Source organism: Barbus barbus, assembly GCF_936440315.1.
Source record: "Barbus barbus genome assembly, chromosome: 35".
NCBI classification, from domain to species: domain Eukaryota; kingdom Metazoa; phylum Chordata; class Actinopteri; order Cypriniformes; family Cyprinidae; genus Barbus; species Barbus barbus.
In genome coordinates this window covers 15,606,814-15,845,819 of record NC_136763.1, presented here as the reverse complement: position 1 = coordinate 15,845,819, position 239,006 = coordinate 15,606,814, and the positions used below count along the sequence as shown (strand labels likewise).

The following is a 239,006-nucleotide window of genomic DNA, read 5'->3' as shown; positions in this document are numbered from 1 at the left end:
CATCACACCGCAGGGAAATGAGAAAAACATTGCACCAGAGAGACGGAATAAATCTTATTACGAACTGCCTTTTTCTCGGAAAACACTTAACCCTTCCGCTACCAGCCTTTTAAATACTGGGATGCGTAAAATAGGCGGAATTATAGAGTTTAGAAAGAGTTTGCAAACACTTGCTAAAAATAATCTTAATAATAAATGAAGCAATCTTTAAGCAATTAAAATACGTTTAAATGATTTTATTTTATTTAATGGCCATGAACTGACCTGTTTTATCCTATAGATATTTAAATGTACTTTTGCTCTTTGTTTATAGACTATTCATTGTTACTGTATTTATCAGATATATCTGAAGACGAAACGTGAATGATTTTTTCCTATTAACATTTTTAAAAAGCTATTAAAAAAAATCGAAAGTTTAAGATTTGTTTGCACTAAAAGTTACAATCTTAAGTGATAAGTTCACTTTCAATTTAATTAGCCTGATAAAGCAAATCAAGTGGAACTGTAACCGAAATGGTCATGTTGTAACATGATAACATGTTAAAGCTAAATGTTTAATTTGTTAACTAGGGTAAATGACCTCTAACCTTGTGAGACCAACTTTTATTACAAAGTAAACAGGATTTTCTCAGTTCAGCCCAACTTCCATTCATTCATCCTCACACACAAAAGTGATAAAACAAGTCCGAAATATGTCTCATTTTCTTGTTTTAATAAAAAAAACAATATACATTGTAAAAAACACAATAAGGTATTCACATCGTATGTCATTGTAATATACAATATTCTTTCGCTCAGTAATCTGAGAAAACTTTACAGCAAAATAGACATTTTTCTAAAAAGTTATGAAAACATTGGAGGAACTTTGACCCAAAGGGAAAAGCATGAACTATAAGAGAATAATCGCCATGGATTCCACAGCTAACACACATCGATATGTTTGGGAAGATCTCAAGAGAGAATGTCACACTTCACTTCTCGTGTCAGTTTTGTGACTCTCCAATGAAAGTTATTTCCCTCTACAACAGGAGAAGGAGACTCTCCAAACAACACAGTTCAATGCGCTTCTGCTCCATCGTCTCCTCCGCGCACCGTGTTCCTTTTGCGCGATGCTTCTCGATCGGTTGACGGTGAAACCGGGAGCATCTGCTTTAACGGCACATGATTCGGTCATCTGAACAGCCATTCTGCAAGACAAGAGAAGAAACATCATGAGTTAAGTCGTTCATACATGCATGCGGATTATGAATAGGTCATCTATTTGAGCGCAACATATCACAAGCTATATTTTAATATCTACCTCAACAGAAATGCTGGCCAGCTCCGCGTTCAGAGTCGTGAGGGGAGTTCTAGGAGCGGAGCTCTGGTTCTTCTTGCTTTCCAGCTCCACCTGCAAGTCCCAGATGTAATCAATAACGTGCTGCAGGATCTCCATCTTGCTGGCTTTCTTGTTGGTCGGTAGCGTGGGCACCAGCTCTTTCAGTTTGCTGTAGCAGCTGTTCATGTCCTGAAGAAACATGGTCATCTGCTCGTCTAGCAGCGGGATCTTGCATTTGGAGATGGCCAGGCTCTGGTCGGAGAGGCAGCGGACAACATCTTCCCCTCCAACTTTACTGCTCTTCAGCGCGCAGGTAGATCCCACAACTTTCATTTTGGCTGTAAAGGTTGACGGTTAAGTCAAAGAGATGAGTTGAGCTGAGGCGATACGCTAGTACTCCTTTAAAGTCTTGAGGCGTCGAGAGTGCGATGACAGTTCACCACATGCTCACGGACCCGAGCTGCTCGGCGTTTAAAGGATGTCTGCGCTTGTGGGCGTCACCAAACACTCGTGTTTTCAAGTTTGGGCCAATGGGGTTTCACCGGAGTCGCTCGCTCAGCCAATGCCGGCGTGGCTCTGTTATGCTTGGGGGGATGGTGTTACAAATGGAAACAAATGTGTCTTCTGCGGACGACCTGTGGGTATCCAGCTGTCTGTGCACAGGTGAAGCAGACAGATCAAGCGGAGGGTGGGGGTGGTCGAGGATCAACAACAGTTATTACTTTCAAATGAAACAAGATTTCTTCGTATGTGGGCTGCTTCAAGAAACAAAGCTCACTGTAAAATGTTTCATCAGCATCTTTGTTTCCATCTATTTACTGCTTGTCACAGGCATTTCTGTTATTGAACACGTGCATGAATATACGGCCAACATATTTTAAATCTAAAATAATAATAATAATAGCCTATATTATGAATTTGTTGGACAATAACAACCTGAAACGAAACATATTTTTTTCTACCAACTTAATGACCCTGACATTATGAGTCTCACATGACAACAAAATGCGCATTTTAGTTATGCCACAGTGGCATTTATTTCACCAACGAATGTTTTTAAAATATTAATAATATTTTACAACTTCGCTGACATTAACATTTTTTTTTTTAAATAAACATTTTGCTTCACTGTTTTCTAAAAAGAAGAGTATAAAGAAGTAGGCTATGCCAAACAAACTATTTATGATAAAATATTGCTTTGCAAGAATTTCCGACAATTTTTTTTTACAATGCATTTTAAACCAAAAAGTTATACATTAATCAATCGTTGCTTAATATCAAATATTTGTTTTGTGGTTTGTATATAATCTGATAAAATCGTGGTGCAACAGTGCATGATATGAGATTCCATGTTTCAATACACAAGACATTTATTGTGAACTGTTGGCTCATTATAAGTTTACATGCTAGGCTAATGCAAACTTTTTCACCAGCTTTAAACTATTTTGTATGCACATAAAGTATTCATAGTCCATTAACCAACATTAAGTGCATCACTTGTATAGTGCTGAGGCTTATTGTGCCACAATCTAATTTTTATTCAAATAAGTCTCTTTCTGTTTATTTTCCATACACCAAAGATCGACTCATTGTCTTTCTTTGAATGCGTTTCCTCGCACAAACTTCCAAATTCCTTCATATGTGCGCGTCGCCTTGAGCGCGCACTCACTCACATAACTTTGCATTGCTGTGCTCTGATTCTTCCCCCAGATTGTCCAAACAAACCCAAGCAGACTGCCGGGCGCCAGCGCCGTGACGTCACCCATTCATTCGAGCCTTGACGCCTGTCAGCCTGGCGCCGAGCGGGCGGTCTCTATAGCAACAACAAGCAACAGGCTAGCATCCCTCCACTCTCCCCCATTCACCTGCGCGCCGCGGAATCCTGAGAACAAACTGGTCAGCGCTCATTTATCACTTCAAACCTCTGATGCGATTACTGCTCCGCGCACCTGCAAACTGCCATTGTTGCCCCGAAAGACTCTTGTAAAGACACAAAAGTGAGAGACAAAGTGAAAAATAGCCTATTGTGCCAGAGGGGTTTTTTTATATTCCAGAGCCCCTTTTATTTTATTGCAATTTTAAGAAACCGAATGAACTGTTTTCGAATGTAACAGAATTATTTTTGACCGCATGTATACATTACATTTTTTTTTTTTTTTTTTAAATAAGAAGGTTTTTATATTATTTTAACATTTGGAAAATAAGAAATAAAAATGTTACATTCAAGAAGCCATTTTGCTGTGACAAGAAAATGATAAAACAGAGAATACCTTCATGATGAAATATCCTAATAAAGTTGCAATGTGTAAAAAAAAATGCATTTTTATTTCAATATAATGCCTAAATGCACGTGCATGAATGTGCGCACGTTATTTTTACCGATGGCTCGTACATCCTGCAGGAGTTATAGAGGGACTGGAGAGTTTCTGGCTCGGTCACAGCTGAGCGGGGTTGAGGGGAGGCGGAGGAGGAGCTGAACAATGGGAGTGCAGTATCGGGTCTGTGAGAGAGAATCTCGGCTGGAGCCGACGAGTCTGGAGCACCCCTCCACTCGCTCATCCCGCTTTTGTTCAGCTGCGCAAGCTATCAGCACTTCCTACCGACTCCAACAATAAGCCCTCACAGCTGGGCTCTCCAAAGCCTGTTTACTGCACATCAAGGCAAAGAGAGGCAAAGAGTGTAACATCCCCCTGACACACACTCACACACCCTTATGAACTCTTGGTAAAATACAAAACATATTCTTAGAAACAGAGAAAGGTTGCAAATTATATATGCTTTATTGTTTGATGACCTCATATGCTGGCCACTGGACAGCAATCTATCTATAGTGTGCCTATAGTTTTAGTACACAAATATATTAATATATGTATATTCTGTTTGAAATGTGTACTATAAAGTTTATTTTTTAAATGGTGAACCCAATATAAATAATTTATATAAGTTGTTCTTGTCCTGATTTTACCCTGATCTGATTTATGGCTGGTTAATTCTCACAATATGTTATACAGCAGAAAAATCTGGTGCGGGATGAGTGTGAATGCTCTTCTTCTTGTTGTAGCATCTGCATGTATCTTTGACTTCTCCCTCTTGTGGGAAGATGGCCTCAGATAATTGTCCTCGAGGGAATCACATCCTGTCAGAAGTCATGTGATCGCTGTCTGACAAGGCTGTAGTGTTCTGTGCTGTGTCATCAGCTGGCTATGGACTCTTTAATTCACAGCACAGCTACACAAAGCAGTAGACAGAGAAAGGAAGTGTTCAATGCAAAGCGCAATAAGACAATAGTTCACTAGGAAAAGACATAAAATGACCTAATTAGCTTTTGTGAGTCATACTATGACATAAAGTCAATGGAATAGCTTTTCACAACACATATTACTTCTGTAGGATGATGCATTTCTGAAACAGGGTAATGAGGAAAGAAATGTTGGGTGGGAACTGATCTTTTCTTTTGGGAATTGATTGGATGGTGGCCGTTAAAAGCCAAAAATAATAAATGTTTGCTTAATAACTATTTGGAGATTATTTCACATTTTCAAACAGAATATGGTGGAATATTCTGAGGCCTAAGAGAAGCCTAAGCAATGTCAGCCGAAAAGCAAAGTCATTACATTTTGCAGTTGGCTGATGCCTTATTTTCTATTTTCACCTTATCTTTTTTCAAATAGCATGTATTGCTCTTATTGTGGTTCATCCATGATTTATTTTTTTTTACTTCGTAATTCTTTATCAAAATGTCATAACTGGATCAATCATTTTGGTTGCATAAATTCCGCCCCTTTCACGCAATCAATCTTCCTCCATCCAGTCAACAACCAATGTACAGAACGAACGCTCTGCTTTAAATTTGATTCTTTTCAGTAATTTGTTCTATTCGGATGTACATCACACTATAGAAAAAAGATGACTTTACTTACAAATTCCAGTTCCACTTTGCATTTATTACATATTGTCAGATACAACATGATATGATAAATATGACATGATAACATATGTTTGACATCATAATATCTCGGACTTGATATGTCAACGATCCTGACATATACCACTCTTTTCTACATACTGGTCCTGCTGTAGCAGCTTGTGAGTGCTGGTGTCCCTGCTTGCCACACACTTTCACACTCCACCCTCTCCGCCTGGCTACCACACACACTATCAAAGTGCCTTAATGGCTCCTAATTAGCTCCCCATCTGCTGGTGACAGAGCACCGGTGGTATGCTGAAGCCCCATTCAGAAAGTGGGCATTGTGTCCTGGGATCGTTTCCACTTCATTGGAGATTGCCTGGAGAGGACTTGGACCTCTGGGAAGGGATGGGACAGGAGAGCCAAGGTTACGGAGAGGGAGGAGACAAGCTCTGGACTTCGGGAGGCGCACGGGATGGGACGGGGGAGGAGGCCAGTACACAAAGGGCGGCAGTGTTGAGGCTTGTTGCAAATCTAATAATGTCGGAGCTCTTTCTGTCCCCTGGATGCCCCCCGCCGCCCCCGCGCACACAAACACATTTTGTTTTCTTCCTCCTTTTTTCTCATGCTCACTGGCGACAGCTCTCCTTCTTCGAGTTAATCTGTGACTGTGTCATCTTCTGGGAATAGACGTTTGTTTTGGGCTGTTAGTGGGGTAATAAATGCAACCAGACAGCACCATATTAACATCCTCGAAAAGCAACAGAAGGCAGAGCTTCTAAATCCAAGTGGTGGTAACGTCCAGTCTGTGCGTTGTAAACAAAGCCTATAGAAAGTGGACACTAAAGCTGCGGTCACATTTGCCACTCTTTGGTGAATTTCTGCTGGCCAAATCCAGCCATTTCAATAGGAATCCACGTGATCCCTACGCAGATTTTGCAACTCTTTCAAGTTCTTTGTGGATTCACTGCGCTGGCCAACAGAATGCTGCTTAGTTTGAAAGTCTCACAGTGCATGAGAAGGTGGGATCTACAGGGAACAGTCAAAGCAATGCAAATGCGCTTACATCTAATGTACAAGGACTGTAAAGAACATGTCAATATGAAAACAAATTCATTATAGGCAATTTTAGGAAATGTCCTGGAAAAAGAGGGCGTATGGTCACCCTAAGCTACGTACACTATTGACACTAATGAATTTCACCAATGTGACTGCTGCACCTTTTTTGGCATTACGTGATTTTTTTAATGTGCATTCAAAAGTCTTAAAATCACTCCAGGTGGATAGAAGTTGATTGTTAAATATGTTTAGATGACTCTGGTCCCACCTCAAAGCAAGAAAAGCTGAATGATGTTCTCGCCCTGCCCTCATTTACATCACATTGCCATTGAATAGGCGGATCCAGAGAATGTGTGTGTGTGTGTGTGCTTATGGGAGACCAGCTGCTCACAGCTGGGGTATAATGGCCAAGTTTTGGAGGGAAGACCCTTACTACCGGGCAGCTGTCACCACCAGCAGGGGAGAGGGACAGAGGCCATTTAGCCAGAGACCCTCTGGAGAGCTTCTGCTCGTTCTATTATAAACCCAAAGCTCCCTGTGTGTCAGGTGCAGTACTATTTCCGTTACCGTATGGAGCTGTCAAAAAAGGTGCCATCAGCAACTATTCATGGTCCCACAGTTTGTCGCAACTTGTTGCTTATGGTATGGTCAGGTTGCACCTAATAGATCTTTGTGTGCTTAAATCACCTGACTTCCTCCACATACCTCTACGTGTGAAAATACCTCTGAACCCATCTGGATACTTGACAAAAGTACGGCCCAAAGATGGGTGTGATGATGGTGGCAGCTGTGCTTCCCTCACAAAGCCCTATTCAGAGAAAAGGGGACAATACCAAAGCCTGGTTGCTCTCTCCTCTTCAGCTCCACACTAAGATTAATTCCTCAAATCCGTTTTCCCAGTGGCAGTCTCAAAGAATGGGAAGCCCTCCTGTCTGTCAGAGCGTATTGTGCCAGTTGCCTGAGAATGAAACCCGTTGATGGTTCTGATAAATGGCCGCCAGCGTTGACACTGAACAGACCTTTTCAGCTCTTTTGTTTTCAGTATTGCATCTATGTAATCTGGATTATTGTGGATTGTAAAATCGTTCCCCTCTGGGTGGTACGGCACTCTCAAGATACTTTGATTTGACTTGTATGGCCATTAAAGGAATATTCTAGGCACTTGTGGGATAATGTTGATTACCACAAAAATCAAAGTGAATTGGGCCACTCTGAAAACCTTCAATCTTCAATCAATGAAATCTTTCAATAGTAAAGCTATAATGTGTTAATATGTGTTAACATGATTTTAGTGTGAACAAATGCTAACACTTTTGATGAGAAGTCACAAGAGTTTACAAGACTTAAAGCCTAAAATGACCTTATAAATGATGAGAACAACATTACAGCTCAAATAATAGCAATTTTTGACATATTTCTTGGAGACTTTAAAATCTCATTGTAAGTGCCTCACCCTAACCTAGGTTCTGCCTTTTTTTCTGTGGTATTTTTGTGGTTGTCAACATTATGCCACAATTAAGCTTGTTGATTAATCTTAACCTTACTGAACCCAGAATATTCCTTTAAGACACAATTAGTGATTGTTTTTTTAATTATGTTGGTAATCATCATGTTTTGTTCTTGCATATAAAAGCTGACTTGCTTGACTGTGGGGACGGCGTCATACTTTAAGAAATGTTTGCGACCGCTTCGTAAGCCTCGGGATCAACAGGTGCGTGGAATGGCAGAAGGCAGTGAGGCAATTGAGTCTGCAGGCAAGAATTGTTTGGTTTTGACTCATTGGTTTCATTCCTTTATTAAAGTGTAAATAGGTTTGAAATCACACCAGAAAGAGGTAACCAGAAACTCTCATGTATCAGGTGCTGCTGTGAGGCTATTTGTCCACAGAGCCGAGGCAGTTAGCCACACCCTAAAATACACACACTCACCCTGCGTTTCTCACACACACACATACAACCTCCGCACAGGTGTTTAGCCTGCAGCTTTAATACAAGTGAAGCTCATCAGCCATTTTGCCTGTAAGTTTAAAAGTGTAGACTCACTGCCTAAAGCTGGATCACTTCAGCTGCCCATCTGCCATATGGCAGGGCTGGGCTGTTAAATATAATACAGCTCAAATTCAACCTCTCACCTGTTTTATTTAGGTATAAAATGTAAATTAAACCAACTCCAATAAGAGTGGAATAATCTGTCAATCTCACTCTAGTAAAAAAAACAAAAAAACCCTATGCTCTAATTTATTTAAAATACATTTATTTCATACTAAGTAAGCAATTAACATATCACTTAAGACTTACTGATATAAAAAAATTGTTAACTTAATTGTAAACTTTATTTGGAGTATTTCTTTATTGCACAATGCACATTTCTTAATAATATGCCTAAACTGTGTTTTAATGTCACTATTAATAAGGGTTGTATGATATCTGTATAATATCAAGATATTTATATTTAAGACATTTTAGCACAATCAAATATACTTAAGTATATTTTTAGTTGGACCTCAGCACTACTTCTGCACATTAAGTACACAATTAGTTGTTCCGATTTAGCAGACTTAAAAAAAAATTCATGTTAGAAATAGTTAAGCATCTGCAGTTTTTTTTTGCATTAATTAAATTGAAACCCCTAATTTTACATTTGGCCATATACTTAAACTTGTTTTCCTGCAGTGTGTTTCCTTTTATTGAGTTGTATACATACAAATAACACAAAAAGTCAGGCAAACACAGTTATACACACACAAATAAGTAAACACAAACAAACAAACAAACAGATTTAAGACTTAATCGTTTTTGTACAGTTTTCAGCACAATCAGAAGAGTTTTTTCTGTGAGCAAGCCTGAGCATCCATAGGAATGACCACGGGAATGGGAATGAATGAGGCTACAATCTGGATGCAAAGGATGCATCCCATCTCCCCTGGGCATTCTCACGGTACAAGAATGTGTCCTCTGCACAAACACACACACACATACAGTGATGCTATCTCTTTTCCCACAGCCAGACCCGAGCAACACCATACACTTGGACACACACACATGTATCTACCAGGCTTGACTTGCAGGAATCCAATTGTGTGCAACAGGCAGCAGAAGGTGCCCCAGTTCTTTGACATTCTTCTTTTCTTCTTTGCATTGTTTCGGGGGGTTACAGTAACAAAAGGAGAGTGGGTGAACATTGTGTGTGTGGTACGTTCACACCATCGTCCTCTACTGCCATACATCTGTGAGCACAGACTCTAAATTACTCTGGTGTGTATGTGTGCGCTGCTGAGGGGGTTTCTGGAGAAAGTTGAATGAAGAGAAGGAGACACTCATGAACAGAATTAACAGAGCACATTCCTCTGCTTTATCCCGCTCTCTTTATTCATTCTTGCAGTGCCCCCCCACCCCTTCATGAGAAAATCAAACAGGTGGTTTGGCCCTGTTGGAGGGGCTGTGTCTTGTGGAGGTGGGCTGTCCCGCAGCATGTTGGAGGCAGTGAAAGGCAGCGTCTCCTCTCAGCTCCAGCTTGAGTCCAGTGTCCAGTTATAGAGAGCCACTCTCATTACCATCTCAATTCTGGGAACGGGCTAGAGACCTCAGCTGCACCCTAACAGGCAGCCCATATGGTGCTCGCTTGGCAACCAGGCTGGACCGCTGTGCCCCCCCCCCTCCCCAAACACATTCTCACACACAAATTTATATTCACAAAACACATGAAGATCTAAACATCTTACCTATATACACACACTCAACCTCGCAACTGTTAACAAAGACATGCAACAATAGGCCATGCATTTATCTTAATGCATATACTCCATCCGTTGCATTAGTCTTTAGATCGGGCATCAAAGCAAAACGGTTAAAGAGAGCCTGGGGCTCCCACACACATTTCCTGGGGGAGCTGGACCACACAGCGCCTGTATGGAAGGACGCTTGGCTTCATACACCCTTATACTGTGTTTTTGGAGGCCATCTCACCATAAATGGCTTCACTGGTTACAGACCCCACAGGTTAAAATTAACATGCACTACTTGGTTCTCATTAGCGGCTTATGACATGAAGATTCACCAATTTAGAAAAATATGAATATACATATAGATTTAGATGAAAGTTTTATTATCATAATAATAATATGTTCAATAACATTGACAATAATAATATATTCTGATAAAAAAATATTTGTAATTGTAATAAAATTTCATAATATATTTGTGTTTTTTAATCAAATAAATGCAGGTGTGATGAATATAAGAGCCTTCTTTATATAAAAATTCCTTTAAAGGGATAGTTCAACCAAAACTGAAAATTCTGTCATCATTTACTCACCGTCAAGTAGTTCTAAACCTGTATGAATGTCTTTGTTCTGCTGAACACAAAGGAAGATATTCTGAAGAATGTGGGAAACAGAGCAGTTCTGGGGCACCATTGACTTCCGTATTATTTATTCCCTACTATGGACGTCAATGGTGCCCCAAAACAGCCTGGTTACAAACTTTCTTCAAAATATCTTCCTTTATGTTCGGCAGAACAAAGAAATTCATACAGGTTTGGAACTACTTGAGGGTGAATACATGATGACAGAATTTTCATTTTTGGGTGAACTATCCCTTTAACTTTAAACTTTTTTTTTTTTTACTTTTGCTACATTTCCTAATTTAAAATACCACAGAGTAATTCTAAATTTAATAAGTTAATTTATTTTTTATTTGAATGTTTATTTTTATTTTTCATTTTATTTTCCTTTCCTTTCCTTTACTTTATGTGAGGGGATCTCCAGAGACAGATTTTGTCAGATTTAACTGTTTCTAGGACAGATCATCTTTATAATTTGTCATTATAAAATATGTTTTATATTTTTCATTATGACCTAAATTATACATTTCTTTATTTAATTATATTTATATTGTATTATGCAAATACAATTGCTTCTGATTATTCATAATTATATTAAATATTATATTAAATGTTGAAAACAATTATATAAATGCTATATCAATGTTATAAACTATAATAAAGTAATTACTTAAACTACTATAATTTTTTTCATATTATTTATAAAATGTATAGGCTATTTTCAAACTTCAAGCATTCAATTTCAGGCTGAATAAGTTGTCCTGAATTAAAAAACAAAAAAACAAAAAAAAACAATTTAATTGATAAAATAAATACATTTTTGGAGACGCAACACAAATGCTACCTCCTACATTTAGCTGATTTCGAGTTATATTTTATTCATTATTTGTATTAACGAATAGTTGACCTCAACACCTGCAAGACCTTTTATAAATATGTCAGCAAGAACAAAAGAAGTCAATGTGCAGGGTGTTTCTCTGGTGTTTCATCAGAAGCTGTGAGGCATTTCCTTCCCAAACGGAGGAATGTGCTGGATCAGAGCCTAATAGTTACAGGAAACGAAAGGTGTATGTGCTTATGTGCGCAGCTCTCTGTGTTCTCAACCACTGCCAGTCCTCCTGCGTTGACAGGTCATATCATGTTCACACATTATTTGTGATACCGTCCCCAATTGAGAAATGTCAGCGTTACTGTATGTGACTCCTCGTGATTGCACATGCTCAGTCCGGCCCTCTCTTCGAAGCTGCAGCTGTGCAGCCACATATGCAACATGATTTCACAACATCCTCCTTCTGCCTTCACTGGAAATATCCTCTTTTACTCCCCCTCCCTTCCTCCCTCGTTCCCCTTCTCTGCCTGTGTAAGTGTCTTTAGTGAAATGCCCTGACAGCCCAGCAGGTGCGGGACTTAGTCATACCCATACTTGAGCAGCTCCTTATTAAGCGAGCGTGATGTAATGTTAAGTTATACCACAGCGCTAGTCACAGGTACATGTTGTAATCAACAATTTAGCAGCTCCCCAACAGCCCAGCTGTCTGAGTGTTTACTGAAAGCATCGCTCACACTCGCAGGGGCCAAGCACCGTGACTCTGGAGTTTCCAGGCTTTCATATGTGTGTGTGTGTTCTGGCTCTTTGTAAAGCTGGCAGGAGTTTCTGTTTCTAGAGATGAGTGTCACGTCACTCACTACTGTTTATCATACACTCATAGTGATAATCAGCCTACTTATTGACACCTTCACAAGTTTACCTAGCGATCATAATGAAACATGCCATTGTTTTTCTTTAGACACAAGCATTTCTCAGTCAGTAGAGCATGGTGTGATTTTGATGTGATACTTCTAAGTTGTTATGTTATATCAGTTAATTTTAGTTGGGACTTTTCACTGTTTCACTGTGTATCAGTGAGCTTATGTATCAACGTACAGACCAGAGTATGTGAGAACTTTTTTTTTTTAATTAATGATTGTTCAAAGAGAGAATTCTCTCACTAATAAGGGAAACCTTTAGAGGAATATATTTCATATATATGGAGAAAAAAGTAAAGCAAGTAATTTAATGAATGTAATATAAGTTATATATATATATTACATAATATAGATAGATAGAGATTACATAATACATATAATTATATATATTAAATTATTTGGTCACACTTTCTATTAGGTGGCCTTAACTACTATGTTCTAACATAAAAAAATAAGTACAATGTACTTATTGTGGCCATATTGCATTGCAAAACACTTTTGCTGCTATTGAGGTGGGATACAGGTAAGGTTAGGGACAGGTTTGGTGGTATGGGTAGGTTTAAGGGTGGGTTAAGGTGTAAGCACCTCCATAACAATGTGCATGATACAATAATCATCAAATAATAAAGCACTCGCCTGTCACTTGTAAATAAAATCCATGGGTCTGTCATTCCATCTCCCTTTACTTGTATTAAAAAGTAAACACGGCAAACAAAATAACTTGTACTCGGTGCTAGCTGTTAGCCACTCATAGCACTCATAGTTGCTGCTTCCCCTGACGGCCCACCACTGGGTGTAAGGGATGGGTCAACAGTTTAATTATAAATGTAATTACAGAAATTAATTACAGATGTAACTACATAATGGTATTTTTAAAAATATAAGTACAATGTAAAAACATGTATGTACACAATAAGTGCATTGTATCAAATGATTAATTTAAATGTAAGTACATAGTACTTAAAGTATTTCTTTACTTTTGGGGCAGTCGTGGCCTAATGGATAGAGTGTCAGACTTGTAACCAGAGGTTACGGGTTTGAGTCTCGGGTCTGGCAGGGATTATTGGTGGGGAGAGTGAATAAACAGCGCTCTCTCCACCCTCAATACCACGACTGAGGTGAGACCCTTGAGCAAGGCACCAAACCTCCAAGTGCTCCCCGGGTGCCGCAGCATTGGCTGCCCACTGCTCTGGGTGTGTGTTCACGGTGCGTGTGTGTTCACTGCTGTGTATGTGCACTTGAATGGGTTAAACGCAGAGCATGAATTCCGAGTATGGGTCACCATACTTGGCCATATGTCACTTCACTTTACTTTTGCTAGTGTAATTGTATTAATAGTAAATACTATAGACTACCTCTAAATAAAGAGTAAATTTAATATATTATTAATATACATATTAATAATAAAAACAAAAATATATGAATCATTAAAAATAAAAAACTATTTTATTTACTTTTTTATTTTATTATTTGACCTTTGAGGTAGGGAAATTAAATTTTTGTCTGATTTAGCTAAGTTTCAAGGACAGTTTTGTCCCCAAAGTATTGCCAAGTAAGTAAAAACACACACACACCCTGACCCTAAATGGTGTATTTTGTCAGTGTATTATCATATTGTAATAATTGCAAATACTATAGACTAACTCTAAATAAAAAGTAAAATATCAATATATTATTAATATACATATTAATAATAAAAAATAAAATAAAAATAAAGCATTTTTGAATTAAAACTATTTATTTTTATTTTATTGTTTTACCTTTGAAGTAAGGTCAATTTTATTTTTTTATCAGTTTTTTGTTTTTATCAGTTTTATCAAGTTTTGTCCCCAAAGTATAGCTAAGTAAGTAAAAATGCTCACACACACCCTGACAGATCCTTTACATGGTGTATTTTGTCATTATGAAGTATGTGTTTCATATTTCCCATTGTGACCTAGATAGCTCTCTGCTTTTCATCAGAACCATATGTCTGTAATCTAACAGCTCTGGGCTCAATATGGCATCTAAACATATATATTTACTCTGGCTGTGTGTTTTAAGACGGATGGAGTTTTAGTACGAGACAGAAATCGGTGTGGTCATACTTATCGTGATTTACACACGTGCATGTTTAAGTGCGCACACACAGACTCGGTCCGTGTTGAGGATCTCCACATCTGTCACCAGTTAAGCCACACGCTGTTGCCATATACGTGATGAATTCATCCCTACTCTGAAGGATACATTTAGGGCTGCTATAACAGCGTGAATCATGGAAAAGATAATTGCCATGTGATTAACAATAAATATTGTTTAGCGTTAAGAGTCTATATTTAAAGAAGTTTCCAAAAAGTTATCATATGCACTTTCTCGTTTTGAGAGGGAAACAGATGGGGGATCTTTGGAAACACACAACAATAAAAGCCTGAAAGACAGGAAAAAGGAGAATGAAGGATCAGAGCTGAATGAGAAAGAGAGAATGAATAAGTGAAAGAGGGAGAGAGAGGAATGGGAGATTGTCTTTCTGGAAGGTCTCCTCTCAGATGTGGGGTCTTCTTCACATGCTAATGGGATGTTTCTTTAGCCCTGGCCCTGTTAGCATAACAATGCTGAGAAAGTGAAGGAGCTAAACTTCAGCTTTCTTTAGGAACTAAACCCCAGCCTTTCTTCTGCAGAAAAACACTCTTCTTCTATTGTGAGAGCAATGAAAGTGGTTCAGGGCAGCTGTGTGAGGTGATCAAAGCCTCATCTCAAAATGAGTTTGAAATGACCAAAGTTAGAGACAGAAAATCAGTGACATTCCTGAAATTCTGTAAGACGTAAAACAACCAGGAGCAGGAGGGATCCATGTTTCTATCAGCCAAGATGTGTGTCTGTGTGTGTCTCCTTGTGCACCCTCTGGAAATGCAACAATGTGATATAATATCGTGCGTAGTGATAAAACTGTGCTGAATTATGTCTGCGATGTTTCTGTGGGAGCTGTGTTATGTCTGCGCAGATGCTAAGCTAATGCCAGTCAGTTGCAGTTATGTAAAAGCTACTTAAAATTGTCTGTCCTTGTGGCATTGTGTTGTTTTTCGTTTGCTAACCTAATAACATGCAAAGGTCATATGAAATGTGACTCCTTTGATCTAATAATAAGACTTTACTGAGAAACCAGTATACTGTACTTACCACTTTATTTTGCTTTTCACCTTCGTAAATGCAATAATCAAAACAAAGGAGGTAATTTAATTTACATAGTTGAAGATAATGACATATCTGACTCACTAAATATGTTTTTTTCATTTTTAATATATACAAATAAATTATAAAAAATATAAATATAAAAATCTATATAAATGATAAACATACAGAATACACACACATACACTAACTGGCCACTTTATTAGGTACACCTTGCTAGTACCGGGCTGGACCCCCTTTTGCCCTTTGCCAGAACTGCCTTAATTCTTTGTGGCATAGATTCAACAAGATGTTGGAAACATTCCTCAGAGATTTTGGTCCATATTGACATGATGGCATCACGCAGTTGCTGCAGATTTGTTGGCTGCACATCCATGATGCGAATCTCCCGTACACCACATCCCAAAGGTGCTCTATTGGATTGAGATCTGGTGACTGTGGAGGCCATTTGAGTAAAGTGAACTAATTGTCATGTTCAAGAAACCAGTCTGAGATGATTTGAGCTTTGTGACATGGTGCATTATCCTGCTGGAAGTAGCCATCAGAAGATGGGTACACTGAAGTCATAAAGGGATGGACATGGTCAGCAACAATACTCAGGTTGGCTGTTGCGTTTAAATGATGCTCAATTGGTACTAAGGGGCTCAAAGTGTGCCAAGAAAATATCCCCCACACCATTACACCACCACCACCAGCCTGAACCGTTGAGACAAGGCAGGATGGATCCTTTCGTTCGAACAGGCTTTCATGTTCTTTACGCCAAATTCTGACCCTACCATCTGAATGTCACAGCAGAAATCGAGACCAACAACCATTCCACGTTCAAAGTCACTTAAATCCCCTTTCTTTCCCCATTCTGATGCTCGGTTTGAACTTCAGCAAGTCGTCTTCACCACATCTAGATGCCTAAATGCATTGAGTTGCTGCCATGTGATTGGCTGATTAGCAATTTTTGTTTCCAAGCAATTGAACAGGTGTACCTAATAAAGTGGCCGGTGAGTGCGTATATATATATATATATATATTCTGTATGTTTATCATTTATATATTATATAATTAACAAATAAATAAATGGGAGCATTCAAAGTATTGATGTTATAATGATTAAATAATGATATTTATTACATTGACAATATATTATAATATTTCATAATTAACTAAATTGTTTCTATAAAGTAGCAATTTCTAAATAAATTATAAATAAATAATTATAACTATAAAAATTAATCTAAACTATAAACATATATACACACATACACACACACACACATAAAACTAAATATATACAAATAAATTACAAAGCATCATATAATTATATACATAATATAAACTAAAAAATATAATATAAATATATAAACAATAAATAGGATAATTCAGAGTTAATTATTAAACTTAAATATTTTTTAAATTGACAATATATTATAACATTTAATAATTAACTATGAAGCATTTTTTTCATATACATATAATTATATATATTTAATTTCATACATAATATAAAAAAAGTATTATTTAGAAAACATTATTAATTAATTTTATTCAAATATTATATTTGTATAGATATTACCTGTAGGTTTTTGGTTGCTCAAAGAACCTAACAGAAGAACTCTACTTCGTCATCAGGTATTGCATTTGACAAATAAACTTTGACTTTTACTTGACTTTCCCTTAGACTCAAAGTCCTGAGGTTCAAGGGCCGGTGTTAAAAGTGCTAATGATCCATTAGCAACCTGATGCATCCTTAATGAAAGGAAGTGCAGCCTCACAAAGCCCTTTACAGTAGGTGAAAAGTTTCAGAGGTTCAACTAGCTGGTGCCACTTAGAAAGTGTGATAATTGTAACAGGCTATTGTCTCCAGATCTGTTTCCTTTCCAGGAGGGTCGTGAGCTATTAGCAGTAAGAAGTACACTTAGCACCTCTGCTTCTGAATAAGGAAGTCGATAACCAAATTAGGATGAGTACGCAGGCTTTGCGGCTACGTTTGTGGTCACACAATGACACACAATGATGCTGCCACTGTATTCATGTCAGCTGCCGCTACACAAATTAGCACCTACTTATCTGAGGTGATAGAGCTTATTTTAATGCAAAGCAGCTATTTCCGTATTCTCTGTATGCTAAGTGTTCGAAACAGACACGGTTAGCCTTGCAATGTTTTAAGCATACGCTACGGTCCGTGACATAAACTTTAAAGACTTTTTTACGAACCTGAGGGGAGTGTAAAAGAGTCATTCACTAGCATGTGTTTTAAGACATTGTAAATATGCACCAGGCCGTGTCTTTGGCTTAATTAGTTCACAAATATATATTTTTATCACTGTTTTTTTCTTACTGACTCAAACTATACGACAGCGATGAAAGCACACAAATAAGACAAAAAAATTCTGTATGTGTTTAAAAACGTGCTTCTCTCGGTGTACTGACAGAATGACAGAACAATGGCTGTGTGCTGTCACACATCTGTTCTTCACTGGAGAGACTAGCACTATGGCGACAGGAGGCTGGCCGACTGGTGCCAGTGTATTTTTACGAGGCGGCAAATAATAACTCACAGCTGGCAGTGTGGGAACAGCTGCCGCTAACATCACTACGCCCAGCATCTTTCTCTCTCGCTCTTTTCCTCCCTTGCTTTAGGGCCCAGACTTACTGGAGCCGAAGCTCCACAGCCCACTTCCTCTCTCCAGACTTCACTTCCTGTCATTTGATGGGGCTTCCTGTCACGCCTCTTTGATCAGGCCTTGAGGAAGCTCTTCTCAGAGAGCAGCTTCCTGTTTCAAAGACAGCTGTAGAGATAGTTCCTGCTTTTGGCCTCACTCAGGAAATTGGCACACAAACACGCTCACACATGTGATCTGCTCTCAGCCCGTTTGTACCGCTGATTTTTCAATTTCCCTTAGCTAAGCAGGTGGATGCCGTTTGCTGATGTGATCAGGAGTCGTTTTAGTGTCAGCAGTTCGTCATGTTGTGTACATGTCGGCCTGTGGGCAAACAGACAGACAGATCTGCTGCTGATCTGCTCTTCTGACGACGATTCCATTGCGGAATTCCAAAAGTAAAGCTCCGTCATTCACACAAGTGGAAAAACACTTGCAAAGTGGAACAACACTTAATGTCTCGTACGTCTCTCACTTTATTTGCCACATTTGTTGCACATGTTCACTTACAGAAACTCACTTACACACCACTTCAACAGCAGCACTGCAAATCTATCTATCTATCTATCTATCTGTCTATCTGTCTGTCTGTCTGTCTGTCTATCTATCAATCATTTTTTCTCTTCCTAAAATATATGCAAACTGTGGGCTATAAAACAAAAAAAGCTTGAAAAGTGCACTTGGATAAATACAAAACAGGCACATCATGACATCAACTATTGGGTCATGACGTCAAACAACACCAGTTCTCAAGTGACCGATAATAATGACAACAAAAAGTATGCATGCTATACATTGTTCACAAAAAAGTCACAATAACAATGTTTAATGACATTTCATTGCAGGACTTATGTCTCCTATGCTCACCAAGGCTGTGTTTATTTGAATAAAAATACAGTAAAAACTGTAATGCTGTAAAATATGATTTTTAAAATAACTCCAGTCTTCAGTGATCATACAGAAATCAAATGCTTATTTGCTGCTCAAGAAACATTTCTTATTTTTATATCACTGTTGAAAATTAATATTTTTGTGGAAAACTTTATTTATTTGAAACAAAAATCTTTTAAAACATTTTAAATGTATTTACTGTAACTTTTTGGGTCAATTTAATGCATCCTTGTCCTGACCCCAGATTTTTAAACAGTAATGTGCGTTCATCTACCTTGGCAGATAAAGCAGCATAAAAAGTGCTGGATAGTTTTGGAATGCTGTAGGTGGGGAGGCCTTCGGTTTTTCTGGTGATAGGCACTGAATGGTACATGACATAAACAGTATAAACCTGTGTGTGAGTGGGTTTTCAGACACCCAAATGGGGAGGGAAAATGCTGCGGTCTGAAAAACTGCACCGTTATTAAGAGAGCGTGTTTAACAGTTAGATTTGAGCTATTTTTAAGTATATTTTTCTACCTGATCTCTTCCTTATTTAATATCCAACTTCCTAAACATGTGTTGTCCTTCTGTCCATCTACTGTGCCCATCTGGAGTGTGTGTTTGCATGTGTGTGTTTGTGTGTGAGGGAAGCAGCAGGGTGCTTGGGCCAGGACAGGTTGGAGACGCAGCATGTGTCCTCTGAGAGGGACACAAACAGGCTGGTTTAAACCCAACAGGCCAGTCATATGGGTCAGTTAGAGCCACTGTGTCATGTTTCTTATTCCAGCAACTTTTTTTGGGATGCATTACATATATAATATAATAATTATTTATTATAGGTAATTGAAATGCATTATAGGACATATGCAACACAAATGCAATGTTTTTCTCCAAATTATTATTGAAATGTAATGTTTTCCTAGACAAGGTAAGAACAACCTTGTCTAGGGATAGACTTAAATTCTGGTCAAACTAGTGCAATTCTGGTAATGGTAGCACTGGCCCACGTTATAGCAACTAAACTGCACAGAGCTGATTTTCAACTTTTGGTTTTGCACCAAAACAACAAAGAAAACGAAAGGCGATTTCACTGTTAATTCATAAAATATGTCCATATGTGAAATTATAGCAATTTAGACTCATAAAAACTAGTTAAACTTACGGAGAGTTTTATGCTTGGATTTTTACAATAACCCCCCAGGGGGCTTGTTTTGATTTACAGAGTAGAATATTATTCCAGTTATATATTTGGATGTGTGTCATTACAAGCAATTGGTAATGATTTGTGATGTGTCCTGGCTCTTTAAATTTTATTCCTACTACTCTAAAATCTAAAAATAAAATACACTAGCAGTGAAAAATTTTAACAAATATTCTTTCTTATTACTTTTTTCTACATTTTCTACAAAAAAGTCATAAAAACTATGAAATACAAAAAAATATCTTCTTTCAATTAAATTTAAATTTTAGTTTTTCAAGTTAAAGTTCACTTTTTTTGGCATAATTAGGGTTTACATAGAACATTGCCAAATCTCAAAACAAGTAATGATAAGAAAAAAGAAATCTACAATATAACAACAATGAAAAATTGTATTAATATAAGGTGTTAAGTAATGAATAAATATATAAAAACAATACATATATTAATATAATAATGCATATAATGTACTAAAAATGCATATAATATATAATACATTTATCTACACATTATAATGAAAAAATCAGTAATATACAATATATTTCAGTATTTTTCTTTATAATGTCATGATAAATATCTATTTTTTGTTATACTCTCTCTCTCTCGCTATACATACATACATACATATATATATATAACATATATTGTTGTTTAATAATAAAAATAATGTGAATACTGTTGGCTCTGTGAAAAATTGCTTATGCTTCTCTTTTGTAAGTTATATGGAGAAAAGCGTCTACTAAACACATAAATGTAAATGTGTAGAATTATGCAGCAAAAAAGTTTTTAGATCAAAATGTACAGTTTATGAACAAAAGTATACATTATGGCATCTGAATCCTGATTTAAAGTGCAGTCGCTTTCCTCATTCCTTTGCTTACTTTTTCTGTCCTCCCTCTGCTTTCCTCCCTTTTTTCTTTCCTCTCTCTCCCTCTCTCTCTCTCTTTGGGAAGCATGCCTTCCCCAGCTGTGTGTTCAGCCCCCACAGTGAGGGCTCAGGGCAGGCCAGGCTCACAGCTGGCCAGACATTGTGGAGCCAGTCGACAGGCGCATGGAGGGCCGCCCGCCCCGGCCTCTTCCTTTGCAAACATGCCCAGGTGTGGGGCCTGATGGCTGGGCCTCTGATGTGTGTGTGTGTTGGAGGGGGGGTCATAGCAGGAGGAGGCATAAAGAGTGGGTATTCCCACTGAAGCTGTGTCAACACTGAATGCATGGGAGTGTTTGTGGCATGGGGGTGGGGAGGGGGCCGTTCGCAACGATTACTGGCTCATTGTAACCACATTGTAGGGAAATTGCTCATATTTTGCCAAGCAGCCAGGTTGGCACACAGGCAGATGCTTAGAGCGTGATGAAGGGCTTTCATTTAAGATGCATGCAGGCGCAGCGGTTGTTTGAGTCAACAATGCATTCTCCACACATGCATGCATGCAAGCTTCTCCGTGACCGCATATGGGAATTGTATACTTCACATGTCTGCTAAATTACAGCAGATGTATGATGTTTTGAACTTGTGGACACACTGTCCAAGCTGTTAATCTATGATCTCATCCTGAGGCACAGTTTTTTAGAGATGAGTCCAAGTGCTGGACAAAAGGTGCTTGAATGAGATAACATCCAATAAGCCTTTGAACATCTTTATCCGTGGCCCAGACACACACACACACGCACACTAATGAGGTGTTTCTGGCTCTGTTTTGTGTTGGATTCCCCTGAAGTCTCACTGTCTCTGCTACATCTCAGTCACAGTGTTTCAGTCCCCCTAGTGGAAAATGGAGTCAAGACTTCACAGATTCCTCCACATCTGTCTCTAGCCCTCGTCCCCAAAGAGTGACAAAAAGAATCAGCGCGGTCATGAACGTGTAATAATTGTGAAAGTGTAATGATTTGTTCAAGCTGTCCATGACCCTCAGGAGACCAATTTGACCTGTTCGTTTCTCTTTATTTTATGAATCATAACACTTCGAAATGCACACTCACCGTGAACAGGGACTCAAAATCATTTTTGTACACCGTAATTCATTTATTGATTTTCTTTAAAAAGTAATATGGCTATAACATGATATCACCCTTACAAAACAACTGGCAATACAATGGCATTTTAAAATATACCATGGTATTTAAGTATATGGTATTCTGAAGTACATATTGTGAAAAATGTTGTAGTACCATGGTACTTTTTTGTGTACAATGATACTACAAAAACTTTCATTGAATATCATGGTTTTACCATAGTAAATGCCCTAAAACATTATATTTCCATGTTACATGCCTTCGAAATTTTGAAATATTCCATGGAACTACAATTCAAGTATCATGGTATTTACATGAAACTCTGAAGTATGTTAAAAAATGCCATGCTACTCTGGAAGTATCATGGTAAATGCCAAAAATACCTATTATATTTTCATACTACATGCCTAGGAAACCAAGGTATTACTTTGATATTGTGTCCAAAAACATTGTAATACCATGCAGGCCTGTGCCTAATGTAGAAGGCAGTCGACCCCCTCCCCCCACCACAATAGTAGCGGATTAACAAATTTTCAAACAAACTGATTATTTAAAGAATTTAAATAATCTTACTTAATCTTACAAATATGTGAATGATTACTGTGTTAAGATACTATGGTATTACCCTTACAAAACAGTATTGTAGTGGTACCATGGTACAGTGATGCGATCACATGGTAATCCTATGGCATTTTGAAATATATCATGGTAATCTGGGATGTGTCCAAGATTATCATGGTGCAGTGCAAAAAAACTATTTCTGAGATGTCCTATTTCCTTTTTGTGTAAAATGCTACTAAAAACCTCCACTGAATATCAAGGTTTATTTCCATGGTGCATGCCTAAGAAACCATGGTATTTCCTTTATATTTTGTCAAAAACATGGTAATAACATGCAGGCCTGTACCCAGTCAATCGTCTCCCCAAATATTCACAATTGTAGTGGATAAATATGTGTTCAATAATCAAACTTGGATACCTTCATGATACAATGGTACTTTTTCATGTTTTATTGTCCACTTCTGGCCCATATTGCAACAGGTGAGGAGAGAAAGAGCTGAAGAATTCCTCATAATTCAAGCATAACCCTAAATAATGGGGTGAGAATTGTTCTGTGTGAGGTTGCTTGGCCTAGGAAACAGCCAAGAGATGTCAAAATCTCCACAGCAGGTGTGTATGTGTGTGTGTGTGTGTGTGTTTGAGAAAAGAGACAGCGAGGCAGTGTGTATGAGCTTGTGCTTGTTTTAGTGTGTGTTTGCTGCATATTTGTTCTCTCTTGTGAGCATGCGCTCCATATTGTATCAGGGGAATGAATTGTTGCTCACCTGTTCACACAGACTAACAAAAGCCAGGCAACGGAAGCAGATGTCTCTCACAAATGTATTGGTACAATACTTGGGACCCATACTCCTGTTTGCTCAGTACATATTCTCACCCTGGTCAGCTCAAACATCACTCACACACACAGTCCTCATGTACTGCTCATGTCTCACAGTTTAAACAGCTGAATATTTCCTCCTCCAGCCCTGTTTACCGAGCGAATATTGGACGCCACATTTCCGTGTGCTTCAGGTGTGTGTACTTACTATATATTCTGCAAATCAAACACAGCTAGAGAATACTATAAAAAGTAAGGGATGTTATTGAATATCATCTCACATGAAAATGGCCCTTTAATGTCTTTCAAACACAAATTTCTATTTGTAATACTGATTTAAAAAACAAAACAAAAACAGGCAGAAAATAAATTGTACAAATCAACCCTATAGTCTTACACTGAAGGAGTGACTTGAGTCATACCACAGCATTACCAAGATTTTGGGAATGGATACTTTTGATATTTGCCAGTAAGAAACCACATAGCAATACAGTTAAAATGCTAAAACCACCCATAACACATTATGCAAAGCTAATTAGGGTTGTGATGTTGACACAAAAAAAAAAAAGAAAAAAAAAGAAAACGATATCTCAATATTTTGGGGGATTTTTCAATAATTAAGCAATATTTTGCCTAATGTGTTTGGCTGGTTTGCTTCAGTCTGTCCCTGTCTGTTGTGCTGCTGAGAGGTTTGCGTTTGTAGCTCCGCTTTTTTATTGAATCTTTACCATACTTTCACTCTCTGTTGTTTAAAGTGATAATATATAACTTATTTCCCACCATATTTCTGGTATCATCTATCAAACTAATCTAACTAATACTCGCGGTACCATTCGCGCCTATTATTGTTTTCTTTTTTCTCTCTCGCGCCGAGTTCATCAAACAACAGTGGTAAGTGGTAGGTTAAGTTGGTATCATTCATCAGTCACGGTGAGTAATGGCTTCTTCTCCTGCTATTGTTATTTGCACTTCATGTCACATGTATAGTTTATCTCTCTGTCGGCGACGAGGGATTCACATGTGATAAATGCAGGGAAATAGTTAGGCTGACAGAGAAGGTTTCAGAATTAGAGACACACATCAAAACTTTAACTGAGGACAGTAAGAATGTGAGGGCTGTAGATACTGCTTTGGATGTGACTAGCTCAGGGAGTCCTGTACATTGTTTGATTCCGGTTGAGCCCGTGCAGCAGGGCAACTGGGTGACTGTGAGGCGGCCTAGTTGCGGGTCAAAACACTGCTCTTCCTTTCCGATCAGAACATCAAACAGGTTCTCCCCACTCAGTGACGCACCCACTGAGAAACCTGATGAAAGTGCTCTAGTTATTGGCGATTCTATTGTACGGAACGTGAAAATAGAGACACCAGCCACCATAGTCCATTGTTTACTGGGAACCAGAGCGCCTGACATCTTGGCAAATTTAAAAGTGCTGGCTAATGCTAAACGTAAATTCAGTAAGATTGTTATCCACGTCGGCGCTAATGATGCTCAACTTTGCCAGTCGGAGATCACTAAAAATAATGTTAAAGAGGTGTGTGAACCTGCAAGTACGATGTCAGACACTGTAATATGCTCTGGTCCATAGACTTAGCATAGACTTTATAGACAATTGGACGAGTTTTTGGGGCAGACCTGACCTGTTGAAAAGAGATGGTGTTCATCCCTCCTGGGGTGGTGCCGCTCTTCTCTCTAGAAATATGGCACATAGTCTTACAGTTCGTACTTGACTAACTGGGGCCCAGGTCAGGAAGCAGACAGACTGGCTAAACCGACCGTCTGCTAGCCGCCTTACGTCACAGAAGTCAGTTAATTCTCAGCACATAGAGACTCCTTCACCGAGATATCACACTATAGAGACTGTGTCTGTTCCCCGAACTAGAAAATACAGAAAACGTCCAAACCAAATTAAGAGTAACAATTTAATTGATGTTCAACAAATAATTTGTTTTTACAATACAGAGAAACAATTGATAAAGCTTGGCTTACTGAATATCAGGTCCCTTTCTACAAAAGCAGTTTTTGTAAATTATTTGATCAATGATAATAATCTAGATTTGCTCTGTTTGACAGAAACATGGCTAAAACTAGATGAATACATTACTTTAAATGAGTCCACCCCCCAAGATTACTGCTATAAAAATGAGCCACGTCCGAAAGGTAAAGGGGAAGGTGTTGCTACAATTTATAACAATATTCTCAGTATTTCTCGGAGGGCAGGCTTTAAGTATAACTCGTTTGAAGTTATGGTGCTCCGTATAACATTATCTAGAGAAACACGTATTAGTGATAAATCCCCTGTGATGTTTGTACTGGCTACTGTATACAGGCCACCAGGGCACCACACAGACTTTATTAAAGAATTTGCTGATTTTCTATCAGAGTTAGTACTGGCTGCAGATAAAGTCTTAATTGTTGGCGATTTTAATATCCATGTCGATAATGAAAAAGATGCATTAGGATCAGCATTCATAGACATTCTGAACTCTATTTGGGTTAGACAACACGTTTCCAGACCTACTGATTGTCGAAATCATACTCTAGATTTAATACTGTCACATGGAATTGATGTTAGTGGTGTTGAAATTCTGCAGCAAAGCGATGATATCGCAGATCATTATCTAGTCTTGTGTAAACTCCATATAGCTAAAACTGTAAACTCTACTCCTTGTTACAAGTATGGTAGAACCATCACCTCTACCACAAAAGACTGCTTTGTAAGTAATCTTCCTGATTTATCTAAATTCCTAAGCATATCCAACAGCGCAAAAAAAATTGATGATGTAACAGAAACTATGGACTCTCTCTTTTCTAGCACTTTAGATACAGTTGCTCCTTTACGCTTAAGGAAGATCAAAGAAAACAGTCAGACTCAGTGGTATAATGAGCACACTCGCACCTTAAAGAGAGCAGCCCGGAAAATGGAGCGCAGATGGAGGAAAACAAAACTAGAGGTATTTCGTATAGCCTGGCGGGAAAATACCCTATCCTACAGAAAAGCATTAAAAACTGCTAGATCTGATTACTTTTCGTCTCTTCTAGAAGAAAACAAACATAACCCCCGGTGTTTATTCAATACAGTCACTAAATTAACGAAAAATAAAGCATCAACAGGTGTTGGTATTTCCCAAAAGCACAGCAGTAATGACTTTATGAACTACTTTACTTCCAATATCGATTCTATCAGAGATAAAATTGTAACCATGCAGCCGTCAGCTACAATATCGCATCAGATAGTGCACTATAGATCCCCTGAGGAACAATTCCACTCATTCTCTACTATAGGAGAGGAAGAATTGTATAAATTTGTTAAATCCTCTAAACCAACAACATGTATGTTAGACCCCATTCCATCTAAACTATTAAAAGAGCTGCTTCCAGAAGTCATAGATCCAGATGGTGGATCAGCACCCAGAGACGACCTCTACAGCCCTGAACGTCAGCGGAGACCAGGACACCAAGATGAGCGCCAGAGACAGATCCCCAGTGAGGACCCCGCTACTTAGACAGCCATCGGGAAAAGACCACTGGAACCAGTTGAGCCCTTACAATCTGACTTTGCTGCAGTTGGAATTGAACTGCTGGTTCGTTTGGCCAGAGGAGAACTGGCCCCCCGACTGAGCCTGGTTTCTCCCAAGGTTTTTTCTCCATTCTGTCACCGATGGAGTTTTGGTTCCTTGCCGCTGTCGCCTCTGGCTTGCTTAGTTGGGGACACTTCATTTCTAGCGATATTATCGACCTGATTGCACAGACACTATTTAAACTGAACTGAGCTGGATGATGACATCACTGAATTCAATAATGAAATGCCTTTAACTGAAAATATATTTTTTTAATCTTTTAATTTTACATTATTGACACACTATTTTCATTTTTTGATATTGTGCAGTTGCTTTGACACAATTTACATTGTTAAAAGCGCTGTATAAATAAAGGTGACTTGACTTGACTTGGTTTAGGCCTGTCATGGTTAAATAAATATGACACAAAAATTGCCAGTAGGTGGTGTTAAGTCCCTTTAGGGCAGTCGTGGCCTAATGGATAGAGAGACGGACTTGTAACCTGAATGCCGTGGGTTCAAGTCTCAGGTCCGGCAGGGATTGTAGTTGGGGGAGTGAATAACCAACACTCTCTCCACCCTCAGTACCACGACTGAGGTGAGACCCTTGAGCAAGGCACCGAACCCCCAGCTGCTCACCGGGCGCCGCAGCATTGGCTGCTCACTGCTCCGGGTGTATGTTCACTAGTGTGTGTACACTTGGATGGGTTAAATGCAGAGCACAAATTCTGAGTATGGGTCACCATACTTGGCCACACACCACTTCCCTTTCCCTTTTCCTAATGAGTGATTCATTGAATCATTCATTCAAACAATTTGTTCAAAACAGCTGATTTCTTTTAAAAAAGGAAGCAAGTGGCTGTTTTTATGAATGGATCACTGCCTCAAATTATTTGTTTAAAAGCAAATTAATTCAGGAATTACTATTTTCATTGACCCCCTCCCCCACCCCCCACACTATTGTGTCTAAAATATAACTCAGTCAATATTAACTTGACACCACATCAACATGTTAAAACCATCTTCACACAAAACATATAAATCACAAAACACACAGAAAAAACACCATAATGCCATAGCAAACAGGGTTGCCAGGTGCATAGTCTCGCGTAACCAGACCTTCAAGCTGATGGCGGAAGGTCTGGGAACCTTGGCTGCTTTGAATGTCCAAGGCCCGCCCAAGAGGCCATATGACTGACAGGTAAAACAACCAATCATGTTTTGTGCCGTGTCATGTTTAGGGGCGTGGAAGTGTCGCCACAATAACAAACTGGTGTGTAAAACTCTTTGATGACTCTATGCCACAAATTTCACATACTTTTGAAAATCCAGCGTTTAGTTGATCCTGATAAGCTCTCATTGTTCCAGTTGTAAACACGACGGCTTTCTTTGTTTCCAGGCAGAACGTTAAAGAACGTGGCACACACGTCACCTGGAAATCCTGTATAATTCTACCTATCCAATGATGACTTCGAAACTCCTGAAGTGTTTCCAATTTTGTTTGAGACTACCAGGTGCATTACAAAACCAATGCAATTGCTAATAAAAACTAGTACAAAACTAGACCAATCATGTTTTTCCCCACGGTTTCCGCTTCCTTTGGTGTTCCCTCAATCGAAAATGCGTTCCAGGAGGGTTTTGGTTGACCGCGGTAACCTGCGGACTAAAAAACAACCCGCTGCAAAAGTGTAAAAATATCACAATTCCGCAGAAAAGAAAACCACAGACTTGGCAACACTCACTGATAGCAACTATCTAAAAACATCAAAGAATATTCTAGTAACCACACAGAAACATGCTAAAATCGCCCAGAATACCATAGCAACTGCATAGCAACGTACTAAAACCCGCATAGAAACACCCAGGCGACTATCCACGACAAACTAGCATCATAGAGGAGACTGTTTTAGTATTACATAACGCTCACATTTTTTTTTTCATGTAAGAAAATCTAATTCCAAATCTGTTACTGCTCAGATTTCCACAGGTCATTTAGTTTCTGTTTGAGGAAGACAGCATGAACTTGTCAAGTTGACAAACGACTGTCCGTATATACCTGTCAATACACACAGTCTTAAGGCAAAACTGTAAAAGATACTTGAGTCTTTACAGTACAAAACAAATGAGACATGAATGTGTTCACCAGTCCATCGCATGTTGTCCTGCTGAGATCTCTAGAAGTGATACGCCTGTTGTTCTTCTGCAGTCATGATTGGTAGTGCTGTAACTGTGATGACATGTGCTGCTTATATTTACTGAAGACCTCAGGGGCCGCTCCGCACATCTGGAGTCTAGACTCAGCGGCTCTACAGGACTGAGACTCCCTCGCTCGCTTCCTCTATCTCGCCGCTGTCCACTGTTTGCATAGCTGCTTGTGTTTAATTTAAATTAAAGTTGCCCCCTTCAAGTGGTTAATTGATTCTTGCGATGAAGGACAAAGCAACTGGAGCCGAGTGTCCTCAAAACACACCGAGAGAAATATTATTATGAAGACTTACGCGAACCAGCCCGTGAGCATCTGTGTTTGTGTGAGAGAAACAATATGATTATCGGTGGAATTGTTGGACTGAGAGGAGCCATATATTTTCCTTAATGCATGCTTGTGTTTACAAAAACACTCACACAAAGGCTCTTGTTAGCTGCGGTGTAATGACGAATGCCCGTGTGGTTGAGAGGTCTGTTTTACCTGTTAATCTCTTTATCCCCTCCTTCCCGCTCTATAGCTCATACACTGAGAGCTCTAAAACTTGACAGTAGTTTATTTTACAGACGCTCTCTGGCTTCTTCTGTCCTCCTTTTGAATTTGTGTTGAACTGTTTAAGTCATCATGCTCATACAGCATCAGTAAGAAATATAATGGAGTGAAGCACTTTATCCACTACATACTTATCCCTGCAAAAAAAAGAGAGCAAATATCATGTAAATAAATTATTTATTTTAATCTTTTTTTGATTATTTTATTTTATATGAGCTTTTATTTACTCCAATGGCAACTAGTTATTTATTAAATATAATTCAATAGTCATTAAATTGGGTTTAATGTTGTCAGTGTGGTAATATTAAAAAAAGATTACAAAAAGATTATGTTATGAATTAGTTATGTATCATTCAATTGTTTGGGGTAGGTTTTTTATTTATGTAAATTTTAACATTTTTGAAGGCTCTTATGCTCATCAAAGCTGTATTTATTTGATAAAAAATATATTAAAAACAGAAATATTAATATTTAAAATGTTTTCTATTTCAATTAATGAAAAAATGTAGGATTCTTTAATGAATAGAAAGTTCCAAAGAACAGCATTTATTTAAAATAAATGTAAAAGCCTAATATATATATATATATATATATATATATACAGGTGCATCTAAAATAATTTTTTTATTGTAACATTTCAAAAAGTGAAACTTTCATATATTCTAGATTCATTACATGTAAAGTAAAACATGTCAAGAGTTTTTTTGTTTTAATTTTGATTAGAGCTTACAGCTCATGAAAGTAAAAAATCAGTATCTCAAAATGTTAGAATATTTACATTTGAGCTTCATTAAATGATCATCACTACAGTATAAATTCTGGATATCTCTTGTTCTTTGAAACCACAATAATGGTGAAGACTGCTGACTTGGCAATGATCCAGAAGACAATCATTGACGCCCTCCACAAAGAGGGTAAGTGACAGAGGGTCATTACTGAAAGGAGTGGCTGTTTACAGAGTGCTGTATCAAAGCATATTAAATGCAAAGTTGACTGGAAGGACGAATTTGGGTAGGAAAAGGTGCACAAGCAACAGGGATGACCACAAGCTTGAGAATACTGTCAAGCAAAGCTGATTCAAACACTTGGAAGAGCTTCACAAGGAGTGGACTGAAGCTGGAGTCAGTGCATCAAGAGTCACCACGCTCAGACGTCTTCTGGAAAAGGGCTACCAAGCCACTTCTGAACCAGAGACAACGTCAGAAGCATCTAACCTGGGCTGTGGAGAAAAAGAACTGGACTGTTGCTCAGTGGTCCAAAGTCCTCTTTTCAGATGAAAGTAAATTTTGCATTTCATTTGGAAATCAAGGTCTGGAGTCTGGAGGAAGAGTGGAGAGGCACAGAATCCAAGCTGCTTGAAGTCCAGTGTGACGTTTCCGAAGTCAGTGATGATTTGGGGTGCCATGACGTCTGCTGGTGTTGGTCCATTGTGTTTTATCAAGTCCAAAGTCAATGCACCCATCTACCAAGAGATTTTGGAGCACTTTATGCTTCCATTTGCTGACATGCTTTATGGAGATGCTGATTTACTTTTCCAGCAGGATTTTAGCACCTGTCCACAGTGCCAAAACCACTTCCAAGTGCTTTGCTGACCATGATATTACTGTGCTTGATTGACCAGCCAACATGCCTGACTTTATCCCCATATGGAATCTTATGGGATATTTTCAACAGAAAGATGAGAAACAGTTGATCCAACAATACAGACGAGCTGAAGGCTCAACAGTGCCTCAGCAGAGCCACAGGCTGATCGCTTCCATGCCACACCTCACTGATGCTGGACATTTTGTGCTAAAGGAGCCCCGACCAAGTATTGAGTGCATTTCTGTTTGGCAAATCCTTTTTTTGATTGATCTTAGGAAATATTCTAATATTTTGAGATACTGGATTTTTGACTTTCATGAGCTGTAAGCTCTAATCATCAAAATTAAAACAAAAAAAAACTTTTGGAATGTTTTACTTTACATGTAATGAATCTAGAATATATGAAAGTTTCACTTTTTGAAATGTTACAATAAAAACAAATGAACTTTTTCACGATATTCTAATTTTGTGAGATGCACCTGTATGTGTATATATATATATATATATATATATATATATATATATATATATACATATCTATTTACGTAATATTATATTATAACATATTACGAGTTTTGTTATTTTTTAATTAAAAGTGTACATTTTTGGAAAATATTACATATGTAAGAGATACTTAAACAAAAAATTAAATATTTAAGTAAATTAATATGCAAAAATATCAAAGAAGTTTCTTGGAATTTGCTTTTTTATTTATTTCGTTTTTTTTTTTTGGTATATAAAAACTTAGTAGTTTTTACATTGGTTTATTTTTCCAAATGGCCCTCACAGAGAGGTAGTTCTGCATTCGAACCCTCGAATGATGGAAAATCTGGCTGAAATGATCTTTGTGTGTTTGCGAGCGAAAGAAAGAGTGAGAGAGAAGGTATAAATGAACCCTTGATTTAAAGCCCGTCTTTAGGTAGAGCCCCTCCTTTTTCCATGTTCACCCCTTCTCTCCTTTCTCTGCCCATAATAATGGACACGGTGTTTTTACAAGAGTACCAAACCAAACCCTATTCACACTGCAGCACTGAGTCGGCATTAAATGGCCTCGTTCAGCTCACTGCTATTAAAAAGCTCATAAAATCTGGCCACACAACTGCTTGAGTCACACAGATGCAACTACACAGCTCCTGATCCCAGCCTGATGCGGTCTTAGACAGCTGGGTTTGCCTATTTAATTAGGCATCTAAAATTACCAGAATTAACCATAACAGAGTCATAATTGAAATTGTACTCACCCTCAGGCCATCCAAAATGTAGATGAGTTTGTGGATTATTGTGATGTTTTATCAGCTGTTTCACTGCAGAGGATTCATTAGTGAGCAAGTGATGTAATGCTAAATTTCTCCAAATCTGTACAGATGAAGAAACAAACTCATGTACATCTTGGATGGCCTAAGGATGAGTAAATTTTCAACATGTTTTCATTTTTAGGCCAACTATTCCTTTAAACTTGTGCAGTGGGAGGCAAACATCAATTAAATGAGTCACAAACAGTCATACAAGTTTATTAAACCAATCAGAATAGAGAATTCTAGAGAGCCACGCAATAATAATTATTATTAGCGACTTCTCTGAGGGTTGCGGCAATTCAGGTTCTTTCCCACCCTGCTTGCTTTCTCTTTCTTTTCTTTTTCTTTCTGCCTGACACACTGTGAGTGAAGGATATCAAATTCCCCTGAAAGCTCTCGGACAGGTGAGCGCTGCTTTGGGTGACCTCGATCTCTCACATTACGGTGCTAAACTGCAACTCCCTGCTGTTCTCGATTACACACGTATGGCTGCACACATACAGGTGTGATCCTTACACATCATTCTGTTTCACTTGTCACTGAGTATTATACAACACTAAAGCCAAGAGTTTTAAATTACACTGCATTAGATTTATCATGGTTTGCACAAATTTCAAAATCCCTGGTAGCCCTTCAGGCAGCCACTGTCAGATTTTGAATTTACATTTAGTCATTTGGCAGACGCTTTTATCCAAAGTGACTTACAACTGGGGAATACAAAAAGCGATTCATCTTGAAGAGGCAATCAGACAGAGGAAGTGCTCGTAACACCAAGTCTCAGTCATTGTTCAAATAAGTACAAGCTAGTAAGGGAGGGAGAGAAAGATAGAGGGAAAGAGTGAGTTTTTTTTTTTTTTTGAGTTTAGGATGAAGTTAAGTACTGCCGAAAGAGATGAGTTTTTAGTTGTTGCTTGAAGATTGACAGGGATCCAGCATTCCGGATAGGGGTGGGAAGATTATTCCACCAGCCAGGAATGGTGAACGAGAATGTTCTGGAGAGTGATTTTGAGCCTCTCTGTGATGGTACCACAAGGCGTCGCTCACTAGCAGATCTCAGACTTCTGGAGGGGATGTAGGTTCGTAATAGTGAGTGGAAGTAGGAGGGTGCTGAGCCTGTGGTAGTTCTGTATGCAAGCATCAATGTCTTGAACTTGATGCGAGCTGCCACTGGTAGCCAGTGCAAGAGATGAAGAGAGGTGTAACATGAGCTCTTTTGGGCTCGTTGAAGATCAGTCGTGCCGCTGCATTCTGAATCATTTATAGAGGTTTGATTGTGTTTGATGGCAGACCAGCCAGAAGAGCATTGCAGTAGTCCAGTCTAGAAACGACAAGGGCCTGGACAAGAAGTTGTGCAGCATGCTTTGTCAGAAAGGGCCTGATCTTTCTGATGTTGTGTAGTGCAAACCTGCAGGATCGAGCAGTCTTTGCAATGTGCTCTTTGAAGGTCAGCTGGTCATCAAAGATTACACCAAGATTAGCCTGAATTTAATTAGCCTGAATAAAAAAGCCAATTTTTTGACAAAAGCATTGGCTGAACTTTAGCGAAAACATGATCAAAAACGTCTGTGATTGTATATTTTTCCTTCAAATAAAAAGTCAAGAGTAGGTATGCAACAGGGTTGGATGGGTTTTGAGTCACAAATCGAATACATTTTTGGGTCAGTCGGTTCAAGCACAAGGAGACACTAAACTAAACGTTTCGGGGTGTGGAAATGTCGCCACAATAACAGACTCGTGTGTAAAACTCTCAGACGTATTTTAAAGATTCTCTGCCGCGAACTTTAAATATTTCAGATACTTTTGAAAATCCAGCGTTTAGTTGATCCTGATAAGCGCTCGTTGTCACAGTTGTAAACACCACAGCTTTCTTCTTTCGTGAGGGAGTTTGGCGTCACGGCATCTTTGTTTCCAGGCGGAACGTTAAAGAAGGCAACACACGTCTCCCGGAAATCCTATATAATCTAACCAATCTGATGACGACTTCGAAACTCCTGAAGTGTTTCCACTTTTGTGTGTCATATGCATCAGACGTTCAGCCAGCGGTCCGTGGACGTGATGTCTGAGGCCCCGTTTACACTAATGCATTTTCATTTTAAAACACATAACTTTTGCTACGGTTACGTTTACACTACTTTTGAAAACGCTGCAGACCCCGTTTTAGTTTGAAAACTCTGGGATTGCGTTTCAGTGTGAAGGGACCAAAACAGAGACTTTCGAAAACGATGTCGTGGCTGCCCACATTCGCTCGTGACATGCGTTTTCGGTTGTGTAGTGTAGACGGAGATCGCTAATGAAACGCAGCAGAAACACCAGTGTAGACGAGGATTGTTATCATTCTAAAACGCCGTTTTAAAACGAAAATGCACTAGTGTAAACGGGGCCTGAGGCTGAGACTAAACGAATCCCAAGCTGTTTCATGTTGACGTCAACATGAAACATTAGTGTAAGGTCAAAATAAATGCATATTATTAGACAATGAAAGTGTTTTTTGACCTTGCATGCATGTTAACCTGTTGTTGGGGACTCCCAGAACCAAAATATGAACCTCTCATTACCCATAATAGGGGCACTTTAACATGTAAACAACATGATGAGGATGCGTTGTTTACGTGTAGAGTATGTGTTATTTGCGCATTGTTTACACAAGAAAAAACTCACAGCGTAAACAACGTATAAATGACACATTCTATGCGTAAACTATGCAAACAACGCGTCCTTGTTTACGTTTTTGAGCTTCCTGGCTTTCCATAGTTTGCACTGTGTGCTCACATAGATAACAACGTACGAGTCACCAACTGAATCTCTTTCATCTCTTCTTGCGTTTGATTGCTTAATATAGCTTGAATGTTTAAATTGGCAAAGAAACATGTGCAATTGATAAACTATAACACTATGATGGTTAAACTTTTGCAACTAATCCGTGTATCATGTGTGCTGATCTGTGTACATTTGATACTATTGATATAAAACTTAAACGCCTCATGTTGGAAATATTTTGATCAATAATATCAAATATTTTCACTAACAATATCACTCCATAGATGCATTAGTAGGAATTTGATATTAGCTTCATCGTGAGCCAATGTAATCTGCACAAGTGGTATTGATATAATAATATTAGTTTTATATCGCATTCATATAATAGACACATTGAGCAAAACCAGTCCTGCTAGGATCTCAGTGGGTAGTTGATACAGTAAGAGACCTACTATGCACAAAAGACCAACAAAACATTCCAGTGTGCTCCTCAAGAAAGAGAGGCCTAATTACCACAAACTCAAAAGACTACAGCAGCATTACTAAGTGATGGGAAAACAAATCAGAAGGAAATCAGAGAGGGGAAAAATTAATAACAGAAAGTTGATCTATGTAATCATCCCTAGATAGGTCAACCGTGGTATTGTGGTCAGGCTGGAACACTTGTGCTGAGGAGAAACCTCAAAAAGTTTTCAAGAGCTCTTTAACATGCTCTTACAACAATCACCTGCACTTTTCATCTCTTGCTGATCTGTGAAATGTCGACACTTTCATTTTGAAGACAGAGTAGAATGATTTGTTGCACCACATTCAAAAAGATAATACATTTAGCATCCAAGCAGACAAACAAGAGGAGGAGTAGATTGAAATCCTGTTCTGCACCCATGTATATTGTTAACATGGCAGTTTTAGATAACAGAGCATATATCGTCCCCCACCTGCAGTGACTTAGAGGTTAATAGTTCTCTTGTGGTTTTCCTCTATCTCCATCAGGGTTATGTAACACCAAAAGGGCAGTGTGGGTGTGTTCCAGGTGCAGCCATTCATTTCTGTCAGTCACACTATTATAATACGATAAAGAGGAAGTGCAGGCTGGATATGACTGGCAAATGTTATTTAGGACACTGATAAGACTTTAGTTGTGATACATTTGTTTTTGTATAAATCTTTCAGAATATTTCAAGCTATTATCATGATAAACAAGTTTATTTACTACTAGGCTACTTATATATAATGGAACAGGATTTCGTTAAAAGTAAGTATATATATATAAGAATATTTTACCCAAGATTCTTAGTAGCCCACTGACTATTGATTGGTCAATAGTTTTTTCATATTGTCATTTATTTATTTTTGCGTAGCAACGTTCGTTTGAGGTTTTATCTACTAGTGGACGATGTCAATTGTTTATTTTATATGAATTTGTATGATCATATTATAGCATTTTAATTTAAATTTGTGTTCTAAATATTTTATTATGTGATGTTAGTAATGACGTTTTGGGGGGTTTGCTACCACAAATGCTACCAAAATCTACCACAGTCTGTAATATCTCATTGCTTGCACAACAAACCCGTGACAAAAACTACTTGTTATTGATTGCAACAAGAGACTTTATTGCTCGTCTGTTGCTCCAAATAAGTCTTTTGGCGCCATCTGGTGGCCGTAATGCTGTTACACCTATTAACCACATTTATGAAAGCATTTTGACAGAAACAAAATGACACGCTAATATGAGTCTGACATAACAGATGTTTAATTATATTTGGAGAAAGCAATATTGCAAAACATTGCAGTCAGTTTTCCAAGGTCTGATAATGAATCGTATTTTCTATTCTGTGTCATTGCCGTCAGTTCAAAGTCAGATTGTGTGCAGTGTGTACTGTGCCATCACACTAGTCACTACTTTAAAGGCAATGCATGCTTGGATATCTCAAATGTAGCTTTGATTGTTTTGAAAACTTCGTTTTATGCAGGACTGAATGATGTGCTGATGATGTTCATGTCCTGGACACTGATCACAGAAGCACAAGGCTGCAGCATTTTGCTAATTTATTTATAATTTAGTATTATACATTTAGAATATTTGCACTTTTAAAAATTAATGTCACACCTTCATGAAGCAGTGAGGCAAAATATGATAAAAAATGGAAATTAGTGGACAGATACAGAACTTGAGACATTTTTTCTTTAAATATTAAACCATAAGATAGTCATAGGGCACATTATTTAACTGTTTTATGCAGTGCCATTGGTTGATGACATGCTGTTTATTGAGATGTGAATTGTGTTTGAGTAGTGCAGCTCCTCACACAAAAATATTTGTAAAGCTAGTAATTCCAGTTTTTTTAACAAACACATAACCAGAGAAAACATTTCTTGCTTAAAGAGCACAGACTACATTCAAAACCTTAATAAAAAAAATTATATTTGTAGCATCTCCAGCAGTGACCTGACCTATAAAATATACCTCATTTAAATACGGCAACCTACAAATCCTTATCATTTTGTCCTGATGTGGCACACAAATACATTTCTATAAAAATATTACATCACAAGCTTGAACTTTGTACAATATCCCATAGAACTATCATTCTTACTAAGAAAATGTGCAAGACAAAAAAAAATGTCATTGTCATTAAAAATCTCATTAAGTGCATTCCTTTTAAGCCACAATGTGCACAAACTTACTTGTTATAATATATAAACTGTTCCTCTAATCTCTGTCCCACTGATTCCCTGAAAGAAGCTTTTCTTTATTCTGATGACTGACTACAGTCTGTGTTGTAAAAGTTATGATTGTGAAAATGCATTGTTGCAAACAACACTGTATTGCAACACAAACTCTGTACTGAGGTTATCATCATTTGCACAATCCACATCGTGTCCAAATTATAAAAGATCACATTCAGTTCATGGAGAGGATCTCCTCTGCTCAGTCTTCAATAAGGCATCATCACTTAAAATAACTGAGAATATTTAAGTCATAAATATGTCTCTTGATGATAAATTCTAGGATTCATTGTAGTCACAGCAGTGGTGATTTGTCATGCAAGGGGCTGATGAGAAATGTAGTTCTGTCACTGAAAAAGCAAGCAGAAGGTGGGGAGTGGGAGAATTTAAAAGCAAAGATTCATTTTCATGCAGGATTTTGTAAATTCACCCATTTCATTCAGAAGCGGAAACAGTCATTAGCTTCGTCTGGGCAGTCAAAGCTGATTCCTTCACACAAGGAGTCCTCGAAAAAAAAAAAAAAGATCAAGGTAAAGTTAAACTTCAACATAAGGAGAATATTAGGATCTTTAAGTACCAGAATTCTTCCTTCAGAAACTATCTAGACCACTGCAAAGATATAATGTCACAACCCTATGACAACTGGAAAACTTTTAAAGCAGAGTTCTGCTTTAGAGCATCTGCATAATTTGGCCACTCATCACAACCAAGACACAATATACACATAAAAACATGTGATTTAAACCTCTAACGTAAACGCAAGATAATCAAAAATCATCAAACAATCACAACAGCACATGGCTTGTGACATAACACATACACAGAAAACTTAAAAATGCAATGGGGTGAAAAAGCTTTCAAACTCATGGGGTACTCACAGATGACTGCCAACCACATGAGACTGTGAAAATAGAGCGAGGAGGATGAAGTGGAAGGGAGGAAGAAAGAGGAGAAGAGAACTGAGGCCCAAAGACAAATTGGCATGTTCAGAGTAAAACATGGACATTACTGAAGCACATCACCTTGAAGAGATTTACCCCAAAATATGAAGATTCTGTCATCATTTACTCTCATGTCATTCCAAACCATATGACTTTTGTTCTTCTGCAGAACACAAAAGTAGATGTTATGTCGCTAGTTTCTATACAATGAAAGCTTGATCTGTGCATACGTCTCTCCTGATTCAGACAACACAGCTTTTTAAGTGGAAAACGCAATATTATAATTTTTTATAATTATAATTATGGGCTTTTTTGGCCTTTATTTGACAGTTCAGTACGACAGTAGAGAGCAGACAGGAAAGCATTGGGTGGAGAGAGGGGGCCAGGATTGGCAAAGGATCTTGAGACTATACATCGGCACATTAACCACGAGGCCAACAAGAGAATGCAATATTATTGATACAGGACTTGTATTTTAGCTGGAAGTAAAAAAAAAAACTTGATGGATTTGTTCATTAAAACATTCAGCTTTTTGTTTCACACAACATTAATTGATAGGCTGGAGTCGTGTAGATTATTGTGATGTTTTTATCAGCTGTTTAAACTCTCATGTTGATGGCACCCATTCACTGCAAAGGATCCATTGGTGAGCAAGTGATGTAATGCTAAAATTCACCAAATCTGTTCTGATGAAGAAACAAACTCATCTACATCTTGGATGAGCAAATTTTCAAGTTCATAGGGTGAACTATTCCAAATTTTACTAACCATTTTTGGTCAACATTCACTTTTATTGTATGTAAAAGAGCAGATATGTTCCATGTAAGTACATCATGCAACTTTGAAACAATCATGAGGTTGAGTAAATGATGACAATTTTAATTTTGGGTTGCACATGAAAAAAAAAAAAAAGACGAGAAAATAATTTTCTGATTTTGAATTGGTATTTTAGAGAAAAAATACTTCATAGAAAGTCTAACAGAGAAGGAAAACAATTAGATGTTGTTGTTATAAAGTTAAGTAAGATAATGCCCATTAGTTAGCCGGTAACTGTTAGCTGGTAAGTTATGATTATTGTATGATCTATGGTGAGCACCCGTACAGAACAACAAAAAAGAATCCCAACCTGAACAAAGAGTTAGCAAATAACATGCGCCAAATAAAAAAAAAGGATGAGACTGCCAAACCGAAATCATTCATGCAGTTAGCACAATCAGTGCAGGGTGTGACAATCAGAGGTGATTCAGAACACCAGGGTGAGGGTGGGTTAGTGTCAGGACATCACTGGGTCAATCGAGTCTGACACTAACTTGTCTTTGCTGAAGCAGCAGCACCCCGTCTGGCGAGTTGGGGATATGCAGGGTGGTGGGGGAGGGGGGGCAGCCAGGGCCGGTTGTCAGCGCTGTAGAGGAGGGGCCGCTTAACCTGGTCATGACTGGAGAGGGGGGTGTAACTATTCCGCCTTAGCAGAGGGGCAGAGTCTCGTCTGACTTTCCCCTGGTTTGAGATGGGAGAGACTGGGTGGGTTAAAAGAGAGACTGCCTACACACATAGCTCATCTTTAAAGACCTTTAGCACACATCTCAATAGCAAACAAGACACTTCAGTCTTCAGTCTCCAACAAACATGTTAGCTGCAGGTATTCCCAAAGATAATCCACATTTATCCATATAAAGACTAGAAAGTATAATAAATCACTCCAGGTTAACATTACAAAACATCAAACGTATCAATGCAGTGAATGCAGTGATGAAACACACACCACTAAAACACAATGTCGTTCAATGGAGCGTTCAACTCACGAATAAGCATAACTCACAACACAAACCCACAGATACAATACAACACAGGCTGCTGGCACATCATAGCTATAATTAACACACAAAGCTGTATTTCTCAAATGTACAAATATTATTCGCAGTCAACAACATATAAAGGGGAGCGCTGAATCTCACTCTGATGAGGTGAATAAGCACAAGAGGAAGAAGATTTATGTTTAATTAAACCTTTTGACTGACTGTTTGATTAAACTACAGAGAACTTAGCTTTAAGCATTGTTATTGGTTAACAAGTTAAGCTGTTACCACAGACAAAATGTTTGACCCATCGAGTTAAAAATAACCACAATTACATTTACAGCAATGCACTTAGAATCAGTGTTATTTTAGTAATATTTATATGCTATTATAGTACCACTAATATTTGAAATAGCTTTTTTATTTGAATATTTTCAGTTTACAATTTGAATTTAGTATGAGTAATTTTGCTATGCTTTATAATAGTTTATTTATATATGTTTTTCGGTACCAATAACGGCGCTGCTTAGAATGGAAGTCTCTTGGACAAGTCATACTGGAAGGTTTAAAGGCACAGATGTGCAGCTTGTATTGTTGTTAAAGCACTTACATCAGTTTGTCTGTACAAACATGTTATTTGAGCTGTAAAGTTGCCTAAATTGTCAGTAGAGGTGAAACTATTGTTCCAAGTGGAAGAATTTCTGGTTACACAGTCTGATTCTGAGTTTTTCTTGATGTTATCCCTTTCTGTTATCCCTGATAACCAAATGTGAAAGTTTCTGTCTTTCCAGATTTGCAGTATTGAAGTAAGTGATTCTATGATGCTAGTGTCATATTGTCAAGTATAGTGTGCATGTAACATTATGCAGTGTCCCCACTGTAAGCAAATTTACTTTTTTATTCTATTTTATTAGTAATTATTTTCTGTGGTAACTGACAGCATGTTACAAATGCTGGTGATAGAGCTTAAGTTGTACTGAACCCAAAAAGCTGCTTTAACCAGGGGGTTCTCTGAGAAAAAACGACAAGCATCACAGACATCAACATGCAGTGATGAAATTGCAATTCCAGATCAAAATAAAGCCTATAAGATACCAACAGGAAAAAATAACATGCTTTCAAAAACCCTACTGAAAAAAGACAAATCTAAGAGATAAATGTGGCACCAGTTATTTTAAAATGAATAATGTTCTCAATTAATATTTCATACTGCAAGAGAGAACATCACAGAGACAGCTGTGGACTCACCAGTGGTCGGTCCCGATGTGTATTCACTGCCTCCACATTCAGATAAAACATCTCCACTTTGCAGCCTAAAATATGAACCAGAATGATCTGAGCAGAAGTTTGGCGATAAACAAAAGTGAGGAAACAACTGTCCAACACACCATAAGCAACAGGAGTGAGCTTCATGACAGTATGAAGGGGACATTTCAAATAGGGCAGATCATCTATGAGAGAAAAGATAACAAATAAAAACAAGTTTCAGTTGACAGTCTTACTTAAATATTTCTGTGATGTATTGATCATTATTGCTGCATAATCTGCTCAGTTATCAGTGTAGCTGACTGATATAGATGAGGTCTTTTTGTGAGAGCGATTAGTTAGAATGGGTGAAAAATAAATTACAAAGGAATCAGTTTTATTTTTTCTTAATAAATCGAAGAATATTAAAGAAACAATACTACATGAAAATACATAGCTAAATATATAATGTATTTTATATTATAATATATATAATTTATAATTACTACTTTTATTTAGTAATGATGCATTAAATTGATCAAAAGTGACAATTGATGACTTTTTTTTTTACTTTTTCTTTCACATTATTTATTCATTTTATGTGGTGAGGCCAGTGAAAATATCAGAAGGGTAAACAAAAAAATGGTCATCAGGATTTTTTTTGTTTTGTTTTTAGTACTTTTCATAAGTGAAAATGCATCTTGCCTGCACACTTGTCCAAGAAATAGGCTAGTAGGCAGCGCATAACTGCCTGGTGGCAGATGACTAGTACATTGCCTTGTCTCTCGAGCTCCATAATCACAGGCTCTAGTCGCTGAACCAGGTCCTGATACGACTGCGAGAAAAGAGAGCCTTTTAAAATAGTTAGATCAGAAACCAACAAAAACCAAACAACCTACACAACTATAGAGAGTGAGAAGGGACATACTCGGAGAACTGCAACAAAGTGATACGTTCATGACCTGCTGTACCTCTCCTCCTGGGTATCTATAGTGGTATTTATCCTGATCCCTTAAAGCAAACTCTTCTGGGAATGTGTTCTGGATCATTTCGTAGGTCATCTCTTCACATACACCCTGCGTCAGAGCAATATACGCTGATGAATGTACATATAATACATATAAACAGCATGTAATCTCCGATGGGATCTCGGCACACTAACAGCATCTATCTCATTGAGGATTTTCCACTGTTCATATGGAACTTCCAGCTCTTCAGCCGTCTGGATGGTTCTCCTTAACTGGCTGGTCCAAACTTTCAAGTCAGACAGCTTATGCTTCTCAATGAACTCATGCAGGGCGCTTGCAAACTACTCGCAAGGGAAAGAGAAAGTCAAGCATCTTATGATGAATAAATGCTATAAAGGCAGCGCTAAATGAGTCCAGACCTGTCTCCCTCGGGAGGAGAGTTCAGAATCTCCTCCAATGCGGCCCTGGACGTTGTGTTCGCTCTCTCCGTGCCTGCACAGGTAGATGGGAGTGCGAGTGCATGTGGATGTTCATGAGGTAGTAAACGATCTTGCTCTGGATGTAGTCCTGAACACTGTTCACCAGAAACCGACGACCCACGTTCATCACCTTAATGAAGGACAAATCTCTGGGAAAAATAAGTGAATGCTATGATTAGGAAAGCCTTCTGTTTTAGTGGTGCCTGCTAAGCCATGAAACACTATAGACAATTAAATGTTGGTGTGAAACTTGTCCCACATCTTTTGTGCAACAGATAACAGTGAATCAAAACAGGTCATTTACATATAAATGTCTAAAAAGTAGCATCTTCTGCTTGTTTATAAGGGTCAGAGAGAGGGAGAGAAATGGTCATGTGGTCATTTGCTCACAAAACATATGTACATTCAGATCATGTGTCTATTTTTATATCTTTCTTACTTGTCATATTCATCAGGATCTAGTGGCTGGTAAGTGACTTTATAACATTCTATGCGTTTCAGGAAATCATCCGTGACTCGCTCTCTGTGTGTCTCTGGATAATCTGGACTTGAAACCTTGACCTCCTGAAGATATAAGAGTACATAGGAGACAACTGTTGAGAAGACCATAAAAACCTATACTGGTATGTTGCTGTACTTCATTATACCATTAGTTAAGGAAATGCGAACCAAACATCACAACATACCAGGATGTTAGCTGCAATAACCTCTGGATCATCACATACCGACTCCACAAAAAACACCTGTAAAAGTAAACACAGAAATAGGAAAATGACCACACATCACTTCTACAAGAAGATAACTCATCTTATGGAAGTTATACCTTGTATGCATTCTCCTGTACAAAATGTAATATAAGATCCCGTCTCTCACGGGTTGTGTTTGTGGCATCAAATACCTTAAAAGGACAAAACCAGATTACAGGTACATCTAAAAAAATTAGAATATCGTGAAAAAGTTCATTGTATCTTGTAACATTTAAAAAAGTGAAACTTTCATATTTTTTAGATTCATTACATGTAAAGTAAAACATTTCAAAAGCTTTTTGTGTTAATTTTGATGATTAGAGCTTACAGCTCATGAAAGTCAAAAATCAGTATCTCAGAATATTAGAATATTTACATTTGAGTTTCAATAAATGACCATCCCTACTGTATAAATTCCGGGTATCTCTTGTTCTTTGAAACCACAATAATGGGGAAGACTGCTGACTTGGCAATGATCCAGAAGACGAACATCGACGCCCTCCACAAAGAGGGTAAGTCACTGAGGGTCATTACTGAAAAGAGTGGCTGTTCACAGAGTGCTGTATCAAAGCATATTAAATGCAAAGTTGACTGGAAGGAAGAATTTGGGTAGGAAAAGGTGCACAAGCAACAGGGATGACCGCAAGCTTGAGAATAGTGTCTGAATAGAATAGTGAATAGTGGATTGAAGCTGAAGTCAGTGCATCAATAGTCACCACGCTCAGACGTCTTCAGGAAAAGGGCTACCAAGCTGCTTCTGAACCAGAGACAACGTCAGAGGCGTCTTACCTGGGCTGTGGAGAAAAAGATCTGGACTGTTGCTCAGTGGTCCAAAGTCCTCTTTTCAGATGAAAGTAAATTTTACATTTAATTTGGAAATCAAGGTCCCAGAGTCTGGAGGAAGAGTGGAGAGGCACAGAATCCATGTTGCTCGAAGTCCAGTGTGAAGTTTCCACAGTCAGTGATGATTTGGGCTGCCATGTCATCTGCTGGTGTTGATCCACTGTGTTTTCTGAAGTCCAGTCAACGCAGCCATCTACCAGGAAATTTTAGAGCACTTCATGCTTCCTTCTGCTGACAAGCTTTATGGAGATGCTCATTTCATTTTCCAGCAGGACTTGGCACCTGCCCACACGGTCAAAGGTACCAAAAGCTGGTTCAATGACCATGGTGTTACTGTGCTTGATTGGCCAGCAAACTCGCCCGACCTGAACTCCATAGAGAATCTATGGGGTATTGTCAAGAGGAAGATGAGAGACACCAGACCCAACAATGCAGATGATCTGAAGGCCGCTATCAAAGCAACCTGGGCTTCCATTACACCTGAGCAGTGCCACAGGCTGATCACCTCCATGCCACGCCGCATTGATGCAGTAATTCATGCAAAAGGAGGCCCAACCAAGTATTGAGTGCATAGGAATAAACATACTTTCCAGAAGCCTGATATTTGTGTTTAAAATATCCTTTTTTTTATTGATCTTATGTAATATTCTAATTTTCTGAGACACTGAATTTTGGGTTTTCATTATCTGTAAGCCATAATCATCAAAATTTCAAGAAATAAAGGCTTGAAATATTTAAACTCTATGTGTAATGAATCTACATAATATATGGGTTTCACTTTCTGAAATGAGTGACAAAAATATTGACCTTTTTCATGATATTATTTTTTTTTTTTTTAGATGAACCTGTATATCACATATAAAGAAGGACGTCTTGAACCTTATCAACATTCTTAAACACTACACACCCCATTAAATTTAAGTAAATACTTGAAGTGAACAGTGAAAAGGTAAATCCTTACAGCTATTTGTCCATCTTCCTCATTAAAGTAGTTCTTTTACATCTTCCAGGGCCACCAAGGCACACTGTCTATTTGTGAAAATGAAAAATGCAACAATAGACATGTACCTAATTCAAATAAATTCAGTTCACAGGAAAAACATGAACTGTTCTGTTAGAAATGCATTAATGTAACCTTCAGGAAATGTGTTGAAATATATTTTGGTCTAATTGACTTTCTTTAATTACATTTGTTTCTTGGTTCACTGAAAATACGTACTATTTTATCATTATTAACATTGTAAAAATACAGTATCTAAACTGATCTTTTCTACACAGGACACTGTGTGAAAGTGAGCAGCTTGGACATTCTGCAAAACATGTCCTTTCATGTTCCATGGAAGAAAGAATGCCATAAGATTTGGAAAGACATAAGGGTAAGTCATGATGACAAAACTCTCTCATTAAATCCAACAAAGATATAATCCTACTTTCGTATCTTCATGGCTTCCTCATTGTCACGTCTGAAGAAGTCATAAGACTTGTAGGCTTTAACTGCTTCCCTCCGGTACACCCCCACGTTAAACACTGCATGATAAACCGAAAAACAAGAAATTATGGTTATTCTTCAAACTTTATCAGTTTTAGCACCAGTGTAATGCATCAAGGTGACATCACTCGGCAAGTAAAGATGGGACAGTTCAATTCCCAGTGTGTAAGGAACCTCTGACTTCAGTTACAGTGATTAAACACTTGCATTGTGGGTAATTATGTACTGAAGAGAGTTGGTTGCCTACACATTTAAATAATGCAAGTTCAAATTTAGCCTCTTGATAGACCATAATGTCAAAATGGTCATCTGAGAGCTAAATAATGCATTTAAAATTGAAGACAGATGCTATTTATAGTGAGTGTCATTTGATATGATGCAACTGTCTAAATTCAACTGCCCACTGACCCTTTGTTGGAACTCCTATCCAGTTGAGGTAGCGTGTGAGTTTCTTTGACATGTACGTCTTGCCTCTGGCAGGGAGGCCGATCATGACAATCATGGTGGGGGAGTTTGTCATGTAAGACACCCATGCTGTGGTCAGACAGACACAAACAGACGGTTTCAACAGCACAGCATGAGCTGGAGGAAGTTACAATCTATTGTACTAACAGTTATAATCTGCCAAATGTAAATTTCACATATGGGACACCAACAGATACTTGTGGTTTATGGTACTTTCAACAAATGGACTACAAAATAGGACCTGAAACTCTGAGACTGTTGACACCTTGCTTACACTGAGGCAAGCTCTTTGCTATTACTCCAGTCTTCAGTGTCACATGATCCTTCAGAAATCATTCTAATATCTAGTTTGGTGCTCAAGAACCATTTATCCTCATTAGCTATGTTTCCATCCAAAGATGTGAATTTAACTTCTGTGCAAAACTGGAATATCGCATAAAACATTTGTTGAAAACCGAAAGTTGTGGTGTTTAATATTTTTGTGAAAATGGTCGCAGTTTTTTTTTTCTGGATTCTTTGATGAATATAAAGATCAAAAGAAAAGCAATTATTTTAAATATAATATATTGTAACATATTGATAATTTTTTGTCCTTTATGAATAAAAATTTATATATTTTTTCCCTTCTTTTAAAAAAAATCTTTTGAACAGTGGTGTATAACAGAGTAACCAGTTTAATTTAATTTAAGCATTGCACTTTCTAGACTAATCTATATAACAGTATGGTATCTATTTAGTTATTCTTCTAATATCTATGAATGTGTTTTAATAAGTACATAAAATTACTTTTCTCACACAAAAATTGTCACATGCAACATGCAAATGAAATCCCTGGACATTTTTTTAAATAATAAAAATATTAGGTATTAAGAAAAACATTGCCTCAGGCAAGCAATTTGATAATGACTGAAAAAACTAAAAAAAAACTAGAATAAACAAATGTGCTTTTACCTTGATCTGTAATTTGAAACCAGCATACATATGTGCATATCTAAATAAAGGGAAGTGCTGCAGGTTTATTTCTAATCTAGACTGACAGTGAACTTCTGTGTAGCAGTCTCGGTGACAGCTGACACTATAAGAAGGGCAACTGTGATATGACTCGTTGTTAAAATTCACTGGGTCAGGGACAAAACTGTTATGTGGGAAACATTCTCATCAGCAGAAAAATACCTCAAATCTCTCTAATATCCATGAAAACAGACCGACATAACCACCTAAGGCTGGTTTAAATAGGGATACCTAACAGCTTCTTGATCTGTGGGATGTGACAATGTGTGTACTTACAGCATTCCTTCTCCTGGCCTCTGGGCTCTGATTTCTTGGCTTCAGCAGAACTGGTTGGACCAGCCTCCTGCTGCACCCATGCAAACATGCTGAATTTGACAGACTTAATCACTCTCTCACGTACGGAAGCGTATTGCATTCACTTGAGGAAAAAAAATCTACTCTGTTTTTCTGAATTAACGAGTTAATTATCTCAGAATTACGAGATAATTTTTCATTAAAAAAAAGTTTTTGCTCTGTTTTTCTGAATTAACGAGTTAATTATCTCAGATTTACGAGATAATTTTTAATGAAAAAAGTTTTTGCTCTGTTTTTCTGAATTAATGACTTAATTATCTCGTAATTCTGATATAATTAAGTCATTAATTCAGAAAAACAGATCAAAAACTTTTTTTCATGAAAAATTATCTCGTAATTCTGAGATAATTAACTCGTTAATTCAGAAAAACAGAGTAGATTTTTTTTCCTCAAGTAAATGCAATACGCTTCCGTACTCACTCTTCCTGCTGTAAAAACATAGTGCACCTGCAGAAATGAAGACAAAATACGCAGCCCATGTCACTGGAAACAACGTTATTGGTTTATTGCAAATAACTAACGACAATTAAAAAAAATTCTCCAAACAATATACTCTGTTCAGTGACAATGCAGCGTTTATTCTTGCCAAATCGTCGTTTATCTTAATCACCCGCAGCGCAGTAATAAGTATATCGCGCTACCTCTCATATCAGATGCTGAGGATAGTCTGTGCTGAAGGTTTGTCAGCAATCAGTCACTGATGGTCTATTGCATCATAGAACAGTAGATTAAAAGAGCACATTAAAGCACCGTGACTATTAACGAGATACGTAAAGCGTGAGACCTCACGGTTTCCTAATCGTTGTCTCTTGAACCTTAGGGGTCCGTATTTCATTCCGTACCTACCGACAGGTTTAATGTCTTTGCGCAGGGTGTTGTTGCCTGCCTCAGCCGGTTAAGCACTTGGTGACCTTCCATGGCAACTAGCGCCAAGCGCGTGAGTGCAGGTGTGTCTCTACGTCAGTGTTTACTTACCGTAATACCTGCGAAAGAGTGACACTCGTCGTCATTACAGTCAGTGGTGGGGATTATGAATCATCTCAGTGACTCGACTCTTTTGAATCAACTATTCATTCGATTCACGAACGGATTCATTCAGTGGCACTTTCATCGTAACATCATAAAGTCATAAACGACTTTTATAAAGCTATAGAAAAGACTGTAACATTCTAAAGGAATAATAAAAGGTTTTAATAACTTCCATACGTAATTTTAACACACTTTTATGATTCGTTGATGAAATAAATTACACTTAGATATAGTGTTTACAGCCAGGATAACAGTAAAATCACCAAACCCTTGTTTGTGACAAATTAAAACTAAAAATGAGGTTTAATAATGTTTGTTTTGAGTCATCAGAAACATTCTGCATTCACAATACTTAACGTTAAATGCTATAAAAAATTAGTTTGTGAAAACTCCTCCCACCCCAAACTCAAATATTTGGTTAAGGATTGACGATTACTGAAGTTTGTTAGAGAAAGCTTTATTAAATACAATGCCAGTAAAAAGTGCTCTCTCCGAGAGCTTCAGTGTGCAAGTTTTTCAGTAACCTTTTCTAAAAACTCAAAACTTTAATTTCACCCATTCAGCAGTTGACATATCCATGTCTAATACATAGCTTATCTAAAAGTACGGTTATATGCAATTACTCACAAGGCACATAGTGGTTCTGTTTTAAGTGGTTGCTTCCAGACCAGATAATAAACGTGCAGAGTATGCATTTATGGTCACTGGTTGGAATATAACAGCAAGTGCATCAAGAAAACCTACTGGATGTGCTTAACAGTTCTACAATTCAAATTTCAATACGACAAAGTTGAGCTGAACACAGGTTTGCTCGGACTGGCCGAAGGCACAGGGTAGGGAGGAAAAGTCATGAATAAGTTTGGTCAGTAGATTTGCACAGTTTTTAAAATATAACTTGGTCATCTGGTAGGTTGTACACAAGCACACTTAAGAGTCTCTCTGGCCCAAGTGTTAAGACGCTGGCAGTGTAAAGTCATCACATCAAGGTTTGATCTTCCAGAGCTGTTGAAAAAAAACGTATGATGGATATTGTTAGTTAAAGATTGCTTGTATATGTTGTACTGCTGGATGATAACAGGCATATACAATAAAGAGTGAGCAACCCCCCCATCCTGATAAGAGGAAGTACAAAAGCGGTTATGACTTTAGAGTAATAAAAACACAGATCATCGAGATCAATAAATCCAGACATCTGCATTTCAGTGGGACAATAAAACAGACCCAGGAAACAGTTGGAGATAACCACTGTACTTAGAGCGCAAACGTTTCCCTCACCCGGATGTTGAACCCTAGTAAATCGCTGACAGCAGCTGAGATGGCTGACAGGATGAGCACTCTTGTGATATTGTAGATAAGCGGGTTCACTGTCAGACCTAGTAGACGAAATGGAGTGTCCAGTTCCTGAAAGCAGCAAATGATGATCAATGCAAGCAAGGCATGTTTTATTTTTTCCAATGAATGATGCTTTTCTGATGGTCTTACTTTTAGTAATTTTGTGGCAAGCCTCAGCACATTGTTCACTATGTTCAGCTGATCCTTTTTGTTGGGTTTCTTCTCCATCTTAAGATACAAATTTATCTGAAGCAGAAAGTGGATAACTCTTTGCAGTAAGGTACCATCTGCTAACATTAGTTATTTACACAAGTTAACATGAACCAACAATGAAAAATACTTCTAAACCACTTGTTAATATAACTGTTAATTTCAGTATTTAATAGTACATTATTAAAATGAAAAACATAAAATAAAAATTGTGTCTGTTAATATAATAGTCCTTGGGCTAACATGTATGGAAGCTTGTTTCTGCCACAGAATAAAATAAAAAGTATTTGCGACTTTTTATCTCACAATTCACTTTCTTACTAATAATTCTGAGAAAAAAGTGTGAAGAAAGAAGTTATAACTACCTTTTTTATTTTGTGGCAAAAAAATAATAATTATATCTCACAATTCTGAGCTTAAGTTCACAATTCAGACTTTTTTTTGTGCAATTCTGAGTTTATGTCTTGCAGTTTTGAGAAAAAAAGTCAGAAATGTGGGAACTCTGAATTTTAAGAAAAAACATCAGAACTCTGAGATAAGAACTCACAAATTTACCTTACACAGCTAATTTTTTTTTCCTGTGGTGGGAAAAAACTTCTATTAACATGAATTAACTAATAAACAGTTGTATTTTTATTAACTAACATTAACAAAGATATATCATATATAAGCACTATAACAAATATATTGCTCCTTGTGAGTTAATGATAGTCAATACATTCACAAACGTTAAGTAAAGGGACCTTATTGTAAAGTGTTTCCAAAAAAATGTAATGGCACACAGCACACAACTCAGCTGTAGGCAATGCTGAAGCTATTTATTAGCGCCTGCGCAGTGTGCACATGTGAATGGCTCACTTGTTTCTGAATAATACTGCCTCTGTTCTGTGTGGCTGAGATTTTTATCTCACCTGTTCAGTCAGAAGCACAGAAGTGTTGCTATACTTTCGGTTGGTCTCAGCTCCGAGGGTAGCGAGGCGTAGGAGGAAAACCATTAGAGCAGCACACCAGACCATCAGCTCCCAGTTGGTCTCTGAATCCAGAAATGTGTGATGACTGTGCAAAAGCTGAAACACAATACCAGTTTCTTTCACTCTATTAGACAGTCATATCTTCTAACTGTTAATGTGCAGTAATATGATACTTTACTTAACCTAATCTAAACAACTGATGTCACTTTAATTGTCTCTAAAGATGACTTGATGTCAGGAGCACATTTATACTTATTACTATTCTTACAAAATCCAAATGGCGAAAAAAAAAGAAAAAAAAAAAGTTTAAAACAACAAAAGGGATGTGTTATTTTAGTATTATTTATATGGTTTAATAGTTTTTGTGAACAATATCAACACTGCGGACAGCAAAGTATGAGTTTCACGATTAGACAAAGTTGCAACAAAGAATATTAATGCTAGATAAAACTGAAGCAATAAATAATGTGCTGTTTACGTTATAAATCAAATGCCACAATTACTATAGCTTTAACGGTGCAGCAGTCTCTTTATAAGGCAGGATTTAGGCATGTGACGGTATCATATTTTGATGATGTGATAATTGCTGAAGCTTTTATCACGGTATACGGTATTATCACAATACTGAAATAATTTGCCCAAAAAAAAAATAATCATAATACAGTATAACAGGTTTAGCTGTTTCCTTCTAACAAAAAAGCAATACACAAAAATGTATAAAGTAAACAAACGTTTCAAACAGATTAGATTGCAAAAGAATTATAAAGAATAATACTTTACAATAAGGTCTCATTAGTAAACATTAGTTAATATAATAACATTAACAATGAGCAAAAGCTATTTGTTACAGAGGTTATTATTCTTTGTTAAAAAAAATGCAACTGTTAGTTCATGTTAGCTAAGGTCCATTAAAGGGGTCCTATTATGCTCTTTTACAAAGTCTTGATTTTGTTTTGGGGGTGTACTAGAACATGCTCTCATGCTTGGGGGTTCGAAAAACGCATTATTTTTCACATAATTTACATTATTACAATACCTCTCTCCCCAGCCTGCCACAAACGGCTCGATTAGTTCCGGGTTTGATGAAGGCCTGCCTTCTGAAAAACGAAATGCGTTGTGATTGGTTAGCTGTCCTAGTGCGTTGTGATTGGCGAACAGCTTAGATGGCGTTTCAGAACTGCCCCGCCACTTGTCAAAGCAGCAAGTTCCATCTGGCGTCAATATTGCCATATCAATTTGAGCCGGATTCAGACCCCAAGAATATTGAAGAGGATCGTGCAGAACCTTTGCATGCACGGATATTGCAAGACATATTAGAGTGGTAACGTTATTGTTGTTGTTTTTTTGGCTAAATCACGTTTAATATAGGATGTCAACAACCGCTTAGAAATAACTGCATTTACTATGTATAGATAAGTGCAATGGCAATATGTATTATGTTTATTGTTCTTTAATTCTAACATTCATTGCAGTGTATTACAGTTGAATTTATTTATACCATAGTCCAGTGTTTCCCACAGACACTCTATTTGTGGAGGCATATATATACAAATTAATTCTCTGCCAGCAGGAGGCGCTGTTGGAGCGGGAGAGAGCAAGTTTTTCCCGGTAACGCTGTACACAAAGCAGCGCACCACTCACAAACGCTGCTTTATCAGACATTACAAGCAAGATGAAATGAAAATGACATCCAAAATTTTCTGAAGAGAGTCGGTTTCCTTCAGAAATACAGTGATATAAAAACACCCGCACCGGATTTATATGTCTATGGTTCTAACCACGACCTCGCACCTCCCCACACCCCAACCATTCGAATTTCTGTAAGCGGGATTTATTTTAATGATATTCTAATGGACCGCTTTGTGATATCACAAACACCGGAAAACAACGCTGTAGTCCCAACAAGCCATTCGTTGTAGTTCTTGAAAAGGGATTTTTTAAAGGGGTCATATGATGCGATTTCAAGTTGTCCTTTCTCTTTACAATAGTGTTACAAGCTGATTGTGCATAGATAAGATCCCTGAAGTTGCAAAGACTAAAGTCTCAAAACCAAAGAGATATTCTTTATAAAAGTTAAGAAACGACCACGCCCCCCTAAAACGGCTCATTTAAACACACACCCACATGTCTACGTCACGATGTGGGAAGATTTGCAAAACACCGCCCAAATGTTTATGCAATGAAAGAAGGCGGAAATATTATTCTCGCTGTAGTATTGCTGCTGCCGCCGGCGCCATGTCTTTTGGCTTCCAAAAGAGGACACAACAGTTCAACCCAAATATTAGAGTGTGTGCACTGTGCAACGCATTTTACGGAGGACTATTTCCTGAACCTGGTAGAGTAGCTTACAATGCTGGACTGCACAAAGGCTGTTTCTATAAAGTGGGGCAATTCCAACTTTGCAAGGACAGTCAGGCGCTTCTGACTCACAGCCTGTAAGTACGTTTCTGCTACTGATGATTCAAATGCGAGTTTTGAGCAGTGTAGAGTAGTAGTGCTTGTTGTTTGTCACTTCTCCGATCACAAATGCAGACATGGTAATGTTTACGCAGCTCGATGCAACGCGACACGTAAAAAGACAGTATAAAGGCCTTTCCACACGGAGCGCGAAAAAGCAAAACGAATTTCAGACGCGATGACGCGCGGGAATAAAACAACAGCCTCCTATGGATGCTTCCACATAGACTGCGAACATTAGCACACCAAAAATGCAAATATTTTTTTTTCGTCCAGTCCAAATAATCTTTTCAGTTTCGCAAAGCGAAAACACGGGCCGTCCAATAAGATTTGAGCATTACATCACATGGCCAGACCAACTGCTGTTACCCAAAAGGTCGATGCGGGGGCGCTAAAAGCTCAGACTGTATTGAGCACGAGCGTAAAAACACCGAAGTAGAGGACTTTTTTTTCGCAAGAGAGAAGAGTGAATGCTGAGTTCTTGTTATTGTTGGTATTTAAGAACAGAATATTCTCACATGTTCTTTATACAGAATAACATTTCTATTAATTCTCCATTGAATTATGTGATCTGAAGAGCACCGTCCATTATCTTCCACGAGAGTAAGTGTGTATGAGTCAGAGCTCGTTCTCACTAGACCTGTCAATCAAGTAATCTCTTGCCCTTCTGTATATAAAAAGATAAATATTTTTCTACACATGAAATATGAAAGCAAACAGACCTATAATTATGAAGATAGGTATTCTGTATATGTTTTTATGCAGCTCATTGTATTTTTTTTAACAATAAAGGATGTTTATGACACGACAAGTAGGTATCGATCAGTCCATTATAAAACATATAAAGAGTGCATGTCTGCCTATTATAGAATCAAAATCCATTTTAGATCACAATCGGAAGTTATAAGCACTCGATGATTTAAAGTGGGTTTTGAGCAAAAACGTAACTACAAACATTTTCAATGTAGCTTGATGCTAATTGTACCTCTAATTATTTCAGATGTATTCTTGTAAGGATTATGAATATTTTTTGTTTCTGATGAAGAAACACAAGTTATTTATCTTAATTTAATGCTATATATTGAGCAGCGGACGATGTAAACCACACGAGATACATAAGCTACATGAATAAAAAATGCATTGTTGGTCGGCGCCACCTAGCGTGCAGGCGAGAATTAGCAGAAGGAGAACATTCGTTTCGCGCTCGGTGTGAAAGCAACATTCGCGGGTGATTCGCCTCACTTTTTCGCATCACGCTCAGTATGGAAAGGCCTTAAGTCATTATAATCAGTAATTATGCCCCCACTGGATGCAACAAATGCCTCGTTTATAATGGGTTTTATTGGGTTTGTGTCGTCGCGCCGGGACACGGCATCACCATACGGTAATCACAATAAGGGGCGTAACGTTTCCGTCTCACGCTTGAGGTATTCGGCCAATCACAACGCACTGGATAGCTGGCCAATCGATAAGCTTTGTAAAAATCAACGCATTTCAGAAAGGTGGGGCATAGAGGATCAACAATAATGTACAGTATGTGGAAAATAATGTGTTTTTTGAACCTTAAACCGCATAAAAACATTGCATTACACCAACTACACAAAATAATGTTCTTTTTAGCAAAGTCATCTGACCCCTTTAAAAACAAAATATCTCCCTTTGGAGTGGACTTTGAGATTTGTAACTTTGTAGATCTTTTTATGCACAAACATACACACTACACACTGACTAAAATTCAAAGAGTGAAAAAGCATAATAGGACCCCTTTAAATAAGCCAGCTACAACTTTTGATTTTAATAACGTTATTAAGTAAGACTGAAATTAAGTAAGATTAGCAAATGCTTTAGAGATTAATTTTTCATTGGCAGTTTATGTTAACTAACTAATGGACTCTTAATGTAAAGTGTGACTTAAGCCTAAAGACAGAAAATATCCAGTATTACCAAGATAACGGCTGCATTTCTGCTGTTTCATCAGCGCCATCTATTGTCAGAGCGTGAATGTGTATTTTCATTCAGCGGGTCTCATTCACTCGTTCTGCCATGCGCTTCATCCGTCTTGGGCTTATTACATCAGCGTATGCGTCTTTGATGCAGCATACTGTGCTGTTGTGCATTTTAACCAGTTGACGAGAAAGGTATTCTTACAATACATTAAAAAATCGTGATAATTTCTAATAAATAATTATTCACAGTATTTTTTAAGTTCTCCCGACAACAATATTGTGCATGTTCATTACTGTGATATATCGTATTACCAAATACTGGCACATGTCTAAAGGGATTATAGAAACAGCAGGGTTTCTGTTTTTGAGAACAAATTACATTGAAGGTAGAGCATATATGTAAATAGGATTAGATTTTTTGGAAGGCAAACCTTGAAAAGATATGTCTAAAGGGTGTGTCAAAAACACTGTATGATAGAACAATAGCTGACCTGGGCACAGATGATGAAGGAAATGGACAAAGCTAGGAGGAAAATCGATGATACAATGACATCGACAGACCTCTGAGGGCCTCGTCTCTGTTAAACATAAGAAAGAAATTATTAAATTGATTAAACTGATATCTTCATATAGTGTCAACTAGGTACATGTATCTTTAAACAGGACTATTCAAATGTCACTGCCAGCAGAAACACCCATTTACTGTCATTTGTGCTTATATAAACAGACTAGTTAAACAAGTTGGATTAACAACATATAAAAGTAACCAAAAGGCTTTGGAAAATGCCTTAAAGGTGAAATTAAACATACAGAATATGTTATGGCTGAAATTAAAATTCTATACTATTTTTCTAAATAAATACAATATATAGTTTTATAATTCATATATAGTTTTAGTTATAAACAAACCAACATTTAAGTATTTAAAATGCTACAAGTGAATTTAGGCATCACAAAATTGTAATGTACAGTATAAAACTGTTCAATTTAGAGATGTGTAAAAGGTTACATTCAATAGTGTTATTAAATTATTATTAGTTATAAGAGTAAATTAATGGATTAACCTCATGTGAGCATTAGATGACAGCAAAGCTAAGCTAAATGTAAAAATTAAAAGAAATTAGCATGCAAAACAAAATCTATAAATATCAATTAAATTCAATTCAAGTTTATTTGTATAGCGCTTTTTATGATACAAATCGTTGCAAAGCAGCTCTACAGGAATTTAAGTTTCCACAATATATTTATATATTGCAGAACCTTAATATATTTGACTTATGGCATAATATATCAGTCAATATATATTTGATAAATCAAAAATAAACACTAATATCAGCCCCAAAAAATGATATAGTGAATCCCTACATATCAGCTGTAGTGGGAAGATGATACCTTCAGGAATGATCGAAGTGAAAGCCACATCTTGATATTTTGCACTTTCTTCAGTCGAAAGTGAGGAATCTCAGATTTTTTGGCTTTGCGTGCAGATGTGAGATGGCTGAAGAGTTTCGCAAACAAAAGGCGCTGTAGTTGAGAACAAATTTTTTTGGCATATTACTTAACAATAACACAATAACTGTTCATTTATACATTGTGAAATGTACAAATATTATTAGGCTACAGAATTAAACGTAACATAAAATAACACAGAAATGAACATTTTAGCCTAAAGGTGGCAGCAAACATAATAATAATGCATTTATTACAAACACACATAAAAAAAAATTGACACCAAGGCATTTTCATATTATTCACCTGTCTATATGTCCTCTCAGCCACACACATCATGAAGAAGAAGAGTCCAGAGAGGAAAACTCTTTCTAATGTGGTGATGATGAAGAACGCATAGGACAAGGCACAAGGAGGCCCAATGGCCACTGTGGGCAGTTCCTTGAAGGACACAGAACTGAGATTGGCGACATCAAGTTTCTGTGCCAGTCTGAAGCAGTAGGGCAGCAGGGCCAGTGAGGTGGTGACCAGACTGCCGAAGATCAGATAACCCATCCCTTGCTCGACCACCTTCACCTGGAAACAGAAATCCTTCAGCATAATTGTACAGCAACAACACTGATCTGTTATTTTCCGGTCAGTTAGAAATGTGTCAAAGGCAAATTCTAATGCAAAACCTCAAAACAGTCGCCGTTCAAATACTTACAGAGGAGTTTACATTGAATTTGAATATAATTTGTGTTTAAAGAGGAAGTCGACAGTTCTCTTCTCTTTTTAAGCAATTTAAACCGCTAATGTAGAAATAAACAGGGTAGAGAAAATAGGACTTTACTCTTGTGAGAATGATACCACTGATCTCCAGCACGGACATGTCAGCTTTCTTACACTCTCCTTGCTCCCAGATAATGGCACTGACGCGATCTTTGGAGGGGTGACAAGCCTGCAGCCATGAAAACTGGTGCTAAAAGGATAAAGAAATCATGTGTCATTCAAAGTGCATAGATAAAGTCTTGCGACATAACCTTTTTTTAACTGTGTACTGATTTTCAAAAAATGTCAGGCAACCAAAGTAATGTGGTCAGACCAACATGCAGGAAAAAAACATAAAAAGGAAATGATACCAGCCCTGCAGACCCTCATGACTTGTGTGTCAAGTTCAATAAGTTTCCTAAAACATCAGATGATTTGAGCACAACATGCAAAGATCCCACAACTTGTTAGTGCTTATCCATCTATAGAAATGGCACCATGGAAATTAAATGATGTGTTTGCTGTTGCGGTTCGAGAATTTTCAATTTTAAACACAGACCTTTAAAGTATCTGTACAAACTGTGGAAAGCACATTAATATTTAAATGGGTAATTATTGCTTAGTTTGTGATTGGTTGCCTGTGCCAGTGCGGTTTAATTCAACAATGTAATCTTAATTTGTACTGGAGAGGTAAAAATGGGCTTTTACTAGGGGTTAAAAAAGACTTTACCCCAGAGTTAAAGGAATATTTTACCCAAAAATGAAAATGTAATAACCATCAGGTCATCCAAGATGTAGATGAGTTTGTTGCTTCAAGGTTTGGAGAAATTTAGCATTACATCACTTGCTCACCAATGGATCCTCTGCAATGAATGGGTGCCATCAGAATGAGAGTTCAAATCACTATCATACTTTTTATTTTATTTCACACACATACTTATTACATTTCAAATTTGCACCTAACATACCTGCACATACTAACTTGTCTATTTTATATATTGTGTTTGTGCTATTTGGCACATTGTCCATTTTTGTATATTTGTACATTATTTATTTTACTTTTTTTTTTTCACTATCTGTGTCCTCCTGTCCTGTTGCTGTCATTCTGTCGCACTGTGGAGCTACTGTCACTAAAACAAATTCCTCGTTTGTGCAAATATACCTGGCAATAAAGCGAATTCTGATTCTGAAATCCATCTGATAAAAACATCACAACAATCCACAAGTAATCCAAACGACTCCAGTCCATCAACTGAAGTCTTGTGAAGCCAAAAGCTCCACGTTTGTAAGAAACAAAGCCAGCTTTAATATGTTAAACTGTCCTTTCTGGCCAAAATATCAAAATAGTAAACTGTGCAAGTTTCTCTCTTGATTCAGACGAGACATCAATATTATGGATAGGGAACTTGCTTTTTTAGCTTATCTAATTAAAAAACACAGCTTTTTGCCCCATAAGATGTTACATGATGGATTGGAGTTGTGTGGATTACTGTGATGTTTTTATGAGCTGTTTGGACTCTCATTCTGACGGCACCCATTCAGTGCAGAGGATACTCTGGTGAGCAAGTGATGCAAGGCTAAATTTCTCCAAATCTGTTCTGATGAAGAAACAAAATCTTCTACGTGTTGGATGGCCTGAGGGTGATTAAACAGCATATTTTCATTTTTTGGGTGAACTATTCCTTTAAGCGAGGTATGAAAAGTCACATTAAACTTATTACAGCAAAACTGCAACCCACCTGAGGTAAGGCTTCATCCTCATCACTAGTCAGAGCGATGCTGGGAAGAGGGAGGGAGTGGTTATGACTATGAGGTTCCTCCTCCCCACTTTCGCTGCTTCCTGTGGAGGCGGAGTCAGGATCGTGTAAAAGCTCCTCCCATAACATATCATCGGTGTCAGAGGCTGGACGTGAGCCCTCTGAGAGCCGCAGAAGCTGGACTTCACGTGGCAGTGCCAGGCCGTCTGTTGGCCTGCCATTATTCTCTCCCTGTATGTGTTCACGCAATGGTAATTAACATTCTGAACTAACTTACAGATCAGGGGTAGGCAACGTCGGTCCTGGAGTGCCGATGTCCTGCAGAGTTTAGCTCCAACTCTGAAAAAACCTCACCTGCCTGTAGCCCTAGTAATTCTGAAGACCTTGATTAGGTGTGTTTGATTAGGGTTGGAGCTAAACTCTACAGGACATCGGCACTCCAGGACCGACGTTGCCTACCCCTGTTACAGATGGTTTTAAAAAGACACTCACCTGAGTCTGGGGTGGCAGATTGCTCTTGGGGAGGTTGTGAAGTCTATTCCTGAGTGCTCGAGCGTATTTGGGAGGTGCTGATGAGAAGAGTCTCTCTCTTTGCAGCTCTGCTTCCTCTGCTTCTTCTTCACTGGAGAGATCATCAGAAGCCCCACATGGAGGCCTCCTTAGGGAATTCTGCAAAGCCCACAGCATCGCGATCAATACAACCATGAATGTTTGTGACGATTCAAATGGCTCGTTTCCATTGAGCGGTACGGTTCGGCACAGTACGGTACGGTAAGCAATTATGTCCGTTTCCGTTGTCAGAAGTTGTGAATGGTACCAAAATAGCGAACCGTACCGTACCACTTTTTTGGTACTCTTTCATTGGGGTACCTAGCACAGCAAAGGGTACCAAAAGGGTGGAGCTAAACTCACTGAAGAAGTTGATTGGTTTACTGAATTGTAACTTTTGCCTGATACAAGGGGATAAAGCTTCTCCTTCACTCGTTCAGCTCTGCTATGTTCAGCTTATTACATCAGAGTGCGCAAACACAAAAAAAATAACAATGTATTTTATCATTTTATATTTTCACAAAGACAATAGCCATTTCTCAATATGCCTTCTTGTCTGTTCTTGTGGACTTGTGAAACGTCATTGCCCAAAAACCCACGTAATTGTCTAAATATTACTGTTATTGTGTCATGAAATGTAGTTTTAAGAGTTTTTCAGGCGAGAATGTAGTTGTTTAAAACTAAAATCTGCGTTTTTTTAATAAATATATAGCGCCTATTTGAAAATTCGCTATGCCGATTTCGGAGCTTGAGGCGATCATCAGACGCTCAGTGCTCATGTATCCGCCTCACGCTCGGCTAGTCCTTCCGACATTTGTCACTGGCTCTGATGTCTCTGTAGTGATTAAACATGAGATACAATTTGTTTTGTGTATATTTAACAGGCATTCGTGGTCTCATGAATCTATTATTTATTCCTGGTCATATCATTTTGACTAAGCACAAAGATTAACTTTATATTTATTTTGAACTTTACCGTAGTAACTTACAGCGCTGACTTTGTAGCATACGTTTGACTGAATTGTTTGCTTTTGTCTTTATTTGCTCTTATATAAGCCTCTTATACTTTGTATACTTTTATAATGGCTATTATCGTTCATTAAAACTGACATAAAAGAGGCAGAGTTGTGCTTATTGTCACGCTTTATTGTCGATCGCTACTTTCATGCATACACCACGCCAATCAAGTAAAGGGTACTGTTGGCAGTGAAAACGCAAGCTGGATCAGGGTGTTCGGTCCCGTACCGTAACGCACTGACCCAAACCACTCTGTGGAAACAAGGCAAAAAAGTGCAGTTCTAAGGAAAGCATTTTACCAGTCTCTTCTCTGATCTGTAGAGCCGGTGGCTGTCTTCAAGTTTGAGTTCTACTATCCCTCCCCCTCTGCTGCTCTCATCCTCAGACCTCTTTGATTTTCTACTCTTCCTCTGTCTATGATTAACACAAAAATAATTTAAAACATGACACAAATGGAATTACATCAAAAGAATGAAGTACTGACCAATTAAAAACCAGGACCTATATGTTTATACCTGCTATAATATAAAAACAGTAATATATAAAATTAAAGTTGGTGCCTGTTTTGACACTAGGTTCAACAATATAATGATTTTTTTTTTGTCCTGATCAAATAATTTATTCAAAACTACATTAAAATGCAATCCATACATAACATAATTTGAATGAAACTCTTCTATTATGAGCATGTTTTTAATTTTTGGATCTAACATATCATGTGACTCTTAAAAAAGCTAAAACCTAATAATATTTATGAATTAACAACTTTAAAAAGTTTTACCTTGAATAATATATTTAAAATTTATTTTATATATAAACTTTTTAAAATATAGACTTTAAAATGTTCACACACAAACGTATATTCAATAAGTAACTAAAATTAAACTTTTCATAAAAATGGTATAAAGTACATGAATACAATGAGCACATTTCTAAGAACTTGGCATGTTTGTTTTAAACTAGATTGATTCCTACTCTTTATGGTGGAGACTCTTTTTTTGTCACTGATTCAGTAGTGTCAGCTGAACACTGGCACTACTGATTAAACTGCAAGCCTTGCAGAACATTAGATGTATTGGCCATTGGATGGGAGAAAGAAAAAAAAAAAAAACACTTGGTCCTTTTTGGCTCTGTCTCTCACAAATCTGACACAGCAGTAGCTTAACCTTTTCCTGCGAACAGGGCTGGCCGTCCGGCTGGGGACAGGGCTGTTGTCTGGGCTTCTGGAGGATTCTGTGGATACTATTTGGCAGTGTACTGTACCCAACAACAGCATGAGACACAATGGACCCACAATCTCACTGGCACAGGCTGCAGGCACCTCAAAATACAACACAGCTCCTGCCACTGCAATGAACACAAATCCATCAGATCATGATAACATCCTGAGAATTTTCATTTGTTTTAATTCATTTCAAACTAATATGGAAGTTTTTCAAAAATATTTTCACTAAACCACGTGTATTATCTATCGACAAAATCTGAAATATTCAAAGAATGATTAACGAAACTATGCTAAAACGCCTGAATGCATCATTTATATTCACGTGACTGTGCTTTGCTGAAAAAAAGAAAAACTGCATACCTTGAAGAAAGTACAGAACTAAGACGAGGGTGGAAATGCTTTTAGATGTAACTTGGATCCACCACTGAAAGAAGACAGGAAAAAAGAGGACCCTGACCAAGCCTTTACGAGTCAGAGCGGTCCAAGGGCTCTCTGGTTTGGCCTTGCTAAATGTAGAACCTGCAGTTGTAAAGATACTATTTTAATTGTTTATAAGAGCATCATACTGAAAATATGTTGGTAACTTTATTATTATGATTTAGTCATTTAGCAGATGCTTTTATCCAAAGCGACTTATAAATGAGAACAACAGAAGCAATCAATTGTAGTATTAAAACAACTAAAAACAGATCCAAAACTAAAAGCTAAAACTTTATAAATACTACCTATATAATAAATAATAATAATAAAAATAAAGAAATGAAATAAAAATGACATACAACAAAATTTCAAAATTTAACATTTAAATGAAAAACAAAAAATAAAGCTAAAAACAATTCAAAATATTAAAGAACAAAAAGGTATAAGAGTATAATAATGATTCTAACATAACACTAAGCCAAACAGCAAAAAAACAACACATATATATACAACCCCACACACATACATACATACACATTTATAAATAAATATATATATATATATATATATATATATATATATATATATATATATATATATAATTTCATTTCCATTTAGTTTGTTGAAGTATTAAAATAACTCAATTTAAATAAAACTAAAACTTTATAAAAGATCTATACAGACATAATAAATTCTGACATTATTGAACTAAAATTAAAATAGATAACAAGTACAAATCACGACAGTATAGTTTATCAGTAATCCTAAGAAATAACACTACAAACACACATGCTAAAAACAACAACTTACTTACACATAGTAAGAAATGGTTATAAAAACTGAAACAGAAGTGAAAGAAGTAGTAGAAAAGAGGAGAAATCAAAAGCGATACTTGTAAGTCGCTTTGGATAAAAGCGTCTGCTAAATGACTAAATAAATAAATATCCTTTGCCGGTGTCCCAGCCCGGTGGAGTCTCACGGTAGAGTCGATGGTCTTTACACTCTTCGGGCATCACTCGAAGAGGACTTTACATGACAACTGCCACGGTAAACTAAGCTTTTTTATACCCATCTAACAAAATACTAACTGAATTTAGCTGGACACACTTTCCTTATTTTTTCACAGCAAATGGCCAAGAAAGCGCAGACACTGACAAGATACGCGAGACAGAACGAGACCAAACGCGATATCAGCACGTCTCCACGCAGTAAACTTTTAATAGATAAAAACAACAATGTAAAATACAAAAATTAATATAGTAAAACAGTAATATTGTGAAATATTATTAAAATTTTAAATAACTCTTCCTTACATTGCTTATAATAACTGAAGGAATAACATATAATTAATGGAATCTATCAGAAATCATCATAATATGCTCATTTGCTGCTCAAGAACCAATTCTGATCACTGTTGAAAATTATAAAAAAAACTTTTTGCCTTTTTTTGTGGAACCTGAAGTATGTGATTCATGATTTTATGATTCTTTGATGAACAGAAAGATGAAAATAACTTATTTGTAGAATACTTTTATTAGAAATAGAATGCTTTAGTGACATCATAAAGGTATTTACTGTCTTATAAATGTCTTTTTGATCAACTTACTGCATCTTTGCTGAATCAATGTATTCATTTCTTTAAAAAAATCCTAGTGACTCCAGGATTTTGAGCAATTACAAATTTACTGTAAATTAAAGAAATATAGATTCATGGAGAAAAAATATATATACTTGACACTAAAGTGACATGACATACGGCCAAGTATGGTGACCCATACTCGGAATTCGTGCTCTGCATTTAACCCATCCAAAGTGCACACACACAGCAGTGAACACACACACACACCGTGAACACCCACCTGGAGCAGTGGGCAGCCATTTATGCTGCGGGGCCCGGGGAGCAGTTGGGGGTTCGGTGCCTTGCTCAAGGGCACCTCAGTCGTGGTATTGAGGGTGGAGAGAGCGGTGTACATTCACTCCCCCCACCTACAATCCCTGCTGGACCTGAGACTCGAACCCGCAACCTTTGGATTACGAGTCAGAATCTCTAACCATTAGGCCACGACTTCCCCACATACACTTAATTAGTTAACTAAAAAGTTTCTGTAAGTAATTTAGAGTGAAAATAGCAGTTCAGAAGCCCCTATATGACAGATCACATTTGATTATCTTGACTTTACTTGTTTATGTTTCTTCTTATAGTAATATGCCTTATTCAGATTTAGGTGACACAATTTAATTATATTTTCTGGTTATAACAATTAAAACATACATGCACAAAAACACCTTTCTGTAATGCCCGAAACAATGTCACTTTTGCAGTTCTTTTTGCTGCCTGTTTTATAGCACATTTTTACTTTAACTATGGGATCTGATCTGATCTGACAGCCTATAACTATTATATATACACAAGAGATTCAGATGCTAAACTTCAATGTTAACTCACCTCTCACTAGATCAACATCAATGAGGTCTGGCTTGATATGGCCAGTCTTCTTAGGTTTGCTTCCAAAGCCCTGTTCATACAGAACAGAGTTTCACAAGTCTGAATACATTTTACACAATGTAGCCAACACAAACTGCCACTGTCACATTACCTTCAGATCAGCCTGTTCCAGTGACTTTTCCCAAATCTGCTGATCATAGGCTCCGATCTTTGACACAAGATCATTAGAGAACTGTCTAACCCTTTCTAACCACAGTCTGTATTTACTGTATGACAGAGCTAATTAAGGCTTACCTTTTTCTGATACCATGCTATTCCTGCCATTTTTTTAATGCACTAGCCAGGTCATCTCAGTAGACAGTGTGGATCACAGAATATTTGATTCCTCGAAAGAGTCAGAGAAAAGGTTATGTCATCGCTTACATAAAGGAGTCGCTTGCTCTCAGTCGCAGGTAAAGACATAGGAAGCGACTCAAATGAAGACAGCGGCTGTGTTTCAAAAACCTAGTGAGCTGCCTACCTAGTCAGCATTTGATAAAGACCGCTACAGATAAAGTTGCTTGCTTTTAGTTCTCGGAAAATAATACAATATTAAACATACCTGGAGCCCAATAAACGATGTGTCTGTGATTCCTCAGCAGTTCGCGTTCAGTCTTGTCAACATTTTCATATGTTTACACAAACCTCGCCCCCCTTTCACCAAAACTGTGACGCTACATCATAAACATCTCATTAGGACGTTACAACAACCGTCTAAAGTTGCGAGCTAACTATATTTACTGTCAAACCACCTTGGCATTAACTCGGTTAAATCTGATCGACGATTAAATGCTCTTCTTGTAAAGGAGAAGTGATTATTAAAGTTCCCACTCTCATCAGCGCCTTCTGGCAGAAACCACAAGTGTGTGAAGCAAGCAACAACACGGCTCACTGTATCTGAATGGCGGAACTAGCTACTTATAATAATAATAACAAGCAAAAACAATTATAAGTAAAAATTGCCGAATCATTAGTCTGATGTGACTCCACAAAAACAGTCATAAGTGTCATTTTTTTTTAAATTGAGACTTATATATAATCTGAAACCTGAATAAATAAGCTTTCCATTGATGTATGGTTTGTTAGGACAATATTTGATTGAGATACAACTATTTGAAAATCTGAGGGTGCAAAAAATCTAAATATTGAGAAAAATCTCAACATTGAATCTATACTAAAATACTACATTTTAAGCTCATGTGAGTATTTTATCCATATTTTCACAAGTGCTATTCATTTCTTTATGTGTATAACTTTTTTTAATCACTGCACCTTTAAAGGGGTCATCGGATGCAAAATTCACTTTTAAAGTTTTTACATTTGTCTGCTAAATGACAAAAGTAAAAAGTAAAGAGTGTAAAGACCATCAACTCTACCGTGCGACTCCACCGGCAAGGGATAGAAGTATCGCTTTTTATTTTAGTTTTTTCATTTATATGTTTATTATTGAAATGTTGTTATATGCATGTGTCAATTTTATTTAATTTCTCTATTTTCTTAAATATGTGGGTATATAGTAATTTTCTTAAATATGTGGGTATATAGTATTTATAGAGTTCTTTTAGTTTTAGTTACTTTTTCTTATTTGTAAGTCGCTTTGGACAAAAGCGTCTGCTAAATGACAAAAGTAAAGTAAAGTAAAAAGTAAAGTTGTTTGAACATAAATGTGTGTTGGAAGTGTGTGTACTCCCCCCCCCCCCCACCCCACCACCCCCCCCCCCCTCGCTGACCCCCCTCGCTGAACAGAGCAGACGCAGAGAGAGAGAGAGAGAGAGAGAGAGAATCCTCTCCAAATACAGATTAAATAACCATGATTTAGAAATAGAGAGAGGAAGACATAGGCAAACATGGACAGAGTGAGAGCAGAGGATCTGTAGACACTGTGCTCTACAGCAAATAGAGGACGAGAAACACTTTCTGCTGATTTGTCCTAAATATCACAATGTGAGGGAAACGTCTCTCCCCAGATTTGAAGCCCTGATCCCATCATTTACTGAATTTAGTGATACTGAGAAAATGCCCTTCTTACTTGGAGAAGATGATAATACAGCGGCACTAGCTGCTAAATATGTATTAACCATTCACAATGTTAGATGTTAAACATGATTACCTTGAAACTGACTTTATCTTTTCATTTATTTAGATGGATTTAATTTTTTATTATTTATGTTGTTTTTTATGTTGTTGTTTTACACTACCATTGAGAAATTTTAACTAAAGTATGTTATATACTTTTCATTAAGACCCTAAAGAATCATATCAATTTGTGGAAAATGGGCATCCGATGACCCCTTTAATTTTTAGTTAGAAGAAAGTTGACAGATTGTTGGCATGGCCTTTTCAAAGTGTTGAACAAATAGCTAATGTGTTTTGAACTGGTTTAAGACCATTTTAAACTTATGTTAAATTACGTTTTATAATAATTTTATTACTGTATATGTTTATTGACAAATGTATTCTATATCTATTATATATTCGCATGAGATGACTCTGTAAAATTACTAAATAACGTCATGTCCTTGCCATTATTAACCAACGACTGTGATTGGTCCATCGTGATCAGCGCTGAGAAAACAAACAGTACTACTGCCACCAAGAATGTGGTGCCACAAGAATGTACTGTCATATTTTCACCACTAGATGTCAGCATTTTAATTATATTAGATTACATCAAATCACAACAAATTACGTATATTCATTTGACTCTGTCTCTTTACGTCTGAGATTAAGCAGATCATTTACAGAGCTGTTGAAACTGTAATTTGGCATTTTGGCATTCCCTTATATATAATATCTGTTCTCACTATTCAAGCAAAAAAATAAACTTCTCATTTCTATAATTGAATCCAAATGCTTACTCCTCTCTAACAAAATAAAATGATTGCAGTAATCAAATGCAATCTTTTGACCCTGATTAACTCCATAAATCGTTAGATGGATTTAGATTTTGTGAGTCTTATTTGTTTACTGCAAAAAAGTTTGAGCCATATGACTGTGATGCCATATGACTGTTAAGAGGCTTTGCAACTCAAAAAAGTTTGAATGTTTTGGACAAAAATATTTGCAGCGAACAATAATTTTATCATAATATTTGTTACTCACTGCTTGCAGCAAGTTCTGTGCTGCTCTGATGACTGAATCCAGAGCTTTTCATATAAATATACATGCAATAACACACCCACACTCTTTTGGATAGGTTATGTCACTTTGAACAGTGCTTTGAATAGTTTCACAGCCACATATAATGAAGGACATGCAGAATAATCACCGTAATCAGCACACAAACTAGTCTGACATCACAATGTCAGCATATGAACAAAAAGAAATAGCATGAATCAATTGTGATTGAGACAGTACTGACAGTAGTTATAATCTGGACCATGCAAGCCTATAAGCCAATGTTTAAGGATTAAACAAATGGACAAAATACTGTACATCAAGAGAAATGATTTTCACTTACCAAATCATGGATGTGCTGGTTACTGCAGGGAGTCAATATAAGTAAAAAATAAAAAACTTATTGCAATTTGCAGTACTTTTCTGTGCAAATTTTGTTTCATTCTTTAGACAGCACTTTGCGCACTCATGTTTTCACTAAGACAAAATCAAAGGTATTTATAAAGTTAATATATTCGTTTTTATTTATATTTTACAACATTTTACAATCATTTTTTTCGGTGACCCTTTTATTTAAAATTTTAACATAATATAATCACACCTTCTTTTAAGATAATATTATAAATAATTTATTTATTAAGAGTTTGTCTATTTTTACAGTATAGTATAATGACATTATATATTTGATATAATATATCGTCTGCTAAATGACAATGTAAAATGCAAATGTAAATATTATTTTATAAATTTCATTGTTATTTTTATTTATTAGCGACATTATTAATACTTGTAGTAATAGTGATATATTTATGCCATTTATCGATACACCCACCCAAATATTAAACACCTAATAAGAGAAAAGTATGAAGACAAAATCAAAGGCATTTCTAAAATTAATATATTAGTTTATCCATAATTAGTTTCATTGTACAACATTTGTAAAATTGGTTAATAATTATGTGACTAATTTAATTACTGATTTACAGCTACACAACATAATCATCACGCATTCTTTAAAATTGTTTATTATTATTATTATTATTTACTTATTAAGAATTATTGTAATATTGCATATATTGTATTTATAAATATCATATTTATTGTTTGTATTATTTGTAATGTTATTTTTATTTATTAGCAGTAGTATCAATACTTTAAGTAATAGTATATTTATGCCATTTATTGGTATGTGTGTCTGTGTGTGTATTCTATTTTGTAAGAAGAATTATTAAACATGAAATAATTTTTAAGTTTGAATATTACTAAAATATAAGTCTGCCTCTATCTATTACTTGGCATTCTTTCGTCTCTGTAATTTGAATCGAGCGATGGAAATTTTATCATGAATTTACAAGTGGGAAAACTCAGATTGTTTACATGCGCTTTCTCATTTGAATGCACTAATGGTTTCTTGCCTTCAATATACCCATAGATCACCTGCTATTTTGTCCAGGAGTAATTACCCAGAGCGTACGTGAGCGCTGTGTATACTGCTTATAGATTTCATTTTGTGAGGTTTCCCTCTGATTTCCCTTGCCTCAGGAGGAGGTTATTATTGACTGGCATTATATGAAATGTCTCAGTCGATTTTTCATCCCACTAATGCCTGGACCTGTGGAACTTCATCTGTCCTGCGAGACCCCGCTTAATGAGACTCGTATGCAAGCCAAATCTCACCTCCAGCGGTTGGAGAAGATAGATGATTTCACTGCATGTCCTAGTTGTCACGTATATCTGCCCAATGCTTTTAGACTTCACCATCAAAAGGGTTTTTTATTATTCATGGCATGGTGAAGTAAGAGGTGGGAATAGTGATTTTAAAACTCTGTGTACTTTTCCTACATGAATTAAACATGGCTGTCAGCTGTGGGTCGACCACAGGTCTGGTCATCTCATCAGAATGTTACATATACACCTTAACTCTCTTTCATCCCAGTCCAAGCCAAAGAAAAGGTGTAGCCAAAGATATTGAGACTGGAGACTAGAGTTTTTATTCACACAGAAATAATGATATGATATGTTTACTTGCTTTAACAAATTTTACAAGCTGGCTAATAAGTATTTATTTAGTGTAGTGTATTTCAGTATTTCTCTTTGTCTCTCACACATGATCTAACTCAGATGAAGCAGTGTGTTTTGTGCTGACAACACCCTGACCCACAAAGCTCACGCTTTACGAGCTGCTCACTGACATGGATCACTTTGTTTCCGGAGTTATATAAACACTAGGAATGTGTGCACACGTATATTCACAATATGAAAATAAATGCTTGATAAAATACTCTGACTCAACCATGCTGAATGGAATAAAAAGATACACGGTTAGATGATTATAAGATTAAAGGTGAAATGTGTGATTTCTGTGCCACTAGAGGCACCAAACGGAACTGTGACGGTTCAAGTTTAGCATATTTTTTAGACAATACAATACAAAAAATCAACAAATAAATAAATAAATTGGTCCCATTTTTATTGATTGCACCAATAAATTGTTCACTGTAGGACTACAAAAGTAAGTAAATAATGTACTCACACTTTGGCCATCCAAGATGTAGATGAGTTTGTTTCTTCATCGGAACAGATTTGGAGAAATTTAGCATTATATCACTTGCTCATCAACAAATCCTCTGCAGTGAATGGGTGCCGTCAGAATGAGAGTCCAAACAGCTGATAAAAACATCCACACGTACATCCACGAGACTCCAGTCCATCAGTTAATGTCTTGTGAAGAGAAAAGCTGCATGTTTGTTCAAAACAAATCCATAAAGCATTTTAAATTTAATTTGTCGCTTCTGACCAAAATGTCCATAATTTTGTCCATAATCCATAATAACACTCAAGTGAAAAAGTCCCCTGTTATTTGCTTTGTCCATGTTTCTCTCCTGATTCAGACAGGATGGCTGGATAAAGCAATATGATGTAATTGAGCTGGAAGCAATGGTTTGAATTTGGAAATGTATTTATGATAAATTTTCCTTTTTTTTTTTTTTTTACAAACATGCAAGTTTTTATCAGCTCTTCAAACTCTAGTTTTATCAGCTGTTCGGACTCTCAGAGGATCCACTGGTGAGCAAGTGATGGAAGACTACATTTCTCCAAATCTGTGCCGATGAAGAAACAAACTCATCTACATCGTAGGCTGAGTAAAGTGTCAGCAAATTTTCATTTTTGGGTGAACTATTCCTTTAACTGTTCCTGTTGCTAGATTTCTTCAGCAAGTAAAAGAACATCTATTCAAGTCCATATGGAATTTCCCCATAAATAGTATGAAAATTAATGGCTTACATGTAAGGGGGAAGGGGGAAGTCGTGGCCTAATGGTTAGAGAGTCGGACTCGTAATCGAAAGGTTGCGGGTTCGAGTCCCCGGCCGGCAGGGATTGTAGGTGGGGGGAGTGAATGTACAGCGCTCTCTCCACCCTCAATACCACGACTGAGGTGCCCTTGAGCAAGGCACCGAACCCCCAATTGCTCCCCGGGCGCTGCAGCATAAATGGCTGCCCACTGCTCCGGGTGTATGTTCACGGTGTGTGTGTGTGTGTGTGTGTGTGTGTGTGTGCATTTGTTCACTACTCACTGCTGTGGGTTAAACGCAGAGCACCAATTTCGAGTATGGGTCACCATACTTGACAATACGTCACGACTTTTTTTACTTTACTTTACATATAATCTGTATCTATGTACATTTACAGGTTATATTTTACTCTGTGCTCCCCAAATCATCTCAGAGTATGAGCAGACACTGACGTGCATGTGGACTGAGAGATGTAATTGAATGTGCCATGTCAAGCCTGAGGTAGAGAGCAAATGTTATGTAGCAAAGCAGAGCAAGAGAAAGAATGAGAGCAAGGCTCTAAAGGGACTTCAACAATATTTTCCTTGTGCGTTTATAGCCGCATTCCGGTAACACATGCATCTTCTGATAGTTATTTTGGAAAGGCACTGTATTGAATTATTCTGGACTTGCTCTGCCTGAAACTTTATACATTTTGAATTGACCTATATGCGCGTATGCACTGTAACGATTAGCTATATGGCCCATTTATTCTTACATATACGTGATAAATGCTCACTTTCCTTATTTCCATCTGGATTTCAGCCAAGACTGCACTGAGCATAGCACATGTAAAGAAACATAAAGACTTTCTGCCACACAGAGCCTGTGTGCACTTTAAAGTGCACTTTAACACTTGCAAGAGACATTAACATAAATTAGTGTGCTAGTGTTAGCTGGCTAATCCTTTATCCTGAATTAGCACTTATAATGGCTCTGTCTCTGTTGTACAGGAAGACCTAATAAATGTGGGCCAGCAATTAGAGGTTATCTTCAAAAGTTACATCAAAAGTTTAAAGCTTCTTCTCTTGAGGCAATCCAGACCTTTAATGGGTTATGAACAGAAAACCTAACTCTTTTTTATCTCAGTTTCTAGAAAGTACGTGGTAGGTTCTATAAAATATAATATTATATTATATTATATTATGCTTCAAAGGTTTGGGGTCAAATAAATGCTCATCAAGGCAGCATTTATTTGATCAAAAATACAGTAAAAACAAGTAATATTGTGAAACATTATTACAATTTAAAATTATTTTCTATTTTGATATATTTTAGAATCATTTTAATATGCTGATTTGGTGCATTGGCAATGTTGAAAACAGTTGTGCTGCTTAATATTTTTATTGAAACCATGATACATATTTTTTTCAGCATTGTTTGATATAAAGTTCAAAAGAACAGCATTTATTTGAAATATAAATATTTATCATTCTTGTTTTTAGTATCACTTTTGATCAGTTTAATGTGTCCTTGCTGAATAAAAGTATTAATTGCTTAAAAGTAATTAAGTAATCAAACAATAAATATTGTGTTTTTATTTCGCTGCGCCATAGCCAGTAGAACCTATTTGTTGACTTTTAGTTGCTATATACAGTATGTCATTTTCAAATGATAAAATCCAGATACAGAATCAATGAGCACAAGCAGAAACCCTTGGAGTGCATCTCAATTGCCTTACAAAATGAAGACAGGGTCACTCTTTGAAGATGATTCATCATCTAATGTTATTCTACCTAAACAGTTTCCTATTTTTTAACCGAATCACCATTGTTTTTAATGTAGATTAAAAACAAAGTCGTGGGGAAGTTAAAAACACTGTGGGGAAGTCGTGGCCTAATGGTTAGAGAGTCGGACTTGTAATCGAAAGGTTGCGGGTTCGAGTCCCCGGCCGGCAGGGATTGTAGGTGGGGGGAGTGTCCAGCGCTCTCTCCACCCTCAATACCACGACTGAGGTGCCCTTGAGCAAGGAACTGAACCCCCAATTGCTCCCCGGGCGCCGCAGCATGGCTGCCCACTGCTCCGTGTGTGTGTGTGTGTGTGCGCGTGCGTGCGTGCGCGCACTCATTTGTGCGCATTTGTTCACTACTCACTGCTGTGTGTGTACCAATGTGAGCACCAATTTCGAGTATGGGTCACCATACTTGACAATACGTCACAACTTTTAGATTAAGGAGTCTGCCACTAGGGCTCTTGATCAGAGTGATGATGTTTTCGATCCCAGGTTTCTTTTCCACAAATGCTTCATTATAGACACATTTGCTTCAGTGTGGCCTATATGTGTGTGTGTCACACCTAGAATCTCCCCTACCACTGCAAAATTTGCATTTAAAGGGTACAAAGTCCTCGTCTTGCATAATCACACTCAGCATATTGTGCCTAACTCACAGGCCAGTCAAGGTTGTGCGCTCACTGTAATTCATTCACCCACTCATGCCCCAAAAGAAGAGGAAAATGCAGTATAATTTGTAGGTAATGTTGTTATTGAAACTGATCACACCAGAATGGAGCTCATCCTTCCACATCACTTTCAAAGCATTCCTGCAGTCTCAGTGGAAGCTGACACTGGAACCATACAAAGAGATACTGGGGCCACAAAGTGGGTGGTGAGCAGCCCTAAAGCCAAAGCTGAATTGATATAAGCAGATTTAAAGGGACTGTTTACTCTGAAAAATGAACATTCTGTCAACATTTACATGCAGTGCAGGAACAAATGTCACGTTACATTTCATTTTTCATTGATATTGATGACAAAAAGTACAAAGCAAAACATCAGAATGAGAGCATGAATAAATGAATACATGAATAACATGAAAAACCCGAGAGTTGATTATCAAAGAAATATGCTAAATTGAGAATGTCACATGATTGCATTATACATAAACTCTCAGAAAAAAAGAACCTTTTGAAATGGTACTATTATAAACACTTACTAATATGTATTTGTTAGTTACAAAGATGTGCTCTTTAGTTTTTGTACTTCAGGGTATCGCTCCAGTGACAACTTTGAACTTTTTTCACATAGTGTAAGAAGAAAAATATTTTTCTAATTTTTTGTGTACATACACTCACTGCCAAGGTCACAAATGTCCCATCTACCATTCGTCTTCAAACAGAAAGATCAAGCATAGTCAAGGACAGCAGTTAAATTAAAACAGAACAAAAGGCTTTTATTCATCTTGTTTGTTGAGTGTAGCCTATAAAGGCTGATTTCAACATCCATCCATGCTTTGAGTGAACGTTTATTTATAATACCGCGCACATCACTGTGAAGTGACCATTTGGGTTTAATAGAAAAGTTTTGCAGGCACCTCTTCTCATCTAGTCGCCAATGAATTCCAATAGGGATTCTTTTAAACTGTGCTTTGATAATGACTTTCAAAGAAGGATATATTTTCAGATTTTACAGTGAAACATTTAAAATTAATCCAGAAATCAAACTGGACTTTAAAAAAAATACAACAAAAAAAATATTTTAATCCACCCACTGAAGAGCTTTAGGGGGATCATATTCTAACCAAAGGATGTTTGAAGGGTTTTATGGTACTTTCCAGCAATTGGATAGCACATTCATGTTAAGCTAATGAACAGGATTGCAGCCACAGAGAAAGAGAGACAGAAAGAATAAGACAGATGATGAGCAAAGACGGAGAGATTTGGGCTTCAATTGTGCATCTGGTCAGCTGGTTACATTTAGTAAATAAAGATTATGCAGGAAACGTGTTTACTTAGACACTCTAAATAAGTATTACATCAATGTTATCTATAAATTTGCCAAATGAAAAAGCTGTTTACTCAGTTTTCACTCTTGTGTTGATATTGTATATAACCACTCTTGAAATAATAATAATAATTTTTGCCTGTTTCTGGTAAAACTGATTTGCAACACATTTACACAAATGATTCAAATATGCACTCAGTATGTATTACTATTATTATTTTAGCTTGTATTATTGTATTTGTTTAGCATGCTAATATGATTCATACTTACACCTGATATGAATGCTGCCAAATAAAAAATCTCTTGTCAAGCCAACAAAGTTGAGCTTCAGTTGACCATGTTTGATGTGCTCTATGTATGTGTGTTTATTAGTGTTTAAATTTGAATAAAAATCTAAATTAAATCTATTTAGCATATAAAGCAACTGTGTCTTTTCAGGCTTTGTTTAAATCACTCAATTTATATGAACTTTTTGCTTCATAAAGCTTGAAATATTTGGTTCTTTATGTCAATACATAAAGAAAAAATTGTGTTCTGAGGATGAATGAAAGTCTTACGAGTTTGTAACGAAATGATTTGAGAGTAAATGATGGCATAATTTTCATTTTTGAAAATAAATAAATAATCCCTTTAAAGATCTTAAGATCTTAATCTCCTAACAAATGGTAAACGATAAACTACTGTATACTTTAAGTTTCCATTGTCAATTTTTTAAAAATAAAATAAATAAAAAATAAATAAAATAATGTGTATAATGTCCACTCTAACAAAATTGTGCTAAATAGCACTAAAAGTGGTTCTTTGGCTTGTAATCGCAACTTTAAGTGCATGCTACAAAGCATCTTAAAGATGGTGCTATACAGCACCTTAACCACCCCCAAAGAACCGTTGAAGAACCATTACATGTTCTTTATAGGTGCTATCTAGCACTTAAATTGGTTCCCCTATGACTACGAGCCAAAGAACCACTTAGCGACCACTTATCCGCTTGCTATATAGCACCTCAACTACCACAAAGAACCACTGAAGAAATGATTTTTATGTGTGTGTGAAAATATAAGGGTATATAAGAAAAATCTATTTGAGAAATATTTATATCATCTGTTCCAGTCAGACAAGATTTAATTTCAGAAACTCACGAACTATTAATAAGCAATATCAGCAAATTCATTAAGTCTGATGTTGATAGTGATGCTTGCCACTAACCAAGTATAGTTGCAATCAGTGCAAACATAGGCTATTGAATATTGCATTTAGATGTCAAATCCAGCTAGAAACTAGAACAATGCAGAAACCTAATTTTAAAGTTCAAAATGGGATTGTGTGGTGAACTGATAATGCTGTAGGTGAACTTATGAATTACATAATAAATACATTCTAATTCAAATAGAGTAAAAAAAAATCATTGGACTGACAAACTGCATGATATGCCAATGTGTTCATGTGTTATCAGCTGAGAGCGAGGAAGGGGGTTGGGAAAGTAAAATGTAGATAGTTTGCCTTCTGCAACAGGGGTTTCTTGCGGGAAGGAATCAGAAGGCAGATGGAATCAAATGAAAAGGAGAAACAGGGGTCACAGTCATTGTGCATCAGCCACCCAGACTTAAATGACGTGTTCTGGCAAGGCGGTTTGTGGTAGAAGGCCAGCAGTGAGAAAGTCCTGCCCACTCTCAGGTCAGAGAGGATTTGACTGGCAAAATGAGAGAGATGTTGTTGTAAGTTGCACACCCAAATATACAACTCTACTTCCACATCAGGTCAGGTGTATACCTTCCTTACTTCCTTACTGAAACAAGAAGGTGCAAAGCATTTTTTTGGTCATGCAAGTGCATTGAGCTTTAGGTCTCAGCTGGCACAGGTCAACGAGAGGGACATCAGATTTTCGCTGGAGCCAAACAGCATTTAGTTACCACTTCAAATTTGCTCATGATTATTTCAGGAGTTAAATCGGGTTAGACACGTTACATCATCATTCAAAGATCCCAGATGCAGCAGACTGGCATGGCGTGAACGCAGCAAGCGTCTGATAGCTCCGCTGACGATTGGAGGAGAAGTTGCACGGTTTAAGCTTAAAAGCACTCTGTTTCCTGTCCCATCCAGGCCAATGGTTGGCGTCTCCAGGGAGAAGGAGTACTTTGAATGTTATTTTTAGGATCAGAGAGCTCATTTGCTTTTCCCAAGGTGAACATTGAAGCCCATCTGATCCTGACGATGGCCCTTCACGTGTCAGGCTCTAACATGCTGTCAGACAAACACATGCAGAAAAAAAAATACTGTATGACTATAGACATAAGTGAGAGAGGTGAAGAAAAATAGTGTAATTGAAATGGGACTTTCCTTATTTAAAAACACATACATTTGCAAAGAAATGCTGGAATGGTTGATCGTGACAGTACTGACATTGATCAAAATAATTATATGGCTCGATACCACTGTTTCATGTCTGATACAGAAAAACAAACACAAAAAATATGACAAAACATCTAAATTATAATATAACAACAATATGTATTACACATAATTGTATTGAATATTGATAATATGAAAATCATAAAACCAACAATAATTTTGTAAAAATGACTGCTGTTACTACGTTACATCTGCAAATGTATTATGAACAGTACATTTGTGATATCTATTACTTCATAAATATATAGACACTATAAACAGCGTTTTGGAAAACATGGCACTTTTTTTTTTTTTTAGAACAACAGACATGGAAGGAATTAATATGGGATTCATATGGGATGAACCCTTATATTCCTGGCAAACAGATAAAACTGGAATGTAGGAAACAATTTCCTATCTTTTCAAACAGCAAGTCTTAAACATAACACAACTCTGGAAATCTTTTAGGCTAATGATTTATGGCTCAGGCCTAGTACAGTGATTCGGAAGATGTTTTCAATTAATCTCATTAAAATTAACTAGTTTTACATGCTGATTTTATACAGTCATATAGCCACTTTTAAAGTCTTGGTGCGATTATTGATACATGTCTATGATTGCAGTTATTTATTGCAGCATTTGGAAGATATATAGCGCGAGAGGCGTTTCATGAAAATCAGCTTAGGTTTGTAAATATTATCATTCTCTAACTGACGGACATTAGGACCTGGTGACGGACGCACTAAGGATTCCCTTCAAGAGTCCGAAGGGAAATAGTGCGCATGCGCGCACGTTACATTCGCTCCATCCCTAGTTGAGAGCAGGCAGAACAGGATGAAATGTATCAAAACAGACGTCAACGCTGTACCTGTTTAAAGGAGCCGTGAACCAGGAGGAAACGTTCACCGACAATTCAGGAATTCCACTTAGAAGTGTTTTAGAAAAAAAAAAAACTATTTGGAAACAGCTTAAGACTTAAAGAAGTGTAGTGAAAGAGGTTTATGAAATTAAAACACAAGCAGATGAGCGCAACCAAGAGGATTAAAGGCAAACATGTAAAGGAAATCAATACAGGTTAATTAGAGAAGAGAATTTCATTCGGCGAACAGCCGGACAATGGCTTGAGTTTGTTTTTTCTCTCTTTTTTGGGCTGCGAAGAAGCTGCATTCATGACCGAGGAGACGGAAAATAAACTTTACCGCGTGTGCATGGGATATTTCATTCTATGAAACTATTGCGTTTTCTGGTCTGTCAGCGGAACCACCTGTTTCTGGGCGGATTTGATTGATTCATCATGTCCAAAGTGGTACAGAAAAAGAATCACTGGACCACCAAAGTTAACGAGAGCACGGTCTGTAAGGACGCCCGCGGCGAGCTGAACGTGCAGCTGCTCGGCGGAGCGGAGAATGGTGAGTTCGCTTATATCGGACCCGTTAACGGGAATGCCATACAGTACAGACACGGGAAAGTGTCCGAGGGGGAATTACTGCTGGAAGTGGAGACGCTCTCTGTCTCTGGATTGCCGCTGTATGATGTGCTGACAGTGATCAAGAACTGCAAGGGACCGATTAGGTTGAAAACTGTGAGGCAAGGTAAGAAGAGTGCTCTTATCTCACTTTTCTTTCCCCCATGTGATGTATTTACTGTAAACAAATCATTAAGGAATTGTTTCCCAATAGCTTTGCCTGGATAATTTGGGTGACTTGGACAAGTAGTAGAGATAGGCCTATGTTTATTATTATTTTTTATTATTATTAATTAAACAATTAATTAATTGAACCCATACAATTACTGATATGCTGATTTTTAGTTATTGTTTTAATTATAAATGCTTTTCTTAAAATCATTAGACTGCAAAAATAATAGCCACATTTAAAACATTTATTTATTTGTTGTGTGTGTATGTATATATACATACATGCATACTATTTCTTTATTTAGCTATATTTTTGTAGTTGCATGATTGTTACTAAAATTCACAGACAAGACAAAATTTTCATGTGTGAATTCACAGGACCTGGGTTGTGCGTCCCTGAAAAAAGAGCTCAAGCAGCAGTACTTTTTTATATTTATGTCATTACATTAATTCATTTTTGCACATTTATTTTCATTTTTCTTTTGGACGTCATGTAATGCATTTCTCAGTTATGAGAGAATGGATCCCGGTTTTTAAGCATTGTGAAACTTATTTGCCCCAGGTTAAGTCAAGTTGAACTTTTAAGTTTTAAGTGCAACTTGACAAAAAACATTTCATGGAAGGTCAGATATGCCGAAGACCCTTTGTAGACGCTCTTTGATAAGTTTAAAGCATGACTCACTAAATAAAGTCACATGTGATACCGTTTGTCACGTTTCTAAGCGCATTCGTCGTTTATTTCACTTTATTCCTTTATGAGGAGTTGATGAGTGAGCTGTAATTTCCAGGTAAAGGCACTACAGACTGTCCATTGTGCTGAAGCTGTGGTGACTCCCCACAGGGCTCTGCCTCATCACATGGTTTGAGTTATGCTGCTCTCCCCACTCTGTATGCTTCTGCCTATTTCACCAAATGACTTCAGACAATATCAGGAAACCAGCCAATCAACTCGGACTGCATTCCCAGAGCACTACTGGGCTCTGCTCCAGCTCTCTCTCACTCTCATACACTCTTCATATACATTCTGGTGTTGAGTTTCACCGTTTATAATCTATCACGCTGTCTGGGAATTTTTTGTTGTAACCAGCCTTAATTATGAAAATGTTTTTGGCAACAAATGCCATCTGTGTTTCTGAGTTTGTGAACAAAGTCTTCTTTTCTTTTTTTTTTGTCTTGAACAAGCTGATGATCTCTCAAACTCTCCATGCTTTAGACTTTTAGGATGAATTATTGAGATGAAATGCATTAAGCTGAACTTGAAGTGCATTTCTCGTGATTCAAGACTCTGTACGCTCTTGTTCATACAAGCACCTGTGGGACTTCACACTAGTCATATGGCCTTTTTCATTTGTGTGGGCCATTATTATATACATTGTCTAATAATGAGCACACAGCCCGTCCATAACCTTCGGCACAGTTAATACAGCGCACAACAAATTCACTCATTAATCTTCATTGATTTTTACATTAAGACTCTCAGTCCTGTGGTGACCTTACTAACAGTCTGTGCCCTGGCAGCTCTCTCTGGAGGTAATATGTAATAGGAATACCTTTCAATGCTGTTGTATTGATTGATGGAATAAGCCTCTTACTCTTCAGCTGAGAAAACAGTGGTATCGGTGATGTCAGCAGAGTTGTGGCACTTAGAGCTGAAAGTTTCATGGGATGGCAGTTTTGGAAGACTTAAAGTGAGGAAAATTTATGGGTCAATGACATGATCCTCATTATTTTGTTTAATTTATTAATTTACTCAAAATGCAATTCGTGCATAAAATGACAAAGCATTTTTAAAACTTATGAATTAAAATATTTGACACTTTCACTTTTTTCACCAAATTCAAGTCATATGTAGTGTTACAGTACATCACTTACTCACCAATGGATCCTCTGCATTGAATGGGTGCCGTCAGAATGAAAGTTCAAACAGCTGATTAAAAACATTACGGTAATCCACATGACTCCAGATCATCAAATTAATGTAAAGTGGAAAGCTGTTTGTTTGTAATAAACAAATGAATCAAGATTTTTTGGACGAGCCCTCTATCCATAATATTGTTTTCTCCAGTGAAAATTGGTCTTGTCTGAATTAGAAGAGAAATTTGCACACATCAAACACAGTTTACAAGTGAAACAGTCATTTGAACACAAGTGATGTAATGCTCTTCTGATAAACAATCAAACTACTCTAAATCTTGTCCAGACTGGGTGTTGACATGCTATCATGATGCATTTCACAGTAGGACAATTTATCCTGTATTAGATTACTCTAAACAAATGCTGATCCTAGATCAGTTTCCCACTCTGAGCTGCTTTCTGAAAGGGGTAGAATGACACACTGCTCTACATCTCTCTCTGTCTGGGAGCTTCTGTGTGGGATTTGACATTGGCTGGATTAGACTATGCCTGGGGAGAAAATGCATGTGTGTATTTTGCATGTCCACAGCCTCGGTTTGCACAGGGATAATGCTAATCTACACTAAACCAATAAAAATGGAACTGTGAAATGCCATTAAGCCAGTGGTCAGGGGTCTGAATCACATCAGGCTGTCGAGGCTGTGCCCTTACTTTCTCTTGTTTGCATAGTCAAATTTCAGTCCTGCTGCATTTCACATTGTAAATCAAACACCATTCCATTTCATATATACATATTGTAGGTGTTTATGTGGCCGGCTGATTGATTTACTGTGGTGTAAATTAGTTGATGGGAGGGGGGGAGGCCTTAAGGGGTAGATTTCATGTGGAAGTGTTTATTTCCTTTTCCTGAGTTCAGTTTAAACATCTGTGTTCGTCAGGAGAAAGAGAGGAACACACTCTGCTTCCTATCGCGGTCGGTGAGTCAGGACAACTTAAAACAACGAGGAAAGCTACCCATTCTTTCAGTGCTTCAAGAAAGGGAAGACTAGTAAAGTGAATGAATGAACAAATGATCTCAACCGCATGTTTGTGCATCCACCTATGGTTACACAAGAGAAATTTGTGTACACTAAGGTATAACCTTTTAGGATGTAGCACATAATACTTTCAAGGTGTATGAGACTTTTTAATTGTAAAAATAACTAACATTTTAGTATAGTTCAGTTCTGTTGGTCATGAGGTTTTTTAATGACATTTAGGTTTTATGTAGTATTGTGGTTATCAGAATGACTCAAGTATTTGTTAATAAATTAATAGGTCTGTATAAAATAAAATAATTGAAATAAAAATTGAAATTACTGTTTTTATTAAACGCACTCTTCTAAAAAGTTCTGGAGTCACAAAATAAATAGTGCTGTATTAATTTAATACCAATGCTACCAGTTTCTGATAATAAAAGTTTGAAAACAAGCATGTATTTGTGTTGAAGAATGGGTGGCCTTTGAGTCAAAAAGATTGAGAACCGCAGATTCAGCTAAAGCAAGTTGTGAATCAAACGCTGGCTGTAGAGTTGTATTTTTAGATGGTTTCTGAAGTTAGAGAGGGATCCAACTGTTCTGATAGTTCTATTGAGGAAGGATAATTTGATCTCAGGAAAGTGTTCACTCACAGACCACAATCTAGAGATACCAGAACCCTGGACAAGGAGTTTTACTCCACGAAAACCAGACCCTTTCTGCCCAAGCATGATGTTGTGGAGCACAAATATGTATGACTGAGTGTTTTTTTTTTTTTTTTTTTTTTTTTTTGTGATGTGATGTGATCAGTTAAGTTCATTGACCTGGATGCCATTTTCACAGACAAACCTCACTGAATGTTAAAAATACTTAAACCCCCGAACTCCGTACTTTTCATTGGTAAGCTTAAACTTGACACAGAACGCATTTGAAAAGTCAAATCGTTTGTGATAATGTTGTTGGTATCACCAAAGGTTAATAGTGGTCTTTATATAAATCAACAGGGCCTTGGCCTTCGAGATGGTCCTCACTGCAGAACACAAGGTCCAGGGGGTGTGGTTGGATCTAGATCCAACTCCTCCCACCTTACATATACCTAAACCTACCCGTCTCCACCTCTGATCCCTAAACCCAACCATCCCCACCCCTAAACCTACCATCTCCAACCCCTAGATGTGGATCCAACCCCGCCCCCTGGATCTTTGATCAATGTCCTACTGTAAATACATCAAAGCTTAATTTTTATTTAGTAATATGCATCGCTAAGAACTTCACTTGGACAACTTTAAAGGCGATTTTCTCAATATTTAGATTTTTTTTGCACCCTCAGATTCCAGATTTTCAAATATTGGCCTATCATAACAAACCATACATCAATGGAACGCTTATTTATTCAGCTTTCAGATGATGTATAAATCGGTTTCGGAAAATTGACCCTTATGACTGGGTTTGTGGTCCAGGTTCACATATATGACCTTGTACCTCACCTTTACAACTTTATTTCTTATTTTAAACTTTAAGTGAGTGAGTGAGTGAAGTAACATACGGCCAAGTATGGTGACCTATACTCGGAATTTAACCCATCCAACGTGCACACATACACCAGTGAACACACACACACTGTGAACACACACCCGGAGCAGTGGGCAGCCATTTATGCAGCAGCGCCTGGGGAGCAGTTGGGGGTTCGGTGCCTTGCTCAAGGGTGGAGAGAGCACTGTACCCGCTGTGCCGGCCCGAGACTCGAACCCGCAACCTTTGGATTACGAGTCCGACTCTCTAACCATTAGGCCACGACTTCCCCAGACAATTAATTTAATCGGACAATTAACTGTTTAATTGTTTTACTCTGAGGCAGAAATGTGCTTTTTTTTAGTTTCTTTCCTGTTATAAGAGTGTGTAAGTTTTGGAGATTTATAGTTATTGCTTCCATTCAAGCCCAGGTTGCCAAAGAGATGAGTAAACATTCAGCTGAATGTCAGATACTCACAGGGCTAGTGTGTGTTCAGTGATGTGTCAACAGCTCACCTGTCTCAGTAGAGCTTTCTGGTGAAGGCTCGGGGGTCTCTTAGATAAAACTCCTTTGTCTTTGTTTTGCTGGCCATATTTCTCAAGATCTCCCATTTAAATACTCAAACATAAATACTGAAATTAAAGCCTGTGGAATCTGATATCTCTTTTCTCTCATTCTTTTACTATCCAGTCTCTGTGATTTTATGTTCTGCTGTTGTTTTTTCTGTCTTTCTTTTCTTTCTTCTCAGCACTTTTGTTAATTGGTAAAATGCTTAATCGTAATGCTTTTGTCACTTTTCGGTTAGTGATGCTGCCCCACATTTCACAACATCACAGTCAAGGCATCCAGCAAGCCATACAAGCTTGGTTAGTGCTTATGAGAGATTTAAGAGATTTGGATTTTTTTGTTTTATGTTTCTGGTCCAGTTTTCCATTAGTAAGTCATTTATAGACACAGTCTGTCTGTTGATTGTCATCCAGTCACACAAGAACTGAAAGGACGTGAAAGATTTGTGTTTTCTGAATCAGCAGATGCATTGAAAGGCAAATGTGCCTGTGGTGAGTGATGGCTGAACATGTTATGTTAACATGATGAGTGAGTGATGTTAGAACATTTCACTTCTGCTGGATGGCTGAATAAATCAGCATCTGTCAGTTGTGAATCTGTGAATCAGTTTCAAAAGTTGTGCATGGGTTTCGTCAGTTCATATTAGGCAGATAGATAGCTGAAATCTGGCCTATATTGCTGTCATTATGACACATGGAACTCTTGGATGTTAAGAATGAGAATTGTACAAATTTAATGATTATGATACAGATTCAGCTGAATAATTTTTATAACATTCCCAATGTCTTGATTCCCAGCTTTGCTCTGGGTCACAAACTTTGACATTGATGAAACTTGGAAAAAACCTGGAGAATATCTCCTTTAGATAATATTATTCTAAGTGACATCTGTGGAGAGAGACTAAGGTTAGCACAGGAAAACACAATTTGATAATTCCTCCAGCAGGGAGAAAGGTTGCAGAAACATACTTGTGTGCATCAGATGTTCTGATCAGCCATGCATATCCTCAGCTTTGCTGTCGTTGCCTTCTTTTCCCGATGGTTTTCAGAGCAGTCTCTCACACAAGCACTAAATTGAACTTAACCTCGGGATAATCCTGGCCTTTTTCTGAATAGTTAGCGGTTCCCTATATTATAGAGGACACCAATTAGCAGTTCGTGGTTCATAGACGAACACTCCGTTTTCTTTGTCTGGCTGAGAGTTTTAGTAAATTATTTCTTAATTCTGTAGAAAGTACTATCGTTGGGACTATTGTGGAAAAATACTGTTGCTTGACATTTACAGTAAATGTTCCTGTTGTGCTCATTGTTAATTTCATTTTGTAGCATTCAAGCCATATTGGCTACTGAAACGGTGTTAGATTTGATTTCTTTCCCAGCATAATCCAGACAATGTTCGGACTGGACCTCTTCGAACTCTAATTGAATACCCCTGTTATATTCGGTTGGATTATGCTTCATCATCCCAGGGTCTCTTGAGATGTTGCTGTGTGTCCAGCACGATGTGTTTTTCCAGCACAGTTCGGTTCAGCCGAAGCCCAAGGGTCTGAATACACAGATCTCATTAAAGAAGAGGCCTTTTCTTTTTCTGCCTCTGCTCGTATGGCCTTATTACGGATAGAGAAATGGCAAGAAAAGGAGTATGGGGTGTTTCTCAGAGAGTTTGGAGGGGGTCAGACTAGTTCAAGAGGATTTACACAGGCTTTTATTGTGAACAATAGCAGACACCCCTGTGTCCGATATGGTCGGCAACTGGCCATGCATCCTCCTTTGGTGCCTTCTTTTTTGTGCTTTTCAAGCCATGCATGAGCTAATCGCATGCTCCTGCTCTTTTCAAGTACTTTTCATTCCAAAATGCATTATTCCAGAGTAAATTCATGCAACTTGCATATCTGCGTTAAGTTTTGCTCTCTGATTTTTGTAGACAGTACCAAAATTATTAACACATCTTGTCTTCTGGATTTCAAAATCTTACTTTAGCTTTGTACAATCAGTGCTACATTGCCAAAATTAAAAACTGCTCTGTCTGTGTTGTTCCTGTTAAATGCAGCTAAAACTATTCAAATGGCATAGGTAGTAAAACATAAAGCTAAAGTAAAATGTTCTAAATATATTATATATTCTGAATATATATTATTAACTTTGAATTTTAAAAAGTGAAAATTAGTAAATAACACTTAAAAAAAATTTTACTATCAATTTCGGAGTGAATTTTTTTCAGCAGTATTTTTCGGTGTAACTGAAATAATTTCAAGTTGAAGTACTAAAATGACGAAAACTGAAATTAGTGAAAAAAGTGAAAAAGATACATTAAAATAAAATGTTCACTAAAATTAAAATTAAAACAAAAAAAAAATATGAAAGCTAATTCCAAATTTTACTAAATAGGATGTAATTGATACAAAGAAGCATTGGTGTCTAAATATTTTGGCACAGGCCTTGCTTGAAAAGGAATTTGGTTCAGAGACAGACTAATGTTTCAGCAGGAGGTACTTAAACACATGTACACCCACCCGTGGAAGGATGCACCCCACTTTCGGAAGGGTAAACGAATCAAGCAGTTCAATTTAATAACCATGTGTTAGTATTTACAGAAGGAAGTCAGAATCTCTCCCACAACAAACCCTCCCGGAACATTCTGCCTCCGATATAAATAACTTTTTCTGCACATTTCAGTTATTAAATCAAAGAAATCCAGCACTGTGATCTCTTCGTTCTCTGCTTGTCAGTTATTCTGGTTTGAATTCATTTCTCACACACTAACGCACTGTTCTTGCTTTCTAAACAAATCAAATGTTCAGTTTGAACTGCAAAAAGCTCCGTTGTGGTGCTGAATGTAATGACTGAAGTGTGTTGATGTGTAAACCATCCCGATGCCGTTTGTTTGACAGTATGCAGCTGTGGAGGTGAGGCTGCCATATGTTTACAGTAGGATTAATCCTGACAGCGAGGGCCAGTGTACGCGACATCTGCTGTCATTGCTTCCCATCTATGAAATGAGGGACGTGTGAGATCTTGTACTAATGTTGGATTCTGTGCAGGTTTTTTTTGTGTCTTATATTGCAGTGTGTGTTTGAGAGAGTCATACTTCTCATCAACACCTTTTTAATTGCTTTCTTTCACTGTTCATCTTCATTAATTAGTCTTCCCATGCTTTTCTGTTGTGTCTCTGGCTGTTTTTCTTACCATGGTTACCCAAGTCATGGTGCTGTGGTGTTTATGTGACTGTGTGAGCACAGTGCTGTCCCAGTTGGCAGGGTCACACACACACACACACGCACGCACACACACATGCACACATTGTCTGCTGAGATCCATCATATTCCGCCTGCAGTAAGTCAGCAGGGTTATTTTTTTCTCTTCATTGTCATCTATTTACATGCTTATTGTAAAAAAATAAAAATAAAAAAAAGTCGTGACGTATTGTCAAGTATGGTGACCCATACTCGAAATTGGTGCTTTGCGTTTAACCCATCCAAGTGCACACACACAGCAGTGAGTAGTGAACAAATGCCGATTATTTACCGATTATTGGACCGATTTGTCATATATTGTATGTGTTAATTTAATTTGAATTTAGTTTCAAGTCTTGGAGTAAATAATTATATATCACAGTGATTGGATAAATCACAATGCAGTCGTTTTTACTGTAAATTAATAAATTAATTTTAATTTATTTCAACAACCATAAGTTTATTTTATTTTGTTGGACTTTGATAGATGCAAACTTCAGATTATTTTAATAAATTAGATTCTATAGAAATATATAAAAAAAAAAAAAAAAAAAAAAAAAAAAAAATATATATATATATATATATATATATATATATATATATATATATATATATATATATATATATATATATATATATATATATATATATATATATATATATATTTTTTTTTTTTTATATCACTACCAGTCTTGACATACAATACCACCTAGTTTTACCGTGTTCTCACTCTGGTGCTGAAATAAGTCACAATGCAGTCCTTTTTAATTTTAATAAATGTATTTATTTTTTATTTTAAGCAACCGTAAGGTTACATGATCTGGTTATTTTATTTTTTATTTTATTTTAGGTAAGATTATTCTTAGATTGTTTTATAAAATATTGCTACCAATTTTGACACCACACCCCGCTGAATTATATATTTTATAATGAATTATATTTCATCATATTCATTCATTTTATTTTAACCTGTTTATCAATTTAGCGTAACAATTTTGTTTATAAACAAAAACTCAAAACAGTAAAACTGATCAATATGATGTTAAAATTCTGATTGGATATATAAATGTGGAAAGTTGCTAAGTAAACAAAGTAACAACGCCTTTGCAAAATCAACTGTATAGCAAAATTGCTCTCAATGTTGTCATGCAACACAGTCCTACTGCATTCTCACTTCTACTCTGTCCATCTCTATTTCTCAAACTTCATGGCAGAAAAGCGTGAAGACGAGGGTGGCACATTTAGTGTTTGATGCTATTCTTAACCCTTTAATATAGCAGAGTCAGTTTAAATTAAGCTATACGGCACTGATTTACTGGCATGACCTGTAATTGCACTAACAGCTTTAAAGGAGGCCATTCCTGGAGTCTGGTAGCCATTTTTTTTTTTTTTTCAATCTGCACCTCTCTTGCTCTCTGTGGATAGTTGGGCGGGAATAATTTATGCTAGGCTAAAGGTCTAAAGTTGCCTTGCGGTGTTTCTTTCTGTCTGTTTTTCATTTAGCAAGGTTTTTTCCTCTGTAGTGGCATGCTTTAGACCTCTTCTCCTTCATAAGAGAGAGAAAGAAAAGAAAGTTGTCTTCAGCACCTCTGAGAGGAAGAGGCATGAGGAACCAATTCTCTCCATCTGTCGCTTTTTTGTGGTGAAAAAATAGTTCAGACTTTGAAGTTTTATTCTTCTTAGGTCATTGACAGAGACAAATTGTGATTCTTGGGAGTCACTGGGATTAGGGAAGAGAATTTGATTTTTTTTTTTTTTTTCACATTTTGCACATTTTTTTAGAAGTCATTCCCAAAATAGGTTGACTTTCAAAAGTATTTTTTTTTATTTGACATTTTCACTAATCACTGGGGCAGCGAGTTTTCTCGAAAGTAGAGAAATAGGTTATAAATGAATCATTCATAGCTACATTCTATGAACTGGTTGATTGTTCACAAATCCGATTGATTCGGTTCTTAAATTTTGTACTTTTCCTCACAGAAAGCTAATGTATGAAGGCAGAGGACTTGAAGTGTATAGTTGTATGGATTTTTATAAAGCCCTTTCTGTCCATTTTGGAGCTCAAGGTAGTTATTATGAACCATATTGTATGTCACTATAAGGGAAAAAGTAATGTTTTTGAATGACATGAATATTCATTTTTGAGTAAACGATCCCTTTCATTTTATGAAGGCTTTCCGCTGCTTATATTTAACCTCTCTCGGCATGTTTAGTTTGGTGACGTTTACCTTGAATTCATTTCTTGTTACATCAGTGAGCTGCACTACATATACACACACACAAACTCTTTCCTACATTACCTAATTGAATAAATCCTGTTGCCAGGTATTGCAATTAGATCTCTCTGTGGAGCGCATTGTCCTCATTTGAAAAGTGCACACTGGTAGCCTCTCTCCTTCACTCTTTCATTTCATTTCATCTTTAGCCTTCCTTTCCCTCTTGTTCGCTGACATCCCCCTTTTCATTAAGTAAATATGTGGGTTGATGCATCACCGGGTTTGTTCAATACATTCAGAAAGGCCTCTGCTCGAGAAGTGGCTGTGTGGTTAACACTGGGCTTTGGTACTCATATGGGAAATGCTGGTTTGAGTCCAACCTGCATTATGACTAGCATTAGCTGTGACCTAGCAGTTATCACATGCATTCTGGTAAGCATCATTGATATACTATTACAAATTGTATTTTTATTTTGAATTTGTTTTTATTTTTATATTGCTTTCATTTTTAGTTAAAGTTTTAGTAATGTTGCTGTTTTTTGTCATGTTCATTCTTTTGTTAATATGTATATAATTTTAGTTAGTTATAGTTATTTTAATTGAAACTAAATGAAAATGAGTTAATAATATGCATTTCTTTAAGTTTATTGTAATTCAAGTAATACATTTTTAATGGCTTTATTTGTAGTTATAGGCCTAGTTATAATTATAATAAGTCTGATCATGTTGAGCTTTGGTGCTCATATGGGATATTCTGGTTTGAGTCCAGCCTGCATTCTATCCAAATCCCATTCTGTGTCTCCCTCTAATTTTTTGTCCCTTAAATACTGTCTCAATTGATAAATTATGGCAATGTTTTTTTTATTTCTATTATTTGTACAATAATTCAATAATTCTTTTTTTTAAATGTTTGTAATTCATTTAGTCATTAAAATATACTTTCAATCAGATGACTGAATTTATTGCTCTGTAATACTGTTCTGAAACTCACAAATAAGTGCAATAAATGCTGATATATAGCTTAAAGTAGGTCTGTATTGATGTGCAAAAATGTAGAGGCTTTTAGATATTTAAAGAGCTTTAAAGGGGACACTGGATGCCTATTTTCCACAAGTTTTCCACAAGCCTATTTTCTTTATGGTCTTCATGAAATGTCTGCAACATACTTTGGCTAAAATTCCTTAACGGTCATGTAAAACAACACCCCTTTTACCTTGTCAAAAACAGCTCTGTTCACAGCGATCTGTTTCAGTGCATGTCTCTTTAAATGATAATAAGTTCTGCTCACCCCACCCCTCACTTCTGTTTTTTGTGTATTCGGTGGCACACTACCATCAAAAACAAAACTAATCTCCACTGTGCATTGTTTACAAGACTTTGTACGAGACACAGCTGCTCGAGTGCGGAGAAAATGGAGGACAGCGTACAACTGGCTGAGTGCAGAAATATGCTAATACGGGGCAGTCCGTCAGCGGTTGTGGGCGGGGCCTGAGCAGTATGACATCATACTGCTCAGAAAATCAAAACGGCTTGATAGAGACTGTTTTTATCGCCTTTAATAAATGGAGTGAATGGATTTTTATCATTGTAGGTTGGTTGTGGCCACATACTTCTTAGACATTTTATATGCAAACACCATGTAAAAGTAAATTTCGCATCTGATGTCCCCTTTAAATTGAGTCTCTAGTATCTTAAAGTAAATTTGTTGGCACTTTGCTGAAAAAAACCTTGAGTAAAGTTCAAGAGCTGAGGTGGGGAAGAATGTTTGGCATAAGCTGCATTCAATTTAATACTGTTTGCTGACTCAGATACTGCAGCGCTTGTGAAACACAGATACTGGGAAAGTTTTAAGTCCAGGCAGAGACACCATGATGAGCCCTTTGTGCTGTTTAGCCTTGACCAGTGTCACTTCCTCAGTAACATTTCCTGATTCCTTTACTTCCTACCTTTGTGTGTCTCATCTTTTCCTCTTAACTGTTTGCTGTGCGTGTCCTACTTTAAAAAAACCATTGTGTAGTTTGTTTGTTCCTTTGAGTCAACATCTGATTCTAAGGAGGATCAGGAGGGAGTTTGGCTTCTTGAAGCAAATAAATGAGAAATGGCTGACTAAAATATCCAGAGTGCCAGAAACTTCACATGACACCTGTTTACTTAACACTCAGTAGAAGAGCTCTAGAATTTTCCGGTGAATGTTTACGCGTCTCCATGCCCTCTGTTTGCGCTACACGCTCTGGAACGTCAGGAATCTTGCCTAACTGGTCTCTTCTGACATTATCTCTGTTTTTCTGTCCTTGCTTTTGTCTCTTGTGTGTAATAGTTAACATATCTATCGTACATGAAGCTGCTCTCTACAAAATGCCTTTGAAACAGAAACCCTTTGCTAAGACATGGTGCTTCCATGTTTGAAAATACCTCTGAGTTCCACTGGCTCATCCTTTAATCTGAAGCCTTAAATGGAGGTAACAGGGAGTAGATTGTTACGTTGCACTGACACTGAGCTGCACTGCTCTGGCTTGCACGTTCGGTCCTGAATACCAGAGATTACTGGACTGCTCTATTTGTTAACTGCGGACTGACTGTATATGTAACACACCTGTTCTCTGGGCAGGACCCGTCAGACTGGTTTGGGTGAAACTGACAAATATCTTCATTCCACCTGTTAACAGGTGTAGAAAGAGTCAGGAAGAAAACCCTTTTTGTGTAAGTGCCATTATGACAGCTTTAATTCATCACATCCTTTGCTGCGCAATCTTTTACATAATTTGAATGTGCTTTGTTGGTTAGATGACTGTGTTAGATTTGATGAACTTTGACCTGAAAATTAAGTTAAATTCTTAATTTAGGAATTGAATTGAATTGATTTTGTTTTGATAAAATGTACATAGCACTGTTTGTGACTGATTTTTGATATTTCCCTAAAACGTGCAGGTTTGGAGTATGTTTTGTAAATGAAATCTTTTCCCCGGTTTGCATATTTGAAAACCTCTCTCTTAAAAAACTATTAATCCTGCATTTTAATTGCCTAAATTATCATTTGACCTTCTTCAACATCTTCTTCAAATTGTAATGTACACCAGACGAATGTAGTGATTGTATCACATTTATGTAAGTCACTTCAGTCCTCCTAATAGGGTCAAGCATACTTCAAATCACTGAAATATTAATGAGAGCTTTTGTTAATCTTCTGGGGAAGAGGCAGGTTCAGGACATTTGCATATTAACAATCCATAATATCCTGCAGAAAATAAATGATGAGATTTTTTTCTTAATGATTCCTCCTTAGTGGTTATATAACAAAATTACATTTAATTAAAAAATTACATTTCCAGAAGGTTCTGGGTTGTAAAGGACAATGGCTTCAGTTTCCCTGTAGTTTCCCTGTACAATCCCACCTGAGTGGAGGCTCAGATATTGATGTGAGGAGTGGATAGTCATCGGTCACATGATTTGAAGCTTTATGGCCCACCAGAGAATCTTAAAGGGGTCCTATTATGCTTTTTCACTTTTTGAATTTTAGTCAGTGTGTAGAGTGTATGTTTGTGCATAAAAAGATCGACAAAGTTACAAATCTCAAAGTCCACTCCAAAGGGAGATATTTCGTTTTTGAAAAATCCCTTTTCAAGAACTACAACAAACGACTCGTTTGGACAACAAAGTTGTTTTCCTGTATTTGTGATATCACAAAAATAAATCCCGCCTACAGAAATTCGAATGGTTGGGGGGTGGGGAGAACGCTTGGTTGAGCACTGCAGTTTCAAAATCGAAACCTGATGCTGGTGTTTTTATATCACTATATTTCTGATGGAAACCAACTGTTTTCAGAAGATTTTGGATTTTCATTTCATCTTGCATGTAATGTCTGATAAAGCAGTGTTTGTGAGAGGAGCCCTGCTTTGTGTGCAGCTTTACCGGGGAAACCTCTATCTCTCCCGCTCACACAGCGCCTCCTGCTGGCAAATAATTCATTTGCATGTATATGCCGCCACAAATAGTGTAAATCTGTGGGACTATGGTATAAATAAATTCAACTGTAGAACAGTTTCACTGCAATTCATGTTATGATGTTGCACTTATCTGTACATAGTAAATGCAGTTATTTTTAAGCTGTTGCTGACATCCTATCTAAAACGTGATTTAGCCAAAAACAACAACAACAATAACGTTTCCACTTTAATATGTCTTGCAATATCCGTGCGTGCAAAGGTTCTGCGCGATCCTCTTGTTCAATATTCTCGGGGTTTGAATTGATATAGCAATATTGACGAACTTGCTGTTTTGGCAAGAGGTGGGGCAGTACTGAAACACCGTCTAAGCTGTTCGCCAATCACAACGCAATCACAGCACATTTTGGCGGGCCTTCATTAAACCCGGAACTAATCGAGTCATTTGTGCCAGGCAGGGGATTTTTGAACCACCACGCATGAGAGCATGTTCTAGTACACCCACAAAACAAAATCAAGACTTTGTAAAAGAGCATAATAGGACCCCTTTAATGGATTCATAGACTGATGTCGAAAACAGCCTTTCCTTTAGTTATCCTTGGTCAGCAATTCATAATATTATATACATGTCTCATGCAATAACACAGAATACAAAGCTTGCTTCACTGAAGATCAAATGACCTGCATTGAATCCAGTGTGTGTGCACTGGGTCTATATTGATCACAAATGTCTACTAGGGACGCATGATATGACCATAACTGTATTGACTAGTACGGTTTTAAAGTTTTGCACATTATTGATATCAACTTGATTAGACTGAAAGACAGACAGACAGATGTAAAGCTTTGATTTTTCTCTGTAGATGGGTCAGGTCACTTGTTTTGAGATCAAAATTGTGGACATGCAGGTTTGGAATGAATCTGTGGTGATGTAAAGAACAGCGATGGCCTGATGTGCAGCTTGAGGCGGTGGCGCTGGAGGCGGTTCCCATTTTATGCAGCAACCGCTGCTGTGAATCCAGTTGTGATATCATGCCTTTGAAACACAAACAGCCCTATTGTAAAACAGATCTGGGAAAATTATATTATGTTAGACTTCCTTTCTCATGTCTCAACCATGAATTTGTGGTGCTTTTAATTGTGAGCTTTGCTTTGTAAGCCATGCAAGAATGTTTTAATGTTTATTTGAGGGAGGTATTTTTGTGGGCAAGCACATTTCAATTAAATAAACTTTATGCAAACACCACTAGCATCCAAAAATACAAAATGATGTCCTACTATAAGATATGAGGTCACCGACTTGACTGTTTCAATCTCTTAGTAGAATTTACTCAACGCAGATGATGCTTTGGATGGGTTCCAGTGGGCGAACTCAGGCAGTAGCTACACCCATTTGAACCGGAGGAGGCCAGTCAGCCGCCCGCTGTGTGTTGTCCCGTCTCTGATACAGCAGCAGGATGTGTGCAGTAAGCCTTTTCATCCCTTCGTTGCCACCCTCTCTGTCGGCTCTGTGAAGCATGGAGCAAATATAGGGCTGCTTTCCCTTGGAATAGCAGAGGCAGAAATGTTTCGTTTACCTGTCCAACTCTGGTTTCCTTGGGAGTTTGTTCCCCAAATGTCTGTGTGTTTGTTGACCTGAGTTCATGGCGAGCTGTTTTGTGCCTCACTAGAGCTGTGTTTATTTTCATATGGTGACTCTGTAACAGGAACACAAGGCTCTTTTCCAGCCTCTGTCTGTAATGAGTCACATGCCACTGTCTGCCTGAAGACACTCATGTGTCCATCTCCTTTTTACAGAGGCTCTTCTTTCTTTTGAACTTTCTCTTTCCTTCACACTTTCTTTCGTTTACACTTTTGCTGCTTCTTTCCCACTTACTTTTTTGTGTATTATTCCTGTCTTTTATACTTTTAAACTTTTCATGCATTCTTTTTGTCTTTCATGCTTTATTTTTCTTTCACTTTCATTTGCACTCACATTTTTTTCACGTTTTCCTTTTTTGCACTTTCTCTCTTTTGCACATTTACCATGCTTTCTTTCTTTTGCACTTTCTTTTTTATTATTTATTTCTTGCTTGCTTTTTACGCTTTCTTTCATGCTTTCTTTTGCTCCTTTCCCTCTTTCTTTTTTGTGCATTAATGCTCTTTTGCACTTTGGAACTTTCTTTTGGCCTTTCTTTCATGCATGCTTTCATTGTCTTTCATGCTTTCTTTTGCACTCACACAATATTTTTTTGCACTTGCACTTTTTTTGCACTCGCACTTTTTCGTGTTTTCCTTTTTTTTGCACGTTCTTTCTTTTTTACTTTTTCTTCCTTTCTTGCTTTTTACGCTTTCTTTCATGCTTGCTTTTGCTCCTTTCTCTTTTGACTCACTTTTTCTTTTACTTTATTTCTTGCTCTCATTCAGTTTAACTTTCTTTGTTTTTTTGTTCCTTTTTTATCGTATCCTGCTTGTTCTTTTTCATTTGCTATTCTTTCTTTTTTGCTCTCCCAATTTTTTTCTTTTTCTGTTATTCTTTTTTTGAATTTCTTTTGCTATTAGGTTTTTTTCTATTAAATTTTTACTTTTCTTACTTGATCCTTTGCTTTTTATCTTATATATTTACTTATTTTGCTGATTACTTCTTTGCCTTTTACACATTTATTGCTGTCTCTTTGTATTTTTCTTTTCGGCATGTTTGTTTTATTTAGCTTTTTTCACCCTTTCTTTCACAGTTTCTTTACTCTTGTCACTCATGTATTTTAAATGTGTACTGTGGTGTACAGTAACTGTAGAGTGACTCTTTGTTTTTACTATCAGGCATATGTCATAGAGCTTATTGGAAATGGATACTTTATGAGCAAGTAGGGGATGGCATCACGATTGCTTTTTGTGGTGTGTAATGTAATTGACGTGTGTGCATGTAATGCAGAGTGTGTGTGTGCGTTTGAGTAAAATGGGAGTGGGAGAGATCATTAAGCTGTCAGGCCCTTGAGCAGAAGGCAGTAGATATTGCCGCTATATTTCACTGGGGTTGTGGATTGGTCTGCTTTGTAGGTTCCCAGTGGGAAAGCTCCTCAGCGCAGCATGCTGCCTCTAGTTTGAGTCATTGTAAGTATGCATATGGCAAGAGGTTGTGAGATTTCTGCTTTGTGTTCAACAGAAAAGTCCTTAATTGTTGTGTTTGGCACACTGCTGACATATCACATGCTATTCTCTTTCTAGTGTTTTGGGGTGTTTCATCAGGGTGTTTGTGTCTGTTAAGTGAGTGTATTCACCTTCTGTTGTGTTGGGGTGTTTCGTCTTGTTGTGCGTGTGTATGAGAGCGTCAGCTGGTGCCAGTCTGCGTGCTGTGTGATTGATGCACTGCATCCTCAGTAGTGTCTTCTGCAGCTATTTGTCTGTATAATTTCCTTTGCCTGCTGTTTGTCTCGCTCTTATAGAGATTACCACAACAGTACAGTAAAGTTTGGTGTAGTGTTGTGAGTGGGTGTTGGTTAATCAGGCCTGTTTTTTGGGGTGTGTTCTGATCACCACAGGATGTTAATGTCCTCAAAATGTAGTCTCAGATTTTTACTAGTGCTATTTTTTTTTTTTTTTTTTTTTACTATTTAGGCCTACTGTTCTTTACCTGTTTTGACATCTTAGGGCCAGATATACTAAATGGGATAAACTAGCGTTAGAGCGCAATTCTATTAAAGGCGCCATTTGGAGGGGAAAATTCTGGTGATTTACTGACAAGGTGCACATTAAAGAACACAATGCAGCCACATTATTTCCATAACGACCAGCAAAATGTACCACTTGCTTTAAGACATGCTTTTTTTGAGCATTAAATGATGCCACAAATACTAGGGAGTACAAATCTTATTAAATCTCGTTGCGTGATTCATTTAAAAACTCTCCTCCCATAAATTTGCAGATCGAAAGGGATGCATATACAATAAGGTGAGTCACAAAAATAACTGTCTATGCCATTTCAGCGCTAATTTACCACTGCGTTTCTTTAGTAAATCCTGACAGTAGTTTTTTAACAAGAAATGAGGGTTCGCGCTGACACAAGCTGTTAGTAAATCTGGCTTTTAGTCTTTAATGTTAGTTTTATTCATTATAATAATTTAAATTTTGATAACATCTAGCTATATTATGTGTGGGACAAAATCGGCTTTGTTTTTCTGGTTTTGCATTGTACACATTTGTGTGGCCTATTTTTGTGTTTCTTCAACTTTTCATATATTGATTTCTCAGAGAAGTGTAAAAGTTGTGACCCAAACCATCACCCTTTTTTTTTTTTTTTTTTTGGAGTGCACCCTGAAGAGTCCAACACAGCAACATTGGCTTAACCAATGGTGTGAGTTTGGGCAGGACTATGTTTTTTGACCAATGGCAGAATGTTTTGCAAAATATTTTGCTTACTATTCTTTGTGGTGCCATAGTACACTAGACACCTTTTCCAATATGTTTCCAGACATTCTCTAACTCTAAAACACAACATAGCCACATTGCACATGCGTTTTCTTAAAGTGGAGTGAAAATTGCACATTTAATCTTGAACTTTGTCTTTTCCTTTGTGCTTTGGTTTTCTTGTCTCAGTTTCTTGTCTCAGTTTTTCTCTCAAATGGCCAGTACAAGAACACATGGGGAACTGAAAAACAGGACAAAGTGATTATTTTTTTTTTTTTCAAGGATGTAATTTCCGAATGTGGGTTATAAACAACTCATTAGTGGGCAAAAATTGGCATCAGAACCTGCCTGTGCCAGATGGGCACATACACCCCTGCAGTCGGGACGGTGTGCTTGAGCTGGGCACCCCACCCACTGGGGGATTCTTAGTCACACACATGTGCTTCCAACAGCAGTGTTAGGTTCATACCTGAAATCAAATCAAAATTTTCCAACAACAATCTCAATGAAAATGAGGCCTCTGGTTATTTCAGTTTCTTCTACTTTTGAAAAATGCTGTATTGAACTTAATCAGAGCCAGATCCTCCATGTGCATCACCACAAATGTGCATTCATGTGAAGTGCATCCAATTAACAGCAATAACAAAAATGCTTTGTATCATAGTACTTCTAGACAAAGAAATGTAACTGTATGTAATGTAATGTGTAAATGTAAATATTTTTCCATTCTTTGTCATCTGTGTATTGTCTCATTCCTGCCTGATGGAGAAAGAATTAGAAAGTGAGCGGAAAAACAATCGCTCAGAAGGAATAATAAGTTAGACCGAGGAATGGAGGAGAGCGAAAGACATTGCTGAAGATATACCAGTGTGTTTTCAGAGCTAATGATCTTCTACCTGATCTCCTGTAGTCCATGCAATTAGTGTTGCTAGAAAAAGTATCCAAAAATCTTACTGACCCCAAATTTTGAGCAGTAGAAGTTATAGATCATACTTTTCTCCTCTGTTTGAATCCGTGCATTCTGATTGGCTGTGATTTTTAGTTGCTTCCTGCATTATTTCACTTTCAGTGTGTTGTGTCATAAAAGTTAAGAGAAAGTGTTATACCTAGTCAGTGTAATCTTGCTCCTCTCTCAGTTCTTTTTGTTTTATGCAGATTCAGTCCAGAGTCTCTCTTTAAAAATAAGTAGAAAAGTGGGACTATGGCAACTGAAGAGAAAGAATTAATGTGAACTGATAGATTATATGTGACAGTATCTTTTTCTTCTTACACTGCACTTCTCTTTGCACTATCAATTCTGCTGACCAGGCGAGTCAGATATTTCCCTTTACGATTTGCAAGGTATTTTTCCCTTTTTACCGCCATTCCTTGTTATTAATAGTGTAATGTCTGGCTTTTAGTGGCCTAAAAGCTTTTCTTTTGCAAAGGAATGGGTTTAACTTCCATTTATGGGAAGTTATGGCTTTGTTGGTATTTCAGGCCAATGGTAGTGTAGTTCATCTAGCTTGGAAAGCTCTTAGTAAGATTTTAGGGGGAAGCCCTTTTTAAGTCCTAAGCCAAATAAACTATAAAGAGCTTGATTCAAGTAACCTTTTAGTGTTAGAGTAGCTCCGTGTTAATAAATCCTAAAGACAGAAATCATCACGAAATGTAATTCGCAACCCATTTTACAACTTAGTCATCTTATGTATTTCCAATTAAATGATATATTCAATGAGGGAAAAAAGTTAAATGAAATGTAAGAGAGATTGGTGACAAGCTGAAAAGGAACGTTGTTTTAGAAGTAGAGGTTGATAAATAATGTGGCTTAAAGAATCATTTACAATAAGACCTGGAACATTCATAAAGAAAGTAAATTGGGTCAGTTTAGCTTTCATGTTGATTTTGAAATCATAAACAGGAGAGAATTATGGAGAATGAAACTCAGTAATGAAGAATGAGTTGGCAAATCCGATTTGGAGAGGGACTAAAACATAGAAGTTGTTTGCGAGCTACAGTGTGAGAGAACGAGAGGCAAAGTGAGTGGAGGGAAAGAGAAAGGTGAAAGAATGCCACACATGTTGATGAACCTGCTACAGGGGAATGTGTGTGTGGTCTGATGTCATGATTCACAAATGTATTCTGTCGGTTTCAGGTCTGACTGACTTCTCATTTACAGCTGGTTTCTGTCTGCGCTCGTTTCCAGAGTTACGATGCATCAGCCTTCAATTTCGACTGACACTTATCATTGCATCACAGTTCTATCCTAATAATAACTCTCTGTCCTGTTTTATTTTCAAGTTCTTTGAAATATTCCATCGTGGTTCAGCAGATTGACTTGTTCTTTTGTTCATATTTTCTTTGTGGTTCATGGTCGTGCAGAAACGCTTGTGTACTAACAATCCTTACGAAATGACTAAAACCTCTCAGACCGCTGAAGATTGGTGAACATTGTTTGTTGATATTGCTCTGACATTTTGGAGGAGTGATGACATAACCCTGTACTTACTTATCATCTGCAGTGCAGTAAATGTAAAATTAATCAGACCTTGTTCCTCGCAGGTTTTGTCTCATTTTTTGTTTTTTTCTCTAAAAATGACACCATGTCAGCCATTCAAAGCATATGGTGAGCTTACGATCAGTATGTTGAGTTGTGCGGACAGATGTCGATAAAGCTTATGCAAAACAGGATTCATAGTTCAAAGTTAGCTTGAGGATAGTGGACAGAGCTGACAAGCTTCATTATTGTGCTTTGTTTTGCCTCTGCGTGGATTTAGGGGTTTAAGTCAGAATTCATAATCATGCCGTTGTCCATGGACTGTAGCTGGTGGTAAACACAAAACATATTCCTAATGGCTTTTGGAGGGTCACATAAAGGGCATCCTGGAGGAATGACAGCATAAACATCCCTCTCTTTAACTCTGGGGTCTTTTTGAGTAAAATATGAACCATAGCTGATCCTATGTATTATTAGGATGATAAAAAGAGAAAAATATGCTGATTGATGATCTATACCCTTGTATGTGATACTGTTTAGTCATTGTGTTATCATTTGATGTGATGTTAGAGTAGCTCTGGTTTGTAGAGGTATAAAATCAATAGTGGACATCGACATTTTTTGTCATGAGTGAAATATCAATTCATATACTGATAAACAGATAACACATTTTAAATTAATTAATTATGTTATATTGATCAAATGAATTGCACATACATAGCAGTAGTGCTGAGGAAAGCACCATAATAAAAATGATTCAAGACATTTCATTATTGTGGCAGACAAGCATAGCATTGAATAGAAAAAGTGGTTTTAGAAGTTAATATATTTATGTTTGACAATAAGCACATCATTGACCTACAGTTAATTTTACATTTCAGTTTGTCATTCTGTCAGTCATGTTGACAAAATTCCTCATTACCAAATTTACACATGGGTTAAGGAGCACGATTAATTACGCAAATTTTTATTGCATATTTTTATAAAATAATGAATCGCATACATTAAATTGTTAGATTGGCATCCCTAATTAAAATAGTTATTAATATTAATGTTGTATTTGCATATTTCAAGGCTCTGACGTTTCATGATATTTGTAACAAAATATGCTTCCAATGAATATAGTCAGTGAACTTTTTATTCTCTCATTTGAGTGAAAATCCTAATGGGAAAAGTTACTGTGGCATTGCAGAGAAGAGTTTTTTCCAGTTATGCAATGCACAAGTTTTACCTGAGAAAATAACATTTTTCAAATGTAATCTACCCTTGTTATGCAAAGCTGAATTTTCAGCAGTCCTTACTTCAGTCTTCAGTTTCACATGGTGCTTCAGAAAACACTTTAATATGCTGATTTGGTGCTTATATATAGTATAATTAGCTAGAATAATTGCTAGCTATTATTCTGTTAACATCTATGTTGACCACAGTTGTGCTGCTTCATATTTCTGTGGAAGCCGTGATACTTTTATAATACATGCATGCATATGGTTTGAATAAAGTTATTAAACATCTGATTTCCATCCCTGTTGTATTCTATTTTGACTGCATCATGCAGTCAAAAACCTTATAAATTTTTTGTCCTTTAAAATAATTGTATAACAATAGATATTTTAAATTAATGGTAAACCTTAATAGTGAGAGTGATTTAAAGCAGCTGAACTGCCTCCTGTCCCTAAGAGGTGTAGACGGGGGTAAGTGTCCTGTCCCAGCTGGGCTTCTAGAGAAAGACTGATGAAGCATCTCCGAATGGTTTATTTGTGTGTTGTAAAAAATTATTAACATCCACTTCCTTCAGTGGTATAAATGATTGTAGATGGAGAGGTTCAGATTGTGGTGTTCTCTGATTGGCTGTTTGTTTGTGTTTGAGAGATGAGGGGGCTGACCAGTGTGCTCATTTCTCTAAATCCTCCTGGGGGTCTCAGTCAGAGCTGTGTACCGTCTTGCAGCCCCGCCCCCAGCGGTCTGCCGTCATTATGATGCACTTCACAGGGACCAAAATTAATGTTAATGATCTTAAAGGTGTCAAGGCACCTAATTGATCAGCATGGCAGCCTTTGTATGGCTGACAGTTGGTATCAGCACATGCAAGGTACAGACAAAAGACATCTCTGAATTTTGATGTCACCGTGCATTGTGAGCACAACAAATCAATTTGCACTCAGACCCCCTCTGTCATCTCTGAGGGACGGAGTCTTGATTTGTGGGCAGAGTTATTTGCATTTTGTAATGGGTCCTGATACCCCAAAAAGTAATTAGTCTGCAAATGTCAAGCCAACTAATAGACCAGCCCCGAACAACCTGCATCAGTTTTTTTTAATGAGACAGTTTTTAGCATTGAGTGCGTGTCTTTAGGACGGACTGTGGACATCTGTCCTATAATAAGTAATTACGGTTGAAATCAGTAATTCCATTTGTGTGTTTTGAGTGTGGCAGGTTAAATGTGCTCATCTGTCTTCTCCCTGAAGTTAATGGCTTTTCACTAAATGGTATGAAATTAGTCATTTGTTATTTAGGAAAAATAGAACTTGAAGGGTTTATACTCTGTTTAATGGGCACTTGAAAGAGGTGCCTAAACCTCAGAAATTACCATCAGAAGGTCATACTAAATTTTATTTTCTGTCCAGTCTGTTCATGAAGTTGTACCCTGTATTAAAATAAAATCTTGTAAAAAACAAACAAACAAAAACATATAGAAAATATACATACATACATACACACACATATATATATATATATATATATATATATATATATATATATATATATATATATATATATATACAGTTTTTGTGTAGGGGGGTTATAACTTTATAGTTCTTAAAAAAACAAAAACAATCAAAAAAACACACCAGATTTTCTAATTTTCCATAAATGCTTGTTTGTGGAAAACACCAGGAATCACTTCAATCTCTTTTACTTTCTTTTTTCATAAACCGTAGTCATTCTCAAACTTATTTTAAGTATTTGCATCCTGTCAAATTTCTGGTGATTAAAACCCCACTTTTTACCTCCTATCCCATGATTCTCTTTGTTTGTGTGTGTGATTTCAGATTTAGATCAGGTTGTTTATCCAGACATTTCAGACACTTCCAGGAAAAGGCGCTGCTGCTGAAGACATTTTGAACAGTTATTTTAATGTTTTGTTTGTCAAGCTATTTGTTTTTCTAATAGTGAATAACATCACAGAGATATTTCCATTTATTACATTACAGATTTGTCATGTTATGGTTACATAATTGGCAAACATATATAATGTAATGCCTTGTTCGGCAGGAGCAAATGTATCTGTTGAAGCTGTTTATCAAGAAATGGTCCATCTGTATTTGTATTTGGCTGTGGAGTCGGCTGGTAAACACACAGCAGATGACTTTGTTGGATATGTGGAATGTGTCCGGCTGAGGTATTCCAAAGAATGTCCATCACAAGGTCTTCTCTCACTCTTGCTTGAACACACACAAAGAAACTCCATCTTTTGTGCCAGGATTAGGCTTGTAACAGAGAACAGTGTTAGCAGGGGTCCGATGAACTGAGAGCAGCTGAGATGGAGGGAGATTCACGCTTGACTTCTTTCTCCATTTGTTTTCCCCTTTATTTCACATCAAGTGACATGAACCTCCACAGTCAGACATGTGATGTGCTCGCTGGAACAGACACGGACAGCAGAGCAGTGTGGGTTTGTGCTGAAGGCAGTGAAACACATTAGCACTTTATTTTGCTCATGTAAATGCTCCTACTGAGCACAGAAACTAAAGTATGTAATGTGTTACGAATGATTTATATTTTCGTTAGTAACAATGGCTTATGAATGAAGGACTTGCGAATGCATTGGCGGACTGGCCATCTGGAGCACCGGGAGTTTCCCGGTGGGCCGCTGTACAATGTGGGCCGGCTCATTGGGGGTATATATATATATATATATATATATATATATATATATATATATATATATATATATATATATATATATAAGAATGAATTATAGTAAGTGTAAGTAGACTATATTCCTCCATCGGCCCAAACGAATGGCCCGCACGGCCCAAAATGTAGAAGGCGGGATTTACTGTTCACGGAGCTGAGCTGCGCGCCACTTGAATGAATGCTAGCTGACTCTGAGGTAAGATGACAGCAGCGTACATGACGAAACAATTCAGCAATATTTGCCAACTGTCATAAAAAAAACATAAACGACAGACATTCATTTTCAGGGGTGCAAAAACTACTACTGGCATTTTCGAATTTCTTAATGCCATTTAGGCTACGTTATTCTTCACAATATAAGATAAGAGTGAATGTTTGTAAATCTCTATCGAGGCTTTCTTCTGTAATTTCACGTGTCTAAGAATTAAAAAAAAAAGTAAAATACCATTCTCAAACTTACTCTAGACTAGAACATTGTATCTGAAGACTTTCGCTTTCAAGTGCCACGATTAGTGATATATATTAATAAAAATATAATTTGCTAGTTCACATGCATTATTTTATGTACACACTGGCGAGCAAATGTTTGAAATAATTAAGATTTTTTATTTATTTCGTTTTTGAAAGAAGGATGAATTTATTTGATCAAACATACAGTATATAATAATATGAAAAATTACACTTAAAATATTGGTCTTCTATTAAAGAGATTTTAAAATGTAATTTATTTCTGTGATCAAAGCAGAATTTTCAGCATCATTGCTACAGTTTTCAGTGTCACATGTTCCTTCAGAAATCATTCTAATATGCTGTTTTGCTGCCTAATTATCATCAGTAATTATTTGTGATCAATTAACCTATTACTAATGGTTTTCATTATTATCAAATTCAATACCAAAAACTGTTTTCACTTAATATTTTTGTGGAAACTGTGATACTTCAACTTTTTCATGATTATTTGATGAATACGAAGTTAAAGAACAGAATTAATTTGAAATATAATTAATTTGTAATAAGTATAAATAACTTTACTGTTACTTAAATCAATTTAATGCAACCTTGTTGAATAAAAGTATTAATTTATACATTTTGTTTTACATTACCCTGACTAAATAGTAATGCATAACATTTTCCATAAAAATATGAAGCAGCACAACTGTTTTCAACATTGATAATAATCAGACATTTTTCTTGGGCAGAAAATCAGCATATCAGAATGATTTCTAAAGGACCAATAGAAAGGCACCATAAAAAAACAGTTCACATTCTGCACCACATTCCAAGTCTTTTAAGCAGAGCATTGTCATATGGACTGATATTATAAACCTGCAGTAATGTTAATTATAATAATTTCAATAATTAAAAAATATATAGCATTTTTATATCTGAATTGTGTTATGTGTTAGCTCCTGGGTTTATGGTGTGGTGTGTTGCGGACCGGGTGAGGTGGGCCGCTCTGTGCTAGAAACTCCAGGGCCACTTTTTAGCCCCTGTGTGAATGTGTGCTTCTGTTTAAAAAGTGAATGTGAAGTGATGTGTGGCCAAGTATGGTGACCCGTACTTGGAATTTGTGCTCTACATTTAACCCATCCAAGTGTGCACACACACCGTGAACACACACCTGGAGCAGTGGACAGACAATGTTGCGGTGCCCGGGGAGCAATTGGGGGTTCGGTGCCTTGCTCAAGGGTCTCACCTCAGTCGTGGTACTGAAGGTGGAGAGAGCACTGGTTATTCACTCCCCCCACTGACAATTCCCGCCGGACCTGAGACTCGAACCCGCAACCTCCGGGTTACAAATCCAACTCTCTATCCATTTGGCCACGACTGCCCCCACGACTGTCAATTTTTTTTCCTTTTAGAAAAAAAGTGTTTTAATCTTTAATCACAGATTGCATCAAATAGTCCGAGACACATGTTTAGGAGGATTTGTAATGAACCACCTGTGAGATTACTTGAATAAGAGTTTTTAGTCAGCATGCACCAATAATTAAATAAGCTCTAATTAATAATTAAAACCTTAAATCTAAATTGTGCTCTTTTAGATTGAATTAGGAAAATAAAACCATGTTTCTTTGATAGTTGCATTTTGTGTTCCACTGGATAAGAAAGGATTCACAAAATAATGTATTATTCTAATAATATGCGACTATTTAGAAGAAAAATCTGTTGAAATCTCAAAGCACAGAATAACTTAACCAATTAATTAGTGGTTTAATGAAACTGATCTGTTCAAAAGGATATCTAAAGCTGAATTTGTAATTTGTCTTGTATTTTTATATTGTTAAAATACCTTCTTTACAAGCAAGTATTTGTTATCTATTTGTTCAACCAATGACAGATAAGGATTTTCGAGAAGATGTTATGTATTAAGAAGCTCCTTTTTGTTATGCTAGTGGTGCAGAAACGAACTACTTCAATTTATATCTCCAACTAAACTTTAATTGGATCTTTAGACCATCCGTATTGATTCGGTTTATTTCTAAACTTTCATTTGTTCTTTAAATCCATCGCCCATGTTCAGGATTGTGTTTTTGTTTTGTCATTTGTTTCCCGACACAACTAAAACTCTTCTGTCTTTGTTAAAGATTCTGTCTGTCCACTCCCCAGTTGATGCTTTTGTCTAACATTCGGCGTTGTGAGAGTTTAAAGCCACGCGGCTTAGTCAGCGCCACTAATGGAGAGAGTACATGGAGGACTGCCCAGCCTTATCAGCTCTTGACCAGCGTCATGGTGTTAAGCTCATGCCGTTCCTGCTCTCTGACTGTGGGGACGTCTCTCTATGCATCTATCATTAATTACTCAGACTCAGGAACAAGGAAAGCTCCACATGCCTGCTGTGTGACCAACTGTTGGCCTTCTGTATCCTGCGTGAGCTGCACCAGGCGCTAATTGTAGCTTGTGGGATGCTTTATCTCCTGCACACATGGCTGGGGTTAACGTTGACTGTCACAGGTTGGAATAAGATCATTCTGAGTAGACGGCACACTATCTGTGGTATTTTGTTATTCATACACCCACAAAATCCCTCCTTATGAATTCCCTTGACCTCTGGAATGCATTGCAACTTTAAGCTGCACAATTCGTACGACTCAATATCCAGTTAAACCACGAAGTTGAAGCACCATTGATTCCCTACTGGCAACATGCTCTTGATTTAAAGGTTTGACAGCTGATAGAAAGGACTTGGTGATTGAAATCTGTCCAGCATTCTAGATTATGACCTGAATTATGAGTTGCGTAGGAGGAAGAAGCATTTTTCAAGCCATTAATGTTTGGTTTGGATACAGGAGAAGGTCAGACTCTGGGCACCAGTGCCAAGTCTGGAGATCTTTCTGTTGACTCAAGATAGCTTATCTTGACTGTACTGTTTCTCATTCAGCTTGTCGAGGTTAATGATTTATAAATGAAGACTACACTCAGGGGCCTAGTATATGAAACTTGATGTAGATTTCATCTGAAACACTTTTGGTTTTCAATCCACACATATGCCTGAACTTATGTGCTGAGTTCTCCTAGATAGTGGGAAATGTATTCTCTACACATCTCTATACTAAATATTATAGATCTTAAATACTCTGATTATGCATAAACTTATCTGCATAAAATGTCCATATGTATATTGCTACCAAGGCCTGGGATATTACACGTTTAGATGATATTAATAATATCATTTATTTATAATCAGTTGTTTTAGATATAAGAAATATTTAATATTTAAACATCTTTTACATGAAATAAATCTGTTTATGAGGAATTGTAAATCAGGCCCTACATGTTGGTGGTCAATGTTTTTTTTTTTTTGTCCAAAGATTACAATATGGAACAGAAAAAGACAGGATTATAAGATTTGCTATTGAATATGCATTAGAAGTACAGTAAGCAGTATATTTTGACTTAGTATTAAATTAATCCACTTGTGGGTATAGGGCATGGTTCAGTGCTAAGAATCTGACACAGGAGGAGTGCTTTTAGCTCTGTTTATTCAACTGGAGCTTTGTCGCTTTCTTCCACAAAAGCTTGAGTGGAAAATTCCCGTTCCAGAGTTTTACACAAAGCCAGAGCCTCTTGTTTCTCTTAATACCACTGTTTGACACTTCATCAAGAAAGTTTATTCTTCAGAATATGGAGTTTGAGTGGTGCAGTCCAGAATGTGTAGTCGATGAGCAGGAAAAGGAAAAAGATGCACGAATGTAAATTCCTATGATTTCAGAAAGATGACAGCATAAGTACAGGAGTAAATTGTTAAATTGTACACATTTTCCAAGTTGGTACTTTTTTCATTTTAAGAGGAATGCCTGAATGCATAATGTTAAAACTAGGAATGTATCTTGTTTCCCTCTATCAAAACAATTGCATGAACACAGCTGAGTTTCATAAATATTCTTTCCCCAAAGTTTGTGAGCATGTAACTCAAGAAGTATATAATTTATCTTAATATTCTTTTAGATTGTGGTTCCTAATTAGCTTTTCTTTTTGAATCTTCATTTTCAAGGCCCTACATCATTCAATTCCAGAGATATGGGTGTCTCAATGTGGCACCCTGTTGAATATTACCCATTTTCAGTGGTTAAAAACCAAACGTTGGTCACTTGGCATACAGCTGATGCTTATTGTATTTAAAGAGCAATGTCTGAGAAACAAATAACATACACTGGGCTGTATTTTATGGACATTTCTTAGAGTGTAGTGTAGATATGCATTAATTAAATTAATCCTAGTCTCTTAATGTAGCTTTTAGCATCTGAGCATTTTAAAGGGATTTGGCAAGGTGGTGTGTTTGCAGTGCAGGAAGTGGATTAGTCAGTGTGTTGTAGTACTTGAGTCTATTCCTGAGACATCTGACTCGAGTCCAGCTCCCTGTGGAGTGATCAGTGCTGTTACCTGCCCGCTTTAGCACTCTCACTGATAATCTGCTCTGCATGCAGTAACATACTGACAAAGAGTCTCACGGCTGTTCTCTAGTATCTCCTCAACCATCATGTCTAGAGCCCCATTTGCTCTTGATCTCTCACTGCCATTCACTCTTTGCTTGAGAGATTGGTTATTAACATGAGTGACAACTGCATTCATATTCAATAATAATAAAAAATTCTAAAACTTTAGAAGTTAGAAAATAAGAAGAATTGCAATCTTAAGAATACAAACCCTGGTTCTAAATATTTATAACCAGTTTTTTTGTACTGTTACATTGTCTAGATATTACTCAAAATCCTCCAAATTTGTTGCGATTTATTAAGTGCATATGGGTTTTTTTAATTAAAAAAGTAACATATTACATTCTAAACTTTGTGGCTGATAATGTTAGTGGTAAATATGTTTTTAATGACTTGATTTCATCCAGAGAGAGTGCAGAAACACCAGTGATTGAGAAACAGTGAGCTGTAGAAATGGTGCATGGGGACTCCATCTGGCTCACAGTATTGTTCATTTCATTTATTAGGATTCCTAAGGTTGGAGAGGAGACTGTGAAGGGAAAATATGCTTTTTCCCCTCGCAGCACCTTTAAGAGACACAATTACACAAAACGTTGTATAAAAACGCTTGCCTCTGCAGTTTATTTTACCATCCTTCTGAGACTCTGATAGAACAGGCCAGACTGGAGCTTTTGTTTCCATTGACACCTTTGCTGTTATGAGTTCAAACAGAGCCAGAGAGAACTAATAAATGCACACCCTGACGTTCCTCAAGCTGACTGTTCGCAGACATTTCGGTGAAGGACAGCTCATGGAAATTTTCTCTTTTAATGGAGGCAGTGGAACTTTTGGCTGTACAGTGTTTTATTAACCATTTGAACCTTCTCTTGCTCTCTTTCTCTTTCTGCTCTTTCTCTCTGGGGCAAGTATATTTAAACACTGGTCTCTGTGCCTGAAAATAATTAGCTGCAGCAGGTCACAAAAAATAGTCTCTACCGCTTTCAGCAGTTGTCACAGTCAAACAGAGGGGGCCAATGCACAGGCTCGGGGCCATGCAAAGGTTAAAGCAGAGGTCTTGTCATCTGTGGGGGGTTTTCAGTGGTCTTGTGCTCAGACTCTCTGGGAGCTAGAAGTTTGATCTAATTCACTAATTGCTATAATGTGGAGCTTTCGAAATGTATTATCCTCTCTCTCATTCTCACTCTGATTTTATTATTTTATTATTTATTAGTTCTTATTAATATCGTCCAGTGTCATCTCATCATATGGTGACACATGATATGACTACATGTAAACAGAGATCAAATGCAAGCAGACCAGAGCATTCAGAGATAAGAATAAAGCAAAGGCGTTTTTTTATGAACGAGCAACATTATAATGATCGCATCAATGTGCAGTAAAAGCTGAAAATAATCATTAATAATTGAACATTGATCATACTGATTTGCAACCATTTGAATGAAGCTGTATTAATGGGTGGAAATATGTATTAGTGTTATTATTAATATTAGTATTGTTATTAACAATAACAATATTTTTTCTTATTTTAGTATTTAATTATTTACTGAATGTTTAAAGATTTGATTTTTCAATGATTTTAATAAATATTAGAGTATTAGTGGAATAATTTATTAATTAAAAATAATAATAATGATTTTACTATTTAATTATTTGCTGAACATTGAAGATCATCAAATATTTTAACAATTGTATTACTTGGTGGTATAAATTATTATTATATTACTCCTCCTCCTCTACATAATAATAATAATAGTTGTTGTTGTTATTATTATTATTATTATTATTATACATTTCCATTAAGTAATATGCAACTTGGCGCATTAATATAAAATATGTGGCTATGATGTTAAGCCATTTATTTATGACAGCTTTGAGCATGTCAGTCAGTCGTAGACCTCTCTTTAATTATGTGACCATTAGAAAGTAAAGATTTCATGTTCAGAAGGCCTTGGATCACTTTCTGCTGGGATGGGTTAAGGTGGGTCAAGCTGGAAACAATGCTTGCACTGAAGGATGTCCCTCAGGCTGTGGCACACTGCCATATATAGTACAAAAACATCTGCAGTGTCTCTCTTTACCGGATGAGTTGATTGTTTCTCATAGGGTAAAAAGAACAGCATGCAGGCCATGCTTGCATTTATTTTTGTTTCTGGGCACTTGACTTTTGGTTTCTTTAGAGCATATTATTCACCCTGTTTTCTAAATGCTTGTTTATTTTGTTTTAGTTGCAGTCTCTGAGGATGTTGTTGGACATATACTGGCTCGTCCCTGCAGCTCTCCTCTCCAAACTGATTTTGTCAGTCAGAGTGGATTCAATGCTGCCTTCCCTCAAAAGTTTATTTTGCCGGACTTCATGAGAACCTATCAGCTGAAGACATTGCCATCCATTATTATTTAGGTCACATTTTTAAATCTTCGAGCTTATGAAGGAATCAGATTTGATATATTTAAGGAATAATAATTGCTTTTAAGTGGATAGATATATTATTCAGAAGTCTGGGGTCAGCAAGGGTTTTAATGTTTTTTTAAAGAAGTATCTTTTGCTCATCAAGGCTGCATTTATTTGATCACAAATAGAGAAAAAAACAGTAGTATTGTGAAATATTATTACAATTTAAAACAACAGTTTTCTATTTTATTATACTTTAAAATATAATTTATTCCTGTGATGCAAAGCATTTTCAGCAGCCATTACTCCAGTCTTCAGTGTCACATGATCGTTCAGAACTCATTCTGATTTATTATCAATGTTGTATATCAAAGTGTATAATATAATTGTATATAAGTGTATAAATATACACTTAAATAGATCTTAAATAGAAACTTTGTCTCCAGCAGGTCTCTATAGACCTAATGCAGGTTGGCCAACAATAACCCGCAAAGTGGCATACAGTCAATTTTACTGCACCAGAGCATTTCCAATTTGAAGAACTTAGTCAGCACTGAGCTGAATTTTCTCCTGGCTCTGACTTGACTCTGACTTCCCTGAATGCATATGGTGCTGTAACATAGTTTATGCAAGTCCGATGGGGGCAATATTCCCACCCACTACTAATTCATGTGAATTTCAGATTCATTGAGTAGTGTGTCATTTGTAAGACCGTTTTTGCATTCTCAGCACTTATCAGGAGTCGTGCCGTCATCAAAAAAAAGGAGTCAGTGAAAATGTTGTTGGAAAAGGTCCTGTGATTAATGGCTAATGGCTGCCATAAATGGTGGTCCTTTTCCCTGTTGATGGTCATTTTAAGAAAAGCTTTTATATATGATTGTTTTCCTTTCAGCAGTCTAATGTTACTGCAGTGAATCAAAAAGTGAAACTCCGTTTGCATTGTATTGAATAATGACATTTTAAAAAGTGAAAGAAAGGAAACAAAACTGCAGAATCACTGCAGTAGCACAAGAGTCCCTTTAAGTAAAAGTCAGGTCACTCAGCAGCTGTCTTGGTAACACTTTTGATAATTAACACGCTGTTATTTTAGTATTATTTATTAACATTTTGAATTAGCTTTTTTTTATTTTATAAATTTTTTGTTTTGTTTGCTTTTTAGTCATTATGTGCTTTTGTCTCTTTTTTATTTATTTTTGACTTTTAGTATTTCTGTTTTCTAATTTCTACTAATTTCTAATTTTTTTTATTTTATTCAACAAATTATTTTAAATAGTTTTTTTATTTATTTAAAGTTTAGAAGTTATATTAACAAACACAAATGCAAAAAACAGTAACCAACATAGGATAACAAAATACACATACAAACATACAAAAATAAAAATGGACTGCATCAGTTACCAAATATATACGACATAGTTATTGAAAAAAATAAATATATAAACATAAATTACAATATTCACAATTGTTTTATAAATCCAATACTTCAGGAATGTATATTTAAAAAATAATAAAAAATAGAAGGGGAGGTTTACAGAATACAGAAATTACATTTGCAAGAGTCTCAAGATAGGTCCCCATGTGGCTTCAAATCTTTTCTGTGAGGAGAGCTCACCAAAACGTAACTGTTCCATTTGGATAATGTAGGGCATCTCATTCAACCATCTCTGAAAACAAGGGGCTTGTGGAGATTTCCAATTGAGTAGTATCACTTTTTTGGCTGCAATCATGCTTACCATTAGAGCCTGTTGATGAGTATGAGGAAGAGCATCCATTACATCAGAATAGCCAAAAATAGCCAGACTGTGGTCAGGTTGAATATTAATTTGGTAAGAAAACACTAGAAAACTATTCGAAAATTTTAGTCCAGAAAACATACAGAACAGGACAGAACCAAAATAAATGTGCCAGTGTCCCCTCCGCCCTATTGCATCAATCACATTGAGAAGATATAGAGGGAAATATTAAATAGGTTTAATTTAAGTTATCCATCACTCATCAACAGTTATATAAATATTGTAATACAGCTTTTTATATGTTGTAAACATGCTAATGGACAAACTTCAAATATTTTTCTTAAGGGGTGGTGATGGCGCAGTGGATAAGACGCATGCCTTTGGTGTGAGAGACCCGGGTTTGAATCCACTGTGAGACACCAATGTGTCCCTGAGCAAGACACTTAACCCCTAGTTGCTCCAGAGGCGTGCGACCTCTGACATGTATAGCAATTGTAAGTCGCTTTGGATAAAAGCGTCAGCTAAATGAATAAATGTAAATGTTAAGAGTTGAGACACTTTTTAGCCAATTTTTTAAAACAGCTAACTAATAAGAGTAATGTTTTGTGATGCAGACTACATTTGTCACTTTTTTTAACCAATTTGTAGACATTTTATCTTTTATGTTTTGCAGTGCCTGGTTATTTTAACTCTCTGCGGTGTAACAGTTTCTTTTAAAAATTTAGAAACTTCAGACTGGTGTGTATGTGCTATACTGTAACAGTTGGTTTGCTATCTGATGTGACTGGTCTGTTCTTGGGGCCGAACGATCATCCCTGCTGGTCATTACAGCTTGCTGCATTCTTAATCAGACTGAAAGGAAGAGCTCTCATCTGATAGGGAGATGGACGGCCTTCACAAAGGCCTCACAAGGGCCATTGTTTCTGTCTCACTCAGTCTGTCTCTGTTTTTTTTGCCTGTCTCTTAGCATAATTAGAAGTGAAGGTTAAGGACATAAGACAGCGCAGGAGATCGGCCCGAGAGATAGCCCTCTATTTCCTCCCTCTGCTTGTCTGATAGGCGGGTCGGATCCTGGCATGTGAGGCATGTGTTGTTGGAGAGGGGAGGGCGGTTATATAAACTCAGGATCGCTGCCCTGGGTCTCAGCTGCCCTGCTTCAGCAAATGGGTATGGCATTACCACAGACCCCATGTCTCTCTTGCTTAGAAATGTTTTCATGTGTGTGTTTGTGTGTGTACGGCCCTCCCGCGCCCCCTTAACAGGCCATGCGGATCATCGCCGAGTGCAGTCAGATGGTTTGCATGACATCACAGGGAAAATAACATCTTCTCTGACTGTGTCAAAAAGCTTTAGCCCAGAAAAATACTCCTCAGTGCTTCAAACTGAGCATATGGACCGGCCCTCAAAGGATGCTCAAAGGTTCTGATTCTTCCTTTGACTGTTCTTGTATTGAAAACATCTTGTAGAGAAGACACCGCACACACGCACACACACACACACACACACACACACACACACACACAAATAATGTGACCTGCACTTTTCTTTCCCATGTTGACATATATCCTGTTGAAACAGGAAGCTGGAGTAGGACATAATAAAAGGCTTGTTCCTTTTCCCTTAAACATGCAATATTTACTATATTCTATTTAAAACACTATATATATATATATATATATATATATATATATATATATATATATATATATATATATACATACATTACATACATACATACATACATACATACATACATACATACATACATACATACATACATACATACATACATACATACATACATACATACATACATACATATGTATATGTAGCTTTTTTTAGTTTAATTCTCAATCATGCTAAAATTCTACAAAAAAATCTCCAGTTAATATTTGATTTTGAGATTTCATTCAAATGATATGGAAGTGTTGTGACGTGCAGACAAGCAGTCCATCTATCAGGCTGCTGAATATGGATTGGTGTTATTTTTCCCATCTTGACTCATGTTGACTAGAAAATATTAATATCATAATGTTCTGACACATGTCCATTCTCGAAATATAGCCCATTCTCATCTTTCTTTAGGGGTTTTATTGAATTTTGATGTCAGTCCCTCTGATTGTCCTTTCAGGCTGTTTGTTCGGAGCACAGGAATGCTGTCAGCCGCTGGGGCTCGTTTGCTTTTTGCACGACAGATTCATTTCCTCAGCCTCCGCTCTGTTGCGCTGTCGCCACAGTGATCTTTGCGTGCTTTTTCACATCCGTGCGATCAATCACCATGTCCCTCACGCTTAACGTGTTCAGCACGCTGGTTAAAAATGAGCCCAACAGCTTTTTGAATGAAATAATAGTGTTAAAGTTCTTTTTAACAATGTGCATGAAAGCATTTGTAAGAAAACAGACGGATGCCATTGGAGAGCCTGTCTAGTATTACACCTCTCATTTCAAGTTACATGAAATATTAGACACCCGAATTTGTGTTCTTTGTTTTTTATTGGCTCTGTCGGTCTCCCGCTCTATCACACACAGGCACACATGGTTTCGATTGAAGTTGACATTTGAGGTCATCATTGAGCAAGAATTGTAAATGGAGTTGATAAGCCATGAAATTATCCTCGGTAGAGACCTCACTTCCACGGGATCAAAGAAAAGACACTGTCAAAACTTCTCTCTGTGTCTTTCCCTCTCTCTCTCACACACACACACACACACACACACACACACACACACATCATTCATTCAGGTGCTGTAATATATCCAGGGTGCACTCAGAGTTCACAGGTACTAGTGTTCAGACGTCACGTCACATCCCAGCCATGCTGGATTTGATATGTCAATTTTTTTCTGTGTTTTTTTTTTTTTTTTTTGTCCTTATGGAATGTGTAAACTCTTTATTTTAATTTTAAAGAGGTCATGTCATCCTCCTTTTATCATTTTTGATGAAAGTGGTTAATTTAGAAGTCAAGTATATTTGCACTATAAACAGTCATTTCTAGTTTTTTTGTTTCTCTCTCTCACTAATTAATTGGGCTGTTTTTTTCTGTTCCTTGAAGTACATGAGCTCTTTGCATATGAGGATTCAAATTCTTAAAGTTAACTAAAGTCATTTTGACTGCTAAGACCTCTGTTAGCTCAAAAGATCAATGAAAATAGCTTTTTGTTTTGACATGTCCCTGTACTCTAACAGAGAGTGTTAGAGTACAGCAAGATGTTTTTTTAAGACATTAATACTTTTATTTGATCAAAAGTAAAGAATTTTACATTGTTTTGAAAGATTTTTAAACACATGCTTTTCTTTTGAATTTAATATTCTTCAAAGGATCCCCCAAAAAAAACAGTTTCCACAAAAATATTAAGCAACTGTTTTCAACATCAATAATAATGAAAAATGTTTCTTGAAATGAGAATATTACAATGATTTACAAAGGATCTGATGAAAATTCCACTTTGCCATCACCGGAATAAATTAAATTTTAAAATATATTAGAAAACAGTTATTTTAAATTATTATAATATTTTACCGTGTTACTGTTTTTACCTCATTTTTAATCAAATGCATGCAGCCTCTCCTTAAAAAAATGTAACCACAGTTGGAATATTGCCATTATTAATCCTTAATATTGCCATTGCACACTGAGTCCGAAATTTCCATCTGAAATTTTTGCACATTGAAAAATAAATATGACCTCACGTGGTGTCAATCACTTTTAAACACTGCCTCCAAAACTTTCGTCCGTCATAAAATGTTTTGTATTAGGTTCGATTTTCTGTATCCATCGCAAGCATTTCGAGAGGTTTTGACAATTCAGAGCCACCGTACAAGCAAACGCCAAAATACAGAATGGCGATTGTCAAGTTCATCCACTTCGTCTCGCAGCACAAAGCATTGAAAAGATCCTTGCAAACGGAGTTCACAGAAATTGGTGGTGGTCGTTTTAATATGTGGCTCCAGTATTGCTAACAAAGCATCAAACTGAGCCACTGACATCCTGAAGTAAACTTCGAATCACCCGTGATAATCCCGCTGCACCTTAATAAGGAGAGGGAACTCTCCTTCCTCTCTATATCAGTATTGGATGGACCCAATATTTCCTTTTTCTCTTTTTAAGAAGTGAGAGAACAACAAAATATCCTCACTGCTTGAAGACTTTTGTGAATTTTTTCGCAACGGATTAATTCATACGCATCTGACTCATTGTGCAAGGTTTCTGTGCGTAATGAATTTTTAGGATGACAATTACGAAAAAAAAGCATACGAAAATTTCAGACTCAAGGTCCTTGCACACTGAAGGTGGTTGCACACTGAGTCCGAAATTGTCGTCTGAAATTTTCACGTTAAAAAATAAACACGAGCTGTGTGTGGCAGTGCGTAAACATGTGTTAATCATGTTTACACACTGCCTCCGAAATTTTCGTCCGTCATAAAAAAAATTTGTATCGGGTTCGATTTTCTGTTTTCGCATCCATAGCAAGCATTTTGATAGGAAAGGATGACGAATACGAAAAAAACGCATACGAAAATTTTGGACTCCGTGTGCAATGACCTTTATTGTGCAATGGCCTTCAGTGTGCAAGGACCTTTAATATTGTATGTTGTTGATTTTAATCCTCTGTAAAGTTTCCCAATTGCTCCACTGACAACTTAGAGATAGTCCACCCAAACTTTTGACATTTTGAAGCATGTTTCAGCTTTTTTGTTTATACAATGAAAGTCATTGGGGTTTTAAAAAATGATTGGATCCCACTGACTTTCATTATATGAAAAAAAATGTTTCACAGAGAAAACTAAAAAGTCCTACAAGTTTTAAACAACATTAGACATTTAATTTTAGGGTGAGCTATCCCTTTAAACAAAGAAGTGACATAATCCAAACAAAACTGCTGTGGTGTACTCAAATGTAAATATGTATTGAAGGGTGTTGGTGGTGAGGAGAGGTTGCGGTTCTCCAGCCCAAAAAGAGCAATGAAGATCTTAAGTGTGCCAGTGTGCTGACAGTGTGGAATGAGGGAGACCTGGAAAGTTTGTCTTTCCTTCCCTCAGTCCCACTCCATCTTCCTGTAATCTCTATCACAGCTGTGTCAATGCTGTAAAAAATCACATTCTTCCCAATTAGATCTTTGTCTAGTTTACCAACCCATTTCTTCTGTGTTCACCTCCGATGGCTCTCAATGGAATTCAACTTTCTGTAAGTTTGCCACACAACTAGGGAGGTCTAACTCAATTTTTTACCCACAAGTACACAGAGAACCGAGGCGCTGAGTGAGATGGAGTGCTGAAAAATATCTGTTCTGAGAAGAGAGGTTTTATTTGAACCATCTCTCTGAATTCAAAGCAAGATTAAAGCTGCACCTGTGTTTAAGACGCCTTTTAATCCCAAAACAACTCCTGACGTTGATTCCCAAGCGTTTGTGTTGGGAGTCTTGTATGAAGTTCTGCCATTTGGCACAGTTTGGTTATTGTGTGGTGGTTGTAGGTGGTCCGGGGTAGGCGTGAATGGGTGGAACAGTTAGGGTTTTTTTTTTATTTATTTTTTAAACCAATTCAGCACAATTGTACTGCTGTGCACATCTGCCTACTTGGTTTCATTTTTTTGACATCTGGAAAACTCAATCACTTTGGAAGTACTTGGATGTGTTTAGTGTGTGAGCCTCTGAGAAATGCTAATCTGCTGTGACATGTTAACATATGATGTGATGGCACATGCCGGCGTATGAGCTTGCGTGTCAGCAAGTCCAGCAGGAGGTAAAGTAGTAAGCGAAGGTTGAAGATTCAGCGTCTTAATGTGGCATACAGCACTTCAGCTAAAGAGCTTACAGCTTAGTTAGGATCTCGTCTTTCTCTATCTGCAGAGAGAGAGAGAGAGAAAAGACTGGCATTAAAGCGAGGGATGGTTGTAGCTTTTCACTAGAGGAAAAGTGGGATCAGGTGCTCTGTTGTTGCAGTGATGTTACTGAGGTACTATGTTCACAGTTATGAAACGGTTTCTTAGAGTTAAAGGGATAGCTCACCCAAAAATTAAAATTCTGTCATTTACTCACCCTCAAGTTATTCCAAAGCTGTATGAGTTTCTTTTTTTCTGTTGAACTCAAATGAAGATATCTTGAAGAATATGGGTAACCAAACAGTTGATGGTCCCCATTGACTTCCATAGTATGAAAGAAAACATCTTCTTTTGTGTTTACCAGAAGAAATTAACTTGCACAGGGTTGAAACTAATTCAGGATGAATAAATGAATGTATTTTCATTTTTGGGTAAACTATTCCTTTAAGGCCTTTTACATATGTCTAATAAAAAAGATATATTCTGTTCAAACATTTGGAGTCATAAGATTTTTTAATGTGCTTAGTCTTATGTGCTCACCAATTTAAAATGGCTATTTCCAATAAAACGTTTTTTTTTTATGTGATTTACTTCTGTGATGCAAAGCTGAATTTTCAGCATCATTACTCCAGTCTTCAGTGTCACATGATCCTTCAGAACTCATTCTAATATGCTGATTTGATGCTCACGAAACATTTCTTCTTATTATCAGTTTAATATTTTACTGACCCCACATTTCTGAATGGTTATCTATGTGTTTATAATATATGTTTATGGTTATGAGATTCATTGTTTTGATAACATTCAAAATTTATGATTGACTGACAACTTGAGCTGTCAAATAAATTGTTTTATTGTAAAAATGTGAGTGCTGAATTGTAAAAAAAAATATTTTTGAAGTAAATAATACAAAGATTAATGGAGATTAAAGGGGTCATATGATGCTTTTTTAAAGATCATTATTTTGTGTATTTGGTGTAACAGAATATGTTGACATGTTTTATTGTTCAAAAAACACATTATTTTTCAAATACTGTACATTATAGTCCTCTATGCCCCGCCTCTCTCAAACGCTTAATTTTCTACAAAGTCCCTCCTTCCGACAAGCACAGTCTGCTCTGATTGGCCAACTGGCATAGTGCATTGTGATTGGCCGAACACCACAAGCACGAGTCGGAAATGTAACGCCCCTCTCCATAATCGCGAGCTTTATCTTTCAAAATTATAGTAAAGACAGTTAATAATGTCGTTAGTTTTACCATCAGTTCAACAGAGTCGCGTGACAGACACTGTGATGATGCTCGTATGCGTTTGCAGTACTCAAGCCGCGGTTGTGTGACCGTGTCTCCCTCTCTCACACACACACAAGCAAACACACACACTCTGGGCTGTGACTCTCTCTCTCTCTCTCCCTCACACACACACACACACACGACGCGCAAAATTCTGCATTTAAACAGTCAATAGCAAATACTTAAACTAATAACAAAACATTCAGTCGCTGATTCAGAAGCGCCAGATTGTTATAGCAAAGTCAGAATTACCTCCTCTCCTAGGTTCATGAAACGGTCGTCCATAAAATGCATTGCTGTTCTGTTGTAAGTAATCTTGATGATTCCTAAATGCATCTACTTTCGGAAGGTCAAATAAAGGGCTTTTGCTTTCACCTAGAAACACACAGCATCTCCCTGACATGGCTGCATCAACACTACTGCGGTTACTGAAACCACTCCTCCTCTCTTTGCGTGAACATTTGGGCAGCATTATGCAAATATTTCCACATCGTGATGTAGACATGTGGGGTCGTGTTTAAATGAGCCGTTTTAGGGGGCGTGGACGAGTCTTAACTTTTATAAAGAATATCTCTTTGGATTTGAGACTTTAGTCTTTGCAACTTCAGGGATCTTATCTATGCACAATCAGCTTGTAACTCTCCAAAGAGAAAGGACAACTTGAAATCGCATCATATGACCCCTTTAAGTTTCATTTAGTATTTTTTTGTGAAATTTATTAGCAATTTCTGAGTGAAAATCATTTCAAATTGCTTTAAACATTAACAACACTTCTCCTGAACAAGCATTATTTATGGAATCATTTCTTTACATAGCTCAAATGGCATGGGTTAATATTCCCAAAATGTCATATTTAGGGTTACAGGTTTATTTTCTAACCCTAAATATAATAGTGATGAAGTCAGCACATTTGGTCCTCATGTGTGTGCATGTGTATATTAATGCTATTCCTTCTCTTCTTTTTCGGCACTTATGACCATCTTTTTCCACTTTATCCTGTAGAAATCCAATCTGTGTTCATTTGAATGTTTAGTCTTGTTTCCATTATCCGGTGTGTGGAGGCTCAGACTGTTTTGTGGCTGCAGGGTTAAAGGCATGGAGGGCAGGATGGAGGAGTGAGTGAAAATGTTTTGTTAGTATGTGGGAGGGACGGTCGAGCGTGGGGTGGAGTCTGGATATTCTGGAGCGCTGCCAGGTGGAGTTGTTGGATAATTGCATCATTATCTCTGGTTCTCTGTGCGTGAGCTCCTTCATCTCATTAGATAGCAGTAAAGTGGCTATACAATGGCTCCACTGCACACTTATTTGGTAGCTTGAGCTCTTTAGCACTATTAGCTGCAGAATGAATTAATCACAGCTTTATTTGTGTTCCGTACATGTTACCTTTCAGCGGCACTGTAATCTAACACTACGTCAGTGCTGCAATTAGAGATTGGGAAAAAATATTACTATACTGCACTGTATTTATATTCTCATAGCATTTTCGGTCCTTTTTTACATTAAAGGAATGTTTAAGGTTCAATACTTGTACTTAATAATGTTGATTACTACAGATGATAATTTTGACAAACGAAAACAATGAAAGAATTTTAAACATTATTTATTTATTTTGCTTTGCTTAGCTTGTTAGGGTTTTTTGATTAGTTTAGCTTTTTTAGTTGCTTTTTTTGTTTTGCATTTTTATTTTATTTTATTTTTTATTATTTTTTTATCCCTAGTGATTCCCACATCCTACTTGCATTGGGATTATCTCATGTGAATATCTCAGTGTGAGATTGACAGAATAAAGTGAATCCTTTCGATTTGAATTCCATCTCTATTTGCTCATAATATTCAGTTCCCTCTCTATGCAAAGCAGTGGCCTGTTCAGAGAAGGTTGCTGATTGGTTTTACCCAGTAAAATATGGGCTCCCACTCTGTGCTTTATTTCCATAGCACTTTCTGAACATGTGCGTGTTTAGGACAGGTGGAGAAGAGGAAGTGATATTTTCCAGAGAAGAAAAGATGAAACGCCGAGGCTCTTGTTGTTATTGAAATGGAGGTGATATTATGAAGAACCTATTGTAAAGCGGTTGATGACATGTAGCATGAAAGCGTTTAGTCACAGTGCAGAGGAATGAATGATGAAGGAGGCTGCACTGCAGAAAGCTCTCACTACCAGCTTCATGATTAATTCCCTCTCAGTACCAGAGAGTCTGCAGCCACTACAGCACAGACAAACCTCTAAACGTCTGCATTTTCATTTAGTGTGTTTGTATAAACTTCCCCAAATATGCATTGAAATGATGTTGGATGTGAAAAAGAACCATAAGCTTGAAATGCAGAGCGCCTCTGTGACGTGACGCAGGTGATCAGTGCAGTCATGCATCGTGCCTTTGTTTGTATCAGTGCAGGTTGGTTGGCTTGACAGATTGCGAAGCCCCTCGGGGTGTGCGCCGTTAAAAGACTCTGCACATATGGGCGCTTGATATTTTAAGCATGAAAATATAGGAAAAAATGAAATTGGGAAGGCTAGGCATTAAAATTGCATGTGCTTCACATTCCCTTTGCTACTCAAATGGTATCTTTTGAATGTTTTTGAATGTATTCCAACCAAAAAAATTTTTTTTCTTAGAATAACCTTGAAACTGTTTTTATGGGACAATGATGTGATTCTATTTTTATGCCTTATCTATTAATTTATTAAAAAATCCATTAAAATGCAATACATACTAAATAAATACACATATTCAGTGATATGTCTCTTCAAATATCAGGTATCCTGATGCTTTTATGACAAGGCGAGGTTAGTTCACATTGTAATGCTTTGTGACTAACTAAAAACATGATTTCATGAGTTATTCATGATGTTTGTTAAAAATAAATAAATAAATGCATTACAGTTCAGAAGTTTGGGGTCAGTAAGATTTGTAATGCTTTTCAAAGAAGTATCTTTTACTCAGCAAAGCTACATTTATTTGATCAAAAATAGAATAACAGCAATATTACAGTTGACAATAACGGTTCTATGTTTGAATATATTTTTAACATTTCATTTTTATTTCCTGAATTGTTTTAATTTGAATTTTCAGCTGCCATTACTCCATGATTAATTTAAATATCAATATTAATTTCTTTCAGCAAAGTAGACTTTTGAATGGTGGTGTATTTAACATGACTTTTAGATGTTTTTAAGCCTATAATTTTTGTTATACCACATGACATTTTTATTCTAAAATGTGTTTTTTTTTTTTTTATTAATGTCTTTACATTTGAACTTTTCTTGAAAATGATTTTTCAAACCGTATGAAACCATATCAACATAAAATCTTGACCGAATTCTAAACTAGATTTTTACCATCTTTATTGTTGACCTTTTTATAATTTGTTCACAACTTTTTATTTATGACATCCTACAGTATGCAAATACAAATAAGAGCTACCACATCAGACACACTTTCATTACACATTCATGTACCACAGTTTGAGAGAGGCTTAGGGCTAGATTTTTGACTGATCTAGGATTTGAAGCTCTCTTTTATAACTCATGCGATTTGGGTTGTATTTGGTCTTTTTCATCTGTTTTGGTATCATGTTATTTGTTTATAAAGTCATACATTTAATTTAAAACACAACAACACAACACATAAACCCTGCTGTGATGGGGTATGAATGTTACGTATGCTCTAGTATGCTGTGTAAAGTGCCATAGTATGCATTGCTCTAGAGGAGTGGATTTGGGCCACTGTTAGATTAGTGTGTCAAAGACTTGTTTGGGAAGGTGCCTAAGCCTGTGTTTATGATGTATGTGTATGTATGCAATCTCTCTCTCTCTCGCTCTCTCTCTCTCACTGAGTGTAGTTAAATGTAGCAGACTGGGGCAGTTGTGTGCATGCACTAGTGTTACTAAATATAGGCCGAGGCAGATGTGGCATGTGGAGGGAGGCCCTGATGTGGGTAACATCACCTTGCCTTTCTCTGTCGCATGTAACATCCTGCTGGCCCGTGACTCCGCATCACCGCTGCAGAAACTAGGTCATGGCCATCGGCTCAAGGGTCAACGCCAGCCCGAGGATAAGAGAATGACCGGAAAAGCAAAGGGTGGAGGGAGGAAAAGTCTGGAGGTGGATAGCAAAGGGTTGTGGGAGTAAAATAGTGGCAGTGATAGGTAGAGCCGTAGGGAATGACAACAGTGAAGGAATGTATTTCACTCACAGGTGACGGTTCATTCTTATTCCTCTGTATGAAACCTGAAACGTCCCATCTGGACTTTCTAAATAAATGACCCTTTATGAAGACCTTTCTCTGTCATTTACTGATGAACTATGCTATTAGAAAAAAGCTATAGATTGTGAAGTAAAATTGTTGTCATTGCCTTACAATGACTCAACACACTAGCCTAGCATATTCCATATGCAAATGTTTAATTATGTTTTTATAAATGTTATACTTAATTATATATTTTTTTCAATAGAGCATTACAAACAGCTCCTTCTGGGGTCCTTGGTGGAATCAACTCAATAGATGAATGAAATCATTGGTGATACATTATTCTGTAGGCAAAAACATACTTAGCTGTTTGCAGCCATTCTGAATTAGCTGTGTTGTTTTGTTTAAATGTAGTAGATAAGTTGTTTTTTTAAAATGTAGTTTAGTAGTTTTTAAACAACTAAATGTAGTTTTAAAAATTACATTTAAAAATCTCCTTTTTTGTCTTACATTTTTATTTTACATAAAATTTTATTTTTATTTTATTTAACTTATGGTGTAATTTTTAATTGAACCTTTTTTAAATGGTTTTATATTATTCTTTTATTTTCCAGGTGTTGTAGGCCTCTTTGTGTTGAACATGGACACCTTTGTAGCTACTCTTATTTAACTAATTATAGCAGAATGGAATGAATTTAATTTCAAATTAGTTACATGCTTTAACTGAATTAAAATTGAGCATTGTACGTTTATTATTCCCATAAGATAATACATTAACTAGCCCTGTTAACAAATAAATCTGGCATTTCAACTTCGGACCGTATTCACACATGCCCCCTAGTGGGGGTCTTGGAAAGATTTAAGATGGTGTTGGTGGTCTTGGCTCAGCCGGTTGCTATCTGCTTAGTCATAGAGCCGTTCTCCTTGAGGCTCCGTGAGGACGGCACGTGCGTTTAGTTATTGTGTTGCATCAGCAAAATGAAAAATCATTGCTGCTGAGTGAGAGAGCGCGAGCGACAGGTTGGTAGGGTTCCTGTTAGCATGGTTGGCGTGGTGCCACACTCCTGAGGTGTGTGTTGGTTGGGTGGAGGGGTGCCATATTGACTTTTGAGCGCACCCTGCTGCCGTATACATGGCGGGGGGACTGTTGTCCCTGCGTGGGGTGAGAGTGGGTTATATCACAGAGGCTTTAATCAAACCCAGTGGTGGGGCGAGACGGAAACTGCAGCGAAGCGAGAGAGACGTAGTGTGACGGAGGGTAAAAGAAAGAGACACATGCATCAAGATGATTTAAAAAAGGAAGAGAAGGACACAGGAATGGATTGAGGGAACAATCAAAGTGAGGAGAAAGAAAGATGCCATGGAACAAAAGCAAGGCCGAAGTTCAGAGGAAGTAAGGAGAGTGAGGATATGGCCTTCAGCAGGGCAAGCTCAACTCAGTGTTTTATTAGGAATGGGGCCTTTTGTTTCTGTTGACGGTGGTTGGGCTGGAGAAAGCCTTTGGGTAGAGAAGGTGTAATATGTGACCCTGGACCACAAAACCAGTCTTTAGTCGCTGGGGTATATTTGTAGCAATAGCCAAAAATACATTGTATGGGTCAAAATCATTAGGATATTAAGTAAAGATCATGTTCCATGAAGATATTTAGTAAATTTCTTACTGTAAATTTATCAAAACTTAGTTTTTGATTAGTAATATGCATTGCTAAGAACTTAATTTGGGCAACTTTAAAGGTGATTTTCTCAATATTTAGATTTTTTTGCACCCTCAGATTCCAATTTTTCAAATATTTGTATCTCAACCAAATATTGTCCTGTCCTAACAAACCATACATCAATGGAAGGCTTATGTATTCAGCTTTCATGTGATGTATAAATCTCAATTTATAAAAATTGACCCTTATGACTGGTTTTGTGGTCCAGGGTCACGTGTGTAGTTGCTTTTCAGTCCCCTAAAGGGTTTAAAAATGCTATGTAGGTGTGTGCGAGACATTTAGTACCGTGTGGCAGGTGCTCGTTTAAATGGTCAATAAGGAAATGGATGGATAGCTTTTATTATTTATTTTTTTAGTAGATTTATACAAAAAATATATGCAAGAAAAAAACAAATAAATGTAATTTCTTTAAAAATTTTACATTTGACCAAAAAGCAAGAATGCTTTGAAAATATACCAAGATTCTGCAAATAATAATACAAAAATATACAAAAAACAATTTACAAACAAGTATATACAAAATATAAAACTTTTTTTAGTATATGTGTAGATTAATAGTTGTACATTTTGCAGATGTATAATTTCTGGTTATTATTTAAAATTAAGCGCACATTATGTTGGTATATTAACTAAAAATTTTATTAAAATTAAATCAAATAATAAAAAAGAGAAAAAAATAAAATAACAATAAATATAGACAAAAATATAAAAAAGCAAAAACAATTTAAATGAAAACTGCAACTTAAATTAAAATGAAAACAGAAAATAAATCTTCATTTTGAAACTTTGAACTTGTTACACATGTTTGCAAACCCCTTTCTGTATTTGACCCATATATATATATAAAAATATAAATACATTTTTTTTTTTTTTCACTTTGTGGCAGTTTGCTAGAAACTTTGCGTGGTGGTCAGTATTAGGGTTAATGAAGATCCCAGATGGGCAGATTTGAAGACCCCAGGTCAATCCATTTCCACTTGCTTATACTGGCTGTCTTCTAAATCTCCTTTTGTAATGTCCTGAAAGAGCCAGACTCCTGAAGCAGCTCTTAACGCACATGTAAGGTTTGGCCTAATGAGGAAACATTTGTAGGCAGACAAACAATGATGCTAAGCTGCTTTAACAGACGTTCCTATCAAGCATAGAATGCAAGCTAGTAGTGTTAATAGGCTGGGCTAATTAATTGTGTTACATCGCACCGGGTGTTCAGAGTCTTAATGCTTCTCAGTTAATCCTATCAGAAGGGTCTGATTTGTTTGGCGGCGTGAAAGTTTAATTTGGTTGTCTGATGCTTGACTAGATTGAGTGAGAGAAGGGATATATATATATGTGTGTGTATATATATATGCGTGCGTGTGTGTGTGTATAATAAATATATATATATATATATATATATATATATATATATATATATATATATATATATATATATAGACACATATGCATTGGGAATTATTTTTTTTGATCCCCTGCTGATTTTGTACGTTTACCCACTGACAATGACATGATCAGTCTATAATTTTTATGGTAGGTTTATTTGAGCAGTGAGAGACAGAATAACAACAAAAAAATCCAGAAAAACCTTTCAAAAAAGTTATAAATTGATTTGCATTTTAATGAGTCAAATAAGTATTTGATCCCCTATCAATCGGCAAGATTTCTGGCTCCCAGTTGTCTTTTATACAGGTAAGGAGCTGACATTAGGAGCACTCTCTTAAAAGGAGTGCTCCTAATGTCAGTTTGTTTCCTGTATAAAAGACACCTGTCCACAGAAGCAATCAGTCCATCAGATTCCAAACTCTCCACCATGGCCAAGACCAAAGAGCTGTCCAAGGATGTCAGACACAAGATTGTAGACCTACACAAGGCTGGAATGGGCTACAAGGCCATCGCCAAGCAGCTTGGTGAGAAGGTGACAACAGTTGGTCATTTGACAGAAATCATTTGAATGCTGATTTGCTGCTCAAGAAACATTTCTTATTATTATCAGTGTTAAAAACAGTTGTGCTACTTAATAATTTCATAATCATAATACATTTTTCAGAAGCGTTCTTGAAAGAAACCTTTTATAACATTATTAAGGCCTTTACTGTTACTTTGATCAAATTAATGTGGCCTTGCTGAATAAAAGTGTTATTTTTCTTAAAAAAAAAAAATCTTGCTGTCCCCAAACTTTTGAACGGTAGTGTATACTTGCACTTCTTCCAAAAGGGCAATTGTGAGATTTCTGAGTTTGTGCTTCTTTGAGATCCACCAAAGATGTTAAGGCATTCACATTGACACCCTCACCATAAATGACTCTGATAACCCCAACAGTCATACACAAACACAAAGGCCAGCGAAGCTAAAACGCCTGTGTGATGCCTGCAGTCAGACGACAGCTCTATCTGATCAACACTGCATGTCTGAGATGAATCATTGGAGGCATATTTTCTGCCCAGAGTGCTGGGAATCGATAAAAGCAATCTGGAATGTGGTAAACAATTTCACTTGCTACTGGAGAGAGATGCAGCTGTAAAGTGTCTCTGTCTTTTTTATCGCATATGGTCATTTAAAATCCTCAGGATGAACGCCGATCGGCTCCGATTGTCATAAATTTCAGCGCAAAACAGTATGTTTCTCCTCATAAATGAAGGGTTAACATGACACTTTGACACATATATTAAATATTACTGCTACATTAACACATTAAATGGTTCTCATTTAAAAAAAAAAAAAACTATTTAAAAAAGAATGGTATCTTTGGACAATAAGTACTTTGATTAATATAAAAAATAGTACCTCATTTGCCATCATGTTTTAATTATATAATAGTAATATATAATCACACTCAATATTAATTAAGAATCTGCTAAAAACATACATCTTCCATCTTTATTTGACCCTCTAACTCTAGCAATCTCTATTCTATTTCTATTCTTTAAAAAAAACTAGTCCCTTTTAGACTTGCACTCTGTTCATGTACTAACTGCTTGTTAAAAAAAACAACTAACACTAGCTTCTCTATTCTTTTTCTATTCTATCTATTCCTTTTCTTTTTATTTATTATACAGTTAACAAAAGCAAAAAGGCCTCTAACACTAGCTTGCTTTATTATTTTTCTATTCTATCTGTTTTCTTTTTATTTATTATATAATTTAGTAAATGAAATAGTGCCTAAAATCATTAGCCCCAAAAGAAAAAAAAATGTTTATGTATGTCACTTATGTTGACTAAAGTATTCCCACACTCTTGGGTGCTGTAGTGGCTTCATTTGATCAATTTTTAACTTCAAAATTCTGAAATAATTTATAGAGTGCAAAATTTACTGTTTAAAACAGGCAGACAGTAACTGCAGGTTTATGTATTGTGTGTGCTTGTTACCATTAACCACCAGTAGGGGGCGGCACACTTAAACGTCAAAGCTGGATGAGTGCTGCTCTGACCTGCGTTGCCATGGCGACAAGGCTCAGTGTGATGCAGGACAGGCGTAATGGAGGCAAACAGAGAGGGCAGTGTAGAGCTGAGCGAGAAACGAGAGCAGAATACCAAACAGACACCTGTTTACAGACCTCATACCTGTCTTTCACACAGACTCTTGGACACATGGATCTACAGACCAGCTGTGTCTGTCTGTCTGTCTGTCTGTCTGTCTGAAATAAATAAATAAATATATATTAAATAAAGTATTATTATATTATAGTTATTTCATTTTTTGTGTATAATACATAAAAAAATAAATAAAATTAAACAATTGTTATTATTGGACACACACATTATATTATATTCTAATTATTATAAATTATATTATAAATTGCATTATATTAGTAGCATGTAATATATACATTTGATAAAAATATTTTGGAATATTTTTTATATAAATTATTATTTTTTTTATAGTTTAACATATTAAAATATACAGTCAGGGTTTTTTTTGTTTTTTTTTTACCTGTGGTTTTAACCTGAAAACTGTTCAGACAGAATTGGAATTTTCATGTAGATTTATAGATTTTATTAAATTTTTGTATATAAATGATTAAATATTGCACACATTTATGTCCATAAATAATCGTAATGTAATGCATACCTACAAAAATACAACAACGGATATTACAAAATGTTAATGGAAACATGCAAAGTTGGTTTCTTTTCTGATAATGTCTATTTGGATAATGGGCATTTTTCCCCTTTGCATTACTTTGTGTACTGTGTTAGACTAACTGGAACTTGTCCCAGCACTTAAAAGTGTCTGCTAAATTATTAAATATAAATAAAAAGTTAAATTGCTCTCCATACACCTTTTAATGTGAAATATGTTCAGATGGAATTGGAACGTGAATTTACGCTGGACCAAAAGACACTCAAACGCCTTTCCTCATTTCAGAAGTTTTCTGCCCACCACTGGTTAGACCGTGTGTGTCAGACACTTTCTTTACTTATCTGTCAGGCTCCAGTTTTTTCTAAAAGCCTTTCTGAACAAAGTTATATTTCCTGCTTTCATGCACAGGCAGAGGAAAATGTTCAGAAAGTAGCTTGACTCCAAAGAAATTTGCAAATCTGACAGTTCTTTCATTTTCCATCTCCAAAGCCAAGCGAGTAAAACAAGCCTCCGTTCAGTTACTGGATTTCATTTTTCCTAGAACGCAGGGCTGGCGTCTGCTGGCAGTGATGTTTCTGAGTGGTACCAGGTCCTGTATTCACTCTCACACACACACACACACACACACACACACACACACACACACAACCACGCTCGTTCGTTCTCTCTCATCTCGCTGCTCTGAATGCCGGATGCTTCGTCTGATCCAGTAATCTCTTCTAAACACAGTGTGCTTTAGTTTATTCTGATGGGCACTGAGATGCAGGTAATTGGCTACTGAGAAAGTTGTCTTACACACTTGTGTAAATGCAGATACACACATGCTGGAATTAATCCAGCATGCTTTGGCTGTCGTGTTATGTGGGTGCTCGCAGTTGGGAGATTATCAGTATCTTTGCCAGGTGCAGTTGATTCGGTTGCAATTTGTTTTCTAATTATCTATTTTAAGAGGGATTTGGGGCTCGGACACCAAATGGTGTCTCCCCCTAGTATACGCAGACTCAAAGAGTGACTTCTACTTCTCTCTGCACTGCCAGTTCATTGGCCTGTTTTTGGACTCAGTGCTGCTACTTGTTCGTCTTCACACAGGATTATGGACACGCTAAGCAAAAAGAAAGCAGTCAGCTATGTAAGATAAGATGTGCACCATTGGACCGTTGTAATATGTGTCTAGAGGGTCTGCATAAATCAGCAGAGAGTCAGCAAAATGAAGCCGAACTGCCGGCCTCACAACAGATATCATACAGCTGTTTGAAAACTGCAGGATGAGTTGAGTGCTCAAAAATATTCATTTTTACTGTGTTTGGTATTTTACTTTGATTTTGTGGTTCTCTATATGCTGGTATTTGAATAATATACTTATTATTGGTTTAAGTTATGCTTCTCCTCCTGTTTGAAAAATGTCTTGTAATCATATTTTCTTTACAAAACACTTGTTTCTCGAAAAAGGTGCTTTTAGAGTCATTCTTTACTCTGCACTAAATCCATTTCCATATCACTCGCAATACACATAATAAGATTATATCTTGTCTAATCTACTCGCTGCGTGTAAAAAGTGCATGGTCTGTGTAATATGACACCCTAAACATTTTAGTACACTACATTTTTTTATTTTTTTTTATTCACCAGAACAAATAATGCACAGTAATTCAAGGCATTATTCAAGGCTCTTTACTCTTTGGAACACTTTGCTGATCGCTAACATTCTCATCAGGCTAAACCGACAAATTGACAACTTATTTTATCTCTTATAATATCAGTAAAAGAAAATGCATATGCATGTATGATTCTGAACATACAGTTCCAGAAAAAAATACGTTTTTGTTGTTTCTTTTTAAGTTATAATAAAAATATAAAAGCTATAATAAAACTACAATAAAATAATTTTATTTAATTATTTAAAATAAGGTTAACTTTATATATATATATATATATATATATATATATATATATATATATATATATATATATATATATATATATATATATATATATATATATATATATATATATATATATATATATATATATAATTTTTTTTATCTTTTGTTTGTTTATTAGTTTATTTCTTCTCAGTTTTACTCTTAGACATGTTTTAATTGCTATCATAACTGAATTTTAGTTTTCCTCCAAACTTAAGGCCTAATTAGCTGAGAAATATGTGCCTATTATTTTGGTTTGGTTGTCTATTGTTATTTTCAGTTGTCTTTTGGATAAAACATTAGTACATTCTTTTATTTATTTCATTTTATTTTTTACTAAAACATTTATTGTGGCCGTTTGAAAGTCATTGTTATAGATTATAGACATGGGGATTGTGGTAGACCTGTTATGTATTCCACATAATAGTAACTCATTTTGTACTCCACATTAGTAGCAAACATCCACACAAACTACTGGCCACGACAGTACTTTGGTAGTAGTGCCATAAGCCACTGTAACCCCTCCTGGTTGGCCAGGAGTCCATTGTTGCCATTGAGTCCGACTAGTAAGCAGCTAATTGGAATAAAGTGAGTTTGGGATGATGGATGGGGGTGGGTGTGTAGTCTGGCTGCTGTAGGTTTGAGTAATGACTCGCAACCTGTTGCAGGGATTAATTCACAGTGGTATGCCGCGGCGCTAACATCAACGCCAGACTGCACACACCAACTCAACAGGAATTTCACACTCGCACATTATTCCCGTTTTAGTTCTGAAAAAGCAGTCTAATGGGTTTCGCATCGAAGTGTATTTTTAGACTTGGATGTGGCTAGATTAAGAAACAATTCTCCAGAGGTTCAATTAGAAGAGAAGAGCTCTTTTCTGACCTTCTAGCTTGAACATTGCCTGGCAGAGCTGTAACTTGTTCTGCAGCTAATTGTACAGCCTGCTCAACATGGTGGCGGTAACACGAACGGTGTTAAATGTACATCTTTACCTCAATGCAATGTGTGCAGCCATATCTGCTGTGTTTTGAATCTGTTTTTATTACATGAAAAACCTTGCATTTTACTGAACGATTGAAGATCTGTAAACGCTCTGGATTCATAGACCACAATGTTTTAATTAAATTTTTACTTTTGTGAAATTAAAAGCATTTTTTGCTTTCCTGAACATTTTTTGTTGTTGCATTTTTCTCATTGCAGTGCAAGAGCTTTATTCCATATATATTTGTAGATTATTGCATATTGTGACTTGCATCTGAGTGAAACAGATTATCGCTAAAGAAAAAAAAAAGAAGTTTGGGACTCGGTCCTATTTGTCGTTATTGATGGAGGCAGATCTCAAGCTTGCTGTCGATTCCAAGAGAGGGACTAAATGATGGAAAAAGTCTGGCACCAGAGAAGAAGCCTGCAGTTTAGATGAAATATTAAGTCAAAATTGAAAAATTAAAAGTATGCATGTATAGATCATTCACAATGCAATCAATAACATGCATTTATGAAATTGATCTGGTGAATTTCCATTTCATGCTGACTTTAAAGATTCATAAAGGCTCTGGATTTGTAGACCACGATATTAAAGCTATAACCATTTTTTTGTGGTTATTATTATTTGTTTGAACACACTATGATGAGAGTAAATGAAGGAGTATTGAATTATTTTTATAGAACAGGACAAAGTGATTCATATTCTCTGTAGAACCTAAAATTCATCCTCCAAGCATAAAAGAAAAAATTAAAACGGTTTATATCATTTCTGCAAAATGTTTATCTGTTTCAGGGAAAAATGCTGTAAGTGCTCATTTTTGTTGAGTTTGCTTTGTCCATTTGAATAGGCTGTTTACATCCTGTGATGTTGACTTTTGAGTTTTTAAACTGTTTTGATCTCATTGGATGGTTAATTTGGACTTTTTGTTCCATTTGATTTCCTAGCCCTTCTTTTATTTCTTCAGTCAGTGCTCTGTACAAAGCTAAACCTGGTTCTACACAAAACACTGGAGAAACCGCATTAGATGTCCCAGTGCAATAATGACTAGGTGATGTTTCTAAACTGGGATCAAGCTTTAGATTTAGAAATTATTGTGAAATTTTTTTATTCTTTTAGTACACAAAATGGTGATCGTGAGGTCTTGCGTCTACTGTGCACCCTCAAAGAGCCCAGACCGGCATAATCTTTACAGTAGATTATTAACTGATAGTCTGTGCTGGTTTATGTCATTCGTAGGAAAATTTCAAGGGCAGAGGGCGGCATTTGAGACTTGCAGCACTGAGTATTGCCAAGGCAACCAATTATGTATGTTCATAAAGTTTTAAAATGCAGTTTAATTTGATCAACGACAGACTACAGAGCGAGCGAGAGAGAAACTGATTACATCATTAGGCCTTAATGAGACTATCCATTCAAAGAATTCTCTAGAAATGCAATATTCCCATTAATCCGGTAAAGGGAAGTCCCTTGAGTCACTCGTACATGTGAGAAATGGAGAGTTTGTGTGAAGGCAGTGCTGATGACTGATCTGGCATTGGTGCGGGCACCCAGCGGAACCACATTAACACATAAACAGCTTTTGGCTATTGGCATCTCTTTGAAATGGTGCAGGGTAAGCGATCTGTGTCTTCTAAACAGATGGTGGAGCTGAGGGTGGGAAATGTTTCACATGGCCCACTCTATTGCTTGCACTTGGTTGAGGTGGCAGCCAGGTATCCCCATGAGTGTGAATGGAGGTGTGCTACTATGTGTTAATGTCTCATAGATTACAGTTTCACACCCATGTCCCACAACTAATGTTTACAAATGTGTTTCATTTGTCATTGATTATGGTTTGTGAAACATAGTTACTAGACTTACTTGTTGCAAACATCCAACAACATAATTGTAAACCATTCTAAGAATGGGTGTTTTTTATGTTTTTGAAAGAAGTCTCTTATGCTCACCAACTCCAAGGCTGCATTAATTTGATCAAAAATGTAGTACAAACTGTAATATTGTGAAAAAATATTATAAATTACAGTTTAAAAGAACAGTTTTCTATTTTAATATGTATTTAAAATGTAATTCATTCTTGTGATGTCAAAGCTGAATTTTCAGCATCATTACTCCAGTCTTCAGTATCACATGATCCTTCAGAAATCATTATAATATGCTGATTTATTAATGTTAAAAACAGTTGTGCTGCTGAATATTTTCGTAGAACTGTACTATTTTTTAGGATTCTTTAATGAATACAAAACAACAGCATTTATTTGAATTAGAAATGTTTTTAATGCATACTTGCTGAATAAAAGTATTAATTTCTTTCAAAAAATATTACTAACCCCAAACTTTCGAACAGTACTATACACTCATTAGCATCTCCAAATCCAGAAGATATCAACTTCTTCCATTTGCTCTCAAAAGTTGTATTAAACTACTACCAATTGAGACCATTGACAAGTATGCAAGTTAGGTTTTCTTGAATACATTGCATTAAATACAGTATACAAACCTGTGTTTTAGGCGTTCTTAGCGCCATGCTATACACTCTCACAAAAGCTGTCACTGGGGTGGAACCCTTTCAAAAGATGCATCTTTGTACATAAAGTGTCCATATTGGTACCTTAAAAGTACATATTATTACCTCAAGTGAAGTGAAGTGACATTCAGCCAAGTATGGTGACCCATACTCGGAATTCGTGCTCTGCATTTAACCCATCCATCGTGCACACACACAGCAGTGAACACACACACAGCAGTGAACACACACCCGGAGCAGTGGGCAGCCATTTATGCTGCAGCGCCCGGGGAGCAGTTGGGGGTTCGGTGCCTTGCTCAAGGGCACCTCAGTCGTGGTATTGAGGGTGGAGAGAGCGCTGGACATTCACTCCCCCCACCTACAATCCCTGCCGGCCTGAGACTCGAACCTGGAACCATTGGATTACGAGTCCGACTCTCTAACCATTAGGCCACGACTTCCCCGTGTACATATTAGTACCTAAAATGTATAAAGTGTACCTTTTTAAAAGGTACCGCCCCAGTGACCTTTTGTAGCTTTATTTTTGAGAGTGTAGGAATATCTCAAATCCTCTTCAGATCACAAATATGTACCTGCTACAATTATTTTAGCCAATTTAGGCAATGTTAGCCCGAACAGGAAGTTTTATCCACTGGTGGTGAAACAATGAGTCAGAAGCAAACTACACTACTACAGATATCTGCTGAGTCTGTGCATGATTCAGAATCAATAACATGTTCCTTTTGTATTGCAGGAAATAAACTCAATAAAGACCTGAAGCACTACCTGAGCCAAAGGTTTCAGAAATCCTCTGCTGACTACGAGCTTCAGCAAACTATACGTGACAACCTCTACCGCCACGCTGTGCCTTGTGAGTACACTTATTGTTTCTACTTTTCTCTATACTGTACTCTGCTATATTTTGCTCTATTTCATTCTTTTGCTAAAGTTCATGTGCAGAAGGTGACGTGTGCACCTCAAAGTGATGGCTGGACTGTTTTTTCTGAGACAGTGGAAGGGAGGACACGGTCAATATTCACAGAAATCCTCCTTTCGATTGAGTAGGTGGCAGCCGTGTTCTTGGAGAGGTGTGATGAAATAGTCTGTGTTTTTGTATCTGTGTAGAGGAAGAGAGTATGCAGTTGCAGTGGATGTGCTTCGATTCTATAAGGCCGATGTTTCTAGATTTCCAAAGACTTTCCCTTGTGTATGTCTGTCTACAGAAACTGGCAAAGATTTTCATGCATTTTAAACCGGTAGCGCTGTGTCTTTGTGGATTTACACAACTGTGTGTGTATAGAAAATTGACTTTTTCATAATTACACATGCTACCTGTTACATTTAAATGATTTGACACTAAAGCTCTGCTGCAAAACCTAGTAAGCTGCCTACCTAGAATAAATTGAATCACAGTTTCCATAAAAATATTAAAGCAGCACAACGGTTTTCAGTATGAAATCAATAAGAAATGCTTCTTGAACAACAAATCAGAAAATTTGAATGATTTATGAAGATTAGGCTATGTGAAGACTATAGTAATGTCTGCTGAAAATTCAGCTTTGCCATCACAGGATTAAATTACATTGGAAAATAAATTAAAGTAGAAGAAGTAATTGTATGTTCATTGTTAGTTCATCATACCTAATTAATGTTAATAATCTTAACAAAATTAACTTTTATTGTAAAGTTTTACTAAAAACATTATTAAACATCACAGACAAGGTGGAAGAAATATTGATTGTAATTATACACTATTTTTCTTTTACTTGATACTTTTTGTTTTTAGATTTTATTTTAGTATAAAGAGTTTGACATTAGCATGTAACAAAGCAGAGCTCTAGCTTTCCATGAGGCAAGAAACAGCAAGGCAGTCCTCTGGATTTTTTTTGCTACAGCTTTGCTGACATTCTGCTTTGTGCATAAAATAGTTTTGATAAGTCATAATATTTGTAGCAGCACTCCCATTGCTGTCTAGTTGAAAGGAAACCTCCACTCAGCTTTAAACTGTTTGGATGGTGAGTTTGGCATCTTCCTCTGGTAAATAGAGCTGTAGACCATTTCAGATTAAACACTCTGATGTGACAGAAAGTGAGTGGCTGTGTGTGTGTGTGTGTGTGTGTTTGAGAATGATTGATAGACATGAGACAGCTGGAGGGACAGATGGGAGGGAAGGACCAATAGTATTGATCTCTTTTCTCAACTTCATCACTGTTTCATGGATACAAAAACATAGCCGTGGCCTCCCAGAAATCAAAGCTGTCCATATGTGTGCAACTTGAAAGACAAAAATCATTGGTTTAAATATGAAGTGAGCCATTTTGCCATTATCCGTGCCAAACTGAATTTTTTTTGGTTGAGCAATGGGAGACAGAGAGAGCGTTTGAGTTTCGTTTATGAACAGTTATTGTCACTGAAATTGCATGCTTCACCTTTAAAGACGTGATATTTAGATCATGGACATTGAGCACAGATGAGACATGTGAAGGAGGCCATCTATGTGAAACTAGAGCGGGGGGATGTGTCCAGATGCTCCAGAATCAACTTCTAAAGCAGTTCAGCGTTTGGGACTATTCATATAACAGCAGTTCATGCTGATCTTGGGTCAGAATTTATCTGTCGCAACTTGATAAACAAGATGATAGGAGTGGCTAGAGATGATTTTAGGTCACTACACTTAATCTAGATCACATGATATGTACAAAATGTGAACTTGGTTTTGGATCCGGTCAACCACTTCAATAAGAAAACTGATCATAATCAGTTTAAAGCCAGTTGCACACTGTATGGCTTTTCCACAGAATTTGCCCAAGTCAGTGTACACTACCGTTCAAAAGTTTGAGGTCTAATGGTTTTGATTTTTTTTAAATATCTTTCATTTTCACTAAGACTGCATTTATTTGATATAATTACTATTTAAAACAATTTGATTTTAAAATGTATAAATATAAAATTCCTGTGATGGCAAAGCTGAATTACTCCAGTCTTCAGTGTCACATGATCCTTCAGAAATCATTCTAATATGCTGAAACATTTCTTATTTTTGTTGAAACCATGATATATTTTGATGAATTTTATGAAATGTAATTTTTTTTATATATTATTTTTATAATATAATTTATTTTCTTCATAGATAGATTTAGATGGTTCCAGCAAATCCAAACATGTCTTGATGAAGGCATGTGTGTTTAATATCAGGTTTAATGGAACATTTGGTATCTTGCTGTCAATTACCTGGTAATTTTACACGAAGTGATGCTGGTGAACATGACAGCAACGAGTCAAGATTGATCAGAGTTTGTGAATTTGAGGCTGGCTGTTTGGATGTGTGAGGGTCAGTTGGTGCTAATGCATGAGGAATTTGGAGGGGTGCAGCTGTCTCTTTTGTGCAATGATGGCCCGAGCAGCTAGTTGCCTCACCAGGTGGCCGGTGGCTGGGAGTGTGTGTATAAAGATGTGTGTGTGTGTTGTGTATGTTTGTGTTGGGGGTATAATGGCCGGCTGGAGAAGAGTGACAATAACGGCATGTGACCCTGAGACAGGACTGCATGTCACTAATACAATTATAGATACAGAGGCAGATTCAGCTGTCATTAATGTATGTCTACTCCGACTAGCTCTTCTCAAACTGAGTCAAAGTGGTATTACTGGATCAGTAACACGGATTTATTTATTTATTTCCCCACAGTTCTCTGGAATACTTGATTTTGATTAATCAGTCGTGACATTCTGGGGTCCAATATTTTTCCCAGACAACACATCTGTGCTAGTTTCATTTATCATTTTTAATATTTTATATATTTTTATAATTATTATTTGTGAAAATGTTAAATATATGATGAACATATGTAATAGTAGTAGCAACAATAATAATAATAATAATAATAATAAGTTGTTATTATTATTATTTATGTTATGTATATAGTTGAAGTTTCTGACCAGCAAAATCATTTGTAAATTATTATTATTAATATTATTAACATGAATATATAAATGTATTATATGCATGTATGTATATATGTACTTTCAATAAAATGTTTAATTATTATTTTATCACTTACTTTAAATGTATAAAACACTTCTGTTAATTTCTTTATTTATAAATTATGACTATTATTATTATTATTATTAAATATTGTTTTATTATTATTATTATTAATAATAATAATAATAATTATTATTATTACATTATTATTAAGTATTATATAATTATATATCATTATGTAATTATTATATAATTATCACATTATTGCTGCACCTGAGACTCAAACCAATGACCCTCGGGTTACAAGTCCGACTCTCTATCCATTAGGCCATGACTGCCCCAATTATTATATATAATTGAACATTTCTGTCCAGCCAAATTACTTTATTCCTGGCAACTGTGATAAAACATGAACAAATGTCTTGAACAAACCTTTCTTTATGAGAAAGCAGACAAAAATGTTTTTCGTTGAGACAGATGGAAGCAAAATGACCTGCTAACTAATGTAAAATGTCCTGATGTAATCTATGAAGCCAGATGCCCATTACACATGTCATTCTGCTTCTGTATCTCAGTGTTTGTCTGAATAATAAATTGTTTATCCCCATCCGTTTCTCTTCCAAACCTCAACTCTCGCAGCTAGAAACAGATGCATATGAAATGTTTTCGTGGCCCTGAGTACATTTGTTTTCTCTGATTTGTTGTCCTGTGATGTAATAGCGAGGAACAAAAGGCTGTGCCCTTTGTTCATTCTTGTCTTTTCCTCATTTCGTGCTCCAGCTTTTCACATCGCAGACACCGTCAACATAACAGATGCCACTGTAACAGCGCTCCCTCCCTCAGTGTTTTCACATTTCCTTCTCAGTCCCTCTGTTCTCGTCTTCATCTATCAGTCTATTTAAGTCTCCCTGTGGTTAGCCAGCCCCTGCTTGCCCTCTCTTGCTCCCCTCCTCTTTCCTGCATCCCCACACCCCCCCCACACACCCTCTCTTCGGCTCTCTCGCTCCCTCCATCCCTCCATTTGTTTTTCTGCTCGGTAGCAGACAGCAGGATTGCAGCTGAAGACAGGTTGCTGCTGCGTTTTCTCGCCAGAACGAAAGAAAGGATTACTGTCCAGAGGCTGCACCACGGCGAGGCAAGTCCGTCTTGTTTTTCTGCACACTTTCGGTCTCGAGCACCTGAGATGCGGGCAATGGATTAGAGGGTTTGTGGGTGATGTATGGGGCTTAGTGCGTGCGGTGGATGCCTCATATATAGGCTAAAGGGTTGGATTGGGGGTGGGGTTGTTGTGGGGGTGGGGTCGGGGTTGTAGTGGGGTTGAGCCAGGGGAAAGAATCCGAAAAAAGAGCAAAAAATCTAACCCTTCAGTCACATCTCGTTCACAGGGACAGATGGCTCCTGACTGAGGAACTTTCTCATCAGTATGATTTATTTTCAAGCCATTGTTTAGAGTCCCTTTGGGGCACGGACCTCACTTTTCCTCGGCGAGTGTGTGTATGCATGTATGTGTGCGTGTGTGATGGAATGATGATGTGGCAGAGGGAGTACGGTGCATTGAAGAGCCATCACCCTTGATGTGCTGGGCAACGATCAGCTCGCCGCCTGAACAAAAGCGTCCAGCGTTGAAGCGGTGCAGTGAAATCCAATTTGTCATTGCCCTTCGAACCACAGTGCACGCTACGGATCCCTCATATGCCATCTCTGACAGGTTACTGCCCAGTCATATGTTGTCTTATGATGTTAGACATCACAAACATTGTTGCTAGGTAGATCTCTGCATCTGAGAGAATGTGTCTGTTCATTCTGTGAGTCGTAGCTTTCATTAATTCAACAAAAAGCAGGTGTTTTTGAGTCGAATTGGCAAGAAAACTAATTTTCATCTTCTTTTTAGCTAATTGTGTTAACGTAGTATTCACAGCCACCCATGTCTGTGGGAGCTAGCTAATTAGCATTTAGCTTGTGTGCTACTCTGTCTGCCGACAAGCATTGCGCTTCATCTGCAGGCTTGAAGACGGTAGATCTGAAGAGCGCCTCGGTTGCAAGTCAGCTACGATTAGCAGACAGAAGAGAGGTAATACCTGCAGGGAGCCAAGGGCTCTCAGTAGGGAGCACAAACATTCGGGTGAGTTTTAGCATTGACAGTCTACGTCTGGATGGTTTGCTTTTTGCGCTATGTCACATGGTTTAATTCAGGATGTGGTTTTTGCCATCCAAGGACTGGTCCTCTCTGTTTGGGTTCGTCCTGTGTTTCCAGGCTCCATTTTGATATGTCAAGCTCAAGCTTGATATCACTGAGCAAGCATATGTGGGCGGCATACTGAGAAATTCAACTAAATGCTCAGAATCCGAATCCCATTCCACGTTTTCTTTGGCTAACACCTTGTTTGGCATAGACGAGTCTTCGGCTGTTCTCGGCCTGAAATGCCCATTCACTCACAGCACTTGACATTCTGAATTCAAAGGCATTTTGTGAATTAATTTGCAAGTCAAACGTGCCCTCAGAAAGTGTTGATCACCGTGAGAGTGGACTAACTAGAGACCAGCATCAGGCCTGTCCAGGGGGCACTACTTTGAATGGGTGGATTTAAAAAGAGGTTTGAGGAACAAAAGGAGAAGAATGCCTCTTCAGATACCACTCCATTCATGTGCTCTGTCAGAACAAGAAAGACCAGGACTGGGAATCTGCAGCAAGTTGCCCCCTTTTTTTTTTTAAGATGTCCTTCAGAATTAAAGATTGAGATTACTCTAGGAAAACTAAATTATCTTCAGCCTAGTGTTCAATTGTTCTTCACCCACGTAGAATGGCATCTACACATACTTTCCTTCCTTAACGCACTCATTATAAACCGACCGTTCGTTTCTAAATTAAAGGGAGAGTTCACCAAAAAATGTATGTTCTGTTATCATTTACTCACCCTCAAGTAAATCCAAATCTGTATGACTTAATTTCTTCTGTGGAAAACAAAAGAAGTTATTTGTAAGAACGTTTAAGAGAAACGACTTTAAATTGCACTGACTTTCAATGAGAACATTTGAGAGACATTTTTCAAAATATCATCTTTTATGTTTTACTGAAGAAAGAAAGGGTTTGGAAAAACATGAGGCTGACAGAACATTCGTATTTAGGGGAATTGTCCCTTTAATCATGTACCCATCACAGAAAAGCTCTAAAGATGCAGCTCTACATGCATACTAAGGCCTTCACCTCCATTTTTCACACAACAAAGCGATTCTGCTTTTCTTCAGCGGTTGAAAATTTGATGTTATGTAAAAGGTGAGCTTTAAATCCAAATCACAGCTCCACGGGGCTGAGAAGATGATTCACGCTGAGCTCCTCCCAGAAATAGAAGCTCATAGACAGGCTTCACGACACAGTGTGTTTCTGTCATTACCTCTGGCCTATTTCCTCAGGGTTTCATCTGGAGATGCGTGTTTGTCGTTTTGCCACTGCAATCATTCAACTCTGAGGGCAACACAGGAAGATTGAAAGATTTGTTTGAGAATTATGGGACTTGTTTGATGGATGAGGGAAGTAATTTCACTGAGTGGCTATTAGTGGTCAAACGGCTATTCAAAACCAGATTCTTCTGATTTAATTTAATTTCAAGTTCACACGCACATTTTAAGTTTTATTTTGAAAGATGCAGAACAATATAGGGATTTTATCCCAAAGTGATAAGATTAATATGACAACAAAAACATTTAAAGAGACAGTTCTCCCAACATTAAAATGTTATGAAATAAAGTATCAGATTACTTGATTTCTTCTATGGAACATAATATTTAAAGTTCACATGCACATTTTAAACTCAATATGTGGATTTTAGTCCAAGGTGATTCCAAAAAAACCCAACACAACATTTAAAGTTCATTCAAAAATGAAAATTCTGTCATCATGTCGTTCCAAACCTGTATTAAGTGACTTTCTTCTGTGGTATGTAAAAAATAGCAAGAAAAATGTATTTTTGTCCATACAAACATCGAGGTCCAGTGCTGTTTTGGACCCTGACAAAAATAGTTAAAACATTCTTAACATCTTATTTTGTGTTCCAGAGAATAAAGTAAATCCCTTTAACTTCCGTAATGAGATACATTTCTGAATTAGATCATATTTAGGGGGAAATCATGTAGGGTGGGACTTGATTTTGTCTTTTGGGTTTTCTTAGGATCATGGTTTATTATGTTTCTCTGTGCACATGGGGATAAAATACATTTATCTGATAAATTGTTCACATTAACATCACTAACACTTATTTAGAATATATAAATAATGTCGGTTTTGATCTCAAATTCTTTAAGGGCTTTAAGACTAAAGAATTAAGTTGGTCAGTACTTGTCAGAAACTGTCTGTTTCTTTTTCTTTTTTTTGTGGTGGCTAAATGAAAGAAGGGAAATAACTCTGGCCAAAATGTGGTCACACACAGAAGCCCTCTCCCCCCACCCATGCCGTATGCCCCAGTGGCCTGTTGGAGTTAAACAATAGTATTGTATGCATGCACATGGTTGGCCTGACCAGCCTGAATTTTATCTGCTAAATCTCATTCAACCTCTAATCCCCATCCTAGCCCACCATTTGATTGCCTTAGTCACGTCGTATTTGTGTGTGTACGTTTTAATAAAAAGAACATTTTTGGAATGTATGTACGTGTGCGAGTGAGAGAGAGTGTGCAAATGTCTTATTTGCAGGGGGAGCCATATGTGTATCTGTCTGCAAGTGTGTGTTGGAGAAGAAGGAGGGGGGATTTGGTAGAGAGAGAGAGAGAGAGAGGTGGGCGGGCGAAGGTGGATGAGTGTGAGCCTGAAGACGTTTAGCTCAGATGGTGTTTGCTGTGCGAGCCCCTCACATTGGCTGAGCTTCAATGCTGGGCTGGACGACTGCTTTACAGAGAAAGAGATCGAGAGGAAGAGGAGGAGGAGGGACGACAGACTGGGCAGCGCTAGCTGAGATACAAGCATCTGATGCTCACCGGAACAGGATTCTGGGATTTTCTGCTCTTTTTCCATTGGATTTCATCTTGTTGTGCAAGATCTTGAGTGGATTGCATGCATTGGAGGTAGCAGCTTCGAGGTTTTCCGCTGAGGTAATTTGGCCATTTTTTTCTCCCCAAATATCACCTGGACTCTTCGGCTTCCGGGGTCTGGCGGTGGGGGTGGGGAATGAATGATGCAAAAAGAGTGAGAGAAATCTGGGAGCAGGAACGCGGGGAATGTAGCGGAGTACGTGACCGTCTTGAGGGATATGAGAGGATGTGATTTGTTGAGGATGGCAAAATGGTACACCAGAGATGCCACGGTCCGCGTTAGCTGCTGGAACGTGCGTGTACGTGCCCGTCTGCTTGAGCAAGTGGAGGTTGAATTAAGCTGTGGTCACTTGACGTGTTGGAGGCCATTATGTTTGGAGTTGAGCAGTGTGGCAGGCATCTCTCTCTCCCAGCCCCCCTCCCATCCACACCAGCCCTATGTCTGTCTCTGCTGCAGCCGCTGTCTCCAGCCGTATCTGTGTCTGAAAGGCTTTCTCATGCTCTTTTTCTCTCAGCCTTTTATGTAAGCTCAGAAAAGATGCCCATTTTGAAGGGTTCTCTGTGTCTTAGTGGTCTTTATAGGTTAAATAGCTGCATTCTTTGGCTCATATATGACAGGCTGGTGTTTTATGTAGATTATTTGATGAAGATTTGAGCCAAGTAAATCTGAAACAGGAATAGGCCTGCTGTGTGTGCTCGTATTGCATGGCGTTTCCCTTGTGAGCTCAGTTTTGGTGTATCAAATCAGCTCATCAATGCATTGATCGATATTTTCGGCAAAGCATTATTTGGCATGTCTTGATGCATTGATCAGTCGTTTTGGCACAGACGTCATTGGAATGAGAAGATTGGGTTTGATGGAGTCTATGAATGCTGAAACCATGCTTTGTTTTGAAGTGGAGGTCTTTTTGGGAGGATATGCTTTTAGAAACCAACTCCATTTTGTTAATGGGAATATGTGGGGTGGAAAATGCTAGAATCGGGGATCTGTGTTGTGGATTAACCCTTTGCTGGGACAGATGGTTCTCTCTCCCACTGAGCTGGAAGGGTTGGCTGTCAACATCAACATGGGCGCACATCCCCGAGCCTTTCCCGATCATGAGTTTTCCCTTTCCCAGTGTCTCCCGGTTCCAGACATGAGATGCCAAGTTTCTTCTCTCATGTCTCTCTCTTCAACCTTCTGTTTTGCCTAGTGTAATTCATGCTGGCTCAAAATTGTTTACTAACATGCTGGCCAAACATACCAGAATTTATTATTATTATTTTTTTAATACTCCTGTTTTTGTAGAAATTACGTGCACTGAACAGTGGTGCCTCATCATAATATTGCTGTTGCTGCCATTTACTTAAAGCCTTATGTTACAGCTATGGTTGTTTTTTGAACTCTGGTTCATGTTGTGCCTGAGAACACTGCTTTTCCGTGGTAAAATTGCAGTAATGCAATGTTACTTGCACTTACTTATTGCTTTGATAAGTCATTTAACAAAGCTTAGTTATATTTGGTTGTGCAGATGTGCTAGTTAACCAATGATCGGTTGGTGTATGTATAATGTGAAATGTTATTAGCATTACCAGTGCAAACTATTGTGCCATTCAGTGTGTTTTGATAAATCTGTAGTGATCTGTCAACAGTTTTTGGGCATCAGTTACAAAGAAGAGAAAGTAGAGGCTCTCAATCGCCTCTGCTGTGACAAGACTGTCAATATCTTATATCCCTTTGAACTCTACTGACATCACCTCCAGCCTGGACATGCCATTTATTGGTACTTTGCCTTTTGATTAATGCTTCTGACAAAGTATAGGTGCTTTCTTTTTTATACTTCAAATATTCTTTCTTCTAGTCCATGTCAGGATAGGCAACAGATGGTTTAATAACTTCAGTGAGATTGTCAAAGGTTAAAAGTAAAAAAAAATGTATTTGGGGGATCAACTTATTTGCTTGTTCAGTGTAATTTGATGGTGTTTGTTTCATTATTTTACAGAGAAACTCTAGCCACGAGGTATTTGTAGCCCTGCTCGTGGTTTCAATCTTAATGGAAACTGTGGCCTTGCAAAAATTCATCATGTAAACATGCTTTATGCGATGTGAATCCAGAGCCACATTTCATTCTAGTGTGGGGAAAAACTGGTCTAGTAGTTCTGTCTGAACCACAGTTAAGTTAGAAAATGCTTACACGTTAAGTACACATTATTTCTAATTCTACTTGTGCTTTTTGTTTTATTCGTCACATCTGTGAACGATGAATTGCTTATTGTTAATGCTTATCGGAAGTAGGTGGTGAAGAGGGACATTCTCATTTAATTGGACAAACATTTTATATACAATTGTGAGTTCAAGAAGCATCATCAACATTTTTAATCTGTTGTTTCACATTTTGTAGTACATTTTCAATTTGTGCATCTGCTTAAAACACCAACTTTTATTAGTACACTAATATATGATATGTACAGTGATTGAGATGCTCTCAAAGCAAACATGCACTGGTGAGTTTAAAGCTTTGCCACTCATTTGATTTGTTTCATCATTTTTCCAGTTATGTCAGCGCCTTTCATTTTTAGATTATAGAGAGAAGCACATTCAGGAAAAAAGGAAAGATGACAAGAACGCAAAAAAAAGGAAGTAAGAGAAGAACAAGAGAGAGAGAGCAGCCTGTATTACTCACTGGGTCAGGCTCATGAAAAATTTAATCAAGCCATGCAGATAACAGCTTCAGCTCAGAACAAACACATCCCAGCGTACGAGAGCATTTTCAATTAGTTTTTATGTATTTAACTGGGAGGGCATCAGAAAATGCCTTCTGTGAGAAGAGCACTGAAGATTTAGCATCTCAAACTAACCCAGTTTTTGTTGTAAAAAATATTGTAATCATGCTTTTATTTCAGCCAAAATCCACAGGCCGTTTTATAACTTTGCAAATGCGCAAACATCCGAATGCTGGTATAGTAATAGTCTTGACTATTATTAGAATGATGATGATAATGAGTCGTTTCCAAATGCGTTAACAACAGCCTACACTACACCACTAACTGAATCATGGCGGTGAGGCTCAGAGTCACTTAAAGCGTTGCGTCTGATTGATTGCCTCTCCAGTTACTGCAGTATTGCTCTCCAGGAATGCAATACCTCCCGTTAAACGCCTCGATCCGCTTTATAACTGGACAATATGTTGTATGTCTGATTTCACAATGCCAGGCAACTTGTGTTGTGGCTGTGAGAGGTGAAGCTGACCTACTATGAAAGAAAACAAAGAAGCTACAAAACTTCTTTGTGTCTGGATTGGGAAGGGAAAGGGTGCTAGTTTCACTGTGCTGCACACCTTTGCTTGACCTTTAAGGATTTGAATATGGATGCATGCTAATTTTGAAACTTATGTATAAGAGTCATCAGACACTGCTGAATCGTACAGGCTTACTATTTTTGTCCACTTTGCAACTGTGATTTTTTTTTTTTTTTCCCCTCATTGAGTGATTAGTATGCACATACACACATACCAAGTGTTAAGTTGGCTCAGAGACCAGAGTTTTGAAGTCAAAGCCTTGTTACACTCATGTGAACCTAAAGCGGACATTCAGCTTTATGATTCAAAGCTGCCTGCTTTTTAATTTTTGTGTGTTTATTTCTTGGTGTTCATCATCAGTCAGTTAGCACTATGCCACTGTGTCTCTGCCAATGCCATTTGCCAATGTTTTGCTAAAGCTATTTCTTTTGCTCATACTTAGAGATTTGTAACCAGGAGGGGTTTGATTTGATATGTAACCTCTAACCCATCTGTGCTATGGATAGGAAAGATGCATATATATTGTATCTTTCCTTTGGTGACATTTCCTTTCGAAACAGGAAGTTGGGGTGGGATATATCGAAGCGCCGTTCACCTTTTTAAAATGCCAGTATCCCTTAGTTTACTTCACAGTTGTGAACAATAATTTGTGTATTGTTAATGCTAATCAGAAGTATTGTAGGAAGCATTTACTATCATGGTATTGTGAGAGCAAGATATTATACACACACACACACACACACATATTAGATTTACTGTATATGTTCAGACTTATAACTAGATATTCAGATTTGCATATACATTGACAATTTACGTTTATTTATTCAGACTTATAACTATATATTCAGTTGTACTTCTAAATATTCAGACTAACTTTTGTGTTATTGTGAGAGCAAGATGTTGAAATATATTAGGGATGCACGATATTATCAGACTGATATAGGAATCGGCCGATAATGGCTTTAAATATAAATATCGGCATTGGCCCGATGTGGAAAATTATGCCGATATTTCTTGTGCACACCCTGTGTGCTCAGGGTGTGCGAGGGATTAGATTACATAAGCAGTGCGGCTCATTCTTTAAGCAAAGTTTTGCCTGGAAGATGATTGGATTCACTGTTTTGAATCGCTGCACTTAATCTGTGAATGCATGTACAGAATGACGCGTTCGGTGTGTGATAGAGTAAACAAATGATTAAATGAGTTGCAAAATATCGGATATCGACAAAAATCCAATATTGACGTGAACTGACATGTAAATTTTTTGCCCCTCAATAACTGTTGTTTTTGTTGAACAGCATACAGTTTTTGAAACTTTTGGAATTGCAAAATAAATCAGGGTTAATGCCAGAACATACAGAAAAGAGAATATTCAAAAAGAGAAACTGAAATTAGCACTGTGGATATAAAAGCCAAACTTAAACAAAGCAGGGCTTGCTTACTATTTTGAATGTGATTCATGTGGATCACTTTCTTTATTCCAGACAGATATTTAAATGCTCAGGTAAGTAGGGTTGCCACCTTCAGCGAGGCAAAATAAGGGACACCCATTCACAACCCCCAAAAAACACCATTGACACAAATAATCAGTGAGGAACTCATAGCTCAACAATAAACAGTTCTGCAGCTGTTAACTGGATGGGATGAATTATTATTATTATTTTTTTATTAATTTGCTCAAATCAGGACTACATTATTATGTAATTATTTGTCCCATTTTTATCTAAATAATTTAGCATTTTTTAAACATTTTAAACTGCCAAACTGATAAATTAATAAATAGGTCTAACATTAATTATAATCTATTAATTAATCTCTCTAATAATGTCTAAAAATATAATAATTATATCTTCCAAGCTCTGATAATGTATGTGTTATATTAACAGACTATCCAAATTTTAATAAAATGATCAAATGAGGCATATACCTTTAGAAGCACAGATGTCACTTTAAAGGTATGGTTCACCCCAAAATGAAAATTCTGTCATAATTTACCCAGGTTTTCTAAACCTGCATAAAGTTCTTTCATCTGTTGAACACAAAAGAAGATACTTTGAAGAATGTGGGTAACTAAACAGCTTCTGGTCCTCAGTAACTCCACAGCAGAGAAAAAAATAAAATTTTATGTTCAACAGAAGAAAGAAATTATTACAATTTTGGAACAACTTGTGGGTGTGTAAACAATGAACTATCCCTTTAAGTCAGACAGCCCACCGTGAGCAACTGAATTCCTTCTCTGCAAACTGCACGTTCATCACTGGACAGACCCATTGATAACTTTCCCGTTCAGCCCTAAATCTGGAGAGCCTTGTGTTCAAAGGGCAGATGTGAGCTCTAGATGTTTTAAACCGTGTTTACTGTATGCTGCGGTTGCATGGAAGGCCTTTTAACGGTGTGCATTTTGGAGACTCCGTCGCTATGGAAACAGAGATGCCAAAATGCAATCACGCGTAAATGAGCTTATCTAATACTTCTTATGAAATTGATTTCATTATAATTGATACTACTATTATAGTGCAAAATATTTATTTGTTTTATGTGTTTTAAAATATGCGTCCCGTATTGATTTGATACGGGACGCATCATTTTACCTTTTTTAAGGTACGGTTGGCAACCCTACAGGTAAGATAACATACAATTAGTGTGTGTGTGTGTGTGTGTGTGTGTCCTGTTGACTTGGTCATTTGCTTGCTGTCATCACTTTCACTTTTTCACTCGTGTGCTCTGATTAGTGCCATCAATGAGAACATTCCACAAAAATTGACCTCTCTTTCCACCCAATGCTTTCCTGGATTCTCCTGTCCTGTCTGAATAAAGGCATAAAATAAGCCCATAAAATAAAAAAAATAAAAAACACTCGGAACACCTTGGCAACCATATTAGAGGCAATGAATTTAGCAGAAAACTGTAAAAAAAAAAAAGGGGGGTTTCTCACAGTTTTTTTTGGTGACAACAAATCTGAAGGAATCTTTTCTAGGCATGTGAGTCAATGAAGCTTGATGCTTAGGAGATGTTCAAAGGAATTTGAAGCTTGATGGAGCAGAACTCTTCAGGGTCTTCTCCTGACTTCAAAATAGCAACTCTGAGATTATGCTTGTGAATTGGTCTAGCCAAATAATGCTTTAGAGAACCAAAATCACCTTCATGTCGTTCCAAACCTTTATGAAGTCCTGTGATGTGTCGAATGTAGGTCATATCAGAAACCTGAACTAGGGACTTCTGGAACACAAAGCTGGGTACTGCAATGCTCATGGAACCTCAGCTGCTAAAATAAACTGATTTATCAGCCATGGCTATTTTTAGAGCTTGTTTGTGTGCTGGATGTGCACATGGCATTGCTGTTTTTCTGATGTATTTTAGAACGTGTGATGTTAAATATGTCTGCCTTTGGGTGCTTTCAGGTTCCTTGCTGGCTTAGCACTTCACAATGCAGCTATTTTTTACCCACTGCATGTATTTATGTCATACGCAAAGATGTGTAGAGGCTCCATTTTGTGGAAAAAAAGATAGACCTGGCATGGAAATGTTGATTTGTAATATTACCTTTTTCAGCAATCTACCACATCCTGGAATGAATTCTATACTTATTTATTCCTTTTGGGGTATAGAAATCTTGAAACTTTGTCATTTGAGACACTTGATGAGAAATGCCTTAAAATAGGAACCAGTCTTTCATTAAGAATGAATGAGCCTCTGTTTTTGCTGCCAAATCACTGCACTCATTTCAATTCCCTTCACAGCTCTGAGATTCTGTCCTTGTCCTTAACTACATGTTCACTTAAAGGATTGAATCACCCCCAGAATTCTGTCATGATTTACTCATCCTTATGTCATTCCAAATCCATATGACTTTGGTTCTTCCATGGAATACTTAATATGTAATTTTAAGGAATGTGCTTGTCTTCTAAGTCTTCAAATGTCATATGACAGTCCAAACAAGATTTTCAATGACTCATTTTTGTGTGTTCAGGGAAACATTTGATCCATTTTGCACAAACCGTCTGAATGATTTGTTCACAAAACAGACTGAACCTGTTCAACTCACTCACTGTTCAGTTTGTCACACATATCATATGATCATTGTTATTGTCCTATTTGTAGCTTAAATTATCCATTCCCAGTCCGCTGTAAATAGGAATGCATGATATATCAGAACCATATGGATTATATGCATATATAATTTAGAGATTATTTTTAGTTTATATGTGATAAATTGAAGTTATATATATTTAAATTGGCATTGGATATTTAAATGTGCATGCTCATTTCCTCTGTGTTTGCATTTATATGCATTTATCATCTAACGCTCAATTAAAAAATTTAAAACGCAAATAATTTAATAATACTGATTATCTTGAACTGTACATTCATACTGTACATTTAAGTGAAAATTAAGTGACATACAGCTCTGCATTTAACCCATCCAAAGTGCACACACACAGCAGTGAACACACACCGTGAACACACACCCGGAGCAGTGGGCAGCCATTTATGCTGCGTCGCCCGGGGAGCAGTTGGGGGTTCGGTGCCTTGCTCAAGGGCACCTCAGTCGTAGTATTGACGGTGAAGAGAGCGCTGGACATTCACTTCCCCCACCTACAATCCCTGTCGGCCCGAGACTCGAACCCGCAACCTTTGGGATTACGAGTCCGACTCTCTAACCATTAGGCCACGACTTCCTCTTTTATTATGCTGTGATGCCTAAAATTCACTGTATAGCATTAAAAACCATTGAATGAATTTTTTAGACACAATAGTATAGAATTGTATTATTGACTATTTAATATTGAGTGAATTTGAATGTAGGTACATTCCTAATTGTATTTACAAAGCATTTTTGTGTTCCATAGTAGGGACAAAAGTAGTTTGGGTTTGAAATGACGCGTAAATGATGAAATTTACTCCTCTAAAAAGAAATGTCAATTATTCTGATATACTTATTAAAATTAGGGAAGCTACCTCTCCTTTAAATGCCCATGCAGGAATCAGTATTTATCCAGATTTCCTTCTGTAGAGAGGACAGACTGATGCTAGCTCACAGGTGAGAGGAAGAAATGCCATTCAGCATGACGCACAGATCCAGAATCAGTCATAAGCCGAGTCAACAGCTCAGACAATTTTAAGATACATGGAGTCTAAAGGGGATTACTGGCTGACAGACTGATCCAGAATCAGACTGCTTATCAACATCTCAGCTAGACCTGCCAGACTACACCAATAGGCGAAGAAGAGACTGCCTTTCTTTTATGAAAGATGCCATGCATTTTATCTGCACCTTTGATGCATTGTATATTTTTGCTGAAGTACACTTAAAATGTTAGCCCAGGTTTTTGTCGGAATTTTATTTTACAAAACCATTTTACTCCCTCTCTGTGACCTTTAGAATGAAACTGTTAATTAAGGCTATTTTACGTAACTTAAGTACCTTTATAAGAGTAAGGCATCTAAATGTAAAAGACCTTTGTTATGATTGGCTAACTTCTTTGCATATGAAAACTACTGGTGTAGTTCACACTGTCATTCATCAATACAGGGCGTTGTTGAATACTGAATAGCTGTTGATGTGTTAATGTGGGCGGTAATATGTTAATGCTCATAGTTGTTACATCAAAACTGTGACGATAACAGAATGACCTGTTTTTGCAACTTAGTTTCCATAAATGGTCTTTGTGTTTTGCAACTTTCTAGTCTGTCTTTATATCAAAAGAGCACGGAAAATCCTGTTTTCTGTGAAATTACCCTTTTGAAGATGGTTTACAATCCACCTCTGTGAGGAAAGCATGTGAAAATTTTGAAATATGATGGATCTTTAAGATCTTTAAAAAACAGGTAAATGTAAGAAATTGTAAAATTTATTTGCAAAATACAGTAAATATAAATATTCTCAAATATGCAAACTTTCAGTAATGAGAAACAGGTGGTAACTGTCACATTGTGAGAAATATGCTGGCAACTGTGGAAATGCACACCACACATTTTCGCCACAGAATAAAAACATAAAAAAGTTAATTGTGACTCTCTCACAATTCCAGTAGTGAGAATAAAGTCTGCAGAAAAAATCTAAATTGAGAGATTTACCCCCGGTTTCACAGACAAGGCTTAAACCTAATCCTAGACTAAAATGTAAGTCTGAGCTGTTTCAACTGAAAGAAACTCGCACTGACTGATCTTAAAATATATCAGTGCCTTTGTTATGTCTCAAGATGCACACCAATAATGTTTTTTTTTTCTAAGTACATTAATAAAAAATACTTAAATGTCCTAATTGATCTATGGCCTAATCCTGGTTTAGTCTAAGACCTGTCTGTGAAACCGGGCCTTAAATTGCGAGGTTTAAACTCGCAATTCTTCCTTTGTTGTTGCAATTTTTGAATTTACATCTGTTAACATGTCACTATTGTTTTTGTGTTTCCGCCACGAAAATAAATAAGTTAATTATTTTTCCTCAACTTTGTTTTCTTCACAATTTAACAATTCTGACATTTTATCACAAATCGCAAGTTTATGTCTCAAAATTTGGACATTTCTTCTTAGAATTGAGAAAAATGTCAAGTACTGCAAGATGCAATTCACAGTTCTGAGTTTATAATTCTCAATCCTAAATTTAAGTGAGTTCATATCTAATTATTTTGAATTATGAGTCAGAATTGTGAGAGAGATAATCAGAATTGTCTGAGTTGTCACAATCACAGTTACTTATTTACTTTTTTTGTCCTTTGGTGAAAACAAGCTTCCATATAAATTCACAATTACTACTTTTATTTTTTTTACTCCGAGATGGAAGATGACTTCCATTAAAAGCACTGTCCACATTACGCATAATATACCAATATAGTTTGAAGTTATATTTGAGTGTGTGTGTGAGTTTGCGTATGTGTGGACGTGTTGCATGTACCCAGGCTGCACTGTGGGAACTCCTGATGCTGATTCATTGTGAAGCACCACCGTTCTTTTCCGGGGAGAGAATGTCTCCAGCCGCGTATACTTACTGTACACTTCACTGCTTGGAAATACAGCGAGCAGCCAATGTGGTAGCAGCTACAGCCTGTGACACGTGTGTCAGTGAGGGGGTTATCATTTAGCAGAGGGTTGTAAACCCCCATTAGGTAATTGTTTCTCTTTTGGGCATCGGATAATGCCATTTGGTGACAGTAACCCCTTTTGTTTGCAGTCGCTGACCCACGACTGATGAGTGTGTGTAGGCCGGGATCGAACAGCTGCAGATTTTGATGCTTGTTTTCACTGCTCCTTACCTTTGGTCCATTCAGCACTTGGGCACCCAGTTAGCTTTCAGTGTTCTAGCATAAGTATATTAACAGCAGAATCAAAACTGATTATGTTGACTTCTTTGTTTAAAAATGTCTGAAAAGAGAAGTGTACTGTATTCTGTAGCTTAATCTACTCTTGCTAAACACAGTGTGCTTATGTCACATGTATACTCAGGGATGATTAAGGTCATTCAGAATTGAACAGTCATGGGAAAGCTGTAAATACCAAGCAATTTTACATTGTGGTTTTTAAGTCATGGAAATGAATAGGCTATAAAGTGTAGGGAAAATCATGGACATTTCTGAAAATCAATAGACAGTTCAAAAGTTTCTGTTACAAATAATCACTTTCTATTCATTCAAGAATGCTGAAAAAAAATGTATTATGATTTTCACAACAGTAGATTTTTATTTTTCCTATAGATTTGTCAGTTTTATTAGAATGATTCATTAGCAAATCGATCCGAATCAAACGTCCTTGTCTAGTTTTCACAAATGACTAGAAAAGTTGTGGAAATTAATGGAACTTAGGTACCAAACAGAATGTCAAAAAAACAAAAACAAAAAAACAAGGGAGAAATTACTGAAAATATTTTGAGGTGTTTTCTTCACACAGTAGAAGTCAATGATATGTTTGGTTACCTTCAAGATATCTTCTTAAAAAAAGTAATAATAATAATTTGCTAAAATACACCAGTAACTCAAAGTGCATATAATACATAACAATAAAAGCTATTTATAATGCAAATGCAAGCCTATTGCATAACTGATATAAAAGTTCATACAGGTGCTGGCCTTCACAATGTTTATTTTTGAGGCTGTTGTTTTACACACAATTTTCACTGTGTGGCATAGTGTGTGATATGACATGGTTTGATCCCCTCAAAAATGATAGATGATGCTCTCAGGGATTGTATCCTTCAAGGGTTGTCCCTAGCAACAAGAAAATATATCATCATGTGACAGTCATGCTATTTATACACAGTATTTGTGGATATATTTTTCTACTTGCAGTAGTGAAATTGGTTCACATTTGTGCATGTTGTGTAAAGTGTATACTATAAATGTACCTAAGTGCTTTGTTTTCTATTTATTGTTCATAGGAGCAGATCTATGGTGCATTATTGCATGATTCAGTTAGTGAGGTGAAGGTGAAAAATATACCACTGATACTGTCATTATGTTATGACTCAAAGGCGATGTGTAAAGGGCATCCAAAGCTATAAGTAAACCATTTGTTGGTTGTCTTCATCAAAAATTAGGTTCACATGCTTTTAAAACATTTCTCTTTTGTTTGAGGAGGCCGAGTTGTCAACTTCTGGCTTGACCAATAGCATCTTCTGTTTGTCTGTGGAAGACAAGGGACTATATTGTATTGTTTTTTCCAAGAAATATAGAGCAATTTTCCACAAGTTGAGGGTATATATTATGATATTTTTATATTTTCAACATTAGACTTATTAGATTAATGCCAGCGTTAACATATACAGTACACTACCATTCAAAAGTTTGCATCAGTCTGTATTTTTTTTTAATGTTTTTGAAGTCTCTTATATTCAAGGCTGCATTTATTTGATCAAAAGTAAAAACTGTAATATTGTGAAATATTTGTACAATTTAAGCTATCTGTTTTCTATTTTAATATATTTTAAAATGTAATTTATTCCTGTAATGCAAAGCTGAATTATCATCAGCCATTACTCCAGTCTTCAATGTAACACGATCCTCCAGAAATCATTCTAATATGCTGATTTGCTGCTGAAGAAGCATTTCTTCATATTATCAATGTTGAAAACAGTTGTGCTGCTTAATATTGTTGCAGAAATCATAAAATATTCATTCTTTGATGAATAGAAAGTTCAAAAGAAAATGTTATTTATTTACTGTCACTTTTGGTCAATTTTAATGCATCCTTGCTGAGTAAAAGTATATATTTTTAAAACCATCTTACTGACCCCAAATTTTTAGTACAGTAGTGGGTGTTTTCTGTTTTTGAGAAACCAAGAATTTTAATAAAACTCCTATAAAACACAAGCTTAACAGAAACGCATGTCTCAGATGTTTACATCCAAATGTAACAGCTAAAAAGACCCGAGTCTTATTAAAAGTGACACACAAGCTTTGCACAGCATCCATTTTGGGACTTGTGTTGTACACTAGTCACTATCGAGAGGGCCTGTAAACCAAAGAGAATATTACATTGTGAGGTTGTTGAGAAAACGGAGTTATCATCACATCTTTGATTTATCACCAGTGTCACTAAGATGGCTGCCAAAGAGCATCTCCCATCGTAGGGTGCTATTTATATCAGCTATTCATCAGCTCCATCAAGTGAGGGGGAGATACAGCACGCAGCGGGATGAGCGCGTGAAACATGCGGTGACTGCCAGGCCACCGTCTTAACCTTCAGCATCACAAATAGCTGCAGAAGACCCCAGTTTCCAAGTGCAAATAAATACGGTTGTGTTGATAAGACAGGATTTATGACAGCTGAGATATTGATTACGGGTACAACGCATGGGGCAAATGCACTTCACATCTGTACGAGTGTTGTGTGCGTGGATGATGTTATGATCAATCATGGTGTCTAATAAACATGATCTTAGGTTATCAGAGTCCATTTAAATAGAATGTGTGGAGAAAGAAAGGAAAAGAAGGAAATACATGAGGCCTTGTTTACTGGTATTAGTTTTTTTTTTTGTACTGCCTGTTGATTTATTAAAAATATGTTGAATAAATCTATTGCTATATGTGATACACACACACACACACATATACACACACACATATATATGTGTGTGTGTGTGTGTATCACATATATCACATATATATATATATATATATATATATATATATATATATATATATATATATATATATATATATATATTAATTATTATTATTATTATTTTTTATTATTATTATTTTTTTTTTGGTCTGCTACTTTGTATTGTTTTTTTCACAAAACAAAAAAAAAAATCCCTGTATTTTTGATCAAATAGATACAGCCTTGATTAGCAGAAGAAACTCCTTTAAAAGACATAAAAAAAATCGAATTTACACATCTTTAACAAATTAATAAATAAAAGAAAAAATATATATGAAATATATATATATATATATTATTCATATGGAAAATGTTGTTACTTTTTATTTGCTGATTACACCATGACATTTTCGGAGTCATTAAATTTTTATTTTTTTGAAGAATAGTAGAAATCATATGCTTTTAAACCAAATGAAACCTACATGAATACAAAAACAGTATATATTTGAAGATCTTGGCACATGTTTCAAAGTTCCATTTATCATTAAAAACCGTTAAGTGCGTGGTTGATTGACAGGTCAGTAGCTGGTCTTTTACCGTTGTATTTGAACCCTATTTACACCCATATTTAGTACTGACCATTTGTGATGGGATCGCCTGAGATGGATTTTAATACGAGGTCTAAAAGGGGTGTAAGGGAATGTGATAGAGGAGGCAGAGCAGCCGTATGGACTCTTTGATCCCTAAAGCTGCTTTAATCTAATATGTAGTTAGAGCAATACAGTTGGGGTTGGAGCCACACTTTGCTCTCCTACAGCCAATTATCATCAAGGTGTTGCAACATCTTCACTTTTAGCTGTGCAAAGCTCTCTCACACTGATTTCACACCCAGCGTTTGGCTTCCAGGAGCCTGTAGACTGTAGCATGTGGTTGTTGTTGGCCCTGATGTAGGTGGTAATCATAGACATTGTGTATATGTGGTTTTAAGCATAAATTAGCAGTTTCATGTTGTCAGTTTCTTATGGGATCTTTCTATTTTTTTTGCTGGTCACAGGTACGACCCGCTCCCCTCGTGACGGAGAGGTGCCAGGAGTAGATTATAATTTCTTGTCAGTGGACGAGTTTCTGAAGCTTGAACAGAGCGGGACACTGTTGGAGATTGGATCTTACGAAGGTAAACTGCAATCTATAGAGTTTAAACACATGCTTTTTGATTGGCCATTATATTTTACAATGTTACTTTTTTAATAATTGTCAGGATTCATTTTTTTTTATTTTTTATTATTATACAGTGGTTTACTGAAGAATAAATAATAATAATAAATCTACCTCAGCATATGCTCTAAACAAGGGCTGTCCAAACTCAGTCCTGGAGGGCCGGTGTCCTGCATAGTTTAGCTCCAACTTCCCTCAACACACCTGCATGGAAGTTTCTAGAATGCCTACAAGAGCTTGATGAGCTGCTACAGGTGTGTTTAATTAGGGTTGGAGCTAAACTCTGCAGGACACCGGCCCTCCAAGACCGAGTTTGGAAAGCCCTGCTCTAAACTATAGGGAGCCCTTTAGTGATGTTATAAAAGGCAAAGTAAAATATATTGAGTATATAGCTTAATATTTCGCAAAAAGCTCTTCTCTAGTTTCTTTTCTCTGGCAAATAATGAGCTGTGGACACTAATGACTTGCCTAAGGTAAATTAAATGCTACATGACATTTTGTTTAAAAGCTGTTTTATCAACGTCTTTCCACAGCTGAAACACTGATTGAACAATTGCATGAGGCATGAGATGTTCATTCATGTTTATTTTGTGTTAAAACTATTAAAGAGGAAGGGATGATCATGCTCACGCTCCGCGCTGCAGTTTGAAATGACGTGCCTATATAGTGATGTCGCGTCACATCAAAGAGCATCAAAACGCCATTTAATGTTTGAATTTCCTGATAAAATGGACATAATTTAAAAGATGGGACTTTTTCTTATCAAAAGTAACAATATATATAAAACTGGAAGTTTCCGATGAAGTTGCACTAGTGCAGTGCTTAAAATGCTGTATTTGTTCGGAACAAATGCAGTCAAACATTTTTAATCCTATATTTTCATATATTTACTTATTTAATAAGTGACCTGACCTAGAAATAGTGCATAACCTTAATTCTTATATATATTCAATTGCAACATTTCATTTCAGTTTTTTTTTTATTCTAAAATTTTATTAGAACTAAAGTTTAAACTTTATTTATTTACTGGTTTATTTATCATCTAATATTTTATTATAATTGATTTAAAAAAATTACATAAAAAACATTAAAAATTTGTGTTTAATCATTAGATACCTAACAAATGACACTTTTGTCAATAGTTAAAATCTCGACATCTTTATTTTTACTCCATCCTGCAGTTGTGTTTCATCAAAATGAATCTCTTTATTAGTATTAAGGTTTATCACTCGGCCTGGCATGGCTGAACTCTAAATGTATTACTCTGATTTAATGATGTGAAGTGCTTTTCTTTCAGACAGACAGCTCTCTCCGTTGTATGTGCTCATTACCGCCCGATTGTCCAGCCAACACTGATACCATTATCTCCCTTGCACAAACTTCACGAAGACAAGCAGTCATTTTCATAATAGAGCATTTTCAAAACCCCACATCATCATGTCTTGCATTTCCTTTAACCCTCCTGTTCTGAATGCTGGTAATATCCTCTTGTTGCCTAGGTAACTATTATGGAACACCCAAGCCACCCAGCCAGCCCCCTAGTGGGAAAGTGATTACTGGCGATGCTCTGCAAGACAGCCTTCCTGGTTCCCAGCAGTCGACCCCACGCCGAACCAAGTCCTACAATGAGATGCAAAATGCTGGAATAGTGCCTACAGAGACTGAGGATGATGATGAGGTTCCTGAAATGAACAGTAGCTTCACAGGTCAGCAGCAAGCCGATTTGTTTGCGTTTCTGTCTGGCACATGGGAGAAGGGATGAGTGATGCCTCTTTTTTTGCTTTCCTCTTCCTTCGCCATTACGATTCAGGGAGGAAGGGGGAAAGAGCGCCATCTGGCTGTGGTAGAAGGGTTTTATTTGTGTTCGAAAAACACCAAGATGGACTCTCCTTGTCTTTATTTATTGATCTGTCAGTTATGAACTACCAACTTTCACACTCTGTATCAGAGTATTGGATGGATTGCATTTTGTGGTGTTCTTAGAAGACATCTGTCTATGAAATAGACTGCCGTGTGATATAGCTGCTGGTCGATGAGAGGTATTGACTTCTGAGATCTGATCAAAAGAGGACAGCATTAATTACAGGAGTCAACAGTTTTGTGATGCAATTCTATTACTCAAATCATATTCAGAGATAGCAAAGGATCAATGTAAATGTGCTCATTGTGTACTGGAAAACAATGAAGCACACTGCTTGTTCACGTCATTCAATCGTAATGCTAAAACCAGGGACATTTTCCCCATCTGAGTAGGTACACATCTAAGGTTTAATTAATAAAGCTGCTCAACTACAGTAACATTGAGCATTCTAAATGTCATGTCTGCTGTGTGATTAGAAAGTAGGATTATATTTAGAAGCAGTGCTTTTTGTGCAGATGGTTTTTTTTGTTTTTTGTTTTTTTACTTTTTTGTGCTTTATGAAGTAACACACTGTCAGTGAATTGTGTACACTCTTGTTCAACTTTTTTAAAAGAGATGTGTTAATTCTCACTATTTATTTGATAAAAAAATACATTCAAATCAGTAATATTGTTATAATATGCTTACAGTTAAATTAACAATTATTTTTATATGAATATATTTTAAAATACAGTTTATTCCTGTGATGGCAAAGCTGAATTTTCAGCTTCTTTAGAATTATTTCTGAAGGATCATGTGACAGCGAATGTCACATGAACCTTCAGAAATCATTCTAATATGCAGATGTTCTGCTCAAGAAACATATCTATATTATTATCAATGTTGAAAACAGTTGCAACTTAATTTTTGTGGATGTGAAGCATTTTTATCCAGGATTTTTGAAAGTACATAAACAAAGCATGTATTTTAAATAGATTTTATGTAGTTATAAACTGTCACTTTTGATCAGTTTAATGCACCCTTGCTGAATAAAAGTATAAAAAAATAAATAAAAAAAATCTTACTGACCTCAAACGTTTAAACAGCAGAGACGCTTTTGAGACATGTCACTATTACTAGGTGTCAACAGCAGACAGTTTTGTCTGGCAACTTGTGTAAAACAACTCCTGATTACACAAATTACGCTCGTTTCTGTAGGTATTGATATTTTTTCAATCTTTACTCAGGACTCTAAAAGTGTATTTTACTTCAAGAGTATATTTGACTGTATTATAATTTCAATTCTAATTTATAATTTTTTTCTGTATTTATTATTTTGTTATTTTCAATATCCAAGTTAATTCTAGGGCCCTTGATTTAGAAAAGGCAATAAACTGTCCTATTCATACAGATTCACGCCTTTCGTTTGGCAGAGTGGTTTGATTTAAAGCCGCTAATTCAGTCAGGCGTGCCATGCAATGTAGCTGAGAGTCGATTTGTTTAGATTCCGCACCTCTTCAAGAAGGTTAAGTGTTAACTGTTTACACTCTTATTGAATTGAGGGGATGTTGGCGATTTCATTTTTTGGTGTGGGTGGGAAAGTGTCAGACAGCCAGGTGTCGGTATGCGTATTTGTGTACACTAGAGTGTGAATGGTGTTTGATCACTCCAGAGTTTACAGGAAGTGGGCCTGGTGCCACTTTCCAAACCATTAGCTGTAGCAAAAGTACATTGCCACAGTCATTTAGAATGCAGTTCTTAACCAGAGCCTTATGCTGAACTGAGAGGGTCTGTGTTTGTGTGCATGCAGGAGACTCTAGTGAACCGGACGACCACCCCTCCGTGCGGCCCTTTGCCCGTGACCACGTTCAACCCTACGGGCTCAACAACACCTCGGCGTCAACCACGGAGAGCTCTCAGAATACACACACACACCCCGGCTATCCCACGGAAGAGGACCCTCTGGGGCCTCTGCCCGAAAATTGGGAGATGGCCTACACTGAGAACGGAGAGGTCTACTTTATAGAGTAAGAACCAACTGCTGTCTTTATACTTTTATTAGATGGACATTTACTGTGACCACAAAACGTTTTTGGACTCTGCAGACTTGAAAAACACATGAATGTGCATAAATATTGCAAAATATAAAACCAAGCAGCAATTTTATTTTTATATTTCATACTTATGAAAAAATATTTTTATTTCATATTTAAATAAACGTGTCAAGTCAATTTTAAATAAATTAAGAACAAAAATGAATAAGGAAAAGGCTAAATTAAACTAATATGTATTTTTGAATTAATTCAATTTATTGTATTAAAGTATTAGCAAATATGGTCAGATGTATGGGAATTGAAAATAGAAAAAAATGATGATTAAAAAAAAAAAAAAAATTGTGAAGTTGATAATCAATTATAGGGCAATAGAGCAATAAAAAAATCCAAAATGTTGAATATGCATAAATCAGTCACTTCATTCTCACAAACTAGAATAGCTTTAATATTTAATATCAGTAATATTTATTAATATTTAAACTTTAATATATTTAAGTTGTTTATGATTGCTTGTTGGTGTCAAACATGTTTATTTATTTCTCATTTGGGTGTCACATTTGGGACTTCATACAGAAGTGACATTAGATTTAAGAAAAGTTCTAAGATCATTTGTTTGAAGATGCAACTTGGTTTGATCTTTCAAATTTAAGGCAATGAAATGCATACATTTTACTCGATTGTCCAAAATTCCTCTCATTCTCGGAAGCACTCTCGCTGTTTCTAAGATCATTTGTGACCCTGGACCACAAAACCAGTCTTAAGGGTCAATCTTTTTAAAATTAAGATTTATGCATCATCTGAAAGCTGAATAAATAAGTTGATGTATGGTTTGTTAGGATTTGGCCGAGATACAACTAGTTGAACTATTTAAAGTTTTATATATTTATGGTATGAAACTTACAAAATATCTTCATGATGAGGCATGAGACATGATGTTTACTTAATATCCTAATGATTTTTGGCATGAAAGAAAAAATCATAATTTTGACCCATACAATGTATTGTTGGCTATTGCTACAAATATACCCGTGCGACTTATGACTGGTTTTGTGGTCCGGGGTCACATTTGTTTGAAGATGCAACTTGGTTTGCACTATCGCTCTGTTGAGAGATTTTTATGTAGATACAAATTGCACTAAAAATACCTGAGGTAACAGCAGTTTTGTGTTTTTTATTTTAAGTTTATATATTGCTACTGGCAGTTTTTCAGATATCAAGACAGGAAGTATCAAACATTGTGGTATCTTTAGTATACATTTTCCTGCCTGCTGGGATGCAGAAAAAAGCCACAGGATGTTGTTCTGCAGGCATCTTTTAGAACAATGTCTCACTGTCTGTGTTCTGCATCTATTCTTAGCCACAACACAAAGACAACATCCTGGATAGATCCCCGATGCCTGGACAAACCTCAGAAACCCCTGGAGGAATGTGAAGATGATGGTATGGACATGTGATTGCGTTTTTGTCCGATCTGCTTGTGCAAATATCAGTTTCATGGTGACATGCATTCATAACGCTTATTTGCGAGTGTTTTTGTAGTGTTGTGTGTACATAAGCTAAAATTTGAAATAATATCTGTCACCATAGCAAATACAGCTTCAGACCTGTAGATAACCATTCATGCTCAAGCCCTTACATCATCCATTGTAATCTCATGATAGCCTGTAGATGGCGCTCTGTCATAGCTATAACAGCCAATCTCATACCCTGTGACAAAATGACTAAGGAAGCCGCTATAATGCTATAAGGAGGTTCTGGATTATATTGAATCTCCCCACACAAAAACAAATAGCTCATTTGAACCTCCAATTTTCCTGTGCAGTGGAACCTGGAGTGATTTCCAGAGCAGTTTTATGATTATGCAGAATATGATTTTAGTTGCTCAAATCTCATGCAGTAATCCTGTATTAACTCAGCCACAATACAGATTGTCTTGCTATTAATAAATGCCACTAATTTTACATTTTATGATTTGCATTAAAAAAGAACTTTTCCATTGTGTATATAACATGGTGGCATAATTATAAAGCTTTAAGATGTAATTTTGCATTTTTTTTATCAACTAACCCTCTCTGCCTCTCTGACACCCTTCCTCTCTTTTTCTCGCCCCACTTTGTGCACACCTGCTCCCCTTTCACTCCCTCTCGAGAAGAAGGGGTACATACAGAGGAACTGGACAATGAGCTAGGTAGGCCACTATTCCACAGGGAAACAAACCCGTAGAGACACAACCTGCATGTTTTTTTGTTTTTTTTGGGTAAATCGATCCATCTATGCTGCTTTGGGACCAGATTTTTTCTCTCAAATCCTGAACATTATTATGAAAACCCACCTCACATTGATCCCAGATCAGTGCAAATGGTAACATTTGCCCACAGTGCAGCTGCACTGCCTTGTTTAAGTCTAGTTTTGGTTTTGGTTTTGGAATGACCGTATAACACGTTTCATTACTTTCAAGCAAGGTTCATTTGTGTTGTCATTGGCACTGCATGATATAAAATATTCATTGTTTCTATTTCTACCACTGAAGCGTTTGCAGTTTAACTCAGGAGTCTTGCAGCTGGGAGTGGTTCCGTTTTCATAATGCATGCAAATAGCTCATGAAATCCGAAACTATTATGTTGAGCTAACGGTGACAGTCAAATAATTTAATAATTTGTTGCTTTAATCAGTTTTACCATCGTCAAAGCACACTATATCAACACGCAGAGCTCTCTCTGCTGTTCAGTGTGCCTTTGTAATTGAAGGGCTGATTCATCTTTAGTAACGGTTTAGGTGATGCAGGCAGTGGCCTTGAGGAGCCCTGTGTTTGTGTCCGGGGCTGATTGGAAGAGCACAGTCAATAGCTATTGATTTGAGAAATCGGAGTCATTAAATAGATGCCGTGACTGCGGGATGTGGGCAGTAGGTACGAGAGTATCCGGTCGCATGGTAGAGACTTGATCCTGTAGAGAGGGAAGATGGGATGCAAACAGATTAATGGCCAATTTGTCGGTAGAGTCGCAATAATGATGTGGGGGAAGGACATGACATACTGCTTTTGGTAGGTGGTTACTCTCTCTTCTTAGAAAAAAAAAAAAAAGCTCTGTTCTTCACCAATCAATATAAATATATCAATATATATCAATGAATAATGTATAAGTTATAATATATTGTTGGGTGAAATTTCATGATGCGAATTCTTTACATTATTTTTAAAATGAAACTACAAAAAGGATAACATTAAGGTTCTATTTGTTGACATTAGTTAATGTGAACAGGTAACAATGAAAAATGGTTAATTTGAAACACTAATACATTATTCAACTCAAATCAAATTAAAAGTTATCTTTTAATAATATATAATGGAGCTGAGCTAACATCAACTAACAATGAGCTGTTTTATTTTTATTAACTAATGTTAATGAAGATTAATTTAATGAAGATTAATAAACAAATGTATTGCTCATTTTTAGCTACACTGTAAGTAAAAACTGTAATTAAAACCCAAGTTCCCAAACTGTAATTTTATGGGTTTTGTTTGGCAGCCGAAGCTGCCAGTCATTTGACAGAATTTCTGGGATTTTTTTTACTTACAGTGTAGCTCTGTTGGCTGTGGAGTCAAGACATTTGCAAATATGATTAAAAGATGAATATGAGACAACTACAGAATGTCACTTTTTATTATTGGGTGATTCAACACAGATGTTTTACCAGCTAAGAAGTTCAGCACTTTTAGAGTTTCATCCCCTATCTGATGTGAGCATAAGTATTGGAGCAGTTGCCTCACAGGTCTTTCTAAGTGATCAGCTGTGTCCTGTTGCATTAATTCTCCAGATATTAAAAGCAGGGAATGTGTCGTATCAGTTATATCCATTACTTCTGTATTCTGAATCTTGCATTCGATGATGACACACACAAACCAGGATGAAGACGAGGGATCTGACTTTGAGAGAAATGCAAGCAATTTGGATGCTAAAAGAAAAGAGGAAGTCAGTTAGAGCTCTATCAAAAACAAAGGGCATGGAGAAATCAAGAGTTTGGAAACCACCAGCGACACCAGCAACCAACAACGACCTGATCGGCTGAGAAAACAACAGTAATTGATGACAGACAAATCAAAAAAGCTATGAAAATGAACCCTAAAATACGTGTCTGTAAAATCACCAACAACTTCCAGAAAGCTGGGGTGATGCTCTGACAATCTACTGTCCTCAGGAGACTTTGACACAGAATTACAGATGCTACACAGCAAGATGCAAACCTCAGACCAAAAATAGAAAGGCAAGATTAGAGCTGGCAAAAAAAGCACAAAGGTGAGCCAGAAGAGTTTTGGAACTGTGTTTATGGACCGATGAGACAAAGATGAACCTTTATCTAAGTGCTGGGAAAGCAAAAATGTGGAGAAAAAAAGGGAACTGCAAATGATCCCAAGCTTACAGCCTCATCTGTAAAGCATGGTGGAGGTGGTGTCGTGGCATGGGCATGCATTGCTGCCTCTGGAACAGGCCCTCGCAACTTTACTGATGACTTAATGCATGATGACTGTAGCAGAATGAATTTGGAAGGGTACAAAACCATCTTGCCTACCAATATTCAAGAAAATGCCACCAGATTCATTGGCAAGTGCTTCATATTGCATCAGGACAATGACCCAAAACACCCTGCCAGTCCAGTCAAGGAATTTATAAGGACAAAGAAATGGAAAGTCTTATATTGCCCAAGTCAATCTCCAGATTTAAATCCGATTGAACATGAATTTCACCAGCTGAAGAGGAGAGTAAAGGCAGAAACTCCCCAAAACAAGCAACAATTAGAATTGGCTGCATTAAAGGCTGGGAAAAGTATTTCAAAGGATGAGACCAAGAGTCTGGTGATGTCTATGGGTCACAGACTCACTGCTGTGATTGTGCGCAAGGGATCTGCAACTAAATAATAGCTTTTAATCTTTTATATCTGCTTTATTTTCAACTTTCCTAGTACTTATGTTCACATCAATGAGTGGGATGAACTCTAAAAGTGCTGATGTTTTTATTTGGTAAAACATGTATGCGTTGAAACGGCTAATAATAAAATGTGACATTCTGTAGTTTTGTCTCATATTCATCTTTTATATACATACATATATACATACATACAGTACATGCATGCATGTATGTGTGTGTGTATGTATGTATGTATATATGTATATATGTATATGTATGTGTATATATATATTTAAAGTTTAAAACTATTATTTTATGGATTTTTCCCAGTTTGAATTAATATATTTTACTATAATTTTTTGTTGTTGTTGTTTGGCAGCCGCTGCTGCCAGTGATTTGACAATTGTTTTACGATAATTTTTTGTATAGTTTTATAGTGTTTTGAATGTTTTACAGAATTACAGTGTTTACACTTTTTGGTAAAATAACCTTCAAATTAACCTTTATTTTCCCCCCAGCCAATTATTTTAACCTCTAAAAAAATTACACACTTAAACTTGATCAAGTACAGCAATGATTTAGCGGCAGCTTGTCTATTACACATTTGCGCAAATCCTACCGTGTGAATTTCACTCAATAAAAGCACCCGTTGATTAATTATGTTAAACTCGGGAAAGATCAGGAAGGGTGAAGATGCATGAGACAGAGGCTGCTGAGAGAATCGTTCACGAGTAGATCGTTATTTGTTAGTAATTATTGTTGGTTGACATTTATAGATTCATTAGAACAGTACAGGAGTCGGCCGTATTTGCTATTGCTGCTTGGGAGAGGTAATGAGTTCTTGCTTTCACAAAAAAATTTGAAGTGTGTGCTGCTTTCATTGGCCAATTAGAAACTGGCACTGGCAAGTTTTCATTATGGGAGGTGCTGTGATGAATTTACTGTGTGCTGCAGGCACTATGCTAATAGAACAGCTTTGTGTCCCAGACGCTACAACATTTCAGGCATTGCCATGGTAAAGAAAGCAATATTTTCATATGCATGAAAGCACATTTCAATGTCAAACGTGGCTGAGCCTTTTCATGATTATTCTATTATTCTAGAGAAGACATGTTGTGTATCTTTTTGCCTTAACAGTGTCACGATCAAATCTCTGAGTATCTTCTGTTGTTTTTGCACACTTGCCAACCTTTGCCTGAAATATTCGGTGCAGTTCGTATTTTTGTTGTTTGCCAGGTCAAGAGATTTGGAAATGCCGGGGAACATATCTGCTGTTTATGTAAATATCACAAGGAGGATTTGTCAGAGAGCTATGTCTTTGGAGACAAATGACAGACCTGTACACACACTATATACTCTTATAGCATTTTCTGTATCCCTAGTCAGATGTCTCAATTAATATGGATTTTTTTGGATATTCCTTGAAGAGTTTACATTACATTTCATGAAAGTCTGAGTTTTATTTATCAGTTATTCTACTTTATATCATGGTTACCTAGTGTACATGTGTTTATCTTGTTTTAAATCTTTAATGCTTCTGTGTGTAGAACTCTGATTCAGCATCAAGCCGTCATTGCTAGTTCGAATGAGTCACTCAATGCTCTTTTACCGACTCAAAACCATCACTTTAACAGTAGGGGATGTTTTTATTCTGTTCTTCGTGCAAGGAAAACAAAATAGTGTTTTCTGTTTTTGTTTTCTTTTTTCGCTGTGGTACACTCTAAAAAAAAATTGTGCTATATAGCACTAAAAGTGGTTCGTTGGCTCGTGGAAAGGGGAACCACTTTTGGTGCTATATAGCACCATATCTTTAAAGGTGCTATACAGCATCTTTGTCAAATGTTGCTATGTAGAACCATAAGATCTTGGTGCTTCAGTGGATCTTCAGAGGTTCTTCACTGGTTCTTTGGCATGACTGAGTTGCTATATAGCACCGCTACCATATACAGAAACTGTTAAGCTCCTGTATGGTTCTTCAGCGGTTCTTCAATGGTCGTTTGGGGTGATTAAGGTGCTATATAGCACCTACTGTCGTACAAAGAACCTGTTAAGCCCCTTTAAAGGTTCTTTACGAGCCAATGAACCACTTTTAGTGCTATATAGCACCATTTTGTTTTAGAGTGTAGACTATACATCTCTTTGACATCATAGAAATAAGTCAGTGATTTAGTAAAGTGATAATGACAATAACCAACACCTTAGAACATCTGGCAACCAATTAGAATCAAGCATTCTGCAGCGCAGTTATATAAATGTAAAAAAAAAAAAAACCATAAATGATGCAGTTGGCATGATAATTATATAATCTGCTCGAAATGGTCTTTATAATTTTAAAATGTCTAGCTTGTTATTTTGAAACCTCGTGAATTTTAATTGGTTGAAAAATCAAGACATCATTTTACAAAGGACTTGATAAAAGCCTCATTAAATTAATTCTAATGAGCTGAAAATGTCTTCTGTTTTGCTTCTTTTCCAGAGCTGCCCACAGGCTGGGAGAAGATTGATGATCCAGTGTACGGGGTGTATTATGTTGAGTAAGTGACTCATCAATATTACCTTCAAATCATCTTTAATATATGACATCATCCTGAAACATGAAAGAAGCAAGCGCCATTTTTTTGATCGGGTCTGTTCTGGTTCGGCTGTTCATACCCTTTCTTACGGTTACCATTTTGAAATCTTGTTCTCTCTCTCTCCCTCCCCTTCTGAGGGACCCGTGGGTTTGTAGCGCATAAATATGAATGCATTCATATGTTTTGATGTTGTTTCAAAGCAATACCTCAGAGGCAGGAAACCTTCCGGTTCTTGTCTTTTGGAGATGTTTATGTACGTTTTGAGCAGTATTTGCCTAGTAAATTGCGCAGGCCATTTGGAAAGTGGCCTGGATCGCAGCTGGGTGCGATCTGTATTTTTTGGTAAATGTGGTGATGGAGTTTTATTTTTGGCTTTTGATCTGTGTTTATTGAGCTTGTCTAGTCTGGTGGAGAGATTTTGCTTTTAAGCACATAAGATGAGAGAGAATAGCACACTTTTTCCCCCTCAGTTTTAAATGAATTTTAAATGAATGCAGAGGCTTTCAGCCATAGTTTAAGCCTCTGTTACTGCCTTTTCTCTGAATTAATTCACTTTATTTCTCGTCCGCTTACCTGCTCTCCTTATGCTCAACCTTTACCTGCCCTCTCATTCTATTCCCTGTTTCTCCCTCTGGTTCTGTTATTGACTGTGTCCTCTGCTCACTCATCTTTATTACCTCTCTCTCTCTTTCTCACTCTCTCCCTTTTCACCACCTCCCAGCCATATTAACAGGAAGACGCAGTATGAAAACCCAATTCTGGAGGCTAAAAGGAAGAAGCAACTGGAGCAGTCTCAGCCCGTTGAAGGTGAGCGGTATATCCAAGGGTCGTTTCAGGCCCAACATGCCACCATTTCTTTCTTTTCTTATCCGTTTCTGATCTTGTCCATGTTTGTCATTTAGAATTTTCTTGCAGCTTTGGTTTTGAAATGGTGGGATTACAGTTAATCTTTTCATGGCTTAAGTTTTTAATTTAGCTATTTCACTGATTCATTACTGCTGAAAACAGTGTTTAATTCTTGAAAGAAAGCAAAAAGAGAAGTCTAACATCAAGTGGATACAGGTGTTTTTTAATTATTGTATTTCAGTACATAAGACGTGATGCATTTTAATGGATAACTGATAATGTTTTAAGCTAGTTTGTTTTTTGTTAAACCTGTTTTTTTTATTTTTTTTATTCCTAGTTAATAACAAGGAGAATCCAATATTAATGTCAACATGAAATGCTTTTTGCAATGCATTTTACTTACTTAATGTTAATATTAAATATTTAAAAAGTAGCCTTTAAAGTCAAAATTAGCTCATCAACTTCATGAAAAGAACAGTTCACCCAATAATTCTGTCACCGATTCTGAAAAAATAAAAAATAAAAATGTCTCTCGTGTTGTTCCAGAAGAGAGAAATAATCTACTATTCCACAACTATGCTAATAAACTGATTATAATTCTGAAAGTCATACAAGTTTGGAACTTCAAGAAATTGAATTATGAGCTCAGGTTAAAGGCTACTCATTCTATAAATGGTCTAGAAAGTTCTACTGAAATGCAGGTGGCCATGCTGGGACATGTCCTTGATCTTGTTCCCAGCCAACTCAGTTGAATATTGCTTTCTTGATTATCTAATATCTTTTCCCTTAAGTTCAAAAGTATCTCATATTCTGCCACTGATTGTGATACAGTACTGACAATATGCAAAGTTTTACACCTAGAGGAAGTTAGGACACTATGGGGGCTCTAAAGGTGTAAAGCTGGCAGCTGCACAGCCTCAGTTTTAGTTTGAATGGAAAGGAAATGCAACTGGCTTGAGAGACACACAAAAAAGGAAGTGCACCCTTCACTCTTTCAGAATGGATAGAGGAGCATTCGACAGGAGCACCGCTAGCGAGCTATGCTGCTAACCACCAAGAGACTTACAGAGAACCTGGCACCGCCCCTCCACTAGCATCCCAACTGGGGGCTAAACGTATGTGCTGCCTCCTTTATTTGTTTGTAACACAAACACATACACACCCGTGCGTGGCGTATTCCTCTGTGGACATTCACTATTCACTCACTCCTGTTCACTTTTTCCAAGTCTTCCTTCCCTCAGCTCTCTGTCTCTTCCGTCCCTGTATTGTTTGAACACTCAACGATAAGCTGCTTTTTTAGAGATTTAGCAAGCTCTTTTTTTTTTTTTTGTAGAAGATAATGCATTGAACCTCACACCATGGTGGCTTTCAATAATGTTAGATACAAAAGATGCATTATGGTCAAAGTCAAGGATGTGTTGAATTAGTGAAGAGAAATGCTGTCGTTTCAAAAGATTGTATCAGTAATGACTTGACGCATGAAAATTCAGCCAAAGCTTATGCTTTAAAGAATATGAGAATGTTAGATTTTTTACCTTGGACCAATATATATATATATATATATATATATATATATATATATATATATATATATATATATATATATATATATATATATATATATATATATATATATATATATATATATATATATATAAAATGGCATATAATAGGTCCATATAGAAAGTCTCGGATTCAAAATCAAATTTAAACCTTTAAAAATATTATGCATTATTTATTTATTTATTTAAGGCATTCTGAAATTAACTTTTTTTCACTCAAATTTGATATGGTCACAATGTAATCTGTAATGAAAAATTGGTATTAAATTAGAAAATAGAAATATACACATTTCCACTAGTGGTCTCAGACCTTTGGACTCCATTGTGGTTATGTGTGCATTTAGATTTTATTTTGTTACGGACAGCTCTGTTTCTCTGTCATGTCCAGTCATTTGTATTCAGTGTACAGTGCGTCTCTCTCCTTAGGGTATCTCTGCAGTTTTCTCTGATCTGTCATAACAGACCATGATGAACAGATCTTACATCATCTATCTAGTAATCACATTCTTCATCTGTGTTCGCTCCTCCATTCTCTCCACTCATTCTAACTTGTATCTTGTACTAACAGCACTTTTGCTCTGATCTAGGACTGATTGCCAGCTGATGCATCTACTAACATTCATTTTGCCATTTTGCTGTACAACTATGATAATGCACAATACAGTTAATTCACAAAATTCTCAGAAGTACACACTGGTAATTTCATTCCTGACAGTAATGCTAAGGAAGGTTCAACTTGGATGTTGACATGACATTAAAGTTATAGATTAAAGTTAGAGAGACAGATCGATAGATAGATAGATAGATAGATAGATAGATAGATAGATAGATAGATAGATAGATAGATAGATAGATAGATAGATAGATAGATAGATTAGTTTGTAGTTAGACAGTTTACAGACAGTTAGTCAAATAGTTATTAGTTATCAGACAGACATTTACAGACAGATAGACATTCAGTTAGTTGGTATATCGGTAGACAGATATACATAAAATATGCTGCTTTTGTCAAGGCAATTTAATTACACTGTGGTTGGTAAAGTTAACTTTGTTGTACAGCTTTTGAAACTCAAAATGTTCTCAAGATTTGCTGTGTTGTAATACACAAAGGTATCCATAACCATCTCGTATGGAGGGGCCAACAGATTTACTTTCACATATTCCCATAGCTCACAAATAGTGCAATGCTTTTCTTACTGCAGGAGGGAAGCCATTTTTCACAAGGAACCCTGCAGAACTGAAGGGGACATTCATTAACACCAAGCTGAAGAAGAGTAGGCGTGGGTTTGGCTTCACCGTGGTAGGAGGAGACGAACCAGACGAGTTCCTGCAGATTAAGAGTCTGGTGCTTGATGGACCAGCTGCTCTGGATGGAAAGATGGAAACAGGTACAACTGAAAACGGTGGTCTCAACACATCTGCAGTCTTTGTTCTTGGGCCAACATCTGTTTTGTTTTGTTCCCACAGGTGACGTAATTGTGAGTGTGAACGACACTTGCGTGTTGGGTTACACACATGCCCAGGTTGTGAAGATATTCCAGTCCATCCCTATCGGCTCTATGGTGGACCTTGAACTTTGTCGTGGCTACCCCTTACCCTTTGACCCTGATGACCCCAACACCAGCCTGGTGACTTCTGTGGCCATTCTAGACAAGGAACCCATCATTGTCAATGGAAAAGAAAGCTACGACTCACCATCAAGCCACGGGAGTGAAACTACAGGTGGCGGTGGCAGTTTGAACGGCTCCAGCGACCCACCTCGCCCCCACAGCCCTTCAGCAGAGGTGGCTTCCAATGGCTCTCACGGTTATCCCAGCGATGTGGTGACGTTGGCGTCTTCAATCGCAACCCAGCCCGAGCTCATTACTGTCCACATGGAGAAGGGTGACAAAGGATTTGGCTTCACAATAGCAGACAGCCCGTCTGGGGGAGGCCAGCGAGTGAAGCAGATAGTGGATTACCCACGATGCAGAGGCCTGAGGGAGGGAGACATCATCATGGAGGTTAACAAGAGGAACGTGCAGAACCTGACGCACAATCAGGTGGTCGATCTGCTCAGCAAGTGCCCCAAAGGCAGTGAGGTGACCATGCTGGTGCAAAGAGGTGAGCTCACAAGGAAATTATGAAGAAAATATTTCTTCCACAACAGGCTCTTGCAAGTGGAAAAACTCTCTAAGGTCTATTAGTCAAAGTGTACAGGGTTTATGGCGTCATTAGACTGCACAGATATAAAAATTCTGACAGATGCCATTAAGCAATAATTATTTTAATATTATAGCTGATAGCCGATAAGTAGTCGATTATAAAAAATCTTATGTTCCCTATTTGATCAAAAATACAGTAAAAAGAGTAACATTGTGAATAATATTACTGTTTAAAATAACTGTTTTCTGTTTTAATTTATTAAATTTAGTTTACTTCAGTCTTCAGTGTCACATGATCCATCAGAAATCTTTAGGTGTGTTCGACTTGAAGCGGCGCTGCGCAGAATGACATCAAAGTACCGTGAGAGTAATAAGAGAGCAGATGGATCCTTATGCTTTCGAATCGCTCTCGCGGTACTTTGATGTCATTCAAGTCGAACACACCTATTCTAACATGTTGATTTGATGCTCAAGAAACATTTCTCATTATTATCAATGTTGAAAAAAGATTCAGAAGAACAGCATTTTTTTTTAAAGAAATCTTTTGTAACATCGTAAATGTCTTTACGGTCACGTTTGATCAATGTAATGCATCTTTGCTTATTAAAATTTAAAAAAATCTTACTAACCCCAAACTTTTTAGTGTATATTATGCATCCCTATCAAACAAATCTCCCTATTTTAGATTGTCCAACATTTAAACGTCACATAAAATAACAATCGCTGGTTGACCGCTCCTGATTAAGTGGGAGATTTTTGATTACATATTTCTGCTTTTTCAAATATAGTAAGCTTGCTTTCTCACTTTTTTGACTCTGCTATTGTTTTCTTGTGCATGGGAATGAGAACAGGGTCCTGCAATATGGACCTGATTTATGCATATTTTGAAAAGTCTTGCTACTCGAGTGTAGAGAAGGAAGTATACATAAAATACACCACAAACAAGGAAGAATGAGTTCCTGAATGAGAGCTCATGCACTGCAAATGAAGAGAGAATGACAGGAAAGTGTCCAGACAGAGACAGTCTTAGGGGAGAGGTCTGTGCTGATCATGAATATGAAGTCTGACGACTTCTTTTCCCTCGAGGCCTGCCAAAATCAGCTGTCTGTTAACTCTCATGGTACCTCTACACAGATTTCTCTCTATGTCTTGAATTTTGGGGGAGGAAGCTGAGATGGAAATGTCATGGTTACCTGCTATTGGTGGAAATCCTCTGCCTTACAGACGGCAAAAGAGAGTTGAAAGAAACCGAGAGACAGACTAAGCAGAAAGGAGAGACGTGTGTGTGTGTGTGTGTGTAAAATGAGAGAAAACACTGAATACCAGCATCTGACTGTTAAAGAAATAAATTACTTCTCATATAAAGTTGCAGTTTGAGAGAATTAGTCCAAGAGTTTTGCGCACACAAATCCCCAGGTCTTTCAGAACTTTAAAATCCTGTTTTCCCTGTTCTCGGAGCATTCAGTCAGAGCCTGGTACTCGGATTATTAATTTGATGAATTGAAAGCGCTTTTATCTGTCTTGTGTAAGTGCTTTTAACAGGGCCAGGAAATTGCCGCATGCCAATTGCAAGGCCAGAGCCTGTTGTATTAAAACATCCCCATTTGTCATTTGGGACAGTTACCAGCATGTAAACAAAAGTGTGTGCAGTGCTTATATCTTTTATGGCTCATCAATAGAGCTGCCGCCTTGCTATTTCGGTAAAGCCAAATTGTCCTCCAGGATTTGATGGCATACTGAACTGACGTCACATAACTTGTAGTGTAACTTATGAATTACACAGAATAAGATAGCAAGATAGCTTTTTTATATCCATGCATATTCCAATTCATTTTTAAAGTATAACTGGAGATACTTTTCTGTAGTTCAGATGTATAATTAAACATACTAATTAAATTTATATATATAATTTATTAATTTTTTTTTTAATTTTTTTTTATTCAAATTATATTTTGCTAACATTTGCAGAATGTTTATTTATAAATCTTAAAGCAAAAATTATAATTTGAATACTAAAAATTATAATTTAATACTAAACCATGACTGTTTTGGTGCAAAATACCTTTACTAACATTATATGTGAGGGTAAAAAGATAAACATTTATGTTAAAACCTCTTTAATTGTCATTGAAGTAATCCAAGTTCACACCAGAGATGTTCTCTAATGTCTCTAAAATGTGTATGGGATGTTTTAAGTATTCTCTGTGCTCACATCTTACCTTTAATTGCTGGCCTTGATGTCATGCAGCAAATCCAGCACACACACGCAGATACACACACCATTCCTTTTCATCAACAGTCACTCATCGCTGGCCTAGTAATTAGAGTAGAGTCAGAAGAAAACGCTAATGGGTAGAAACATGATTTATGTCTCTTCATTCCTTTAAACTCATATTTACACATACACACAAATACTCACATGTTGAAGCTGCAGCATGTTTGGCCTATTAAAACACATTTCTCATTGTAGGAAATGCACTGTGACTCTGCTGGTTCTCTGGATATTTGAATCTTATCTAGATCCTATAGATGCTTTGGCTTCACTTGATCTTCATTTGAGCTTGTGTCCGTTTTTGTGCCTCTGGTCCAGCAGGTTTGGTTGGTGGTCTTAAAGCTTTATTACTGGTACATCATCATTGTTTGAACATTTTACTTGCACATTAAAACCAGGCTATTGCTCTGTAATACAGTGGTTTTCCTTAAAGAACTATTTTGGGTTAAATGCAGGTTAAACTCAATCAACAGCCTTCACAGCATAATGTTGATTACCACAAAAGTAAGTGAATGTTTTTAAAATAAATTTTATTCATTTTTAAATAATTTGATAATTTACCACAGAAATATGTATGAAGTTCTAAATATAAAAAATGACAATTAGGAGGTTATTTTGAGACTCTTGCAATGAAAGTGAATGGGGCTACTTTTAAAGTATTTTAAAGCCTAAATGTGAAACATTTGTGCAATTTTATAAAAGCACTTACATTAATTCTTCTGTTAAAGATATTGTATTATTTCAACTGTAAAATTTTCTAAATCATAATTTTTAGTCATTTTAGTACCCAGAAAACTTAACTGAACCAAGAAAATATTACTTCAAAACCAAGCATTAATTATGATCTTATGTGATGCTTTACAGAGCATAAAACCAAACCTGTGGTTTCCAATGTTGGGCTGCCATCGTTGACTTTTTTTTCTCCCACGAGGCTTGACCGCTGTTAGTTTTTTCCTCTAGACGTTTCTCAACTGTTCAGGTCTAAATGTCACGCTTGCAAATGCTCAGTATAAAGGAGATTTATGCATCTGTTATGCCCAGGGTAATCAGTTCAACACTATGTGTGTGTTTGCGAGCTGAATGCATCATGGCTTTGAGTCAGTGGCCCTAAAGTCCATTCTGTCTCCCTGAAGTGTGTATGTTTATGTATTTTTGTCAGGGTGGAATCGCTAGTGCTGCGACATGTAGAAGGCCATTTCTAGCCTCATTGCAATTCCTCCTCCTGGTGTTTATCAGAATCTGCTGCTTTGAGAAAGAGAGTAAGGGATGCTCTGGCTATGGCTCGTGTGATGAAATGAAAAGGTGCATACTACTATCTGATCTGCTCCCTTTATGAGTCATCAATCAGCACTGACAGCACACATCTCGATTTCCCCAGCAAATATGAAACCGGCTTCTACTCAGGCATCGGCTAGTCTGGTCTCATTAGCTGCTACTCCAAGCATCCAAATAAGTGTGTTAAGGCTTATTCCCACCAAGAGGGAAATGAAAGCACACAACAAATCGTAAAACGTTAAACTATTCGCTCCAAGAGCGAAAAACACATTTGTCGGGCTGTTGTTCTCACTGACTGTCATTAAAAAGAGGAGAATGCTATGAATAACTTTTTGCAGACATTTTAGACTTCTTTGGGATAAATAGCTTTTGTCTTGTCCTTAAGTTGTTAGTTGTCTCTATTTTTTCCATATAAAGTCTCTAAATTCAAAGATTTAGAGTCACTGCAAATAATCCCAGTGAATATTAATACATTTCAAGTTGTTTTCCTCTTAATCACTCAATTCATAAATTGAATTGTCAGAAAGCATTTCTTGTTTCTGTCGTTATCATAAAGTGAAGCTCATTAGCATAATGATAACTTTATTGATGCCAACACAAACGGATGATAATGTTCTGGTTATTAAATCTGCAGTCTGAGGTTATGTCGTCTACCACTTTAAATGCTTCATCTCATTAAAGACAGGAGAGTTCTGATTGGCTGTCAATGTTTTATTATTCATCCAAAAAAAAAAAAAAAGGTTTGAAAGGGATTCCGACTATATTGTTTCTTCATGTTATTATTGTTGTGTGTTTTGGACTTTCCTATTGTCAAAGAATTAGAAAGATGATCAAACATTAGTAGTATCATTACACTTATTGTTCTTGGTGTGAACGGCCTTTAAACCAGCAGGGAGGTTAATCTAAGATGGTCTTTTAAGGATGAAACCGCATTGCTGTCTAGTTTTTCATTTTCATTTGTCGGAAGACAAACGACCATGATTAGTGATGTGTACGAAAGTAACTTGATTTAATGTTTGGAAAAAAGCATTCCAGCGAGGTTTTTTGCACTTTCTGCATTAATTTTTGCTGAATATTTGGAGTTGCAGACAATTACTCAGTGGTCCAAAAGAAGTGGTGGCCTGGCTCTGTATGAAATCAAGAGGTTTTTGGTGAAAAATCAGTTTTTAGATAATGGTTGCGAGGAGCGTCTTCTCCCTGACTGCTCACCCTTTGGCTTGCTGAAGGGGTGAAGCATAGAACCCACCAATCACACGATTTCACACCTTGTTTCCATGACGATGCTCTGCTGCACTTTGCGGTGGGGTTTCCTGTTAAAATGATAAAGCGGAGGGGTCTGTCTCTCACACAACATGCAGGCGCATCACATTCTGGAACAAATGCCAGCAGGCAGTGAGGACAGACAGAGACAGACAGGTGTTTTCAAGTCCACTCTGCATCTTATTCTTTCATTACGTGTTACCCTTGAATGATTTTGATTGACATGTTTGTGTGGACCTACTGAATCCACACAAGCAATGGAGGGGAAGTAGTACAATAGCCATCAGAGCTGAATCTATGTGTGTGTGTGTGTGTGTGAGTGTGTGAGTATGCACAGTGCCATTTTAACATCACCTCATGCCCTGCCACCTCCAATTGCAGGCCATGTCAGTTTAAGACTATTTTAATGTACACACAATAAGCTGTGTTATACCTAGTGAGCAGGGAGTTGTATTCTAAGGCCATTTTGTAACTGTCAGGAGAACTATCTACATTGCCAGATTTTGCCAGCAATTACACAAATAATTGAATTCAATTGAATTCAAATTATTGTTTAGTACTGAGTGAGTTATATTTATAATCAGAATTTCTGATTATAACATCTTACATTAAAATATTTTTACTGAAACTCTACAGTATTGAATGAAGTGTAATTAGAATTTGCATTTGGCTACATTCATATGCCATTTTGGATTTATCACAAAACTTGTCAAAGTTGGGTAAAATAATTCATTTTAATTAAGGGCCATTCACACCGAGGAATGATAACTACCTATAAAACGTAATAATCGTTCCAATTCTATAAGAATTGTTATAACATGGAGGAACAATTTAGTTGGAATAGCTCTCAGAACTATTTTTTTTTGATGAATGATGAATGATAAAAACATTGACAGCCAATCAGAATCCAAACAACTTCAAAGAGCTGGAGAATTTAAAGAAGTAGGTGACATTACTGCAATGCACATTTATAAGTATTATCACTAGTGGTGTGGATGTAATAAAGTTATCATTTAAGGTTATAGATATCATGCTTGATGTGAACAGGCCTTTACACTGAACAGTTGTTTGATATTTTTCAGTTCTGAACAAAGTGTATTTCAGCATCTCTTGCGCTTCATCCACCATCTGGAATTTATTATCAAAACTTATCAAAATATATTATTGTGCTAAATAATACATTTTAATTAAACTGCACTATATATATATATATATATATATTTAACTCTTAAGTATTAAATAAAGTATATTTATAATCAATATATCTCCTGCTTTGTCCACCAAGTTGGTTCATAGAGGTCGTAGAAATGCATTTCCGTTTGTGAAATAAAAGTGAAGTTGCCCTTTGACTAAAATTAGTTATCTCAGAAGACAGTTGCCTACCTGTTGTAACAGGCTTCTCTTAGGGAGTGCTTGCGATGCCTTAGAATGCTGCCTGACAAGTTTTTGGAACTTCACAATAGTCTTGCATGAAAATGGTTTTTTGTCTGCTATCACACCAGAGGCTCACATGCTGTTGCGGCGGCTCCTGGGAGACTGTCTTTCATTCCTCTGCGTGTCAGACTGCATCACTGACAGATGGTCTTGACCGTCAGAATCTGTTCCCATCAGCCTGGGCGAGGAAGGAGGGTCCAGTACAAACCCTTCACTCTCTTCATGCCCTTATGCACATGCATGTGCACATGCAGTGCATCATAATCTTCTCCTGCTAAACCTTTTTATTAGTTTCCTCTGTGCCTGACGTGGTTCACACTGACCTGTAACCAGTGTTCCTGCTGACCTCCGATGGCATGTTCAACACTGTTATGGAGGGAGCTCTTGGTTTCTCATACCAACAATATTGATAATTTGAGTTCAGGCATGAGCTGAATCATTTAAGTTAATTTTCAAAATATCTGAATATTGTGCTGAACTGAAATTTAACCAGTGTCAATCGCTATTTCTCGGCTCTTCTGCCCAAGCCTCTGAGTAAATAACGAACTGGTTGAGCTCCGATGGTATCAATTCTGCACTAAGGAAGGAGCAGAGGAAATGGCAGAGGTCTTGAAACTACCTCAAATTGCATGACTATAGAATTTGAAACGGGTCCAAGAGTTAAGAAGCAATCACAATAAGAGTCATCCACTTTTAATGCATTGGTCACTTTGTTTGCTTTTCATTCAGCAAGCAGCACTGCTTTATGGGATTCAGATAAAGCCATTATGTGCCCAGTTAAGTGAAATGGATTGATTGATTACCAGGTATTAGGCAGCATCTCTCCTCTATAAGCAACAACCTCCAGACACTCACTGGGTTATAAAATCAGAACTGCACAGATAAACACTCTTAAACTCACATACTTTTTGTAATGCTTTCTTGTTGTTGCGCAACTGTGAAATTGTATTTCTGAGCAGGGAAAATATAACTGAAATTACACTTGAGGTCATAGAAATCTTCAACGTTTAGTTTCATCAGTATTACAAATAAATTGAAATCGATTGAATTGAGAGGCTGTACTAAACGTCTTTAATGATAGTTCTAAAAAGTATTAATTATTCCTGGCCTACATATAATCAGTGTTAATTTTAAAATGACAGTTTCATAAATTTCTCAAAGGCAATTAAAGCAATAGTTCACCCAAACATGAAAATCTGCTGAAAATGTACTCCCTCTCAGGCCCTAGATCCAAGATGTAGATGAGTTTGTTTCTTCAACAGAACAGATTTGGAGAACTGTGTCATTATATCACTTGCTCACAAATGGATCCTCTGCAGTGAATGGGTACCGTCAGAATGAGAGTCCAAACAGCGGATAAAAACATCACAGTAATCCACATCTATTACTTTAATATTATAAAATAAATTATTTAAATTAGTTCTATTAGATATAACTTTGTAAAAAATAAATTTCAAAAGACCAGAGGTCAAATGATTGCGACGTTTTCAGAAAAACTGCACTACCAAACAAAACGTTGTGGTGCGAGATTTGAAGTGAATACATAAAAAAGAGAAAAATGAGGAGAGTGTGTTTGTAAAAAGGGTGTGTAGAGATGCTGCAGAAACTTTTAACAATTAATGGACTGTAGTGGAGACAGCATAGAGAGGAAAGGGAGGGTCGGAGAGGAGGGAGGCGGCAGACCGCAGAGGATGAGCGTGTTTGTTTTGGGGATAATGAGTCAGGGTGGAGGCAGGGCTTGATGGGGCAGGTCAATTTGCGACAGAAAGGACGATGGAAGATTGAATACCTGGAGATGTATCAGAATAAAAAGCAGAAGTACTTTGCAAGAGAGAGCAATGTGTGCAGGACAGGCTGGACGCAAGTGCGCATGTGTGTTACCGTGGGCGTGCTCACACGCAGACGACTTGCTCTCAAGGGACTGGAATCAGAGGGCCGATCACACACACACACACACGTGCACGCTTAGGACCTTACAGCACCATGCAGTGAAACACACACACCCAGCTGTGAAATCACAGGCAGACTCGTGTTTGGCGTGATCACAATAATGAATCTTGCCCTAGTGGAAACCATGCAAGACATCCGTTTTCAATTTCAATTTCCTGTTTTTTTATGCTATAAATGATGTGCATCAATATAATGCATAATTTATGCATGGCCTCTCAGAGGCAACCTTTCTGATGGAGGCGTGGGAGGGGGCGATGGCACACCGACGCATGTAGAAGTGGGAGGGAAACGGTGTTTGGAGGAGGGAGTACGATGGTAAAGCGAGCGCGAGAAAGCTCGTGTCAGGGAGAGAGAAACAGAGAGAAGGAGCAAACACATGAGGACGGAGCGAGGGTGATGCACATCGAAACAAGGAGGGGGAGGGCAAAAAAAGAAGAAGGAGAAAGAGAGGGAGAGGGAGAGAAAAAAGAGAAGCTCAAAAGACAGGAGAATCAAGGACTGGCTCTAGATGCAGGATCCTTCGGCAACAACATCGCGAGGGGCAGGGACGCTGGAAGATGGTTTCAGTAAGAGGGGAACTGACCGTTGCCTATAATTTAATGTTCAGTATCTTGGACTCCTTCTCCATGGGTAATAGCTTAGCACCTGTCTGGGCATAAGCTCCTCTCTGTTTCTCTTCCTGTGTCTCGTTCGTTCCTTCTCTCTATCTGTCGCTCTCCTCTTTTTCTGTCTTCATCTCTCACGCAGTGTCTGGTAGGTTTAAAGGGATCGTTCTCCCTGAAATTAGATCTCTGGCTTCATATACTCAGCAAACCTTGTGTAGAATGTAAAAATAAATATTTCGTAAAATGTCCCAGCTGCTTTTTTCCTTATGGTAGAAGCGAATGGTGACCTACCACAGTTGCTCTTTCGATTTTTATTATATGGAAATGGGTAGCTAGGACATTCTGTTGAATATCTCCTTTTGTTTTTTACGTAAACGAGACAGCGTTTCGGTTTGGTCGAACGGTCCCTTTAAGTCTATAGGGTCTGCTTAGCATTTAATCAGGGTAATGGGAGTCGGTCTTCTGATGCGGATGGTCCGCGCTGCCCTCGGAGTAAAGCAACTAGAGAAGAAACGGAAAGAGAGAGGGGGCTGCCGACGAACCACGCACCCTGATTGGAGTCATCCATCTGTCTTGGGATTGCTTTCAGATTTGTGCCTGTGGGGAAGGTGAAATCTTTGTGTGCACACAATTAATATATCTGTCTCTTTTGCTCTCTGTAGGGGTGGCACCTGCGAAGAAGAGCCCCAAACTGGTGAGTACAGGTGTTTTATTCTCATTCTCCCCTCACTTTGTCTGGCTTTTTTGTTGTTACGCTTCTTCGTGTTGTTTCCGAATCCTTTTGCTCATTATCTGTGTCATTGGTCTAGTGTTCCAAAGAGGTTTTACAATGCCGCTGTTCTGGCAGAGAGTGTCTGATGTGCACTTCAATACAAATGCACTGGAGGTGGACTCTGAAACCATGTGGTCAGGGTTGGGAGGGAGGTATTCCCCCCTGGGAGGTGGGCTGGTTTCATTGGTCACATGGGCGTCCTGTAATAGCCCTCTAATGATTTACCAAAGACAACAAAACCAGCAGGATTCCATCCATTGAGCTTCATGGACAGAATAGCGTTAAAGTGTTTTTATTTTTAATCTTTTGTGTTCCACAAGTCTGTTGATGATAGTTGTGAGTCTGTGGATAGTAGAAACAATAATCACCATTCTTCTGGTAAAATGGCAGCCTTGGGTTTTTCTACTTTGTTGAAATGGAGTCTATGCTTGTATGACTCCTCAATGCCTGACGATCGTCTCTCAAATCTCAAATGGCCTCTGTTTTATTTGGATGGATTTATTAGCTACTTATTGAATTGTGGTTTCATTTTTATTGCTGGATTTCTTCTTTATTTCCTTTCTTGATGTCTGCTGTAATGCACAGATTCTTAGGTTGTGCTGGGATGCAAAAGGATGCAGAGGTGTGTGCGTGGGTTTAAAAAGAACTTCAGATGACTTTGTAGAAGAGGGAACCTTATAAATGTCATTACCCGACCCAGCTAGTAGCATTTTATAATTATATTATGATGTATTACTCGTAATAAATATTAAAACATGAATTTATATAAAAACAGGAGTGAAAATCTGTCTTTTTTTGCATTTTTATATATATTTTTATTATTAAAGTGTAAATTGTACCAATTAAGCTGTCAGAACAATTTTGGTTATTTTTTTTTATTATTATTATTTTAATGACAGCAGCATTCAAGCTGCAAGTTTGAGCAAAACCTTATTTTTTCTAGCTTTATTTGAGAATGAGCATCTGGAACATCTGACCATCCATACAAAGGAGTCACATGATCTATGATCACATGACTCTAATTTGCCGATTTGATTAGTGACCTAGAAATAGTCAGAAATATTTCTTAATCATTTTAAAGTTTTTTTTTTTTTTAAATATAGGTTTTGAATTTCAGATTTTCAGACTTTTTGGTAGACCTTTTTTGGTCTGATTGAATTTTTGCGGTGTGCTGACAAATTCAGCTACCTATTGGACAATGAAATAAGCTTACAAAATGTGATAACTGAAGCTGAAATAATAAGTTGAATTGCTTAGAGTTTATTGGTTGAGAGGGTGAGGCTGAATGTTGAGTCAGAATATTAAAATAGCAGTTGAATGTGCCAATATAATTCCAGACTTGAATGAATCATAACAGAGAGGTAAGGAGAGTTGTGCGTCATTCTGTCCTTCAACTCATTCATTTATGTTTAGTTTTTTTTCCCTTGCCTCTTTCACATTTATTCAATTCCTGCAGTCCATCTTAAAGGCGCTTTGGAGGTTGTGGTGTTTTTGTTTTCTATTCATGTTTCCTCTCTTTTTTTCCCCACCACAGCAACAGTTGGAGCGCAAGGACAGTCAGGGCAGCTCCCAGCACAGCGTGTCCAGTCAGCGCAGCATCCACACTGACTCCCCCCTCCACGCCTCCCAGGCCCTGCTCAATGAGTCAGCCGCCCCACCGCCCCCCTCCCAGCCCCTGCCAAGCCTGCCCCAGGACCCTCCAGTAGACGGAACTCTCCAGAAGAAACCAGATCCCTTTAAAATCTGGGCCCAGTCCAGGAGCATGTATGAAAGTAGGCGTAAGTAATATGGGATTCTGGTGGCGGGTGCATTGGCAGTGGATCACTGGGTCTCTCTTTTATATTTGGTTGGTAATGGGACATCAGATTTGGTTGGTTGGGAATAGGCTGGATTCCTTATATGATTATTCTGCTTTGCCATTTAGCTGAATATTAACATTTTGGGGTCTTAAAAATGTTTTTGTTGGAGAATAAAATGATCTAACACTGGTATAAAAAGATTATTTGCCAATCACTAATTTTAAGGCAAGACTCTACAGGCAACTTTGAGATTTTGGACCGTCTGGCTTTTCATAACATGTTTTTTTCAGGCTAATGGAAAGAAAAAATGCTTAATACACTTTTAAGTGTTTATTTTATTGCACTTATCTGTTCTTTATCTATTTGCATCTGTAGAGTTCAATTTCAATGCATGCTTTCAGAATTCTGCACTTTAGTAGCATTTACATTCACCAAACTTTACAGTATCTCATTTTCTGAAGGTTTTTAAGTAGAGTTTGTTCCCTGCCTGTTGGCAGTAACATTTGACTCTTAAAATGTCAACCAAAGGAAACGAGAATTTTGAACCTGGCTTTATCTAGATAATGCATCTTTGGCATTTTTAAGCAGAAAACTTGTAATACAAAGGGAAAAAATGTCATTCTTAATGTAATCAATCAACTTGGGAAGTATGGTGAGTTACATTTTTTTAGCCTATTCAACTGGGGGTCTTGCCTTAATAGTGAATCTATAGACCCGACGTCACAGTTACGTCACAGCGCTAGCTGGAGGCAAAACAAAGGGAAAACTGGAGGTGGCCAATTCAAACCAGCGCAGATTCGGCTACATAAGGAGCTTAAAATGTTATCTTGTTGTGATGTTGGGTGCCAGAATCAATGTAGTAGAGGTTCCAATTTGAAATTTTAAGGCATACCTGATGCCACTGCCAGACAAAAAAACAACGACAGCTGTGGTGAAACGAGATTATTGATTATTATTAATTATGGCTGGAATATAATGTAGCTGTAAAAATAGTTGCCTGCTGACATTTAAATATATATATATATATATATGACTAGATAGACACTGTGAGTTTGTCTTAACTATACATACACGTTAGATGTGAGTCACTCAACCGGAGGGAATCCTGTCAGATCGTCCATCCTTTGAGGAAAAGCGCGTGCGGGTCGGTCAATCTGGTTTCGTCCATTAAAGTTAACCTTTTGAAATAACAATCGCAGTCCCGGCCAGTGAGTGACTTTACATATGCAGGTAAAATCAGAATTTCTTCAGTTATTGTTTAAAAAAAACAAGCTAACAAACTTCATAGCTAGCATTAGTGAAGCGGTCAGTGGAATCTTTCTGCCTCCTGCTAAGCTCCACCCACAGAAAAACGTCACAATGTTTACTAACAGAAAAAGGGTCTATACATAAACAAAATCAACATTTTCAACCACTTACGGTTACTCAATCCTCTATATTAAGTAGCAGACGTTAAGTAATTTGTGTATTTCAAATTTGGTGACACCGCCAAGCAGTACATTAACATCAAACATCCTTTTGAGTATGGCTGTAGTCTTTCAGTATTCAAATAGCTGTCCAAAGCTAATGTAAACCATTAGCCGTCAGTTAGGATCTGCTATGTCTTTTGTGATCAGAGAGCTGTGTTCAGATGAGCCCGTCATCTGTACTTCTAAAGCTACTCATTAGCCTTTCCCATTCCTTCTGTCCTTCACTTTGCTTTCGCCTACTCGCTCACCGCCAGTGAGAATCCAACGTGAACGGCGAGGCACTTCTGACCAATTACACTCCTCTCTGCCATCAGTGCATTCACACGCTCCAGTGGGCTCTAGAACACATCTTTTGACAAATGTACATATAATTGGTAGTGGTGGAATCCAGTACTACTTTCATGTGTGCCAGAGCAGTGGGGCTAATTAACAGGAATATCCTTCAGCGGATGTTAAGAGGCTATGGAATGGAGCGTTCCAATGTTTGGGTTCGAAAATTTTGCTAACTTGGAGTGTCTTCATTGTTTCTGCTTTTGTTAGTGTCTCTCATTAGCAAGTCCTTTAAGAAAGATGATGTTGGACTTATAGGATCGCAAAGAATTTAACAGTTCCACCTCTTAAATATTCCGCTCCTTTAAATGGTTCCATTAACAGTTCTTTTAAGTACTTTTCCTTTTTGGGAAAAAAATTACGTTCCAAAGATAATTTAATCAAAAAAAAAAAAAAAAAGTCAAAAGATAATATAATTACAATAATGAACAACAATAATGAAAACACGCGTTTACAATTTTTTTTATAATTTTTAATAATTCACTGATAAGAACAGTCTCTTTAAAGTCATTTGTTCCCCAATTAGACTACACTGATTGTATTATATTTTTGATTCGTTAAAATAGGACAAACTTATTGAAGTAATTCATAGTTCATTGTTAGACTGTATGTTTTTAATTAACTAAAAATAACCAAATTCATTTGTTCGAAAACCAGACCTCACTGGTTATACTAAAGTATAAACTCTTTGGAGTCATTCATTTGGGAATTGGACTACTCTGATTGTGCCATATGTTTTTGATTCACTAAACGAACCAAATCAGTAGTCATTTGTTTGAGATTTCCACTAGTTCTGGTGTATGTTTCTGAATCACTTAAAAGAACCAGCTCATGGTAGTCAGTTCCATAATCAGACTACACTGTTGCAGTCCTTGAACGGATTGAAAGCTAAATCGTTGCCATTTGATTGTCATTTGTGGACCAACTTGAGAGCATTCGGTCCAATAAGTGTGAGCAGTGAGCAGCTGCATTTGGCTTTAACACAAATTAATCTAAGTTGAAGTTCTGTCTTTGCCATAATGCACAATTTGCAGAGTCTGCCACAATCGTCCTTGCTGCTTAATGGAGATCGAACAGTATGGGAAAATTGCCCATGCAGCAACCATTTTGTATGGCTCTGGAGCCATTCTACTTCCTGTCTCTGTTACAGTAAATTGCTGTGCATCTGGTTAGACTGGAGACGGAGGTCCTTGTATCTGCCATCTGCTCCAAACGTCCAGCTGCATTACAATAGCTTTGTAGATTCACGAATGCAGAGCATTTGTTAGCCTATGCAAACTGAAGCCCATTCTTAAAAGTAAGCTTGTATAAAAAAGATCTCCGGGAAATATGCGTCAGAAATTTCCGCCCAGAGCCATGGTTTCCAGCTCTCTCTTACTTAACTGGCATAAATGTCCCCTGACAGAACATCATGTGATGCATTGGAGAGCTACAGGGTCAATAATGTAAAACCTGACAGATTGCTGATGTCTGCAGGGCTTCAAGTCTAAAAGAGGGGGAAGCTCTGCTGTTGCTCGTCCTGACTGATTTGACGTGGAAGTGCTGTGGTGGAGACGGTGCTCAGATGTAAAGCTCAAGGGCACAGCTGCTTCAAAAGATCTCTGGATTCTGTCTTCCGCTTCACTTGATCTGTAATCTAGATTTAAGCACGTGTGTCAGTGCTTATCATTTTCCCAGATGGGAATACCTGTTAATCAGGTTGTGCTATGCGAATTCATTTGAGCAGAATAGTCATTATATTACATCTTCATTGGTGTGAACCAGTTAGAAAAAAATCCAGATGTGAGATACAATCATTAAAGTGGCATTGTTCGCTTTTCTACCACCTTGAACCAGCAGCCATTCTTGAAAGTGGGAGATTTAGGTTATAAATCAAAGCTTGTGCGTCATTCTGCAGATCGATTGATCATGGTCTCAAGCTAGTTTTCCTCCTTTTCAGTACCTGATTACCAAGAGCAGGATATTTTCCTGTGGAGAAAAGATACCGGCTTTGGATTCAGGATCCTTGGAGGCAATGAACCTGGCGAGCCGGTGAGTGCAGGCCTCATTTGTGCAGTTCTGCGAGTATTGTAATAGTCAGGTTTGATATTTGTTATAGTTATTTGTTTAATCAGTCTTGTGGTTAGGGGTAGTTGTTATTTAGACATAACTATTTGAACTATTTTAATTACATTTAGCTAACTATTTTATAATTATTATGCGTGCAGTTCTCATACGGTCTACATGGAATATATATATTTGAAATAATACATTTGTCTCACCGCAGGACCATTTAAAATGAAATGAAGGCAGATAGTTTTGAAGTTGTAAAATAGGTTAAGAAATTGTGACCAGTTACAGGACCTAAAATATACACTTTATTTTATACAGTCGTATAAAATCTATCCCAACATCTTAAACAAAAAATGATTTGTCTTTTTAACGTGAACAGTTTAAATAAATATAGAATTTATTAATTTGAATAAGCTTTTATTTTTTTATAAAAAAATATTTTATAATTTTATAATAATGATAAATAATATAATTAATTATAAAATAATTATTTCATATTTAAAAAATAATATAAAATAATTATAATTATAACCATTTTATAATTTTCTAATATTTCTATCATTTCAATTATAGCTTTGATTTTTTTTTTTTTCAGTTTTAGTCATTTTAGTTCTTAATATTTATATCTAATATTTCATCTAATATTTATATTTTTTTAATTGTCAGCTTTTTTCAGATTAAACAAAGCGATCTTTAGTAGTTTTTGTTTTAGTTTAGGATACCAACACTGGTTAACGCATTGCTATGCTTGTCAAGTAAATATCTGATAAAAATTTTTACATTAATTATTAATTCATTTCTATTAATTAGTTATAATGCCAGACAGAAGTACATTTGTGCTGTTTGACTGTTCCAAAGGCGCCAAACAAATATAGACCCTTTGAAGATTTTCCAAATGTAATAGTCCAAGCTTGGCTGAGTTCTGATTCAGTCTTCACAGCTTGTGCATGATACCCATTTCTGTGTGAAATGTGCCCTGTGCATTACAAACACTCAGCTTTTGGCAAAACTTGTGCCCAGTGAAAGCATCTGCCCTGTGTGTGTAGGTTGACAAAAGCTTTGATCTGTGCAGTACAGCCTCGATCAGTCAGAAAATATATCTCAGACCACCAGTTCTTCCATTTAATGAGGCCATGTTACATCTTTGAACTGATGAGACGGTTTTCTAGCCCTTGAAGAATGAAATGCAGAGATGTCTGCAATACTGCTCTTTTCGACTGGTAAAGGGGTGTAAAAATTCCATAGTGGTTTTACTGTTTGGAGAACATTTCACAACAATTAGTCATAAAATAAGCAGAAATGTCAGTGTTTCAGTAAAGCGAATCCCCTTGACACGACACGAACACCCTGAGTTTGAAAAGTGATGATCCTCGAGGAGTGATGTTCACTTTGGCCAGATTTGTGAGTTGTGTGGATTTTTTCTTTGTTAACTGTCTTTCTGTGTCTGTCTCTCCTGGCTGTACAGATTTATATTGGCCACATTGTGAAATATGGAGCTGCCGATGAAGATGGGCGTCTGCGATCAGGAGATGAGCTTATTTGTGTGGATGGAACGGCTGTTGTGGGAAAATCTCATCAGCTAGTCGTTCAACTCATGCAACAAGCTGCAAAGCAGGGTCATGTCAACCTGACCGTGAGGCGCAAGACTGGATATGGATGTAAGCAGGCTCCAAAATATGATTTTTGTTGAGAAAAATTACAGGCTATAAATGTTTATTACAAGTCATGAAACTATATTTTACATTTTTATTGAAAATGTATTTTGTCCCTATGAAAAAAGAATTATTTTAGCTATTTGTCTTGCATTGTTGCAGACAGGTCAATGTGTCACCTGCAGAGATGATGATGAGATAAGCCAGAGTCAATCACAAAAACGTCAAGCCACATTTTTTATTTTGTTTTTGTATTTCGATTTCAATGGCTTAATGTATGTGTCATCACATGAAGTTCTGGAGGAAAAAAACAGGATTGATTTGGATCATGCATTTGAACTGTACATCACTTATATGAGCAAAGTTCAAAATAGCATTCTCTGGCATTTAACCTGACCATCCATTCCTTATAAAGTTATTCACTTACTGACTATTTGTTCATTTATTTATTTTCTTTTATACACTACTGTTTAAAAGTTTGGGTCAGTGTTTTTAAAAGAAGTCACCAATGCTTCATTTATTTGATTAAAATACAGTAAAAACAGCAATTTCTGAAATATTATTACAATTTGAAATAACTATTTTCTATTTTAAAATATTTTTAAATGTAAAGTATTACTTTGATAGCAAAGCTGAATTTTCAGTTGCCATTACTCTTCAGTGTCACATGATCCTTCAGAAATCATTCTAATGTGCTGATTGGGTGCTCAAGAATAAAAATAATAATTTCGTATGATCTTTTTTGTAGAAACCATGATGTATTGTTTTCAGGATTCTGATGAATAGAAAGTTCAAAAGAACAGCTTTTATTTGAAATTCAATGTATTTTTGCCAAATATAAATTTATTTAAAAATAAATATTTTTTTTAAATCCCAAACGTTTACCTTTTTTGTCTATTATTATTATTATTATTATTATTATTATTATTATTTATTTATTTATTTATTTTTTTGACAAAATGAGCACCCTCTGAGCACCAAGTACAACTAAATGCTGTCTTTTCTATCAGTGTCAGATGTCACACATATCATTAGGTAGAGTTAATTCCAGAGGAAGTGTCAATTGCAGCTTAAATGTGCACTTATTGCACTCCACAACCTGAATGTAATGACCAGCATGACTAGTGGAATTGTAAATTATGCAGGATTTTGCAGTCTGATTATCCATTCCTATCAGACAGACTTTATTTAAATGAGAGTTCGTGGCACATGATAATGAGGGTACACCTGCTGACTCTGGCTAAGTAGTCTGTGCGGGCCTCTGATGCCCATATGTCAGGTCTCCAAGTATAACTTACCCTTTTTCACTCCTCCAAGATCACCTACCTGAATACAAGTCCCAGTTTAACCATTGTAAGAGAGCAGGGCAAGATATTTCATACTTCCAGGGAAATGGCGATTACTTAAATTTTTTAATGAGCATTTAATGTAATTAAATGTTCTGTTCAAGCAATTCAGAAGCATGTTTGGTGTATAGATCATAAACGTGATTGAGTCCAAGCCTTTGCCTGTTGAGCTTGTTGACGAGGAGCTGGTTTCTCCTTGACTTTCAGAACATAAATCTCTCAGAGTGACCTTCCTAACCCTCCCCTAACCCTCTTCCTCTTCAGTGGCAAAGGTGGATGGTGAGATGCCTCCTTCCCCGGCCTCCTCTCACCACAGCAGCACACAGGCCCCGTCTCTGACTGAGGAGAAGCGCACGCCACAGGGCAGCCAGAACTCCCTCAACACGGTCAGCTCTGGCTCGGGCTCCACTAGCGGCATCGGCAGCGGAGGCGGGGGCGGCAGCAACAACACAGTGGTCCCCAATGCCATCCAGCCCTATGATGTGGAGATCCAGCGCGGGGAGAACGAGGGATTCGGATTTGTTATTGTGTCGTCAGTGTCTAGGCCTGAAGCGGGCACCACTTTTGGTAAGATTACTTGGATAGTTTATTTTAAATTAAATAATTAATTAATACAATTTATTTAATGCATTACTTTTAATTGTTACAAATTTATTTTATTCTTTAGTCTATATTTATATTAAATAAACAGAATGGACCCTTTTCACATTTCCGAGGTTCTCAGAAGCAGAAGTCGTCATATTTGGACAAATTTATTTAGTGGTAAATGGAAACTACCACAGATATATTTTTTTGTGTTCCCATTTGCCGCAACAGCGAAAGAAAAATCCATGACAGAGTTTCTATGACATTTTAAAAGGATGAAAAAATATTGAGAGTGGTAACACTGATCAAAAGAAAGAAAGTGTCAAATATGCTGTCACTCTCTGAGCCTTTGTATGAGAAGCACTCATGCGGCTAAATTGACCAGTTTTCTGTCATTTAATACCAAGCCAATAAAACACAAAGTATAGTGTTGTAAATGAATATTAAATTTAAAAAAAATTAAAATCTAAAAAACTTTGCTAGATTTACGATGTTAATAACTGTGGAAACATCACCATCTGTAAAAAGGGTCCATTCTGCAGGTTTTTTTTTCTTTCTTTTCAAAATCAGCACATAAAATTGTGAGTCTGCAGATTTTGTCTGACACTGCCTATCAATTTAGTAAAAAAAATAAAATAAAATTTTGTAGCTCAGTTGGTGGAGCATGACACTAGCAATGCCTGCGTTTTGAGTTTGATCCCAGAAAACATTTAAAATGATGAAATGTATGATTTGAAAGCACTATAAATCATTTAGGATAAAATTGTCTGTCAAATGCATAAATGGGAAAAAAGAAAGTAATCCCATATATGCATATTCACATCTTTCATATTATAAAAAGAGAAAATGACTGAGAGATTCACATTTTTCTGGGAGCTTTTTTGCCTCTGAATGGCACTTTGGTTGTGGTTTTCCATTTTTGGTGGGTGTGGGTTCTTCGTATTCTCCTTATGCCAATTTGCATGTCTTGCGATTTTCTTATTGCGAAAGGAATTGTTTGCAATGTCTGCCTGAAGTAGGGGTCGATATCCACCCTCTCTGCGTGAGGTTCTATTTCTGTTCTACTTCCCAAAACCAGACCTGTCAAGATGGCTGTCGAGTTATTGAAACAGCATTTAGGTTGTCCATATCTCACCGCTTTGTCTTAGCACTTGCCATCAGTATTTTTAAACAATTGTAATTGATATAGAGATCAAGTTAGTAAAAAAGCAAATCAAGTATGACATCCCATGTTTACAGACTCAGATCTTTCTTCGCCGTGTTCATCAGAACGCTTCCACTCTTTAAACTCACAATAGTGCCGTTGGCAGCCTTCACGGAAGTGAGAACTGGATCCAGCAGGCTCGGTGATTACTCCATGTGGGAGTTTTGTTCAGAGCATTGTGATGGAAGAGTAGAATGACAGATCCGTGTGTGAGAGGAATAACAGGGAGGAAGCAGTGCTTGGCACTAGTTTACTACAGTGATGAAATGCAGTGCTAGAGTCACAGTGAACGAGGACCTCAGAGCATAAACAGAGTTCAGTCATTAGTATTACAATCAAACAACAAATCTTCATTGCGCTATGACAAGTGGGACAGGTTGAATTAATATTTTAGAGTTGTCCTAACATGCCATAACAGCATTTAGATTGATCAAACATATATATTTTGCAGGGTGTGACACCTAAAAATGGGTTAACTGAAAGGTCAAATATAAAAAAAAAGGATGCTGAACCCTGATTCATCAGAATAAAAAAGTGTTTTAGGGGCCAGTCTGTTGTATTTACATTTTTTTTTCTGGCTATGAAACCACAGCACTCGTGTTGCTCAACTTTTAAAAAACACATCTCTAGACCTTGAATAGTTTTTTATGCAAAATGGTGTTCTGTTCGAATGGTCCGTAGTCTGTTTTTGTTGCCATATTTTTGTGAATGAATTCAGCAAAAATGAGCAAAACGGCTAGCATCACCTGTCATGCTAAAGGGAACCACAGAGTGCAAACTTGAATAGTCCTAATGCTACCTAGTCGTTTTTCATAATTCATCACAATGTGGTGCTCTGAGGGAATTTCAAGAGTTTACACCTTTTTTTCACGTAATGAATAAATCAAAAGTGGTGGTGGTGATTATTCACAGGATCTGAAGAGTGCTACAGAAATTATGTTCAGGGTGATCTACTGTAGCATGCAAATGCCTTTTAATAGTGCCAAATTCAGCAGATTCCCTATTCTTGCTATTGCCCTTCCCCCAAAACTTTGCTGTCTATAACATTCTTTTGTCTGTCACAAGGTGTGTTTTGCTTGCAGGGCACATTCTATGAAAAATGTTGGCACTTTGGCTTGGTGGCTTGGTATAATAACCCCTACACACTCTCTCTTTCCTTTTTCTCTCTTTCTGTTTCCCTTTCTCCATCCCCACCAAAAAAAACAAAACAAAAATAATCATCTTAATTAAAACTCATACATGCTCAATCACTGTTGGCCAAAAGCTGGAAACGCATGTGTGGCAATGCCTCATAAAATAGGTCGCATCATTGAGGGAAGCCCAGCTGACCGCTGTGGGAAACTAAAAGTTGGAGACCGGATCCTGGCTGTAAACGGCTGCTCCATCACCAATAAGTCCCACTCGGATATCGTCAACCTGATCAAAGAGGCTGGAAACACGGTGACACTGCGGATCATTCCAGGAGACGGTCAGTTCCTCTCTCTCTCTCTCATTCTCTTTCCCTTCGCTTGCTGAAGTGAGAGCATATTTGTGCATGTGGGTGTGTGCAATATGTGTAATAGCACGGCTTCTCAGCATACTGCTCTCACGAGCCTCGCAGTAATAATGTAGATGATACATTCAGCATTATTAGAAGAAGCATAATGAACTGGAACCTGCGAGGGGATCAACACAATAAATATTCAACATGCTCTTAACCTTAGAGGCAGAACGCCTTCATATTGTTCTGTTGTAATAATGACAGATGGCACACCAACAAGGTTGATCGGGGAACAGACACAGTCGTGCAGAAGCGTCATAGACATTTGAATGTTTCCCTGGAGATTTTAGTGGCAAGTGTTTTTTAAATGAAAGTTTTAGGAAAAATTGCAGCTTTGAAAATGAAGTCAGAACTGAATAGTAATTGTTATTTATTTGTCCAAAAATCCGTTTATACATTTATAGAGAAATATATTTTTCTATTTTTATAGATATTACCGTAATGCTTTACATTGTTTCATTAGTTAACTACATTAGTTAACATGAACTAAGAATGGACAATACTTCTAAAGCATTTATTAATCTTAGTTGATGCTAATTTCAGCATTTATTAATGCCTTATTAAAATCACAAGTTGTGTTCATTAACATTGGATAATGCACCGTGAATTAACATTGAACAATGAATGGCTGTATTTTTATTAACTTACATTAACTAAGATTAATAAATAGTGTAATGTGTTGTTTATTGTTCGTTAATGCATTAACTAATGTTAACAAATGGCACATTGTAAAGTGTTACCGATATTACTATTTGGTACTCTGTAAGTTGCACAGCTGTTGATTTAAAAAATGTATTTATAAGTGACAGAAACCATATATACACATGCTTAAATTTAATCACACTTTGCACAGGTGTATCAAGTTACACTTCAAATCTGCAAATCATTTGCAGCTGTCATCATCTACCCATTCAAGCATTCATTTTGCTTCATACTCTCATTTCTTTTTCCGTTTGGACCAAAATGTCAGAGCTGCCTTTTTCCGTACAGCAAAAATGCATGATGATAACTGGCTGTCAAGTTCAATGTATTAAATTCAGTTTGGATTTTGAACCCAGGTCCCTTTTCACACTAAAAATAAACCTATATCAATTAGTTGTACTAAGCATTTTACTTTCTTTGATCAAGTCTCATCTTACCTACACAGTGAGCCAGAACTGACACTGAAACACAACTGAAACATTAGTGTTGGCCTGTGGTATAACAGCACATGGTATATTGCATGTGCATGTGCCAGTGTGTCTGTGCACTACATTGAGTGTTTTCCTCCGAGGGAAGGCAGCATGCAATAATGAGAAAGCTGTTTCCAGTGAAGTCTCGGCTTTACTCTAATACGTGATGCCAAATACACTGGGGTCTGTCTGAGGGTTCTTCATACACTTTAATTAGAGAGGAGGAGAGTGCTGGCATACTATGGGAACTTCCAAAATTGACAGACTGTGGGTGTGTACGTCTGGTTGTGTTTACAGGAAGGCAAAGATGGTTCGTTGTAGGATTTTTTTTTTTTTTTTTTTTTTTGGCTTCCCTGGATGCTACTTTACTGCAGTTACTAAAATGTAGCTTTTTTTTCTGGTTTCTTTGCTTAATTTATGCATAATTTATAATTTATGAATTTCTTGTAGTTTCTGAGGGGAGAAAAGAGGGAAAAAATAAGATAAAACCATGAGATGAGGAAAGAGAGAACGGCAAGTCTGTTCCCAACAGAGTGATGGGGAAGGGCTATTTTAAGACGGTGGGATTCACGGGCTGTGCACTCATCAAAGTTCCCCCTCTCTCCCACAGTGACTGCCCAGTGAGGCGGAATTAAAGTAGCTTTGAGCGCAAGCAACAGCAGCCCGCATTTCATTGGTGACAGCTGACTTAAGAGTTAGGCTGATGCGGTCAAAGCAAATGATCCCAGATCAATTAAACTAAAAGTTCACACAAAAATGGACAAAAGGAGATGTTTTAATAGATGTTCAGGCTGCTCAGAAATCTTTCCAATATGCTGGTTTGGTACTCAAGAAGCATTTCCTATTATCAGTGTTGAAAACTAATATTATTGTGGAAAATGCACTACAATTAATACTTTTCTTCAGCAAGAATGCACTAAATTGATCAAAAGTGACATTAAAGATGTTTAATGTTATAAAAGATTTTTTTTTTAACGTTCCATTCAACAAAGAATTCTGAAATAGTTTGCACAAAAATATTAAGCTGCAAAAACTGTTTTTTAACATTGATAATAATAATTATAAATAATAACCATTGTTAATGATTGAGCACCAAAATAATTGATAATAACTGAGCAGCAATTCAGCTTTCAGACATTGAAGCCTGGAGTAAAGGCTCCTGAAAATTCAGCTTTGCCATCACAGGAAAAAAGTCAAATTATAAGATATATTCAAACAGAAAACTGTTTTTTAAAATTGCTATAAGATTTCAAGAATATTACCGTTTTACTATACCTTTGATCAAATGAATGCAGGCTTGGTGAGCATAAGAGACTTCTTTCAAAAAAAAAAAAAAAATATATATATTCCAAACTTGTTCAAAAGTTAAATCATTATTCACAATAAATCTGATCTTCTTTAGGTCTCAAATTGAATTCAAACTCACAAACTCTTAACTATTTACAGTGCAGCATGAACTTTCTTTAGAATATCTTTATCCATGTTCCATCTGAAAAAAAAAAAATACAAATGTGATAATGAATAAATGCTGGAGAATATTCATTTCTGGATGAATTATCCCTTCAGCACAAGCTGTTGTAATTGCTAATGTGAGGGTAGATTGTGATATGTGATTACAGACAGATGAGGGGAATTGGATGTTGGGCTCTGCATGGTTTTCAGGCATTAGGCGATAATGTAATCTGTGAGACGAAAGCTACAGCCAGAATGATAAATGTGCCGTTGTTCCTGCTGCCCAGCTGGAGTGCGCTTACACAGTGCACTAGTGCTAATGTTTTGATGTATGGAAAATGGGCCTGATACCTGGTCCACAGGGTACACTTACACACTGCAGATGCATTATGGATAATAATATGGAGGCTTTTCTATCTTCCTTAACATGTGTGATGTTCCTCCCGCAGAGTCCTCCAATGCATCACTGCTGACCAACGCTGAGAAGATTGCAACCATAACTACCACACACACACCTCAACAGCAAACTGCACCTGAGCCAAGGTACACACCACACACCTGAACTCAACAACACCCATACCGTACAGCCACACTGAGCTGGAAGTTATTTAATTCATGTCATATTTTTAATGGTTGCTCATTATATATTAATGAAAGACAAATCACCATTAAAAATGTAAACTGGCTCCAAAATGTATTTTGTACATTGAAGTCAGATAAAAATGAATAAACTTAATTTCATAACAAAATATCAAACCAAGTGATACTAGAGCATTTCTGAAAACTAACTTCACTTTTATGAGGCATTGTTCCAAAATAATTTTTTGATAATTTTTGAAAAAAATCAATAGTTCAGCAAGGATGCAGTAAATTGATAAAAAGAAAAAGTAAAGACATTTATAATCTTGCAAAATACTTAAACACTAAAAAATCCTGAAAAAAATAATCAATGTAAATATAAAAAAAAATATTAAGAAGCACAAATGTGTTCAACCTCAATAATAAGAAGAAATGTTATTTAAATCAAATCAAATCAAATCAAATCACTTTTATTGTCACATCACCACAGCACGTGTGCCTTCGTGAGTGAAATTCTTGAGAGCGTGCTCCAGACACTGCAAAAACAATTTACATATAGACATTACCATACATACGTACAGACTTATACAGATGACAATGTGTAATATACACATACATATACTCAGTACACACAGTGTACTATTAGACAGACATACAGTTACCGATACACATTATACACAGTATGTAGTACACATTCTACGTTATATACACACAGTAATATGCGAAGATGCAGCAGATTATATATAAACCGGATGTGAAAATGTCATGGATGTGCATTGGATGGTATCCGGTGCTGGCAAAAAGATTGTTGTATTATATTTAAGCTGCAAATCAGCATATTAGGAGGATTTCTGAAGGATCATGTGACACTGAAGACTGGAGTAATGATTCTGAAAATTCAGCACTGCCATCATAGGAATAAATTACATTTAAAATGTAAATATTGAATATTTAAATATTTTTAAATATTACAATAGATATTTAAGATTTATTTGAAATTGTAATTATATTTCACAATATTACTGTTGAAACCGTGTTTATGCAGTGATATTGAGATTTTTTTATTTTAATTTAAATCTTTTTTTGACTACTTTATGTCAGTGTTCATAATTTTACAAATGTTTTGTCACTGTCTTTTACCCCAGAAATAACACCAAACCAAAACAGGAGTCTTTTGAGTTCAAAGCCCCACAAGCTCCAGCTCCAACACAACCTCCAAATCAGGTACATCTCTCACTCTGTTGCTCACGCTGCCATCTCCTTTAGATGTTTGGTCCTCTGAGAGAGGGCATGCCTCAAGTTGACAAACTTTCAAAAACAAAACAAGGCTAAATTTTTGAAACACCAAAGCAAATCTGTGAAACGTATGACTCTTGAGGTTCCCTGATTCTAAGGTGGTACTTTGAACTTTTATTGTGTTTGTTGGTACCTCGCAATGGCCCTGTCCAGCCCTTCCCTCCCTACCTAAAATATAATCAGAGTCGGATCAATTATTTAAGCTATTCCTCTGATGCATCTTCTATCCAATACATGGGACTTTCCTGCAGGTGGCTTTCATTTCCTTTGCTGAAATGGGAACCTAGTTGAAAAAAAATCCACAATTATAAATTCATCACTGACCGTGGCTTGTATTTGTTTGTGTTTTAGGATGCTGAGTTCTACTCTGTTGATCTGGAGAGGGACAATAAAGGCTTTGGTTTCAGCCTTAGAGGGGGTCGAGAGTACAATATGGACCTGTATGTGCTGAGACTAGCAGAGGACGGAGCAGCCGTGCGAAATGGAAAGATGAGGGTATGTGCAGCTGTGATCATGCTGAATGAGGACACACGTATTCAGATTTAATCATACTTGAATCTGAAACTGAGTGATCTGGATTTATTCATTATATCACCTAAAAGGAATAGCCCAAGGATGAGTTATGATAGGTAGCTGTTATTAATATGAGTGGTCTTAAACTCTTGTTAATTTAATTTTTAATTAAGTATAACTTATATACTTAGCACTTTGTATATTTAAATGTATTATTATACAGTATATTATATTGTATTGTATTATATTATATTATGTTATATTATTTAGGTGATAGATTAATATTACATTTTAAATTGCTAAATAATTTTTATAGATAGAACATTATTTTTAAATAACACTACATTATTATATTATAATACATTACATTATATTATGAATGTTTGGATGAATTTTGATAGATGAAAATGAATTATTTTATATAATATTCGTTAAATTTAAATATATTTTAATATTATATTATATTTTAAAGGATGAATTGATTAATTATATATATGAAAATTATATTATATTATATTATCCCCAGTGATCTGGATATTATATTCATCTTATATTCATAATATCACATAAAATGATGCCTCATAAATAGTTGTAATAATAAATAAGTGGGCATTATTTATCATGTTTTTAACAGCTTTCAGTTTAATTATTAGTTAAGTATGAAATCAATTAAAATTATTTTTAAATGTTGATAATTTAGTTGATATTTTGCTCACCTGATTATGCATGGTTAGTTGCATCTCATTATTTGCATTTACCATTGTTTCTGCTGTCCTCAGTCAGAGCAACCCACAAAACAAATTCTATAATCAGAGCATCACATTTAATTTTCTATAGCCATAGTCATCTTGGAAGATGACTTTGTTCTTAAACTATGGATTTTTAAAATAAATAAGATTAGAGAAATTAGCTGTCTGTTAGCTCCAATGCTAAAAAATGAAATGCAGAGCCGAAGTTAGATGAGAGGATAGTAGCGCAGGGACTCTGAAGTGCAGCGAGTTGTCAACCGAAGACCCATTTTTGTGGAAACGATATTCCCATGACGATAAGCTCTGACAGCTAACCAGAGGCAGAGAGGAAAATAGCACAAAGGAAATTCTACCTTCCTCTTCATCTTTAGCTTTCTTTATGCATGCCGGTGTTTACTGGATGTCACCGCTAAATATAGGTTCCATTGCCTTATTTTTATGCTCTCCACATCCTCTCTTTCTCTCTTTATCTCTCTAGGTTGGAGATGAGATCCTGGAGATCAATGGGGAGAGCACTAAGGGCATGAAGCACGCCCGCGCCATTGAACTGATCAAAAATGGTGGCCGAAAAGTCCACCTGGTCCTAAGGAGGGGGGACGGCTCTGTGCCAGAATATGGTGGGTCAATCTACGAGAACATCCCCTTCTCCCCTGTCTTCACCCCTTGAGGAGTTCCCCCACGGGGGTCGGCAACACCACCACCTCTTCTTTTCTGTGCACTGGCCCTGTTCTCTGACCTCCTCCTGGGTGATGGGCCTTCCACTCGCTGCTGTTGCCCCCCTCTGCCTCTGTGCTCTGGGCTAGCCTAGGGGACTATGGGATATGTGGCTTTTGGGTGGTGGTTGTGGCACATGCTTTTCGTCATACTTCACAAGAATAAAACAAACAAAAAAAAAATAATTCAAAGCGAGGAAGCAGAAATATTAACATTTCTAAAACTGGATATACGTTTATTGTTTTTCAGAGGAAAAAAATATGATAAACTCCGTCATGCCCCTTGTTGGGGCGGCATGATGATGTCAGTGAGTTGTAACATATTTATGATATTTATTGAAGGTGAATGTAAGCTACTGAGAAGGGTCTTTAAGGAGATTCTATGACAACAACGCATTCTGGTATCATTAGCCGTTTCGGTAAAAACTCACAATACTGTATTCCATATATTCACAGATCTTTTTGCACATTGTACATGTCAACTGCTTCTTTGCGAACTTTGCAGATGGTTCTTGAACACCACATTCCATTATCGATTTTTTTGTTTTGTTGTTGTTTCTAACGGATTGTTATCGGACGCTACATCCTTTAATTTACAGACAGAAAACAACTCACTTATTGAGCATAATGTCAGTGCCGCATGATGTCAGTGAATATCTAAATGTGTTTTTTTCCTTGTCAATTTCCATAATATTTATGGAAAAATCACGTACTAGTTTGCCACAGTTATTTTTTATGCGTTTGGTTTTTTTTTTTGGTTTTGACCATTTAAAGATGCTCATTCATGTATTTTGTCAAGTTCAGAATGTGATATAATGTGTCCTTTCCTGCACCAACATGATATCTCTGTGAGGTTGTATATTTTTATACCATTTTGTACTTGTTTTTCTCATTTTTCTCTTCCATGTCTCACCACTTTTGTTTTCTTTCTGTTTGCAATGTAAACTGCTTCATATGGTGTGTGTGTGTGTTAGTGCACATAAGCTTGTTACGGCATCCACATCTCACTGTCTTTGGGTTGGTTTGCTGCTGGGTGAGGGTGTGTGTGTGTGTGCGCGCGCGCGCGTGTGTGGTTCCGGCTCTCTCTGTTACTGTTGATTTTTTTCACTCAAGGGTGGGGGCGTTTTAATCTCTATCTTTGAGTAATTGATCAAATAAACACTGTTTCCATTGCAAAAGAGCATAACTCTCTCACGACTGTTGTTTAAGGGATCTAAATACTCTGCTTCTCTCTCTTCTTTTTTTTTTATCTATTCTTTTCTGTTGTTCTGGGCTCTTCCTTCCACCCCTAGCGATGGTTGCTCCCCAAGTCGCTGCTTGTGTGAGATCTGAAAAGACAGGAGAGCCTGCTTTCTACCAAAATCAGACCACGGTTTGTACATCCCGTGTTCCGTCTCATCACACATCTGGCAGTTTTCTGTGCTGTGGCTTCCACTCAACTGTACTGTCCCTTGCAAGTTCATTTACACAGAATGCATTGCCAGTGCTGTGGCCATTCCTGACATTGTGAACTGAATGAGTGGGTTCATTCTTGCATTTAAAGTTTGCCGACATCCCCACAGACGAGATGAAAACCTCATCAGTGAATGCAATTTTGTTTTTCTTATTAGTTGGTGTTGTTTTATTTTTTTGTCATGCGTTTTTTCGTCGACGTTTGCCACCCACCAAAGTCATTAACCGGTACAGGTAAATCTTCTTTGACTCTTTGTATCCCTGTCTATCTTCAGCATGCTAGGTTTCTCTCACCAAAAAATTTATATATAAAAAAATAGCTCAAAAGTGCTTCTACATGTAGAATGTTAGTTTCGAACTGCAGAAAAGAGTCGTGGGAACAGAAAGGTTTGTCTGCAAGTTTTGCCTCAGGTTTGTTACATCCATTTTTCTAATCATATAGACATGTCTATCACAAACCAGTCCATTATCTTTGAATATTAAACTTTTGAACAGCATTTTAAAAGCATCAAATGCATGAGTTCCTCATTTGCATCAGCACTAAAACTATTCTAAATTGTTGATTGAACACATTCAGAGTAGGAGTAGAATCAGTAAGTACGTTAACATGCACAGTTAAGGCAGATTTTTGCTTAGTTATCATTTCTCTGTCCAAGTATTCAGTACATGGCAAATATTTGGGGAAAAAAAGGTTGCATATCACCTCAGCCTTTCGAAGCACAGTGCTAAGGCCAGTTGTAATTTGATTAACGTATTAGTATTGGGCAATAGTCAAACTTCACAAAAGTGGACTAGTGCTATTTCAGTTCGACATAAAAGAACTAAAAGCTGGAATACACTACACTATAAAAAAAATCAGAGTAGATTTTTGAAATGCTTAGACTCATGCACTTACAGACTTGCTGAAAATGGCTCCAAAAAAACCTGGCCACCATAAACTCAGTGACTGATCATGCTACCAGACTTACATGGCATTTGGAACAGATCAAACCCACATAGAAACATGCAGCTTGTTGCTAGGAGATGCATGACAAATGAAAACAATATCTTTTAAAATTTACTCAAAACATTGAATGATGTTGGATTTCCTCTGACTGGATGGAATTATAATCTGAAGCTAAAAATTCTGGAGTCTGTGCCAATCATACATCATTCTGTGAAATCTCTCAAGTCCGACTGAAGTCGAATTCGCAGACTGGCTTTGGCGTCCCTCAACAAGCGTTGAATCCTCCAGACTACAAAAATCTGGGCGAAAGTCATGTAGTGGATTCCAGCCTTGACTGTTGTTCTAGTGTGACTGAAATCAGACTTTTAAAGTGCATGTAGACGTACTTAATGGGGGCAAGGTAGTCTAGTCATGGTAACAACTTAACCAGTAAGAGCTTCGAAAATATAGTAATAATAAAGACAAGACACATTTACAGTTCATCACAAACATGATACTTGTTCAGTCAGTATGTGACAACTGAGTTCACCCATAATTATTCATATCTTACAGACGGCATCAACGACGGCAACGGCCTCGGCGCCGGTGCACAAACTGTTTCGGAAGTGAACACAGCTCCTTTCGAAAGTCGGCCCCACCCACCATCGGAGTCCAGCTATCCACCAGACCTTCACAAATCATCACGAAATGACGATAGGAGGGCGCGGGAGTCGGGTCAACAGGAGCACGGCCACCGGTCAAACCACCGCCACAACAATCACAGACACCGCTCCCCTGAAAAGAAGAGCAGGAGCAAAGGGCACAGCAAGGACAGTGGAACCTCAAAGCCTCACAAGAGGAAGGGCGACAAGAAGAGGTCCAGCAAAGATGACTCACACCATCATCACCACCACAGTCACAACCAGAACCACCATCACCACCGGAGGCACCACTCCCCAGAGAGGCGCAGAGCTCGGAGCGCTGAGAACACCTTGGACCGTCGATACGACCGGAGACACGGCCGCTCACCGGATAGAAGCCACCATCGCCACTCTTCTCCTCGCAGACACAGTTCACCTCAGCGCTCACCCCAACGATCCGGTTATCGCCGCAGCTCTCCTTACCGCCGTAGATCCCCCTACCGTTCCCCTCAAAGATCCAGATACCAGTCTCCCTCGAGACGTCCTGCGGCTTCCTCAGATAAACCCTACAACGGTGACTTCGACAGGGGGCTGGATTTGACCTTAAAAGAGCCTCCTGCTCCGAAGCCTCCATCCCGATCCGAGAGCATTCCACATTTGACAGCGTCCCTGGACCGGCTCGATCTGGAAGACACCCTACCAAGAGAGCCACCCAGCTACCTTGACGACCTTTCCCCTATGGAGCGAGCCTATCGCGACTCGACTCTTCTCCGCGGGGCTTCTCGAGACGGCACCTTTCCCCGTGTTCGGACACCCGACTCTGAATCAGCCTTCCAGAACTACAACTCGTTGTTGAGGGGCCGCTCCCCTGTGAGAAGTGGGGGCAGACAGAATGGATACCGTAGAGTCGAGTCTCCGATTTCAAATTCGTACCGGACGAGGAGTCTAGGTCGAAACCTGTCTCCCATCAGAGGGTACCGCGATGAGGAGGAAGAGGAAGTCAAATCCCAGCTGAGTGATTATTATAGCACGCTCAGATCCAATTACAGTAGAGCTAACAACAGTGTACCTGAGCCAAGGAGGAATGCCTACAAAGAGAGCCCTAAAGACCTCAGCATCTGATGGGTCGGCTATGAAGGGCGCCATTCCCAGAACCCACTGTCCACACGAGCCTTCATCCAAGGACTGCGCAGACCCTGGATACTAAATTATTGATGTGAAATCCGGTGTTTTCTCATGCTTGAACATCTTTACAACTCTCAACAGCAGAAGAATGATTTTGTTTCTTTCCATCAAAGCATCATTTTGGTTTCTTTTATGACCCTTTTTATAAATCTACTTGCAGTTCTACAGAGATTGACAACTATGTATAAAGAAAACGATTATGTGCCTAACAGTACCATTCTTGGTGTTTTATTTTTTGATTTTCTTTCATTTTGTTTTACAAAGGACAACCTTTTGGACTACTGTCCGATTATGAAATATTCTGTTACAGAGAGCCCTCTCATGCACCGAGCAGCTCAGTCAATGTGGTGCTCAGACATATACTGTGCATGTCTTTACACTTTCAATGTCTTTTCTCTTTTATTTTCTCTCTCTTCCCCAGTGCCACTGTTTTTTAGACATTTGACCAGAGTATAGCACAAGCCTGCATTCGTTTGTATATTTTTGACAGTTTGCAGTATATGTACATTCAGAGGTGATCATTTTAAAAGAATGAAGGGATAATGAAATAAAAACTATGATGATAATGTTCAAAAAAATAAACAGTATATATACACATTTTGATGGTCTTTCTTATAATTCTCAAGCTTTGCACAAAAAGGAAATAGGCTAGTTAGCGGGTCAAGCGGAGGATAACTTGGCCTGCGAAATTTATTCAAGATGGATGCGCGTGGGAGGTAGAGACTGTTTAACTGTACTAGGTTCTTCTCTAGCACTTTGCCAACATGTCTGGAAAATAAAGAGGAGGAGAGAACAAAGACTTCTTTATCTTCTTGGCAGTTCAAAAGGTGAAGGAAAAGAGATTCAATACACTGCCCACGGAGTTGACAGCTTTTTAAAAATCCAGTGAGAACTCCTTCTCTTGGGTCATCAGATGAATAAGAGACAGCCTTCCTCTCTGGCTTAAAAAGAATGATGTGAATGCATAAAAAGATCCATGTACCAAGTGTACTTTGTTCTCTGCAGCCATAGTAGGGATAGAGTGGTTAGGGATCAGAGGGAATTAGTATGTCCTCACTTCAACAACAACAACTTTACAGAATGAGAATAAACATTACTGGTGCAGAAAATTTTAAAGACCTCTTTATGTATGTTTATTCAACTTTCAGGCCATTTAGGTTTGCACAACAAAAAAAAAAAGTTAATGCTTGTACGATTTGGTCTACAGCAAAATATTGACAAGGTAGAACTCATGATTTTCACTCAACACATGAAAAGGTGACTGTGCAGAAGAACAACATGCGACAGAAAGCTCTTTAATATCTGGCACAAGACAAAAGTAGTTGATTCATTCCTGGAATCACAGTGTTAGTTGAGCTACCTGGTGTGAATGGCTGTTATTTTGACCTCATTTTAGTCCCACTGCTGCATCCAAGAATAGAAGACCTACATTTTGGAGAATGAAAAAACAGGATTGGAGTGACGTAAGCTACAGACACTGTTGCTTTCCTTCCGTACAAAAGTATGCTGACTTCCCAACATCCAGATCTGAACAAAGATCTACCGATCTATCTGTCTGTCTGTCTGTCTGTCTGTCTGTCTAGCATTTGTACCCTTCTCTTCTGTTTATGCAGGTTTGAATTTGTATTCTATTGTACATCAGGGGGAGAGTAAGAGGTTTCTGGGTTGCCATAGTTACCCCAAGGTCATTTTTTTTTTTTTAACACAGAGTTTCATAGGCATTTGTTTCCAAAGAGCATGGCGCAAAAACCTTAAAATGGCAATAAAAATCAAGGAAACAACGATTGCACTTTAAATGTTTAATTTTCCTTGCTCACATAACAGACAATGCATTTGTTTGTAGTCGCATTTGGCAGTCAATGTCACTGAGTTTGTCTTGACTCTTGATCATTGTCAGAAAAAGACATTTTGATATTCTAGTCTAGATATCAGTACATAAAGTACAGTAAATCATTTTAGATCTGCATTCTAAAATCTGCATTCCCCTTTACATTTAATAAAAAAAATATTCAGCTATAATCTTACTTATACTTATTACTTCTATATACTGGCACTATGTAGCAGTGTTATTTGTTCTGCTCAAATTCATGAAACTAAATTATACTCAATTCTACAGTTTTATATTTTAATATGTAATTTATTTGTGTGATGGTAAGCTGAATTTTCACCAGCCGCAACTCCACTGTTCATTGTTACATGATCTTTAGAAATCATTGTCATGCTGATTTGCTGCTTAAGAAACATTATCATTATCGTCAATGTGAAAACAATTGTGCTGCTTAAAATTTTGTAGAAGCCATGATATACAGTATAGTCAACATTTGAAGTGGATCAAAAAAGTTAATCAAAGTTGTCCTAAGACAAGAACGCATTTTGGTTGTAGGTTTTAGGACATCTTTGGTGAAAGGTTTTGTATATATATATATATATATATGTGTGTGACCGTGGACCACAAAACCAGTCTTAAGTGTCAATTTTACGAAATTGAGATTTCTACATCACCTGAAAGCTGAATAAATAAGCTTTCCATTGATGTATGGTTTGTTAGTATAGGACAATATTTGACGGGGATACAACTATTTGAAAATCCGAAATCTGAGGGTGCAAAAAAAATCTAAATATTGAGAAAATCACCTTTAAAGTTGTGTAAATGAAGTTCTTAGCAATGCATATTTCTAATCAAAAAGTAAGTTTTGATATATTTACAGTTGGAAATTTACAAAATATCTTCATGGAACATGATATTTGCTTAATATCCTAATGATTTTTGGCATAAAAGAAAAATGGATCATTTTGACCCCTACAATGTATTTTTGGCTATTGCTAAAAATATACCCCAGCGACTTGTTTTACCCCAAGACTGGTTTTGTGGTCCAGGGTCACACACACATATATATATATATATATATACACATATACACACATATTTCAGGATTCTTTGATGAATAAAAAGATCATATGAAAAACATTATTTTGAAACAATATAAAAACTGTCACTTTTGAGTAATTCAGTGCATCCTTGAAGATTTTTTTTGTTGACACCGAGTTAAAAGTACTAGTAAAGTGCTGTTCTTGTCTAATACAGATAATTTTATATTCCCATCCACAGTCTGAGCTGTACTGAAATGTCTGTCCACTGAAATATCCGTAAACAACCTGACACCAGAATTTTCCCATGTGTCGTTACAGGAAAGTAACTGTCATAGGTTGCAGACAGCTGAATTGTATATTCTGTAAATAGCCCAGAGCATGACCCTCAGGCAGAAGATTAAGAGCTGGAGACAGATGAGGTCTCTGTCTTGGACTTCGAGGTAGAACTTCCTTCCTCCTCATCCTGGAAGGGATCTTTTCCACAGCACAGTATTAACATCATGGAGTGACGGAACTGCTTATTCATGAAGACGTAAATGAGTGGGTTATAGAGTGCCGAGCTCTTGGCGAAAAATGCTGGGATGGTCATAAAAATGGGGCCGAACTGACTTCCCTGGTTGGTGAAGATATACCAGGCGACGCTGGCGTAGGGGAGCCAACATATCAGGAAAGCGATGACCATGAGGATTACCATTCGAGTAACTTCTCGCTCGGCCCTCTGAGTAGTTTCCGATTCTTGTTGCTGGGCCGCTGCGACCTTGACGGTGCAAAGCAGACGGCCGTAGCAGAAAGAAATGATGATGAGAGGAATTGAGAAGTGCACAACGAACATGTAGATGACAAAAGACTCGTTCTCAGTCTCAGGATTCAACGTGTAATAGTCCACTCCACACGAACACTGCAGGCCCTCGGGGATGTAGCGGGACCATCCGAGGAGAGGTGGTACAGCACACGAACAGGCCATTGACCAAGTAATAGCGACACCAAAGGTGGCGTGGAGTTCCGTGAAGCGAAATTTGGAGAAGGGCTTGCAGACAACCACCCATCTCTCCACAGCCAAGACAACCAGAGACCAGAGTGCAATCTCACCGCCGAGAGTAGCAAAGAGACCTTCCAAGTTGCAGCCGGCACGTCCTAGGACGAAATATCCGTGTAAGGAGGTGTAGAATGTGGTCGTGAATCCACCAAATACCATAAAGAGGTCAGCCACGGCTAAGTTCAGAAGGATGTAGTTCAGGGGGGTTCGCAGTTTTTTGTTTTCAACGGTCACGTACAATGTGAGGCCGTTGACGGGAATGCAGGTCACGATGAGGAAGAACATGTATGTGGCGACACAGTAGAATGCCAACGGTGAAGCCAGGTAGTATTGTGGGTACTCATAAGGGCTGCGCACCACGCCAGTCACATTGGACATGGGAACGTAAAAGTCTGGTCCCTCCGTGCCATTCATGACGAACGGTTTGTTTGGTCTGGGAAACTGAGCACACTCCGCTCAGGTGCCTTTAAAGGGCAGATTATAGATTAGCATATTTGAGTGGTCAGCAGAATTGTGGTTCAGGCAATGCTTATCTTAATCTCTGCCCTACACTTACATGCTCACGGTGTGATCAGGTTATGTGGATTGCATCGGTCTACATCAATTGGGTTAAACAGATTAGTTGGTACGTAGAGCAATTTCTAAAACAACAACACCTTGCGTTGTCTCCCTTTTTAGTATTTTTCATCTTTAAATAGCTATTTATAATTATCTCAAAGACACAACTAAAGAGCATAAGAGTAGACAAATGAACATGAAAATGAACTGTACATGAATTTTTTTTAATAAAAGGTAAAGATGATTTTTTAATGTTATGTATGTGGTCTTGCTTCACCAGTGTTAATCCGTTTATTTGATTTCTGTTTTATAGCTTTAATACTAACAATTAGAGTTTGACCATATAGCCTTGAACACGTTTGAAACTTATGTGCCTTAATGTATTATCCACTTTAATTCACAACACAAATATAAAAACTGTCATAAAAACTTGTTGAACCTTGATATATAGTAAGAGAGGGAAAATTTTTAATCATCATCATCATTCATTTATTTATTTATTACAGATTTCTACTTTTCAAGATTGTCTAGTTGTTGACTAAAAATTAGGCTTTGTAGAGATACTATTTGTTGGGACATTTCAAAATTATATTATTATAATTTAAATATAAGTATGGTTATAATTTTTTTTAGCATATTGCTATAGCATATTTATTTATGGACCACATTTGGAGGAGTATGACTTTTTCAGACAGTAGACAACTAAGATGTAATGTCTGACAATTTCTTTGCATTATTAGTTGACTTCAGTAAATAATAACTGTATTAGTCAGGTTTTACTTGGTATTCAGTCCTGGAGAACTAGGAAGGCTATAATTCAATATCTCTCACAAAAAAGAAATTCAAAATATGCATATATTCTGAAATGGTTTAATACCTTTTCCCTGAAGAGACAGTGAAAACATGATGCCACGTCAACATAAATGAAGAGATGAAACTGAAAAAAAGGTTAAACATCAGCAGACAGCGTGACCCTGGTCAATAACTTCCCAAGCGCCATCTTGTGGTGAATATCTGAAATGGCAGTTTCTCTACAACAGCAATCCCTTTAATTAATTTTATTTATTTAGTTAGTTATGAACATGATACATCTTTGAAATCCAGCAACTTATGTTGAAATCATCGTGTTAAACATTGATTATAATGACATTTAATTGCCTGTGGATATCTGTCTTGTCACTTTATGCTACTTCAATTTGATGTTCAAAACATAGGCAGTTTTACAGACTACAGCAATGTTATATTTAGTGCAATGAATAGAGTAAATGGAAAACAATGGGGGCCTATAGGGGTCCTCCTTCGGCACAATGCAGACGCGCTCTCTACTGCTGACACACAACCCTGCAAGAGTGTGAAGAAACCCTTCAACCCACCAGTCAGTAAATTTGTCATGAACTCTATATGCAATTTATTTAGAATTGTTACATTTCTGTAACAACTGTTATGATATAGCACTTGAATTTACTATGAATTCAAAGAAGGATGCACCAAGTCCACTTCACAGCTTTGTCTCATTGTAATAATATATTTTTGTTTTGTTTACTTAATTTAATTTCACATGCATAAATCGCTAAAATATTAGGCTACTCCTATTTTATCGATTTCTGTCAGTTTCTATTTAGCTGAATTTAGACATACAATTTTATATAAAATTCTTGATGAGCATGCACTTACATTCCAAATGCACTTTAATACTGATGTGTGAACCATAACGCTTTCTTTTAAAGTTGTACATTTCTTTGAAATGAATGCAGTATTTTCTCAAACATTCCTTCACTCTCCAGGAGCTTATGTAGGGCTGGCTGCTTAATAGCGTCGGCTTCTTGACTTTGTCGAGAGATCTGGCCTGGGAAATTGAATTATTTGATTCCAGTAGTGTATTAAATTATCTGTGCCTGGGACACATAAAGACCAAACAAAGGTCTTCTCACATCAGCATAGCTTCCTGTGTGTCTTAAATAGCACTCTTATCTCTCTCTCTCTGGGTCCTTTAGCGCTTGTTCTCTGGATAAAATTTACAGGACTCCATATTATTCTGTTACTGATGCATCAGAATCAAAATCTTTTAGTGTTGACTGGTGGTAACGGTCTGTTTCTGTGACACATACTGGGTTGCCTCTAACCAAAGGCAGTATAGTGTGTTTAGGCACCATGCAATTTCTTTTTTTTCTTCTTTTTTTTTTTTTTTTACAAATTTTACAAATGCCTGGGACATAAACAAAGTTATGTCCCAGGCATTTCATCATTTGTGCATTTATGTATGTACCATCCACCATCCATCATTTGTTCCAGGTAGTTAACATCTATTTCAACTAACATCTATTTGACTAATGACAGCATAATAATTGCTTTTTCATTTTTTATTAATTTTTATTTTTAATTTTAGTTTTCGTTTATTTTTATTTCTGTTTTAGTTATAGTAATTTTACATATTTTATTTCAGGTACCATTTCTAATTTCAACTTTTTTATTTTATTAATAAATTACTAAATTTGAGCATTATTTCAATTAGCTAAAATTATTTTTTAAAAGTTGTTATTTTAAGTTAACAATAACAACACTATATTATAATAATAGAGGGTAAATACATTCTAAAGTCATGTTATCAGATTGATGTCGAGATTATCATCATCATTTTTATAAGTACAATTGTTTAAATAAACGTTTGGTTTCACTTTTATTTTATAAGTTTATGAAGTTTGACATGAAGAATATGAAAATTAGATCACTTTTTGTGCATCAAGAGTGCTTGTGAAAGGCTAATCTGTTATTACTCATGCATAAAAATTACATGGTATATGCATAATACTGAGCAAACAACATTTTAACATCAACTGTTACCAATAGTAAGTCATCCAAAACTTCAGATATGTATTTTGGATTATTTTTTGTCTTTTATGACTACAGTCCCACAATAATCTAGAATGTTTCAGAAAGAATCATCACTAAACCAAATTTGTAGTTACTGAAAGTTGGAAATTAAAGGCTAACTGAAATCTATTCTATTTATTATTATTTTTCTACATCTGTATCCACTCACTTGCACACTGAAATGAGTGAAATGCTGAAATGAAATAGTGTGCATGTTGTGATTGCAACATGACATATGTATAGTTACTTAGTTTGGGTCCAGAAAGCTGAAATAAAGCACCATGGGGTAATGCACATGAGCAACACCACTGAGACTCAAGCTGTCTTCTGCAAAGGAAAATACACAAATGAGACAGACACCTACTGCTGGAGGGCCCTCAGTTGTATACAGTTGAGAAATATCAACATATTAGAAACAGATTTGCCCATTTTGAAACAGCAATCAAGTCAAACCAAGACTTGAACCATCTGACATCCATTTCTGTCAGTATTGGTTAAGGTGATGAGAAGGCCAAGTTTGAATCTGTAGACTTATTGAGTTGTTTCTGTTCTGGTGGAGAAAATCAGCATAATATATGCAAACATGGTGAAATCTGAGCTGATTACACTTGCAATGCCCATTCAAAAGTTTGGGGTCTATTTTAATATAAAGTTTGGGGTCTATTTTAATATATTTTAAAATGTAATTTATTCCTTTGATGGCAAAGCTGAATTTTCAGCAGCCACTACTCCAGTCTTCAGTGTCACATGATCCTTCAGAAAACATTCTGATATTTAGGAGTAGTTAAAATAACTTTAATCCAAGCTACAACCTTGACTTAGCTGGAATCTATTGACTAAAAGTGTTTGGTAGCCGTTGTGTTAGACGTCAAGTTGACAAAAGAGGTACAAGTCAGGACTCTGCTGTGAATCCTTACATGTGAACAGTCTCACTCCTCCACTAGATTCATCAGACAGACTGCTCTCACTGGCCTGACTCTAGGGGTCATAGGTCTCCCTAATGCTGATTAATCAGTCGCAGTGAAGCAGTGACAGATTGTTTGGACTCAGAACAAGTGATAAGCGAGCAAAATACAAGCAGAACAGACCAAAATGTCTTGGCAGTGAAGAACGAAAATGATATCTGGAGACTGTCATTAGATAAGTTTGATAAAATGTCCATAGAAGATATTGGTCTTAGCTGTTAATTGAATTCTCACTTCCAGAGACATCCTTGTCATTTACTAACAACTTCTTAATAATAAATTAATTTCACTGTGCAGTGAGGCAGTGTGTATAGTCTCATAGAGTTGGATCTCACTGTAAATGTTCTTTAACACGTGTCTATCTTTGTCAAAATAGTTCTTTATCTAATATCAAAGGGATGTTATCAACTAGCTTGGCAAGTTTTTTCAAAGAGGTAGATGTCTTCCTACAAGCTCTAAGCATAACATTTTTGGAAAGGAAATATCTTCCAGAAGACGCAGCATTTGTGTGCTCCATCCCTTGATCTAATCATCCACTTTCTTCTTCAACACTATCAGACTTGGTCATCTTCTCTCCTTTCCTGCTTCGTGACATTTGGCAAGGCTGCTCGTCTCTCCTTTTTGGATCTTTCTCTTCTCCTTGTCTGCCTGGACTTCCTTCCACAAATTCATCTCAAAGCTCGTCTACATGTTTTGGTTAATGAATCTGGTTTATGTTTCAGCTATTACAGTAAGGAGTACTAGTAGGGAGGAGGTTGCATCCTCTCAGGATGATTACATCTCCGATGTGACAATGCTAGACTGCTGGGAGAGGCATGTGGAAAGGCCTGCACAATGAAACTGAGGTGGGGTCACTTACGCTAAGATGGCACTGTCACATCCCATGGCCTTTAGACAGGCTGTTAAACCATCTAAGAGGTAGGAAGTGATGCTAGATATGGAGGTGTTCACAGGATGTCCTGAACAATAATAGGTTGGGCTGACAGGAGGAAGTGACTGGGCTACATGCTTCTGACGTTGCATACGAGGGGAGGGAGCCGGTGTGAATGATATGAGTGCCGAAGCAGCCCAGTTCTGTGGGAAAACCCAAGTGAGCATGCTCAACTGCCATGTAGAACAAAGGCCACTGGTTGTGCCTCTCGGGACAAGCAGCAGATCTCATTCAGCACGCCTGCTGTGAGAGCAAAAAATAGAATGATTACACACTTGCTAATACACACAAACCTTAGCCAAAATACACAGAGCATTTCTGAGTAGACCAGCTATGATTTCAGGAGTAAAGCCAAAAATTGAGAACTGCAGTAATATAGAGAAGGCCAGGGATTGTTTAAATATGTGTTAAATATCTATTTCAAACTTTGATATAATGTTCCCATATTTATCTGGTAAAAATTAAAGTTGCTTTTGAAATCTATAAACTGGGTAAATATTCAAGTATAGGCTACAAAGAGTTGTTACAAGGTGAGTTGTAATACTAGAAAAAAACTGATGGTTTACATTTTGTACAGTATTTATTTTATTTATATTATTTTTTTATGCCTCTATACTTGTTCATGATTCCAAATGCATAAATAAGTGTAATTTTATTGTAAACATTTTCATTTAAAAACTAAAAAGTAGGAAAGGTTTTATTCTACATCTGCAGACAAGTACATAATAATACATAAACATTCCTCCCTGTATGCTCAAATATGATATTTAAAATATTTATATTTAAAAATGTTTAATTGTCTATCCTGTAAATTCATATAAAATATAATATGGGACCATGGACCACAAAATCAGTCATAAGGGTCAATTTTTCGAGATTACTGAGATTTATACATCATCTAAAAGCTGAATAAATAAGCTTTCCATTGATGTATGATGTCTTTGTTATGATAGGGCAATGTTTGGCCGAGATGCAACTATTTGAAAATCTGGAATTTGAAGGTGCAAAAAAATCTAAATACTGAGAAAATCGCCTTTAAAGTTGTCCAAATGAAGTTCTTAGCAATACATATTACTAACCAAAAATTAAGTTTTAATATATTTATGGTAGGAAATTTACAAAATATCTTCATGGAACATGATCTTTACTTAATATCCTAATGATTTTTGGCATAAAAGAAAAATCTATAATTTTGACCTATACAATGTATTTTTGGCTATTGCTACAAATATACACCAGCGACCTGTGGACCAGGGTCACATATAGTAAAAATGTACGTGTATATAATTAACCCTCTGGGGTCGCGTTTTTTTGAAAGCCCCTAAAAGGAACTTAAATTACTCTGTGAGTAAATGCATAATATCATACAATTATATTCACATTTAAAGTAAAAATAAAGTAAAAGTCTTTACTACCACTTTCTCATCTTATTAATTTTTGCAAGAAAAAAACATAAATTTTGTTAAAAAAATAAATAAGTTTAAATCTTACTGACAGCAAACAGTGAAAATTAGTGTAATTTCTAAGCAGTTAAACTGGCAGTGTTACAACTCAGAAAATTAGGTGATACACAATTTTAGTTGATACACTCAATTTACATAGAAAATAGATTCTGTGGTGTTTCTTTTAAACATCTTGTATTATAATTATTTTTCATTTAATTTTGCTACTATGTTCTGTTTTGCTATTACTTTGTGCAATGGGTTCAGTGTTATTGTTACCTCACTAACGTAACACTGCACAGAAGTACATAGCTACTATAAATCACATCTCTACTGAACAAATGTTGCTTTAAACTGACATTACGCAGATTACTGTAAAATCCAAGTCGTTCCCTCAGAGTTATAGCTATTCCTCATAGGAACACTTAAGCAACGTTGTGTCCCAGATGCTGAAGAGCCTGATGACGTTGTCCTCTCATATCTCTGTGCATGCGTATGAACACAGTGACGTCTGTAACTACCGAGTGTGTTTGGAACTGACCAGCGAGTAAAGAAGAGGAAGATGGCAAAGGAAAGGGATGTGAAGAGAAGAGTTCTGGGAAGACATCATGAAGGGCTTTAGAGGTTGCATAAATCACTACTCACTTTTCCAAATTTTGTGAGCACAGAGTCTAGGAGAATTACCATAATATCAGCTTTGTATGTTGTGCTAAATGTTTCAGTCTAACTTTGATATGTAGAGACAACAAGTGAACCGTTTGTAGGTTGGATTCCCTGAAAAGTATGACTTTGACTCTGTGGTGTTATCATCAAAACATTGCTCTATTTGTTTGTTTGAGCATCATGACCAATGTGACAACAGCAACATTAGCTCACCAATGATTTAACTCTGAGATTTGACTATCTATTTGACCAATAACAGACAAGGGAGTGTTAAGCTGTTACTCTGCAAAATACTTCCATGAGTTCTCAGTCTGATTAAGAACAGGCACAACTGAATACCATATTTTTGTCCCAAACTGAGTCAGACGAGGCATTTTTTTAAATACGCATCGCACCCAAAGGAATTATTATGATTTCATAGAAAGATTACTGTAGAGTGGTAATTGGGACAAAATGCACCAGAACATATGCTGTACAAAAACAGCAACAGACATGATAATTTCAATGTGTTTGAGGAAAAAATAAAAATGAATAAACTTAGCGTGGGAGGTCTGTGCTGTTCATATGCACAAGTGCCTAATCTCTTGAACACACTTGGCCTTTATAGTGTAGACAAAGTCTATTTAAATACAGCCAAGGGTGCTTCTACGTTTATCTTCTTTAAACACACTGACTTAATTTCTTACTGCTCACAATAAGCACTAGTGAACCATTTTCAGTAGTTTTGCTGTTGCATTTAAGATGTGACACAGTGGCTTTTGCTGATAATTTGCTGGAATGTCTGTTTTGAGTTGTGGTCTGTGTGTGAGCTTGTGTTTGAGGGTTTGTAAGAGGGTAGGTGTCAGGATGAGTCTCAAAGTGATCTAAAGCTGTGTGCATACCCTGAAGGATTGTCTTCCAGACTGTTGTAGTACACCACAAACCACTTTAAACATTACCAAAGATTATAAGATAACCACCCATAAAGCTTTGAATAGGCTTGTTTCTCTTCTCCTTTTCACATTCTCCTCATCGTCAGCCAAATTCTGAAGATGTTGGTGGGTAATATAAGACTTTTACAACCTGAGACAAACAAACGGTCCAGTTCATGAACAGATTACAGCATTCAAAATTGCCTATTTACTTTTTCAATGATACTCTTTCTGTGTATTCCTCCCTGCATGCGCTGCCTCATCTTCCACAGCTATCCCCTTTAGTTTCAGAGCTGTCAAGGGAGGGAGACTGAGAAGAATAGGATGCGAGAAACTAGAGGACATATGGAGAAAGAGAAACAGAGACATTGCTCAACTCACTGTTCTTGCTTTGCCATTAGGTAAGTGGGAGACTGTTGTTGTAAAAGCACATTATGTTAATACTATCAGCCTGTACAATGGAGTGAATAGCACAGATGTATGACTGTTTGTGTGTGTGAGCATAGAGCTGAGAAGAGACAGATATGCCAACCCAGCTGGAAAGGGCCATCTCAAAGAGGCAGAAGATAGTTTATGTTACAGAGAATACTCTGACATTACAGGTGGTGAACAGTAAAAATATAGTACTGCTATTCTTCATATGTATGTCAAGTGGAAACTATCACTCTGTTCCAAAGCATGCTGTACTGTTGGTTTCTATTAGCAATTTTTCTATATCAGGTGCACTGTATCAGATCACTGTATGCACTTGCATTGATGGTCACCATGTCGTATTACTAAGCATATACATAAGTTGAGCTTCGTTCAACTTTGTTTGTCACTTATATAACCGTAAACTGCTTGAAAGCGCCTCATTAAGCAGCACTGCATGTATCTTTCACAGAGAAGGCAATCCCAGAATGCATTGTGACAAAGACGGTTATGCCAAAATGGTTCTCTCATTACTGTGAATAGGAGAAAGTGCCATGCCAATATAACACAATAAATCCTGCCATATTGCAACCTAGGTGCAATGGAAAAACATGCCTCTATACCTATACATACAATTCACTGCAGTATCCAGCTGAAACAACTTTTATTCATTTTCACATAAATGATGATTACAGGTTACAGATGATCAAATTAGACTAACTTTGTACGGTTCCTTACTATTTTATGACCTTAAAATATAATTTACTGTAATGTATGACTTGTAAACTAATACATTTGACGTCTGCATCACATAACTAGCTCCACATGTAAGGCTTTTTGACGTAGTAAACTTGCTCACCTGGTACAGCATTGCACTTGTGATGCAGAACGCTCAGGTATGAAACCCGTAAAACGTGTCACGATAAAACAGATCAAAGAGTTGGAGAAGCAAGCTAAAATGTTATAGTTGCTTCAGCGAATGAATAAAGTATATAGAATATAGAATTTTTTATGTTTGTGGTGCATTAGCTTACTCGAGTATCAAAACATCAAACTTTGCTGGAAACAACTGTCAGTTGAGTCTCCTGTGTGGGGTTCTATTTGTGAAACATGCTATGTAGAGCACGTCACATCACTTTTGAGTGATGACTATGAGCTTCTGTTTCAGTTAGAATTCTACTTTAGAAGGCTGCATGTGTAGCTAGTAGGTAGTGGTGCAGCTTACTAGGTTCTGGAACAGAATTACTATGTTGAAATTCCCTGTAGCGCATCTGGCTACTCTTATCAGTTTCATTTGCTTCTTTTCATCCCCCTCACTCTCCTTCTTTCTCTCTCCATCTATTTTTTTCCTTCAAAGATTTTTGGAAATAATCGTCTACTTACCACACAGATGCACCCACAGAGAAGCATTAACACACTGTTATCGGGACACATACACACGCAGCTATTATACTGATATTACATGGCACTGGTGCAGTTTCATTTCTTTCATTATTTATGTTAAATGACTATGGAATTAACAATCTTTACAGACACACTCTAGTGTATGAGTAGAGCTGACAAGATTTTTAGAAAATGCCATTCATATCATTTGTGACTCTGTGGGTTGTTTATTGTATTGAGTCAGCAGAGAGTTTGTATGTCAGGACGTTATAGAATAATGAGATTTAGTGAGATAATGAGAAAATTTTTCAGTATGTGACTAAAACTTGAGGTAAACATCTGTTTGTAGGATTTACCAGAGACGTTGTCATACTTACAGATGCCAGTGACTTATTCCAAAAGCTTGCCACCTCAGCAGTACCAGCTGTTGGAGGCCCACAGAGCATCTCTCTCTCTCTCTCTCTCTCTCTCTCTCTCTCTCTCTCTCTCTCTCTCTCACACACACATACACACTTACATACATACAAACTCTACTTGAAGCTCTTAGACACCTCATTCTCATCATTCTTAACAAAGAACATCATTTAGAGGTGTTGAATGACATACAATAGCCCCAAAAAGCCTTGAGAAAATTGAAGCAGGCATTTTGCAAGCCAGTTTTTCCACTTCTCTGTGACTTTAGATGCAAGAGAGAATTAGAGTGGCCATGAATGTGAGCTATACTCTACTCATTTCAGTTCTCCATCGGAAATTTTTACACAAGTGTACATTTTCCTCATTTGAAAAGCATGCACATCTGAGATCGTGCTTTCTATTGGTTTGTATCTGTGTGATCCATGCAAAACGTGTGATTTATTTTCTCAGTCAGTTAAATGCAAACCAATATAATCAGGCAAGAACCTTTTAAGAAAAGTTCAGGATTTAGAAAAATCTTGGATGGATCTTATCACAAACAGGATATGTTCACATTGCTCAATTCTGATTTATTTCTCTGATCCATGTTTTTTGGCTGTTCACATTATTTTGTGGTCAATATCAGATTTGAGAGGGAACTGATCACAGTCCTGACCAATGAAATCTTTAGAACTGGCTCATGTTGTTCCAAAACAATATGACCTTATTTTTTTGTGGAAATAATTGGTGTGGGGAATAATCATGCATGCTAAACAGTTCATGACACTGAACGTTGACTCTTTCTTTATTTAATGCTTCATTCTTCCATTCTGTCTTTTCTTCACCCATAAATCTGAACCATTATCTCTAACTTTTGCCCCAGGGACTTTGCAAATAATCTGGCCTCAAGTTGGATATTTAGTCAGTGTGTGCAAGTGTGACTGTCTTTTCAGCGGTTTTGTTTGTGGTTTGTCTCCCACTCTGCTGAATGTAGTACACTTGTATACTTCTTGACATGAAATGTGGCTGCGTTCTGACATCTGAGCAGGAACACACCCATTCTGTTAGCCATCTTTTGCCAATTTTGCATGCAGAATAATTGCTCTTACCTCAAACATCTTGTTATTCCTTGCCTCTTATCCTACAATGTAGTCAATGAATTCTGCAGTTTCTCACTATAAACACACTCAAGTGTGATGAGGTGTTATTGTCTCCTAAATGGAGCTGAACAACTGCTATTTTTGAAGAACAAAAACTACCACCTCTAAACCATGTTACGGTGGCATAAAATCATTTATCAAAGCCTAGCTAAGGGAAAAAGCATGCAAAGTGTGCCTTAGAAGTGACTGTTAAAGCATTTGCTTGATTTTGATTGTGTATTCAAAGCGGATTGACATTTTCCCACTTAGTCAACCCTTTTAAGAAAAGACCTGACCTCTTGAGACAGCTCTGGTATTCCTGCGGCCTTCCAAAAAGAACCAAAAGTATTCAGCAAATTCTCAAGTATTCTGGTATGTGGCTTCTTATCGCTTAGGAACTAGTGCTGTGCAAGCTTTTAAGATGCCATGGGAACTCAACATGTCCCATACAGTGACAGGAAATACACCTGTTTAAAAAAATAAATAAATAAATTACTTTTTAGAAAGTCAGCAAGTCCAAGAACGTACAGCAAAGGCTTTTTGAACCTTCTGCATGTCAGCTCTTTTAAAGTGGTTAACCAACACTCAAAATGACCCAGGCAGCCTGCTTTTAACCTGAGCCAGTGCTGTTGAATGCTCATTGCAACACCACCTTAATGCACTCCCATGGGCTGAGCCCTGTTGATCAGGAGAACCTTCACACAATGCAAGCAGAGAACGGAAAATAGCAGGAAGGAAGAATTTATAATGCATCCGCATCAAGAACACATAGCGAGGAACCAATCAGTATGCAAACACATCCGTTTATTCAAATTTCTTTGCTTTATTCATCAGGCTGTGTCAGTTCATACTGCTTTCTCATTCTCTAAAGCAGTTCCTGAATGTTTATTCACCACGACCCACTAAAATAGACTGTAATGGTTTTAACACGACTGGTAATATGATATTACCCAAAGGTTCTTGTCTTGAGACCGCTTTGGGTGTTGCAGGTGGATTATCTGTTGTACTGAGTGAGGAGTTGATGATTCTTTCATACTGCAGAATTCCAGGCCTGTTTGAGGGCTGTGTTCACACACTGTGAGATTAAGGGTTAAGGGTAGCTTCTAATTAAAGCTCTTAATTACAAAACAAGATATAAAGAATATGTAAAATGGCTCTGTTGTGGTTTTCAAGCCATGAAATTCACTCCTCCATACTCATTGTGGAACATTTTGCTCATCTAAAGACTTTCTCAAGAGTGATTTCAATTGAATGAGTGTGTAAAACTGCATGCTACATGACATGCTTGAGAAAAAAAGGCATTCCAACACATAATTCTGTAAATTTTAACTTATTTATTTTACAGCTCCTTTCCTTTCTTGACAACTGAATATATACAAATATTATATTGTTTACAGACATTTAAAAAGCGGCATATTTGAATGGAGCTACAGGAGGGAGGCATTAGGAAGACAAAATATCTGTGCTTCAATAATTTATTTTGTTTGAAGTGCCTGTATCTGATCTGAAGTTCTAAATGAGGTGCTGTTGCACTGAGCTTTGTGTGCGGTATGCTGGGTATCTGGTGAGGGCTAGGCTATCAAGGTGAAGATAGCATCTGAAAATGTTTTGGTTTTGATTTTCTTTGTTCCTCCTTATCCCCTCTCTCTGATATTGAGACTGAAATACATAACATCTGCATTTCATTAATGCTAGAAAGCATTAATCATTCAGTAACACATTATAGACTACATTTTTGCTTACCTACAACTATCACTGTGCTGCATAATTGACATTTTTTTAAATGGCATTTGATGACTCCTTAAATCACGATTCCACCAGAATTACCCTAAATAATAACTGATAAGTATTTAAAAGGATACTTTTCTTAATCTGAGAGTTACATAAAAAAAAAAAAACTGAAGCGATTCACCCAAATGTTAAGATAACTCCATCCCAGGTGGCCATACAACTTCCGCACATCCTTTGGCGTGAGAGAGCAGATGAGCAGAATGGGTGTACTTTATACAGGGTAGAGGACTAAGTAACTAACCATAATTGCTACTTGTCATTGAAATAATAGTTCCTGGGAAATTTAACAAGGCTGCTGACTGAAGCTCATGTCCTGTAGAGTCATAGCAGCACACAGGGAAAATAAAGCATTGAATGGTTAAAAAAATTTAATTAAAAATAGTTTTATAGCAAAAAACATATGGTTTTAAACACATTTCAACATTCAGCAGACTTTTTAAATGTACAGCGTATCCCGTTGCTTGTTGTGCCATGTGTTTTTACTGTGACGTGTCTAGACTGCATGTTGACAGGGTATATGTCATAATCAAGTGTTGTAATGGATAAGCCTGTAAAAGGGCTCACAAAGACTGTGGCATCATTCAAAGAGCTGTTATGAAAATAGCTCTCAAAGAAATTCATATGGTCTAATCTGGTACCTCTGTTCATGCTGTATTAAATAATATTGTGGAACGATGCCTTATTGATTTCAGAACAGTTTTGCTGATTCTCTTCAACATGATGATAATTCAAGCAGTTGGTCCAAGGCCAACATAACGCACCATTTTGGGAGATTGTGAACTAAGCACTTATCTTGTTTTTTCTCTTCTGTAAAGGTCACAGTCAGGTTGGCTTTCCATAGGGTTTCAGAAATGTGCTCAGCCAGATGCTTTAAATAAGAAACAGTGTGTTTAAAAGAGGTTAAATGGGTCAAATTCCACTAAATGCAGTAATTCCTATTTTTTATTTTTTTTATGATGCACTTTGCTTTCCTTTATAACTATTACCCAGCTCACATTTTATGAGGCACAAAGCTATGTTTTGACCAAACTGCTAAAAAGCTTCTAGCAGCATCGTTTTACTGAAATTGCATGAGTGGTAGTGATCATAGTACATTATATTTAAAAACTCTTGGAAAACAGCTCTCATAAAAACTGTATTGCTGGCAATTAAATTTTGCCTGTGGCTTATTTTCTACATTTAGACAGCAAAAGACTTAAGGTATGTCTCAAACACTGTATGCTTTAGTATATCTATTTATGCAAACCACAAAGATCGACATTTCAAACCATTGGGATGATATTTATATACACTTAAAAATGTTGGGGGATGAGATGAGAAAGAAGTGAAATAATCGTAAACATCTAAAGCTACTTCCTCGAGAGCTGAGTTGCACATCTGGAAGCCCCTCAAGATTAAACATGCACTTTATGACCTACTGAGAACCACTCACTGTAGCACCAAAGCAGCACTTCCAAAAAGAAATGAATGAAAATAGCTTCATAGGTAAAGTTCTTGGTCTTGGTTGAGGAGTTGAACTTGAAAGTTTGCAGAGTTAGATGTAATCTCCCATTGGACTCTCATTCATTCGGCAGGATGGGAGGGTGGTAGTCACAGATCCGTTAGGAATTCACATCCCACTCATTTGCTACACCAATCTGTTCTATAAACATCAATGATAATGATGATTCTGATTGTGAATGATAAATATTGAGCTTTTTCCCATATATTCTGCAATTGTATATACGTATATATGATATATTAAATATTAAATCAGATGTATTAATATTTTTTATATATACACTTTCATTTAAAAGCTTGTGGTTATTGGCTCAAAATACAGTAAAAAGAGTGCTGTTAAATATTAATGTTATCATTTAAAATAACTGTTTTTTTATTTTAATATATTTTCAAATGTAATTTATTACTGGTTTGGCAACACATCACTCCAGTCTTCAGTGTCACATGATTCTTCAGAAATCATTTTAATATGCTGGTGTTCAAGAAACATTTCTTATTATGAGTGTTGAAACAGTTGTGCTGCTTAATGTTTTTGTGGAAAACATTATACATTTATTTCTGGATTTGATGAATAGAAAGTTAAAAAGAACAATATTATTATATTTGGATTTATTGTTTTAATTCTATAAAACGCTTTCAATTTCCCTTTCTTTTTATTTCCAGAAATATATGGGAAGGAAAATGACATTAAAGGCTATTTTCTTCACAACTGGGATTGTTTTGCTGTGGCTTTCAAATAAATTCTCAATTTAGACTAGGCATTACAAAATTATGGGGTATGTAATTTAGGAACAAAACCGAAGCATTTTGCGTGCAGTGCTCTTGATGCGGAAATGGTGATTCAGAGTTCAAAGGCTGACATTTTCCTTTATTATTGTCTCTTTGACAGCATGCATAAACAGCAAGGCCGGTAAAATCTATTTAATTGCTCTGACCATGTGCAGCTAGTTAATATACTGATTTAACATCAAAATGACCAGGATCCTGCATAATTGCTTTGATATAACTTAAGACTACATTGCTCTGATCTTCCATTGAATGCAATTCATTTCCTTCGGAATAAGACAATGGCCCTCTATGTGCGTCAAAATAAAAGTATGTAAAAACTGGATTTGGCTTTTTCAGCTACACTCATTACTAACAGGTGCATACAATCAAACATACAACCAAACAATCCCATTAGCCAAACATTTTATTAAAATGGGGCCTTATGTGTAGTTTACTGGGACTGATCTGGAAGACCTTGACTGGCTTGTTCAAAGCCCACACTTGAACCCAACTCTACACCTTCAGAGTGAATTGAAATGCTGAATGCAAGACAGATCAAACCCAACATCAGTGCCTGACCTCTCTGAATTGGACAGAACTCCTTGTATCCAACATCTAGATAGACTTATAGAAGCAAGGGAGGTCCAAATATGCTTCGGTTTCGATGTTATGTTTCATAGCTGGCATCTTTTAATTTCTCTTTTCCAGGTCATGTTGCTGGAACTAAAGTAGTCGAAGAGGCAACAAGAAAGACTACTCTTGGTGACCATGAGATCCTATAACTTCCTCTGTGCAGCTTTGATAGCACCACGTAATAAAACAGAACATTTCCTTTTTCATGTTTTTATCAGTTACAGTAGCTTCCGTTGAGCTCACGGCTCCTCTCATTTTCTGTCCTCTCCTTTTAAAAGAGATAAGTAGGTCATTAGGGTAGTTGGGATTTTCTTATGCAATGTTTTACCTCTCTGAAGACACAAAATGACGTTTTTCTGTGAGTTCAGAAAGAGTAAAACATGACTGCATGAGATAAGATACTATGCTCAAAGGATGATGTGCAGCCCAGTCAAGTAAAACATCCCTGGGAGATAAAAATGTATCGTTGGAGCTCAAATTTACATCAGTTCATCTCTGCTTTCCTTTTGAGTTCATTACAGAGCTTGTATAGATGGATAGTTGCAGGAAACCGCAAGCCCAGAAGGGATTTGGCATAGCATTTGGTGTGCAAACTACAAAGGGGGGGATACTAGTGTATCCATGTAAAAGAGTTAAAATAAAGCTTAAATAAATTTGAAGGCTTATGGGATGTCTTGTAGACTGACTATATGCGGTGTGCTGCAAGAGAGAATCTGCCTTTGATTTAGGATTTTAAGCTGGGGTTTTTTGGGGATTTGCATCATGGTACATATGCAGCAAACCTTTAGGACTGATTTTTTTTTAACTAGGAGGGTCATCTAAATTATGGGGTAAGCAACTATTTGCTCTTTGATTTCCTGCCAAGTTTCGAAGCCTCGTTAGTAAAGCATTATTTGTGGAATTTCTCCTTCGCCTGATCGTTGATAATTACCTGCCCTAAACTATTTCTTCAGGCCAGATGCAGAGTCTAATAATGAATAGGTACATGGCCACATGAATGCATCATGCCTAAACTGTGCTCTTTGTTGGGCAATGACTGTAACAACAAATTATGATGGAAAAACCCTTTGTCTTGAAACAAAAGCATTCTTGCTATTTTGGGTTATAGCAGTCTTAATGGATGCACTTCCTCAGTTACTGGAATCATGGTGGAATATCCGGTGATGTCCACTTCGCAGGGCACTTCCGGTCGAATAGAACAAATGTTGCACGTGATAAGAGATACATATGAAATGTGCAGGGGGGGATTGGAATTGGGAACCACTGATGTAGCCTATTGTAGTAATGTTGTCTCTGGTATTCTGTTCTGTGAGCGTATATGAATTTGGGGGCGTGGCTCTGGACGGCAATCACAGGGAGGGTGGGACGTTCGATTTCAGTGCTATCAGGCTAAAGTTTGCATTTTCCAATATCTCCTACTGCACCTTTAAGAGTGGGATACTGGTTTTATTCAACAGTTCAATTAAGTTAATAATAAGAGACTTACATTTTAGGCATAGCATTTCCAAGTTAATTTGATAAAGTAAAAGCAAAGTTCACCGTTGAGCTCTATTCACGTTTTGTTCCTGAATGAATCAGTGATGTTGAACAAATCATTTGAAATTTTGATTCAATAACTCACATATAAATAGTAATTTGTTTCATTCCTCAATGAATCAGTGTGTTTGAATGAATCAGTTGAATGAATAATTCAATGATTTGCTCATAGAGAACACCATGTACTGGCGTAACAATGTAACCTGCAGAAAGAGTTTCTGAAAATCCCCATCACTAATACACAGGCTAGTTTGGAACATGCAAAAAAAGACAAGTATAGTGATACAAACAGTGAAAGGTCTCAGCGCTGTTTGACTGTTATATCCTATGAACAGGACATAACGAACCTGGAAGGAGGTTGTTGAAAATGTGAGAGACAGACTTGGAAGTATTGTTGCCCTACAGAATTCTGTCTAGGACAAAACAGTAGATATTATTGTAGCTGATGTAACAACAGTGTTAGTAACTTTAAACCTCTGGCCTCTGCTGACTCTCACAGCACATTGACCTTTGACATATGAACTTCACGGACCATTCTTTCTGAAATTCAGCATTCTCAAAACAAGCACACTCAAATTGCTGTATCTTGCACTCGTTCTCAAGACTGAAACACAAGTCATGTTTTTATTTCCTGGTGAGACTCTGAAGGGTGTATGATTGATTGTAGTTTATTATACTAATAGTATTTTTTTGAGGGCACAACATCCTCCCTCTTTTAATCAGAGCAACATTCCTTTTATACCTGACAAAGCTTACACTATAAAAACAGGCTATTTAGGCTTCATATAAAGTTTTTGGCCCCAAAGAAGGATTTGCTGTTTAAGAAAGTGCTGTGCTTCACTTGCTGTTTCCTGAGGAATGAGTGTTTCAGGGTATACAACTATAGGAATTTCAGCCTGTTGTCATATGATACTTCCTGTACTTCTCCAGCCATTTAGTTCACAACTGAAAAATACACAAAAGACAACCTGTGGCCAGAATGTCATTGCTTCTGGGAAAGAGAGAGAAGATCCATGGTGATTTTCTGCTTCTGCATCTTGGAAAATAGAGACACCAGCCACCATAGTCCATTGTTTACTGGGAGCCAGAGCGCCTGACATCTTGGCAAATTTAAAAGTGCTGGCTAATGCTAAACGTAAATTCAGTAAGATTGTTATCCACGTCGGCGCTAATGATGTTCGACTTCGCCAGTCGGAGATCACTAAAAATAATGTTAAAGAGGTGTGTGAACTTGCAAGTATGATGTCAGACACTGTAATATGCTCTGGTCCGCTCCCTGCTTACCGTGGCGATGAGATTCATAACAGACTATCATCACTCAATGGCTGGATGTCTAAGTGGTGCCCACAGAATAGCATAGACTTTATAGACAATTGGACGAGTTTTTGGGGCAGACCTGACCTGTTGAAAAGAGATAGTGTTCATCCCTCGTGGGGTGGTGCCGGTCTTCTCTCTAGAAATATGGCACATAGTCTTACAGTTCGTACTTGACTAACTGGGGGCCAGGTCAGGAAGCAGACAGACTGGCTAAACCGACCGTCTGCTAGCCGCCTTACGTCACAGAAGTCAGTTAATTCTCAGCACATAGAGACTCCTTCACCGAGATATCACACTATAGAGACTGCTTCTGTGCCCCGAACTAGAAAATACAGAAAACGTCCAAACCAAATTAAGAGTAACAATTTAATTGATGTTCAACAAATAAAAAATGTTTACAATACAGAGAAACAATTGATAAATCTTGGCTTACTGAATATCAGGTCCCTTTCTACAAAAGCAGTTTTTGTAAATTATTTGATCAATGAAAATAATCTAGATTAGCTCTGTTTGACAGAAACATGGCTAAAACTAGATGAATACATTACTTTAAATGAGTCCACCCCCCAAGATTACTGCTATAAAAATGAGCCACGTCCGAAAGGTAAAGGGGAAGGTGTTGCTACAATTTATAGCAATATTCTTAATATTTCTCGGAGGGCAGGCTTTAAGTATAACTCGTTTGAAGTTATGGTGCTCCGTATAACATTATCTAGAGAAACACGTATTAGTGATAAATCCCCTCTGATGTTTGTACTGGCTACTGTATACAGGCCACCAGGGCACCACACAGACTTTATTAAAGAATTTGCTGATTTTCTATCTGAGTTAGTACTGGCTGCAGATAAAGTCTTAATTGTTGGCGATTTTAATATCCATGTCGATATGAAAAAGATGCATTAGGATCAGCATTCATAGACATTCTGAACTCTATTTGGGTTAGACAACACGTTTCCGGACCTACTCATTGTCGAAATCATACTCTAGATTTAATACTGTCACATGGAATTGATGTTAGTGGTGTTGAAATTCTGCAGCAAAGCGATGATATCTCAGATCATTATCTAGTCTTGTGTAAACTCCATATAGCTAAAACGGTAAATTCTACACCTTGTTACAAGTATGGTAGAACCATCACTTCTACCACAAAAGACTGCTTTGTAAGTAATCTTCCTGATTTATCTAAATTCCTAAGCATATCCAACAGCGCAAAAAAAATTGATGATGTAACAGAAACTATGGACTCTCTCTTTTCTAGCACTTTAGATACAGTTGCTCCTTTACACTTAAGGAAGATCAAAGAAAACAGTCCGACTCCGTGGTATAATGAGCACACTCGCACCTTAAATAGAGCAGCCTGGAAAATGGAGCGCAGATGGAGGAAAACAAAACTAGAGGTATTTCGTATAGCCTGACGGGAAAATACCCTATTGTACAGAAAAGCATTAAAAACTGCTAGATCTGATTACTTTTCGTCTCTTCTAGAAGAAAACAAACATAACCCCCGGTATTTATTCAATACAGTCACTAAATTAACGGAAAAATAAAGCATCAACAGGTGTTGGTATTTCCCAAAAGCACAGCAGTAATGACTTTATGAACTACTTTACTTCCAAGATTGATTCTATCAGAGATAAAATTGTAACCATGCAGCCGTCAGCTACAATATCACATCAGATAGTGCACTATAGATCCCCTGAGGAACAATTTCACTCATTCTCTACTATAGGAGAGGAAGAATTGTATAAATTTGTTAAATCATCTAAACCAACAACATGTATGTTAGACCCTATTCCATCTAAACTACTAAAAGAGCTGCTTCCAGAAGTCATAGATCCTCTTTTGGCTATTATTAATTCATCACTGTCATTAGGATATGTCCTCAAAACCTTGGCTGTTATTCAAGATTTTTATTTGTCACATACACAATTATACAGAGTATAACCAGCAGTGAAATGTAGGTTATTATGTAGGTTAAAATGTAGGTTGTTATTAAGCCTCTCATTAAAAAACTACAACTTGACCCCAAAGATTTAGTTAATTACAGACCGATCTCAAATCTCCCTTTTCTCCCTTTCCCTTCTTGTCAAAGATACTAGAAAAGGTAATATCCTCACAATTATATTCCTTCTTAGAGAAAAATAGTATTTGTGAGGAATTTCAGTCAGGATTTAGAGTATGAGTATCATAGTACTGAGACTGCTCTCGTTAGAGTTACAAATTGACCTGCTTCTATCATCTGATCGTGGTTGTATCTCTTTATTAGTTCTACTGGATCTTAGTGTTCAACACTATCGACCACAACATTCTTTTAAATAGACTAGAACACGTTGTTGGCATTAGTGGAAGTGCATTAGTATGGTTCAAATCGTACTTACCTGAACGCCATCAGTTCGTAGCAGTGAATGAAGAGGTATCATATCGATCACAAGTTCAGTACGGAGTACCTCAAGGCTCAGTACTAGGGCCGTAACTTTTCACGCTTTACATGTTACCCTTGGGAGATATTATCAGGAGACATGGTGTTAGCTTTCACTGTTATGCTGATGATACTCAGCTCTATATTTCTTTGCGGCCCAGTCAAACACCAAATTGAGAAACTAACGGAATGCATAGTCGATATAAAAAACTGGATGACGAGTAACTTCTTACTGCTAAATTCAGAAAAAACAGGTGTTAATTATCAGATCTAAAAACCCCACATGTAATAACCTAGAACACTATCTAACACTTGACGGCTGCTCTGTCAATTCTTCTTCATCAGTTAGGAACCTAGGTGTGCTGTTTGATAGCAATCTTTCATTTGAAAGCCATGTTTCTAGCATCTGTAAAACTGCGTTTTTCCATCTCAAAAACATATCTAAATTGCGACCTATGCTCTCAACGTCAAATGCAGAAATACTAATTCATGCGTTTATGACCTCAAGGTTAGACTATTGTAATGCTTTATTGGGTGGTTGTTCTGCACGCTTGATCAACAAATTACAGTTGGTCCAAAATGCAACCGCTAGAGTCCTTACTAGAACCAGGAAGTACGACCATATTAGCCCGGTTCTGTCAACACTGCATTGGCTCCCCATCAAACATCGTATAGATTTTAAAATCTTGTTAATTACTTATAAAGCCCTGAATGGCTTAGCTCCTCAGTACTTGAGCGAGCTCTTATCACATTATAATCCTCCACATCTGCTGCGTTCTCAAAACTCTGGCCATTTCATAATACCTAGAATATCAAAATCGACTGTGGGCGGCAGATCCTTTTTCTATTTAGCACCCAAACTCTGGAACAATCTACCTAATACTGTTCGGGAGGCAGACACACTCTGTCAGTTTAAATCTAGATTAAAGACACATTTCTTTAACCTGGTTTACACATAACACACTAATACACTTATATTATTCAAATCCGTTAAAGGATTGTTAGGCTGCATTAATTAGATCAACCGGAACCGGTAACACTCCCCATAACACCTGATGTACTCGTTACATCATAAGAAGAATGGCATCTACGCTAATATTTGTTTCTATTCTGTTTCTCAGTCCGTGTCCGGATCAGATGGTGGATCGGCGCCGGGAGATGATGTATGTGGCCCTGATCGTCCGCGGAGGCCGGACACCTGGATGAGCCCCGGGGACATATCCCCAGTCATCGTAGCCACCCGATCCGGTCCGTATCCAGCCTAGATGGTCACTGCAGACACCAGATCCAGTCCGTATCCAGATCAGATGGTGGATCAGCACCCAGAGATGACCTCTACAGCCCTGAACGTCAACGGAGACCAGGACACTGAGATGAGCGCCAGAGACAGATCCCCAGTGAGGACCCCGCCACTTAGACAGCCATCGGGAAAAGACCACTGGAAACAGTTGAGCCCTTACAATCTGACTTTGCTGCAGTTGGAATTGAACTGCTGGTTCGTTTGGCCAGAGGAGAACTGGCCCCCCGACTGAGCCTGGTTTCTCCCAAGGTTTTTTTCTCCATTCTGTCACCGATGGAGTTTTGGTTCCTTGCCGCTGTCGCCTCTGGCTTGCTTAGTTGGGGACACTTCATTTCCAGCGATATTATCGACCTGATTGCACAGACACTATTTAAACTGAACTGAGCTGGATGATGACATCACTGAATTCAATAATGAAATGCCTTTAACTGAAAATATATATTTTTAATCTTTTCATTTTACATTATTGACACACTATTTTCTTTTTTGATATTGTGCATTTGCTTTGACACAATTTACATTGTTAAAAGCGTTATATAAATAAAGGTGACTTGACTTGGGAAATGTCAGCTGTCTTGTCTGAAATATTGTTTGAGGTTAGTTTTACAAGGAGCTATATTTCGGAGTTCTGGAAATTTCAAGTTTTGCCATTTTAAGCTTATTTAATGCTGTTGAAATATACATTTTTATTTATTTATGTATTTATTTAGTTATTTAGTCTTGTTATTCAAAAATAGGATAAGCTTAAGGTAACAGCAGTTGTTTCTGTTAAGGTGTGGGCTAATCAGGCAAGTTTACTCAGATAGTGCCAGGAGCTCTTCTGGATTGCAAATATAAATTACATTTCCCTCTAGTTTGTCAGACTTCCATTTATGAATGTTTGATCATCTGACATGCAACAACAGCTTCCGATGTTTTGGACTGAAAAGCTGTCAGTCACAGTGATTAGAAGCACTGCCTCTGCACGATTTCACAAAAGAAGAATAATCTGCTCATGTTTCTGACAGCTAAGTTACAATTTATGCGGTCTGTAAAGAATGAAGAGTGAAGGCTCATGATCATTATCATTGATGTCTTGAATCTCAGCTAGGTTGTTAATTTGACTGTATTAAAGTATTTTGGAAATTTGTAGTTTTTGTAATAAATCTTCCCTCAGCATGTCTCTTTCACTCTTCCTTAGTCTCTTTCAGACCCTCAAGATGCACCCCTCCCCTCGTCTTTTTTCAATGAATGGCCATGTTCAAACAGGAGTGCAGAGGTAATTTGGGCTCCTGTTTTTTCCAGCGGGGGCCCCAGGACCGCACTGCTGTGATCCTGTCAGACGCTGAGGGGCTGAAGTCACAGTGAGTCCCGGGTCCCCAAGCTCCTGCCAGCGGGACTCTGGCCTGGCCATTCTCATCCCAGTGACAACCAGAGAATGGAGTCTGTGACCCAGAATTTTAAGCTATATATGATATGACAAAAGACCAGGCCACTGCATCTGGAGAGGGCAAGCATATTTCCCTATGGTTTCCCTTCCTACAGGCACATGGCTTTGATGTAAAGATGTATAGTTGGGATAAAGAGTTTTCCATGTGTGTAAGAAATGGGGAGGCATAATCTGATTGGTTTTTCAGAAACTATGATTAAAGGAATATGCAATACAAGTTTAAGCTTAACTGACAGCACTTGTGGCAAAATGCTGATTACCAAAAAAACATTTTTCACTTGCCTCTTTTCTTTTTAAATCGAGGCACTTACATTGAAAGTAAATGAGACCAATATGTATATGTTAAAACGCTCACTGTTTTAACAGTTTAACCACAAAAATGTAAACTCGATGTGTGTTAACATGATTTTACAGTGATAAACTTTTTATTTTCATGTACGTCTGAAAGCCTAAACCAACCATAAAATGATGAGTACAACTTTATGGCTCAAACAATACTCAAGTTTTCACATTATAATTAATGTAAGTGTTTTTTTGTTTGTTTGTTTTTTATAATAAAATAAGATTACAAGATTAATATTTTAAATCCTCCAAAAATTGGCCCCATTATCTTTCTTTTGTAAGTGTCTCATTGTAACCTAAATATGAAGTACAAGTCAGGAAGAATTTTTGTGGCAATTGATGTGAAGTTATTAATGTAATTTCGGGAGGAGTATGCCCATCTAACCACTTCCGTTATTAGTTCTTTCGGCATCCCTCCACCTCCCCATCTCCTCCTTTATGCATATTTATTTCATTTATCCTTCTGTATATAGGGGGGCTATCGGAGCTCGAGTAGAATAGTCTTTCTGAGCCCTCCATTGCAGACATCAAGGCAAATCTGTTTACTATTAATGCTAAGATTATATGGGCACACAAACTCGTGAAATTATGTTGTCAGTTAAGCTGAATTTATATCAAATTATTTCTTGTAAAATTAATTTTACAGTGTCCTTTTTACACATGACATGTATATAGTAATAACAAAAAAATATACATAATTAGATGCAACTAACCCTAATCTGATCCCTATCCCTATACTAAGTATGTACAGGTTGTTAGTTAATATTACAATATTACAGTACTTCAGGGACACAATATCTCCCTAAGAAGTGGTTTGTTTAATTGCATGAATGCTAATAATAAGATATGAAATGGCCAAAAGGAAATGAGCTGTAGTGACAGAACATTATATTCAGTATGTTACAATAACACACAATGCAGACTAGTCATTTGTAATCATAAGCATTATGTAATTATGTAGCCCCTTATCAAACATTTAGTTTTATCATGTAGGATGGCAAATGTTTGTCGTCCTTCATGATGATACTAAATGTTTGGTGTCACACAAGGTGTAGCTAAAGAAAATAGTTCTCTTGACATGACAAGTGCTAATGCTGTGGGTCCTTATTCATTTGCTCCCCTCCCTTCTCCCTCTTTTTGTCCAGCTGCTTCATATCAGCGTGTAGGCTTAAGCAGTTTGGGCATTGAGTTATCTTTTTCAATTTCTCTCACAGCTGAGAGTGATTAGGTCACCATGTTGTCCTTATGTTTGACACGAGAAGATATGTGAGGAGGTGGGTCAGGCAGCCGTAATGCAATGCCATGAAGGCTCAGTTCAACAATATAACCACTTTTCTTGAACCATCTGTCACATTTCATATTAATCAATGTTTGTCTAAATCTGGATTACATCTGGATTCCCAATCCCACATGTTTTTCCAAGTACTCACCATGGTCAGTGTTACAGCAGAGATGCCATATGTAAAATGCTCTCTCATTCATTACAGAATGAGTATGATTAAGGGCAGCCATTCTTGGTCAAAAGCACATCTAAACAAACAACAGTTTTAAAGAGCAGAGAGGTTTTATGAACACAG

General features: G+C 37.0%; 5 protein-coding genes and 1 pseudogene across 12 annotated transcripts; 2 read left to right on the top strand and 4 right to left on the bottom strand.

The window, feature by feature from the left end:
- Positions 1 to 691: 691 nt before the first annotated feature.
- Positions 692 to 1,966, bottom strand: LOC306855411 (DNA-binding protein inhibitor ID-1-like). Its single transcript, XM_079394121.1, has 2 exons — positions 1,301 to 1,966; positions 692 to 1,187 (listed from the first exon to the last, which is right to left on the bottom strand). Exons 1-2 carry the CDS (start codon positions 1,649 to 1,651, stop codon positions 1,152 to 1,154), a joined length of 387 nt encoding a protein of 128 aa, XP_079250247.1. The 5' UTR covers positions 1,652 to 1,966; the 3' UTR covers positions 692 to 1,151.
- A 35,799-nt stretch (positions 1,967 to 37,765) lies between these two features.
- Positions 37,766 to 49,601, bottom strand: LOC306855413 (6-phosphofructo-2-kinase/fructose-2,6-bisphosphatase 2-like; annotated as a pseudogene). Its single transcript, XR_013786067.1, has 17 exons — positions 49,517 to 49,601; positions 48,593 to 49,117; positions 47,249 to 47,374; positions 46,782 to 46,878; positions 46,313 to 46,380; positions 44,586 to 44,660; positions 44,449 to 44,505; positions 44,202 to 44,326; positions 43,703 to 43,911; positions 43,478 to 43,624; positions 43,287 to 43,391; positions 43,021 to 43,150; positions 42,459 to 42,521; positions 42,319 to 42,383; positions 40,585 to 40,771; positions 39,212 to 39,234; positions 37,766 to 38,838 (listed from the first exon to the last, which is right to left on the bottom strand). The product of XR_013786067.1 is annotated as a 6-phosphofructo-2-kinase/fructose-2,6-bisphosphatase 2-like (transcript).
- A 241-nt stretch (positions 49,602 to 49,842) lies between these two features.
- LOC306855405 (protein PHTF1-like) lies at positions 49,843 to 67,150 on the bottom strand. 4 transcript variants are annotated; one of them, XR_013782937.1, is made up of 18 exons: positions 66,830 to 67,135; positions 66,523 to 66,613; positions 66,380 to 66,436; positions 66,229 to 66,298; positions 63,723 to 63,881; positions 63,304 to 63,484; positions 62,437 to 62,551; positions 61,064 to 61,240; positions 60,554 to 60,802; positions 58,897 to 59,025; positions 58,371 to 58,640; positions 58,008 to 58,139; positions 57,107 to 57,193; positions 53,249 to 53,309; positions 52,153 to 52,308; positions 51,182 to 51,277; positions 50,975 to 51,100; positions 50,147 to 50,701 (listed from the first exon to the last, which is right to left on the bottom strand). XR_013782937.1 is itself a non-coding variant. In XM_079394112.1 (17 exons), exons 2-17 carry the CDS (start codon positions 66,550 to 66,552, stop codon positions 50,681 to 50,683), a joined length of 2,055 nt encoding a protein of 684 aa, XP_079250238.1. In that variant the 5' UTR covers positions 66,553 to 66,613; positions 66,830 to 67,140; the 3' UTR covers positions 49,843 to 50,680. The 4 variants fall into 4 exon arrangements, 3 of the variants coding, with proteins under 3 accessions (XP_079250238.1, XP_079250239.1, XP_079250240.1); XM_079394112.1 differs by lacking the exon at positions 53,249 to 53,309 and having other exon boundaries at positions 49,843 to 50,701; positions 66,830 to 67,140; XM_079394113.1 differs by lacking the exon at positions 53,249 to 53,309 and having other exon boundaries at positions 49,846 to 50,701; positions 66,523 to 67,150.
- Positions 67,151 to 79,648: 12,498 nt separating this feature from the next.
- LOC306855402 (membrane-associated guanylate kinase, WW and PDZ domain-containing protein 1-like) lies at positions 79,649 to 205,799 on the top strand. 4 transcript variants are annotated; one of them, XM_079394106.1, is made up of 22 exons: positions 79,649 to 80,417; positions 137,899 to 138,015; positions 160,515 to 160,634; positions 162,175 to 162,381; positions 164,326 to 164,542; positions 165,927 to 166,009; positions 166,722 to 166,757; positions 171,950 to 172,007; positions 172,768 to 172,853; positions 173,891 to 174,007; positions 175,657 to 175,842; positions 175,922 to 176,557; positions 186,057 to 186,088; positions 187,701 to 187,938; positions 191,704 to 191,795; positions 193,282 to 193,474; positions 195,079 to 195,381; positions 197,904 to 198,071; positions 201,217 to 201,310; positions 202,492 to 202,570; positions 202,994 to 203,137; positions 204,383 to 205,799. In XM_079394106.1, exons 1-22 carry the CDS (start codon positions 80,120 to 80,122, stop codon positions 204,569 to 204,571), a joined length of 3,693 nt encoding a protein of 1,230 aa, XP_079250232.1. In that variant the 5' UTR covers positions 79,649 to 80,119; the 3' UTR covers positions 204,572 to 205,799. The 4 variants fall into 4 exon arrangements, with proteins under 4 accessions (XP_079250232.1, XP_079250231.1, XP_079250230.1 ...); XM_079394105.1 differs by having other exon boundaries at positions 79,652 to 80,417; positions 187,701 to 187,944; XM_079394104.1 differs by having other exon boundaries at positions 79,652 to 80,417; positions 187,701 to 187,944; positions 197,868 to 198,071.
- On the top strand, positions 205,459 to 209,979 carry LOC306855407 (uncharacterized protein). Its single transcript, XM_079394117.1, has 2 exons — positions 205,459 to 206,303; positions 207,568 to 209,979. The coding sequence occupies exons 1-2, from the start codon at positions 206,252 to 206,254 to the stop codon at positions 208,755 to 208,757; spliced, it is 1,242 nt and encodes a 413-aa protein (XP_079250243.1). The 5' UTR covers positions 205,459 to 206,251; the 3' UTR covers positions 208,758 to 209,979.
- A 1,884-nt stretch (positions 209,980 to 211,863) lies between these two features.
- Positions 211,864 to 213,156, bottom strand: LOC306855409 (rhodopsin-like). Its single transcript, XM_079394119.1, has one exon. It carries the CDS (start codon positions 213,139 to 213,141, stop codon positions 212,089 to 212,091), a length of 1,053 nt encoding a protein of 350 aa, XP_079250245.1. The 5' UTR covers positions 213,142 to 213,156; the 3' UTR covers positions 211,864 to 212,088.
- Positions 213,157 to 239,006: the final 25,850 nt, after the last annotated feature.

Coding starts and splice junctions, on each gene's coding strand:
- LOC306855409 (XM_079394119.1), bottom strand. CDS start 213,141: ATGAATGGCACGGAGGGACCAGACTTTTACGTTCCCATGTCCAATGTG.
- LOC306855411 (XM_079394121.1), bottom strand. CDS start 1,651: ATGAAAGTTGTGGGATCTACCTGCGCGCTGAAGAGCAGTAAAGTTGGA. Junction 1,188..1,300: donor TGGCCAGCATTTCTGTTGAG/GTAGATATTAAA, acceptor CTTGTCTTGCAG/AATGGCTGTTCAGATGACCG.
- LOC306855402 (XM_079394104.1), top strand. CDS start 80,120: ATGTCCAAAGTGGTACAGAAAAAGAATCACTGGACCACCAAAGTTAAC. Junction 162,382..164,325: donor AATGAACAGTAGCTTCACAG/GTCAGCAGCAAG, acceptor GTGTGCATGCAG/GAGACTCTAGTGAACCGGAC. Junction 187,945..191,703: donor GAGCATGTATGAAAGTAGGC/GTAAGTAATATG, acceptor CCTCCTTTTCAG/TACCTGATTACCAAGAGCAG.
- LOC306855407 (XM_079394117.1), top strand. CDS start 206,252: ATGCGTTTTTTCGTCGACGTTTGCCACCCACCAAAGTCATTAACCGGT. Junction 206,304..207,567: donor AAAGTCATTAACCGGTACAG/GTAAATCTTCTT, acceptor CATATCTTACAG/ACGGCATCAACGACGGCAAC.
- LOC306855405 (XM_079394113.1), bottom strand. CDS start 66,552: ATGGCAGGAATAGCATGGTATCAGAAAAAG. Junction 61,241..62,436: donor ACAGATCAGAGAAGAGACTG/GTAAAATGCTTT, acceptor TGGGCTTTGCAG/AATTCCCTAAGGAGGCCTCC. Junction 60,803..61,063: donor ATCTGCCACCCCAGACTCAG/GTGAGTGTCTTT, acceptor GAACACATACAG/GGAGAGAATAATGGCAGGCC.